The sequence below is a fragment of the Pleurodeles waltl genome, chromosome 3_1 (genome assembly GCF_031143425.1).
Source record: "Pleurodeles waltl isolate 20211129_DDA chromosome 3_1, aPleWal1.hap1.20221129, whole genome shotgun sequence".
In the NCBI taxonomy this organism is placed as follows: domain Eukaryota; kingdom Metazoa; phylum Chordata; class Amphibia; order Caudata; family Salamandridae; genus Pleurodeles; species Pleurodeles waltl.
Genome location: NC_090440.1, coordinates 1,733,019,165 through 1,733,307,522, shown reverse-complemented (window position 1 = coordinate 1,733,307,522; position 288,358 = coordinate 1,733,019,165). Strand labels below are relative to the sequence as shown.

Below are 288,358 nucleotides of genomic sequence, written 5' to 3'. Positions count from 1 at the left end.
CCATTTGTCGGCAACTATGTTCATAGCTTTCCCAATTGCATCCCGTCCTCTTAGAATTACATAGTCATTGAGCTGTCTGTTCTGCTCAAACAGACGTAGCAACATATAATAGGTTAACTTTCAACGTGTTGGCACCTCCAGTATAAGGGCTTTAACTGGTACTCTGTTACTACGCAGAATTATCCACAACTGTTTCCGGGCTTTAAAAGAATGGCTGATATGAGTGCAGACTTGTCTGCAGGTGGTCAGTATGTTGTTGACTATGTCTTCTTTTCTGAGAAAGTCTTGCACAATCAGGTTGATGCAGTGCGCCAAATACAGGACCGTGAAATAGCCACTGTCTGCCATGGCCTTAACTATATTACTGTCATTGTCCATGGTAACAAATCCAATTCATGGACCTCAGGGTTCTAGCCATTCAGAAACCTTGCTATTAAATTCCTCCAAGATGTTTGCAGCTGTGTGTGATTTCTCATGTTGAACATGGCTACTTTTGCATGATGCCAAATGGCCTTAGTACTTTTGTTCAGGGCTAAGCCCTGTAGATAGCTTTTGCTCTACCCCCACAAAAGAGATACAGTGTGCAGTGATGCACATGTCCCCTGACAACTGATGCACATGTCTGTCGTCAAGTGGATAGTGTGGACAACAGTTTGCTGCAAAACATGTCCAACCAATTTCACCTCGTAGTGATGCAGCACTAGAACAGCAACTCTGGCAAAATAGTTCTGACTTAGAACCTTCCATTTAGGGTGGATGGCTGCCACAAACCCTAAGAATACCATTCCTTCCATAAAAGAAAAAGGGAGGTAGTCCAGCACCAACATTTTTGCCAGCTTCCCATTGCACAAATGTGCCATTGGGTGGTTGTGGTCGTAGGGTTCCTCCTGCCTAAACATGCCCATAATTGTAGCCTGGATTTTCTTTTTTTTTTGTGGTGCCACTGACGCCGGCAACGTTTGAGATGTAGGTGGCGGCAAACTCAATGTCCGTCGTGGTGCAGTCACCATATGCTCTGTTATCAGCATCTGACTTCCTGTGCCATTGTGAGGATGTTGAGGTGGGTGATTCTGGGGCACTGCTTGGGACAGGGCTGCTTTGCATGAGGATGTCACCCTCTTCTTCCTCACCTTCCATTGTGATTCATCTAGTTGTAACTGAGGTTTTCTGGCACTCCTCACCTTCACTAACACAACCACATTCAGCAATTCTTTTAGGGTGCTCCTCACACCGGATGAGTGATGTTTTTCATATGGGTCATCTGGCCTCAAGTATCATAGTGAGAACCAGGACCACCTCAATGAACACTAGTGTGGTAAATGGAGCATATTGCATTGTTTTCCTCCTGTTTGCTAATTGCAAAAAAGGCCCAAACTGAGGAAAAGTGCTTTTTTATTGGGTCACTGCCAATGCCTGAAGAAGAACGGGAGGTAGGTGGCTGTGTTGATTGCCCCTCTGCATTGCATACTTCTATTGAGGTACAGTTTGGTGCATGTCTTTGCTGGGTCCTTACAAAAATAGAAGCTAGTGGTGCTGTCTTTGCCACATCCCTAGGAGATGGTTGGATAGTAATGTTTTACTTCTCTGTGCCAACTACCGCAATGACTGGCTCATCATCCCCTTCCATGATTCTAATGCTTTCTGAAACTTTTCTTTTCCCTTGCCTCTCCTGGCTTCTCCCAGACTCTGCCAGGGTACACTCCATGTCCCCACCATTGTCATCAGAAGTGGTGCTTACAGAAAATAGTGGAGTAGTACCCTTCCTTTTTCTTGCTGAAGATCTGGGAGCCATTGATTCTAAAAGGGGACTTTCTTGCTCAGAAGGAAGCTTGACCTCCTGTTCTGCTCCAACTTTAGGATGATCTACTATTGCTGGCTGTGGCTGCTGTCCACTTTGCTTTGTTTTTCCTGAAATGACTGGGTACTACTTTGTGAAACGACAAATCCAATTCAACGTCACTGCTTGTCGGCGTTGACATGATTGTAGTGGCTGCCTTACTGACAGACATGGTTCTTGGGCTTACGTTGAGGTGGTGCTGTTGATGTGAGAGTGTTGCTGCTAGGTTCCTCCCCAGAGGCCGGTGTGGCAGACACATGCCTCCCGAAAAAAGTTGCAGTTGGCACACCACTGGTGGAAAGCTGCTTCTTCTCATTGGGAACTTTCTTGGGAGAAACTTTCTTTGGGGCAATGCTAAGCTCTAAGTTGGCAGTAGCAGAGAGATTCACAAGCTGAAGAGTTTGGAGACCCGAAGTAAGTGTAAGGCCTTCTCTTTGGCAGTACTGTGAGTGATGTGAGGTCTCTTCTGCTGTGCACCTAAAAGCAAGCAAGCAAGAAAAACATGTAACTAGTGAAATGTGACATTGTTGAATGTTGAAATAGTACAGACAAATGCAATCGTAGTGCAGTTGGTTACTTATGAAGTAAATACCAATTTAATCAAATATTTTAAACTCAAACCACACCACCACACCATAAAAGTTAATTTCAAATCAGGCAGCACAACATGCAGATATAGCTCTTTGCTTTATCTCTTTCTGTTTTAAAGGGGACTTCTGGGGTAGTCAGAGAGAGGTGCATGGGTAAATGGAATAATTCTTTAAAAAAACTATTATGGCAAGGTTGTCTAGGGGAAATGGAATAATCATTAGAAACATGAATTATATTGCTGATTTGTCTTCAGCGCTCCGTAGCTAGGGTTTCCAGGATGAAATGGAATAATAATACACGTAAAGAAACTGACTGCTGTGGTGTGCCTGGGCATGATTGGTGTATTGATGGAGCAATGGATTAGGGGTGGGCGAAGAATTCTGCTCTGCCAGCGGAGTTCATGGAGTTTTCAACACTCTGTGCTCCGCGCAGAACTCCATAAAACTCTGCAAAGTGACGCAGAGCTGAGTTTTTTCTCTCAAGTGAGAGAAATTGCTAAGATGGCAAGTGCGAGTGAGATTTCTGTATGTAAGCAGTCGTAGTTGGCCGTGACCGCTCACATTAAGAAAGCAGCCTCTTGCGTTGAGGAAGGTGCCACTCAAGTAGAGAAGTTAGGGGCATATTTATGCTTATTTTGCACCAAATTTGCATCATTTTTATACATGAATTTGGTGCAAAACTAACTCCATATCTATACTTTGGCGATAGACCCGTCTAGCGCCAAATTTATGAAGTTAAAGTCATTTTTGGGATGTGGAAACCTACTTTGCGTCAAAGAGATGCAAAGTAGCCGTTCCCATGCAATAAATTACTCTAAGACCTTAACGCCATATTTATCCCCCATGCTAAAATCACACACGGGCAAGAGGGGTCAAAAAATGGCGCAAAGCCTGCTTTGCACCATTTTTTAGTGCCTGGGTCAAGGCAGGCGTTAGGGAACCTGTGGGCCTATTTCCATGGTGGAACACGATGGATTAAGCCCACAGGTGCCCTCCCGAGGTCCCAGGGACACCCACACCCACACCAGAGGGACAGCGGAGTATGGGGGACCGCATCCCAGGTAAGTACAGGTAAGTATTTTTTAAAGTGCTGTTGGGGGCCCTGAATTGGGGCCCCCAAACTGGGCCCCCCTACATAGCATTGGGTGCAATGGCCATGCCCAGGAGACCCTGGTCCCCTGTGCTGGTCATTAGGATGGTGGGCATGCTTCCTGTCTTTTCTAAAACAGGAGTCATGTGGTATTGATAGTTTTGAGTCAGAAAATGACTCTAGGCAGGTTAGAGTCTCTTTTTATTTTTTACTCTAACCTGCCTAACATCATTTTTTGGTGCAAAACCCCCTTCTTCCATACTGCCAGCCCCACCCGACTAATGTCATTTTTTTTACAGTAGCTTACCCTTTGCACCGATTTGCACCATTCCATAAATATGGTGCCAGGCTGGTGCACAGAAATGGTGCAAGCTGGTGCTAAACTTTTTGGTGCAAAACTGCGTTAGTGCAGTTTTGCACCAAAAAGTATAAATCAGGCAATAAGTGCCCTCTGGTACTCTGCATGATGCCGGTCATGCTGATTTTACAGCATGGGAGAAACTCCTGTGGTGACAATCAGTGAGATCAGTGTGACTCCCCCAAACTCAGCCGCTTGCAGAACTACCAGCAGCACAGATTTTTTTGGCACATCGTGGAGTTCTGCGTAGCAGAACTCCGCAAACTCCGCCCACATCTAGAATGGATGTGCATAGATAAATCAGGGCAAAATGTAGAAGTAAATAAAAAATTTAAAAATATTTAAAAAAATTAAAAAACTATAATAAAAAATAATATAAGAACGAGAAATTTAAAAAAACTAAATTAAAAAACTAAAACTAAAATGTAAATTAAAAAAATAAAATAAAAAGGAATAAAAAGTAAAAATGAAATGAACAATTGAATTAAAAAAATAGTAGAATAAAACATTAAAATAGATACTTAAAATAAAAAAATGATCAATATTTAACCATGTTTGTATTTAAGCCTATGGCAAAGATACACTGGCTGGGTGCACAATATGGCTGCCAGCCACAAAGTTAAACAACAAGAAGGAGAAAGGAGGCATGGCAAACAAAAATACACGCAAGCCTATATCAACGGGGCACTGGCTGTATGGACAAAATGGCTGCCAGCCACATGGTCAAACAACAACAAGGAACAATGAGGCAAGGCAAACAAAGAACACATGCAAGCTTATGGCAAAGGGACACTGGCTGCATGCACAAAATGGCTGCCAGCCACATGGTCAAATAAAAGCAAGGAGGCATGGGGAACAAAAAGTACACATGTATGCCTATGGCAAAGATACACTGGATGGATGGACAAAATTGCTAATAGCCACATGGTCAAGAAACAACAACAAGGAGAAAGGAAGCATGGCAAACAAAGAAAGAACACATGCAAGTCCATTGTAGAGGAATACTGGCTGCATGCACAAAATGGGTGCCATACACATGGTCGAACAACAACAACAAGGAGTAAGGAGTCATGGAGAACAAAGAACAATAAAGGATGCACGGCAAACAAAGAAAGAATACATGCAAGCCCATGGCAAAGGAACACTGGCTGCATGCACAAACTGGCTGCCAGCTACATTATCAAACAACAAGAACAAGTAGGCAGATAAATAAAGAAAGAGCACATGCACGCCTATGGCAAAGGAACACTGGCTGCATGCACAAAATGGTTGCCAGCCACATGGTCAAACAACAACAACAAGGAGGCCTGGGGAACAAATAAAGGACACATGCAAGGCTATAATAAAGGAATGCTGGCTTCATGCACAAAATTGCTGCCAGCCACATGGTTAAACAACAACTGTGAACAAGGAGACATGGAGAACAAAGAACACATGCAAGCCTATGGAAATAGACTAAACAAAATGGCCCCTGGTAACATGGCATGGAGAACAAAGACAAAGAGTGGACAATGACACACACACACACACACACACACATACAAACACACACTGACCATAAGGACGCATGGTGGTAATACAGAAAAAAACACTAACATTATATCAGCAATGCAAAACATGAAAATTAACTTAGCTATAAAAATTTCACAACAACAGTACACACATCCTCCTATGCTGTCAAATATCACCACACAACATATCCACTTTTTGCAACAAAAAATGAATGAAATGCAAAAAATACCCAACATTTAAATTCAATCCGATGCCATCCTTCCCGTAAATGAAGTTTTAAAAACAGAATCATGGAAACATTTATTTCATGCACTGATAACTACTAGCATTGGGCCTAATTGCTATACAGCCTTTTGGATATCTAGCCCACAAAGTAAAATAATGTTGCAAATGTTACGAACATGTGGAAAAATGAGTGAGTTGTGCAACAATTTCCCTTTACAAAAAATAACAAAAAAATGAAATGCAAAATAAATAATTAGTCCTGTGCTTAAACTTAAAGCAGCACCACCGTGCCGATCATAACTTCACTTTCTGCCAGTTTTTTCATGGTGGGGAACCTGCCATGAAAAGGCTGGTGGAAAGCCAATGCTGAGGACCACAGGGAAGCCCCTTCACTGCCCATGACCGTGTCGTGGGCAGTGTAGCCCCCCCCAGCACCCTTGGAATGCACAGTGTCTGCAATGGCATACAGTGTGTATTCTGAGGGTGCTGGGAGTACCCTCTGTGTGACGGCATTGGCCTCAGCTCCTTGAGGAGCTGATGCCAATGCTGATGCACAGTTCCCACTGGGCTGACTAGTGGAAACCTTGTAATTGGGCCTGGGGGAAGACCACCAGCTAGGTGGTGGTCTCCTCTCCACGGAGCTGGAGGGGCCTGGAGTCAGCCAGCCAACCTTGTAATGAGGCCTAAAGTCCTTAAATCAAATGTAGATCCTGGAGACAAAGACAAAGACAGTGATCCCTCCTCCTTGAAATCCATGAGAAAAGTGACCAGGAGATGGACAAAGCACTAGGAGGAGCCTGCTGGACTGGAACAGGAAGTTGGAGTTTCTGGGGCACTTCCTTCCTGTTCGAAAAACAAAAAAAGGCTTCTCAATCTATAAAACAATGTGAAGGTTCCATTGGAAAAGAAAATCCACCCAAAAAACACTTTTTAACTACATTTAGATGTTTGTGGAGTAGAAAATCTACTCAAGGTGCACTGTCGCTCACAAAGGGGACTGTTTTTGCTGCCGTCATGGGCGGAAGCTGCATGAGTGAATGTGAAGCCTTGCACCTGCGGCTGGAAACAGAGCAATCAAATGCAAAGTCTTGTGTGTGGTCACTACCACCGTATGAGTATTGTGGTGCTCCTGAGAGAGCACCAAAAGCCAAATTCTGGAACTCCACGCTTCTCTGCTGTTAGAAATGGGGTCTTTGGTTGGCAGTCAGGTTACTCCCTGTCGTAGCAAGGACCCTCAGTCTAGTCAGGGTAAAGGAGACTCACCCTCAATTAACCCCTGTTCACCCCATTGGTAGCTTGGCACGAGCAGCCAGGCTTAACTTCAGAAGCAATGTGTAAAGTATTTGTGCCAAAACACACAGTAACTCAGTGGAAACACTACAAAATGACACAACACAGATTTAGAAAAATAGAGAATATATATCTAAACAAAACAAGACCAAAACGTAAAAAATCCAACACACACAAGTTAAGTTATGAATTTTAAAAAGTATAAGGGGGTCATTACAACATTGGCGGTAAAAGCTGCTTACCGCTGTACAGAAGACCGCCTATACACCGCCACGGCCGCGGAATACCGCCACAGCTATTATGACCCACATCTCGAAATCCGACAAAATTCAGACACCCACACAAGTCCGCCACACCAAAGGTCAGTGATAAACAGGCGAAAACAAAACCTCCACCGTCACGCCAACAGAAACACGCCCATGCTATCACGACCCACGAATCCAAGCGGCGGTCTTTCAACCGCAGTATTCCATTGGCGGTACACACCGCCGCGCTCAAAATACACACACATCTCCAAAACACCGCCACATTGGAAAATTCCAAATACACACACCTGATACACATATACACACCACTCCCACACACTCAATACTATATACAAAACACACCCACATCACCCACAAACCCCTACGACCAAAGATTTTGACGAAGGCCAGAGAGACAGCACAGCATAGACAACCCCACCACACAGAGGCACACAACACCATCACCCACACTACTTCCACGCACAAAACACCACACACCACTACATATCACCACACTCATCACCACATACACCACCCCACACATCACCTACACCACCCCATGGCACGGCAAAGACACCCCAGGTTCTCGGAGGAGGAGCTCAGGGTCATGGTGGAGGAAATCGTATGGGTAGAGCCACAGCTATTTGGAGCGCAGGTGCAGCACACCTCAATTGCAAGGAAGATGGAGCTATGGCGAAGAATAGTCGACAGGGTCAACGCAGTGGGACAGCACCCAAGAAATCGGGACGACATCAGGAAGAGGTGGAACGACCTACGGGGGAAGGTGCGTTCCGTGGTCTCCAGACACAACATCGCGGTACAGCGGACTGGCGGCGGACCCCTCCTCCCCCACAACTAACAACATGGGAGGAGCAGGTCTTGGCCATTATGCATCCTGAGGGCCTCGGAGGAGTCAGTGGATGAATGGACTCTGGTAAGTCAAATCTTAACTATCATATTCCCCCACCCTACCTGCATGCCATCACATACCCCACCCTCACCCTCACCCTCACCCCTATCAACCCAACTCCTCACATATGTACTAATAACACAAACCACCCATCCCAACACCAAGCCCTGCAAGACACAACAAAGCATGGACAACCATCACTAAAGCATTCCCACTGCACATACCCATAACACTTCCCCAACCATCATCACACAAGCCCCCACACAGGAATGCTAGCACTGAGGTACACGCTCACCCACCCATTGCACACCATGACACACACAGATGAAATAATCATGCCTTACCACCCCTGCAGGACCACTACCCAACATCACCAGACAGGAGGGTCCAGGCATCTCTACCCCACCCACAGAAGAGGCCAACAGTGATGACAGCAGCTCTGTCCAACTGGATCCAGATGACCAGCCCGGACCATCGTGGGCCTCGGGACAGTCGGTTCCCCACATCCAGTCACAGGCCACCACAGACCTTCCACCCTCTGGTAACACCAGCAAAGCACCCACCCAGCGGGCCCATACCTCCGTACCCAGGACACGTCAATCAGCTGTGTGTCCACCACTACAGGGAACCCAGGATAACCCACCAACCCAACAACAACAGGGACCTGGGGGCAGTGGTAGTGGGCACACGGTCCAGGGGACAGAGGTCCAGTAACGCAGGGGAACTGGGAGGGCTGCTGTGCGACAGGGGGCGGACAGGCCAAGGGAACCCACTCTCCACGAGGCCCTCTCCTCCATCATGGGAGCATACCACCACTCCCAGGAGATGATGGCAACAGTCCTGGCCAAGTTTCAGGAGACCCAGCGCCTGCAGGAGGAACAGTATTTGGGCTTCAGGGAGGAACTCAGATCCATCAACTCCACCCTGGGCATCATCGTAGGGGTGCTGAAGGAGATACTGAACACCATGAGGGACACCGTGGCACTCCAAGGGGCCCCTGACACTAGCATGGACGAAGAACTGCCCACCACCTCCGCCGGCGCTAGTGGACAGAGGCACCGCCACAGGACCACCACACCAGCACCCCACCCCCTGCAGACGGAGAACCACCCCGCAAGCGGTCCCTGAGATCCAGGAACAGGACAGAGAACGATGCCAAGACCCCCGCCAAGAAATGAGACAACCCTGATTGTCATCCCACTGTCCCACTTTGTAACCCTGTCCATGTTGGAACTGCCCCAGCTCCACTTCCTATGCCCATATGGGCAGTGCACCTGTGAGACTAATAGACTGGACTCTGCCATGGACATTCCTCCACCATCACCCCTCACAATTTTACCACCCCCCATCCAATATTTAGCACTTCAATAAACACCCTTGAACCACAAAACAATCTGGAGTCAGTCTGTGATTTTGAAAATGTGTGTTACCAATGACAGTGACAAAATCCGTTCTCAAATGTAATGTCAACATACCTATGACACACATTTCAAGTCCATGAGGAATCTAAGCAGATGACACACGTAGGTAACCACACCTGTGAAACCCTAAGGGAAATGTACAACTCAGTTACCATATACTGGTTGAAATCGACAGACAGGATAGAGGTAGAAGTGTGAAAGTACTTGTAGTAGGCAGGAATATGTTCTCACCTGTGTGTCACTGGAAATATTGCTGGATAACTGAGTCCCTGTTGTCAATGTCTTCTTCCTCTGCTTCCTCCTCATCACTGTCCACAGGCTCCACAGCTGCCACAACACCGCCATCTGGACCATCCTCATGCAGAAAAGGCACCTGTCGTCGCAAAGCCAGATTGTGAAGCATATAGCAGGCCACGATGATCTGGCACACCTTCCTTGGTGAGTAGAATAGGGATCCACCTGTCATATGGAGGCACCTGAACCTGGCCTTCAGGAGGCCGAAGGTCCTTTCTTTCACTCTCCTAGTCCGCCCATGGGCCTCATTGTAGCGTTCCTCTGCCCTGGTCCTGGGATTCCTCACTGGGGTCAGTAGCCATGACAGGTTGGGGTAACCAGAGTCCCCTAATAGCCACACCCGGTGCCTCTGGAGTTGACCCATCACATAAGGGATGCTGCTATTCCGCAGGATGTAGGCGTCATGCACTGAACCAGGGAACATAGCATTTACCTGGGAGATGTGCTGGTCTGCCAAACACACCATCTGTACATTCATTGAATGATAACTCTTCCGGTTCCTTTACACCTGTTCACTCCTGTGGGGGGGGACCAGAGCTACATGGGTCCCATCAATGGCACCTATGATGTTAGGGATATGTCCCAGGGCATAGAAGTCACCTTTAACTGTAGCCAAATCCACCACCTGAGGGAAAACGATGTAGCTCCGGATGTGTTTCAGCAGGGCAGACAACACTCTGGACAAGACGTTGGAAAACATAGGCTGGGACATCCCTGATGCCATGGCCACTGTTGTTTGAAATGACCCACTAGCTAGGAAATGGAGCACTGATAGCACCTGCACTTGAGGGGGGATCCCTGTGGGATGGCGGATTGCTGACATCAGGTCTGGCTCCAACTGGGTACACAATTCCTGGATTGTGGCACGGTCAAACCTGTAGGTGATGATTAAATGTCGCTCCTCCATTGTCAACAGGCCCACCAGCGGTCGGTACACCGGAGGATTCCGCCATCTCCTCACATGTCCCAGCAGACGGTGCCTAGGAAGGACAACAGAGAGCACAGAGTCAAACAACTCAGAGGTATGTACCCACAGTCTACACAGAACACGAAACATAATACAAAAAGTTGTCTGTATGTGTGTTGAGTCCAGGCCTAGGTATGTGTGACGCAGTTGAAAATGAAGCCATGTGGGCCCCTGAAATGGCGGCTGCCTGACCTCTAAACTGGGACAATGGGATGTGAGGTAACTGCACTGGCGTTGTACACCGTCGCGGTAGGCGGTTGAAGACCGCGGCACAATGCTGCATTGGTTAACATTGGACCCTATGGGTCCCAGGAGCCAATGATGAAGTGCGCGGGTGGTGATGATACGCACCGCCGCGGACGTCATCGCCGCGGACGTGACCGCCATTTTCTATCTGTTCTATCACACGATATCTGATCTTCGACAGGAGAGGACCTACACTGCAAGTGCTGCTGTGACCTCGGTCTGGAAGAGACAATGGCTCGTGCGTCTGGGGAAAGGGCCCCTGCCTTCACTGCACAGGAGTTGGAGAAGCTCGTGGACGGGGTCCTCCCCCAGTACACGCTACTCTACGGTCCTCCAGACCAACAGGTAAGTACACAGGTAGCATGATGTTTGGGCTATGCCTGAGTGGAGGGGGCTGGTTGTAAGAAGGAAGGGGCCACAGTTCTGCGTGCATGAAGGACTGTGAATGCATGTGCCACATGGCAAGGGTAGGGATGTGGCCACTCACTTTGATGGTGCAGTTGGTAATGACTTCTCTTCTTCACCTGTACATGTCATGTAGGTCAGCGCCCACCAGAAGAAGGATATTTGGCGTGCCATCGCCAAGGACGTCCGGACCCTGGGGGTCCACCAGAGACGGAGCACCCACTGCCGTCAAAGATGGGAGGACATTCGCCGCTGGAGCAAGAAGACGGCGGAGGCTCAGCTGGGGATGGCCTCCCAACATGGGAGGGGTGCCCATCGCACCATGACCCCCCCTGATGTTCCGGATCCTGGCGGTGGCCTACCCTGAGTTGGATGGGCGCTTGAGGGCATCTCAGCAGACACAAGGGGGTGAGTCAAACATCATTCTGCTGACTTTGCGCGCAGTGAAGGTGTCTGGGTGGGGGAGGAGGGCTGTGGGTTTCCCTAGGCCAGGGCGAGTTCCATAGGCTAGGCCCCTCCGTAATGCAGGCCATGTGGCACTCCACTCCTCCTCTGTAGAGTGCCAAATACAGGTATACATGCCCCTGTGTCATCTATGTGTGCAGATGTCGACCATAGCCATGTAGGACATATCCCAGGAATTGCATCTGTAGAGCCCAACAGCGCGGCGTAGTGCAGGGGGCTGCTGTGTCTGTATTGTCCGCCAACGGTAGCTGTAAGCCATGCACTCAACCTGTCTTTCTTCTGTCGTCACCCCCTTTTTTTGATCTCCCTGTTCTTGTGTGCATCAGCATCATCAGGCTGAGGTACAGTGGCACCGGAGCACGAGGGAGCTGCATCCCACATGGCCATGGAGGGCCACACCACAGACTCAGAATACACCAGTGGGACGGAGGGCGAGGGGAGCTTCACTTCGGTCACCGGATCTGCAACCAGCGACACGGACTCGTCCTCCGATGGGAGCTCCCTTGTGGTGGCGGCAAAATCTGTGCCCGCCACTTCTACAGGTACAGCCGCCACCCTCCCTACCAGCACCGCCCTCCCAGAAGCCCCTCAGCCTTCGCCCCGTGCCCGCTCACCCAGGAGGGTGGGCATCACCTTCGCCCCAGGCACCTCAGCCCCTGCCCCTGTCACCTCTGCTGCCCTCAGTGAGGAGGCCATTGACCTCCTGAGGTCACTCACTGTTGGGCAGTCTACCATTTTGAATGCCATCCAGGGTGTAGAAAGGGAATTGCAACACACAAATGCATTCCTGGAGGGCATTCATTCTGGTCAGGCTGCCCTTCATCGAACCCTGCAAACTCTGGCCTCAGCACTGATGGCAGCCATTGTCCCTGTCTCTAGCCTCCCCCCTCCAACTTCCTCCACCCAGACCCAATCCCCTGTACCCCTGCCTATCCCAAGCACACCATCAAACCAGCCTGCACACACCTCACCACACAAGGGAAGCTCAGGAAAACATAAGCACCACACATCCCACAGGTACTCATGCAAGCATCACACACATACAGACACAGCAACATCCACTGCCTCCACTGTGTCCCCCTCCTCGTCGTCTCCCTCCTCCCTCCCAGTGTCGTCTACACTCTCACCTGCATGCACTACCACTACAGCCACTAGGTCCTGCACCAGCACACCCACCACCACACCCCGCTCACCTGCACTCACCACCCCCACTACCATTTACACGTCCCCTGTGTCCTCTCCCAGTGTGTCTGTGACGCCCCCTCCCAAGATACACAAACGCTGGCACACACCCACCCAACATACATCCACCTCACAACAGCCTCCAGCACATGCACCTGCACCCAAAACCACAAAAGTTACACCTACTACAACCACCTCCTCTTCCTCCACTCCCAGACCCTCTCCAGCTACCCGTCCCAGTGTACCGAAGAAACTTTTCCTGACCAAGCTTGACCTCTTTCCCACCCCCCCTCCAATTCATAGGTCCTGTACTAGCACCTCAGCCAAAAAATCTCCGGTACCAGTGGTGCCTGTTAGAGGTATGTGGAGTGCACCAGGCACCAGGGCAGCCAGTGTGACATGGAGCCACAGCACAGCCAGTCCCCCCCCTGTGAAGCACCAGAAGTTGGACAGTGCCCGGCGGGAGTGGGTAAGCCTCCAGCCAGCAAAGCCGCTCACAAGGGTCCCGGGGGGAGTGTCGACTCAGCTGTGACTCCTCCCAAGGTGGGGAAGGGGCAGAAGAAATCGCCAAAGTCTGGGAAGAGCAGCACAGCGGAGAAGACCGCCATCATCCCCACTGCCCAGGAGGCCACCGCCAGCCCCATCGTCACTGGCCAGGAGGCCACCGCCACAGTCAGTGGCCAGGAGGGCAGTCCCATCGTCAGTGGCCAGGAGGCCATCGCCAGAGTCAGTGGCCAGGAGGGCAGTCCCATCGTCAGTGGCCTGCCAGAGTCAGTGCCCAGGAGGGCAGTCCCATCGTCACTGGCCAGGAGGCCACCGCCAGAGTCAGTGGCCAGGAGGGCAGTCCCATCGTCAGTGGCCAGGAGGCCACCGCCAGAGTCAGTGGCCAGGAGGGCAGTCCCATCGTCAGTGGCCAGGAAGCCACCGCCAGAGTCAGTGCCCAGGAGGGCAGTCCCATCGTCAGTGGCCAGGAGGCCACCACCAGAGTCAGTGCCCAGGAGGGCCAGGAGGCCACCGCCAGAGTCAGTGCCCAGGAGGCCACCGCCAGCCACAGCCCAGCTGCCCAGGAGGGCCCCGGCAGCCACAGCCTAGCTGCCCAATGAAGGACCGCCAGCCCCAGCCCAGCTGGGCAATGAAGGACCACCATGGCAAGCACCGCTGAACAGGTCAGACACTGCAAACTCAAGCACCGCTGGACAGGGCAAAGACCGCTGAACAGGGCATAGACCGCCATGGCAAGCACCGCTGAACAGGTCAGACACTGCAAACTCAAGCACTGCTGAACAGGGCAAAGACCGCTGAACAGGGCAAGGACCGCCATCGCAAGTACCGCTGAACAGGTCAGACACTGCAAACTCAAGCACCGCTGAACAGGGCAAAGACTGCTGAACAGGGCAAGGACCACCAACTCAAGCATCGCTAAACCCATGAGCGGCAGGGCTAGTGACAGAACTGGGACCGTCACGGGGAGAGTGATGCACTCTGGGCACCAGTCCCCCTCCAGAACCAGTGGAGACATGCATCCACTACCTCTGTCCTTAACAGGATGAAGCACTCTGGGCACCAGTCGCCCTCCAGAACAAGTGTAGAAAGGCATCCACTCCGTCTGTCCTGCATAGGATGAAGCACTCTGGGCATCAGTCTCCCTCCAGAACCAGTGGAGACATGCATCCACTACCTCTGTCCTTCACAGGATGAAGCACTCTGGGCACCAGTCCCCCTCCAGAACAAGTGGAGAAAGGCATCCACTCCATCTGTCCTGCACAGGATGAAGCACTCTGGGCACTAGTCCCCCTCCAGAACCAGTGGAGACATGCATCCACTACCCCTGTCCTTCACAGGATGAAGCACTCTGGGCACCAGTCCCCCTCCAGAACCAGTGGAGACTGTCATCCACTTGAGAGACTGTGGCTTTGCACTCCCCAGGATGGTCCAGTGGGCAACCCACCCACTGTAGAGACTTGAGAGTCTGTGGCTTTGCACTCCCCCTATGGCTTTGCACTCCCCAGGATGGTCCAGTGGGCAACCCACCCACTGTAGAGACTTGAGAGACTGTGGCTTTGCACTCCCCAGGATGGTCCAGTGGGCAACCCACCCACTGTAGAGGCTTGAGAGACTGTGGCTTTGCACTCCCCAGGATACATCAATGGCATGGAGCCCCGTTGTGGATCTGGCGGGTGCACTCATCCGGTTGAGGTGCCCCCCTTTCCCTTCCCCCTGAGGTGCCTGTTGTATTTCTATCTGATGCCCCGGCAGTGTTCTCTCCGTTTTGATCAGGTATCTGATGTGGGCCTCGCCCATGCATTTTGGGCCCAGTAGTCCACGGACAATGAATGGTGCATTACCTGCAATACTAATCGTGATGTATATTTTATTGAATGTGCATATATATCTGTATATATTTGGTTACTGTATTTTGCTATATTACAATGGTTGAACTCATTTCCTTTTGTCTTTGCATTCTTCCGTGGGGGGTTGGGGGTTGTTACTCTAATGTTTGGATATGCATTGGTGTGTGTGTTGTAGTGGGTGAGGGTCGTGTGGGGGTGGGGGTGGGGGTGTTGCGTGTGTGTGTCCCTGACTTTTGCCTCCCCCTCCCCTATGTCGTAGGTGCAGTACTCACCGTTGTCTCAGGTGCCGGCGTTGATGATGGTCATACACGAGCAGGAAGACTAGTGCCGGAAGTATTTGGAGTTCCGGTTCCATGGTGTCCTCCTTCCTCGTGGAGTGTGTAGAGGTGAGCGTTTTCCCTTTGCAATGGCTGTTTCCACCTTGTTTTTATCCACGGTTAATCCGCCCCGGAAAAGGTGGCAGATTGGTAGGTTGTGATACTGTGAGCGGTACTTTGTCTCCCGCCTGTCTGTTGGCAGTGACCGCCGTGCTGTTTGTCTGTACCGCCGTGGCGGTCGTAGTGTTAAAGTGGCTGTCTTTGTTGGCGGTTTCCGCCACGGTCATAATTCCAATTTTTTTACTGCCGGCCTGTTTTCGGTTTTACTGCCACCTTAACACCGTCCGCCAGGGTTGTAATGACCCCCTAAGATTCTTAGGCCCTCATTACGACCCTGGCGGTCGGTGATAAAGTGGTGGGAATACTGCCAACAGTCCGGTGGTAATTACTGCTAAATTATGACCATGGCATAAAGATCTCCGAAAGACAGCTAATGTACCAACCAACCGCCAGAGCAGAAACAACAGGCACCACGGCGGTAGCTGTCTACAGCCAGGTGGAAGTCACAGTTCTGCCCACCATAGCACAACAACAAAATCCGCCACCTATTCTGGGGCGGTACCAACGACATCAAAAGCCTGGCGGAAACACTGCACAGAAGTGAAAAGACTCACCATTGGAGACACAGGGAAGAACCACGCTGCCATGGAACCCGAACTGCATGTATTTCCAATGATATTCTATGTTCTGCTCCACCATGAACAACAGCGCCGGCGAAGACGACGACAGTGAGTACAGCCACCTAGCACACAAGGGAGGGGGGAGGAAAACAACACTGACACACACACGCACCATACACACCCCATACACACAACAACATGCACAAGACGACAAGTTAATCCCCCTAAATCGGCAGAATAATGCAAGGACAAAACAAATTTACCAAAGTGAGTGTAATAATATCAACACAGTTAAAAAATAATGTTAGCCAATGTAACAGATACATACAAATGTACAGAACAAGGGACACTGCCCAGTCCTCAGTTCACGTGGGCCACATGGACACAGGCCAAAGTCCAAGGCCCTGTCACCTGCATCAACACGGAGAGAACACTGCAGGGGCATCAGTTGGCAAATAGACAGGCACCTCAGGAGGAGAGGAGGGCACCTCCGCTGGAAGTGGAAACAAGACCATTGGTTCTGGAGGGGGCAACATGCTCTGTGCTTAGTCCTGGGGAGTGCAAGGCCACAGTCTCTCAAGTGGGTGACTTGCCCACTGGTTCTGGAGGAGGCAACATGCCCTGTGCCTGGTCCTGGGAAGTGCAAGGCCAGTCTCTCAAGTGGGTGACTTTCCCACTGGTTCTGGAGGGGACAGGCCGCACATTAGCCCATGGAGGCAGGATCACATTGCGTCCGCCAGGTGGTGACGGCTGCACTGTGGTGATGCTGTTGTTGGTGGGAGGCTCCTGCACATCCCCTGCACCCTCAGATGGATGCACTGTGGTTGTGCTGGTGGTGGTGGTGGGAGGCTCCTGCACATCCCCTGCACCCTCAGATGGATGCACTGTGGTGGTGCTGGTGGTGGTGGTGGGAGGCTCCTGCACATCCCCTGCACCCTCGGATGTATGCACAACCATGGTTGGTGGTGGGGACTCTGTGACAGCTGCTGGTGCAGGCTCCTTGCCCTTTCGGGTGGCAGGTGCAGGCTTCTTGCCTTGCTTGCCTGCTGGTGCAGGCTCGTTGCACTTTCGGGTGGCAGGTGCAGGCTCCTTGCCCTTCTTACCTTCTGGTGCAGGCTCCTTGCCCTTTTGTATTACAGGTGCAGGCTCCTTGCCCTTCTTGCCTGCCGGTGCAGGCTCCTTCCACTTTAGGCAGGCTGGTGCAGGCCCCTTCCCCTTCAGTAAATGTGGCCTGGATCCCTTTCCACCATGAGTAGGTGCAGATGGAAGTTGGCCCGTGGACTGTGTGGCTGGCTGGGTTCTTCCTATCCTGGCCATACGTGCAGGACGGGAGGGGGGTAGGGAAGAGGTCAATGTTGGATAGGAAAAGTTTCTTAGGGACATTTGGGCAGGAAGAGGGAGAAGGAATAGGAGTGGAGGATGAGGGAGTGGTTGTTGGAGGTGTTTGTCTGCTGGATTTGGGTGCAGGTGCATGGGATGTATGCTGTTGTGAGGTGGATGGCTGTTGGGTGTCTGAGTGCTTGCGTTTGTGTACTATAGGGGGGGCAGACAAGGTGGGAGAGGACACAGGGGACGTGTGCATGGATGTTGTGGAGGTGTCTGCCAGTGAGGTGTGTGTTCTGCTTGGTGTGGTGATGATGCTGGTAGTGCATGATAATGTAGTGCATGCAGGTGTGAGTGTGGACGTGGCTGTGAAGGAGATGGTGAAGGGGTAGGAGTGGATGTTGTAGTGTCTGCAAATGAATGGTGTTTTTGTGAGTGCCTGTGGGATGATGTGTGGTGCTTGTGTTTGCCTGTGCCACTCCCGGGTGTTGTCTTGGGTGCACGCTCATCTGTATGTGTGCCTGGGATGGGTTGGGGTTGAGGAGATTGGGACAGGGAGGTGGAAGTTGGAGGGGAGACGGTAGAAACAGGGACAATGGCTGCCATCAGAGAGGAGGCCAGAGCCTGAATCGATCTCTGTAGGGCCACCAATCCAGTGTGAATGCCCTCCAGGAATGCATTAGATTGTTGCATCTGGGCTGCCAGCCCCTGGATGGCATTCACAATGGTTGACTGCCCTACAGAGATTGATATCAAGAGGTCAGTAGCCTCCTCACTCAGGGCAGCAGGGTTAACTGGGGCAGGGCATGAGGTGCCTGGGGCGAAGGAGGTGCCCACCCTCCTAGGTGAGCGGGCACAGGCAACTCGGTGAGGAGCTGCTGGAAGGGCGGTGCTGGTACGGGGAGTGGCAGCTGTACCTGTAGCTGGGGTATTCACAGAAGTGTCCACCACCACCAAAGAGCTATCATTGGCGGAGGTATATGTGTCTGAAGTGTCCCCTCCAGTCTTCGCCGTGGTACTCCCCTCGCCCTTCGTCCCACTGGTGCCCTCAGTGTTGATGGACTCTTCCTCCTGGGTCCTGTGGGATGCAGCTCCCTACTTCGCCGGTGCCTCTGCTCCTCTGCGAGCTTACACTAATGCACATAAGACAGGATGACAAAACAAAGAATGGGGGGAAAGAAACAAAGGATACACTTGGTCAATGGCTGCACCGACACCACCGTTGGTGTATACAACACCCTCACACACAGGGAAAAGGCCTACGCACTATGCATTGCACCACAACTGATATTGCTAGCCACCAAGGCATGAGGAGGGGTACACACCGCCAACTGCAGCACACCTGGGGCCCATGCAGCCCTGACCAGTAGCAGATGCTTACATGATAGGTAGGCAATATTATCCCTTCAGAATTTAGCCACAAGAGGACCTACGCTGCTATGTCAGGCCTGGCCTAGGGGCACCCACTAACACACATCAACCACCTGGATACGACTACACCAGGCGTAAGTTGTAATGATGGGCACAGTACTCACCCCCTTGTGGCTGCTGTGATGCCCTCAAGCGCCCATCCAGCTCTGGATAGGCCACTGCCAGTATGCGGCCCATCAGGGGGGTCAGGGTTCGACGGGCACCCCTTCCTCGTTGGGAGGCCATCCCCAGCTAGGCTTCCGCCATCTTCCATGCCCAGCTTCTCAGGTCCTTCCTCCGTTTGCGACAGAGGTGGTTCGCCTGCCATAGACCCCCAGTGTCCACACCTCCTAGGCTATGGCACACCATATACCCCTCTTTTGATGGGCGCTGACCTGCAGAGGAAATACACACAGGAAAACACCATTATACAAACAGTCCAGCCAGTTACATATACTGCCCACTATACCCGTTCACAACACCAATGGCACACATATAGCCCAGCACACATGCATCAAAGAGGACATCCACCCACTCCCCTTAAACAAGGCCTTCACACACACCACTCCATGCATCCATTCCACATGCATCGTGCCCGCAGTGTACTCACCTATTGGTCTGGAGGCCCATACAGCAGTCCGTACTGGGGTAGGGCCCCATCCACCAGTCTCTTCAACTCCTCTAAAGTGAAGTCTGGGGCCCTTTCCCTGGTCACACGGGCCATGGTAGGTTTCAGACCCAGGTCACAGCAGCCCATGCAATGTAGGTCCTCTCCTGTGGAAGGTCAGGTAGCAAATGAGAAATCAGATAGAAAATGGCGGTCACGTCTGCAGTGGTGCATACCGTCACCGCTGGCGTAGATGGCCACTGTACCCCATAGGGGCCAATATTAACCAATGAGGAGTTGCATCCCGGTTCCCGACTGCCTCCCGCCATGGCGCACAACGTCAGCAAAATTACCTCACTTCCACCTGTCCCTCCACACAGGACAGACGGACGCCATTTCAGGGGGGCTGCCCTATGGATTTATGCTGCGTCACAGGAGTAATAGGCACATACTGGACAAACCACACAGACACATTACAAGTTAACAGATTGCAAACTCCTGTTGTGGCTTCATTGTTCAGTTTGTGACAGCCTCCTCACTCTTGGGTCCCTTAGATACCTACTGCTGCGGATGAATAGGAGATGAAGAATTACCCCCATGTACAGAACCCTGGTGAACTTGGCAACACTGGAGGACAGGCACATTATCCTCACCTATAGACTTGACAGGGCCACAATCACAGAGCTGTGTGCCCAATTGGAGCCTGACCTGATATCTGTTATGCAACACCACACTGGGATCTCTCCTCTTGTGCAAGTGCTATCTGTATTCCATTTCCTGGCAACTGGTTCTTTCCAAGTGACAGTGGGCTTTGCAGCAGAAATGTCACAGCCAATGTTCTCAAACGTGCTGACAAGAGTCTTGTCTGCCCTGATAAAACACATGTGCAGCTACATTGTTTCCCCCGAGGTTGAGGATTTGGCCATGGTGAAGGCAGAGTTTTATGTAATGGGACATATCCCCAACATTGTTGGTGCGATTGATGGAACACATATTGAACTTGTCCCACCTCGGTAGAATGAACAGGTGTTCAGGAATCGTAGGAGTTTCCACTCCATGAATGTTCAGATGGTGTGCTTGGCGGCCCAGTAGATCTCACACGTCAATGCTTAGTATCCTGGGTCGGTGCAGGATGCCTTTGTCCTGAGGAATAGCAGCATCCCAAATGTGATGGCCCAACTACAGGGCCACAGGGTGTGGCTAATAGGTGAGCCCTGGTTCCCACCCAGTTGATGTTGGAGTGACCTCTGACCTGCTTTAAAGGTCTAGAGCTTGCTCCCCACGCGTGCAGCTCCACCAAGTTGTGCCCGTGTCCTTCACCCCGCCCACGCTGCTGTCACGTGTTCGAGGCCCTCCACCACCCGCAGGCACCCGCCTGCGCCTCATCCCTGGGATCTAGTAGGCTGCTCTGGTAATTGTTCATAGAATTGTGCCTTATTTTCTGTGCTTTTACTTTATTGTGCCTTATTTCCTTTGCTTGTAATTCATCTGTGCTGTTTTTTGCCCCTTGTGCTCTGTTTTTGGCTCTCCTGAGCCGTTTCTGCCTCTCTGCCTCCCCCCGCTCCGTCCCTGCGGCCCCTCCTCCTTCGCGCCTCCATTCGGTCTTCCCTGCCGCCTCCCAGCTGCACCTCCCTCGCTCCTCCCCTTCTTAATCGCAGCCGCTGCGCACTGGAGGCGTGCCAGAGGCAAGCCCGTCTGCACCCATCTGCGCCTAGACCGCGCCCAGCGCCAGTCCCCCTGGCCCACTGGGCCCCGCACCACCAGATGCCGCTACGCAGCCAGTGACCTCCACGCCCTCAATCCTGGACGCTCCTCCGTCTGCTTCCAGTCCACTCAGAAGCACACCAAGGGACCCTTCTCCTGCAGTGCCTGCAGCTTCACCTGCACCCTAACTACCAAGCACCGCAACAGACCCACCGACAACCACCTCAGCTGCATTCTCCTCAACACCCGCTCCATCCACAAACATGCAATCGAACTCTGGGACCTACTGACCTCATCATCACCTGACGTCGCATTCCTCACCGAAACCTGGATGAACTTGGCCTCAGAACCCGACATAGCCATAGCCATCCCTGAAGGATACAAAATCACAAGAAGAGACCGCACCAACAAACCAGGAGGAGGAATCGCCATAGTCCACAAAAGCACCATCAGAGTCTCAACCAGCACCCACAACACCCTCAAGCCTGCCCAGCACCTACATTTCAAAATTCACGTCAACGCCAACACCACCCTCAGAGGAACACTGGTCTACAGACCCCCGGGCCTCCATCCTCACTTCTGCGACGCCATTGCCGACATCATCAGCGCCCAAGCCCTCGCCTCAACAGACTACGTCCTCCCCTGAACTTTCACTTAGAAAACACCAACGATATCAACACCACCAACCTGCTCGACAACCTCGCCAACCTCGGCCTCAAACAACTCGTCTCATCACCCACTCACACCGCAGGCCACAGACTCGACCCCATCTTCTCAGCCAGCAGCCACATCTCCTTCAGTCACACCACCGAACTCCACTGGACTGACCATCGCTGCATCCATTTCTCCTTCCAGAAGCCAGTAACTTACCACCACCCTACACAACCCCCCCGCCGCTACTGGAGCAAAATCTCGACAGAGCAGCTGGTCTCCACCCTCGCCCAGGCCCCACCTCCGCCAACCTGCATCAATGGATAGACTACTGCGCCAACACCCTGTCGCTGCTCAAAAAACCCCTAGACACCCACTACAGCACCAAAGCTAGCTGGTTCACCTCCGACCTACAGGCCTCCAAACGGGAATGCTGAAGAAAGGAGAAAATCTGGCACCACAAACCTACAGAATCCAACCACATCACCCTCAAGACTGCCATCTGCAAACATCACCAGCTGATCCGCACCACCAAAAGAACCTACTACCTAAGCCGCATAAACACCAACGCTCACAACAGCAAAGAGCTCTTCGGCATCATCAAAGAGCTCTTCAACCCCAGGCCCTGCTCCAACGAACCCCCGCCATCTCAGGAGCTCTGCAACTCCATCACCACCTATTTCCGTTGAAAGATCGAAGACATCCACAACAGCTTCAACCCCCAGACCCACCAGCCAACCACAGAAACCCATGACCCCAATGAACCAAGCAACACCAACCTCCTATGCACCTGGACTCACGTCAACAATGAAGACACCGTCAACACCATGGCCTCCATCCACTCCGGCTCCCCTCGGACCCTTGCCCACACCATATCTTCAATAGAGCCAGCAATATCATTGCCCCCCACCTCCGCGCCATCATCAACAGCTCCTTTGAGATAGCCACCTTCCTGGAGAGCTGGAAACCCGCCGATGTAAACGCCCTGTTGAAGAAACCCAAGGCGGACCCAGATGACCCCAAGAATTACCGGCCCATCTCCCTCCTCCCCTTCCCAGCAAAGGTCATTGAGAAAATCGTGAACAGCCAACTATCCCGCTTCCTGGAAGACAACAAGGTGCTCGACACCTCCCTATCCGGATTCCGCAGGAACCACAGCATTGAGAGCGCACTCATCGCTGCTACGGATGCCATCAGGACCATGGTCAACGAAGGTGAAACCGCAGCGCTCATCCTCCTCGACCTCTCCACAGCCTTCGACACCGTTTGTCAACACACCCTTCACACACGCCTCCACAACGCCGGGATCCGCGGCAAGGCTCTCGACTGGATCTCTTCATTCCTCTCCAGCAGAACCCAGAGAGTCCGCCTTTTCTGTCCGAAGCCTCCAAGAACATCTGTGGCGTCCCCCAAGGATCCTCCCTCAGCCCAACGCTCTTCAACGTCTACATGGCCCCACTCGCCAACATCGCATGAACCTACCACATCAACATAGTATCCTATGCAGATGACACCCAGCTGATCCTCCCTCACGAAAGACCCTACAACTGCAAAAAACAACCTCCACAATGGACTTCACGACATCGCCAACTGAATGGAATCAAGCCACCTCAAGTTAAACACCGACAAAACAGAGATCCTCATCTTCGGCACCGACCTCTCAGCTTGGAATGACTCCTGGTGGCCTTCCTCCCTAGGAACCACACCCACACACACACCACTAAAGCACGCAACCTAGGATTCATCCAGGACTCAGCACTCAGCATGACTCAGCAGGTCAATGCAATCTCCTCTTCCTGCTACAACACCCATTGCATGCTCCGCAAGATTTTCAAATAGATTCCTGTTGAAACCAGAAAAACAGTCACTCACGCTCTTGTCAGCAGCTGATTGGACTACGGAAACGCACTCTACATGGGAACTACGGCCAAACTCCAAACGAAAATGCAACAAATCCAAAACACATCCGCCCGCCTCATTCTCGATGTCCCATGCCGCGACCACATCTCAGCCCACCTCAGAGACCTACACTGGCTACCCGTAACGAAGAGGATCACCTTCAAACTCCTCACCCATGCACACAAAGCCCTCCACAACACTGGTCCGGCCTACCTCAACGACAGACTCACCTTCCACACTCCCACCCGCCATCTCCGCTCCACCAGCCTCGCCCTCGCCTCCGTCCCCCACATCTGCCACACCACTGCCGGAGGAAGATCCTTCTCTCACCTCGCTGCCAAGACCTGGAATTCAGGGGGTTTGGGTGCTCTTCTCATACCCCTCTCTGCGTTTGAAGTAGGCCTACTTCAAAGAGAGGTCTCTGTTGTTTTCAAAATCCTGCCTTGCCCAGGCCAGGCCCCAGACACACATCAGGGGGTTGGAGACTGCATTGTGTCAGGGCAGGCACAGCCCTTTCAGGTGTAAGTGACCACTCCTCCCCTCCCCTCCCCTCAGCCTAGATGGCCCATCAGGACATGCAGGCTACACCCCAGCTCACTTTGGGGCATATTTATACTCTGTCTGTGCTGAATTTGGGTCTCAAATGTTGATGCAATTTCGGCGTAAACCCAACACCATATTTATACTTTGACGCCCGAGCCCACGAACGCCAAAATTCCGCTGTGTGCATCATTTTCTGGATGCGTGAAACTGCCTTGCGTTAATGACATGCAAGGTAGGCGTTCCCGTGCAAAAAATTACTTAAACACCGTGAGCCATATTTATCCTACCGCGCAAAAATGCCGCATGGCTGGGAGGCGGAGTCTGAAAATGGCGCACAGCCCGATTTGCATAAAAAATTAACGCCTGGGTCAGGGCAGGCATAAAAATGGGGCAAACACACCAGTACTTAAGGAAAACACACAGAAGCAACAGCAGAGCTCCAAAAGGAAGACATGGAGGTGCTATTCATCCAGCAAGCACGAAGACGCAGAGCACAGGACCAAAAGCAGCAGCTTCCACCACACCAGCAGGGAACCCAAAGGCAACGCAGAAGGCAGGAGAGGATATTCCAGACCAGGACAACCCTTCTGGGCCTTAGGGAACATGACATCATCCAGAGGTACAGACTAAACTGGCAAGCCATTAAACAGCTGCTGCGCCACATTGAGCCACAGTTGGCACCCAGCTTGCAGACACCCCACATCATTCTACCAGAGACCAAGCTGCTAGCTGTCCTCCACATGTTGGCAAGTGGCTCTTTTCAAGCCACTGGTGCCCTGGTTGCCGGGATCTCACAGCCCTCATTCTCTGCCTTCCTACCCAAGGTACTGGATGCCATCATCTCCTTCACACCCTGCCACTTCAGCTTCCCCAACACACAGCTGAAGCAGCAGGAGACCAAACAAGGCTTCTACCAAATCAACCGCTTCTCGCACATGCTTGGTGCCATTGACTGCACACATGTATAGATTGTGCCACCTGCTGCGCCTGAGCATCAGGAAGCACACACACTCCATCAATGTGCAGGCCATTGAGGTTCACCGAGGTTTGATCACCAACATTGTGGAAAGTATCCTGTGAGTGTACATGATTCATTCATCTTCCGCCACTGCACTATCAATGAGCACTTCCAGGATGGATGATATGGAAATGGCCTACTTGTTGGTAAGTACAGAAACCCAGTTATATACACAGAGCACAGCAACCCTGTAGGACACACAACACATACACCACTACATTGACACGTGCCCAGGAAGACACTAAGGGGGTCATTACAACATTGGCGGTATAAGGCGCTTACTGCCGTGCAGAAGACCGCAAATACACCGCCGCGGCCGCGGTAGACCGCCACAGCTATTATGACACACATCACGGAATCCGCCGAAATTCAGACACCCACACAACACCGCCACACCAAAGGTCAGCGATAAACTGGCGGAAACAAATCCTCCACCTCCACGCCAACAGAAACACGCCCATGCTCTTACGACCCACGAATCCACGCGGCAGTCTTTCAACCGCGGTATTCCATTGGCGGTACACACCGCCGCGCTCAAAATACACACACATATACAAAACACAGCCACATTGGACAATTCCAAATACACACACCTGATACACATACACACACCACTCCCACACACCCAACACAATATAAAATACACACCCACATCACACACAAACCCCTACAACCAGAAATTCTGAGAGAAGGCCAGAGAGACAGCACAGCTATTGACAACCCCGAGGCACACAACACCATCACCTACACAACATCCATGCACAAAACACCACATACCACTACACTCACCACACTCATCAACACATACACCACCCCACACATCACACATAACACCCCATGTCACGCCAAAGACACCCCCGCTTCTCTGAGGAGGAGCTCAGGGTCATGGTGGAGGAAATCGTACGGGTAGAGCCACTGGCTCACAGGTACAGCACACATCAATAGCCAGGAAGATGGAGCTATGGCGCAAAATAGTGGACAGGGTCAACGCCGTGGGACAGCACCCAAGAAATAGGGAGGACAACAGGAAGAGGTGGAACGACCTACGGGGGAAGGTGCGTTCAACGGTCTCCAGGCACAACATCGCGGTGCAGCGGACTGGCGGCGGACCCCCACCTCCTCCCCCACAACTAACAACATGGGAGGAGCAAGTCCTGACCATCTTGCATCCTGAGGGCCTCAGAGGAGTCGGTGGAGGATGGGACACTGGTAAGTCAAATCTTAACTATCACATCCCCCACCCTACCTGCATGCTATCACACACCCCCACCCTCACAGCCTCCCCTATCACCCCAAATCCTCACTAATCTACCCATGACACCAAGCACCCATCCCAACACCAAGCCCTGCATGACACAACTAAGCATGGGCACCCCTCACTAAAGCATGCCCACTGCACATACCCAGATCACCCCCCCAACCATCACCACACAAGCCCCCACACAGGAATGCCTGCACTAGGGATCACGCACACCCAACCATTGCACACCATTACACACACACATGCAATAATCATGTTCTTATACCCCTGCAGGAACCCGAAGGAACGTCACCACACCAGAGGGTCCAGACAACACCACTCCACCCCCAGAAGAGGCCCACAGTGACGACAGCAGCTCTGCCCCACTGGATCCTGATGACCAGCCCGGACCATCGTGGGCCTCAGGACAGTCGGTTCCCCTTGCCCAGCCACAACCCAACACCGAGCTGCCACCCTCTGGTAACACCAGCACAGCACCCACCCACCGGGCCCAAACCTCCCTACCCAGGACAGGTCAATCAGCGGTGTGTCCACCACTACAGGGCACCCAGGGTAACCCACCACCGCAACAACAACAGGGACCTGGGGACAGTGGCAGTGGGCACACGGTCCAGGGGATGGAGACACAGGAACACCGGGGAACTGGGAGGGCTGCTGTGCGACAGAGGGAGGACAGGCCAAGGGAACCAACTCTCCACGAGGCCCTATCCTCCATCATGGGAGCATACCACCACTCCCAGGAGATGATGCCGACGGTCCTAGACAAGTTGCAGGAGACCCTGCGTCTGCAGGACGAACTGTATTTGGGGTTCAGGGAGGAGCTCAGGACCATCAGCTCCGCCCTGGGCACCATCGTAGGGGTGCTGATGGACATTCAAAAGACCTTGAGGGACACCGTGGCACTCCAAGGGGCCCCTGACACTAGCCAGGAAGACGAACTGCCCACCACCTCTGCCAGCGCTAGTGGACAGGACGCCCCGCCACAGGACCACCACACCAGCACCCCATCCCCTGCAGACGGACAACCACCACGCAAGTGGTCCCTGAGATCCAGGAACAGGACAGAGCAAGATGGCAAGACCCCCGCCAGGAAATAAGACCACCCTGATTGTCCCCCCACTGTCCCACTTTGTCACCCTGTCCAGAATGGAACTGCCCCAGCTCCACTTCCAATGCCCAGATGGGCAGTGCACCTGTGAGACGAATAGACAGGACTCTGCCATGGACATTCCTCCACCATCAACCATCCCCATTTTACAACCTTCCTTGATTTTTTTCGCACTTAAATAAACACCCTTGAAAGCCCAAAAAATCTTGAGTCAGTCTATGATTTGGAACTTTGTATTATCAATTACAGTGTCATAATGGGTTACCCATTGTAAGGCTAACATACCAATGTCACACATCACAAGCCCTTGAAGGATGCAAGCAGTTGACACGTAGGTTACCACACTTGTGAAACTGAAATGGAAGGGTACAACTCAATTAACAAATAGTGAGTGAAATGTAGGTACAGGATAGAGGTAGACGTGTGAAAGTTAATGTAATGTTAAACCAGAAAATGTTCTCACCTGTGTGTCACTGGAAATATTGCTGTTTGACTGACTCCCTGTTGTTGTTTTCTTCATCCTCAGCTTCATCCTCATCACTGTCCACTGGCTCCACAGGCTCCACAGCTGCCACAACACCGTCATCTGGATCATCCTCCTGCAGAAAAGGCACCTGGCGTCGCAATGCCAAATTATGGAGCATGGAGCAGGCGATGATGATGTCGCACACCTTCTTCGTGAGTAGAATAGGGATCCACCTGTCATATGGAGGCACCTGAACCTGGCCTTCAGGAGGCCGAAGATGCGTTCGATTACCCTCCTAGTCCGCCCATGGGCATCATTGTACCGTTCCTCTGCCCTGGTCCTGGGATTCCTCACTGGGGTCAATAGCCAGGAAAGGTTGGGGTAACCAGAGTCCCCCAATAGCCATACATGGTGCCTCTGGAGTTGACCCATCATATCAGGGATGCTGCTATTCCGCCGGATATAGGCGTCATGCACAGAGCCAGGGAACATTGCATTTACCTGCGAGATGTACTGGTCTGCCAAACAGACCATCTGGACATTCATGGAATGATAACTCTTCCGGTTTCTGTACACCTGTTCACTCCTTGGGGGGGGGACCAGAGCTACATGGGTCTCATCAATGGCACCTATAACGTTGGGGATATGTCCAAGGGCATAGAAGTCACCTTTCACTGTAGGCAAATCCTCCAACTCAGGGAAAATGATGTATCTCCTTACGTGTTTCAGCAGGGCAGACAACACTCTGGACAGCACGTTTGAAAACATAGGCTGGGACATCCCTGATGCCATGGCCACTGTTGTCTGAAATGACCCACTTGCAAGGAAATGGAGCACTGACAGCACCTGCACGTCAGGGGGGATTCCAGTCGGATGGCGGATTGGTGACATCAGGTCTGGCTCCAACTGGGTACATAGTTCCTGGATTGTGGCACGGTCAAACCGGTAGGTGACGATGATATGTCTTTCTTCCATTGTCAACAGGTCCACCAGCGGTCGGTACACCGGAGGATTCCGCCATCTTCTCATATGTCCCAGCTGACGGTGCCTAAGAAGGACAACAGCGAAGAACCAGTCACTATTCCTCCAGGTATGTACCCACAGTTACACACAAGACTACACCAGACAAAAAAGCCTTCCTGTATGTGTGTTGAGTATAGGCCTAGCTATGCGTGACGCAGTAGTAAATGAAGCCATGTGGGCCCCTGAAATGGCGGCTGCCTGACCTCTAAACTGGGACAATGGGATTGTGGGGTAACTGCGCTGGCGTTGCACACCGTTGCGGTAGGCGGTCGTAGACCGTGGCGCAATGCTGCATTGGTTAACATTGGACCCTATGGGTCCCAGGAGCCAATGAACAGGTGCGCCGGCGGTGATGATGCGCACCGCCGCGGACGTCACCGTCGCGGACGTCACCGCCATTTTCTATCTGTTCACTCACTAGATACCTGACCTTCGACAGGAGAGGACCTACACTGCTAGTGCTGCTGTGACCTCGGTCTGGAAGCGACAATGGCTGCTGCGTCTGGGGAAAGGGCCCCTGCCTTCACTGCACAGGAGTTGGAGAAACTTGTGGATGGGGTCCTCCCCCAGTACACGCTACTCTACGGTCCTCCAGACCAACAGGTTAGTACACAGGGAGCACGTTGAATGGGCTAGGCCTGGGTGGAGAGGGCTGGGTGGAAGAGGGAAGGGGGCAGAGTACATAGAACAGTTATGCATGGGAATGAATGGGCCACATGGCCAGAGTAGGGAGGGGGCCACTCACATTGACGGTGCATTTGGTAGTGACTGTTCCTCTTTCCTTGTGCATGTCATGTAGGTCAGCGCCCACCAGAAGAGGGACATTTGGCATGCCATCGACAAGGAGGTCCGGACCCTGGGGGCCCACCAGAGACGAGGCACCCACTGCCGTAAAAGATGGGAGGACATTCGCCGCTGCAGCAAGAAGACGGCGGAGGCTCAGCTGGGGATGGCCTCCCAACGTGGGAGGGGTGCCCGTCGCACCATGACCCCCCTGATGTTCCGGAACCTGGCGGTGGCCTACCCGGAGTTGGATGGGCGCTTGAGGACATCACAGCAGACACAAGGGGGTGAGTACAACCTCATTCAGTGGACTTTGCGTGCAGTGGAGGGGTCTGGGTGGGGGAGGTGGGCTGTGGGTGTCCCTAGGCCAGGGCGAGTTAGGTAGACAAGGCCCCTTCGTAATGTAGGCCATGTGGCAGTCAACCCCACCTCAGCAGAGTGCCAAGTTGAGGTATAGTTGCCCCTGTGGCATCCATGTGCGCAGATTCCCACCATTGCCATGTAGGCCATGTCCCAGAAATTGCATGTGCAGAGGTCAGGAGCACGGCGTAATGCAGGGGGCTGCTGCGTCTGTCTTGTCCGCCAACGGTAGCGGCATGCCATGCACTAAAACTCTCTTTGTTCTGTCTCCCCCCCTTTTCCTGCTCTCCCTGTCCTTTTGTACATCAGCATCATCAGGCGGAGGTACAGTGGCACCGGAGCACGAGGGAGCTGCATCCCACATGGCCATGGAGGGCCACACCACAGACTCTGAATGCACCAGTGGGACGGAGGGCGAGGGGAGCTTCACGTCGGCCACCGGATCACCAACAAGCGACACGGACTCGTCCGCCGATGGGAGCTCCCCTGTGGTGGTGGCACCACCTGTGCGCCCCACTTCTACAGGTACAGCCGCCACCCCCCCCTACCAGCACCGCCCTCCCAGCAGCCCCTCAGCGTTCGCCCCGTGCCCGCTAACCCAGGAGGGTGGGCATCACCTTCGCCCCAGGCACCTCAGGCCCTGCCCCAGTCACCCCTGCTGCCCTCAGTGAGGAGGCCATTGACCTCCTCAGGTCACTCACTGTTGGGCAGTCTACCACTGTGAATGCCATCCAGGGTGTAGAAAGGGAGTTGCAACACGGTAATGCATTCCTGAAGGGAATTCATTCTGGTCAGGCTGTCCTTCAGCGAACCCTGCAATCTCTGGCCTCAGCACTGATGGCAGCCATTGTCCCTGTGTCTAGCCTCTCCCCTCCAACTTCCTCCACCCAGACCCAATCTCCTGTACCCCAGCCCATCCCAAGCACACCTACAGACCAGCATGCACACAAGTCAACACACACAAGTAGCTCAAGCAAACATAGGCACCACACACACCACAGGCACTCACGCAAGCCTCACCCACATACAGACACAGCAACATCCACTGTCTCCACTGTGTCCCCCTCCTCCTCTTCTCCCTCCCAGTCTCGTCTACACACACACCTGCATGCACCACATCTACAGGCACTAGGACTCGCACCAGGACAACCAGAACCACAAGCTGCTCACCTGCACTCACCACCTCCACTGCCATTTACACATCCCCTGTGTCCTCTCCCAATGTGTCTGTGACTACCCCTCCCAAAGTACACAAACGCCGGCAATCACTCACCCAACATCCATCCACCTCACGACAGCCTCCAGTACCTGCACCTGCACCCAAAACACCTAAAGTGACACCTCCTACAACCACCTCCTCTTCCTCCACTCCCAGACCCCTCCAGCTACCCATCCCAGTGTTCGTCAGAAACTGTCCCTCTGTCAAATTGATCTTTTTGCCCCCACCCCCCCTCCAATTCATCAGTCCCGTCGTAGCGCCTCAGCCAAAAAGCCTCCGGTACCAGTGGTGCGTGTTCCAGGTTTTTGGAGTGCACCGGCCACCAGGGCAGGCAGTAGGACCCGGAGCCAAGGCACTGGCAGCCCACCCCCTGTAAAGGCTCTGAAAATGGAGAGTGGACAACAGGACCGTCTTAAGACTCCTGGTGCGACAACAAGTGACATGGGATCAAGGGCGATTGGTGAGTCAGCTGTAACTCCAACAAAGGTGGGGAAGGTCCAGAGGAAGTCGGCCCAGCCTGTTGTGAGTGTCACGGTGGAGAAGTGCGCCATCATATACGGCGGTCGAGACACAACCGCCAGCACCGTCGTCACTGGTCCAGAGACCACCGCCGGAAACACAGCCCAGGAGGGCCCAAGTATCGTCACTGGTCCAGAGACCACCGCCGGAGTCACAGCCCAGGAGGGCCCAAGTATCGTCACTGGTCCAGAGACCACCGCCGGAGTCACAGCCCAGGAGGGCCCAAGTATCGTCACTGGTCCAGAGACCACCGCCAGAGTCACAGCCCAGGAGGGCCCAAGTATCGTCACTGGTCCAGAGACCACCGCCAGAGTCACAGCCCAGGAGGGCCCAAGTATCGTCACTGGTACAGAGACCACCACCAGAGTCATAGCCCAGGAGGGCACAAGTATCGTCACTGGTCAGGAGACCACCGCCGGAGTCACAGCCCATGAGGGGCCAGGATGCCACAGCCCCGCTGGGAAATGATGGAACGTCATGCCACACACCAATGCCCATTGTAGAGATCGTCATGCCACACACCAATGCCCAGTGTAGAGATCGTCATGCTACACACCAATGTCCGTATCAGAACCGCCATGTCAAAGCACCGCTGAACAGGGCAAAGACCGTCATGTCAAAGCACCGCTGAACAGGGCAAAGACCGCCAAGGCAAAGCACCGCTGGACAGTCCTGAAATGCCATGTCAAAGCACCGCTGAACAAGGCAAAGACCGCCATGGCAAAGCACCGCTGAACAGGGCAAAGACCGCCATGGCAAAGCACCGCTGAACAGTCCTGAAACGCCATGTCAAAGCACCGCTGATCAGGGCAAAGACCGCCATGGCAAAGCACCGCTGAACAGTCCTGAAACGCCATGGCAAAGCACTGCTGAACAGGGCAAAGACCGCCATGGCAAAGCACCGCTGAACAAGGCAAAGACCGCCATGGCAAAGCACCGCTGAACAGTCCTGAAATGCCATGGCAAAGCACCGCTGAACAGGGCAAAGACCGCCATGTCAAAGCACTGCTGAACAGGGCAAAGACCGCCATGGCAAAGCACCGCTGAACAGGGCAAAGACCGCCATGGCAAAGCACCGCTGAACAGTCCTGAAACGCCATGTCAAAGCACCGCTGAACAGGGCAAAGACCGCCATGGCAAAGCACCGCTGAACAGCCGTGAAACGCCATGGCAAAGCACCGCTGAACAGGGCAAAGACCGCCATGGCAAAGCACCGCTGAACAAGGCAAAGACCGCCGTGGCAAAGCACCGCTGAACAGTCCTGAAATGCCATGGCAAAGCACCGCTGAACAGGGCAAAGACCGCCATGGTAAAGCACCGCTGAACAGGGCATGCACCGTGTAGGAATGAATGGACCGCCACATCAGGCATCCTTATCCCATGTGCAGCTGGGACAGTGACAGGACAGGTACTTTCACGTGGAGACTCATCCAGTCTGGGCACCAGTCCCCCTCCACAACCAGTGGAGACCTGCATCTACTTGAGAGACTGTGGCTTTGCACTCTCCAGGATGGCACAGTGGGAAAACCACCCACTGTAGTGACTTGAGAGACTGTGGCTTTGCACTCCCCAGGATGGCACAGTGGGAAAACCACCCACTGTAGTGACTTGAGAGACTGTGGCTTTGCACTCCCCAGGATGGCACAGTGGGCAAACCACCCACTGTAGTGACTTGAGAGACTGTGGCTTTGCACTCCCCAGGATGGCACAGTGGGAAAACCACCCACTGTAGTGACTTGAGAGACTGTAGCTTTGCACTCCCCAGGATACATCAATGGGCATGGAGCCCCGTCGTGGATCTGGCTTCGCATTCATCTGGCTGAGGTGCCCCCCCTTCCCTTCCCCCTGAGGTGCCTGTAGTGTTTCCATCTGATGCCCCAGCAGTGTTCTCTCCGATTTTGGTCAGGTATCTATTGTGGGCCTCGCCCATGCATGTTTGGACTGTTGGTGCACGGACATTGTTGTGTACATATCTGCACTACTTCTCGGATTGTATGTGTAAATAAGAGTGATTTTGAGATATGTATATCTGTATATTTTTATATGACATGTATATTGGCACATTACAATGTTTGCCCGAATTTCGCATTGTCTTTGCATTCTTCCGGGGGGATTGTGGGTTGTTACTGTGATTTTTGTGACTGCATTGGTGTGTATGTTGTGATATGCGAGGGTGGGGGTGGGGGTGTTTGGTGGGTGTCCCCCTAACTTTTGCCTCCCCTCTCCCCCGTGTCGTAGGTGCAGTTCTCACCGGTATCTTCTGCGCCTACGTAGCTGTTGGTCGTAAAGGAGCAGAAAAACAAGGGCAGGTAGGATTTGTAATTCGGGCTCCCTGGTGTCCTCCTTCCTCGTGGGATGTGTTCAGGTGAGCGTTTTCCCATAGCAAAAGCTGTTTCCGCCGTGTTTTTATCCGCGGTGCATCCGACCCGGAAAAGGTGGCGGATTGGCGGGTTGTAATAGTGTGGGCGGTACATTGTCTCCCGCCTGTCTGTTGGCGGTAACCGCCACGCTGCTTGTCTGTACCGCCGTGGCGGGCGGTGTGTTAAAGTGGCTGTCTTTGTTGGCGGTTTCTGCCAGGTCATGATTCCCTTTTTTTGTCCGCCAGCCTGTTTGCGGTATTACCGCACCTTTAACACCGTCCGCCAGGGTTGTAATGACCCCCTAAGTCATGTTTGATATCATGACCAATGGGCTACACACCTATGGACAAATGTCAGATGCAAATAACAACAGATGCCACTCCAGAGACACAAAGGAACAATTTAAAACCACACAGTGACAATGACATGGCCTAAACTGGCAGTACAACTTGGAAGATGAATCTTCCAACATCACATCAATAACACTCAATCACACACCCTTTCAAACAATATGTACTGTGTAAGGGGTATGCAATGTGTTTCACTGCAGGTCAAACACCATGACACACATAGCATGATGATGATGACTCCAATGAATGGGACATGGAATCATTGAGGCTGTACCAACATCTCACATCACTCCTGGGCTGACTTTGCCCACTACCAATAAGCAAGTGGACTGTGCTAAGAACACATATTGATGTGACAATATTGCAAAGTGCACATTGCTACACATACGGATTGAGAGAATTACACATATCCACAACAGATGTACAGGCATATGGACCTTCTGACACTTAAACCTTCACCCCCACAACCAAGTTAGCCAGATTACCTGGACCAGGTTCAGTAGTGTCGGTACAAGTTTGAACATGAACCAACTCGGTGAGGGCAGAAAAATAGGTTTGCATAGAACTTGTAACACATGGGATATTTGTGCATTGTCAATTGTCAACACTTCAGTGCTGCCAACTTATGGAGATGTGTTGTACATTGTCACCTAGCAAAATCAACAGATGTTGAACAAATTCTATTGCATACATTAAATTGGATGGGATGTCCAGGCCATATAGATGCAACCGTGTTACCACCACTGTGGAACTGATTCTGTGTATGGAAGAATCATTTCACCCCCAGTTAAGACACATGGACACCTCTTTCACATGACATAATGCATGGGAGTACACAATGTACTGCAAGTCTACAAAAATACAGCTGACATCCAGTGAATCAGGCAAACACCAGTTCAGATAATGAAACATCCCAATGCTGATGGTACATCCTAGAAGCCAAGGATTCCACACAATAACACAAACACAGATGAGTCACAGACAACACAAGATAACAACTGCCATGCAAAGTGATAATCATGGTGCAAGCTTCATCAGGTATGGGATCCAGCCATGGATCATGACCTCATTTGCAAACCCAAGCACTGCAGCAGAGCGTGCCTATAATGAGGCACATCGGAGGACACACACCATAGAAGAGAGGACCTTTAGAATCCTGAAGTCAAGATTCAGGTGCCTCGACATTACCGGAGGCAGCCTCTTATATTCCCCGGAAATGGTCTGCAAGATCATTCTGACCTGTGCCATCCTGCACAATATAAGTGTAAGGAGGAACATTCCCCTCTATGAACCAGACCCACAAATGCCTGAAGAGGAGGAAGAGGAGGATGCTGTCCATCAACATGAGGGGGACCATCCAAACACTGCTGCAGCATTGCGTCAGAGACAACACATTGTACAAAACTTCTTTTAACTATAGTCACCATCACACTTTCTTACCATATCTCATTAAACACCTAATCTAATCACTAAATCATGGTCTGGGTAATTATTTATGCATCACATGATCCCTAGTAATCACAACCTGAGTCTAGCCTCATGGAGCCGACAGCACAAATCCACTTTTAATTATCCACAGTGTTGTTCAGGCTTTTCCCAGTCTGCGTCTGCTCACTGTGCATTTGCCTTGCTCATGTTAGTTCCTGACAGAGCATGCATCCTGTTAGCCTGATTGTTACCTGTTTTTGTGTTACCACAGAGGTTCCCTGTGGATACATTTCTCTCATAGTTGTTTTCCATGCCCTCACTTTCCTCCTGGGGTATTGTGTCTGGTAGGTCTACGATGAATCCACAAATATATTGTATAGTTTAATCATTTTACATATGGTATCAAGGTCTGGGACATGTATTCAAATAGCCTAATCCCGGCACTATCCCTTGCCTGTGTTTCATGTATGCATGAGTGACAAACAGTGACAGTGTACTATGGCTGTATGCATGGATTGGGAATGGTGCCTCCAGCACAAAAAACAATGGGCCTTATTACAACTTTGGAGGACGGTGTGAATCCGTCCCAAATGTGACGGATATACCCCCTACCGTATTACGAGTTCCATAGGATGTAATGGACTGGTAATACGGTAGGTGGTATATCCGTCACATTTGGGACGGATTAACACCGTCCTCCAAAGTTGTAATAAGGCCCAATGTTTGCTAATGTTCATCAATGGACAAAACATTTTTGTGCCCTAATTGTCCACACACAGATTCACATTGGCTGCAACCCAATGATGGTGCTTGCTTGGTGACTAGCTGTGAGATCAATCAGCACAGAGGCACTGATGTTCCCTGTTGCAGTGGGAATTTTAGAGGCCACCCCGTGTACAAATGCTGTGATGAAAGCTGACGGGTTCTATTTACTGATCCATTACATTTGTGAGCACACCAAGGTTACCCTGTTGTTAGCCTCATAAAACTTCTGTGGTGCCATAGCTCAAATATCCCCATGTGTGTTGTCAATTCCCCTTTGGCTTTTGGTCAATTCTGCTTTGTAGGGTACTCTGTTAATGCAGGGAATGGATCCACAGACTCATGAGTAGACATGCACTCAGCAGTGACAACATGGAGGACAATAATGACACCGGGTACACATGGCCACACACTTGAACTGGACACCTTTGTGCAATTAACCACTGAAAATATGTGAACACATGCAGCTTGGTCTGCTGGTCCTCCACTGCCACACGAGAAACATAGGTCATATATAGGACTCAAACAGTGGAGTGACATTACATTTTTGTATTGTTTTGCGATTCTGTGCCACAAACACTGTACCTACAAAGCATTTTCAAATGACTGACTCATGGCTAGTATATAAACAAGTTACCAGGATATGGTATCCAACATTCCTGTACATGTGATGGCTTACTCATTGCCATTATCAACCGTCCTCTATCTATCCTGTGCATAGTTTGTCATGGGAGATGTATTGTCCCAAAAGCCAGTGCAGTTCACACAGCATTAGATGCTATGTGTATGACAAACAGATATCCTTACTCATATCTACACTGAATAGTTTGTGAAGGTTATCCACATTTACAACACATGCATACAAGCACATTAATGAAAGCATGTCTTGTGATGTTCACACAGAGGCCCAACAAAAATTTAAATAGCCAATTCACAGACGTTGGCACACAGGCAATGAGTTAATGTATTAAGTTGTGTAGCCTTTTTATCCTCTATTGATGCACAACCTGCTCAAACTGGGTAATACTAATTTGGATTAAAAAAGTTTGGGTATCTATTGTGTCAGTGAAGAGTGCTCATCCGGTACAACAACTGGAGTATCATGGTCCGCAGTAGTGTGATCTGCCACACTGGAATACACAATGCAGGTGCAAACAGCCTATCTCTGTACAGTTACCGCTGTCATTTACTTTACAAATATGAGAAATTACACAAACACAGTAAAAGACATAAATTTTGACACAAACGCGTCAAAAAAGAAGCATATGCGTAAAAAATCGCTGCATATGCGTTGAAAAATGACGCTCACAGCCATTATACGACCATTGGCCTCGAACGGTAATTCCTACACTGTACACCATGAAATTGGTTACCAATGCTAAATATTTTGAACTATGGATGTGGGGTAATTTTTAAGCATTTGCGTCAAAAACAATTGTTGCACAGACTGTAAGCGTCATAAAATTTTGACACATCATAATAAAAACGCACCACATTTAAGGCAGGAAGTGTAATAGGATATCCTGTTTACAGAAATGGTACAGTGGGTGTACTTTCACTTTCACTTTGCAGTCTGTGATTTTTCTAGACTGTGGGACTGTGCTTAGAGTTTTGCCTGTCCCAATTGTGCTTTTGTCTCCTGTGTGCCATCCTATTTGTCATCTGTTTTATTTGTAATTGTCTCAGTTGCTCATTGTAAGTGTTTATTTGTCATATTTGATGTCTAATTTTGTCTTTGTACTGTTGGGAGTCTGTAGTGGGTGTTGTTAGTTTGGGGATAGTTGGGCTGTTTGTGGGTTACTTTACTTTCATTTTCCTCCCTCCTTTCCCTTTATTTTTCTCTGTACCCTTTATTTTTACTATTAATCCTGTCATGTTGGGTAGGCCACGTCTGGGGAGAATGGGCGAGGAGGACCTGGGTGCATTCATTTGGCTGGTGTGCCACTTCCTCCTCCTGATGATTGAAGCAGGTGGCAGGGTGATACAGGGGTATCACACTGAGGCGAGGAGGCTCAGGTTGTCCAAGGTGCTGTACCATCTGCGTCGCATTTTCAACACACCGCACAATGACCACCAACTGGAGCACTACTTGGCTGACCTTGTTGCCAGAGAGCAAGACCTGCTGGACCACCTGGGTGTTGTGATTGGTGACCCTGTTGGTGAGTACAATTAAGAGTAATGTGCCCATTTAAATGCTCTGTAGTGACAGTAACAGATTTGCAGATATGCTGCAGGCAATGTTTTTGGACATGTGGAATGCAAGTTAAACATACAATGGCCCTGAGTTGTACAATAATTGCTACACATTACCGCCATTTGTTGACGCAACAGCTGCACAAACTTACAAAACACAACTTGATCATGTAAATTAGTGCTGCTTTCACGTCAATAGATGATGGTAATGCAGCTCAAACATATGTTTTATCCATGGTCTGTGAGTGTACCAGGAAAGAGATGTTTTTCACAAGCTAAAGCAAGGAATTGATGTATTCCCCAAATATTTTGAATACATGTCTGAACTGTATTCTGGCCCATACGTACAAATTCCTTCTTAAGCTCAGGTAATATCTTCAGCTGATAGTTTGACTTGGTTGTGCCGCAATTCAATTAGGAAAGGATGCCAAAGTAATGCACACTGGTTCATATCTAAATTTTTGGTGCTACTTTTCATAGCTGTAGCATAAAACATAAAGCAAATGATACAAATTGAGGGATAACAAATATCCCTGGCCCTCTGTTCATTGTTCCTGTGTGTTTTAAATTGGTCTTGGGCACAATAGCTGGAACTGAGCTGATGCATTTGCCATCTGTGTAACCTTATAGCCATGCACTTCTCATAAGTTATTGGGTCATCATGGGATACCTGAAGTTGGGGAAAGCATGGTCACAATGTATTACTTGCATAATATTGTGCAAGGGATCCCTGAGCAATTCCATCATACATATAAAGTTACCAAATACTTTGCAAGTTTATGTTTGGTACACCCCTGCTGATCTAGTGCAGCATATGTACAATAGCTAACTTCCCAGTATGGAGGCTATCACAGACATGGGTGTATGCTAAGATCAGAAGACCAGCATTCCTGTGACTGCTGCCATTCCGAAGGACCATACAAATTCAAACCTACATCATCATGATTGACACAGTAGGACATTTGCTAAACCATGTTTCAATAATGGGACAGTGTCAGTTTGCTGTATACCTGCTGATCTCCCAACTTGCCAAATGTAAAATGATGAATGTGGCTAACTGTGAATTCCAAAACCCAATATGGGTACACAGGGCAATGAGTGACACATTTCAGGTGCAATGACTACACCTGTGCCCATCCATTCTATCATAGATGAACAAAATATACACTGTCAGCATATATTTCTTTGTTGTATTAATTTAGATAAATGGCCAATCCTTGTTTAGCGTCAGATTGTCATCAAGTAATGCACAGGATCACTGCCATTATGGTGTCATAGGGGGCATATGTGGCTCTGGGGACACTGTAAATGTAGCATATATAACCTACACACAACACAGGCCCACATGTAAGGGACCATAGAAAGCATAAACCATGAGCTTAACTCAACCCACATGAGCATCACACAGTAACAGATTGTCCCTTGATGCACAAGCCATGTTTGCAGCTGTTGTGTGATTGACTCATGTGTGTTAGACACATAGCAAGGTATGATGTGGTGGCACATTATCTGATATGTAACTTGACTGGAGTTTGACTTTTTTTTTCCATATTTGAGTTGGACAATCAGTGCCCTGTAGGCATGGCCATGTGACTAGGGTGGCATTTGTTGTTACATTTCTTGTAAAGAAAAATTAGCAGAGGGCCATTTTCATAATTTAGTCAGCAAGTCATACCCTGAATCTCACAGAATCGGGATGCCAAAGTATTACCTACAGACTTGAGCCTCCCTGTTCACTAATGAACATGTTAGACTGTATGTTTGACTTCCTAGCAGCATCTAGCTCCACATGTTGTGCTACGTGTATGTGGCACTTGAGTACAATGTCATAGGTGTGCATGCAGCTCAGGCCCAGATGGGTGCTTGCATCCATCTGCTTGTTGTAGGACAGGTATTGTTGGTATCAAATGATGTTGACAATTGTCTGCAATACAAACATAAATGTGGATGGGTTTGTCCAATGTTTGTGTCTATCCTAGTAGGACACCCTCCTTACCTGTGGTGGACTGACTAAACCCATGTACAGCTGTCCAAAGCTTCCTGGCTGTCCTTGATGTTTGAAAGTATGTGTTGCTTGTCGATCCCCCTGGAGGCACGGGCTTAGGGTTATGAAACATGTGTACCCAGGTGTGAGGATCCAAGTGTAGTACACAGACATGTAAATCTGTAAATCATTTGCCCCAATTTAGGATTACCCACTCTTGATTAGCAACTGCATACCATCCCGGCAATTCCATTTACAAATCACAGATCGTGTGGCCCTTGATTGTCATCCAGAAGATAGTCATTAGTTGGCCTGTCACATGTGAAGGACTTGCAGCATTTGTTATGTGACTAATGGCAGAACAATGATACTTAGAGCAATTAAGTATGTACACATCTTTTTGAGCATTGCTGTGCTGTTAGATAGGACATGTGTAGGCTGCGTTGGCATGTACTTCCTCAGGGACAATCTGTGATCTGTACGGTGATATGGCCTGTTTCAGCTACATTAGATGTATTGTCTGATTCTCATTAGTAGCTGTATCATACAATGATGTAACTAATGTTTGGCTTTATCTTTTTTAACAGCAGCCAATATGGATGCCAAACAGATCCGTGAATTTCAGCGGAGGGCGATGAGTTACTTCCACATTCTGGATGTAGAGTCTGGGTTCCACCACATGGCACAGCTTTATCGCCATGAAAGAGCCTTAGGGGTGTGGAGGGCTTTTGCCCAAAGGGGCCCTTCTGTGTCCACAACAGCCGCCACCACCAGCACCGCCACTACGACCCAGGTGGCAGTAAGGATGACAGCCACCACTGCAGGACCATCAACATCCTCAGCTTCTGGACCACTGACAGCAGCCCCTGCACCCCCCCCCCACCCCCCCCCCCAAAGCATGGCACCATCAAGTGGACAACCCTCCACAACTGGCACACAGACCACCCCTGCTGCAGTCATTGACAATGTTGAATTTTGTGCAATGCAACGTGACATGCAACGGATGTTGCGCAGACTGGACAGGCTGCAGCAGGAGGTGTTGCAGATAAACAAGTGCGTGCGATTAAGAAGACCCTGCGGAGGGTGAACTTGTGACTTTGATACCCTCAACCATGATTCCCTCCTCTTTCCTGGTTCTTTTAATTAGTGGGTTTAGGGAGCTTAGTGTTAGGTTAGAATAGGCTGTTAGTTTAGTTAGTATTAGTGGGTTGGGGGTGGAGGGTATGATATTTTTACATGTGTTATGTTTGTGGGTGAGTGGGTGGGGATGATGTTGGGGTTTTTGTGTATTAAATAAAGCAAAATATATATATATATATATATATATATATATACAAAAAATATATATTTGTTTAGTATAAGATAGTATTTGTTTAGGTTAGTATATGTTGTCCTCCATGTGTCCCATCACATAAGGGGGGTGGGGGTTTGATGTTTAGAGTGTTTAGTTAAATGTGATAAGTAAGTTTAGCTTAGGGTAGTTAGGGCCAGTTATGGGTAATGTGAAGTTAGGATAGGTTAGGTTAGCTAAAGTGTTTCTCCTAGTTTTAGCATCCTATTTTTACAGTTGAATAAATACGTAGGTACTCCTTTACAGTATGTGTCATATGCTTGGGGATCAGGGCCTTGGCATGGGTGAAAAGTGTCAATTTAGTATTTGCATTTGTGTTCCATCCTGCATCCAAATCCCAATTGAGCTGTCACATTGGGAGCTACACCAAAGCTACTTCACTAGGAATCTGCCATCCATTGCACACACCACTCAATGCTACTATTGTTGCCAAAGTGTTGTTAAGTTTGGATGTATGTTTTCAATCTGTTATACTTTGAGACCAGATTTGGTATTGAGGACACTGTCTTACATCTGCCTGCAGCCTGATGTCATGTGAACCCCGATAAGGTGAGTGATGGCATAATCTCATATAGTCTAGTATACATAACTCACACCTATCATTTGTTACATTGTACAGCCAGGTTACTTATTTGTACGCACACTCATACACATCCATTGCTGCTGTATGGTGTATGTAATGAAAAATTTGAGTCAAATGTCACATACGTAAAGATTGTCTGGAAGAAAAATTTGAAGACAATGATTTTCTGCTTAGACATCACTTGAAGAAGACTTATTCTGTCCAACAGAGCATTATACTGTAATGTTTCTATTTACTTCAGAATTAACCCTCAGGAAGGGCAGATGATGGTACAATGCAGACAACAGTGCACAGCTATCACCCCACAATCTTTCAGGGCAGTTGTATTGAAATTCTATGGGCATTGACATGAGGCAAACATCACTAATCTCTCTCACGGTTGATGCGTCACCTTACACAGAGACAAAGTGGCTGTGTAAGTGCTATTGATTTTAAAGTGCTGTAGTGCTATATTTACATAGTCCAGGATTGTGATTCCATTAGTGTGACATCTTTCATTGTGATCCTACACAAGTGCAAAAGGACATGTCATTGGACATGCTGGGGTGAAGTGTCATACAGTAGAGAGGGACATGAATTGCCGATGAGGTAGTGAGAGACAATCACAGGGCATAGTGACAAGGTAAACAGTGGGCTGGAGAACAGTAATTGTGAGCAGATGTTGCAAGACTGGCATGTTACAAAGCACAGGACCTTGATTGTAAGAGCACATGTGGCAGGGACTAGTGCTTCCGGGTACTCTTGCGGGTGAAGGTGATTTCTTCCACGTCTTCATCTTCTGATGTGTATGCCGTCTCCTTTGCCCTTGGTGGTGGTGGGTTTGAAGGGGCAACACACACTTCAGTGTTTGAAGACATGGAGTCAGAAATCCCGGTAGCTGCCAACTGTGGGGCTATTAAGAGCAGTACTGCAGCAAGGAGGAGCTACTGGTTCTTAAGGATAGCAGCTACATCACTGTAGTAGGCAGACAGGTCAGCTCTGAGGGGGTCAACTGCTGTGCTGATTTCCTTCACACTTTGTTGAAGTTCTTGCAAGATTGATGTTCACCCTTGCATGGCTGCTCCCTGTTCTGCAGTTGACATAATGCACGAACGCACCCCCTCTAGGCTGGCTGCCATATTTTGCATCCCCATCCGCACCTCCTTGGCCACCGCCCAATGTACTCCAACTACAGTCCTCTCAAAGCTGGTGCCAGTGTCATCAGAGTCCTCAGCAGGGTTGGAGCTGGCAGGTCGTACAATTGGGGTGGTGGGTGGGTCCTCTGTGATCGCTGCTGTATCTGTGCTCCTCCTTGCGACTGTAGGTGGGGTTTGGAGGTTTCCAAGGAGATCTTGGAGGGTCTGCTGGCTGATGTTTGTCAGCTCGTCATCCATGTCATCAGGGATATCCAGGACAGGCATGTCCCCAGGAGAGCCATCATCCTCTGCAATGAGATATAGTACAATTAGTGTGTCAGTGTTGTGGCATTTGCCATGTGATGTGCCTGACTTCCTATTAGTTGCACATTGTGATATTGGTTCTTGTTCATTGTTCCTGTCTTTAATATTAGCATTATCCCAGGCCTATGCCCCACCTGCATGTCACATGTAGTGTGGGCAGTTTGGGGAATTGTCTGCGTCACATCCTCTAGGTGTAGGTTCCGCCCATATTGTATGTTGCCACCTTATTGTACAACTCAACCCCCCGTCTACTTCCATTCTCCTATTGCGGCCTTGCACTGGCAGTGGGTGTTCTGATGGCACTTGCACCACACTTAACAATCTGGAACTGACCCAGTCTCTGATATTTCATATCCAGCTATATGTTGCTGAGACCTAGCATATACTATGTATAGCATTGGCAGGCACACTAAAGATGTCAGCATTGGTAGTGTGTAATGTTGATGTTGGGGAATGTGTGCTACATTGGATTGCACTGATGGTCCTAGCAGTGCTCCATTTCCTCTTCTGACTGTGCGGGTGTATTTCACTAGCTGGTAACATATGTCCTCCTCCTCAATGCTGTTGTCTGAGCAGGATAATAGTTGGGATGTTGCATAGTGCCATTGCAACTATTGTGACCCAGGCACAGGGTGGACCCTGACATCTGCAGCATTGGTATGACATTACTGCTATGTACCTCATAATGTTTATGACAATGGTTGATGTTTGTAGCGACTATGGACATTCACATTTGAAAGGATTAGCACATTTTTATTGATTACAGGGGATTGATAACGTTGTCAACCTGAACCCTCTAATTTGGGTGTGTTTGTTCATGGGCACGTAACTGCCATTAGCTACTTGACCTGCACACACAGCAGAGGTGGTAGTGGCAACTGTTGTCAATGTTAAATTCCACTTGCGGATATGGCCTGAGACTGTTAATTGAGCCCTAGTTCATGTAGGGAGAATACCAGCTGTTGTGTGACAGCAGACCAATTTTACGTTGTACCCTACCCTCCTGGACTGGCTTTACCTTTCCATCATCCTTGGCATGGCTGAGTACCCCCATGCAAAGGTTGGTGGTGTAGTGTAGTACTGTGCCCCAGGTTTCCTCTGAACAGCCCATGCCCCCGTGCCATGCCCCTTTGCCCATTCCACTCCCTGAATATCATGACTTCCATGCATTTTGTAATAGGTATGTCCCTCCTGCTTACAGTTAACAAATCAGCATTTTACTTCCCCATGCCACTTACCCTGCATCTGTGTTGTCTCCTGGTAGTCTGCACTGTCCTGTCCTTGAATCCCTGTGACGATCTCCTCAGGGATGACAGCTGCCACCATCTCCTCCATGTGGTCCAGGGCCTCCTGCGGTGCTGGACTACCACCTCCAGTCTGCAGTGCTGCGTTCCTGTTCCTGGCCATCTTTTCCTTGGTCCTGCGCTTGCAGTCATGCCAGCTTTTCTTGCTCTCAATGACTGTTCTCCGTACTTCTGCCACACTGTTTATCTTGTCAACAATTTGTTGCCAAATTGCCTCTCTCCTACTAATTGGCAATTTAGAGGTGACAAAAAGTTGGTGCTGGTGTTCCGTCACCTCTTTCACCAGTATTTCCTGCTCCTCTGCACTGAACCAACACTTCTTTTTCTTCTTCTCCCTCTCCTGGGTCTTGTGTGGGTCCTCCTGGCTGGTTCCTGGTCGGTTGTCATCTTCCTGGGGTCTCTCATAGCTTCTGGGATCCATTTTGGCTCTCCTTTGCACATTTTGCTGTGTTTGTGCCACTTTTTGACGCCAAAAAAAGGCGCAAATCCGGTTTGCGACATCGTAAACCAGATCAAAGTAATTTTCACTGTGTTAACGTCGTTTTACTTTATGACGTGACGCATTGGTTCAAGTAAAAAATATGACTCACACCAGTGGTTTGCACCACCGGCCGCCAAAGTATAAATTTGACGCGCAAGCGGCTCAAAGAAATGACGTTTGCCATTGTTAAAATTTTTGATGCAAAACTGCGTCTGTGCAGTTTTGCATCAAAAAGTATAAATATGGCCCTTTGTGTCACTGTCTAGAGGAGAGGTGCAAACAGCCCAACTGTCAAACTGACCCAGACAGGGAATCCACAAACAAGTAGAGTCAAAGAATGGTCACAGAATGGTTGAAGCAAGAAAATGCCTACTTTCTAAAAGTGGCATTTTCAAACACAATCTAAAAACCAACTTCACTAAAAGATGTATTTTTAAATTGTGAGTTTAGAGACTCCAAACTCCACATGTCCACCTGCTCCAAAAGGGAATTTTCTCTTTATTAATATTTATAGACTGACCCAATGTTAACTTATGAGAGAGATAGGCCTTGCAACAGTGAAAAACAAATTTGGCAGTATTTCACTCTCAGGACATGTAAGACACATATGTACATGTCCCACCTTAATATACACTTCACTCTGCACCTGGGGATACCTAGGGCCTACCTTAGGGGTGCCTTACACGTATCAAAAGGAGGGGTTTAGGCCTGGCAAGTGGGTACACTTGCCGAGTCGAATTGGCAGTTTAAAACTGTACACATAGACACTGTAGTGGCAGGTCTTAGTCATGTTTACAGGGCTACTAATGAGGGTGGCACAAGCAATGCTGCAGGCCCATTGGTAGCATTTGATTTACAGCCCCTGGGCGCCTCTAGTGCACTTTACTAGGGACTTACTAGTAAATCAAATATGCGAATCATGGATAAGACACTGTACACATATAATTTATAGAGGGAACACTTACACTTTAGCACCGGTCAGCAGTGGTAAAGTGTCCAGAGCAAACAAAAACAGCAAAAACAGAGTCCAGTACACAGAAACAACCTAAAGTAGAGGCAAAAAGTTAGGGGAACCATGCCAATGATGCCACGTCTAACATCTGTGTAGCGCATAGCGCCCAAATTCTGCAAACTCTGCCTGTGGAGTAGATTTCTATGTCCAGGCCTAAAGAATATCTAGAGAAAAATCTGAGACTTTATCTGGGGCAATAAAGTGACATGAGTGGCAAGATCAATATTGTGCAGGACTCCACTTGAGGGAGATTCGAAGCTCCAGACATTAATAGATACATCATTGTAGTGCAGATAGTCCCTGTGCTGTCATTGGTTACATAGGCTAATTAACCCTGGGTGGCGATGGAACAATTGGCCTGTAAGGTGTCATAATCAGATCAGTTCAGTTCAGTTTGATTTTATTGTATCAGCATAAAAAAGACTTTTTCAAATTGAAAAGCAGTCCTTCACAACAGGACCTATATAAAAACATTTCCTTCTTAGGTCCAAGAAGGTGACATACATCAAATTCACCATACAACAATAGAGTCAATATCAAACAAGCCTACAGTGAAATGCGTGATAAAATGCCTCATTTGTAAGTTAAAACTGAAAAAATGATAACTAATAAAAAAACACAAGTGTGTATAGCTAAACAGTAAGCTGCTCTAAGCTGAGGTATAGGGAGGAAGAGATATTTCACAGCCTAACACAAATCATCACTACTCCAGTCTCTTTTGAGCAATGGTAATATGCCCCAGCCTTCTGGACTTTATGGATGGTTGGGTGCTGAGTACTCAAACCAGTAAACTGCTACTATTGTAGCTTGACTATGAGTACCGGCCTCGTCCATTTTTTGGCCCACAGAAGTGTGTTGTGCCCCCTGACATCCCAGTGAAGTGTCTGTTGGGAAATGATCTGGAAGTTTGTGCATTGGCAGAAGTGGGAGGGAAAGATCATAAAGAAATGATGGGTTTCCCTGAGTGGGCTGTGTTACCACAAAAGCACAGGCAGCCCAACAGGGATGTCAAGGGAGCTTTGACCATGAAATAATGGACCAAAGCACCCAAAGCGAGAGAAAGGGCAGACGACTGCTAAGGCAACTTCTAAGAAGCCACAGGGTCAAGGAGAGAGTTCTCCTGAGTGAGATGCCCTGGTGCCTGAAGCAGGAAATGCAGCTGATAGGGTTCTGGCCTGGCCTGACCTTGAAGAGCTCCTAAGTACAGGGGGGCCATCGAGAGTGGACCTATGCTAAGAGCAAAAGCAGTGGCTTCCTCTTTGAGGCCTTAGGCTGCAAGCTGTAAGACAAGAGGAGGGTGATGTCAGTAGTACCCACAGGGTCAATTGGGTAGATGGACTTTGGTAGACTGAGGCCACGGATCACAAACCAGAGGAAACCAGGAAAGTGGTGGTCCCCAAATGTACAGAGAGTTCATTCTGACCTTAGCCCATTACATCCTTTTAGGTGGACATCTGGGGCAAACCAAAATCTGGGGCTGGCTGGTTGCCCATTTTTATTGGCCTCAGATGTCTGAAAAAGTAAAGGAGTTTTGTCGCTCCCATGTGACTTGTAAAGCCAGAGGCAAGACAGGCACACAAAGACTCCCTTAATTCCACTTTCAGTGGCTGGAACTCCATTTGAGAGGGTAAGGATTTACATTGTTGGGCGCCTTGACCCTTAGACAACATCTGATTTATTCTAGTGGCAATGGACCATGCCACTAGGTTCCCAGAGGCAATTCCCCTCAGGACTGCCACTGCTCCTGCAGTAGCAAAGACCATACCTGGTATCTTCACCAGGGTTGGGTTTCCTAAACAGATGGACTCTGATAGAGAAACTAATTTCATTTCTGCATATCTTTAGGTTATGTGGGATGAATTTGAGATACAAGTTCACCACCCCCTATCACCCTCAGACAAATGGTTTAGTTGAATGGTTCAGCAAAACCCATGAAAGGTATAATAATAGTCTTCCCTAAAAAAACTCTTGAAAAACCGTGAAAGCCTTGCCCACTGTTTGCCTACAGAGAAGTGGCACAAAAGGTATTTGTATTCAGCTCTTTTTAACTTTTGTTTGGCCACCCTGTAAGGAGTCCTTTGAGCCTGGTAAGGGAAGGATAGGAGAAACCTCTCAAAGAACTCAAGCAAGACATAGTGGACTATGTACCAGGCCTGTGTTTATGTATGGCAGAGTACACAAAGAAGGCAAATAATTAGCTAGAGGGAAGCCAGGAGCTTGTAAAGCACTGGTATGACCAGCTGTCAGCACTAACTGTATACCAACTGTAGGAGTCTGGCCCTCTATGTAGTGTGCAAAGCTAGGCACACTGTACAGGGTGTCCAGGCAGCCACACATTGGTTTACAGAGGTGAAACCTAGACCACCTAATGCTTTAACTTTTATGGTAGCTTTGACTAGCAGTTAGGCTAATCTTGGGGAAGTGCAAGGCAGTTGTTGTACTCACAGCATCAGTAAATTGAGGCACACACTCAAAAGAATAATTCTAGACCAGTTTATGAAAATACTTCAGATTTTTATAATTTTTTTAAGACCAAGATCATCACATCTGGTAAGTACTTTTAAAGTTATGATTTTTTAAAGTTTTAATAAAGTTAGGGGAATATTTAAGAGCCCCTAGCGCCATTTCAATGCCACATAAGCGTTGTTTTTTAGGCTAATGTGGCATTAGAAGACCAAAAACGCTGTGACATATTTACAAAGTGGCGCAATGCTTGCACTGCATTATGTCTGCGCCAGACATCATATATGCAAAGGGCGTTCCACTGTTAGGCGGGCCAAACAAATGTTGCAAGGAAATCTAAGATGATTTCCTTGCAGCCATTTTGTTTGCCATTTTTAACGCCTGCTCAGAGCAGGCATTAAAAAGGAGGCTTCCATTGCTTACAATGGACCTCTGGGTGCTTTGCAGGATTAGCGGCAGAATTGTTTACGCTAATCCTGCAAAACGCCGGACTAGCGTAAAAAATTCAGAAGCTGGTCCCCTAACTACTGCCATGGTGCGCTGTATTTTAAATACGGCGAACACATGCTGGCATTAGGGGGGCACTAAGGGGCACAAGAAAAGTCGTGCTACACTGTGTTTTAGTGCCACTTTTCTTAAAAATGCCCCTTACTATTTTTCTGTGCAGAATTATGCACCATAGGAATCAATGAAGAAATACTTTGAAAATTACAGTAAATCAGGCAACGCGTTTACCAATGTCTCCTTTTGCAGGTATGTCGAGGGCGTAGATGGGTACCTTGTGCCAGCTGGAAAAGTTTAGGCAGCTCCCAGTTAGGGTGGGAGCAGATACAGAAAGTTGATGGAGCTGGTGCCAGGCCACTGCAGAGGACCACTTGGAAAAGCACTTAACAACAGACTTAAAGGTTAGTCCGGTGGGTCCCCTTAGGGTGTCGAGGTCACTAGGGGTAGGGAACCCTGAGGGCACACCTGGACTTTGGTGCAGGGTACAAAGCGGCCAGGTGCAGAGCAAATCAGTGAGCCAGGAGCTGTGCGCAAAGGTGCCCTTTGTAGCAGGACGCAGGTCAGTTTGAGGGTTTTTAGCAGGTCAGCAGGGGCACTCTGGTGGGAGGTCCAGATGGTTCCTGAAGTCCCTTGACTGGGGCTTCCACCTTGTCCTTTCCCAGTCCAGAATGGACTGTCCTTCTGGATGTCTGGCATGAGGTGACCAGTACCTAGGGCTATTGCACGGTCTGGCCACAGGAGGGCACAGTGCCACCAAACTCGGCACACTGGTAGGGGTTTTCCTCATGGTCTGATGGGCAGAGGTTGGTCTGGCTACAGGATCCAGTTCCTTGGTCAGAAGCTGGTCAGGGAAGTCACATTCACTGTGTCTTTGATTCCTTTGTATTGCAGAGTGATGCCTTCACTCTGGAGGGAGATCGTTGTTGATTTTTGAATAGTGGAGGTCCTCTGGGGGTTTGTAGCATCCATCTGATGTCCAAGCAACCCCTAAGCAGCGATTGTCGAGTCCTGGGTGCAGCAGGCAGAGCTTGGCACCTTTTCTTCCTGCAGCAGGACTTCAGTTCTCGAGCCTTGGGTCTTCTTTGGTCTTCTTTTGTCCACAGAATCTGATTTCTTGGTCTAGGAATTCCCAGTAAATACTGTGTTTACTGGGCATTTTAGGGGGTACCTAGTAGTGACGAATGGGTCATCTGCCTTAGGGTAGCTACACCCACTATGTGACCACTGGCTATTTTCTTCAGTGCAAGGTGGAGGAAAATGAAATGGAGTGGTCACCTCACATGCAAGACCTTAGGGGTGGTTCAAGCCAGGACTGAACAATCCTCCTACCATTTTGTCTGATTTCCCGCCGTTGCTCCCGCCAAAAGTGGGGGTTTGCAACCGCGGTGGCCATTTGTTGCTAGCAGCAGGCCTGGCGGTCAGGTTTTAAGAGCTGCAAACTTTTTGAAGTTCGCCAACATGGCAGTGCACATTCCTGAAGGAGGGGGTGCTAACACCTCCACCCAGGAAGGGCTTTGTTCTGAATCCAGAGATCAGAAGCTCCATGCCTAGATATTTATATTTGTGTCTGGAGGTGGCAGGCTGGTTGGGACCAGCCAGCAACCATGCCAGGGTAGTTAGCTTTTTGGAGGTGGCACCTCTACGGTGACCCCTGGGTGCACTTTATAATAAATCCAATATTGATACCAGTTTGGATTTATCATTCTGAGTTTTTTTATACCAAACAACCCAGGGTTCAGAGTGGCCAAAATGTAACTGTGAAACTCGTATTGACCAGTGTCCAGCACATGCATTTAAAATGGCAGCTCTGTTCACTATGTCCCAGGTTTGGCAAGGACCCAGTGGGGGCATACTGCTCATGCTGCTATGCCCTCACATATAGCGTAGTGTGTCCTGCCTTAGGGATGGAAGGCCTGCCAGAGGGGTGTCTTACCTATACTGCATGCAGTGTGTAGTGGACTGGGCACACATGCAGTGTGCCATGTTGAGTTTGTCTTTTGGATTTGAATCAGTACACTCAGCCTGCAATGGCAGTGCTGGGAGCATCTGAGTGCATGGCCCTAGAGGGTGGCACATTTAGTGCTGCTGGCCTCGGGGGCCTACCCTTAGTACCTCATGCCCTGAGTACCTAAGTACCATTTACCAGGGACTTACAGTGGCAGCAAAAGATGTCTCCGATTGGGCCAATGCACCACAACAGTTTTTAGGAAAGAGATCTGGCCCAGGGAACCTGGTTAGCAGGGGCCCTGGGCAATAAAAACTTTGAGGCTACATGATTTACTAGGCAAAAGTGGGGGCTAACCAATTCAAAAGGGGCCTTTTCTCATACCAACCAGGTCATCTCATGTGGGTGATGGAGCCAGTGGCTCCCAGGGCCTTCCAAGCAAGTGGACTGGGCCCTATCCAATCTTGGAGAAGAAAGGGGAAGTCACCTATTTGGTAGACTGAGGCACCCCTAGGAGTCCTCATAGAGTTCTCCATGTTAATCACCTAAAACCCCACCAGGACAGAGCTGACATGTTCATGGTCACTGATAGAAGCCAGGAGGAGGGAAGTGAGCCCCCTCCCTGACTTGCTGTCAAAACAACCCACAGGATGGATCAATTGAGTGTGTTGAGGGAGTTGTTCTGGCTGACACATTCATTGCCCAACAGCAATCTGACTACCGGCAAGCCATAGGTCAGCTTGCAGAGCTCCTCTCTTTGACCCCTGGTCAGACAACATGGTGTACCAATGATGTAGACACTAGTAAAAGCCTACCTATCAAGAACAAAATATATAGACTGTCAGACCAATTCAAAGCTTGCATTAAGACTGAGGTCAGCAAGATGCTAGAGCTAGGGGCGATTGATCCCTCTGATCATATCTGGGCTAGTACAGTGGTACTGGAAAGGAAGTTATGTGTGGATTACATGGATTTAAATGTGTTCACTAAAACTAATGCACACCCCATCCCCAGAGCAGATGAACTGATTGACAAGCTTGGTACAGCCAAATTCTTAAGTACCTTTGATTGAACAGCATGATACTGGCAGATTGTTCTCACCCAGGAAGCAAAAGAGAGGTCAGCATTTATGTACCCAGAGGGTCACTTCCAATTTAAATTATGCCTTTTTGACTGAAAATTACACCTGCCACTTTTCAAAGATTGGTGAATCGAGTTCTCTCAAGCGTGGACTACTTTAGTCCAGAATATTTAGAAGATATAGCTGTCTTTAGTTCCACCTGGAAGGATCACTTGATCCAAACTGAAAGAAATGTTACACGCCCCGCAGCAGGCAAGCCTAATTATCAAGGCCAGTAAGCGCCAGATGTCAGGACCCAACATCTCTGCCTAATTTGTCAACATCATCAAGGTGTTGTTTTACCCATGTGTGTGTAGCACAACTTGGTTGCTTGTAACACCATTATACTGTCTGCATTTCAGGATAGATATTGCCAATGATATGTACTTGGGGCATATTTATACTCCGTTTGCGCCGAATTTGCGTCGTTTTTTTCGACGCAAATTCGACGCAAAACTAACTCCATATTTATACTTTGGCGTTAGACGCGTCTAGCGCCAAAGTTCATGGAATTAGCGTCATTTTTTTGCGTGAACACCTTCCTTGCGTTAATGATATGCAAGGTAGGCGTTCCCGTCTTAAAAAATGACTCCGATGCTATTGCGTCGGATTTATACTCCCGGGCAAAAATGACGCCCGGGAGTGGGCGGGTCTAAAAAACCCGCATTTGCGCCGGATTTTAGCGCCTGGGTCAGGGCAGGCGTTAAGGGACCTGTGGGCTCAGAATGAGCCCAGAGGTGCCCTCCCCTGCCCCCAGGGACACCCCCTGCCACCCTTGCCCACCCCAGGAGGACACCCAAGGATGGAGGGACCCACCCCAGGGACATTAAGGTAAGTCCAGGTAAGTATTTTTTTTTATTTTTTTTGTGGCATAGGGGGGCCTGATTTGTGCCCTCCTACATGCCACTATGCCCAATGACCATGCCCAGGGGACAGAAGTCCCCTGGGCATGGCCATTGGGCAAGGGGGCATGACTCCTGTCTTTGCTAAGACAGGAGTCATTTCAATGGGGGATGGGCGTCGTAAAAAAAATGGCGCAAATCGGGTTAAGACAATTTTTTTGCCTCAGCCTGACTTGCCCCATTTTTGGACGCCCAAACGCCATTTTTCCCTACGCCGGCGCTGCCTGGTGTACGTGTTTTTTTTTCACGCACACCAGGCAGCGCCGGTCGGCTAACGCCGGCTAACGCCATTCAATAAATACGGCGCCCGCATGGCGCTTCAGAATGGCGTTAGCCGGCGCTAATTTTTTTGGCGCAAAACTGCGTTAGCGCAGTTTTGCGTCAAAAAGTATAAATATGGGCCTAGATGTTACCAATGCTTGTTGCACTATATAATTGTTTTCACCAATGCTTATTGCACTATACAGTAGTTTTCACCAATGCTTGTTGAACACATGTGGCAAGTCCTCCTGCTTCTAAATGCGTTAGGTTCACTTGTTTATTGGTTGCCAAGCAACCATCACACCCCCAAGGTCTCCAGGAAGTAGGTGTTTTCAAAGACATGAGTCATGCTGGCTATAAATACTCTTCCCGTGCACAGGACTCTGCTTGGATTTCTTCCTGTCTGCAAGGAAAGCCCTCTGCACTCTGGAATTCCCTCCAGGCCCCACCGCTACCCTCTATCTGGCAGCAAAGAGACTCATCAGAATCAGAGATCTTCTGGAGAGAACAAACTTCTGTCAGCTAAGTGGAGCATGCTGTCTGGAATCTGTACAGAATTTTATTATGGCCTCTTTGCTTTTTTGGTAAAAGCTGAAAACTGAGACTGATTGCACTCTAGCCTTCTTTTGACTTTAAAAGACCTCTTCTAAGGACACAGACATGATTAATGAGTGGGGGCCTTGATGAGGGTTGAATAACAGATTTATCACGGGCATCGACAACTTTCGTTTTGTAATTGAAAACTGTGAAAGAACTTCACAATCCTCCACTTGTTTATTTTTTTGTACTAATAGTGGTTACGTAATTCAGTGCTAGGATTACTTTATGTGTGAGTTTACTTGGTTTTGGTATTGCAATTCATTTTATGTTAATAGTGATTATGCAATTCAGTGCTAGGAATACTCTACAGGCCAGATGTATCAAGGTTTTTTGCATTCGCAAACGGTGCAAATGCCCGTTTGCGAATGCAAAAAGCCAGTTCAGAATGTATGAAAGACATTCTGAATGCAATTTTAAGGAATCGCAAAAATAGCGATTCTTTAAAATTGCGACCCTGTTTAGAGAGTCGCAAATTGCGACTCTCTAAATAAGAAATCGCAAATAAGGATTCCTTATTTGCGATTTCTTAGCACATGTATGAAGCCATTCCTAAATGCGATTTGGGCATTTAGGAATCGCTATTTACCACCAGGTTGAACCTGGTGGTAACCATGTGCAAAATTTGAAAATGCATTTAAAATGCATTTTTGAAATGTACATGTAAAGCACACATGCCCTTTTGGCATGTGTGCACCTTACATGACCCCCAAAAATGTTTTGGGGTGCAGCAGAGAGGGCCTTAGGCCCCCAGCACCCTGGGGTTTTGCATTTCCAAAATTGCGATTTCTGGTTAAGAAATTGCAATTTTGGAAATGCAAAAAATTTGCAGATATGGGCCAACAGACCCATAGGTGCGAATGGGAACAGATTCTCTATTTGCGATTCGGTAATAGCATTTGCGTTTTTTAAGAAATCGCTATTACCGAATCGCAAAAATCACACCTTTCTTTTTGCATTTCTGAAATAGCGATTTCTTGAAAATCGCTATTTGAGAATCGCAAATCGGTTGTATGATACATCTGGCCCTATATGTGAGTTTTCTTGCTTTTGGTATTGCAACTCATTTTATGTTGTAGTTTTACCATAGGAAACCTAATGTGAAAGTGCAGATCCATGAAAGAGACTTGCAGAACTTCCTAATTTGTTTAGAGACATTCAGATTTTGTCACATTTTGTATCTATTAATCCGTGAGAAGAGAGGGAGGGCCAAGTTGCTGATATTACCAGGTGAATGTGCTGTCATAACCAAATTAGACAAATTTTAAATCAGTGCATGCCTTTTTGAATGCTGTTTAATGAGACCAGTGCATGCTTTACTGAATGTTGTGAAACAGTCGCTTAATAGCACATAGCTTCACCAATACCGTAATTCATCACAGAAAGGCAACTTCCAGGGGCTCCACTGAGAGTCCTCCATAACCCAAAGAACCACACTCAGCTGGACCTAGTGAAAAGGAGTGCAGTGTTTCTTTCTCTCTTTTTCCAAATCCCCTTCCATTATGGGGCACCTGCTGGGGCTTCTGGTGCAATCAGCAGCACCAAGAGGTGCCTCAGGAGGTCAGGAGAACAGTCATCACCCCTGTAGACAGCCTGGTTTTCAGGTGAGTGGCTGCGCCACAACACCAGATAGGTCAGAGTTCTGTTGTATACTTGGGCCACCTCATAGGTGGAGGCCAAGTCCAATCTCTACAACCCAAGATCTAGACCATTCTGGAGTGGAAGACTCCCAAATCCCATACTCAGGTCTGGGCCTTCTTTTGCTTGACTGGGTACTACAGGAGGTTTGTGAAGGGTTATGGGACCATTATGACCCCACTCATTGATCGTACCACCAAGAAACAGCCTAAGAAGGCCACAGAATGCCAAAAGGCCTTGTCACCTTAGAGAAGGCTATGTGCTCAGCACCTGTCCTGAAGGCACATGACTATGAAAAGGAGTTCATTGCCCAAACAGACACTTCTGAACATGAGATTGAGGCAATGTTGTCACAAACAAATGATGAGGGTTAGGAACAATCAGTTGCCTATATCAGCAGGCAACTACTCCCTAAAGAGCAGCGTTGGAGTGCAATTGAGAGGGAAAACTTTGCCGTGGTTTGGTGACTGAAGAAGCTGAGACCCTACTTGTTTGGGACTTACTTCAAGGTTCAGGCCGACCACAGGCCTCCCAGGTGTCTCATGCAGATGAGGGGGGAGAACGGAAAACTGTTGAGGTGATCCATTTCCCCTACAGGGTAGGCACTTTACAGTGGAACACAAGTCAGAAACTTTCTTTTCCAATGCTTGGCTTGTGCAAGTTTTTTCACTTAGAAGATGAGAACGACCATGGGATAAGTTAGTTGCTTATAATTTTTAATCTGGGAGGGGGACATGGAGGAAAATGCCCTTTTGAATGTTCACTCCCCCACATACTTTTTTGATCCAGTGCTGATGGTTATGAGTCTGAAAGTGTGCTGGAGCATGCTATCCAGACCTCAGTGCCAGTGCTCTCTACCTAAAACTGATATGTGTAAATTGGTAAGGAGTTTACCGCCCTTATAAATTCCTAGTATATGGTAGCAGAGGCATGGGTGGTAGAGGTCATCAAGGCCAAAAGCACTGGTTGCGTCACCCTTTGTGACCCAGGTAAACAATTGCAGACTGCAAGAGCAGTGTCAACCGCTCAAACTCAACTTTGTTTTCATCATGGTTGGCAAGGTCAAAGCACTATCCTTATTATGTATCAGCCACCCCTAAGGGGCACCTTCTTAGCCCAGGAGGCAGGGTGTATTAAATTAAGGGTGAGGACATGTAAGTGCAAGCTTATATGTCCCTATAGTACCCTTTACCATTAAAGGACACTATAAGTGATGGACGATTCATAGGATAACATGGGCTGGCACCGGGGCAAACTTGAGGTTGCCAGCTCCATTATGGTACCCCCTAGATATGTTGTGTTTGGTATCAAACAACTTGCCTCATCACCCCTGAAACAATTCTTGTGCCAGGGATAATGCGACATACACCTAGGTGACTACCTTAGAGGTTTCCCACCTTGTTGCCCTAGCCTTCTTGTGCTCTGGCTGGCAGCCCACGCTCGCTCCTGCCAAGAAAGGATTCTGACCATCTGCCAGGTAGTGTGAACATTCCCAGGAGTCAGAAACAAAGACCTGTGTAGGAAGGAGATCACAGCTCCTCCCTCGCAGCATAGCTTGTGAAGTGGCACATCAAGACGGTGAGCTTTAAAGACTACACCACATCTGATATGCATCAGGGATGACTCTCAAGGAAGAAACAGTCCATCCCCTGACTCAGCCACATTTGCACCTGAGCAGGCAGGAAATTAGATATGCAGGAGGTGTACAGAAGGCTTGCCACACCTCTAGGGTGGACTGTCTGGTCTGTATAGCAAAGGAAGACTTCTGCTATCTTGAAAGGTAGCAGAAATAGTGTGTTCGGAGTATAAAAGTTGACCTAACTTCCCCAGATGTTGTCACCTCAGGGGTGGATTAGCCACTGGGGCTAGCAGCACATCAGCCACTTGCACCCATACCACCAACACCACTGTATCTAGGATTTAAGGGAACCCCCCTTGATACCAGAACTTCAGTTCTGACTCAGCTTCCATCAAAGATGATAAGGAAGAGACCCACATCTGCGACAACAGGACAACACATACCAAAAGAGGGATACTCACTCCCTGTGGCAACACTCCTGGAACTGCTGGATTGAGACTTTTCCTAGGCTAAATCTTGATTCCAACAGACAGAGGGACCCCTGTGGAAGCTTGTAGCACCCTCAGACTCCCTTGGACTAGTGGCACTAGCCCCTTGCAAATTGTAGGTAAAGCAACACTCCGAAACCAAAGAATTGCTTGCCATTGTGCCCTCAGAGAGATCGCCCTATTCCAGATGGTACAGTGCATTCTGGGAACTGTAGTCCAGCCCTCCACGAAGAGTCAGGCTGCTACTGTGTTACCTTGGACCTCCGGATATCAAATTAACATCCTGCTGTGCTTACTGCTGCCAAGGTTCATAGGTCACCAGTCAACAACAGATTCCCACACTCAACGCTGCACCTTAGGGCACTCCACCTACCTGCATCTCACATCAGCAGCTGCTCCATTGTTGTGTTTTTGCATCTTGTTTCCTGCAGCACCATGTATGTGGTAAAAACATCTCTCCTGTGGCTCCCATTCAGCACCAGGGACAGCCAGGACAACTCTGCACCTGGGCTTCATGGTCCAGGTAAAATTGAACTGACTGTCATGGCTTGGACCTGAAACCTACCTAACATCTTCCTTCTATGGATTCCACACAACTCAACCTGCAAGTGACTGATTGTCACTATCACTTTTTTCTATTGACCGCAAAGCAAAAGTTCTACATTTTTGATTTGCTGGGATTTGTTTTCTTCTAAAATCCATAAATCCAGCTATATGTATCAGATTACGTTTGTTTTGGAATCTAAATGAATATAAAAATCTGTTTTATTTTTATAAATTGGTGTTGGATTTCCTTTGTGTCATGTCAATTAGTTATCCTCTATGTTGGTACTCTGAAATGCTTAAAAAATGTTCTCTAGTTAAGCCTCACTGCTCTTTGCCACTCTACCAGGACTGAGCTAAGGATTTATTAGTATGAATCCAAGGACAATCTTTGGGGTCTGTGACAGTATCGAAGCCTAATCAGAATCGCAACATAATACTCCACCTTCGTATAATAATAATAAACACATTTAAGGCTGCATACTGTCCCCCAGCTGGTGCACCACACAGTTTTAAGTGAGAACAGTTATAAAGTGTCTAGATGAGTAAACTTCAGACTGGTACATGGCACAGTTCATTCTCCTGCAGGGTAGGTGGCAGTTATACAAAATTATGCTTGCAGATCAATTTATCACAGTTATGCTTTTCTTGTTGATACTAAGCTGGTGCGAGCAATTCCATGCAGTTTTACCTCCATTTTTCGTAACTGGCCACACTGAATACTACTTTATATCAAACTGCAAGCATTGACTCATGTTGGGGATTTATTTACTACATTATCAGATCATTTATGGCTCCAGCAAGGAGCATACGTTCTGTTGGACCCTTATATTTATTGACTGGAACTGCCTACATTATTGCAAATAGCAGTTAGAACTAAATCTGCCATGACTTATCCAGGCCTAGGCGGAGTTCATGGAGTTCCACTCTGTGGAATTCCACAGAGTTGATTAAAAACTCTGGAATTCCACAGAGGTGGAGTTGTGTGACCCGCGGAGTCCTGAATGCTCCAGATCTCAGAAGCGCAAAGCAGGGATGGGCCTGGTTAGCCAGGCCCGACCCTGCTTAGCGCTTCCGAGATCAAGCGCATTCAGGAGAGGGACATAGGCAGTGAAAGCTGCTGTTTCAGGCCTCTTGTGCACGGCCTGTCCCGTGTGTACTGCAGTCTGAAACAGCAGGTTTCTTCTGCTGCCTACGTCCGTGGCCTGAATTAAATACAGGGACGGCCATAGCCTGACTTCAAGCCAGGGCCATAGGCAGCAAAGCTGCCAGGCATCTTGTTCACGGCCAGCCCCGTGTGCACTGCACATGGGGCAGGCTGGTGCACAAGAGGCCTGAAACAGCAGCTTTCTTTTGCTGCCTATGGCCTGAATTCAGGCCAGGGCCGTAGCCAGCAAAAGCTGCAGTTTCAGACCTTGTTTGTGCACCAGTTTAGACAAACAAGGAAAAAGAAAAGAGACAAGGACTTATCTGGGTCCTTCAGGGGGCTCTGTCTTCATCATCCTCTGCAGCGGCCTGGCTCTCTGCCTCCCTCTGCCCCCTGCTCTTGGGTTGCTGGCAAAGGGAGGACTGGGCCTGGATCCGTCGCCAGTGTGCACTGCAGTCCAGTTCTGGGTCACACATCGCAAACACAGAATGTCTGCGCTTGCGCTGTGTAGCCCATAACTGGGCTGCAGTGTGCAACGGGTGAGCTCGGCTTCGCTGGCGGGGATAGCAGAGTTTTTGGATAAACTCCCAGCTCCAAGCGCAGGGAACCCACATTGCCAGGAAGGCAAGAGAGGCGAAGGAAGGGAAGAAAGGGAAGGGAAAGGACAGGAATGGAAAGGGAAGTTTAGGGTGAAGATAGGCAGGAAACAGGAGGGAAGGGTAGAGATAGGTTACGAAGGGAAGGGAAAGGGAAGTAGAAGAAAATGGAAGGAGGGAAGGGAATAGGAAGGAAGGGATTGGAAGTGAATAGAAGAAAACTGAATTAAAGGGAAAAGACAGAACGGGAAGGGAATGAAGAAAGGAAGGGAGAACAGAGGGGGAAAGGAGGCAGGAAATGAGGGGGAGGGAAGGGAAAGAAGGGAAGCCAGGAAGTAAGGAAGAGAAGGAAAGGGAAAATAAGAAAAGAGAGGGGTAGGATAGGGAAGGGAGAAAGGAGGGGGAAAAGGGGTGGAAATGAGGGAGAGAGAGGGGAAAGGTGAATGGAAGCAAGGTAGAAAGGAGGTGAAGGAACAGGAAGGGGAGTGGTGAGAAGGGAAAGGGATAGAAAGTGAAGGACAGGATGGGGAAGGGGAAGAGGAAGGGAAGGGAATGGATGGGAACAGGCTGCAAAGGAAGGGAAGGAAAAGAAGAAGGGAAGGGAGGGGAAGTGAGAAATTAGGGGGGAAGTGAGAAGTGAAGGGAAGCGAGGAAGTAGGGAGGAAAATCTAAAGGAAGGGCAGGAGAGTGCTGGGGAGGGGAGGTGTAGGAAAGTACCATCTTTCTTGGCATGTTACCCCCATTTTTACCTGTATGTCAGTATGTTTTTACATGTCTCACTGGGATCCTGCTGGTCAGGACCCCAGTGCTCAAAGTTTATGGCCTAATGTGTGTGTCTGTACAGTGCTTGACTGTCACTGAGGCTCTGCTAATCAGAATCTCAGTGCTTATGCTCTCTCTACTTTTAGATTCGTCACTGTAAGCTAGTGACTTCATTTACCAATTTTAATTGGCACACTGGACCCCCCTTATAAGTCCCTAGTATATGGTAACTAGGTACCCAGGGCATTGGGGTTCCAGGAGACCCTTATGGGCTGCAGCATTTCTTTTGTCACCCATAAGGAGCTCAGACCAACCCTTTCACAGGACTGCCACTGCAGCCTTCGTGAAATAGTGCATACACTATTTCACAGCCATTCTCACTGCACTTAAGTAACTTATAAGTAACCTATATGTCTTACCTTCACTTGCTGAAGGCTAGGTGCAAAGTTACTAAGTGTGAGGGCACCCTTGCACTAGCAAAGGTGCCCCCACATAGTTCAGGGCCATTTCCCGGGACTTTGTGAGTGCGGGGATGCCATTACACGCGTGCACTACATATAGGTCAATACCTATATGTAGCTTCACAATGGTAACTCAGAATATGGCCATGTAACATGTCTAAGATCATGGGATTGTCCCCCCCATTCCAAATGTGGTATTGGGGAGCCAATTTCATGCATCCTGGGGGCTCCACCATGGACCCCAAGTACTGCCAAACCAGCTCTCTGAGGCTTGCACTGCAGCTACAGCTGCTGCCACCTCACAGACAGGGTTCTGCCCTCTTGGGGTCTGAGCAGCTCAGTTCCAGGAAGGCAGAATAAAGCATTTCCTCTGAGAGCAGGGTGTTACACCCTCTCCCTTTGGAAATGGGTATGACAGGCTGGGGAGGGGTAGAATCCCCCAGCCTCTGGAATTGCTTTGAAGGGCACAGATGGTGCCCTCCTTGCATAAGCCAGTCTACACCGGTTCAGGAACCCCTTGTCCATTGTTCTGGTGCAAAACTGGACAAAGTAAAGGGGAGTGACCACTCCCCTGTCCATCACCACCCTAGGGTGGTGCCCAGAGCTCCTCCAGTGTGTCCCAGACTTCAACCATCTTGCTTTGCAAGGTGTGGGGGCACTCTGGAGGGCTCCGAGTGGCCAGTGCCTGCAGGTGACATCAGAAACCCCTCCTGATAGGTCCTTACCTGATAAGGTAGCCAATCTCCCTCTCATGGCTATTTAGGGTCTCTCCTGTGGGTTCTCTTCAGATTCTGCTTGCAAGTTTCCTTCAGGAATCCTCTGCAACTACTACTTCATCCTTTGACCTCAGATCAACCGCAGCCTGCTCCAGGAACCGATGTAACAGCAACAAAGTATCCACAAGGGATAATTTTCTTCTGCAACTTCAGCTCCAGCCAGCAACTGCAACAGTTTCCACAGAGTGCATGCTCTGGAGACTCCCTGTCTTCACCCTGCACCAGAAGGACCAAAGAAATCTCCTGTGGGGTGAAAGTCACTCCCCTGCTCACACAGGCACATAATAAGACAACGACCAGTACCCTTGGACACCTCTCACAGTGACGAGGGTGCTCCTAAGGACAAAGAGGGTGGACCCCATCGACATAGACTGTTCTAAGGACCTGATGACGCAATCTGGAGGAGGTAAGACCTTGCCTTCCCTGAGAGCGACAGTACCCCTGTATACTGCTTCTTCTTTACCTCCTTAGGCCTCTGTGCACTATTTGAAAAATTCCTTCATGCACAGCCTGGCCCCGGTCCCCAGCACAAGTCGCTGAGTTGTTCTCTGGTGGCGTGGGGCCTTCCTTTGTTGTGCTGCACCAACTGCATTTTGCACCGCATTTGTCCCCGTGTCCTGGGACTCCCGTGGGTGCTGTCTGGCATCCCGAGGGCTCTCTAAAGTGCTGAGAGCCCCCTTCTTCCTCCTCACATAGAGTTGAGGCCCCCAGGTCCCTCCTGGGTCCAGCCAGTGCCATTTTGACGTAAAATGCATATTTATTGTAACCAAGGCTTGTTGGCGACTTCCAACATGAAATCACATTTGCATCCATCTTCACGTTGTGGGACATCTTTTGCATCATGCAGGAACCCGCTGGCATCTTCCTAGGGTGCATTTCTGCAGCCTTCGTCCAACCGGTGACTCTTCTTTTGCACCCTCTTCTGGGTTGGCAGGGGCTCCTGTCCTTCCGGGAACTTCTGAACTTGCTAGCCTTCTTTTGCAGGTCTTCAGGTCCAGGAATCTAGAAGTTGTTGTTTGCAGACTTGGTTGGTTACTGCAATAATCCATATCACAAGGTGTAGTGTGTCCTAAGGAAACTTGCAGTACTTTACTCCTGCTTTTCCGGGCTCTGGAGTGGGTTAATTTACTTACCTTTACTGCATTCTTACTCTCCCAGCGATTCTGCACACACTACACTTGTCTAGGGGGAAAGTCGTGATTTGCATTCCACTTTCTTAGTATATGGTTTGTGTTGCCCTAAGACCTATTTCTCCCATTGCAGTCTAAAGCATATCCTATTGTTTGCACTATCCTATGACTAATTACTTGTCTAATTTTGGTGTCTAGTGTATATATTGTGTATAATACTTACCTCCAGAAGGAGTATTGTCTCTAAGATATTTTTGGTACTGTGTCACCCACATAAATACCTTCATTTATGGTAACACTGAGTATTGTCTTTACTTGTGTATAAGTACTGTGTAACTATAAGTGGTATTGCATGAGCTTTGCATGTCTCCTAGTTCAGCCTAAGTTGCTCTGCTATAGCTTCCGCTATCGACCTAAGCTGCTAGAACACTACTACTCAGTGAAAAGGGATAACTGGACCTGGTATAAGGTGTAAGTACCCAAGGTACTCACTACAAACCAGGTCAACCTCCTACAGGAGGGAAAGGAAGGGATGAGAAAGGAAGGACAGGGAAGGGTTCAGGGGAGAAGTAAAAAGAATATATGGAAAATGAAGGGAAAGATAGGTTATGATGGGAAGGGAATGGAAAGATGGATGGGAATGGAAGGATAGGGAAGGGGTAAGAGGGGAAGTGAAGAGAACAGATGGAAAAGGAAGGGAATGAAGAAGGGAAGGGGAATAGAGGGGGAAGGCAGCCAGGAATGAGGGAGAGGGAGGGGAAAGGTGAAAGGAAGCAAGGAAGCACGGTAGAAAGGAGGGGAAGGAACGGGAAGGAGAGTGGTGGGAAGGGAAAGGAATGAAAAGGGAAGGGGAGGGAAGGAATGGGGATGGAATAGGGAAGGGGAGAGGAAGGGGAAGAGGAAGGGAAGGGAACAGGTGGGAAAGGAAGGGAAGGGGAAGATGAAGGGAAAGGGAAGGGAACAGGTGGGAAGGGAATGAAGAGACTGATAATCAAGGGAAGTGAAGGGAAGGTAAAGGGACAGAAAGGAACAAGGGAACGATAAAGGTGAAGGAAAACAACGGGAAGGGAAGAGAAGGAAGAAGAGAAGGGGGTGGTGAGGGATGGAAAGGCAAGAAATGAAAGGGAGAGAAGGTAAAGGTGAAGAGAAGTAAAGAAGTAGGGAAGGGAAAGAAAGCGAAGTGAATGGGGACTTTGGGAAGGGAAGGGAAGGCAAGAGAATGCAAGGAAAAGGAAGGGGAGGGAAGGAAAGTGGATGGGATAGGGAAGGAGAAGATGAAGTGAAAGAAAGGGGAAGAGAAAGGGAACAGGTGGGAAAGGAATGAAAGGGGAAGGGGAAGAAGAAGGGGAAAAGAAAGGAACATGTGGGAAGGGAAGGGGCGAATAATCAAGGCAAGTGTAGGGAACGGGACAGAAAGAAGGGATGACAAGGGAAGGGAATTGGAGCGAAGGGAAGTAAAGTGAAGGAAAAGAATGGGAAGGGAAGAGAATGAAGTAGAAGGGGATGGAGAGGGAAGGCAAGAAATGAGGGGGAGAGAAGGTAAAGGTGAAGGTGACGGGAAGTAAGGATGTAGGGAAGGGAAAGAAAGGGAAGGGAGGGGAATACAAGGGAAGGGAAGTGAGGAGGTAGGGAGTGGATGGGAAGAGCAGGGAAGGAAAGGGGAGAGGAAGGGAGAGCACAAGAATGGGAGGAAAGGGGAAGGCGAAACAGAAGTGAAAGCAGAAATGGAAGGGGAAGCAGAAGCAGAAGTGGAGGGGAAAGGAGAAGGGAAGAGAAAGGGAGGCAAGGGAACTGAAGGGAAGGGAGGAAGGGAAGGGAAAGGAAGGGAATGCAAGGGAAGGAAAGGGAAGGGGGAATGCAAGGGAAGGGAAGGGATGTGAAGGGAAGAGAAGGGAAAGGAAGAAAAGGGAAGGGAAGGGAGGGGAAAAGAAGGGAAGGGAAGGAGGGTTGGGAAGGGGATTGGAGGGGAGAAACAGAAGGGGTTAGAAGGAAAGAGAAGGGAAGCTTACAAAAGGGAAGGGAACAGATGTGAAGGGAAGGGAATGACAAATGGAAGGGAAACAGAGGGGGAAGGAGGCAGGAAATTAGGGGGATAGAAGAGAAAGGTAACGGAAGGGGAGGGAAGGAAAGGGAAGGGAAGGGAAGGGAAGAAAAGGGGAAGGGGAGGGGAAGGGAATTAGTTGGACGAGGTGAGAGTGAAAGGGGAGGTGAAGAAAGGGGAAGGGAATACAAGGGAAGGGAAGGGAAGGGAAAAGAAGGAAAGTGAAGGGAAAGGAAAGGGACAGAAAGGAGGGATGAGAAGGAAAGGGAATTGAAAGGAGGGCAAGGAAGTAAAGGGGAAGGGAAGGGAATGATGAAGGGGACAGAGTGGGGAGGGAGGTGAGAAATGGGGGAGAGGGAAGGGACAGGTGAAAGAAAGTGGGGCATAGGGAGGAGAATGAAAGGAAAGTGAAGGGGCGCTGTGGGAAGGGAAGGAAAGGTAAAGGAGGGGAGGGAAGGAGAGGGAAGGGAAGGGAAGAAAAGGGGGAAGGGGAGGGAATTAGTAGGAAAAGGTGAGAGGGAAAGGGGAGGTAAAGGAAGGGGAAGGGAAGAGAAGGAAAGGGAAGAGGAAAGTGATAGGGAAGGGAGAGGAAGCAAAGGAAAAGGATTGAATAATGCAGGGGTGAGCAGAGGGGGAAGAAATACAGGAAATGAAGGGGAGGGAAGGGAGAGGTGAAGGGGAGAGAGGAAGCAGGCAAGAGAAGGAAAGGGAAGGATAGTGTTGGGAAGGGAATGGAAGGGTAAGGGGACGGGGAAGGGAAGGATAGGGAAGGGTTAAGAGGAGAAGTGAAGGGAACAGATTTAAAGGAAGGGTAGGAATAGGTTATGATGGGTTATGAAGGGAAGGGGAAGGGAATAGAAGTAAGGGAAGGGAAAGATAAAGAGGGCAAATGAAGGAAACAGATGGAAAGGAAGGGGATGGAATGAACAAGGGAAGGGGGAGCAGAGGGGAAGCATGGCAGGAATGAAAGAGGGGAAAGGTCTAGGGATGCAAGGGAAGGGGAGGAGTGGAAGAAAAAGGAATGGGTAGGGAATGGACAGGGAAAGGTATGGAACAGAGGGGAAGGGAAGAGAAATGAAGGGGAAGGAAAGGGATACATAATCAAGTGAAGGGAAAGGGATATAAAGGAGGGATGAGAAGAAAAGGGAATTAGTGGGAGGGAAAGGAAGAGAATGATGAAGGGAAGGGGACAGAGGGGGAATGGAGGTGAGAAATGAGGGGAGAGAAAAGTGAAGAGAAGCGAGGACGTAGGGAGGGGAATGAAAGGAAAGTGAAGGAAAGGTATGTGAAGGTAAGTGAATGGAAGAGAAGGGATAGTTAAGGAAGGGAAGTGATGCAGGGACGTTAATGAAAGGAGAAGAGAAAGAGGGCTGGGAAGGGAATGGAGTTTAAGAGGAGATATGCGAAGCTAATTAAAGGGAAGGGAATGGATGGGAAGGAATGATGAATGAAAGGGTGAAACGAGAAGCAAAAGAGGCGGGAAATGAGGGGGAGGGAAGGGAAAGATGAAGGGAAGAGAGGAAGTAGGGATTGGAAGGAAAGGGAAGGGATAGGTTATGTAAGCAAGTGAAGGTAAGGGGAAGGAAAGGAGTGATGGGAAGTGATGGGAATTGGAGGGAAGTCAAGGGAAGGGATTGAAAGGGAAGAGAAGGTAAGGGAAGTTAAGAGAAAGGAAGGGAATGAAAAAGGGAAGGCAGAACAGAGGTGATAGGGAGGCAGGACATCAGGGGGAGGGAAGGAAAAGATGAAGGGAAGCGAGGAAGTCTGGAGTGGAAGGGAAGAGCAGGAAAAGGAAGGAAAAGGGGAGAGGAAGGGAGAGGACAAGAATGGCAGGAAAGGGGAAGCAGAAGTGGAAGCAGAAATGGAAGGGGAAGCAGAAGGGAAAGTAGAATGGAAGAGAAGGGAAGGCAAGGTGACTGAAGGCAAAGGAACTGAAGAGAAGGGAAGGGAAGAGAAGGAAAGGGAAGAGAAGGAAAGGGAAGGAGGGATGGGAAGGGGATTGGATGGAAGAAATGGAAGGGGTTGGAAGGAAATAGAAGGGAAGCTTAGAAAAGGGAAGGGAACAGATGCGAAGGGAAGTGAATGAAGAATGGAAAGGGAACATAGGGGGAAAGGAGGCAGGAAATGAGGGTGAGGGAAAGAAAGGTGAAGGGAAGTGAGGAAGTAGGAAGGGGAAGAAAAGGGGAGGGGAAGGAAAGGGATAGGTCATGAAGGGAATTGAAGGTGGGTGGAAGGAAAGAGGGATGGGAATTGGCAGGAAGTAAAGGGAAGGGATTAGAAGGGAATAAAGAAGGGAAGAGGAATGACAAGGATATGGAGGTGAGAAATGAAAGGGGAAGCAATCACATGGCGAGAAGAAAAAAGCAGGGGAGGGAAGGAAAGGGAGATGGGAAAGGGAAGGGAGAGGACAGGAATGGAAGGGGAAGGGAAGAGAAGGGAGGGGGAAATGAGGACGAAAGAAGAGAAAGATGACAGAAAGCAACTAAGTAGGGAGGGGAAGGAAAGGGAAGGAAGAAGGGAATAGAAAGGAAGTGAAGGGAAAAGGGCAAGGTAAAGTAAGTGGAGTCATATGGATAGGAATGAGGAGGGGATGACAGGGATACAAGACAGGGATACAATAGAAATGGATTGGAGGGTAATTGAAAAGAAGGGGAAAGGGGAGTAGGGGAGAGGAGAGAATGGCATAGGAGAGGAAAGAAATGGAATGGAATGGAAAGTAAAATGGAGAGAAGAGAAGAGAAGAGAAGAGAAGAGAAGAGAAGAGAAGAGAAGAGAAGAGAAGAGAAGAGAAGAGAAGAGAAGAGAAGAGAAGAGAAGAGATGGAAGGAAGAAGGAAAAGAATAGAGAAATGGAAAAGAAAAGTAAAGTAAAGAAAAGAAAAGAAAAAAGGAAAGAGAAGACATTAAATGAAATGAAAAGTGAAGGATAAGTGAAAAAGAGGAAAGGAAAAGGAAGGGAATGCCAGGGAATAGGAAAGGTGCTAGGGAAACTAAAGGGGTGTGAAGGTGGTTCCTAAGAGACTGGAAATGAGAGGAGAGGAGACATTAAGGCCCATATTTATACTTTTTGACGCAAAACTGCGCCAACGCAGTTTTGCGTCAAAAAAATTAGCGCCGGCTAACGCCATTCCGAAGCGCCATGCGGGTGCCGTATTTATTGAATGACGTTAGCCGACGTTAGCCGCTGGCGCTGTCTGGTGTGCATTAAAAAAAACGACGTACACCAGGCAGCGCCGGCGTAGGGGGAAAATGGCGTATGGGCGTCCAGAAATGGTGCAAGTCAGGCTGAGGCAAAAAAATCGCCACAACCCGATTTGCGCCATTTTTTTACGACACCCATCCCCCATTGAAATGACTCCTGTCTTAGCAAAGACAGGAGTCATGCCCCCTTGCCCAATGGCCATGCCCAGGGGACTTCTGTCCCCTGGGCATGGTCATTGGGCATAGTGGCATGTAGGGGGGCACAAATCAGGCCCCCCTATGCCACAAAAAATAAATAAAAAATACTTACCTGGACTTACCTTAATGTCCCTGGGGTGGGTCCCTCCATCCTTGGGTGTCCTCCTGGGGTGGGCAAGGGTGGCAGGGGGTGTCCCTGGGGGCTTGGGAGGGCACTTCTGGGCTCATTCTGAGCCCACAGGTCCCTTAACGCCTGCCCTGACCCAGGCGCTAAAATCCGGCGCAAATGCGGGTTTTTTTAGTCCCGCCCACTCCCGGGCGTCATTTTTGCCCGGGAGTATAAATACGACGCATATGCACTGCAGTCATTTTTTAAGACGGGAACGCCTACCTTGCATATCATTATCGCAAGGAAGGTGTTCACGCAAAAAAATGACGCTAACTCCATGAACTTTGGCGCTAGACGCGTCTAACGCCAAAGTATAAATATGGAGTTAGTTTTGCGTCAAATTTGCGTCTAAAAAAACGACGCAAATTCGGCGCAAACGGAGTATAAATATGCCCCTAAATTAAAAGGAAGTCTGAAGGAGAAAAATGGCATGGTGAGGGAAAACAGTGGAATGGATGGGGAAATAAGGGAAGGGATTTTGAATTTCAATTCAGTTTCAAGTCAGTTTCCAGTTAGTCTTCATTTGGTTTTCAAGTTCAGTTTTCATTTCACTTTTAGCTTGGTTCATTCACTCATCCCCTTTTACCCTTAAAACCACCTCAGCCCCCTTCGTTTTTGGAGCCTGCTAAGCACCTGTAGCTTTGACTTCTCACTTTCCTTAGCTCCAGCCGTCAGTACTGGCCCTCCCCGTCCGGTGTCTTTGAGTCCAGTGCTGCTGCTGCTTGGTTTCCAGCCCTTTATACCAAGGGCGCGTCATAATGGACTTTTTAACATGTCATCATACATTACCGCTTTACGGGTGACGCCATTTGTTTCATTTTAACGGAGAGGCGGGGAAGGCACGGATTTACTGCAATTTCTTGAGAAATCCAACTATTTAGTCACAAAAACAAATCTCCCATAAACATGAACGAAGATTCCATGCTATCCGACATTCTTTCCCTACAGTGGTCTCTCATTTTGTCTGTGCTGCAGCGGAGGCCTCCCCTCTGCACATTCCCTGGACCTCGTGACATCACACTGAAGGGCCTGCCATATCATAAGTGTTCTACTCTCAGACTTCTGTTTCTGACGCTCATACCTTTTTCGTGAATTTAAAATGTGGGTTTTGCTCAGTATTCGTTTAAAATACATTATATGCTCACATTATTAGATTCTGTGGGCCATATTTATACTTTTTGACGCAAAACTGCGCTAACGCAGTTTTGCGCCAAAAAAATTTGCGCCGGCTAACGCCATTCTGAAGCACCATGCGGGCGCCGTATTTATTGAATGGCGTTAGCCGCCGTTAGTCGACCGGCGCTGCCTGGTGTGCGTGAAAAAAAAACACGTACACCAGGCAGCACCGGCGTAGGGAAAAATGGCGTTTGGGCGTCCAAAAATGGGGCAAGTCAGGCTGAGGCAAAAAAATCGTCTTAACCCGATTTGCGCCATTTGTTTTTGGCACCCAGACGCCATTAACATGACTCCTGTCTTAGCAAAGACAGGAGTCATGCCCCCTTGCCCAATGGCCATGTGGTCATTGGGCATAGTGGCATGTAGGAGGGCACAAATCAGGCCCCCCTATGCCACAACATTTTTTTTTTTTTTTAAACTTACCACAACTTACCTTTTCTTCCCTGGGATGGGTCCCTCCAGCCTTGGGTGTCCTCCTGGGGTGGGCAAGGGTGGCAGGGGGTGTCCCTGGGGGCTTGGGAGGGCACCTCTGGGCTCATTCTGAGCCCACAGGTCCCTTAAAGCCTGCCCTGACCCAGGCGCTAAAATCCGGCGCAAATGCGGGTTTTTTAGTCCCGCCCACTCCCGGGCATCATTTTTGCCCGGGAGTATAAATCCGACGCAATAGCATGGGAGTCACTTTTTAAGACGGGAACGCCTACCTTGCATATCATTAACACAAGGAAGGTGTTCACACAAAAAAATGACTCCATGAACTTTGGCGCTAGACGTGTCCAACGCCAAAGTATAAATATGGAGTTAGTTTTGCATCGAATTTGCGTCGAAAAAAACGACGCAAATTCGGCGCAAACGGAGTATAAATATGCCCCTGTGTATTTCATAGGGCTTGGTGTTGTGTCGTTCGTATTGCTACATAAAAAGTGCGTTATTTTTTACATTTGACCTACAGGTTATACAGAGATCCCAGAAGCGGCGGGTAACTCAGTAAATCTTGTTAAAACTTGTAGAGCGGCAGTTACCAGTGCAGTGCATATTTCCAAATGTTGGCTTTGACGCTTTGGTGGCTGTGATAGGGGAAAGGAGTATTATTGGGTGATGTGAAGAGGCGGTGCTGCCTCTTTGGGTCTATAGAAATAATTCTGCTCATCATGGGCCATCGGTAAATTCCACCATTTGCGAATGCAAAATTGCCTTTCATGATGTATGAAAGGCATTTACAGTGAAAATGTAGGGAATCCCTAAAATAGCGATTCCTTGCAATTGCGATGCAAATTTGCGATTTGCATTCTGTGATTCGCAAATAGCCATGTAAATTTACGATTCACAGAATACGATTCACAAATTCCGTATCGCAATGCAATGCATCAACAAATCGCAAATTGCGAATATTCACAGAGTGGCTTTTTGCACGTGCAATTTACTATGAATTGAAATCAGGTGGTAAACAGGTGCAACCTTTATAAAGATGCCCAGAATGACTCAGCCTCTTTTCCACAATGGCTGCACTCTACATCATTGCGAGGAGGATGAGGATCCTGGCACGTTTGAGGAGAGGGAGAAGGAGACAGGAGCACATTTTCAGAGTGTGCATTACCCTTTTGGACCAGACAGAGGAGGAGATATATGATAAGTACAGGTTAAGCTTAGCCATGATACTTGACCTGATAGCTGATCTACAACCCCTACTGCAGCGAAACACACAAAGGACCATCAGCACAGCCACCCATGTGCAGGTACTATGCTCTCTGTACCTCTGAGCCTCAGGGAGCTATCAAGGTGTTATAGCAGCAGCTGGAGGTGTCTCACAGAGTGCACTTTCACACTTCTTCAATGCATTCCTCAATGCCATGCTTAGCAAAATCCATCAGCACATAAGATTTCCCCAACACTCCACAGGAATTGCTACAAACCAAATATAACTTTTACCAGATTGCCCAATTCCCACATGTCAATGGCTGTATAGATGGGACACATGTAGCTATCTGTCCACCATTGTCCACAGATTATGTTTATCGGAACAGAAAGAGTACACATTCCATGAACATACAAGTCATAAGCAATACCTCCAACGTTATTACGGATCTTGTGGCCAGATACCCAGTAGCACACATTACTCCTACATCTTCAGGCACAGTGGAATACACACAAGACTGCTTGCTGGGGAGATTGGAGACAGATACCTACTTGGTAATATAATAGTTGACAATATTGCCTTGATGTATATGTGATGTCACGGATAACAAATACTCATTTTACTCTCCTGTCATTCTAGGAGACAGTGCCTATGCAGTGCACTCGTTCATACTTACACCCTATCGGAATCCTTCCACGCCAAACGAAAGGAGGTATAATGCAGCACATGGGATCATCGTGCGGCTGGATTTCTGATGCAAACACCACTGGGCGTGTAAAAACGATGCAAGGCCTGCCCGGACCAGAGAGTGCTGACCGGATCGACGCATCGCTCTCCTGCCGAGAGAAGAAACAACGCACGCCGACCCGACTGAAGGAGAAACGACGCAAGGTCTCGCACGTGAGTGATATCGACGCATCACAAGCCCTTTTTGACGCACACTCGCCTGCACAGGGTTATTTTTGACACGTCCAAGGTACATTTTCACATTAACAGCGTTAGTGTTGTGTTTAAAATTACATGAAGACTCTTTTTGCATTTTCATTGATAACTTGATTTGTGTATTGTGGATTTTTGTAGTTTTGGTCTTGTTTTGTTTAGATAAATATTCTCTATTTTTCTAAAACTGTGTTGTGTCATTTTGTAGTGTTTTCATTAAGTTACTGTGTGTGTTGGTACAAATACTTTACACCTAGCAGTCTGAAGTTAAGTCTACTGCTCATGCCAAGCTACCAAGGTGGTAAAAGCAGGGGTTAGATGAGGGTGATTCTCTTTTACCCTGACTAAAATGAGGGTCCTTGCTTGGACAGGGGGTAACCTGACTGCCAACCAAAGACCACATTTCTAACATTGGTGATCAGCGGATGGGATTGGTTTTGTATTTGTACTTGACAAAGTGATTAAGTGTACACTACTGTTTTGAGTTCAGACCACTACGTGTCTTGTGATTTTTGCTTTTCTCTTTGGGACTTATTTTTGTTCTACTTCTCACTGATCCGTTGATTGACTTTTTTTTTAAACTTAATTTGGGAACTTGTTTTTCTGCCTTTGGAACTTTACACTTTTTTTAAATTTTCATCATGTCTCAATCTGGAGATGCATCAGCTGGAGTTGCTTTTGACATAGAGAAAGTGGAGAGTTACACAGTGGCTCAGTTGAAGCAATTCTGCAAGGATTTTGCCTGTCCCATTAAGAGCTCATCCAAAAAGGAGGAGCTGCAAAAGGTGCTGAGGGCCTGGGTGACAGCCAAAGAAGCTGAGGGGCACACAGATGTTGAGCAAGAAGGGGAGGAGGAGGTGCAAGTCAATCAAAATTATGTAGTGGGTGGGCCTGGTATGTCTAGGGAGAGAGTCTCCAAGGCAGGTAGCAGTGTGTCCTCCAAGGGTCTGACACCTGAAGAGTTACAGGACAGACTGGCAGATAGAGAATACCAATTGGAGCTGAAGAAGCTCAGTCTGGAGATGGAAGAGAGAAGGATGGCCATTGAGGAAAGGAAGATACTGCTGGCTCATGAGCTTAGCTTAAAGGAGTTAGATCATAGGAGCCAGTCCAGTAGAGATGGTGGCAGCAACAGTACAGTCTAGCCTGAAAGAAGGGCACACATTCCAAAAGACCTAGTGAAGGGGAGGATGACATATATTCGTGGTTCAAGGGGTATGAGTCCGCTCTCCACATGAATCTGGTCCCTGAAGCTCATTTGGGTGCGGGTCTGTGGAAGCACTTTGAGGTAGAAGGGAGGGATACACTGACAGCCTTAGGGGATGCTCAGAATCTCACCTACACTATCATGAAGGATGCCCTACTCACAAGATATGGTCTCACCTCTGAGCAGTATGAGGATAAGTTTAGGTCATATAAGAAGAAGGAAACTCAAACATGGCTGGAATGTGTTGATTCTTGTTGCAGGTCACTGGATGGTTGGGTGAAGGGCAGTAAGGTAACTACATATGAGGGGCTTTACAATCTGATTGCTTGGGAGCACCTGTACAGTTTATGTTTTCCAGAGCTGCACCAGCACCTGATTGACAGCAAGCTTGTGCAGGAAGAGGACCTCTGGGAGAGCACCAGGGTTTAGAAGAGATATGGGGTAGACCACACCAAGGGTGGGCAGGGTCACTCTCAGAAGGAAGGGGTGGTAAGCGTAAACACGGGGAGTTCTCTAAAGGGCCCCAAACTGATTCCCAGGGCAATAATTCCCAACACTCCAGTGAGAAGAAGCCATGGCTCTCCAAAGGGGGACTCCCACGTAAGTGTTATGCATGTAACCAGGTGGGTCATGTGAGGGGGGACCCCAAATGCCCCAAGAGTACACCAGCACCCACTGGTGCGCCGTCCCAGGGTTTGGCTTGTGTAGCGCTGGGGGGGAGTTGGTTCCAGCTGGGTGGGAGCCAGCTGAGATGACCCTTGTCTCACTAGGGGACAGGGAGATGGTCCAGAGAACCCTCATGCCTGAGAACACTAAGAAATACAGGAAGTGGGTGACCATCAATGGAAAGAGGGTGGATGCTCTGAGAGACACAGGAGCCAGTGTGATTACAGTGAGGAGTCAGCTGGTGTCTGAAGAGCAGATTGACCCCCGGGTACTTCACCAAATAGTTGCAATGGACAACTCAGAGTGCCTGTGCAGAGTAGGGCAGGTTCCCTTTGAATGGGGGGGCCTCAGGTTCCTTGAAGTTAGCTGTGAGTCCAACCATGCCTGTTGCTTGTTTGCTAGGCAATGACTTGGAGGATTCCCCTTGGAAGGAGGTGGAACAAAGGTCTCAATTAGAGATGTTGGGTCTGCTCGGGTGGGTATGCGTATCCACCCGTTCAATGGCAGCCTGTCAGGGTGGTCAAGAGCCCTTCGAGCCTGAAACAGTGGCCCAGGGGACCGCCAAGAAGAAGAAGGGCAGGTGGCGTGGGAAACCAGCCCCAGAAGTTCCCACGGTCCGGGAGGAGGCAGAGCCTGAGGGTGATGCCCCAGAGCCTAGAGGGGAACAGGTGGCTGAACTGGGTGAGGTCCCTGAGCTGGTACAGTGGCAGCAGGAAGGGGGGCCCACCAGGGAAGCATTCTCTGCAGCACAGAGGACATGCCCTACTCTGGAGGGTTTGCAGCAGCAGGCTGCAGACCAGGCGGCTGGCAAGGAGCCAGGATCGCACCTGATATATTGGGAGGATCACCTCCTGTATAGTGAGCCTGCAGTTCCTGAGCCTGGGTCAGCCTGTGTGCTGGTGGTACCCCAGTGCTTCAGGGCCTTCCTATTGGGTTGGCTCATGATATGCCATTGGCTGGACATTTGGGGCAGGACAAGACCTTTGAGAGGCTGGTCACCCACTTTTACTTGCCTCTAATGTGCAGGCACTCGGGTGCACATTGCAGGTCTTGCCAGACTTGTCAATCAAGTGGCAAGAGTGGGGGGAAATGTAAGGCTCCCCTCTAACCTTTACCGGTTGTCAGTACTCCCTTTGAGAGAGTAGGGCCTCTGGATCCCACGACAGCTATGGGCAACAGCTTCATCCTGGTCTTGGTGGACCATGCCACCCAGTACCCAGAAGCCATTCCTCTGAGGTCAATCACTTTTCCTGTGGCGGGTTGTGCTTTGATGGGGGTTTTAACCCGCATGGGGTTCCCCAAGGAAGTGGTATCTGATAGGGGTACCAACTTCATATCCACGTATATGAAGTCTCTGTGGAAGGAGTGGGGGGTAACCTACAAGTTCACCACCCCTTACCACCCCCAAAGTAACGGTCTGGTTGAGAGATTCAACTGCATCATGATCATGGGCCTGTCAGAGCCCTTGAGGTGGAAGTGGGAAGTCCTCTTGCCATGCCTTCTGTTTGCTTACAGGAAGGTGCCTCAAAAGGGACTTGGGTTTAGTCCCTTTGAGCTGAATTATGGCCAGCCTGTGAGGGGACCTTTAAGTGTGATCACGGAGGCTTTGGAAAAAGCTCCTAGTAAACCCCCCCAGGATGTATTCAGTTACATGCTGGCTCCGAGAAACCAGACTGGCCGCTACATTAGACTCGCACAGGAGAACCTGGAAGCAAGCCAGAAGGACATGAAACACTGGTATGACCAGAATGCTACTCTGGTCAAGTTTCAACCTGGACAAAAAGTGTGGGTGATGGCTCCAGTGGAGCCTAGAGTGCTCCAGGATAAGTGGACTGGGCCATTTGAGGTGGTGGAGCGCAAGAGTAAAGTCACCTACCTGGTGGACTTGCAGTCTCCAAGGAACCCTTTAAGGGTCCTACATGTCAACCGCCTCAAGCCGCACTTTGAGTGGACTGAACTATCCATGCTCCTTGCGACAGATGATGAGGTGGAGGAGGCGATTGAGTCTCTTCCTGATCCCCTGTCTGCAGGAGAGAAATATGGGTCTATGGAGGGAGTGATCCTCTCCCCCTCCCTGACTGAAGAGCAGCAGAGGGACTGTCACCAGGTGTTGGGACAGTTCGCCTCACTGTTTTCCCTGATCCCAAGCGTCACACACTTGTGCACACATGATGTAGACACTGGGGACAGTCCACCATTAAACAGAAAGTTTACAGGGTGACTGACAGGGTCAGGGCTTGCATTAAGGATGCAGTATAAAAAATGTTAACCCTAGGGGTTATTGGGCATTCCAGCAGTCCTTGGGCCAGCCCAGTGGTATTGGTCCCAAAGGCTGCTGCACCTGGTGCCACTCCAGAACTTAGGTTCTGTGCGGACTACTGGGGACTCAATGCGGTCAGCAAGACTGACACACACCCCATCCCGGGAGCTGATAAGCTCATAGACTGGTTGGGAGCTGCCCAGTACCTCAGCAAGTTTGACTTAACGTCTGGGTACTGGCAGATTGCCTTAACTTAGGGGGCCAAGGAAATATCAGCATTTTCTACCCCAGATGGACACTTTCAATTTAAAGTGATGCCATTTCAAATGAAGAATGCCCGTGCCACCTTTCAGAGGTTGGTCAACCAGGTGTTGGCTGGGCTGGGTGAGTTCAGTGCTGCCTACCTGGATGACACTGTTGTGTTTAGTTCCACATGGGAGGAACATCTGCAACACCTCTGGAGATTGTTAAAGGCCCTGCAGAAGGCAGGCTTCACTATTAAGGCAAGCCAGTGCCAGATAGGGCAGGGTTCTGTGGTGTACTTGGGACACAAGATAGGGAGTGGCCAGGTGGCACCCCTACAGCCAAAGATTGATACAATTCTGGCTTGGGAGCCTCCCAAGACCAGGACTGAAGTGAGAGTCTTCTTAGGTCTAACTGGATACTACAGGAGGTTTGTCAAGGGATTTGGTACCATTGTTACCCCCATGACTGAGTTGACTTCTAAGAAGCAACCCAGGAAGGTGATCTGGACAGAGGGTTGCCAGACCACTTTTGATGCCCTGAAGGCTGCCATGTGCACAGCACCTGTGCTGAAAGCACCTGACTACTCCAAGAAGTTTGTTGTGCAAACAGATGCATCAGAGCATGGTATTGGAGCAGTACTCTCACAGCTTAATGAGGGCCTAGATCAACCCGTAGCCTTCATTAACAGGAGGTTACTTCCCAGGGAATGTAGGTGGAGTGCCATAGAACGTGAAGCGTTTGCTGTGGTCTGGGCGCTGAAGAAGCTAAGACCCTACTCGTTTGGGACTCCCTTCCTGGTTCAGACCGACCACAGGCCCCTCAGATTGCTAATGCAGATGAGGTGTGAGAATCCAAAACTGTTGAGGTGGTCCATTTCCTTACTGGGAGGCACTTTACGGTGGAACACCGTCCTGGTATAGAATCAGCCAATGCTGATGGTCTGTCCAGGTTCTTCCGCCTAAGTGATAAGAACTCCTATGAGGTTGGGTACTTGCTCCCCACTTTCAGCTGGGGGGGGACACGTGTTAGACGTTTCATCCTTGGCATGGTCTCCCTTAACTTTTTGCCTCTGTTTCCAAGGTTGTTGATTTGTGCTGGACTCTGTTTTTGCTGTTTTTGTTACTCTGGGCACTTTACCACTGGTAACCAGTGCTAAAGTGCAAGTGCTCCTATACAAAATGTATATGTAATTGGTTCCTTCATGATTGACATATTTGATTTACTGGTAAGTACCTAGTACATTGCACTAGAGGTGCCCAGGGCCTGTAAATCAAATGCTACTAGTGGGCCTGCAGCACTGGTTGTGCCACCCACATTAGTAGCTCTATAAACATGGCTCAGACCTGCCACTGCAGTGTCTGTGTGTACAGTTTTAACTGTAAATTCGACTTGGCAAGTGTACCCATTTGCCAGCCCTAAACCTTCCCTTTTCTTACATGTAAGGCACCCCTAAGGTAGGCCTTAGGTAGCCCCAAGGGCAGGGTGCAGTGTATGGTTAAGGTAGGACATATAGTAATGCGTTTTATATGAGCTGACAGTGAAATATTGCTAAGTTTGTTTTTCACTGTTGCAAGGCCTGTCCCTCTCATAGGTTAACATGGGCGCTATCTTTAAATCGGATTAAAGTGTAGATTCCCTTTGGGAGCGGATAGACATGTGGAGTTCGGGGTCTCTGAGCTCACAATTTAAAAATACATATTTTATTAAAGTTGATTTTAAGATTGTGTGTTTGAAAATGCCACTTTTAGAAAGTGAGCATTTTCTTGCTTCAACCATTTCTGCAACTTTGCCTGTTTGTGGATTCCCAGTCTGGGTCAGTTTGACAGTTGGGCTGGTTGCACCTCTCACTAGACAGTGACACAAAGGGAGCTGGGGTGTAGCCTGCATATGCTGATGATACATCTGTGCTAGGAGGGAGGGGAGGAGTGGTCACTCACACCTGAAAGGGCTGTGCCTGCCCTCACACAATACAGTCTCCAATCCCCTGGTGTGTGTCTGGGGCCTAGCCTGGGCAAGGCAGGATTTCACAATCAAGAGAGACTTTCCTTTGAAGTAAGCCTACTTCAAAGGGCAAAATGGGTATAAGAATGGCACCCAAAACCACAGAATTTAGCTCACTTCTGGAAACCAAGAGGAACCTCTGCCTGGAGAAAAGCTGACGAGCTGAGGAAGAAGAGCTGCCCTGCCTGTGCTTTGTGGAGCTATCCTGCAGTTGCTGCTCCTGCCTGTGCTAGACTGGAATTCCTTCTTGTGAAGAACTCTCCAAGGGCTTGATTTAGAGCTTGCGTCTTGGTGTTTGAAGTCTCAGGGACAGCAAATACTTCTCTCTGCCAGAACCTGGAGCCTCTTCTGAGACTCTTACTCTTCCAAGTGGTGCCCATCCAGTTCCTGGGACCCTGAAAGGAGAAGCAGGCAGCCCAAGAGTGAGAAATCCACGTACCGACCGCCGTGCAGGGAAAAGATTGATGCGACTCCGATCTGCGGCTGAAAAATTGGTGCACCGCCGGCTTCGCTGCTGAAAATCAATGCTCGACTGCAACGGGACTGGGAGATCGATGCCTGCGGCTGGAAAAACAATGCACAGTATCTCTGATGGAGGCTGGTGAGTTCAAAACCTGTGCTGCCTGGTTTTCGGATCATCGTGCAGCTGGATTTCTGACACAGACACCGCTGGGCATGTAAAAACAATGCAAGGCCTGCCTGGACCAGAGAGTGCTGACCAGATCGACAGAGAAGAAGAAACAATGCACGCCGACACAACTGAAGGAGAAACAACAAAGGTCTTGCTGGTGAGTGATACTGACACATCGCAAGCCCTTTTTGACACACACTCGCCCGTGCGGGGCTATTTTTGACACACCCAAGGTACATTTTCACGCCAACAGCGTTAGCGTTGTGTTTAAAATTACATGAAGACTCATTTTGCATTTTCATTGATAACTTTACTTGTGTATTGTGGATTTTTGTCGTTTTGGTCTTGTTTTGTTTAGATATTCTCTATTTTTCTAAACATGTGGTGTGTCATTTTGTAGTGTTTTCATTAAGTTACTGTGGGGGTCATTCTGACCCGGGCGGGCGGCAGTCGCCGCCCGCCTGGCGGGAACCGCCAAATGGCCGCCCCGCGGTCAAAAGACCGCGGGGGCCATTGTGACTTTCCCGCTGGGCCGGCGGGCGCCCGCCAAGGGAGCGCCCGCCGGCCCAGCGGGAAAGGGCCTGCAACACAGAAGCCGGCTCCGAATGGAGCCGGCGGTGTTGCAGGTGTGCGACGGGTGCAGTAGCACCTGTCGCGATTTTCACTGTCTGCTATGCAGACAGTGAAAATCATGATGGGGCCCTGTTAGGGGGCCCCTGCAATGCCCATGCCAGTGGCATGGGCAGTGCAGGGGCCCCCAGGGGCCCCACGACACCCGTTCCCGCCATCCTGTTCCTGGCGGTAAAAACCGCCAGAAACAGGCTGGCGGGAAGGGGGGCGGAATCCCCATGGCGGCGCTGCTTGCAGCGCCGCCATGGAGGTTCAGCCCAGCCAGGGGAAATCCGGCGGGAAACCGCCGGATCCCCTTTTCTGACCGCGGCTTTACCGCGGCGGTCAGAATGGGCAATGAAGCACCGCCAGCCTGTTGGCGGTGCTTCTGTTGCCCGCGGCCCTGGCGGTCTTGGACCGCCAGGGTCGGGATGAGGGCCTGTGTGTGTTGGAACAAATACTTTACACCTAGCACTCTGAAGTTAAGTCTACTGCTTGTGCCAAGCTACCAAGGGGGTAAAAGCAGGGGTTAGATGAGGATGATTCTCTTTTACCCTGACTAGAGTGAGGGTACTTGCTTGGACAGGGGGTAACCTGACTGCCAACCAAAGACCCCATTTCTAACACGTAGTATCTCTGAGAGCCTTTTGTGTTGTGTATGTTTTTGTTGTTACACTATCTTGCTATTTATGTGGTAGTTGCCCTTTAGGGGTGTGGACTACCACTCCCATAATGCATTGTTGTGTTGTATGTAAGATGCGTCATGGACTACTTATCACAGTGCATAGTGCCATAGCTATTTTCTAAGGGCCATTTGTACATGCACATTGGGGAAACACATCATTACTGCCCTTACCTTTGCTCGTGCAGGGTGTGCCTAAGGTGTCAATGTCAGTGACACCACTGACAGCTTTAGGAAGCAGTGTGTACTCCACCATGTCTTCCATTGGTGTAGATGGTGTCTGGGTGGGTGGTACTCCTCCGGTGCTCCTTGCCTCCTTCAGCCTGCTTGCTACCCTCTCTTTGGCACATCAACGCAAGTCGTACCATCTCTTGCATATCTTCTCGACGGACCGCTGCGCAACACCTACTGCGCATATTTTGGTCTGGATGTCTGACCACAGTCTTATAATATCAATAATGTAGCCATGTAGGGAAGATGGACCCCTACTCCCCATGGTGTCTCAATGCCAATCTGTAGATGTAAGGGTTGTTGGGTTCTGATTGGAAATCTGATTAACGTAACTTTTTGTTTTACTTCTGTAATGATTCGTAACTTTGAATGAACATATAGAGCTTTTTGACTTTTAATTTTCTCCTGCAAAGGTTTTTCTTATTTGCCCCTGTTCTTTGGGACAAATAGATCTGATACAGCATATTGATACATTCTATAAATAATCACTATTTAGAAGGTATTCCCCAAACATGCCCCTTTTAAGTAGCGATCCCTTGTGCCTTTCCAAACCTATTTTCAAATTCAGTGATGCTACTGAATCAAATGTTGTGTTCAGTTCATACTAACAACCCTATGTTATAGGGAATCATAGGCTTTGCGACCAGTAAATGGTTTTATGAATCTGTATGCATGCATATAGAAGGACTATAGTTACTAAACTGGGAGCATCGTTAAAATCCGCCACCTTTCGACTGGCACTTTGCAAGATCAGAAAGTTAAAACTTCCCTAATATGTCTAGACTTTCTCTGCCTAATATTTCCTCTCCATTATGATTCTTAGGGGCAGAGTTAAGAGCCCCTAGCACCTCCTTGCGCCACACTAGCGTGTTTTTTTTTTTTTTACACTCATGTGGCCCAACGAGGCCAAAAATGCTGTACCAAATTTACAAAGTTACGCAAAGCATGCATTACGCAACTTTGTAACCCTTTGAGCTACATTATACCTGGCACAGGCATAATGTATGCAAAGGGGGCGTTCCCCCGTTAAGGGGCCGAAACAATGGCACAAAGAAATCTAAGAGATTTCTTTACATATTTTTTTGGCACTTTTAACACCTGCTTAGAGCAGGCGTTAAAAGGAGGCACACCATTATTTACAATGGGCCTCAGTGGGTTTTGCAGGATTAGGATCAACATTTTTCATGCTAATCCTGCAAAGCTCCGAACTAGCGTGAAAAATCTTGACACTAGTTCTCTAACTACAACCATGATACGCTGTATCTTAGATATGGCGCACACATGGTGGCGTTAGGGGGTGCGTGACAAGGTGCAAGAAAAGAGGTGCTGCACTAGCTGCAGCACCGCTTTTCTTACATCTATCCCTTAGTTTCATGTTCCAGTAGTCGGGTTTACATTTCTTAATCTTTTATTTATTTTTTGATAGAATCTGCAATCTTTGATGAAAGGAAGGTATTGACTGAGGAAGATTATTGATCCACAACTGTTTTCACTAACTGTCAACAAAGAAGCAGATTATGGTGTTATTTAGACCCAGATGTGCTAAACAGGTGCAAAAAGCATTTAAACCGTTATAACACTTGTCCTTCTAGAAATTAGGGCTGCAAAAACTAAGGTTGCAAATAGTGAGTACAAATTGCTCACCCACTTTTTGAATCTATATATATAATAGTTTTGCAATACAACCTGCACAATAATAGGTCGCATTCCAATGTTAATTCCAAGGGGATGCAGAATGGTTTGGCTAATAAATATAGGTAGACCACCATTTGTGACCTCCTGCAATTGGCTACTGGTGCACGGATTGTGGCCTGCAAGGGACTGCAGGCCTCCACCTGAGCAATTGCAGTCCAAAACAGGAACTATTTTGTCTAAGAAACAAGTGCTGCTTGCCAATTTGAGAATATCTGCCATTTAGGAAGACATTGTTGGAAGCAGGTAGAGATCCACTGGACTACTCCTCACTCACCCCATAGATGAACATGCTTCCCAAAAGGCAAAGCTGTCCAAAGGGAACAGGTTACCTTTTGAAAATGAGTTTCCTCCTCTATTGAGGTTGTTGATAACTTTCTAATGGTTGGCATCTACAATTGTGGTCACAAACCATTAATTTATCTTACTGAAAATTGCAAAAAGGAAGTGATGCCCCTTTCATGGCCATTGTAACCAGGGGTGAATTCTCCATTATGGTGCCAGGGCTCCGCCCCCTTGCTAATTCGAATCCCTAAGTGAAAATGTACAGTCTGTCACCATGCAGATTAAGCATCTAGTTTTAAAATCCTTATTGTAAGTGTTTGGCTCTCTCACTCGAAGAGCAAGTCAGTCAGCCAGGCACTGTATGACAGTCCAAACAAAAGTGTGCACGCATGGCGCTCTAAGAATGATGTCATGAGGCAGGGCTTATCTCTTCGGACCCGTTAGTGCAATGTAATTGGAGTTGAAAGCAGTGGCAGTTCCTCCTTTGGGGAGGAGGAGCGTCGCCCCACCCACTGCGAGTGCAGCAGCAAACCTAAATTTAAATGAATAAAATGCTACTCACCATGAATAGTGACATTATCATTTAAGATTCAGTGGCATATTTATGGGTCCCTAGCGCCACCTTGCGCCACATTAACATAACTGTTTTCGACGTTAATGTGGTCCAATTAGGCTGAAATCCCGACGCCTTATTTACAGGGTGGTGCAATGCATGCATTCCGCCACTCTGTAATCCTTTGCGCTACATTATGCCTGCACCAAACAATGTATGCAAAGAGGGCGTTCCCCCCTTAGGGGAGCTGGAAAAATGTTGTAAGGAAATCTATGAGATTTCCTTAAGGCATTGTTTATGGCAATTTTAACACCTGATAAAGAGCAAGCGTTAAAAGGGGCCTTCCATTCTTTAGAATGGGGCCATAGGTACTCTGCAGGAGTAGCGCCAATATTTTGTACATCATTGAGTACATCAACAGAGTCATGAAAATGACACTATTGCCCTCTGCATTGCGCCACTCTGTAAATACGGCGCAGGGATTTTGGCCTCGTTGGCACACGGTGGCACTAGGGGCCTATAAATAGGCCCTTTAGTGCCTCACTCTTATCCCCACTTTGGGCGGCAAACTCGTATATCTATAACATGTAATCACAGCTTGCGAGGAATGCTAAAATGAAACATAAAGGCAATGAGTATACACTGCAAATCAAATTACTTGCAAAATAAATTAAATTAAATTATAGCAGATGAAAACGTGTTTTTCTATTTAAGATTCTGGGTAGAACTAGCCCATGCTGTAAAAGTTTGAAAAGGCATTGTTGTATTTATGAAGTGCTTTCCACAGATGTGCTAAATAGTGAAACTGGTCAGAAAGGAATATGCACATCATATTTACACTGGCATATTTGTGCTCAGCGCTGTTGATGCCAGTTAAATTGTTAGATAGTAAGAAGTAAAAACTGAGCGAAAAAGAGTTCACTTATCTCTTCAGAGAACAGCAGTGGCTCAAGATTTGCTCTGGATGAGAAACAGGGTGCGAGGGGACAGCGAAGCTACGTAAACAACTGGATCTTTATGCACTGCTCCCACTGATTTATTCTGCTGCTAGGGAATCATGTTCCCGTCAGGACGGCGGGTATTAATGTCAGAAGAAAATGCTGGTTTTCCTCCCTAAAGGCTCTGAAATGTTTTTACTGTATCGCTTTTTTTAGCAGCATGCTGCATAACAAAGAGTGCTGTGCGACTCTGATAGTTACAACTTAACTTGGTCAAGTGACATAAACCACCCCTAACCGCCTGGAACCAATTGCAGCACCAGTTCACGCACCCCTGTCGCTCTCCATTGGGGGGATCGATAAAACTGTAACAATGTTTGAAGTCTCCCATTCTCTTGCATGTACATTAATCACATTTTCACATTGGACCGGGGTTGTCATGTCGTTAACTCTTTGAGTTCCTTCACCAACAGATTACAGCCCGGCTGTGTGCTGTCTTTATGACAGGTGGCTTGCAAGCAGCCTACATAAACAGGTTTGCTGAAAGCAGGCACTTTCGAATGCAAGCAGTAAAATATTAGCCATCTGCCAGGACAAAAACACAGGGCCTGGTAACAGATTCCATGGGATGGCAGTAGTTCTGGTTACTAATACTGACTGCAATTTAAACAAACATTTTCAATGCAACGGGTCTCGCATTTGCTCGAGTTAGAGCTATTAGCGTTGTAAAGAAGAAAAAATGCAGCGCGGACGCACTATGTAAAATGCAGCGCGGTCGTGCTCCGTGGAAAATAAACAGATAAAGTAGTCCAGACCCCAGGCTGAAAACATTGAGCCTCGCATGTTTTTAGTAGTTTACCGGTGCTGTGTAGGTGGGCTAAACACCGGAAAAGGCATGACGTACGCATGCCTTTCACAAATGAAAGCAAGAGGTTTTTAAAAGGCTAGCCCATAAACCAATGTAAGTGACTGACATGACATGGGCGTCGTTTGAAGCCCAAAGAGAGATTACAAAATGGACGGAGTGCTTTGCGTTCGCCCATAAAAATGAGAGGATTTTATAATGTGAAGTGTGCAAAATCTTGCTCAGGTACAGGGAATGTGAAGAAGAGAAAGGCTGCAATGAAAATTCCCTTGTTGGAATTGGCCTGGATGTAGATTTTATGGTCACTCACTACTAGATAAACAATATGATGAGTAACTTGCCAATTATGTGGTTTGCATCTCTTCAATAATGCTAATAAGACATTGTATGGGTGGTTGGTAAAGGCTGTTCAGCAGGTCTTTTCATTACAAGTAAAGTGTCATATGTATTGGTCATTGGGTATTGCACCTTTTTGCAATACATAATGTTGTAAGATTTACAGCTAACATTTGCTTACTCAGTATTTATTAGGACTTTGAAACTCTCCATTTTCTTTGATTAATTTATGAATACCATTTATGTCATTATCATATGAAATCTCCTTACTGATGTCATAACTACACTTTCACAATTGCTTTATTAACTTTCTTGCTTTCTCAAATTTACATGAAAATGCACCATTTGCCCACTCTTTTTTCAAAATGTTCTCAGGGGAGAACCCCTCCAAACCCCCTTATGACCACAGGGCACTCATCCTAAACTTTTACGCCCCACCACTTTCAAATGTCACCAACCGCCACTTGTTGGAAGACCATAAGCCCAGCCCATGTACAACCCAGCTCAAGACTGTGTGATACGTCAATCTTATTCAAATCTGACCCTATCTGAGTTTTCACATGATACATACGTACATGCTGTGACACTGCTGCCTGGTCCTGTAAATTCTCAACGCCTGCCTTGATTGCGTGGGCCGGCTCCGTACTTTGTCTACAGTTCTGGCATGGAAAAAGCAGTGGTGCAGACAGTTATCCAAACATTAGTGCATCTGAATCGGAAAGGCAGGTTGCCCTGCTTCAGAGATCCTGGTTTATTTTCAAGTTTACAGAATGATGTGCAGCCAAGCTCAAAAAGGTAAAATCATTTGCTTTAAGCCAATCCCACGTGACCACTAAACCAGTGGCGGCTGGCTCGTATTTACAATGGGGGGTACAATCTGAATACAATTTTAAAAAAGACACTTACCTGAGGACTATCGTCTTCCTCTCGTTGTCTCTCCTGGCTCAAATGTGTGACGGGACCCAGGAAACTGCACAAGCCAATCCTGACACTGCTTTCATGCTGGTATCCAGCATGAAAGGAGCATCAGGATTGGTGGGAGCAGGCTCTCTCAACACACACAGGAGCGCTGGAGTCCTGAGCTTTCTCTAACCCAGCAGTCTTAAGACAGCTGTGTTATAGAAGTTTAAAGGGCTCATATCAGGCTGGCTATCGCAAGACGGCCGACCAAAGGGACATGTGCACTTTAAACAAGTGCAGTGCTCCCTGCTGCCACTCGGCAGCAATTGCTATGCCCCGCCCCATCCTGACATTCGGTTCAGGACGGGGTGCTGAAAAATAAAATAGTAATAAACAATGCTTATTACCATTTTATTTTTCAGTTCTTGGGGCATTTATTTAAGCGGGTGATGGTCCTCCACTCTTATGGAGGGGCCACCCCTGCACTAGAAAAAATAATTTGATTGACAGTTGAAATGCTAGCTCTGTTCTCATTTGTGGTATCCAGCGCACACCACAAGTATTGTGAAATGAAGGCAGGGACAGTTTGTTTTTTGCTCGATATGACAAAAGGTGGAAACTTCAGTAATGTGATGTAATTGGATTACTTGGTCAGATATCTTGTCTCTTTCCTCTCTCTTGCTCTCGCTCACACTATATAGTCTCCCCTTGAGGTCCTTGTTTCCATTACACTCTTTCATTCTTTTCTTATCCCAGTGTCTCCCCTCCCTTTTTGCTCTCTTTTCTTTGTGTACAGCTTCTCTTCCTTTTAATACTTTTTGCAATCACAATAGAGTGTCATTTTTACTCACCCTCCCAGGCTTCCTGTCTTCAAAGCACTTCTATAACTTTCCTTCTTCTTTTACCTAGCCTTCACCTCGTATGACTTTGAGATTCTGCTCTCCTTTATACAAATACAATTTTCTTAGTATATTATCCGATTTCTCACTTCCCATCCTCTCTGCCCTGCTACAGTTGTCTCTCCTGTGGCACCAAATTTCACCCCTTCATTTTTGGCCACTTTTCTCCTCTGCTTCACCTTTGGCCCTCTTACCTATCTCGACCACCTCTATTATCAATATGTTCTATTCTGCTTCCTGTTTTACATGTCACGCATGTGTCCATGTTCCACCTCTTTATCAGCCACGTGTCACTCTCCAGTATTCCATTTCGTGTTATCTTTATACTATTGTCTTGACTTTCCTCGATGTGGTTCGCCTTCGTATATGGACTCCCTACTCTGTACTTGTTTTCCTGTCTCTTCCTTCTCTGCTCTTTTCCTCTATCACTCTGATTTCTCAGCTATGTCTGTCCCATTGTACCCTCTCCATTCTGCCCTATCTCACTTTTAAGTGACCACACCACTGTGGAGGTTAGACTTGCTTGGCTAAACCAGAATTTTGGTTTTCTATGGGAAAATCTACTGAAAAATGCACAGTTTTAGAATTTTTTTTTAAAGAAAAAAAAGTTTCTTTATTAGTGTAAGTGGGATTGGGGGAAGAGTATGGAGGGGTTGCTTGTCTGCCACCGTTGCTTTCTACTTGCAGTGTGGAGTATGGATTTACACCCCACCACTTTGAGTTCATCAGCCGCCGCTAATCGCAACTGTGATAAGAATGAGTTGCAAAATCTCGTTTTTGAAGGGCTCTTTTCAATCGCAATAGGAGTTTAGTACATTGTACAAAACATATGTTGCTGTTTCAATCCCTATGATTTCATGAATCTCAGAGTTGGCGACCAAAAATAGTTTTGTGCATCTCCCCCTAATGCAAAATAGCACGTGTTCTGTTTTTAGAACAGTCATTATCACAAGCTTGTGTATAAAATACAGCGTGCAACGAATAACTTTGTGAGTCAAAACGTTTGCTAACATTATTCCCCTTTCATTACCAGTGATTTAATAATCAGGTGCACAAATCATACTGAATCCTGCAATCACGTTGTTTGCAATCAAGTGTGTTTGCATTTTTTATTACCTCGTTGGTCTGATGAAAAAGGAGGTGGGCCCTAAAAATGGATATGGCCCTTTGTTACAGGTGCAGCCTGTGTAACTAAAGGCACAGCCTAATACATCTGAAATAAAAAGATGGACTTTCCAACTTCTTAAGTGGAGTAATACTGAACAAAGTACAATAAAACAAATGCAAAATATTTAAAATAATAATTTACATTGCACCATTATCTTTTGCCATAAGTATTAAAAAAGTCGACAAACGAACAGTGACTCAAAGGGGGCTCTGCAGAACTCTTCGGCAGGAAGACTGGTACAGTTTCTTTCCCTTTAGCTGGCGAATGACAGAAATAGGGGTCCCTTTGTGGCCTTGTTCAGCATCCATTATTACCGTCTGGTTTGACAGCGGAGCTATCACCAGGCAATTATATGAGAACACCCAGGAGTGGGACTTCGGCTCCGCCCGCATGTTGGGAACCATTTTATTTGGGCAGAAGGTCTGTACTTCCACAGAAAGAGGTTTCCCTCAACACAGCTGTGATCAGTTTGTTTATTTATCCAGCTGGCTGACCTTGAACCTTAAGGGGTGCACACAGGCCCTTGCAATACTATTAAACCGTCTCAGACAAATAGATAATTTGTGGTGTTTTTATCCGGCAGCAGCACAAACAAGATGCAGTCATTAACCTACATGGATTTTGTGGTATGGGTTGACAGTGTATTCATGAGCCACAGCTATCGACTTTGCCAAGGCTGGTTTCCTTTTTTTGCTTTGCCAGGCTCCGACCCTAATAGGCGCTGGCCCCCTTGTACCACCGACCCTTTCAAACTCTGGTTTGCAAGCGCACAGTGAGAATGGATCGGTCAGCGCAGCACTTTCCTCATCCCGTAACAAAAAACGTGTGTTGTAAAGTGAGGAGAAAAAACAGGCAATGCTAAAATAAAGATTTTCCTAATTTTCAAGGGCTGATCCGCGCGGAGAACTTATCCGGTCTTTCAACGATGCAATTCCAGACATAGAACAGAAGATGGTGCTAGTGCCATTTGTCTAATACCATTACCAACTACTATTTAAAACGTAAATTTTTTTTTTTTTACTTTTCATTTCTTTTCGTAATTTAAAGAGGTGTACCTTATACGAATGACGATTGCTTGCACACAGTTCTGGAAGAATGAGCTCATTTTGCTATTTCTGGAACAGCAAGCACATTGTTAGCTTATACCTTTCACTGCTAAAAATGAAAGAAATAAGAGTGGTTCTCGTGTTCAGTAGGACGTTATAAGGAGAGCTGGACCGGGAACCGAAAGCAGCCTTGAAACATTTAGTCAAATCAGCCCCCACAGGCTGAATAGCAAGTGGGCCTGGCCACCACAAAAAACGATGCATTCTACAACACGTTTCATTACATATTCAATTGTATTAGTTTTAAAGCATAGTAAATGATCACCTTACATTACGCCAGGATAAGGCAATCTTTAGAGGGGCTCTTCAATGATTCCCTCACCATCACCCTCCAACAGTGACTCATCTCTCCATAGCCCCTCGTTCACATGTATTTCGTTTGTTTTATAGCCCCTCTCTTACCAGGGAAAGGTTATGAATCACTTTACATCACACACACATACAAAGACAATTAATCATTTGTGTGTAAATCAGTGTGCAGAAAATGTTATACAAGACAAAGGGGACTACAAGTTGTAGGATTTACATGCCACCTATACTGGTAGTCATTATTTGGGAGTGCTTGTTCTGGAGAAGCATAAACACAGGATTCAGAACATAACACAGGGGTTAGAACTGACTTTACTAATAACAATTTAGCTCTACCCAAAAAATCCTTTTTAGTAAAATTTGAATAATCAAAGACTGGGAAAAACATAACTTTCTAACCTGTAGTAGCAGTTTGCATGCAGCTCTTTGATTGCAGTTCATAGCTCACTGTGCTAGATTATGATTGTCACTTATCAGGCGTGATTCACAAAGGTAAACTTAGACCAAAAGTCTAAGAGGCAGATTTAAGAGCCCCTAGCACCTCCTTGCACCACATTAGCGTCATGTCTTTTATGCTAATGTGGCACAACGAGGCTGAAATCGCTGTGCCAAATTTACAAAGCGGTGCAATGCATGCATTGCGCCACTTTGTAACCTCTTGTGCCACATTATGCCTGTGCCAGGCATAATGTATTCAAGGGAGGCATTTCCCCTATAGGGGGGCAAAAAAATGGTGCCAATAAATCTAAGAGATTTCTTTCCATCATTTTTTTCGGCACTTTAACACCTGCTCGGAGCAGGTGTTGAAAGGAGGCACACCATTGTTTACAATGAGCCTTGATGGGCTTTGCAGGATTAGCGTCAACATTTTTTACGCTAATCCTTCAAAGCTTCGAACTAGCATCAAAAAGTTTGATGCTAGTTCCCTAACTACCGCCATAGTGTACCATATCTTAGATACAGCATACACATGGTGGCATTAGAGAGGTGCTAAGGGGCGCAAGAAAAGTGGCGCTGCACTGTCTTTAGACCTAAAGTCTACCTTTACTCATAGGAAAGCTACACTTTTGGTATAAGTTTAGACTTTTGGTCTAAGTTTAGACCAAAGTGTAAATTTGGACCAAAAAGTCTAACTTTACTCATAGTAAACTTACACTTTTGGTCTAAGTTTAGTCATTTTGTCTAAACTTAGACCAACAGTCTAAACTTAGACCAAAAGTGTAACTTTACTACCAGTAAAGTTAGACTTTTATTCTAAGCTTACACTTTTGGTCTAAACTTAGACTTTTGGTCTAAGTTAAACTTTGTGAATGGGGCCAACGAACTGCACAGTAACCAGGCACGGCTAGCAGCAACCAGAAGGGGCGGGGCGGCATGCTGGGGGGGGGGAAATAACAATTAAATAAAAAAACAATTAAAAGAAACATTTACCTCCTCCGCCGCGCCGGTTCTCTGTCCCTTGTAGCTCCAGGCTGCAGGCACAGGCTCCAATCCTGCCCTGCTGCCAACCCTGACGCTGCTTTGAGCAGCATCAGGATTGTCTGGGAGCCCCAAGCCAGGGCTCTGCCAGGCAGATTGGGAGCCTGTGCAGGCTCTCTCCAGTTTGGCAACTGTGTTGCTGGGCAGGAGAGAGCCTACTGCCCAAGGGCGGCCGGCCAAACACACATGCCCTCTGAGGGGAGTGCTCTGTGCACTCCCCTCAGGAGCTTGTCACCCCTAATGCCCCACCCCTTTTCAAGAAAATGATAATAAAAACAGTTTACATTGCCATAATATACTGTCTGTGATCTCCATAGTACACATTCTTTTATTGTTGCATGAAAACTGCTGGATATATAAGGAAATCTGTGGTGCTTTTAAAACTGCTCCACTGCTACAAAACTGACCCCAAGTAACAAAGGTGACTCTCACCTTTACAGCTGCCCGAGGAAATGTCAGATGTCCAGTATGGCCAGTCCTGCCTATTTTATATGCTTGTGGAAAATGTTTTGAGAAACGTGAATTATGACTGCCTGATTGGCGCACTAGAGTAGATGGTTGCGTATTCCCGCCCCTATATCTTAATAGCCCTTCTTTTGCCCTCCCCTCAACAACAGAGTACACTTGGGGCAGCCCAAGGTTCTGCATTTTGCAGGTTTACCCCCTGCCGCTCAGAGACAATGCTGATGCAAGTTTTCACTCTTTCAGCTCTTTAGGAACCATAAAAGCGGTGCCTGTCTTGGAGAGAGAAACAGAAGCACAGGAGGTGTCCTGCACAGGGCATGTCCCACTATATAGATGCAAAGTGGGCTATCTGCCTTTAAGCAGCCCAAGATGGGAACCTGTCCTGAGAATCTCTGTGGTGCTAATTTCTTCCTTAAAGCCTCTTTCAAAGTGCTCAAATACTGTAACATTAAGTCACATATAGAGTATGGTTTACCCAGGATCAAACAGTTTGTTAAAGGAGGAGACCGAGGCTGCAGCACGGTGCTTCCTGCTCTAATTTCTATAAATATGCAGTCCAATTGCATTTTTGTGAAGAAACTTTCAATCTAGGTGGTGTTCACCATTCCTCAGACATAATCCTGATCAGCTTTCTTGACACACAGTTACAAGCAGCTATGAAATTACTTCTAAATCATAGAATCCACATACTTACTTCTATGTGCATGTGCAGATTTACTAAATTTTTACATTCTCTAATTCTCATCATAATCAGCAGGGAAAGCTCCACCTGGTACTGGTTCCCATGCAGATTCCTTTGGATTCATGTGATTCCAAACTTTTATCTCCATTTCTTCTGTATGGAGGTCTCAGAAATTATGAACTCATTACAGAGGGAATGGATTCCCTTGGTGAAAATATACTTTTTAAAAAAAGTTTTTCTTTCCTCTGGGGAGGGGTAGATATTTTTTTCTGTCGGGAAAGCCCTTGCCCTACAATCCCACCAAACTGGGGAAGGACACATTCTCTTTTCCACTCTGGAAGGATAGCTATGCTAGCCCTGTGCTTGAGTAATTATCTTACTATTTCCAGGGTGGGGCTAGTTTGGGAATGCCAATAAACCTCCATGTCTGTAGGTGCTCCCAAACTTTCAAGGCAAGCGATGAGTTGAATTGCCCATTTTCCTATCCCTCTGGTTGATTTGACGCTGCTGAGATCTCTGCACTCATGGCAGACATCTCCACCTATGTAAATAGGTTTACACCTGATATGAATTTCTTTGTCAATTAATCAATCAATTTTTGTAAAGCGTGGCTACTCACCCGTGGGGATCTCAAGGCGCTGAGGGGGAGGGACCTCATCCCAAGAACCATGTCTTGAAGTTCTTCCTGAAGATGGTGAGCGAATGGCTTTGTCTGAGGTGCAGGGGAAGGATGTTTCAGCTCTTTGCTGCAGTGTAGGTGAAGGACCGTCCTCCAGCAGAGGTTTTGCAGATGCAAGGGATGGTGGCCAGGTCCATCTGAGCGGAGCTGAGGGATCCGGCAGCGGTGTGGAAGGAGAAGCAATGGTTCAGGTAGGCTGGTCCTGTGTTGCTTATGGCCTTGTAAGTGTGGGTGAGAAGCTTGAAGGTGATTCGCTTCTCAGCCGGTAGCCAGTGGTGGTGAGAGATGTGTTCTCAGCGAACAAAGTCCAGAATGAGTGTGGCGGCAGCATTCTGGATGAGTTATTGTTTTTTTATGTTTCTAGTTGAGGTGCCAGCGTAGAGGCCATTGCCGTAGTCAAGCTTGCTAGTGACTAAGGTGTGGGGGACTGTCCTGAGACATTCTGCTGGGATCCATCTGAAGATCCTCAGAAGTTTGCAGAGTGTGTGCCAGCAGGAGGATGGAACAGAGTTTACCTGGTGGGTCAAGGATAGGGAGGAGTCGAGGATGGTTCCTAACTTGTGGGCATGCTCAGTCGGTGCAGGGGGGGCACTGAGGGATGTGGGCCACCAGGAGTCGTCCCAAGCTGAGGTGGCGTTTCCGATGATGATGAGCTCATTATGTCTGAGTTGAGCTTTCTTTCATCCAGGTGGCGAAGGCTTTTATTCCTGAGTGGAAGTTCCTTTTGGTCGTGTCCGTGACTTTAGTGAAGGAAATGATGAGTTGTGTGTCATCGGCATATGACACGATGTTCATACCATGGCTTCTGACCATGGCAGTGAGAGGGGCCATGTATACGTTGAACAGTGTGGGACCCAGTGATGATCCTTGGGGACTCCGCAGTTGACTCCTGTGGGTCTGGAAGTGCAGGGCGGAAGTCTGACCTTCTGCGTCCTCCCGGAGAGGAAGGAGTATGTCCATTTCATGGCTCTTCTGCGGATTCCTATGTCACGGATTCTGGTGCACAGAGTGCTGTGGGAGATCATGTTGAATGCTGCTGAGAGGTCGAGGAGTAAGAGCACTGTGGTGTGGCCGTGGTCTAGGAGTGATCGGATGTCGTCGGTGGCTGCCAGGAGGGCTGTCTCCGTGCTGTGGTTGCTGTGGAAAGCCAGACTGGGAGCTGTCCAGGGAGCTGTTGGCCTCGATGAAATTCTGTAGTTGTGCGTTGATTGCTTTCTCCAGTAATTAGGTGGGGTAGTGTAGCAGCGGGATGGGCCAGAAATCCTTTAGTTCTGATGGGTTGGCTGATGGTTTCTTCAGGAGAGGGCACATTTCAGTGTATTTCCAGTCCTCGGGGAAGGTGCCCATGTTGATGGAGCAGATAATTGTGTTCCGGAGCTCGGGGCGATAGATGCGCTGGCTCTGATGTATATATGGTGCGGGCAGTTGTCCGAGGGGGCTCTGGAGTGGATGCTGTTCATGATGTTGACTCTTTCCTCTGTGGTGAGTGTGGACCAGCTGTGGATGGTCTGGGTGAGTTCTGGGAGGAATGGGTCGGTCACAAGATCCAGTGCCAGGATTTTCCAGGAGGAAGCTGTCATAAATGTCCTAGATCTTGTGGTGGAAAAAAGTGGTGAGTTTGTCGCAGAGGTCCTGTGACGGGGAATGCTGGTGGCTTCGGAGGAGGGATCTGTGAACTCATTAATGACTGAGAAGAGTTCCTTAGAGTTGTGTGCGGAGGCGTTAATGCACTCCCGGAGTACGTCCTTCCTTGCGTTCTTGATTTTTCTTCAGTGTGCGGCGGTTGCGGCTCTGAATGAGGCAAGGTCTTCCCTGGTTTGGCTGTTCCTCCATTTTTTCTCTAAACGTCTGCGGGCACGCTTTGATTCTTGGAGTTCAGTGGTGAACCAGCTGACTTTCTTATGTATGCGTTTGGCCGATGTCAGCCGGAGAGGGGCTAGAGTGTCAGTGCATTCAGTGATCCATGCGTTGAGATTGCGCGCTGCTGTGTTGACGTCATCCGAGGGAAGAGAGAGGGATTTGGCGAGCAATAAGGTGAGTTGCTCGTTGGTGATTTCATCCAATTGCCTGTGGAGGGGTCCTGGGGGTGCTGGTGTGGCTGCTGGGTGCGGTGATTGTGAAGTGTATGCAGTGGTGGTCTGCCCAGTCTGTGGTGGAGATGGTCTCGATGATGATCCGGTTGCTTGGGGTGAAGATGGGGTCCAGTGTGTGTCCTGCGATGTGTGTGAGTGCAGAGAGCAGCTGTCTGAGGCTGAGGGTGGCGAGGTTGTAGAGTAGAGCGGTGGTTGTTGGGTCAGCATGGTTTTTGAGGTGGAAACTCAGGTTGCCGAGGAGGAGGTAGCCAACTAACGCCAGGGCCTGGGGGGTAGCGATGTCTATGATGTCATCTATGAAAGCTGGGCAGGGGTTGGGAGCCCTGTACACCAGGGTGCCGTGGATGGAGGAGTTGTGGTTGGAGTGGACCATGAAGTGAAGGTGTTCCAAGGTAGTGCATTATTCTGGGATGGCCTTGACACATAGTGAGGACCTGTGTACGATGGTGAGTCCTCTGCCAGGCGGGAAAGGTGATGGCGATGTCTGGTCCCGAGGTGGGGTTGGTCCAGGTCTTGGTAAGGCTTTGTCGATAAAATCCCAGAGTTCGGTGGCATGTTTGTGGAGGGAGAAAATGTTCAGGAGCAGGTAATGGGGTTGTGGAGATTGTTGATAGCTTTGTGTGCAGAGAGTACCTTCAGCTTGCTGAGGCAGCCGATGAAGTTGCAGTTCCTGCAGGTGAAAGGTCCGTGGGTGTCTTTGGGGGAGATGGTGCAGCAGTTGCTGAGATGTCTGGTGTTGAGGCTGAGGAGGGACTTGGAGTCGTAACGGGCGCAGTCCAGGTGGTAGTTAAATGGAGATCCCGGGTTCCTGGTGCTGGGCGCCATTCAGGCTTGGACGGGCACAGACAGTCTTGTATTTGGTATGCCTTCGGTGCACCAACAGTGAGGCCGCTGCGTGTGGCCGCCTTTAAGAAGGAGAGGGGATGGGGGGAGCAGTCAGCTGGGAAGCAGAATGGCGGGAAAGGTGCTTCATGGGGGTGCAGAGAAAAAGAGGGGAGAAAGGAAAATAAAAGGAAAAACAAGAGAAAAAGGCAGAAAAAGAGAGACAGAGAGAAATACTTACTTGTGATTGCCACTAGACCACCAGGGAGGAGGTGCAGGGATGAGCCTGTGGGAGGAGGAGGGTCTCAAACCGAGAGTCAGGAGGCTCTCAATTCGTCCCAGGCAAAAGGCAGAGGCAGCAGCAGCCAGATGAACTGGGGAGGGCAGCAGACACTGAATAGGAGGTGAATTCCTGGCATGCATAGAAAAGGTAAATTTGGTTGTAAACTTAAGTTTGCAGCCAAATTTCAATCATGAATAGGACCCAGTGTCTCCTGGTGCTGTACTTTCCAACTGGCCCACTAAACCACAACTAGGGTGGCAGTGATTCTGAGGGCAGGGCTAATAAAACAGTGATTATCATTCATAAAGAAAATGCCACTGTATTCTGGGCTCTGCCCATCATTAGAATGCATTGTTTATTTTCAGCATATTTAGGTAAAGTAGTAAAGCTGAGATTATATGTTAAGAATCAGTTCCATGGATAAAATGTAATAACTGGACATCTAGTAGCTGCCCTCCCCGGTGACGTCCACACCTTATTGGGGATCATATCACTCAATATGTGTTTTGAGCCTATTTCTAAGTTATCCCATTTTTTTCATAGAATGAATAAAAGATGTGAGTATGTTGCAAGACCTTTTTTTTTGTCCTGTGGCAGTAGGTGGTTACTGAGCAGAACTGATGGTGGAAATTAGTATTTCCCATTGATATTTCACAGAATTGGTCATTTTGTAAACTTATCTCTTAAAAGTGGTGAAAATGCCCTGGCTTGGCTTACTCCAGGAAGTGGTAAAGAGTTTGAAAATCAAGTATGATATGTAAAGTAGTTATGCTCACTTATCTTTATATCTAGCTGAGTAATATTTTTCAACTCGCCCAGATTCATAGTGGAATATAGTGTGAAACCCAAAAAATGACTACATGTCTCTTAGGACCTGATTCAGAGTTCAGTGGATGGGATGCTCCATCACAAATGTGTCTGTAATTCAAGTGTATTAAATCCTGTGGTGGATGGGATATTCGTCACATTTGTGACTGAGTATCCCACCCGCCAAATTCTAAGCCAGGCCATTAGTTTTTTCTGGTCCCCAACACCTGTATTCTGATGTCTCTAAATGTTCAAGGTGTCTCCAAGCATAAAAAAGTGTCTTGCAAAGTGATGGTGTTGCGCAGCTGCGCGCGGCACGAGCCGAACATTCGGCTCGGGCCGCAGCACGCGGTCTTAAGACGCGCTGCGCCCCCAGCCTGCTCTGTACCTTACGAGGCCCCATATTGGGCATGGGACCTCGTTCTTTTTTAGCGCACCGCATGTCTAGGCAGGTCTGACCCCCCACTCACCTGTTCTTTTCTTTTCTTCTTTTCTCTGGACATCTGGTTGTGACTTCCTTTATGTTTTTTCCCCCTTCTCATAGTACCCTTCTCTTCCCAGCATTCCTTGTTCCCTACTCTCTATGGTTCCTAGTCCATTCTGTTCTATGTGCTTTTCCCTATCTAAGATGGTGTCCTTTTACTTCCTGTTGGTTGTTTCCTGTTTGTTGGTATTTAAGGGCTGTGATTCTTTCTCTCCTTGCGCTGCAACACTTTGTTTGGATAGTGTCTTCACTCCTGCTTCCTTGTATTCCTGTGCTGGTTCTCGTCGATTCCAGTGTATTTTCCTGTATTTGCTCCTGCTGTTACCCCTTCTTTTTGTTCCTGTTGCAGGAACCTATCTTTTTGGAGGTTTCTTCCCCATTTTCAGGTTTTTTTTCCCTCTGGCACTACTTCTGAGGGACACGGCCTGCTCTTGGAGTACCGATTGCCTACAGCACCGTGGCTACCAGAAAGAGTCGCCTCTACTTGGACCAAGGCCGAACATTCAAGAACAGGATCCACGCCACTCGCTCTGCGGCCTCCAGGGTAAAGCAGCACGTAAGTCGTGACAGATAGTGCAAAGTTACTCACCCTTAGTGCTACCCAGGCTGGGTGCCTAAACAAAAAACAGACAGTGGTCCACCACGCACCTGTGATGGCTTCTATCACACATGCTGTGCCCCCATTTCTGTGTCTGTAGGATGGGCATCTAGCAGACGACAACATTTCCATTCCCAGGAAAGGTTTATCCCTTGACCTGCTACTCCAGTAGTGGTGTAGGCTGCAAATTGTGGAACAAGAGGACATATTTACTTGGAACTGGTGCAGTACAGTGCTGATTCAGTTCGGAAACGCAGGGATGTGCCATATTTACAAAAATTCAGTGTGTCCTGTGTTTCCTCTAATGCTGGCACTACATTTAGCTGCCAATGCAGCCTTAGTACAAGGTTGTCTGATTTAAATGGTGATTTGGCACTTCTATGTGCGCTGCATTCTGCAGCACACATAGAAGTAGCAAATTGACATTATTGAATGATTGTTTCTGTGCAGGAAAAGACACCTTCCCGCACATAAACAATCATTAATGGTCTTTTGCTCTTTTCATGTGTGCTGCAGAAAGCAGCACACTCAGAAAAAGCAAAAACGTGGGGAAATATAAGTATTTCTCCTTGTTACGCCATGCTAATGTCATCCCTGGGGTGGCATTAGTTTTTATCCTGTCTCAGATTTAAATTTCCTTGTAAATCTGGAGCAGTGTCAAAAGTAATGGGTGTTGTGGTGGAGCGCCAACAGCACAGCCACTGCATGCCCCCCTGCCGCAGAAAACTGCATCGGAGGGGCCCATATTTACAAAGTGGCATTAAGCCAGAAAAAGTGGCTTAGTGCCACCTTGTATATATGTTAAAAGTGACTCTCCAGTGGTGCTAGGGGCATGTAAATATGCCCCATAGTTTGGAATGTTAGCCTCCACATTTAGCCAAAATGTGTGCTCTTGCACAATCATTTTTTAATGTATTCCTCTGCTTCCTTTTGGGCAAGATTAGGAATATTTAGAAATCAATCACAAAGCTGCAAACAAGTTTGTGGTTGAAAGCTAAAACTGAACTCAATATTAGGGGTGTGCAAACGTTGCATAAATGCATTTCACATAATTACAAAAAACTTTAAAAAACATGTGTACAAAATTAAACAAAATTGAAATTCGTCATTCTATGCAATATTTTATATGTCCATTTTGTTGCATTTCTCACAAAAAAATGCAAAAACAAAGAGCATGAACCACAGTCACTGCTCGCATTCAGAATCATTTGCATTGCTTCTATTCTCCAGCAGTAGGATTTCTCCGTGAACTCTTTGGTTGTTATACAACCAGGCAGAATGGCATAATTGTAGGAAACCTGCATAACAATTAGAACGTAAAATGCAGGAAATTTTGCCAGATTACTTCTGTGTAACAAAAATCTCACCGTCTCCTGCTCAATATTTCCCGGGGACGGGAGGCAGCGGCCAGTCTCATGGCATAATGGGCATTGAAGCAATGCTGGGGCAGAACGGCATTGAAAGGAGGTAGGAGCTGTAAAGAGAAGGGGCAGTGAAGTTATTAAAATTGTACACATATGTGACAGTGAAGAGATAGAGGTTTGCGGAGAAATGACGTAGAGAAGAGAGGCTGGGCTCGTGGAGCGCTGATGAACAGAAAAGGTGCAGCAGAATTAAAATAATAATAACACTCTATCTCGAAGTTGCAGTGGGGTTTTTTATAAAGAGGATTTCACATTTTGTAATATTTTCTTGTATAATTTTAGCCGTTCAAGTTCTTCCTACAATGTCACTCCCCCCCCAAAGAAAAAACTGTGGGGCAGATTTATGAAAAGTCGTGCAGCGCCACTTTTCTTGCGCCCCTTAGTGCCCCCCTAATGCCACAAGGGTAGCACCTTATTTAAAAACAATGCACCATGGTGGTAGTTAGGGCGACTAGCGTCATAATTTTTTATGCTAGTCCCGTGCTTTGCAGGATTATCGTAAAAAATGATGACGCTAATCCTGCAAAGCACCCAGAGGCCCATTGTAATTAATGGGAGCCTCTGTTTAACGCCTGTACTTAGCAGGCGTTAAAAAATGCAGATAAAAATGGCGTAAGGGAATCTCATAGATTCCTTTGTGCCATTTTACACCCCCCTCCAAGCGCCAGAACGCCCCCTTCCTACATTATGCCTGGCATAAGTATAATGTGGTGCATGGGATTACAAAGTGGGCAATGCAAGCATTGCACCACTTTGTAAATATGGCACAGAGTTTTTCCCCTACCAATGCCACATTAGCGTCACAAAAATGACTAATGTGGCATGGGAGCGGTGCAAGGCCAGAGTAAATCTGGCCCTGTATCTCTTCCATTGTAAGATTTTCAGAGGATCCCATGCCACAAAACTACTAACACTTGTAATCTGGTAATGCTGTACAATCGTTGTACTTCATGGGAATCAAAACCAAAACTAGCTCAAAATATTATTTTGTGAAATAAAAGCCTAGGACTAGAGCATTGCTTCTAGGCCTGGACAAGACCTAAATTACAGGGCATAATTTGCATAATGTTGAGAGTTTTACATTACGCTTCTTATGCAAAATTCCCTAAACCTCAGCATGATGTCACTTTACGTAATTCCACACTATCTGCTTTAAAATTTACTACAAATCCATAGAAATAATAAAGCCCGAATGGGTGTCATTCGTGGTGTTTTTCTGTAATGCATCCTCATGCAAAATTGATGTATTTATGCATTCTATGCTAAAATATAGCACAAAATTATGGATTTGTGTTTTGCATAAATTTGTGTAATTTCACATAATTAATCGATAATTTTACATAACTACGCAAAAGTAAAATATGTATATTTTGCGCACCTGGTGGCATATTGTCATATGGTCACTTTAATAATAATCGTACCAGCGTTGCTTGTTTACTTGAAAGACATTCTATAGTATTGCAGCATTTATACAGTGCTTGCTACTCATGTGGTTGGAAGAATGTTGTCTTTGTTTTGGACCTCTGTGGAAAGTGTTACCACTGAGAGGTGACTACTGTGTTATGGAATGCAGCACATAACTATGTACTGAATGATGACGTGTGAGAGACAGACACACAGCTTCATGGTTTTCCATTTGCTGGTAGCATTGAACAGTTCTGCAGCTACCTTTATGGTATTTCGTATGATAAATTCAGCTTAGCTGGTTACTGCACTGTGTTGTCCAATCTGAGATTGCGCCCCTTAGCACACCCTAATGCCACCATGTGTGAGCTGTATTTAAAATACGGCACACCATGGCGATAGTCAGGGGTACGTGCGTCATAATTCTTGATGCCAGTCCAGCGCTTTCCAGGATTAGTGTCAAAATTTTAGATGCTAATTGTGCAATGCACTTAAAAGCCGATTGAAAACAAAGGGAGCCTTCCTTTAACGCCTGCTCTTAGCAAGCTTCAAAAATGCCAATAAAAATGACGCAAAGAGATCTCTTTTTCACAATTTTTCTCATCCCCCCTAGTGTCAGAACGTCCATTTGCATACATTATGGCTGGCGCAAGCATAAGAAGGCATAAGGGGTTACAAAGTGGTGCAATGCGAGCATTGCGTCACTTTGTAAATATGGCGCAGCTTTGTGGCCTCCCAACGCTACATTAGGATAAAAAAATGAGGGTAATGTGGCATTGAATTGTGTCTAGGCCCTCCTAAATCTGGTCCTTTGTGTATAGTTGTAGTTCTGTGCTGGCATGTTTGGAGGTGAGAGAAGTGGAGAGATCTGTTGGGATGGGGATTTTTGTTATCATATCATATTTTTGTGCTTTGTTAGATGTAAAAAAGTTATCAATTTGTACAGATATTTGGGACCAACAATGATGGACTATATTAAAGTTCTCCAAATTGTCAACCAATGTGTAACTGATCTCTTCAGTTCATTTGTTGATGGCTGTTTCTTTGGCTGTACAGTGCTGATGATGGACAACCTTCATAGTACGTATGTCTCATGTGAATTTAAGAGGTGTAAGTTATAATTTGTTGCTGACTGGTGCATAATATGGTTTTAGTATTATTGTGGGACATAACTCAAATACGCAAGCATATAATTATGCCACAGTGAACCATAGGTCAGCCCTTCTTAGCCTACCTACATATTGAAAGTATTTTGCTGTTTGAATTTAATGGTTGTAAGCTGAGCCTCGCGCTTGAGGGTGCAATTGTTTCCTGGGCTTGGTTGGCAGGATTTGGGTTGTGCAATTATCTAGGAAAAAGCAATGTTTTTTCACTGTATTCGGAAGTGAATAAGCTTCCTAGTGCTTCTCAAGTTGGTTGGTAGTACGTTCCAGAGCTTGACTGCTTGTTCTGAGAAAACAGTGACTCCTATGGATTACTTATAGAAAGGTGGTATGATGATATGTAATGCAACCCTGGAGCGCGTTGTTCTATTTAATTTGTGTTTCTTAAATTTAACTTGTAAGAATAGGTAGCTAGTGGTAGGGGTGGCTGGTAAACTTTGAAAGTTGTAGGGCAAGCGAAGTGCCCCCAGCTTAAAAAATAAAATAAAATGCCCCTCCCTCCAGAAGCCCATAATAAAAAAACTCCCTCCAAAAACACCAGCCTCCCTCCAAAAGCCCATAATATAACAAAATCCCTCTCCAAAAGCCCCAAAAAAACTACAAAAACATTTAAAATAATTACAATTATAATAAATGGTACTTACCCACTGCTGCATATCCTCCTCAGTATTTGGAAACTGCAGTCTGCTGTGGAGCACCTCAACCAACCCAGATGCTGCTTTCATCTATTAACCAGCATGAGAGAAGCTCTTCGATTGGATGGAGCAGGTTGGCTGAACACTCCTTCAGGCCCTATAAGCCTGTGCTTGCTCTCCATCCAGTTGCCTAAGACAGCTCAGGATGGAAAGCTGTAAAGTTTGCATGTCAGACTGGCCATCGCAAAAGAGCCGGCCAAATTGACATGCGCACTTTAGAGCGTCCAGCCAGCCACTGCTCCAGTCCTCTGTGCTGCCAATCAGCAGCAGAGGGCATGTCCCCATGTCTTTTGACTCTGGGGCACTGCAGTGCACACAAGTAAAAAATAAAATGGCAATGAAATAATTTCATTGCTATTTTATTTTTTCATGTGCAGCATGCAGTGTGTGTGGTGGGGTGAGGGCGATGCTCCCCCGCCCGTGTGGTGAAACCGCCACTGACCAGTGGGGCGATTGCAGGACTGCAGTAAGGTGTTCTCCAGATTGAAGGTTTGAAGTCTTGTGTTCTATTGATACGCCAGTTCTTCAGGGTTATCAATTTTTAAAATGATTTGAGTGTCATCTACATAGTTGTAAAAGGTGAGGTTGTATGGTTTAATCAGATTTGGTGAATGGGTTAGGTAGATGTTGAATAACAGAGGGTATTTGGAGGACCTCTCATGAATGCCATATTGTTGGATGTGTAGAGGTGAAGTAAAAAGGGTTGGTAGACTATACTTTATCTGTAGGATAAGGAGAAATCATTTTTATAGCATTTTCACGGACTCTGAGGTCCTGGAGTCTTTGCAGTATTGTGTGGTGGTGAACAGTGTCAAATGCAACTGATAAATCCATAAGTAACAAGGCAGGTACTCTGTTTTTGTCCATTGTGAGTTTTATATCATCTCTGATAGATATGATGGCTGACTCTTTGCCTCTGCTTGGACTGAATACCGACTGTTGGTCTGAGCGTAAGCCATAATGTTGAGTAAAGTTAGAGAGTCGAGTAAACACTGCTCTCTCAAAAATATTTCCTAAGAATGGTCCATTAGATAGGGGCCTGTAGTTTGCTGGGCCAACAGCTGACATTTTTCTTTTCAAGGACAGATGTAGTGTAGGAGGTTTTCAGCTCAGGTGGTAATGGACCTAGTTCTAGGGACTTACTGAATAGGCATCTGTTCTTCTCTCCTGCACAGGTTGAGCGAAGAACATCTTTAAAGATTTTTAGTGGTGCTGGGTCTAAATGTAATCTTGATGGTGTGGTTGCATTGATAATATTGAGGACATCTTTTTGTTACAGGATATTGAAAGTATGCACTGATAGATAATTATTTGTGTCTCTCTCTTTGGTGGTTAGGTCATATGTTGTTACTGTGGTGTTGTTTTTTTTTTTTTTATCAATTCACTGGAGAGTTTGTCAAAAAGGTCTTGTGATCATGGTGCTTCAGTGTTTAGGCATTAGATTGCAAAATTCTGTTAGATGTTTATGGAGTTCTTTAAAAGGGCAGTCTGCTTCAGTTATGTGCATGGAGTAGTCGTGTCTTTTTCTGGTTCTGATGGCTATTTTGTAGGCTCTGTTAGAGTGTTGTAGTGTGTTTTTGTCTGTTTCAACTCCTGATTTTCCCCATTTGTGTTGTAGTATGTTGAGTTGTGTTTTCATTATTTTGATGTTTACATTAACCCTGGAAGTGGTTTTGTTGGTATCTGTTTATCCAGAGCAGTGGAGATGCAGCATGTTGCACTGGGTTCTGTCCCTGCAGAATGCCTGGATATTTTACTTTTCTGATCACCCACTTTTTGGACATTTTACTGTGGGTGAGCCTCACTACCAGGGTCTGCACATGTTTACCACCAGGGTCTGCCTTTTCAGATAAGGCTGCTGTGATGTAGCAAGGGGCACTTTACTGGTTCCATGTGAACACGTGTGTACATGTGTGTGGGCTGTGCATGGGAGACTACTGTCATGCACATCCCAGTAACAGCGCACAGGTTTTCTGAAGCAACGGGCCCCCTGCAGTATACCCAGATTTTTTGCTTTTCAGATTACCTCTTTTTTTGACATTTTACTATAGGTGAGCCTCACTACCAGTGTTGCACCCACAGTAATCACTTGGTAAACAGACTGCATGTGTTTACCACTAGTGTTGACCTTTTAAGATAAGACCACTGCGATGCGGCAAGGGTAACAGGCACTTGGCTAATTACACATGAACAACTATGCACCCTGTGTGCTCATGTGTGGGCTGCACGTGGGAGACTACTGTAGTCTACAGCCCTATAACGCACACAGTTACCCTGGCACAATGGGGACTTTGCAGGGTTAGCTATTTCCCTGGGATAGGCCTCATCAGGGTAGTGTACACTATTAGGGAAAGTCAGTGTGCTTTACTGTTTTAACTATAGTGACACTCCATTATACACATAGTGAGGGAACTGCCTTAGAGTGTAGTTTCCCTTCTCCTTGGCCTACAGAGACCATCAACACCTTGAACAGGAGAGAACCTCTGTGAGAAATGTATAACTCCCAAAATGATAACTGTACATATTGTGGGTTATTCAAAGTTTCCATGTTTTCCTGACTCAGCTCAGGATCAGAGCTCAGGCCTTTTGTCACCCGTCTGTGCCCAGTAATTACATTTTCTCCAGCAGCAGGAACAAATGCCAACCCCATATAAAAGGAGCAATTAGCACTAATTCTCCAAGCTCCTGAGGAGGAAAGGGGTGGGGCAGAAGGATCTGTATCACTCACACAGCTGTCATACTGCACCAGGGATGGGCCTGCCCACGCCCACTGAACAAAGTAGAGTTCCCTGCCAACTGGAGCCAACCCACCGGGGGGCTCCCTTTGAAATTCCAGTGTGTAAGTCCTTGGTTGTGATGTCAGCCAGCAGTGGAACTGAGACCCCAGGGGCTGTTGTGATGAGTGACTTTTGGATGACACCATTTTGGATTGTCCCAACAGGCTGTGCAGGATGGTTGGGATATGTTCGGAGGATATGTGGCACACCAGCATTGTGTAGGGGTGTCTGTATTCTGGAACAATCCTCTCCTCTTTATAAACCCTTACACAATGTGGAAAGATCTCTCTTGCCTGTGGGTTTTTCTAACTGCACTGCTGGATTCTGGGACTTCCATGGACAACTGGAAGGAGGATCCCTCTGACCCCCACTCATGACCCAGGACTCTGTCCAGTTGACCCCAGGACCAGTGGGTCTCCCCAAGGGCCAGTGAGACTACCCCACTCACTCCCCCTGAAGACAAGTACGGGGAAGCCCTGGACTTTTCTGTGCCCAGTAACAAAGCCACATAGGAGAACTGGTGCAGGAGGCCAGGAGGACCACTTTTTGGAGGATTGCACCACATTGGAGTTAAGGAGGGCTGTTGCACTATCCCTGGGGGATAGAGCTCATCACCAGCAGTACAATTAGCCCAGGGTGGTCCAAATTGGCCCAACAGGGCCCAGGTTATGGCATTCTAAGGTTTGCCAATCTTTGACCAAATGTTCCTCTCTCGAAGGATGTGGGGCTACACTGCCGTTTGACTGATTTCCCCCAGGGCGGACCAGGGACAAGGGGATGGCTCAAGAAAGCTATATTTATCCCACTGGAAGGAGGCATGTATGAGTACCTCTCCCTGTGTTCCTAGCTCACCAGGGGACCACATCCCCTGGGCAGATTTATGTTGAAGGATCCCGACTTTGTGCATTTCTAGTATTGGGTATGCGCTAACTAGCTTACCTGGGAGGAGGTGGAAGGGGTCCAGGACCCCATCCCTTGACCTCGTTGCATCCCCAGGAGTCTCAAGAGGTGGCCGCAATCACATGTCTGCCCGCTGGAGCGGGCAGACTCCCAGGAGACTCATGCCAGCTCTCACGGTCACACATAGACATGCTGGCTGTGCAGGGAGCTGGCGAGGGCAGCTAGGGGAGGGCTACCCAAGCTGCCCTCCATCTACAACAATCTCTTGGGTGCCTGGGTGATACCGGTTGCCCCTCCCCATTTAATAAAGGCAAAATGCATCTCGAGGCCTCATTACACATGAAACACAAAGAAAAACATCACCGTAGCTCTCCCAGGCTCAGCTGGAGACCCACTGCAATGATTTGCACAATCTTCATAAATACCTTGCCCCATAATGCTTTGCGGGCCCTTTGCTTACTCACGTTTTTACCCATAACTTAGCCTGTGGTGGTCTTGGGATGTTGGGACTACTGCCAAATCATTCAGCACAATATACTCTTGCTTCTGGGTCCTCATCTTAAGTTGGAGGGGGGGAATCAGCATCTTTCCCACTGTTCAAGGCATTTTCAAGCTATTCCATATTTGGAGCTTTTGCTCTACAGCCAAGAGTAGTTTGTCCTCTAGCAGGTTTGTCCTCTAGGATTCTTAAATTTCTGTTAGGTACTGTTCATATGATTATGTCCTCCACCCTTTAAGGACTGATTGTGTGGTTACACCGCAATGCTTTTTCATGTGTTTACGTCCTCTATGGACTGATTGTATGGTTACACTGTAATGCTCTTTCATCATGCTGTTTTACTGGTATATCCTCTAGGGGTTGTTCTGACCATTAGAGTTTACTGCAAGCATATGAAAGGATGCACATAGAAAGACTTCTCATTGTTCGGGAGCTTCTCATTGTTAGGAGACTTATCTTTGTTAGGGAACTTCAACTTTCATTTGGAGAATCAGTATGACCCCAAAACGGAACCCTAGTAGACACTCTACAAGGACTGGGTCTTGAAAAGTGTGTGTCCGGCGCTACCCATCAAGCGGACCGCACCCTGGATGATATTTTCTCTATAAATCTGGTCACATCCACACCAGTTCTTCTTCCCATGACTTGGACAGATCACTGCACAGTTCTTTGGGAAATCAGAGGCTTGGGTAAAGATCAATCTTTTAAGGCTCCAGGGAAACTGATTGTATCTAGGGCCTGGCATTTGATCCAAGCTTCTGATCTTAAGGCTATTCTTGCCGAGACTCTGCTTGAGGAAATTAGTGATGTTGAAACAATGTTTATGATATATTCAAATTGGCTAAATAATTCAATGAATGAATTGCCACCTACCAAACTCAAGATCCCTTAGAAGTGTAATCCATCAGCTGCATGGTTTGGGGACTCCCTGCGGGGCGCAAAATAGGGATGTTGTAAGCAGAAACATATCTGGAGAATATCCTACAATACTTCAGAGAAAGAAAAGTACAAAGTACATCTTCCTCAATATAAAATACTAATATTAATGTGAAAATCTGCCTACTACAGTAAATCAATTGATTTGTCGCACTGTTCCAATAGAGCCTTGTTCCATACAGTAGCTAAGCTTTCTTCTGCAGCTACAAGAAATCCAATGAACTTCAATCATGCTTTTTGTAACACTCAAACTCAGTCCTTTCAGAGTAAAATTGAATTTCTTGTCAACAAATTCTCATAGACTTCAGCCAATTATGCTAGCAGCAGGGACTCTTACAACAACAAGAAGGCTGAGTCCTCTTTTACTGATTTTGCATTGCTTTCTGAGGAACAAGTTCAACAAGCCATTTTAAGTACTTAGGGGCAGATTTAAGAAAAGTGGTGCTGCACCTAGTGCAGTGCGACTTTCCTTGTGCCCTTTAGCGCCCCTCTACCGCCCTTTTAAAATATGGCGCAACAAGGCACAGGGTAGGGGGAAATAGGGTAATTTTTTATGACGCTATTGATGTTCTCTGCAGGAGTAGCTCCAAAAGTTTGGCGCTACCCCTGCAGAGTACATAGGGGCCCATTATAAATAATGGAAGCCCCCTTTTAACGCCTGCTCCGAGCAAGCGGTAAAAGTGCCAAAAAAAAGGCGCAAGAAAATCTCTTCCCCTTGAATACATTATGCCTGGCGTAGGCATGCATTGCACCACTTTGTAAATATGGTGCAGGAAAAATGCAATTTTAGTGTGGCCTCACTTTCAAAAAAATGATGCTATGGTGGCACTAAGGTTGTGCTAATAGCTCTAAATCTGCCTCTAAGAGCTTGATTACAACCTTAGCAGATGGGTTACTCCAACACAAACATGACTGATATCCCACCCACCATATTACTAGTTCCAATATATCATATGGAACTTGTAAAATGGCGGGCAGGATATCTGTCATGTTTGTGAAAGAGTAGCACATCCACAAAGGTCATAATCAGGCCCTAAGTCTGGTTCTCCGGCAGACCTGTGCCCCCCCACAGTTATTCATTTAGTACCTGACTTAATTGCATCTCAGTTAGCAAATATTTTATTGTTACGTTCCAAAAGACTACATTCCTAAACATTGGAAATCTGCTTCAATTTTGCCATTACTGATTAAATCCAACCTGAATCCTCTAGACCCTAACAATTATTGACCCATTTTCAAATTGCCCTTTCCGGCTACGTTGGTTGAATGGTTTATGAATATATAGCTGGCCGAATACATCTACAATAATCAGTTGCTTGACAGCACCCAATTTGGTTTACGCAAGGTACATTGCACAGAATCTGCGTTAATAGTGGTCACGGAGATTGTTAAGACATCAGTGGATGAAGGAGGGAATGCTGCCCTTATCCTTCTAGACTTATCAGCAGCGTTTGACAGGGTCAACCATACTTTGCTGGATGACTGCCTAGGACACATAGGGCTGCAGAGTGCTTCTCTTTCTCTTTTGTAGTAATTTCCATCAGATTGTAACCATTATGTTTCCGTAAAAGGTTTCACCTCAGAACCTTTCTCCCTGCTGTGTGGGGTCCCGCAGGGCTCATCTTTAAGCCCAACCCCTTTTAAGCTTAATGTGACACCTTTGGTGTCACTTGTGAAATCCTTTGGGTTATATTCGTTTTGTATACTGATAACACCCAAATTGTGCTTTTTCTTTCTAGTGAAGGTCCTTTTCTGAGTGACACCTTTCTAAACTCTATGTGTGCCATGAGTCACTGGATGGATAACAATTGCCTTAAATTAAACTCAACAAAAATGGAAGTGTCAGACTTTTCATCCTTGGCATGGTCTCCCTTAACTTTTTGCCTCTGTTTCCCAGGTTGTTGATGCGTGCTGGACTCTGATTTTGCTGTTTTTGTTACTCTGGCACTTTACCACTGCTAACCAGTGCTAAAGTGCAAGTGCTCCTATACAAAATGTGTATGTAATTGGTTTATCCATGATTGTCATATTTGATTTACTAGCAAGTCCCTAGTAAAGTGCACTAGAGATGCCCAGGGCCTGTAAATCAAATGCTACTAGTGGGCCTGCAGCACTGGTTGTGCCACCCACATATGTAGCTCTGTAATCATGTCTCAGACCTGCCACTGCAGTGTCTGTGTGTGCAGTTTTAACTGTAAATTCGACTTGGCAAGTGTACCCACTTGCCAGGCCTAAACCTTCCCTTTTCTTACATGTAAGACACCCCTAAGGCAAGACCTAGGTAGCCCCAAGGGCAGGGTGGAGTGTGTGGTTAAGGTAAGATATAAAGTAATGTGTTTTATATGTCCAGACAGTGAAATATTGCTAAATGTGTTTTTCACTTTTGCAAGGCCTGTCCCTCTCATAGGTTAACATGGGGGCTACTTTTAAATCTGATTAAAGTGTAGATTCCCTTTGGGAGTGGATAGACATGTGGCGTTTGGGGTCTCTGAGCTCACAATTTAAAAATAGATCTTTTAGTAAAGTTGATTTTAAGATTGTGTGTTTGAAAATGCCACTTTTAGAAAGTGACTATATTCTTGCTTAAACCATTTCTGTGACTCTGCCTGTTTGTGGATTCCCTGTCTGGGTCAGTTTGACAGTTGGGCTGTTTGCACCTCTCCCTAGACAGTGACACAAAGGGAGCTGGGGTGTAGTCTGCATTTTCCTGATGAGCCATCTGTGCTAGGAGAGAGGGGAGGAGTGGTTACTTACACCTGAAAGGGCTGCTCCTGCCCTCACACAATGCAGTCTCCAACCCCCTGGTGTGTGTCTGGGGCCTGGCCTGGGCAAGGCAGGATTTCACAAACAATAGAGACTCTCCTTTGAAGTAAGCCTACTTCAAAGGGCAAAATGGGTATTAGAAGGGCACCCAAAACCACAGACTTTAGAACACTTTTGGAAACCGAGAGGAACCATGCCTGGAGAAGAGCTGAAGAGCTGAGGAAGAAGAGCTGCCCTGCCTGTGACTGTGCTTTGTGGAGCTATCCTGCAGTTGCTGCTTCTGCCTGTGCTAGAGGACAAAGACTGGACTTTGTATGGCTTCCATCTTGAGAAGAACTCTTCAAGGGCTTGATTTAGAGCTTGCCTTCTGTTATTTGAAGTCTCAGGGACAGCAAAGACTTCTCTCTGCCAGCACCTGGAGCCTCCGCTGAGACTCCTACTCTGCCAAGTGGTGCCCATCTAGTTCCTGGGAACCTGAAAGGAGAAGCTGGCAGGACAAGAGTGAGAAATCCACGCACAATCCGCCGTGAGCGGAAAAGATCGACACGACTCTGATATGCGGCTGAAAATCGATACGCCACCGGCTTCGCGGCTGAAAATCGACGCTCGTCTGCAACGTGACTGGAAGATCAACGCCCGGACCTGGGGAAACGACGCACAGCATCGCTGACGGAGGCTGGTGAGATCGCAACCCGCGCTGCGTGGTTTTGGGACCATTGTGCGGCTGAATTTCTGACACAAATACCGCTAGGTGTGTAAAAACAACGCAAGGCCTACCCAGACCTGAGAGTGCTGACCAGATTGACACATCACTCTACTGCAGAGAGAAGAAACAACACACGCTGACCCGACTAAAGGAGAAATGACGCAAGGTCTCACTCGTGATTGAAATCGATGCATCGCAAGCCCTTTTTGACGCACACTCACTGATGTGGGGTTATTTTTGATGCACCCAAGGTACATTTTCATGCTAACAGTGTTAGCGTTATGTTTAAAATTACATGAAGACTCTTTTTGCATTTTCAGTGATAACTTGACTTGTGTATTGTTGATTTTTGTCATTTTGGTCTTGTTTTGTTTAGATAAATATGTTCTATGTTTCTAATCCTGTGTTGTGTCATTTTGTTTAGTTTTTCATTAAGTTACTGTGTGTGCTGGTACAAATACTTTACACCTAGCACTGTGAAGTTAAGTCTACTGCTTGTGCCAAGCTACCAAGGGGGTAAAAACAGGGGTTAGCTGAGGGTGATACTCTTTTACCCTGACTAGAGTGAAGGTCCTTGCTTGGACAGGGGTAACCTGACTGCCAACCAAAGACCCCATTTCTAACAGGAAGGTATCCTTTTTTACAACAATACATCCTTCTTGCCCCCCTTCATGGTGGCCAGATGAATGTGGCCCTCTTCCAATCCAAGTAAAAAAGTTAAAAACCTTGGGGCAATAACTGATGAGACTCACAAAGAGCAAGTCAATAAAATGACCTCAACCTCCTTTTTCATCCTAAGAGTTATCAGGAAAATTCAGCTGTTTATTCCCCTAAACCTTTTGAAAGTAGTAGTTATCACTCTTGTGCTATCTAGAAAAGATTGTTGCAATGGATTATATCAAAATCTTCTGAAAAGCTTGCTTCATAAACTGCAGAATCTCCAAAATTCAGCAGCGTGGATGCTGCTAAATATTCCCAGATTCCACTCTGCCTCTTAAACAATTAGCATGCTGCACTGGCTACCTTGTGGGGTGGAGGAAGCTCTGTGGGGTGCACAGCCCGTAATTTGACTCTTCTTTCCCTAGAAGTAAAATAAGCAAAATCTTTACTTCCATTTCGGAAATGTTAAAAAATCTGGCTCATTAGCCATTAAACAATGTCTGTGCGGTCTGCTATCTCTCTGGCTGCCTATTCTACAGGTTTGCACCACCATATTTATATTTTGACGCTAGACCCGTCTAGTATCAAAATTTCAGAGTTTGCGTCATTTTCTGGATGCGTGAAACCGCCTTGTGTCAATGAGATGCAAGGTAGGCGTTCCCGTCCAAAAAATTACTCAAACACCCGTGCAGCATATTTATCCAACCGGGCAAAAATGACGCACGGCCGGGAAGCAGACCCAGATAATGACGCAAATCCCGATTTGCGTCAAATTTTAACGCCTTGGTCAGGGCAGGTGTTAAAATGTGGCAAACAAACTACTACTTAAGGAAAACTCACACAAGCAACCTCATTGCTCAAGAAGGACAACATGGAGGTGCTACTCATGCAGCTACCACCACACCAACATGGACCCCAAAGGCAACGGAGGAGGCAGGAGAGGCTATTTAGGACCAGGACAACCCTCCTGGGCCTCAGGGAACATGATATCATCCAGAGGTATAGAATCAACTGGCAAGCCATACAGCAGCTACTGTGGCAAATTGAGCCACAGTTAACAGCCAGCCTGCAGACACCTCAGAGTATTCCACCGGGGACCAAGCTGCTAGCTGTCCTGCTAACGTTGGCAAGTGGCTCATTTCAAACTACTGGTGCACTGGTTGCTGGGGTCTCACAGCCCTCATTCTCCTCCTTCCTTCCCAAGGTACTTGATACCATCATCTCCCTCACACCCAGCCACATCAGCTTCCCCAACACACATCCGAAGCAGCAGGCGACCAAACAGGGGTTTTTATCAAATGAATGGCTTCCCGCACGTGCTTGGTGCCATTGACTACACACATGTCCGGATTGTGCCACCTGCTGCAACCGAGACCCTATACTGCAACAGAAAGCACACCCACTCCATCAATGTCCAGGCCATTGTTAATCACAAGGGATTGTTCACCAACATCATGGCAAAGTATCCTGGGAGTGTACACGATTCCTTCATCTTCTGCCACAGCACCATCAATCGGCACTTCCAGGATGGACGATATGGCAATGGCCTTCTTGTCGGTAAGTCCAGAAACCTAGTAATATACACATAGCACAGCAACCCTGTAGGACACACAAGACATACACCACTACATTGACACGTGGCCAGGAAGACACTGAGGTGTGACACTGGTAGTTATGTTTGATTTCCTGACCCAATGGGATTCACCCCTATGGACAAATGACGGCTGCCAATAACAATAGATGCCACTCTAGAGCCACAAGGGACCAACTTAAAACCACACAGTGATAATGACATGGCCTTAACTGGCAGTACAACTTGGAAGATTAACCATTCAATATCACATAAGGCCACATAGTCAATCCCACACCCTTCCAAACAATATGTCCTGTGGAAGGGGTGTGCAATGTGTGTTGCTGCAGGTCAAACACCATGAGACACATAGCATGATGATGCTGACTCAAATGAAGGTGACATGGAATTATTGAGGCAGTACCAGTATCTCACATCACTCCTTGGGTGACATTGCCAGCTAGCAATAAGAAAGTGGACTGTGCTATGAAAACATGTTGACGTGACACTAATGCAAAGTGCACACTGCTACACATACTGAAAGAGACAATTCCCCATCTATATAACAGATGTACAGGGAGATGGACCTTCCAGCACAAATACATCCACCTCCACAACCCAGTTAGCCAGCTCACCTGCAGCAAGTTCAGTAGTGTAGGTGCACGGTTGCACATGAGCCAACTGGGTGAGGGAACAAAAACTGATGAGGTTGGATTTTATATTACTATTTTAGAAATTACACTTTTAGAAAGTGAGCATTTTTCTGCACTTAAAATCCTTCTGTGCCTTACAGCTTGCCTCCAATCCACGTCTGGGCTGGTCTGGTTGACAGCTCCCTTTTGCAGTTCACCCAGACAAATGCAAACACAGGATGTTCAGTCACACCAGCACACATCTGCATACTGAATGGGCCTTCCTGGGCTGAAAGGATGGAGGGCTTGACACTTACATTGCAAAGCACAGTGACCTGCCCTCACACAATGGACTGCCAAACCCCCTACTGGGACCCTGGCAGACAGGATTGTACTGAAAGGGGCCCTTGCGCACTTCAAAATCACTCTTTGAAGTCTCGCCACTTCAAAGGAACTTTTGGGTATATAAACTAGGTCCCTGACTCTACCAATTCAGACACTTTTTGGGACAGAACCTGCAGCCTGCCAAGAGAAGCTGCCTGGCTGCCGAAAGGACTCACCTGGACTGCTTTGCTGTAAGGACTGCTGCCTTGTTGTTGCCCTGCTGCCTTGCTGGCCTTTGGCCCTGCTGAGAAGTGCTCTCCAAGGGCTTGGATTGAGCTTTCCTCCTGTTTTCTGACGTCTCAGGACCAAAAAGACTTGGCCCTCATTACAACCCTGGTGGTCAGTGTTAAAGCGGCGGTAATACCGCCAACAGGCTGGCGGAAAAAAAAATGGAATCACGACCATGGCGGAAACCGGCAACATAGACAGCCACTTTAACACTCCGACCGCAACGGCGGTAGAAACAAACACCGTGGCGGTAACCGCCAACAGACAGGTGGAGGACAAAGTACCGCCCACCTTATTACAACAGGCCTCTCCACCACCTTTTCCGGGAAGGAACCAACGCTATCAAAAGCACAGCGGAAACAGTACACAGAAGGGAAAACACTCACCTCTCAACACCCAATGAGGAACCAGGACGCCATGGAGCCCGAACTACAGGTCCTGCCTATGGTGCTCTTCCTCCTGCTCTATCAGGAGCAGGACAGATGCCATTGACGACCACAGTGAGTACTGCACCTACAACACAGGGGAGGGAGGAGGGAAAAGAGAGTGACACACACACACGTAACACGCAATACCCCACCCCCACCCTCACCCACAACAACATACACACAAATACATGCAGCAACATTACATATACACCCCCCCAACCCCCGGAAGAACACAAGGACAAAATTAAATTATTGTAACGTTTGTAATCATGAAAAATCTGATAGTCAAAATTCAGTATATACAAATATGTACACCAACTACACAAGTCCGGATAGTGTGCCAATCATTGTCCGTGGACCACTGGTCCCAAAATGCATGGGCGAAGCCCACACAAGATACCTGACTGGAAGCAGAGAGAACACTGCTGGGGCATCAGATCGAAAATAAACAGGCACCTCCGGGACGGGGGGGGCACCTCAGCCAGATGAACGTACGACGCTCCATGCCCATTGCTGTATCCTGGGGAGTGCAAAGCCACAGTCTCTCAAGACTCCCCAGTGGGTGGTTTGCCCACTGCTTTATCCTGGGGAGTGCAAATCCACAGTCTCTCAAGTCTCTCCAGTGGGTGGTTTGCCCACTGCTTTATTATTCTGGGGAGTGCAAAGCCACAGTCTCTCAAGTGGATGTCATTCTCCACTCGTTCTGGAGGGGACCTGGTGCCCAGAGTGCGTCATTCTGCCAAGGACAGAGGTAGTGGATGTCACTCTCCACTGGTTCTGGAAGGGGCCTGGTGCCCAGGGTGCTTCATCCTGCCAAGGACTGAGGTAGTGGACGTATGTCTCCACTGGTTCTGGAGGGGGCATGGTGCCCAGAGTGCTTCATCCTGCCAAGGACTGAGGTAGTGGGTGTCATTCTCCACTGGTTCTGGAGGGAGCCTGGTGCACAGAGTGCTTCATCCTGCCAAGGACTGAGGTAATGGATGTATGTCTCCACTGGTTATGGAGGGGGCATGGTGCCCAGAGTGCTCCACGTGCAGTGTGGCCGGTACCATTCCCTCACCTGGGTGTGTGTGCCACGAGATTGCCGAGGAACAGGTAGCATGATGTGCCATGGAGGCAGCAACATACCCCACACTGCTGCGGCTTCGCCTTTCACCTGCAGGTGCAAACAGTGATGGAAGTCATGCCTCATGGAAGCTGGCCAGGGTCCAGGAAGTCTCCTTCAGCCTCGGACGACTGACCACTGGGGATGGTAGCCATGTCAGCTGTGGTGCCACTATCCGAGCACGTCACGGGGCTGGTGGCGGTGCTTGCGGCGGTGTCTGTGGCGGCGGTACTGGCGGTGGTGCATGGGTCAGGACCTGCTGAGGACACAGCAGGACGTCTCCTGCAGCCTCGGACGGCTGCCCACTGGGGAAGATGCTGGGGACTGTCGCTGAGGCTCCCGACGTGCCGGTGGCTGTGCAGGTGGCGGTGCTGGTGGCAGAGCAGCTTGCGGTGTTCGCTGCCGTACAGGTTGGTGTTGTCGTGGACAGAAGGGCTTACACTGGTCCCTCAGTCGGTGCCACCGTGCCCTGTACTGACCTGCTGTTCTGCTTTTGTCCCTTCCCCACCTTTGATGGTGCCGCAGGTGTCTTGCCAATATACCCTTTTGTTTTTGCAGAGCCCTTGGTGGCTGGTAGGTGCGGCTTCTCCCTCCGGGATGTGGGCACCATCTTCACCTTGGCAAGTGGCGGAATGTCCTTGCCCTTGCTACGTGGCACACTGGCAGCCCTGATGGGTGACGCACTCGATGATCCAGCAGTTGCTGGCACCACTGTACCTGGGGATTTGGTGGGTGAGGTGCTGTGCTGGGTCCTGGAAAGCCTGGCCCTAGGAGATGGACGGGGGGACGGAGGTGAAGGGAAGAGGTCAAGGTTTGCCAGGAAAAGATTTTTAGACACAATGGGGCGGGAAGATGGAGTGGTTTTGGGAGTGGAGGAAGAGGTGGTGGTTATAGGAGGTGTACATTTGCTGAATTTGGGTGAAGGTGCATGGGCCGGAGGCTGTTGTGAGGTGGATGGCTGTTGGGTGGGTGTGTGCCTGCATTTTTGTACCTTGGGAGGAGGGCTCACAGACACACTGGGTGAGGACACAGGGGATGTGTGAATGGTAGTGGGGGTGGTGAGTGCATGTGAGCGGTGTGTGGTGATGGGCATGCTGGTGATGGAGGTAGTGGCTGAGGATGTAGTGCATGCAGGTGTGAGTGGAGACAAGACAGGGAGGGAGGAGGAGGACGTGGAGGACGTGGACACAGTGGAGGCAGTGGCTGTTGCTGTGTCTGCATGGGGATGGTGCTTGTCCTTGTGTGAGTGCTTGTGGGATGTGTGGTGCTTGTGTTTGCCATGTCCACTCTTGTGTGTTGATGAGTGTGCATGCTGGTCTGATGGTGTGCTTGGGATAGGCTGAGGTACAGGGGATTGGGCCTGGGTAGTGGAAGTTGGAGGGGGTAGGCTGGACACAGGGACAATGGCTGCCATCAGTGCTGAGGCAAGAGCCTGAAATGCTTTCTGTTGGGCCGCCTGCCCAGAATGAATGCCCTCCAAGTATACATTTCTTTGTTGCCTCTCAACACCCTGGATGGCATTCAAAATGGTAGATTGCCCAACAGTGAGGGATCTCAGGAGGTCAATAGCCTCCTCAATGAGGACAGAAGGGCTGACTGGGGCAGGGCCTGAGGTGCCTGAGGCAAAGGAGATGCCCACCCTCCTGGGTGAGCGGGCACGGAACACCCGCTGAGGGGCTGCTGTGAGGGCAGTGCTGGTAGGGGGGTGGCGGCTGTACCTGTTGATGCGGTGGGCACAGATGTCCCCGCCACCGCAAGGGAGCTCCCATTAGAGGAGGAGTCGCTGTCACTGGTGTATGCTCCTGACCTCATCGTGGAGCTCCCCTCGTCCTCCATCCCACTGGCAGCTTTAGACTCTGTTGCTTCACCCTCCAGGGCCAAGTGGGTTGCAGCTCCCTCCTGCTCCGGTGCCACTGCTCCTCCGCCTGATGATGCTATTGCACACAAGAACAGGGAGACAACAAAAAGGTGGGGGAAAGACAGGAGAAAAACATGTTCATTGCATGCAACACCACTAACGTTGGTGGACACAACACACTGGGAGCAGCCCTCAGCACTAGGCCGTGCACTAACAGTTCCTAGAAAATTCACATGCCCATTGGGTATGAGGCCTAAGCCCAATTGCTGCACACCTGGAAGTCACTGACTAGGTGTAGATGGCTCTTACCACTAGTGAGGTTGGGGTGCCACAGAGCCTGCCTCACAAGGGACCTTGCTTACCAAGTTCGCCCTGGCCTAGGGGAACCCACTGCCCACCTCCCCAACCCAGACACCTCATAATGCATGCAGAGTCAGCTGAATGAGAGTGTACTCATCTCCTTGTGGCTGCTGTGATGCCCTCAAGTGCCCATCGAACTCCGGATAGGCCACTGCCAGGATCCGGTACATCAGGGGGGTCATGGTACGACTGGCACCCCCTCCACGTTCGGAGGCCATCCCCAGCTGGGCCTCCGCTGTCTTCTTGCTCCAGCGGCACAGGTCCTCCCATTTTTTATGGCAGTGGGTGCACCGTCTGTGGTAGACCCCCAAGGTCCTGACGTCCTTGGCGATGGCACACCAAATACCCTTCTTCTGGTGGGCGCTGAACTAGAGGAATGGTGCAGGGGGAAAGGAAATGACTCATCTGTCCAGACCGTCGTACTCATTGCCCACCAGTTCCCACCCATGCCTTGACGCACATATACTCACCATCTGCACATGCAGGCGTCAGCCCCCCCCATGTATGTTCCATCCACACCACTCAAAACAGGCATTCCCCACGCAGCATGCTCACAGTGTACTCACCTGTTTGTCTGGAGGACCGTACAGTTGCGTGTACTGTGGGAGGACATCACCCACTAGTTTCTCCAACTCCTCTGAAGTGAAGGCAGGAGCCCTTTCCCCAGACACTGTAGCCATCGTCGCTTCCAGACACAGGTCACAGCAGCACTTGAAGTGTAGGTCCTCTCCTGTTGAAGGTCAGGTATCAAGTGAGTGAACAGACAGAAAATGGCGGTCAGGTCTGCGGCGGTGCGTACCGTCACCACCGGCGTACATCGTCATTGGCTCCTGGGACCCACAGAGCCCAATGTTAACCAATGCAGAATTGCGCTGCAGTCTTCGACCGCCCACTGCAACGGTGTACAATGCCAGCGCAGTTACCTCATTTCCCATTGCCACACCTTACAGGTCAGGCAGCTGCCATTTCAGGGGGCCACATGGGATGGATAAAAACTGCGCCACACCTATCTAGGCCGGGAATACAGACAGATACCGGCACATTGCGAATTACAAACTTTTGTGCAAAAAACACATTGTGATACCTCAGTGTTGGATGACTCTATGCTCACTGCTCTCCTCCATAGGGCGCGTCTGCTGGGGCAGGTGATGAGATGGCGGCATCTTCCGGTGTACAGACCGCTGGTGGACCTGTCAACAATGGGAGAGAGACACATCATAATCACATACAGACAGGAGCGTGGCTGGGCCACGAAAGAAGATGGCCGCTTAGAGAGAGAGCTCCGAGCCGAGGCGATCCCGGAGGGGTGACGGGGCGAGAAGACAGCCGGACAACACACCGGGTCCGGTGCCCCTCCACCCCTACAACAGCAGCGACACGGAATCATGTCCGGGGACCCCGTAGGAGCGGGACGCAAGGCAGGAAACTCGCGACTCGCCCCAGGCCGATCAGGCCTGGCAAAAGGGGCAGAGTCGTGTCTTCGGAATACCGTGGACGGCGTGCCCGCAGCGGCAAGGAGCAAGCTGAACAGGCCGCAGGGACTGCGGGAGCCGTGACGACCCGCATCCATCTCCCTACAACGCCAACAAACACCCGCGGACCTTCGACCCCCCACAGGGAGATGGGGAGACGCAGCAAAGGGGTGCGGCCCCTTCGACAGCCGGGAGAGAAACCCGGCCAGAGAGGTAGGATCGAGTCTCTTCAAAATAAGAACTGCATCACCGGAGGCAGAGGCACGACTTCTCCCCTCTTTTCCATCACAGAGGGACAACAAAACCCTCCCGCTGGGATAATAAACCCTCGCCCCCCCCCTCCAGACAGCTAATACTGAGGAGGGCAGAGGGGCACGACGGGAGGCACGTGGAGGCAAAGAGACGAGAGGGGTGAGCGACTGGAGGGGCATTGGAGATGAGGAGAGCCAGAGGGAGCCAAGAGAACAGAGATACAGGAGAAGGGAGAGGACTGGCACCAGTGTAAGAAATCAAAGCTTTCATCGCCCCCTATACTTATACTTAACGCGGGCTACTGACTGGGACAGCCGAAGAGCCACACATACCCCTGCTCAGAAAGACCTGGAGGAAAGTAAATCAGCCCCTTCCACCCCCCCCTCAGCTATTCAACGTCAACCACTGAAGAATCAACCTTGGCAGACACAAGTCACAGCTCTCCAACAATAAGGGCCAATGTAGGCTTTACAACGACCCCATGGCAACTCCTTGAATATAACCTTCTCTGCCCCATAGACAGACATTGACATTGACAGGCCTCTGCCATTTACAAAAAACGCTAGGAGGATACACTAAAGAGAATGAGGGCATAAAAGATATACGGAGAACAATAAATAAGTGGACGCGGAGACAGGAGGAGGGAAAGAAAGAGGGGGAAGTCAAGTCTATCACCAGCAACCAAAGACCCAGAAAAACGAGAAGAGACAATATAAATTCGAGACCAGGTTGGCACAGAACATCTATATCCTTATCGGAATCCACAGACGGAGACTCGGGCCCCACGTGGCCAGACTCTGCAGACAATTGAGGCGATGCCCGGCAACAAACCGAACCATAAACCTGTCAGCAAGCCTGCACGACAACTATTATTCTCAGAAGCGCTACAACACAAACGCCTAACCCCCACAAAGATAAACCCTCAAACATCGCCATCTTTAAACGAGTCCACCACAATGTCTGATAAAGATCAACCCACAACTATGGACAGGATACTACAAGAGATCACCACCGTCAGCCGCCGCATAGAGGGGATGGACGCCTCTATAACTTCATTGACATTAGAAACCAAATCCATGCGATCTGACATTGCAGGCTTTCAATCTAGAGTGACAGGGCTAGAGCAACGCATGGGATCACTAGAGACGCAGATCAACACGTCTCAGGAGTGAGAACAAGACTTCCTCTACCTCAGGAGCAAACTAACGGACATGGAGGACAGGAGCCGGAGAGACAATATCCGCGTACTTGGGATCCCGGAAGACGAAGAAGGCTCGGATGTGCAGGCTTTGCTGACCTCCACTCTTCCAAAAATGATTTCATTGGACTTTGACCCACCGCTAGAATTCCAACGGGCACACAGGATAGGCCCAAAACGCTCTGACAACTCCTCAAGGCCCCGCCCAATCATCGCATGCTTGCTGCGGCATAATCAAACCCAACAAATACTCCAAGTAGCACGCAACCACGGCCCTTTCCGAATAGACCAGCACGAGATCCGAATAACCGCCGATTACTCCAAGGAAACCAACGAACGTAGAAAGGCTTTCCTAGCCCTACGACCCCGGCTTCGCAAACTAGAGATGAAATACTGTCTCTTTGACCCTGCAAGAATGTGGGTTACCAAAAATGGAGTATTCAAGGACTTTTATAACCCCAACAAATTGAGACTCTTCCTTGACTCTTTCCAATCCCAGCCTATGGACTCTCTCAACACAGACAGTGAGCATAACATTGTAGGAGGCAGTGATAGGGCCGAAACCTCCCACTCGGGAATGGAAAAGGTGAAGACGGCTCTACACGACACCGGAGCCAGTCATAGAGGTAGAGACATGGAGAGACTAACCAGATCATATGATGACAGGGGTCAGATTTTACACGCAGTAGTAACCCACACCCAACTATCGGAGAGAGACAAATCCCGCTCCCCTTTAAAGCCTACAACTGGATCTTCTTGAGAAGGTAACGCGACAAGACGACTTGTGGGACTATCGCTAGAGAGTCGAAAATAACAACTATAGACTCCGCGGAAGGATGAGTACCTTTCCAGATCATATGTGTATTACTATTGTAATTGTCTAAGACTGCTAGTATCAATGTTAAAACCAGATACATGAAAAATCTATGTTCTTTATGACTAGAGCCGAGGCCCTATAATGGAAAACTACCAGTAAATCGTTATTTGCCCTAGTACACGACAGATGATGATTACTAGAACAGGGATCAGACCCCACCAACTCCCTGTATGTTGAATAAGGGCCCGGTCCCGACCCTATAACCAGGTAACAAGGTAACAGGGGCATTAAACAGATAACAAAAAATAAACACTAACTAACTATCATGGAACTTACCTTATATTCCACACACTACAAAATATCTCACGGTAGTAAACAACAAAGTATGTGAAATCTTCCTAATACACACCACACTCGACCAGCGCTGACATTAGAACCGTTTAGCCACCATTATCACCCCAAGGGATGGGACTAGACCACGTAAAGATAAATTAATTCCAATACAGGGTCACACAATACGATATAACCTGAGACATATCAAAGCTCCCATTACTTGACTTTTTCATTCTACAATAAGAAAATAGGAAAAAAAAAAATAGAGCACAAGGACATAATACAACATAATACCGCATAACAAAGCGAAATAATATGACATCCTACACTGCCACACCACACGACATTATAACATCACAATGTAAATTATAAACTATTAGCTATTCCTTTCCCCGGATGTTCGTACCTACCCCCATCCTAATCATTGTTACTATCTTAAACTATCATCTACAACAGAACGACTATGATGGTGGCACATACCAAGTAAGATCTTAGTAGGTCAGTATTATGAAGTAATAATACACGGCAAGGAGTTTGTAATAGGATGAGATACGCATTATCCTCGCGTGACCTGGGGGTCAGCTACACTCATTACCTATCCTACGATTAATAGAGAGACGCTTGGCATAATGGCTCCTAACATGATAATGTGATAAGATACCAGGATATGTTATGTTGATCAACCTAATATGTCATTGAAACGTTGTAAGGCGAGACGATACGAGTCAGTGTTATAGTTGAAAAGAAATGCTCAGGAAGTATTATATTATATTGTATATTGGTATCTTTATGTACCCTTACATACGCGAGAACTGTAATACTCTGTTTGAGCTCTTTCCCCCCTCCTTCGCCCTGCCCCCCCCCTTGCCAGCCGGTCTCGGTCTTTCTGTCTGCCCAGTCCCTACTTTAATTTACAACCCTATCTTATGAACTCCTAAACACCCTACGATACCATACAACATCAAGTACTAGGCACAACATCCTAAACACCATACCCCATCAACACCCGACACCCCCCCTCCTCTCCAGCGCCGCCCAGGTACTATAGTTATTAACCAACCATTACTTCTGCCAATATACACTTTAGTTATATAACTAATACACTAGCCACTAACCAGCGATGAACAGACCCACTTCTCGATACATAAACATAAGCACTGCTGTGTACCCCCCCCACCCCTCCTTATCACCGACATATCGATAACTGGCTGTCTGTTGTTTCCCCTCTCGCCCCCCCCGATCGAGATCGCCCGACGGCACGAGAGCTCCGAGAGAAATCGGTCCCGCCGTTTACAGACCTAACGAACGAAGGAGGTTGGACTCCTAACCTCCCTCATCCCTATCTTTCTCCACTTCTTCCCCCCAATTGCACGCTCTCTTGCTATACTCTCAATTTCAACTTCAGCACACGGCTCCATCCCTTCCCCCTCCTTCTCCCTCTTTTCTTCTCCCTCTCATTTCTCCTTGTCTTCTTTTCCCCTCATATTTCCCCTCCATCTGGCTCTCGTCCTACTTATATTGCCTCTCTTCCTTCACCCTCTCCTCTCTCTTCTCTTTCTTCTCCAGAGGACTCCCTTGGCCTCCACCAGCTGCTAACCCCCGTATAAAATAAAACACCGTATCATATTGAAACACAACTCCCACTCTAACAACTAAGTCAATATCTCCCACCCTCCCTCACCCCCCCCACCAACACCAACCCCGGAACGAGGGTGCTTACTCACAATTATCCAAGATGTCGAAGTCCCACCCTCAAGCGACGCGACCATAAGGAATACACATTCCTATCCACCGTCCATGGCACCCAATCGCGTCTGGATTATTTCTTAGTATCACACACTGTAATCCCTCATATACAAGACACCTGCATCCTAGACAGCGGGCTCTCAGATCACTCCCCAATACTAATCCGGATCCAGGTGGGACTCTCCTTCTCTGGTCGTAAACCATGGCGATTGGCTGTACACAGATACCGCTCTCCCCAAGGGAAGAAACATTTAAAAGCTCATGTAGCTACATACATGGCCGAGAATACAGGCACTGTATCCTCAAAAAGGATCCTATGGGCGGCAGCAAAAGCAACCCTAAGAGGGAATATGATGCGAGACGCAGCACTGGCCAACAAAGACAGAATAGCCCGCCAAATCACCTTAGAGACCACGATACAGGACCTCACTAAACAATATACCGCCCAACCATCCCCTAGGCTGCGACACGCCTTAGAACAGGCCCGCATGGCACACAACGAACTCTATACATCTCAGGCGGAATACGCACTGCAAAAATTGCGAGGCCGCCATTACGAACAAGGGGAAAAAGCAGGTCGCCTCCTAGCGGCGCAGCTCCGACAAAGAGAGGCAGCCTCTGCCATTGCGGCCATAACATCTTCTTCAGGAGCAGTGCTAACTCGTCCACAAGACATTGTAAACGAGTTCGCCAAGTACTACCGACATTTGTACACTCCTGAAACAACGACAGATCAAACACAAATGGAGATATTCATTACCGCGGCCAATCTACCCCCTCTGAGGCAGGCAGGGCCCTCTTGGACGGTAACATAAGCAAAGAAGAGATAACCCAAGTTATAACAAGCCTCCCCTACCATAAATCTCCAGGAGAGGACGGATTCCCTGCGGAATTCTATAAATGGGCTGGGGAGGAGGCAATAACCGCAGTACATGAAGCACTGACGGAAGCATTTCAAGAAGGCTCCCTGGGCGCTCTATCCAATAAAGCCACAATTGTCATCTTGCCTAAGCCAGGGAGAGACCCCCTTCTCTGCGGCAGTTACCGTCCTATCTCCCTTTTGAATGGGGATGTCAAACTCCTAGCCAGTGTTCTAGCAGCGCGGCTCCGCAAGGTGATACCATCATTGATTCACAATACCCAAGTAGGATTTGTACCAGGCCGTACCTCCAAAAATCATATGCGAACTCTTTGCCATACACTGTTAGAATCCATACAATTACCTGACGAAGCCCTAGCCCTGTCCCTAGACGCGGAGAAAGCATTCGACAGCATTGAGTGGTCCTACCTATTCACAACCATGAAGCATTTTGGCCTGGGGGAACAATTTATCTCTAAAGTACGTTTATTATATGACCACCCCACAGCACAGGTTAACTGTGGGGGCATCATGTCAGACCCATTCCCTATTGGAAGGGGCACACGCCAGGGATGCCCCTTGTCACCACTTCTATTTCTATTGGCCATGGAACCGCTAGCTGCCACCATACGAAATTCTCACCAAATAAAAGGGATCCATATCACCGGGGGCATATCCAAAATCTATCTCTACGCAGACGACATTCTGTTAACAATGTCCGATCTAGAAACCTCGCTCCCAGCACTACTTTCCACTATAGAAGACTTCGCATCCCTATCCGGATGTCGGGTAAACTGGGATAAAAGTGAGGCACTACCATTATCCCGCATAACGACGAGGGCAGCGATACATGGCCTCCAATTCAAATGGACCCCGACCCGCCTTAAATATTTAGGAACGTTCATTAACCGAGGTCTAGAACATATGGTCAGGGACAACATAGACCCCCTTATATCTAAAATGAAACAAGACTTCACCAAATGGTCCCTACTAGGCCTGTCCATGTGGGGCAGGACACAGGCGGTCAGAATGGTCACCTTACCACGCTTCACATACATGCTAGGCATGCTCCCCCTACAGATACCTCTTTCCTCACTCCGATTAATAGACGCATCCATAAGGGCCTTCGTCTGGGGCTCCTCACGGCCAAGACTGAAACCTGCAACAATACTGGCACGACGGCCCTACGGAGGATTAGGACTACCCTCGGTAGAACAATACTCTCTGGCCCTACAACTCACAGCTAATATATACACTTCCGGATATAGCCGATCCACCGCAATGGGTGATCACAGAGAAACTCCTATATGGACAGTATACGGAGATGGGAAGAACATACGCCGACCATGTTCCCTTAGCTAGCCCCATCCTCAAGGCTACAAACACAGCGTGGTGCAGAGCCCACCGACTACTAGGAGTACACCCCTCCCTGCATACTCAGGCTCCCATAGCAGGGAATAAAAGCATTAAAATAGGAGGGAATATTCTCAGATGGCCCCAATGGTCCGAGGCAGGTATCCACAATATATCTCACATAATAGATGGAGATAGCTTCCGCACATTCGCCTCCCTCCAGGAAGAATTCGGTATCCAAAGTAACCAGGAATGGCGATATCTACAGCTCAAACACTGTATGCGGAGAACATTAGGAACCTCCCCGTGGATGCTCAAAACCTCATCCATAGTCACCTATCTTCAGAAATGGGGCCGACAAAAAGGCGTCTTGGCTGGCCTCTATGCCGAATTAACTAACCACCTTTACTCTCAGCCTTTACTTGAACGACTACACTTAAAGTGGCAGGATATACTAGAGATAACCTACACGGACGAAGAATGGCCAGACATACTAGAAGCCCTCGACAGGTGCGTACGTGAAGCACGCCTGAAATTTTGCCTATTTAAAATCCTTCAGGGGTGGTACTGGACCCCCGTTAAACTCTTCAGGGCAGGGTTGATACCGCACGTGAACTGTTGGAGATGCACAGAGCCATATTGTGACCAACTCCATATTCTATGCCACTGCCCAACGGTACAGTCACTATGGGACGCAGTACGCCTCGCCTTATCGGACTTCATACAGATACCAAAACCGACCCCACCAGCATTTATCATTCTACATGACATTCGCCCGTATCCCTCCCTATCGCGGGCACATAAACGATTAATCCGCACGGCGCTTGCCACGGCCAAAATATGCATACTCCGGCACTGGAGATCTAGCATTGCCCCCACACCCATAGAATGGATGACGGCCATGTATCAAACGGCTACCCATGAACAAGTGATTTATAACCTACAGGACCAAGCAGAACAATTTGCGGAGGTCTGGCGCCCATTCTTGAAGAGACCATGAAGCGGCTGGTGGATGACCAACGGATGACCAATGTTCAATGATCAATGATTAGGGAATATCAATTACCAATCACCCTCGGAGAATCCTAGACCCCGGAAACACATTTAATCTCCTACTGTCCCTTCTCTCTCTCCCTAGCTACGCTCTTCTCTCCCCTTTCTCTCTTTTTTCTCTCTCTCTATCAATCCACAGGCCTCTAATTTTGACATATGCCCGAGACCCTGAACTACCTAACATAGTAATACAAGTCACTTCCTAACACAAACAAGGACGGAGAAATCAACTCATAAGACGTAGACACTCTCTAACCTACCTCACCATATCTAACATACATACTATCTACTCCTAGATAATAACTTGCTACAGACGGAGAAGTACAGAACGATTTACTCTTCGGCCTGAACAAGCTAGTCTCAGGATACAAAGACCCCCTGCCTAACCAGAGTCTCTTCATCTTGCATCCCCCCCGCGATTACCCTTCCTCTTTCTTCCTCTTTCTTCCCCTTCTCTCCCCCTCCCCATTTCATATGACGATTCCGTCTCTACCCTATACCACGATCAACCCCCCCCACACAACCCTACCCTCGCTCCTCCTCCCCTTACCACCCCCCCCCCCCCACCTGTTTTCCTTTTTTCTTCAAAATAAGGGTACAAAACTCAACTATGCAACTGGGAATTTTTACTTGCCTGACAGTACATGCATATATGCTCACAATGGAAATAATTGTGGTAAAAGAACAAAAACAATGTTTTGAAAGCTAAACAGTTTGTTTATATGCTGTATGTACCGCCTTATATATTCTTAATAAAACTTTAGAAACTTAAAAAAATAAATAATAATAATAATAATAATTACATACAGACTTGATCGCGCAACAATCCTGGAACTGTGTGCCAAGTTGGAGCCAGGCCTGATTTCAGCTATCCGCCATCCCACAGGAATCCCCCCTATAGTGCAGGTCCTGTCTGTACTCCATTTCCTGGCCAGTGGGTCTTTTCAAACAACAGTGGCCATGGCATCAGGGATGTCCCAGCCAATGTTCTCTAACGTGTTGTCCAGAGTGTTATCTGCCCTGCTGAAACACATGCGCAGCTACATCGTTTTCCCTCATGTGGAGGATTTGCCCACAGTGAAAGGTGACTTCTATGCCCTGGGACATATCCCCAGCATCATTGGTGCCATTGATGGTACACATGTGGCATTTGTACCCCCCACGCAGGAATTAACAAGTGTACAGAAATCGGAAAAGCTACCATTCGATGGAAGTGCAGATGGTGTGTTTGGCAGATCAGTACATCTCCCATGTCAATGCCAAGTATCCTGGCTCTGTGCATGGCGCTTACATTTTGAGGAATAGCAGCATCCCTTATGTGATGGGGCAAGTCCAGAGGCACCATGTGTGGCTAATAGGTGAGGCCAAGGTCCCAATACAGTTGACTTAGGTTTCTGGGTATGGGGTTGTCCCTAAGGGTTAGTGTGTGTCTAACAGTTGTCCCTCGACATTTGCAGGTGACTCTGGTTACCCCAACCTGTCATGGTTACTGACCCCAGTGAGGAATCCCAGGACAAGGGCAGAGGAATGCTACAATGAGGCACATGGGCGAACTAGGAGGATTATAGAACGCACCTTTGGCCTCCTGAAGGCCGGATTCCGGTGCCTCCATCTGACAGGTGGATCCCTATACTACTCACCGAAGAAGGTGTGCCAGATAATCGTGGCATGCTGTATGCTGCACAAACTTGCTTTGCGACACCAGGTGCCTTTTCTGCAGGAGGATGGTCCAGATGGTGGTCTTGTGGCAGCTGTGGAGCCTGTGGACAGTGAAGAAGAGGAGGAATAAGAAGAGGATATCGGCAACCGAAACAACATCATGCAATACTTCCAGTGAGACACAGGTAAGAAGATGTAACTGCTTCCCACATCTCATACTATTGTTGGAGCTAGCATAAGTCTGTCATTTTCACTCAGTGTATGGACACTGACTTGTCACTTTGACTTTCCATTTCACAGATCTGTGTCCCACTTTGTGCACTCTGCTATGCGTACTGCTGGCCTACATCTGTGTTACATTGGTATGTGAACAAGTAAATTGACATTGCTGTATTCCATAGATATTGCAATTACACATTTGTGAAGGGCACAGACTGACTCCAGATTGTTTTGTGATTGAAGTGTGTTTATTTCTGTGCAAATAAGTGGAGGGGGTTGTAAAATGGGCTGGGCTGGGGTGATGGTGGAGGAATGTCCATGGCAGAGTCCAGTCAATTTTTTTCACAGGTGCATTGTCAAAAGGGACATAGGAAGTGGAGCAAATGCAATTCAAGGTGGACAGGGTGACAGAGTGGGACAGAAGGGTGACAATCAGGGGAGTCTTATTTCCTGCTGGGGGTCTTCGCAATGTTCTCTGTCTTGTTCCTGGATCTCAGGGACCGTTTGCGGGGTGGTTCTCCGTCTGCAGGGGGTGGGGTGCTAGTGTCCTGTTCTTGTGGTGGTGCCTCCTGACCACTAGCGCCGGCAGAGGTGGAGGGCTGTTCATCGTCCAGGCTAGTGTCAGGGGCCCGTTGGTGTGCCACTGTGTCCCTCATTGTGTTGACAAGGTCTGCCAGCCCCCCTGCAATGGTGACCAGAGTGGTGTTATTGGACTTCAAGTCCTCCCTGATCCCCAGGTAGTGTTCCTCCTGCAGCCGCTGGGTCTCCTGAAACTTGGCCAGTACCATGCCCATGGTCTCCTGGGAATGGTGGTAAGCTCCCAGGACGCTGGAGAGTGCCTCGTGGAGTGTCGGTTCCCTGGGCCTGTCCTCCCCCATCGCACAGCAGTCCTCCCAGCTTCCCTGTTATCCTGTGCCTCTGTCCCCTGAAACGTGTTCCCACTGCCACTGCCCCCAGGTCCCTGATCGTCCTGTGTTAGTGGGGTTGCCTGGGTTCCCTGTAGTGTTGGACACACTGCTGATTGACGTGTCCTGGGGACAGAGGGATGGGCCCGCTGGGTTGGTGCTATGGTGGTGTTTCCTGAGGGAGGAGGTTCAGTGGTGGTTTGTGACTGTCAGGGGAACCGACTGTCCTGAGGTACCTGATGGGCCAGGCTGGCTATCTTGATCCAGGCGTGAAGAGCTGCTGTTGTCACTGTGGGCCTCTTCTGTGGGGGGACTGGATATGTCTGGCACCTCCTGTTCAGTGATGTTTGGTAGGGGTCCTGTTGGGATGTAAATGCATAGTTATTGAATCTGTGTGTGCCATCTTGTGCAATGGGTAAGTTTCCCTCTACTCCTGTGCTTGCATTATTGTCGTGGCCCGTGTGCGATTGGTGATTTTGGGGCATGAGGGAGTGTCTCTACTGGGCATGCTTTGGTGATGGGTGTCCATGCATTGGTGTTACATGCAGGGCTTGGTTTTGGGATGTGTGGGTTGTGTTAGTGGGGTATCTGTGGGTTGTTGGGGTGATGGCTGTGAGGGTAAGGGTGGCGGTATGTGATGGCATGCAGGTGGGGTGGGGGGATAAAGTAGTAAAGATTATCCTTACCAGAGTCCAGTCCTCCTGCTACTCCTGCGAGGCCCTCAGGATGCATGATCGCCAATACTTGCTCCTCCCATGTTGTAGTTGTGGGGGAGGAGGTGGGGGTCCTCTGTACAGCAATCTGGTGTCTGGATATCAAGGAACGTACCTTCCCCTGTATGTCGTTCCACCTCTTCCTGATGTCATCCCGTGTTCTTGGATGCTGTCCCACTGCATTAACCCTGTCGACAATTCTGCGCCATAGCTCCATCTTCCTTGCAATGGATGTCTGCTGCACCTGTGATCCAAATAGCTGTGGTTCTACCCAGACGATTTCCTCCACCATGACCCTGAGTTCCTCCTCAGAGAATCTGGGGTGTCTTTGAGGTGCCAGGATGTGGTGTGGGTGATGTGTGAGGAGGTGTCGGTTGTGATGTGTGAGGGGATGTGTTGGTGTGTGTTGTTTGAGGCGCGTGGATGTTGTGTAAGTGATGGTATTGTGTGTCTGTGGATGCTGGTGTTGATTTAGGTAGTCTCTCTCTCTGGCCTTCTTTCAAATTGTGGGTTGTAAGGGTTTGTGGGTGATGTGGGTGTGTGCTTTATATTCTATTGGGTGTGGTTTGTGTATGTGTATCAGGTATTTCGAATTGTCCAATGTGGTTGTGTTTTGTTAGTGTGTGTGTATTTTGAGCGCGGCGGTGTGTACTGCCAATCGTTTACCGCGGTTGAATGACCGCCGTGTTGATTTGTGGGTCGTGATAGTGTGGGCGTATTCTTGTTGATGTGACGGTGTAGGTTTTGGTATCGCTAGTTTATCATTGGCCTTTGGAGTGGCGGACTTATGTGGGTGTCTGTACTGTGGCGGATTACGATGTGGGTCGTAATACCTGTAGTGGAATTCTGTGGCCGCAGCAGTATGCTGGCGATCTTCTGCACGGCGGAAAGCGGGATTTACCGCTAGGTTTGTAATGAGGGCCTTAATCCCTTGTGCAGCGAAAATCGACACACAGCCTGCCGGAATCGACGCACAACCTGCCTAGTGGTGAAATAATCACTGCATCGTCGAATGGCAACGACGCAGCCCGGCTCCCCAAGTGATGATCGATGCAGCGCCAACGTTGCTACTGGAACTTTAACACACAGCCCACTTGATAGACACATCGCCGAGCTGGAACAACACAGCCCGACTTCTTGTGAGAAGAATCAACACAGCGTCTGCTATGCAACAGAAATTTTGACACATTGCCCATCGGATCGACGTAGCACCTATGACTTCGTCCTGCACACCCAGGATTTCCCTGCATCATCCCTTGGCATCAAAAGACCCCGCATTCCAAAGAGGATTCAAGCCTGCGCACCGGAAGTTGATGCAAAGCCTTTGCCGTGTGGAAAAGAATCGACGTATCGTCTGTGTGTGCCCGGAAATCCAACGCACAACTATCTTTATCCACGCATCTCCTCCTGTGCGGTCCTCATGCATGTAATTTTGACGCAAACCAGGTACTTCGTGCTTGCAAGAGACAATTGTTTCTTTTAAGAACTAGTGACTTTTCTTATCATTACAAAAGCAAAAGTTCAACTTGTGATTATCAAATCTTGATCATTTTGTATCATAATTTAATGAGATAAATGTCCTATATTTTTCTAAACCTGTGTAGTGTCTTTTTGTGGTGTTCTCACAGTGGTTTGCATGATCTATTGCCCAAATACTTTACACATTGCCTTCTAAGATAAGCCTAACTACTCAGTGCCAAACTACCACAGGTTGGGCACAGGATAATTTGGATTGTGTGTGACTTACCCTGACAAGGATTGTGGTCCCTACTTGAACAAGGGAGTATACCTCTGCCAACTAGAGACCCCATTTCTAACATTGGTGATCAGCAGTGAGGATAGGACTTGTGTTTCTGCAGTAACATACAATAGCTACATGTACACTACCTACCCACAGTTAAAAATCAACTTGATTTTTTATTTTTTTCTACAATTTCGTTTTTCTGCTTGACATTTTAACCAAATCCTTAATCAACATGTCTCTGGCTGGGTCTGAAGTAGGAGCTGGAGAGTTTGACATAGCCATGCTGGAGACATACACTGTTAGCCAGCTGAAAGGGTTCTGCAAGGGGATGGGAGTACCTACCGAAGGTGCCTCCAGGAAAGAGAAGTACCAAAAGGCGCTGAGGGTCTGGGCAGAAGCCCGTTCACAAGATGATGTTGAGGTGAAGGAGCCAGAGGATGGCCCCTCAGAGGATTTGCCACCAGCAGTGGGGGAATTGTGCCCCCTGCTAATCCAGGGAGCAGTGTCTATAGCCATGGCCTGACCACATAGGAAAGGAGGGTGGAGAGTGAATTTCAACAAAAAATGGCAAGGTTAAACATGAAGACAGAAGAAAAGAAGGCTGAGAGAGAAGCTGAAAAGGCTTTGGCTGAGAACAAAAATTTGTTGGCTCATGAACTGAGTCTGCTTATGAATTTACACTCAGGGCTCATGGGGTTCCTGAAGAGGAATGCGGACAGGCTTGTGGGGATATGTTCCAGTTGTGGGAGGGACACACTCCTCAAATTAGACCCAAAGGATCAGAACACATACTCGCCCATGAAAAACACTTTTCTTTCCAAGTTTGGGCTGACCCCTCAGGCCATCAATGATGCAGTCGGCTTAGAAGGGGCACCCCTGCGCCTCATGATCTCTCAATACCAACCTGAAGATACAATTCCATAAGCATGGGTGTGTAGCATGAAGCCCCCCTGGAACCACCCCCAGAGGCGCCTGAGCTGCCCCTGTGTACAGCAGTTGGACGAGTAAGGGGCACTGTGGGGACACCTGTCTAACAACAGGGGCCTGTTATGGTGAATTGGTGCTTTTGTCACTGCTCCATGATCTAAGCATCCCTGTGGAATTTGTGAACTGGTGGAGGTAGACCGTGAGCCTGCAGGTTCAAGCCTTTCAATTAGGTGGTTGGGTGATGAAGGGGCACACCAACTCCCCACATTCTCTCAGTGGCAATTACAAATCCACTGCTGCACTGCACAATGTCCAAATAGGCAGACAGGAAAAATGTCAGCAATCGCTGCAGCTAAAATCAATAATGTGTACATATATTCATTGGCATTGGGCCTTAGCCTTGGCAGTCCACAGACTTTCAGCATGAGGCAGCCATCTACATTCATGGCAAAGCTCCACCCCTTAACCCATTTTAAAAACTTTGATTTTTTTTGCAATACTACTTGGCTTTCAGAGTATTGGCAATGGGTTGTTTCACTAAAATGGTGCCTTGCTCAACATTCAGTTTTAGCTTGAGACATCGCATATGCACTGTCAGCGAAAGCTGTTGTTAAAAAAAAAACTTCAAAGAGAATTAGAGCCAGCCCATTACTTCTCCAGCTTTCACCCTGGAGTCTGTCTCTGCAATGGAGCATGGACTTAGCACATTTTCCTGTCTTTCCGCATTCTCCCTCAAGTACTTTTTTTTTTTTTTTTACTTTTTGCAACTCACTCTATAGAGTTCATGGGAATGTATGTTACTTCCCCCCACCCCACTGTCGGTTATTGCTTCTACCTTTCCCTTGGCAGCTCCCTCCTGTTGCTTCCCCCATCCTTATCCCACTGTTGTTGCTCCCCCTCCCTCCTCTCACACACTTCCCTGCTGTTTCTTCCCTTCATCTGCAATCCATTGTTTCTACTCCCTACTTCCTCCCCTACACCTACCTTGTGTTGCTTGCCCTCCCTCACCCCACGTTTTTTTCAGACATATTAAACAACAGTGTTAGCTGCTGTGCAACATGGCTTTAAGATAATAAAGCACTATGACACAGTCAGCGTTGGCCACGTAATTTTTTCTTTATTTTAATCCATGTTGCACAGCAGTCCGCACTGCTGTACCACATGTCTAGAAAAACATTGGTCTAACCAATAGCTCCCACATAGACGAAACCAGGTGTGCAACGCCCATCGGGCTTCAAGGGCTTTAGCTGCCCAAAGCATGCTTTGTCCCCTGGACTGCTGCAGCGTCAAGACACACGATTCTCTAGCGTGTACTTTGCAGTCCACCCAAACGCCTTTGAAAAGTGGAGGAGGCATCGTTTTTTTAAATGTATTTTTGTGCCCCCTTCAGTCAATCTCTCGGGACAGATGAAAGGCGTCATCGTCATTAGCGTACCTCTCCTTTCGCTCCTTCCGCCCCTTTAACAAATACGCTGCACTGATTACTTGTCACAGCTTAACTCCTAAAAAGGAAAAATAATATACATAACTCTGATCTTAGGCAAATAATTAATTTCACCAAAACTATTGTTTTCTTCAAATCTTTTAATAGTACTTCTCAGAGCAGTTCTATAATGAGACATATTGATGTCAACGCTTCACAGTTCCTTGAATTTGAGCAACTTTATCATATTTTATGTGATATTTGTTGTGTGATTTACATAGCAAACATTTTCATGCTCGACATGGGCTCTAAGGACTGAGCCAGGCCCTTGGCTTCTCGTTTCTCGTCCGGTTCTCCCTGTAAGTTTATTGGCTTAAACACCTGTATTGGCAACACTTGTAGGAACACGCTGTGAACATCATGAACAACCTATGTACGACCTTTATAGGCCGCGTAACAAACATACTCCATCCATAGCACTCTGACAGAGCAGCGAGTTTTAGCATCTCATAAGGAGTATTAAACCCTATAGAAATACAATTAGAATACAGTATGATATACTTGAACCCTACAGCACTATTGGGCCATAATAATAGCAACACAGACCTGTACAATGTTCTTTTAAAATAACCTATCCTTACCTTCCATAAATTTACAGACTTTACTGAGGGCCCGATTCCAAGTTGTGTTTTTAATTTCCATCAGAGTGCAAATAGAAGTCTGTGCACCAATCGGACTCTGAATTGTATACTAACAAGTGTACTTCACAATTTTCCCTTGACAGGTTTCGCCACTAAAAAACAGGTGAAACGCTTCAGGAGACAATACTCATAAATACATTCTAAACATTCAGCACTTGGTGCAGTAAGTGCTAATTCCACATGTTAGATCCTACTCTGAAGTAGGGAATTCATAACAGAAGGTAGTAGCATCACCCAGTGAATAAGGCACATAAGGGTAGCCTTAGTACTCAGGTGCTGCGATTTTCACTCAAATTCTGCACAACTCGGATTCAGGGTTTAAATCTCCAACTGTTTCTATGTTTGTATTAGTGTCATGGCTACTGGATTATGCAATTGTGCGACCATGGCGATTTTTGCATAATTATAGTTTTGCGGCATTTGCCACATAATCCATCGTAGGCCACGCTTAATCTAGAGATTTTACTAAAAGAAATGTTTTAGCTCAAACGGTTCAAAAGTTACTAATTATGCTGTGATGTGTTGCCACGCAGTGCAAGGCCCTTTGCAAAGTTGGACTTGCCAACCTTTTGTTGCTTATTGCTATATTTTGGTACTAAAATGTTACTAATGAGGTGCAACTAATGTCCAGACAGTGTTATCAAGTTTAAAAATTATGTAATAAGTAATACTATTATAAAATGTGCTCCATTATTCTGCATAATTTGCCTTTTCTTGCCTCATAAGTTATTTAACCATGCGGCATAGTTTGTTTCTCTCCTGTTATATATATATATATATATATGTATATATATATATGCACAACTCAGTCCCACGATGCTGCCTGGTCACATCCACCTTGCGGGGCGGTGCGGTGCGAGTCGCAGGAGCAGGAATCCTGCACAATTCAAAAGGACAGTGTAGCAGGCTTCACGTGAACACCAAAGACTTGAACTCTAAGACTGAATTTCACTAGGAAATTTTATTACAGCAACTTGTTTCGATCTCAAAGATGTTTGCACCAGCCATAACGGAAACAGTGCACAGTCGCCTTTAAAAAAACGTGCTGCAACCAAATTAATGGAAAACAAAGACAGACTGTCATATTGCCTTGTTTGTACAAAGAACAGATTCTTAAAGTGATGCACTCTAGAAAATGATCCCAGAATGCATGGGAAATCAAAACATGGCAATGTTGGATTAACATAAAACAACATGAACAGTCAGATAAAGTTACCCTATTGTTGTTAATGTGCATGAAGAAATGTCATCCAAATATTCAATATTTATCATAAAATCAAGGCAAACTGGCCCATGCCTAAAAGGTGCCCAGTGTATAATAAACCACCCGCCAATATCAATGAACAATAGTACACTATGTCCAAGCGTTCATATTCAAGTGACACAAATGTACACATTCAACATACAATATGTATAAAAGAAACAAAACATATTCAAAAACATTCAAAATGTGATTAAGGCCAAGTGACCCACTCAATGGACTCAAGGGACTCTCAGGAGACATATTTATACTAAGAGGCATAATAAGTTACAGGCCAACAAAAATAAAGAAGAAACAAAACAAAACCATATAATCCCACCCATGTATGTATCAAACATGTGCACTGCCTACAGAAAAATCCTGGCACTCCATGAATTAATTAAAAAACATACCCCAGCATGTAATGTATATAATCAGCATCAATAATTAATGGAGAAAGGCAATAAATCTGCATACAGTGATATATCATAATTTCTTTTATGATATCCAGTGTCCACAATGTCCAAAATATATACTGCAATGAAAAGGGATAAACCAAAGGAAATGGAAGGAAACAGGGATAGATTAAACTAATGACCCCAGAGGCACCTATCAGAGAAAGAGGAGTCAGGCTAGATGCACAAAGAGCTCCTTATCCATGTTTAAACCTTTTGATGCGGGGCTGTTCAACAGGATGATGTACTCAGATTCCAAAATTCAGAGCTTCCCTCCCTGTCACCTCCTCGTTTATGGAGGATGACACTCTCAATGCCATAAAAAGACAAGGTGTCAGCAATTTGATTGTGTACTTTGGACCAATGTCTTACCACAGGGTACTGAGATTCACTGTTCCTAAAAGCCCTCATGTGTTCCAGAACTCTTTTCTTTACAGGACCCACGTAAATCAGACCACAAGGTCATGTCAATACATAAACGCAATAATGGTTGCTGCCGGTGATGACGTCCCTGTAACCTTTTTTTTTACGTCAATTTTTCAATTTTTCCTAACTATAACGTCCTTGTAACCTGTGTTTTTTTAAAGTGAGTTTTTATGTTTTTTGTTAATGTAAAGTAATTTTCATTATTATATGTTAATCTAACCACTGCCGTGCATGGCCTTCATCTGTACACCGCATGGGGTTGGCTGCAGGGCATGGCCTGCAGCCAGGCCCTGCAGCCAACACCCATCACCACCTAACCCAGCACTGCACATGGTCTTTGGCTGTGTGCAATCTCTCTGGGTGTAGGAGTAGGTGTGCGAGGGTGTCTTTGTGTGTGACAGTGGGTGTGAGAGTGTCTGTCTGGGTGTGAAAGTGGGTGTGAGAGGGTCTATGTGGGCATGAGAGTGGGTGTGAGTGTGTCTGTGTGTGAGAGTAGGTGTGAGAGAGTGTCTCTGGGTGTGACAGTGGGTGTGAGAGTGCCTCTGTGAGTGAGCGTGTGAGTGTCTGAGTGGGTCTTTGAGTGGGTCCATGAGTGTCTAGGTGGGTCGGTGAGTGAAAGAGTCTCTGAGTCGATCTGTGAGTGGATGCATGAGTATCTGAGTGGGTCTGTGATTGTGTGCATGAGTCTCTGAGTGGGTCTGTGAGTGGGTTTGTGAGTCTTTGAGTGGGTCTGTGAGTGGTCTGTGAGTGGGTGCATGAGTCTCTGGGTGGGTCTGTGAGTGTCTAAGTGGGTCTGTGAGTGGGTGCTTGAGTGTTTAAGTAGGACTGTGAGTGGGTATATGGGTTTCTGAGTGTGTCTCTGAGTGAGTGCATGAGTTTCTGAGTGGGTCTGTAAGTGAGTGCATGAGTCTCTAAGTGTGTCTGTGAGTGGGTGTGTGAGCCTGAAAGGGTCTATGAGTGGGTGCATGAATGTCTGAGAGGGTCTGTGAGCGGGTCTGTGAGTGTCTGGGTGGGTCTGTGAGTGGGTGTGTGAATGCCTGAGTGGGTCTTTGAGTGGGCGCACCAGTGTTTAAGTGGGCCTGTGAGTGTTTGAGTCTCGGAGTGGGTCTGTGAGTGGACATGTGAGTGTCTGAGTGTCTGTGATTGGGTGCATAAGTCTCTCAGTGGGTCTATGAGTGAGTGTGTGAGTCTTTCAGTGAGTCTGTGAGTGGGTGCGAAAGTCTTTGAGTGGGTCTTTGAGGGGTCTGTGAGTGGGTGTGTGTATCTAAGTGGGTCTGTGAGTGGGTGCATGAGTGTTTGAGTAGGACTGCGAGTGGCTACATGAGTCTCTGAGTGTGTCTCTGAGTGTGTGCATGAGCTTCTGAGTGGGTTGGTGTGTGAGTGCATAAGTCTGTGAATGCGTCTGTGAGTGGGTGTGTGAGCCTGAGTGGATCTGTGAGTGGTTGCATCAATGTCTGAAAAGGTCTATGAGTGGGTATGTGATTGTGTGCATCTGTGAGTGCGTGCATGAGTGTCTAAGTGGGTCTGTGAGCGGGTGTGTGTGTGTCTGGGTGGAGCAGTGAGTGGGTGTGTGAATCTCTGAATGGGTCTGTGAGTGGGTGCATGAGTGTCTGAGTGCGTCTGTGAGTGGGTGTGTCATTGCCTGTGTCAGTAGGTGTGTGAGTGACTCACCACAAAGGAACCTCACCTGCCCTTTTCATTTCAAGTAACTATAACTCACAGCCTGTGGTAACTATAACTCGTGCCTCCCCATGCATAGTTTTTTCTTCAGTAAAGTGATTGCTAACTGTTAGAAATGGGGTTTTTGGTTGGCAGTCAGGTTGCCCTCGGTCCAAGCAAGAACCCTCACTCTAGTCAGGGTAAGTCACACACAATCCAAAATCAGCCTGTGCTCACCCTCCGGTAGCTTGGCACGAGCAGTCAGGCTTAACTTAGAAGGCAATGTGTAAAGCATTTGTGCAATAAATCATACAACACCATAGCATAACACCACAAAAATACACCACACAGTGTTTAGAAAAATATATAATATTTATCTGGGTATCTTCAGGTCAAAACGATCACAGTTGCAATATGAATTTGTAAAGATATGCCTGAAAAGTGATATAAAGTGTCTTAAGTCTTTAGAAAGTAAACAAAGTCTCTTTCAAACACAAAGTACCTGGTTTCTGGTGGAAAATCTCCTCAGGGGGCCACAGGAGAAGAGGTACGTGGAAAACTGGTGTGTGCGTCGATTTCTCCTCAGCACACATGGACTTGCGTCGTTATTTTCCACGCGGGGAGTCGTGCGTCGTTTTCCGGCGCGCGGACAGTCTCTTTCTGTGGCTCGCGGGGAGTACCAGATGTCCCGGGTCTGTGCGTGGATTTTCCTGCTTGTTTTCCGGCTGCGCGTCGTTCTGCGTGGCTGCGCGTCGAAGTTTCGATCTCACGGCAGGCGTCGCGTAGATTTCTCCTGGGGAGTCGGGCGGCGTTGTCCTTGCGAGGCCGTGCGTCAAAGTTTTGATCTCACGGCAGGCGTTGCGTCGATTTCTCTTGGGAAGTCAGGCGCGTTGTCCTTGCGAGGCCGTGCGTCAAAGTTTCGGTCGTCCTGAAGGCGTCGCGTCGATCAGCGTCGGTGTGTGGCGTTTTTCTTGCCGCGGAACATGCTGTGCGTCGAAAATTTCGGCGCACGGAGCGTCCAAGAGGAAGAGAGAAGTCTTTTTGGTCCTGAGACTTCAGGGAACAGGAGGCAAGCTCTATCCAAGCCCTTGGAGAGCACTTTTACAGCCAGACAAGAGTTCAGCAAGGCAGCAGGCCAACAGCAAGGCAGCAGTCCTTTGTAGAAAAGCAGACAGGTGAGTCCTTTGAGCAGCCAGGCAGTTCTTCTTGGCAGGATGTAGTTTCTGGTTCAGGTTTCTTCTCCAGCAAGTGTCTGATGAGGTAGGGCAGAGGCCCTGTTTTATACTAAGTTGTGCCTTTGAAGTGGGGGTGACTTCAAAGAGTCTAAGAAATGCACCAAGCCCCCTTTCAGTTCAATCCTGTCTGCCAGAGTCCCAGTAGGGGGTGTGGCAGTCCTTTGTGTGAGGGCAGGCCCTCCACCCTCCCAGCCCAGGAAGACCCATTCAAAATGCAGATGTATGCAAGTGTGGCTGAGTACCCTGTGTTTGGGGTGTGTCTGAGTGAATGCACAAGGAGCTGTCAACTAAACCTAGCCAGACGTGGATTGAAGGGCACAACAAGGTTTTAGTGCAAAGAAATGCTCACTTTCTAAAAGTGGCATTTCTAGAATAGTAATATTAAATCCGACTTGACCAGTCAGCAGGATTTTATATTACCATTCTGGCCATACTAAATATGACCTTCCTGCTCCTTTCAGATCAGCAGCTGCCACTTCACCAATGTTTGAGAGCAGCCCCAATGTTAGCCTATGAAGGGAGCAGGCCTCACAATAGTGTAAAAACAAAATTTAGGAGTTTTACACTACCAGGACATATAACCACACAAGCACATGTCCTGCCTTTTACCCACACAGCACCCTGCTCTAGGGGTTACCTAGGGCACACATTAGGGGTGACTTATGTATAGAAAAAGGGGAGTTCTAGGCTTGGCAAGTACCTTTAAATGCCAAGTCGAAGTGGCAGTGAAACTGCACACACAGGCCTTGCAATGGCAGGCCTGAGACAAGGTTAAGGGGCTACTGAGGTGGGTGGCACAACCAGTGCTGCAGGCCCACTAGTAGCATTTAATCTACCTGCCCTAGGCACATGTAGTGCACTCTACCAGGGACTTACAAGTAAATTAAATAGTCAATCATGGATAAACCAATCAGTAGTACAATTTACACAGAGAGCATATGCACTTTAGCACTGGTTAGCAGTGGTAAAGTGCCCAGAGGTCAAAAGCCAACAACAACGGGTCAGAAAAAATAGGAGGAAGGAGGCAAAAAGTTTGGGGATGTCACTGTCAAAAAGCCAGGTCCAACACTAACGTTTCATTGCTATTTATATTGATGTTATAAATGTTGTCATGAGTGCTGTAATATCTGGGGTAATTAGCAGTGCATGGTGAAGGCCACGAGTTATAGTTACTTGAAATAACTATTTACAACTGCTGAGTTTCTGTTTCCTAACTATAATGTCCCTGTATCCTTTGTTTTATTCTGTGAATTTCTATAGTTTTTTAACGTAAAGTAATCTTCATTACTATATGTTAATCCAAACACCACAGAGAACGGCCAAAGGGCAAGCGGTGTTAAGGTTTGGCTGAAGGGGCCCAGCCACATCAACTGGGTGCCCCTCAGGGCACCCAGTCACCACTGTTGGGGACTGCTTGGCAGCTTGAAGGCCCCAGTAGTGTCAGCCAGCTCCCCATTTCCTGGGGGAGCCGGCCATTGCTATCACAGACAAGGAGCTGCTAAACATGAAGCTCTCTTTCTGTGAGAGCAATTGTTTCCTTTGTTTCCCTGCCCGCATGTCTGTGTACTGGGGTTGGGCACCCTGGGACATAGGAGGAGCCTAGGAGGTGGTGGTCCCCAGATCCATTATTGGCTCTTGGAGTGAGGCCCACCTCCAATGTTTGTACTTAGTCCCGGGGAGGTTGTAGTCCACAATGGACCACCCTATCTTCTTTTATTTTAGCCCCGGGGAGGTGGCAGTCCCTTGGGCTGTGGGGGGGGGGGGCACATGGCCCCCCTTAGTTTTAAACACTCACCCGGGAAGCAACTGCGGCCACAGATATACAAGTTTAGTTTTTTCTTAAATTTCTCTTAAACTACTGAATGAATTTACCCTAAAGGAGAAGCATTTTCAATGCAATAGGTCTCGCATTTGTAAGAGATTGAGCTATTGGTATTGAAAATGGTTAATTTGACTTCTTTTTGCATATAAATTGGTCTCCTTTGTGATTAATTTTGTCCTTTCTTGCTATATAATTCCAGTGGCTTTACATACAATTTAAGCAATTTTTCCCATCTTCAGCAAAATATGGTAAAGTTGCTATTTTGTGAAATAATCAGAGAGAGAAATAAAGAAAGAGAGAGAAATAGAGAGAAACAAATAGAGAAAAGTGAAAGAGTGAGAGATTGTAGAATAAAAGATAGAGAGGGGTAAAATAGAGATAGAAGAGGGAGAGAGATAGAGAAATAGCGAGCGAAAGAGAGGGAGAAGCATATTAAGAAAAAGGGAGAGTGAGATAAGTAGAGAGTGAAAGAAAGGGAGAGAAAGAAAGAAAGAAACAGAGATAGAGAGAAAGAAAAAGAGAGAAAGAGAGCAATACAGAGCAGGAGAGAAAGAAACAAGAGCAAGAGGAGAGAAAGAGATATGGGGAGAGAGGAATAAATAGAGAGAGGAAAGACAAAGGAGAGGGATAGATAGATGGGAGAGAGAAAGAGAAAGAAAGAGATAGAGGAAGAGAGAAATAGAGAATGACATAGAAAGAAAGAGGGATGGAGAGAAAGAATGAGAATGAGAGAGGAAAAGTAATAGAAAGGAGGGAAATAGAGACAGCACGAACAGCAAATATAGTATAGCAGTTGTAGAAGCTGTTTATATATATATAGAAAGAGAATGAGAAAGATAAACAGAGGAGATAGATTAAAAACAAAGAGAAAGAACAGATAGAAAGAGAGACAGAAAAAGTGAGAAGAGAGAGAAAGATAGAGAGAAAAAAAGAAATCGAGTGAGAGAGGCAGATATAGAGAAGGAAAGCATAGATGTGCACTTATGGTTGCCGAAGACCAAAACAAATATGTTGTAGATTCATCTGCTCACTTTGAATGCATTTTTATCTTGTTCGCTCATGATCCAAATAACTGCGCAGAGTTAAGCAAATCTTCCCACGAACCCGAGATGTTTTGAAAACATATAACAATTGAATTTAGCGAGTTGTGCAGCCAGACTGATTTTACTGCTGAGCGTCCATCACAATTATTCTGTTTTAACTTTGAAAGCCTCACCTAGCCACGGCCCACATCACCAGACCTGTGGGGTGATAAATTGTTTGCACACAGGTTTTCCCTCTAAGTCAGTCTGAGAGGAGGTCCCTTGCGCAGCCTGCAAGCTGTGACTCTTAGCAGCAGCACGAAGGGCCGCGGCACCACTCTGCCAACTGTTTACCTCAAACATGCATTCAATGTATGCTGCGCCCTAAACTCTAGCACAGTGTCAACACAGCGACGCATAAAAATAGCCCCAGTCCACTGCTGGAATCATAACCTGGATCTGTGAGTGGGTGCATGAATGTCTGAAAAGGTCTGTGAGTGGGTATGTGATTGTCTGAGTGCATCTATGAGTGAGTGCATGAGTGTCTAAGTGGGTCTGTGAGCGGGTGAGTGAGTGTCTGGGTGGAGCAGTGAGTGGGTGTGTGAGTCTCTGAGTCCATCTGTGAGTAGGTGTGTCATTGTCTGTGTCAGTAGGTGTGTGAGTGACTCACCACAAAGGAACCTCACCTGCCCTTTTTATATGAAGTAACTATAACTTACAGCCTGAGGTAACTGTAACTCCTGCCCCCATGCATAGTTTTTTCTTCAGTAATGTGATTTCTACCGTTTCATTGCTATTTATATTGATGTTATTAAAGTGGTCATGAGTGCTGTAATATCTGGGTTCACCAGCTGCTTCTTGGAGCACTGACTCTAGCAGCATGGACTATTAATATACGTTCCAGAGGAAACATTTCCTGGTTTCCCGGTTTCCTTGAAAAATATATATGATAGTTAATTTCTGGGCTAGTGGGACAGCAGGCCAGGCTTCCCCCTCGTGACCTTCATAACGTTGCCTGAATGCTTGCAGCTGAGTTATATAAACCGCAGAAACTCGGGCGGTGGCAGTGAGTCGAAAGCGACCGCTCCGCTGTGTGGCGCTTTCCTGAAATCGTTGTTGATCTTGTTTCAGAAGCAACCGTATCAGTCGCGGCCTCAGCCCTGCCTGTTCTTTATAAGTACATAATGTTCTCTTCTCTGAACTGGGGCTGAACTTCTCCTACCCACTTGCTTTCAGGAACTGCGCAGATACAACAGAAGAGAGAGACAAGCATTTGGAATGCAATGGTCCAATGTTTGCTCGAGTTAGAGCTCTTAGCGATGAAATTACTGACTGGACTTTTCTTGCCACACAGACTGAAAATAACAAGAGGAAGAGAGTGAGCTGGCCCTGGAAAAGCCCCTCACTGCTGCTGGTTTATGTTTACAGATGGAGCTGGTGGGGAGGAGGGGCTGATTATACACCCACAGTGTAAGACAAACGGGCCAATACTGAAAGAAAAAGTTAACTTCAGAAGAAATAAACAGGACATAGCGTAATTAGACAGCACTTTGTGTTGCTCCCAAAGAGAAAAAGGCAGGACTAAGAGGCAGAACTGACCACTAGCAAGCAAGGATTTTTAAATGGCACTGCAACTAACAAATCAAATAGTTTTGTACCACAGTATAAGTATACTAAAAGTATACAACACATAGAACGCTAATGCTCGACCTAAAAAAAGAATAATCTGCAGACCAAAAGCTAACTTTCTGCCAAATTTGGTGTAATTCTGTCCAACGGTTCAGGAAATAGTCGTGTTCAAAACTCCTATGGGAATTAACATCGGAATCACACCTTTTTTTACCCTGCCCCTTTTTCTCAGCCCCCACATGACAGATCACGCCGAAACTTTCCAAGAATCAGCGGTACACTTTTTGGGGAAAATCTGGTGAAGATTTCCTCAAATAGAGCCAAAAATATGGGCAAGTCAAAAATGCTGTTTCTATGGAAACATGGTCTGAACTACCTACTGGCAACTGTCAGGTCGCTAGGTTTTATATATATATGTATATATATATATATATATATATATATATATATATATATATATATATATATATATATTTATGTATATATACATATTGTGTGTGTGTGTGTGTGTGTATCTATGTAGTGTTATGTACCTTAAAGATATCACCAGAGGAACAAATTACAAGCCATGGTTGAGTAAAGAGTAAATTATTCACATTAAAAGTAACACCCTCTAAAATTCACAAGTTTTGGTTAGGACTTCACAGCAGCCATGCAAACCATAATTCACACACCAAGGGCCAGATTTATACTTTTTGCCGCTAAACTGCGCAAACACAGTTTTGTGGCAATAAGTATAGCGCTGGCTTGAGCCATTCCACAGCGCCAACCTGGGTGCCATATTAATGGAATGGCACAAGCCGGCGCTAAACTTGGACTAGCGTCTTAAAAAAAGACACTAGCCGGTTGGGGGGACGGTATGGAAGGAGGGGGTTGTGTGTCAAAAAAAGACTCTAGCCTGGTTAGAGGCAAAAAAATGCCTCTAACCAGACTAGCGCCATTTTCCAGCGCACCAACACCAAAAACATGACTCCTGTCTTAGGAAAGACAGGATTCATGCCCACCACCCAAATGGCCAGCACAGGGGACAAGTGTCTGCTGGGCATGGCCTTTGCACCCTTTGCCATGCAGAGGGTCCACAGGTAGGGCCCCCCAGCCCACTTTAAAAAAAAAGTAAAAATATACTTATGTATACTTGGGATAGGATCCCCCATCCTTTGGTGTTACTCTGGTGGGGGTGCGGGTGTTCCTGGGGCTTCGGGAGGGCTCCTTTGGACCCATGCCATGGTCTTTCACCATGGAAATGAGTCCACAGGTCCCCTATCTCCTGGTCTGACCCAGGCGTTAAATAATGGTTCAAAGCAAGTTTTGCACTATTATTCAGCCCCTCCTCCCACCCGTACGTCATTTTAGCACAGGGGGATCAATATGGGGCTATGGGAATAACACTAACTTTTAAGATGGGAATGCCTACCTTGCCTCTCATTGACACAAAGTAGGTGCACACATCCAAAAAATTATGCAAACTCCTATATTTTGATGTTAGACATGTCTAACATCAAATATGAATATGGAGTTAGGTTTGCGCCAAATTTGCATTAAAAAAAGACACAAATTTGGTGCAAACAGAGTATAAATATGCCCCCAAATGTCCAACAAGGGTTCATGTGCTCTTGCTAAGGATTCATAGACAAGGGGGACTCTTTGCAAACCTGGCATCATGGTCTACAAACCTTGTGGGAAAATTTTAATTTTAAGAGAAATAGATAACATGGAGGTTCCCTTTGGGGCCCTCTGTCTGAGCCAGTGGGTAAGGGGATGCTGTTCTTGCCTCTTACACGTCTTCATTTTTTTAGGATCCCAGGACTGATTCCCCATGTCCTGTGAAGCAGCTGGAATATGTTTGAAAAAACTGCAACCAGCAAGTGAGAGAGCAATGGATTGGTGAACCCAGCTTAAGGATTGCATACTCAAAATGGACAATGGGAGAAAAAGCTGCTTGTCCAATTAGATAAGATTATTTTTTAATTTGGATCTTTCAAATCCAGGTTCCTAGACCATCCATGAAGTAATGGTCAAAGCTTGATTGGAATGGTGGCTCAATTTGAGGCCTAGAAAACCACTTCATTAGTGCTAATTTCTCAAAAGATAGCAAACAGATTTACACCAAACTAAGCAAGGATACTTCCTTGAGTAAAGTTCTGCTTTCATGTCAAGTTTGGTGTAATCCTGTTCAGCTGTTTTTTATCTTCATCATCTGTAAAAATTAAAAAGAGAAACATAACTATTTTTACTTTTCCGGAACCACTCCCATTGGTTTTGTCCTCAGTTGATGGACCAGCATGAAACATGCCATGCCAAACCCCAATGGATAGAGGTTTTTATTTTTTAAATACTAAAAACTCACAAGAGCTGGATCAGATATCATGTTACAAATGCTTTACACTTGGAAATTACTTTCTTATGGTCAAGTATCTTCTTTACTGTGATTTTACCTTACAGCAAAAAATGTAACCCCTTGCATTCTAGTTTTGGTTAATTTTTTAACACAAATAATTATGTAATATTATGTACTAGTTTCACAAGCTATGACAGAAGCTTGTTCTAAAGAAAATTGCATACACTTTGGCATGGAAATATAGGTAAGTTTGTAAGATTTAGAATCCTTTGTTTCAATACCTAGCTAGGATGGAGCAATTGGGCATTATGCCAACCATCACATAGAACTGTGTTTATTTGTTTGAAAAAAGGGCATAGGCTATTACTGCATTGGACAGTGTGTGTTGGAAAGGAATAGACTGTTTCTTCATGGATGATATAAATGGACCATACTGTGAATGTAGATGGGGTTTGAAGAAAATGGAGGTAGAGATGTTAATCTAGACCTCTGTTAGATCAGACTCGGCATTGTAACTTCATGCAAACATATTACTTCACAAAAAGTGAGGCTGAGGGAATTTAGCGCATCAGTAGATGTTATTGTCATTTTCAAAATCTATTAAATTTCGATTTAGAAAAAAAGTGTCCGGTATGGTTTAGGTCTACCAGTATATTGTGGACATGGATGCAGGATGCAGTGATCGTGTGCATTGTGCAGTTATGTATAGTTTGATATCTATGATGATCCTGCAGTCCCTGGCGTAGGTGTGGCTCTGAGGCTGGCTGGCCACTAGGTAGGGTCCCAGGGTGAAAATCACTACTTCTGTCTTTTCTGTGTTTGACTTGATAGTTGACTTCATCCAGCTTGTGACTTCGGTCATGGAGGCTGTGAAGTTTTTCCATGCATTGTGAGTCTTGTATGAGAGGGAGATTTTGAGGTGCATGTCATCGGCGTGGGAGAGAAAGTTGACGTGATCATGGATGATCCTGGCTAGAGGCATCATGTAAGCATTGAAGAAGGTAGGGCTGAGGCACAAGCCTTGTGGTACTCTACCGACAAGTTTGTGAGCTTCTAATGAGTGGAGCCAGGCTGACAGCTTATATTCTGCCTGTCGGAAAGGAGCAGACTTAGTGGAGATTAGGTCCTTGGATGGCAATCTACTGCGGGGATCAGATAAGGATGGGATAGCAAGCCATGTCAAATGCTGCAGAGAGGTCCAGGAGGATGAGGTTCACCATATCTTCTCTGTCCAGGATCACATATCTGTTGTCTGTGTCAGTGATGAGCGCTCTTTCTGTGCTATGGTCCTTTGTGGTGATACAATGCATGCATAGGTTTTAACTGGGTTCAGTGGCTGCCTACAGGTGATAAATACAGGGCAGGTGGCAATTTTGGAATACATCAAGCAGTAACAGTTTTGTGCGGCTACTGTGTTTTGATGAAAAGGTATTGTCCCCTGAGGGGTAGCTCAGGTGTTTGGAGCAGGCCCTCTGGGTATACTGAGAGGCAGCTGTGCTATGTGAATGCTGTATTTGAAACATATGTGTAACGTGAAACACACCTCTTCTGCCTAAAGCATTAACCACCACAATCAGTTTCTCATTGTGCAAATTGATGTAGAAATCACTGGAAAGGTGTCTATGGAGAGGCAGTAGAGCATAACAGCGGCACTTCCCTTGTATAGGTATTGCATCTCTGTTATGCCTTTCTAACTAGTGTAGTTTGTCAGCAAAATACTTGCAAACTCCAACTCTGCTGTCAAGCCAGGGCTGTCAAATGCAGTATAACTCTGCAAATAACAGGTTACCAATAGAAAAGCTCTATACAGGGAAAACACACTTCTTTTTGCACTGCATTTTTCAGTGTTTTAATGTGTACATCACACTTTTTCTAGTAATGACTAAACAACTTTTAAGAACCACTTATATACTATTTCAGGAGGAATGAAAGATGAATCAGGAATCAAACCTGTCACTTGCCAGTCATACTCCCTGACCAGGTGTGTTGACCCACTAATCTTAGATTTTTAGACCTGTCCATGAGTGCAGCCCCTAACAAGCATATTCACAACAGCCTGATGCAAAATGAAAAGATGACGGATGGAATGCTGGACAATGTTAACCATCCACCCCCAGCCCGAAATCCCAGGCCTGGTCCTTCCTGGACCAAAAACAAGCATCCTGGGACCGGTTTGGGGTATCACACCTCATCATCCAGGGTAGCTTGAATCCGCTGGCATAGCAAGCACAGGACCCAAGTCTGGGCATACCCTTCCCACTTAGGGTGACAAACTCGAAAACAACAGATGATGGACAGATTGCTGAACAATGTCAAACATTTACCGCCAATCACAAATCTTGGCCTAAATTCATAATTTTGTTTTTTTGCTCGCCAAGCCTTTCCAGTTTTGGACCGAGCCATGGGGGCAGTCCAGCCTGATCTGCCAGGCCAGATCCTCCCAGGACAGGAAATAAGTACCCTGGCACTGGTTTTGAGGTATCACACCCCATCAGCCAGGCTAGCTTGAATCTGGTGGCATAGCGTGTATGGGACCCTTGTCTGGGCATTCCCTACCCACTTAGTGCAACAAATGCTGGTAAAAGGGAGGACCTCCCCTGGCAGTTTGGGCTGGACTGCTCTCATAGGGAGCAGGGTCAAGACTGATTTGCATATGGCTGGGTCCAAAATGGGATGGCATGGTGGGCAAAAAAAACGATGGATTGGGATGTGACCCCAAGTGATTGGCAGCGGCTAAAATTAATTTGAGCACTCCATCTAATACACATTGTTGTTTTTGCCAGATGAGCAGACTGTACACATACCTTTGACCAACAATCTGGCAAGAGTGCCTTTCTAGACATGGACTAATATATACTTAATGAGCACGTTATCCTACCAGGAGGGAATTGTCAAAAAGGGCCAACATTTTGTATTAATTTTAGGAAAACCTTTTTAATGTGCTTTCTACTGAATTCTGTTCAACCTGCTTGTTGCTTCATTTCTATCAGATCCTCCTTTAAAGTTATGTAAGCAGTCTGCAAACTTTGACAAATCCACTCATTCATTTTCATACTTATAGCATTGGGTTTGTCCAATATGTTTGAAATACACAGGGGCAGATTTAAGAAAATTGGTGCTGCACGTAGTGCAGCGCCACATTCCTTGCTCCCCTTAGTGCCCCCTACCACCACCATGTGTGCGCCGTATTTAAAATACAGGGAAGGTGGCAATAGCATAATTTTTTTTTTACTTTATGAGTACATAGGGGCCCATTATATGTAATGGAAGCCCCCTTTTAACACCTGATCTGAGCAGGTATTAAAAGTGCCTATAAAAATGGCACAAGGAAATCTCTTAGACTTCCTTGAGCCATTTGTTTGAGACCCCCCTAACGGGGGAACACCCCCCTTGCATAAATTATGCATGGTGCAGGCGTAATGTGGCTCAAGGGAGCCATCACAAACAGTTAGGAGCACACCTGCCTAACATCCCAGCAAATGATCAGCCCCATTGCATCATGATAAATGTAGTTTCCTCAAAAAACGAACTCCGTTAATTTTAAATATTTCACCTCTAAATAGGTGCAGCCTTTGCTGTGCATCTCTGGACACATATGTGTTTCTGGGTTAATCCCTTCTTCAGCAGAGAACAAATAAAGCACATTTGCGGGGTGCTGGAAATGCTGCCATTAATCATCCGGTTTCAATACCTCTTCACTGGCATGCCGGTGCCTGCTCCAGAGCTCGTCAGCCCAGTGGCTCAAGGGTTTACAAAGTGGCACAATGCATACATTGCACCACTTTGTAAATATGGTGTGGGGGAAAATGCCACTTTAGTGCCATTTTAGCGCAAGAAAAAGGTGCTATGGTGGCACTAAGAGCTCCTAAGTCTACCCCTAAGTTTCTCACTATTTTGCCAAATTGGCACTGAGGATAAGTCTACTCCCAATTGTTTGAAGTATTAACCTGCCTCCTTTGCTTGGTGTGTCAGTGGTGCCACCCCCACCACCTAAAAGTTGTGGGGGTAGCTGGGCCCCTGTGAGAAAGCTATTGGCTTTGTCAGCGCTTTTTTTTTCGTTTGCTTTGCCATGAACCGCAGACTCTTGCCCACTTGGATTGTACAGTGAATAAGCCTTGGAATCACTTCACCTTTCAAAGAAATCTACATGCAAGTGGAAAATGTATCTGCTAACGTAGCATATCCTGAATTGCATAACAGAAAACGGGCGTTAAAAAGTGGGAAAAAAGCAAGACAAAATAAAGATTTCCACAATTTTCAAGTAGTGGGACTGGTGACCTGCTCAGCCTTCTAACGATGCAATTCTTAGTGTTGACCGTAGATGGTGCTAGTGCCATTTGTATAAGAAGGGAAAATATTAGTACCAACTACGATTTAAATCGTAAAATGTGACTTATTTTACTTTTGAATTGCTTTTCGTAATTTAAACAGGTGTACCTTATACCAATAACGATTACGTTGTTCGTTCTCAGTGTTTGCGTCTAGTTCTGAAAGATCTGGCTGACATAACTATTTCTGGAACAGCATGCTTGCAATCTTGGATGTTATACCATCCACTGCTATAAATTAAAGGGATATTTTGGACGATTATAAAATCAGAGGAATTGTTATCCAATAAAGGAGTATGTTCGTGTTTAGTAGGACGTTGTTTGCATGTGAAAAATGTTTTGAGAAATATTAAATGATACCGCCTTAATGGCGTCTTAGGGGATATGGTGGTCTATTTCCACTTCCCAATTCTTAATGGCCTCTCGTTGTATTCCTCCCCTCAACAACGGAGTGCCCGTAGGTTTGTCCTGCAAACCTGCCTCCTTTCCTGCTTCTGCACGGAGGCAATACGTGGTGCAAGTTCTAACTCTTCCAGTTCTTTAGAAATCGTAAAGGCGGTGCCCAAGAGAAAGCACGAGGGGTCCTGCACAGTGCAACCTCTGGAGCATGTTCCCCTATAGAGATGCAAATAGAGCTATCTGCCTTTAAACAACACTAGGGGGCTCATTTACGAGGCCTGTTGCACAGCAAGGCCCATATTTACACTTTTTTTGCGCTGCAGTTGCGCTATTTTTTGATGCAAAAACAATGCAAACTTAGAAAATACAATTATATTATGTATGTTTGTGCCGCTTTTGCACCAAAAAGTGACGCAAATATGGTGCAAAAAAAGTATAAATATGGGCCCAAGTGCCTTACAAGGCACTGTGCCACCCTGCGCCACCGGGAAAGGGCAGGAATGCGCTGTATCTATAAGATAAGGAACATTTCTGTCTTCTCCCCCTGCGCTGTTGCACAAATTGCTGCCATGTGCCAACGTAGACACCCTTGCCCCAGGGTGCAAGGATGTCTGTGTTGTGGGGGTGATTTTTTTTTTTTGCTGGAAGGGACACCTTCCTGCACAAATAACAATCACAAGAGGTGTTTTCCTCTTTCTATGTGTGCTGCAGAATGAAGCACACATAGAAAGAGAAAAAACAGGGAGAATTAAAGACATTTCTCCTCGTTGCGCCACTCTTACACCACCCCTGAGGAGGTGTTGGAATCTGAGGCATTCCCAGACTTGTAAATCTGGAAATGCTTCAGATTTACAGGGGCCCATATTTACAACGCTGTGAAAAGTTGTCTTTGAGTGGTCTTGTAAATATGAGCCGACACACAGTTGCTAGCAGCTTTGATATTTGACTTCACTTCTAAATCTTAGAATCCGTAGATTGATTTTTTTGAGCATGTACAGATTTGCTATCTTTTTTGCATTCTCTAATTCTTATTGAAATCAGCAGGGAAAGATGCACAGGGCACAGGATTCTATGTAAATTCCGTTGGGAATCTTAATTCCAAACTTTTATTTACATTTCTTCCGTGGGGAAGTTTTCCTGATGGCGAACTCCGTACGGAGGGAAAGGAGTCCATTGTGCAAATTAGCTTTTTTTTTTTCTCTGTGGCAAAAATGTTTATCTCTGTGGGAAAGTCCCTTACAACACCACTAAATTTGGGAGGGATCCATTCTCTTTTTTACCCTGGAAGGATAGCTATGCCAGCCCTGTGCTTGAGTAAATATCTTACTATTTCCAGGGTGGAAATGGGTCAGACCACAGTTGGGAAATGTCAACAAACTTCCATGTGTGTAAGTGCTCCCAAACTTTCAAGGCAAGCAATGCATTGAAATGCCCATTTTTCTATCCCTTTAGTTGATGTATGGCTGCAGAGATATGTGTATTCATGGCAGAGATCTCTACCCAAGTAAATAGGTTGACATGTCTCCTAGTTCTGTAGTTTCCAACTAGCCCGCTAGACTACCTAGGGTGGCAGTGATTCTGCTGGCAAGGGAAATAAAACAATGATTATCACTCATAAAGAAAATGCCACTTTGCTCTGCTCTTTGTTAGAATACAGTATTTTTTCCAGCATAGTTAGGTGAAGTAGTAAAGCTGAGATGTGATGTCAAGTGTCATAGTTCCAAAAATAAAATGTACTATTTGGACCACATCTATTAGCTACTCACCAAGTGACTTCCACACCTTTTTAGGGATCTTGTGAAGGTTTTTTGCAGCACTCAGTATCTGTTTTGAGATTGTTTCTAAGTTCCCTCATTATTTTCATATTCTGAATAAAACACATGAGTATATTGCAAGACCTTTTCTTTCTTTCCTGTGGAAGTAGGTTGTTACTGGTCAGTACTGATGGTGGAAACTAGTATTCTCCATTGATATGTCACGGCCTAATGCTATTTCTTTCAAATTTAATAACAGAATTGGTCATTTTGTAAACTAATTTCTTAAAAGTGGCATAAATGACCAGCCATGGCTTACTACAGAAGGTGGTAAAAGGTTTGAAAATCAAGTACAATACAGACAGTGATTACTTTGACACAGCTCTATATCCAGCTGAGTAATATTTTTCAAATTGGTCAAATTCATAGAGGAATATAGGGGCATATTTAGAAGAAAGTGGCAGCTCTGATGTGCCACTTTTCTTGTGTCACCCTGCACCCCCCTAACGCCACCACTAGTAACCACAACCACAACTAATAGCACTGTTTTTACTATACAGTGCACCATGGCGCACATTAGCAAAATGATGCTATTGTGGCACTTTGCTGGATTAGTGCCATAAATTATGGCGCTAGCCCAGTAAAGCACAGGGAGTTACAAAGTGGTGCCTTAGTGTAAAAAAATGACGCTAGGGCGGTGGAAGGAGGCGCAAGGTGGCTTGTAAATATGCCCCATATTGTGAAACCACAAAAATGCAGTACACATTTCTTAGGGCCTGATTTAGAGTTTGATGGATGGGATGCTCTGTCACAAATGTGATGGATGTTCCATCCATCGTTAATGCAAGTACATTATATTCTATGGTACTTGAAATAAAGTGGATATCCGTCACATTTGTGATGGAGTATCCCACCCTCCCAAACTCTAAATCGGGTACTTAGTCTTTCTGCTCCCCAACACCCATATTCTGATGTCTTTGCATGTTCATAGCGTTTCCGCGGATACAATGGGCCTCATTTGCAAGGATTTTACACCACCTTAGCGCCATTTTTTTAATGCTAAGTTGGCAAAAAATAGTCCTCCACCCCATGCCATGTTTACAAACTGGCATAATGTGGTGCAAGGCTTTACAAACTGGCGCCACATTATACCTGTGCCAGGTATAATGTATGCAAGGTAGATATTCCCCTGTTAAAAGCCCCACAGAAACGGCACAGTGAAATCTACAAGATTTCACTGTGTCATTCTGCATCAGCTTAGAGTCGTTTTTTAATGCCTGCTCAGGGCAGGAGTTAAAGAAGATGCTGTGCTGTTGTCTATGGGGCCACCTTAACATTGCTGGACTAGCACCACATTTTGACACTAGTCCATCAATGTTAAGGTTTTTTTGACGCTGTTCGACACTTTGCGTCATGAAGCACTGTATTGTAAATACAGCGCTCCAATGGTGTCGTTAGGGGGTGTAGGGCGGCACAAGAAAACTGACGCATTGATCACGATACACCACTTTCTTGTAAATGAGCCCCAAAGCGTTTTGGAAAGCTATAATGGGGCATTTCCTACCCTTAGTACTACCCGGGCTAGGTGCCTGTGCCGTAACAGAAAGCCACCTCACCACCTGTGATGGTCTCTCACACATTTGCTATGCTCCCATTTCTGTATCTGTGGGATGGGCACCTAGCAGCATACAACATAGCAATCATTCCCTGGGAAGGTTAATCCCTTGGCCTGCTACCCCAGTTGTAGTCTAGTGGGTGAACTGAATACTGGGAAACATGGTTTGTAATTCCAGCTTTCCCATTTAACTAAATTGTATGCTCTTGCACAATCACTTTATGGCTGTATTCCTCTGCTTCATTTGTTGGCAAGATAGTTACATTTAGATTAATTCACAAAATTGCAAGCAAGTCTGTTTTTGAAGGCTAAAAGTGGACTCAGTGTAGAGTCCAGCTGGACTCATTCTAGTCTTTCTGCCAGCCACTCTGCTGAGGGCTGGTGTTACAGATGTAACCCACACCCACCCAACACAGGCGTCACCAGTCAGGTGACCCTGCCAATAAAAGAGGCCAGGCGCACGTGCCTGATGCCAGTTCAATACCACCCTACCACCGTGACTGTCACCTTCCTTACAAGCATGAGGGCCTAGGGCCCCACATTACATTGGCGACGAGAGGGTTCGATCCCACGTGGCAAGGAGTATCTTCTGCGATGTGCTGGGGGAGAAGAAGGCTGTCGCAGCCCCACCAATGTTAATGAGGGGGTGAGTGGTGCCAATCGGAGCGTCCGCAGCACTGCCAGAACGGCTGCGGGCGCCGAAAACAATTAAAGCGCTGCGAGGCACGCAGTGCTGCTTTTCCCCGCGCCCCCAGGAACCTGCCCTGAGCCCACCGCCCCAGAGTCGGATAAAGCGCGGCCCGCAGCGTGAGGAAAGGCTGCTGGGTCCGCGGAGTATATGGGCGAAGAAGAGAAGTGAAAGTGCCAAAAATGGCCGGGGCCGGTCACCCCCAGGAAAGAATGCGGTTCGCAGCGTGTCAGGCTGCTCCGGCTGCGTATATAATACATGGTGCGATCGGGCACCACGAATAAAGAAAATGACCGGGGGGCCTTTCCCCCCCCCTTGGTCCTTTTAAATTGGCGCTGTCGCGCGCCGTGCGGAAGAGGAAAGCGAAGGTACCACATGGGGGCCGGGGCTGGTCGCCCCTTTTCATTTAACAATGGTGCTCTCGCGCACCGAACAAAATATGCCCAGGGCTGCCCCCACACCAAAAATGCCAGAAAAACGGCCCGCAGCACAAACCACGGCTGCTGCGGCCGCAACGAGGGATCCGTGACGGTGCTGGCATGCACCACCAAAGGAAAGAAAATTGCCCAGGGCCGCTCCCCCACCTCCAAGGGAACAACGAAGAGGAGAGGTGCTCACACGCACCTACAAGAAAGGAAAAGCAGTGCCCGGAGCCCCCACCCACCTCACTGAAGTCCTGCCATCTGCATGCCTCTTCAAACGAGGCTGTGCAGTTTAAAAAAAAAAAAAAAAAAATTGGACAGAAAGGAAAAAAAAGAGGAAGAGAAAAGGGAGAGAAGTGAGAAAATAAATAAAACTGAACTTACCTGCAGCCCCCACCAGCATGAGAAGTCCTCTCAGCAGCATGCCTTCCTCGCCGGCATCTGTTGAAATAAATGAGGCCGGTAACAGGAAAGACTGTCTTTCAAGTTAGAAAAAAGTGCACTACTGGCATCCAGTGGCCAGTGTTGGTATTGCACCCTATTTCTGTTTTAAAGGGAAAACAAGCTTGGATGAAGGAAAGTTTACAGCAGCACTTCCAGAAAGTGACTGCTACACACCAAGAGTGCGCCCGTGGACAGAAACGGCGCAGAAGATGGCAACAGCGAGGAAGAAGAAAGCGACGCGGGCGACGCTAGAAAGGGAAAAAGAAGACTGCAACTGTCCCAGCCAAGCTGCAACAGTGAGAAACAGCCGTAAGTGCCACGTGAGGTATGAAGAGAACGGGCATGGTCTGCGCAGCCCCTGGTGGCCGTCCACCGCCACCGACGAAAGAACGCCACATGCCCCAGCAGTGATGGACATCACCGCAGTACAAGAAAGGGACATGCCAGGCGTTGCCACAGGACGCCCAGAAAAAAAAAGAGACTGACATGTGCGCAGCGTGCACAGAGAGCTGCGCCAGAGAATGTGACGACATGGGGAAAAGTGAAGATGGAGAGAGTACCCGAGAGCATGATGTAACGCACGGGACAAGAGGCCATGTCAGCTGGCCGCACAGCGATGGAAGATGGCCACTGTTGGCCCATCAGTGAGCAGGTCATATGAACTGACCGACCCTGCCAGAGCAGATGGCAGGAGTGAGCGCCACAATAGCGCAGCCTCGAGGCGCAAGCGCGGTGCCCTCGAGTGAAGAGAAGGAGGAAGAGAGCGGGGACCCTCCTGCCGGAGAGAGGTCCACCAAGAGGATCCGGGAACGGACCAGACCGGGAGAGGTCTGCCTGAAGAGCAGATCATGTCCTACCCGCAGGACTCAGCCTGTGAGAGGCTGCGACCAAACAAGATGCACCAGAGGAGGTGCAGTGATAGGTCCATGTGAAGCAGCATGCGACCTGTGGCACAACGCCACATCGAGGACGACCGAGGAAGATGCACCAGCGAAGGTGCAGTGATAGGTCCATGTGCCGCAACATGTGACCTGTGGCACGACTCCACACCAAGGAGAAGAGTGTGGCACGACGCCAACAAGAAATGAGGAGAGGAGTGTGACAGACCGGTCACACCACAGATCAACTCCATCGCAGGTGTGAAAGTGGAAGGAAGTAGAGTGATATAACTGAGGACTCGTGCGAGCAGATGAGGAGGCACCCATCAGTAACAAGACAGTCACCGGGGTGAGCAGACGTCACTGAAGACAGCGATGTGGGTGGTCCCCCACGCTTCCCAGTACGACCGACCTGTCACCGGCTGCTTGGCTGTGATGGCATCCCTGACGCCGATTGCACAGGCCACATAAGACCTGCCGTGGCCACTACGTCCATCAAGTGAACCTTTCGCTGACGAAGCCGGCGCCACCTGTATGATCTGCAAAACGATGAAAATCATCATCATGATGGGGTGCATCGCCCAATCATCGAAGGAGGAGCACAGCACCACCTGAGTGGAGACAGTCAGCAACAAGAACCGATGCTGACAAGGCATGTCTGGCAACGTAGAAACTTATCACCTGAACACTTGCCATGAGCTCCGTGAACCAGACGCCTGCCGGTGAGAGCAGACAAGATCATTTGGACCATCCACCCTTGGGGTTGCACAAGACTAGAACGTGGCCCTGTTGGGAGTTCAGAGAGACTCCTTTGGCGTGGCCGACATTGGCCCGCACAGCCCACGCAGTCCCGCCGCAATCCACGGACAAGGGCCTCCGACAAATTCCTGTGAGAGCGGAATATCGCTGAGAGAGAATGCATCTGAGACAGCTCCACGTCAGGCATCCGGAAGCACGGAGGTCTCATCGAGAGACTGGTCACCTGAAGACTTTGCACTATGGCCAGAGCACCTGAATCCGGATGGCTCGAGCAAGCGGACCCTGCATCAACAACCCTTGTGGCTCCATGCGAGACTAGGATGTGGTCCTGTAGGCTGTTCCTCTGAGACGTCTTTGCTGGGCCTGAGATAGGCAAGCACAGTCCACACAGTCCTGTGGAAGCCCGCGAAAGGGCCTCGAGGAGACTCCTGCTTGATGGAGGTCTGGCACGAGAGGGAAGACTGCTGCTGCTCTGCCGCTGGACTTTCAGGCGCCCCAGGCCGTCACGTCATCTGCAGTCTTAGGAGGTAGACAATCTCCAGAGTCAGAATGCCGTCCAGAACTGTGTACAGTGGACTCCCCACTGCTCCAGATGCACCCGCATCAGAAACTGTAAATAGACTTTGACCACATGAGCCCAGGCAGGACCGGATCGACTATATCCAGTGAACTGTGAGGTCGTGGACAAGCAACTGAAGTATCTGGATTTCATCCACACCGTGTTCGTGCCCAGCTGTACCTGGTTAAATTATGGACTCGTGCGGAGGTGTCCGGATGCTCCCAGCTGCACCATGTCCACTGCAATTCTGCAGTCTGCCTTTTCGAGGCCGAGAGACTGATTGTGATGCTTTGTTATTGTTTCTTTTACAGGTTGGACTTTTGTTTGGTTCCTCAATAAAGTTTGGGAGGGATGTAGAGTCCAGCTGGACTCATTCTAGTCTTTCTGCCAGCCACTCTGCTGAGGGCTGGTCTTACAGATGTAACCCACACCCACCCAACACAGGCGTCACCAGTCAGGTGACCCTGCCAATAAAAGAGGCCAGGCGCACGTGCCTGATGCCAGTTCAATACCACCCTACCACCGTGTCTGTCGCCTTCCTTACAAGCATGAGGGCCTAGGGCCCCACATTACACTCAGTATTAGGGGCTGTGCAAAATTTGCATAAATGCTTTTTACTTAATTACACAAAACGTTAAATAAATGCATGTAAAATTAAACTTATGCAAAATGGAAATTAGTCATTTTGATGCTATAGTTTATGTATTTCCTTTTTGGATGCATTTCGCACAAAAAAAAAAATGCAAAAGCGGCTCGCATTCTGATCATGTGTGTTGTTTCTGTTCTCCACCAGTAGAATTTCTCTGTGAAATGTCTTAGATTATGCAACCAGGCAGACTGGCATAATTTCAGGAAATCTGTATAACGATCATAACGTAAAATGCAGGAAATTGTGCCAGATTACGTCGGTATAACAAAAATCTCACCTGGGCCTGCTCAATAATTTCTGGGGAAGGGAGGCAGCACCCAGATTCATGGTAAAATGTAAATAAATGGTGGTACAGTTATGGCCTTTGGAGAAAACTGTACTGCGTCTACTTTTACGAACGGTTTGATAAGCATATCTCTGAGCCTGTGTCCACAAATTTGGCAATATATGAGCTGTGGGCAGATGTGGCAGTAACAAATGCATGCCCTCTAGAAAGATGGGGCAGTGAAGAGATGCAGGGAGTGTGTAGAAATATAGGACATTGAAGCCATGCTGGGGCAATGATGCAGAAAGGACAATGAAGGGAAGGAGGGGCTATGAAGAGGAGGGGCAGTGAAGAGTTGCTGAGACTGTACAGAGATGTGACTGGGAAGAGACAGAGGGGTGTGGTGAAGTGAAGTAGAGACGAGATGCTGGGTTTGTAGTATACGGGTGAATTGAAGAGATGCGGGTGGCGGGCAGGTGCTGCAGTATAAAAATAATAACAGCACTATTAGACCTGTCAGATCTTGGTGTGGTTTCTCCTATCTTTTTGGCTTCTGACCTCCTGTTTCGATAATTCGCTGGCCCGATGCCGCCGCAGCACCTCAGAAGTCTTGCCACAGCGTGAGTTCTGAGTGCTGTATCTCCGATGTCTAGGACACCCAACTCTGCCGCAGCACCTGTGGCCCGTAGTGTAATCGTGACACCGCAAAGTTGACCCTTCGCATCTTGACCAGCTGGATTCATCTACCCCGCCGGATCATAAGGAACCAATGCCTAAGCACCTATGCTGCATCACCTCCGCTGCAGCTGTAAGGCGCTGATGCCTCATCTCACCTCCCTTCCCCTGCCTGGCAGTTAGGAAACAATGCCTCATCTCCCCGGTAGCAGTAAGGAACTGAGACAGCGCTGGCTCCAGCAACGCCTCACCTCCCTGACTCCATGCAACGTTTTTGCTTCCTCATTGCTCCTCAGTGACCAACCCACACTCCCTTGCTAGTGATGTTGGACTGTTGGGAATGACTCAGTCTATGATAGGGTGATAGCCCCAGTTGGACCAATTGTGTTTCTAAGTGCTTTTATTGAGATTTAACCTTTAAAAATTCATATCTTTGCATGTGTATTTTGGATTTTCATCATTGTGGCCTTGTTTTGTTCAGATAAATATTGGCTATTTTTCTGAACTGGTGTGGAGTACTTTTGTGGTGTTTTCACTGCTGCTCTGTGTGTCCGTGTGTGCGTGTGTGTGTGTATACAAATACTTTGCACATTGTCTCTGAGATAATCCTCACTGTTTGTGCCAGGCTACCAAGGGGGTGAGCAGGGTTATCCAAGCTCTGTGGCTTCCTTACCCTGACTAGAGTGAGGGTGCTTACTTGGACAGGGTGCAAACCACTGCCAACTACAGACCCCATTTCTAACAGGCATTGTACTTCAAAGTTGCAGTGGAGTTTTGTATTGTGGGAATTCTACATTTTGTAATGCTTTCATGTTTAAATTAAGCCATTCAAATTCTTCCTACAAAGTCTCTTCTCTTCAGCAAAAAACTGTGTCACTTCCATTGTAAGATTATCAGAGGATCCTTTTCCACAAAGCAATGAAATGGCCCAATCCTGAGCTTTCTTTTTATTTTACTAACACTTGTAATCTGGTAATGTAGTCCAATTGTTGACTTCATGAGAATCAAAACCAAAACTACGATAATGTATTATGTTGTGAAATAAAAAACTAGGACTAAAGAGTTCCAATTAGACCTGCGCAAAATTTAAATTACATGGAGTAATTTGTATACCTTTGGGAGTTGTGTTCATTTGTGTAATTTCTCAAAATTTTCCCAAAATTACACAAGAAAATCACGTGAATTTTACACACCTGGTGGAATAGTGTCATCTGGTCACTTTAAAGATAAGCGTGCCTGAGATGCTTGTTTAATTGAAAATTATTGTATTGCAGTGTTTATATAGTGCCTACAACCCTGTGCAGGATGTGTGGTTGGAAGAATGTTGTCTTCATTTTTACTGACGAGGGAAGTTTTTCCTTGTTGTGCGTGATGACCATTGAGATACGGTTATCATGATAGAGGACGCAGCACAAAAGAATGTATTGGATGATGACCTGCGGGAGACAGACCCATACTTTTATGGTTTTCAGTAGGCCTGTGCGGAGTTCACGGAGTTCCAGTCAACGGAATTCTTTGGAGTTGATTAAAAACTCTGTGGAATTCCGCCGAGGTAGAGTTCCATGACCCGCAGAGTCCTGAATGCGCTCAATCTTGGAAGTGCTAAGCAGGGTCGGGCCTGGTTATCCAGGTCCAACCCTGCGTAGCACTTCCAAAATTGTACACATTCAGGAAAGGGCCGTAGATAGTGAAAGCTGCTGTTTCAAGCATCTTCTGCACAAGCCTGTCGCATGTGCTCTGCACCCAGGGCACACCGGTTCAGAAGAGGCCTGAAACTGCAACTTTCTTTCGCTGCCTATGGCCCTGGCATGAATACATACCAGGGCTGTAGGCAGCAAAAGCTGCCTGGCGTCTTGCGCACTGGCCTTGTCCTGTCACGCGGGGCACAGGAGACCTGAAACTGCAGCTTTCACTGCCTATGGCCCGGGCTGTAGGCAGTGAAAGCTGCTGTTTCAGTCCTTATTTGTACACCAGTGGGCACAAACAAGGAAAAAAACAGAAAAGAGACAAGTAATTACATTGGTTCTCCAGGGGGTCCTCATTATCCTCCGCAATGTCCTGGCTCTCTTTCTCCCTCTGCCCCCTGCTCCTGGCAGATGGAGGCCTGACCCTGGATCCTTCGTTGGTGCACACTGCAGCCCAGTTATGGGCTACAAAGTGTCTGCGCTTGCACTGTGTAGCCCATAGATGGGCTGCAGTGAGCACCGGGTGAGCTCTGCTCTGTCGGCAGGGCCAGCAGAGTTTTTGGATAAACTCTGCACTCCAAACAGAGCGCAGAGTGTCAAAAACTCAGTTAGCTCTGCCAGCGGAGTGGAGCTCATCGCCCATCCCTAATTTTCAGGTGCTAGGAGCATTCAGCAGCTTTGCAGGTCCCTTTATTGTATTTCATATGATAGTCTGCTTCTCTGGTTACTGCACTGTTTTGTCCAGTATGAGATTTTGTGTATAATTGTAGTTCTGAGGTAACATCTTTGGAGGGAGAGAGAAATGAGACATATGCTGGGATGTGCATTTTTGTTATCATCCCATATCTGAGCATCTTTGTGAGATTTAAAGAAGCAATCAAACTGTATAGACATTTTGGACCTACAGTGATGGACTATTTTAAAGTCCTCCGAATTGTCCAGCAATGTGTAACAGATCTCTTCAGGGATCTATGCCTGTTCCTTTGGTGATGGCTGTTTATTTGGCTGTATAATGCTTGTGATGGACAACACTTATAGTAGATGTGTCTTATTTTAATTCAAGAGGTATAAGTTATAATTTGTTGCTGACTGGTGTATAGTATATTTGGGCCATAACTGTGATACCTGCAAGTACATAACTGTATAATACAGGGCAACCATACGTCAGCCCTCTTAGTCTACCTGCACATTGAAAGCAGTTTGTTATTTGAGTTATTTGCAATTAAAGGGTTGTAAGCGGAGGATTGCTCTTGAGGGTGAAATTGTTTCTTGCACGCTGTCGCCGGGTTTTGGGTGGTGCAATTATCTAGTAAATAACTATGTTTAAAACTATCTTTAGAAGTGTATATGCTCCTCAGTGCTTCTAATGTTAGCTAATAGTGAGTTCCAGAGCTTGGGTGCTTTGACTGAATAAACAGCACCTCCTAATGATTTCTTATGGTAAGGTGGTATGTTGATAAGTGATGTAAGCATAGAGTACAGTGTTCTGTTTGGTTTGTGTTGCTTTCAGGCACATGTTTCTTGGGGTTCTTTCAAGCTGGATGTTAAGCTGCTGGATGTCAATTTTTTTACATTGTCTGTACAAGCACTTGTTTTTGTTGTTTTTTGTTATCTTCGAAGTATTGTTATTGATAAGTATTCAGAATCTGAAAGTGATGATGTTATGGTCGCTTCAACTTAGGGGGAAGTTGTATGTAACTGTGGCTTGTCCTAAGGGTGCAAATATGACATCTAGGGGGTCATTCTGACCGCCAGGGCCATGGACGACTGAAGCACCGCCAACAGGCTGGTGGTGCTTCATTGCCCATTCCGACCGTGGCTGTAAAGCCGCGGTCGGAAAACCGGGTCCGGCGGTTTCCCGACGGATTTCCCCTGGCTGGGCGAATCCTCCATGGCAGCGCTGCAAGCAGCGCCGCCATGGGGATTCTGACCCCCTTCCCGCCAGCCTGTTTCTGGCGGTTTTTACCGCCAGGAACAGGCTGGCGGGAACGGGTGTCCTGGGGCCCCTGGGGGCCCCTGCACTGCCCATGCCACTGGCATGGGCAGTGCAGGGGCCCCCTAACAGGGCCCCAGTATGCTTTTCACTGTCTGCCTAGAGACAGTGAAAAGTGTGACGGGTGCAACTGCACCCGTCGCACACCTGCAACACCGCCGGCTCCATTCGGAGCCGGCTTCAGTGTTGCAGGCCTCTTTCCCGCTGGGCCGGCGGGCGCTATTTTGGCTAGTGCCCGCCGGCCCAGCGGGAAAGTCAGAATGGCCCCAGCGGTCTTTCGACCGCGGAGCGGCCATATGGCGGTTCCAGCCAGACGGGCGGCGACCGCCACCCGCCGCGGTTGGAATGAGGCCCCTAGTGGATGTTCTGCACCGTGAGTTGGGCCAGAAATTATTTGTTGTTGGTTGAAGGCTTCTAGATTGGGTGTGATTGCTATGGTTGTGGTAAGATTCATCCTGTCTCTTAGAATGTATAGGTTTGGGTATTGCTTACTTTATCAAGCAGGACATCTTAAGGTTAGCATTGCTGCAAGGTGGTCTATATCTTTAAAAGGAAGTAATAGGTAATAGTTGGAGTGGGGTGACATCTTATCATCAAAGATTCACAGGTGTCCATGGTGAGGATTTCAATTACTCTTATTTATAGTGTTTTTTATGGATGACAGTCAAGACTTCTCCAATTGTGCCATAACAATTTTTATTAATTGTATGAAAATCAGAATGGATGGTTTCATGGTATATTGGTGCAGAATCTTCACAGAGGCACATTTCTATAATGAAGCTGCGGGCCAAGGTTGTTTCTGAGACTAGGTCAAAGGCATTAAAGCAATGTTTTTGAATGGATCTTGTGTTGAAGAGTAGGCATTTTAGCTGTTGGATTTCATTCTCCTTCATGCCCTATAGTATGGGAGGGGGGACAAAGGAAATATGGCTTGTTGATATGACTGATAGGTGTATAGTGCTTGTGGTTTTTGGTGAAATTGGAAAAGAGGTTGTTTGGCTAGAGAAATCGGATTTTGAGATATGTTTGTGTGTGTGTGTGTGTGTGTGCGCGTGTGTGAGTGTGTAGGACTTTTGTGACAGCTCATGGTGTTAATACTACTGTGTAGTCAAGGGATTTGTGTAGAATGTCCAGGGAGGTGATGGGAATGTACGATTAAGGAACCTTGTGATCAGACGTTCTCACTTTCCCTTGATCCTGGGTTGGAGCAGTATTGTCACCACCAAGCCTTAAGCATGCACTGCCATACTGGGTGCATCCCCCTCTTCTGACGGAGCACCTGACTTACCTGCTTGCAGGGGGTTCTCCGGCAGGAGACAGGACACGGCCAGCGGAACACCGCAAGGTCATATCATGGGTCATGATATGGTTGGCGGCGTTCTTCTGGTGTGGTGCTGCTGTTGGCAGCAGCCCCACCTTACCGCCGTCCGCAGCCATGACCGTAGCCAGAATTCTGCCAGCCTTCTGGCAGAATTTCAGCTACGGTCATATTATGGTGGATGGTAGGTAGCCACGGCGACGTTCTTTATGGCGGCCGTCGCTGTTGCGGTAGGCGGCATTTATTGCTATTATCATAATGAGGGCCTATGTCCTTAGACATTGGCTTTCTACGCACAGACCACAATAAGCTGGCCCAGTGGGCGGATGACACCGAATCTGCCTTGACAGGTATGCATCTCACAGTATAAGGCTTATAGTCCCAGGTGCAGGAGATGAAGGTTAACATCGTATCCTGGCATTGCAGAGCAGAGGATGCAGAGGGTCGCTCTAGGCACAATTAATGTACACTTCATAGGCTTTCCCAAATGCATGGCGTGGCCAAATATGGAACTTTTTCTTGATGACATAGTGATCTCTGCGGAGGGGACCCAGTGGTGATGCATCACACTGCTGATGACTTAAGAATTCCACCTGTTGTTTCCTACTGTGAGTAAGCAGACTGTACCTTCACTGGGGTGGGCCCTTATGGATCGTTAAGGGTGAGCGGATGGATCGATGTGGGTCAATGGGGACTTCTGTACTGCTAGTTATTGGGAGATCAATTCCATTTAGGTCCACTCCTTACCATACTGTAATGTTCCTATTGACACTGTTGTTTTACTATCTACCTCAATTAGGGACACCTTCTGCACAAAAACAATCAATAGAGGTTATTTCCTCCTTCTATATGTGCTGCAAGATGCAGCACACATAGAAACAGGAAAAAGCTGTGGAAAATAATGTAATTTCTCCCAGTTGTGTGACTCTTGTGCTACCCCTAGGGAGGCATAGGCTTTTGACATATTCCCAGGTTTACAAAACCTTCTAAATTGGGAATGTGGCAAAATCCATCTCTGTTGACTGGGAAGACCCACGCAATACACATGAAAATGCCTCCCTGGTGCGAAGTAAGCCACGCAGTGACTTGCGCTGCATACCTTATTCCATATCTACAAGGCCAGGAAAAGATATGCAAAGTGGCTTTGCGGTGCCTTGTAGAAATGGGTGTGGAGCCTGCATCCCCAGTGCATCACAAAAAGTGATTTACCAGCAGCGCAGGCAACTTGTAAATATGGGCCTATATGCGGCTGTGCCCCTCTGGACCCACCTTGCGTGCCTAACTCCAGGAGCTGCCACTCCTTAAGCTGAATGAAAATGAAATAGCTGATCTTGATGTCCCTTTTCAGCTGGATGGAATACATTTCACCATTTCGGAGATTGTGTGCAGCAAAATGTCAGGTACCAAAAGCCTCCCAATAGAATATTACTCCACCTATAGCAATATCTTGACAATTAACCTCCTGGAGGCTTACAACGCTGTTCATGACATCAGGTATCTCGCCGATACACTCTGTGAGTCCCTAATCATGGTTCTCCCCAAGCTGGGCAGAGACCCGTTGGATGTACACTCATATTGTTCGCTTTCTCATTTGAATTTGGACTGGAAAAATTTAGGGAATGTTCTGGTGCATAGGCTGCTTCTGCTGATTGGTACTGTTGTGCATGACAACCAATCAGGCTTTATCCTGAGGGATGCACTGCTTTTCTTAATATATGTCACTTGTTTCAACGACTCCAGGTGGATCTGTTCATCACTGGTGTTCCTGTGGCAATGTCTCTTGGCATTAATAAAGCATTTGACACCCTAGGGTGTGATCACCTGTTTGCTATGCTCAAAGGCATGCAGGTTTGGCCAGGTTACCTGTGATGGCTAAAGATCCTCTATGGATGCCCCTGTGCTAGAGCCAGGATGGGCCAATATATCTCTGACACCTTTGATGTATGTAGGGGCACGTGGCATGGACCTGGCCATGGAGCCGCTGAAAGCGGGTGGAGGATATCGCTCTACACGGATGATGCAATAATGTACTTTCTGGATTTGGAAGCTACGCTGTCAGGGCAAAGTCACTGTTAAAGGAATTTGAAATTATATCTGGACTCTGGGTTACCTGGATTAAATTCTGCCTGTTACCCTTCTGCGTGGTGTCTGAGCCCAAGAGAGCTGATCTTCTCGTGGAGCACCTGCAATGTGACATTTAAATATTAAGGAATACAGATTTATCACTCAGATGTGGACCGCTGACTTCTGGAGGGGAATCTTTACAGAGCCCTTGAATAGGCCTGGATGTAGTTTGCGGAGTTCTGCTATGCAGAACTCCACGAAGTGCCAAAAATACCCCACTGAGTTACACAGAGGTCTACGAGTGGCAGAGCTTGGGTCGATTGTGCTGTTTGCGCTGGTTTTCAGGACCAGGGGGTTCTCCAGCACTATAAAATCAGCCCAAATGGCATCATGTGGATTGCCAAAGGGCCCTAACTTCTTTCTGCAACTCAAATAGATTTTCTACTTGAGCGGCAGCTTCCTCAATGTGAGCAGTAGTTACCTACCGTGACCGCCAGCGCTCAGAAATCTTGCTTCCACCAATTTAGTGATTTCTCTTGTTCACGCTCACCAACTTAATGTTGCCAAGCCCCGTGAGAGAAAACCTGGGAACTCCATTCAGAATGGGGAAAACTCTGCCAATTCTTCACCCACCCCGACCCGAGACTCAGCACGTGGGTCGCTTTCATTCTGGAACTCTTTCCCTCCGTCACCGATGGGATGTGTGGCCATCTCAAAGAATATATTTTTAACGCACTTCTCATACTACTTATAAGAAGCCCTTTCACTCATGCCTCCTTCGCTACTCATGAAGTTCTTCAGGGGCGTGGGCAAACGCAGGGTGTCTTTAGATAGGCTGTGTAACAACTTGCAGGAGGGTGCGCTTAGTGCGCCTAACTTTAAATTATATTTTGCTGCTTCACAACTGCAGTGGGTCTTGTGGTGGCTCGACCCCCTGTGGTACTTTGATAAGAAGATAGGGAAGTTCATTCCCAAATGCTTAGAGTTCTACCAGCCTGGACACTCTAAGGGAGACTTCAGTGTCCCAAGAGGACACAGCTCACCACTGGAGGGTAGACTCCTGGGTTGGCTAGTCTAGCGCTCGGGGGGCTACAGTCTGAGTTAGCTTTAGGGGGGAGATAGAGGTCTCCCTAGTATCCCTGGGAGATAAGGAGATGGTGCCAAAAGCCCACATGCCTGCTTATACTTCCAAGTATAGGTAGTGGGTCACCATTTATGGTCAAAGGGTGGAGGCTCTGCGTGACACAGGAGCCAGTAAGACTACAGTCAAGAGTCAGCTGGTGTCAGCAGAGCAGATAGTCCCTAATACATTCCACCAGGTCATAGTCTCTGACAATCGTGAGAGTCACCTACCGGGGGCTCTGGTTCCCTATGAGTGGGGGGGATCTCTGGTACTCTAAAGGTAGCTGTAAGTCCCGCCATGCCTGTAGATTGTCTGTTAGGCAAAGATCTTGAGCATACTGCCCGGAAAGAGGCAGAGCTCAGATCCCACCTGGAGATGTTAGGTTTGCCTGAGTGAGTCTGAATGACCACAAGGTCCATGACTGCCCGGAAAGGGAGTCAAGAGCGTCTGGAGCCCTGAACAATGGCCCAGACAGCTGCACAGAGGAAGGACAAGAGGCGCGGGAAACCCACTTCAGATATTCCCATGGTGGTAGACGGGGTCCAAGAGGAGGAGGCCCCTGAGCCAACTGGAGAGGATATTGCTGACCTGGGCAACCTGCCTGAACTTGCTGGCTGGCAAGTAGAGGATGGGCCAAAGAGGGAAGAATTCTGCAAGGCGCAGAAGGAGTGCCCCACCCTTGAGGTTCTGAGGCAACAGGCCGCAGCCCAAGCAGCAGGTGAAACCTCTGGCGATCACCACATCTACTGGGAGAATGATCTCCTTTACAGTGAGCCTAAGGCTCTGGCCATTGGGGCAGCACATGTGCTGGTGGTCCCCCAGTGTTACCGGGCCTTCCTACTGGGTCTGGCTCACGACATACCCCTGGCTGGACATTTGGGCCAAGACAAGACCTTTGCTAGGGTTGTCAGCCATTTCCATTGGCCTAGAATGCGGGTAGCCTCATAATTTCTGCAGGGCCTGCCCCACTTGCCAGGCTAGTGGGAAGACAGGAAAAATGCTTAAGGCCCCCCTGATCCCATTCCCTGTCGTTGGCACCCCCTTTGAAAGGGTGGGCATCAATATAATTGGTCCCTTGGACCCCAAAACTGCCTTGGGCAACCGGTTTATCCTGGTTTTGGTGGACCATGCCACCCGCTATCCAGAGGCAATCCCTCTGAGAACAGTGACTGCACAGGTGGTGATCAGAGCCCTGATGGGAATATTTACCCGTGTGGGGTTCCCAAAGGAGGGTGAGTCTGACAGATGCACAAACTTCATGTCAGCGTACATGAAGTCCATGTGGGATGAGTGTGGGGTAACCTACCGGTTTACCACCCCTTACCATCCTCAATCCAATGGGCTTGTTGAGAGATTCAACAAGACCCTAAAAGGCATGATCACTGGCCTACCTGAGGCAATAAGGCATAAGTGGGACGTCCTCTTGCCATGCCTTTTCTTTGCTTATAGGGTGGTGCCCCAGAAAGGGGTGGGGTTCAGCCCCTTTTAGCTTCTCTATGTTCACTCTTTCAGGGGACCACTAAGCATAGTGAGAGAGGGCTGGGAGAAAGCTCCCAAGGCCCGTCCCCAGGATGTGGTCAGTTACATGCTAGACCCCCGTAACCAAACACTTCTGGAAGCAGGCCAAAAGTAACCTTGAGGTCAGTCAAGAGGTGATGAAGAAATGGTATGACCCGAAGTCCACTCTGGTTTAATTCCCTCCTGGAGACAAAGTTTGTGTAATGGAGCCAGTGGTGCCTAGAGCTCTCCAAGACTGCTTGACTGGCCCATTTGAGATTAAGGAGCGGAAGGGGGAGGCCACTTACCTAGTGGACCTCAAGACCCCTAGACACCACCTAAGGGTCATCCACCACAACCGACTCAAGCCTCATTTTGAGAGGTCTGAGGTTAGTATGCTCCTTTTGACAGATGAGGGCATCGAAGAAGAACAGAGTGAGCCTCTCCCCGGCCTCCTCTCTGCCAAAGAATGTGACGGGTCAGTGGAGGGTGTCAATCTCTCTGACTCCCTGTCTCTAGATCAGAGAAGACACTGCTACAAGTTATTGGAGCAGTTCTCTTCCCTGTTTTCCCTTACTCCTGGACTCACCCACTTGTGTGTCCATGATATTGACACAGGAGACAGTCCCCTTGCAAAGAACAAAATGTACACGTTGTCAGATAAGGTGAAGGCCAGCATGCAGGTGTAAGTCGCAAAGATTCTGGCCCTAGGGGTTATTGAGAAGTCCAGTAGTCCCTGGGCCAGCCCTGTGGTGCTGGTACCCAAGGCAGCTTCACAAGGTGCCAAGGCAGAACTACAGGGGTCTCAACTCAGTCACACTGACTGATGCTCACCCCATCGCCTGAGCTGATGAGATCATAGACAGACTAGGTGCTGCCAAATTCCTCAGTACTTTCGATCTCACATCAGGGTAGTGGCAGATCGCCTTGACTGAGGGGGCTAAAGAGAGATCTGCATTTTCCTCACCTCAGGGCCATTATCAATTCCAGGTGATGCCCTTTGGGTTGAAAAATCCCCCGCTACTTTCCAACGGTTGGTCAATGGGGTCCTAGCTGGCAAGGATGCCTTCTGCGCAGCCTACCTAGACGACATAGCTGTCTATCGTTCCAGCTGGGAGGAACACCTGCTCCACCTCAAGGAGGTGGTTCAGGCTCTGCAACAGGCAGGTCTGACCATCAAGGCTAGTAAGTGCCAGATTGGACAGGGTTCCATGGTGTACCTGGGACACCTAGTAGGTGGTGGTAAGGTGCAGCCACTCCAGGCAAAGATTGAAACTATCAAGGCCAGGCAACCACCTATAACACAGACAGAGGTGAGAGACTTTCTTAGGCCTCACTGGATACTACCATAGGTTTGTCAAGGGCTATTAATCCATTGTGACACCCTTGACAGAACTTACTTTCAAAAAGCAACCTAGGTTGGTGAATTGGACAGAGGCTTGTCAGAAAGCCGTTGACTCCCTGAAGGAAGCCATGTGCACGGCCCCCATGCTCAAGGCTCCTGACTACTTCCAGGAACTTATTGTGCAGCCAGACACTTCAGAACATGGCATAGGGGCTGTTCTAGCACAGCCAAATGAGGAGGGCCTAGACCAACCAGTAGTCTTTATTAGCAGAAGACTATTACCACGGGAACAGAGTTGGAGCGCTATTGAGAGAGAAGCATTTGCTGTGGTCTGGGCACTGAAGAAGCTGAGACCATACCTGTTGGGGACTCACTTCTGGGTTCAGACAGACCACAGGCCCCTCAGATGGCTCATGCAGATGAGGGGCGAGAATCCTGAACTCTTGAGGTGCTCCATTTCCCTACAGGGGATGGACTTTACGGTGGAGCATTACCCGGGGATTGCCCACGCCAATGCTGATTGTCTCTCCAGATACTTCTGCCTTAGCGATGAGAGCTCCCAGGAGGTTGGGAAGCTCTACCCACTTTCAGCTCGTGGGGACACATGTTAGACCTGACAGCCTTAGGATGGTCACCCCTAATGTTTTGCCTGCCTCCCTCCACTTTTTGGATACTGTTTTTGCTGGTTTTAAGATTCTGTACACTTTACCACTGCTAAGCAGTGCTAAAATGCATAAGCTGTCTCCATTTAAACATGATACCATTGGATCATACCCAATTGGATTATTTAATTTACTTATAAGTCACTAGTAAAGTGCACTATATGTGCCCAGGGCCTGTAGATTAAATGCTACTAGTGGGCCTTCAGTACTGATTGTGCCACCCACTTAAGTAGCTCCTTAACCATGTCTCAGGCCTGCCTTTGCAATCCTGTGTGTGCAGTTTCACTGCCAATTCCACTTGGCATTTAAAAGTACTTGCCAAGCCTAAAACTCCCCTTTTTCTACAGATAGGTCACCCCTAAGGTAGGCCCTGGGTAACCCATAGGGCAGGGCGCTGTGTAGGCAAAAGGCAGGACATGTACCTGTGTAGTTTACATGTCCTGGTACTGTAAAACTCCTAAGTTAATTTTTACACTGCTGTGAGGCCTGCTCCTTTCATAGGCTAACATTGGGGCTACCCTCATATACTGTTTGGGTGGTAGCTGCTGATATGAAAGGAGTAGGAAGGTCATATTTAGTATGACCAGAATGGTAATACGAAATCCTGCTGAATGGTGAAGTTGGATTTAATATTACTATTTTAGAAATGCCACTTTTTTAAAAAAGTGGGCATTTCTCTGCACTTAAATCCTTCTGTGCCTTACAATCCACGTCTGGCTGGGTTCAGTTGACAGCTCCCTTGTGCATTCACTCAGAAAACCACCAAACACAGGATGCTCAGCCTCACTTGCATACATCTGCATTTTCAATGGGTGGGTCTTCCTGAGCTGGGAGGGTGGAGGGCATGACACTTACATGTCAAAGGACAATGGACTGCCCTCACAAAAAAGGCACACCCCATAGTAGGACCCTGGCAGACATGATTGAACTGAAAGGGGACTTTGTGTACTTCTAAGCCACTCTTTGAAGTCTCCCCCACTTCAAAGGCACATTTGGGTATTTAAACAGGACCTCTGCCCCTACCATCTCAGACACTTCCTGGAGAAGAGAACCTGACCCAGAACCTGCAACCTGCCAAGAAGAACTGCCTCGCTGCCCAAAGTACTCACCTGACTGCTTTCTGTGAAGGACTGCTGCCTTGCTGTTGTCCTGCTGCCTTGCTGCTCTCTGGCTGTGCTGAGAAGCGCTCTCCAAGGGCTTGGATAGAGCTTGCCTCCTGTTCCCTGAAGTCTCAGCACCAAAAAGACTTCATTCCTACAAGAAGAACTCCCTGTGCGGCAGAAATCGTCGCACAGCCTGCCAGAAATGAGGCACAGCCTGCATCATGGTGTGGCCGACTTCCAGAGAGGAATCGAGACAGCACCTGCAATGTAGTAGAAATTTCCACGCAAGGGCCACTGGATCGACGCAGCCCCTGTCACTTCATCCTGTCAGTGGCAGAATTCCACGCATCGTCCCTGGGGTGTCCGAAAACCCGGCAACGCGAAGAGGATCCGAGACCGAGCGCCGGAAATCGATGCAAAGCCTTCCCTGCATGAAAAGTAAACGACGCATCACTGTGTGTGACTCGAGAAATCGACACACACCTCCCTGTTTTGTACGCATCTCCCCCTCTTCGGTTCTTTGCAGAGATTATGAATGCAAACCAGGTACTTTGTGCTTGCAAGAGACATTTAATGCTTTTAAATGACTAAAGACCCTTTAGGTCATTATTACAGTGATATTTTCAACATATACTTGTTGCATTTTAATCGTTTTGACCTGCATTTATCCAGATAAATATTATATATTTTTCTAAACACTGTGGGGGTCATTCCAACCCTGGCGGTCGGTGTTAAAGCGGTGGCCAACCCGCCAACAGGCAGGCGGTAAAAAAAATGGAATTCTGACCCTGGCGGAAACCGCCAACACAGACCGCCACTTTAACACTCCGACTGCCACAGCGGGACAAACAAACAGCGCGGCGGTGACCGCCAACAGACAGGCGGGAGACAATGTACCGCCCACCTTATCACAACCCACCAATCCGCCACCTTTTCCGGGGCGGTAGCCCCGCCGATAAAAACACGACGGAAACAGACATTACGAACGGAAAACGCTCACCTCTACACACTCCACGAGGAATCTGGACAGAATGGAACCCGAACTACACATCCTACCAGCTATTGTCTTCCTGCTCCTCTACCAGGAGCACGAACGCCGGCGCAGAAGACAACGGTGAGTACTGCACCTATGACACAGGGGAGGGGGGAGGCAAAAAATTACAGGGACACACATACGCGACACACCCTCCGTCACCCTCACCCACAACTACATACACATCAATGCAGAGCAACAACTCAGAGTGACACCCCCAAACCCCCCGGAAGAATGGAAAGACAAAATAAAATGACCATGAAATTTGAAGTATATTGTACAGCTAAGTTAAAAAATATATCAAACATCTATAACTATATATACATATGTAAATTGTCCTGTCCAAATTGGGTATCAGCCATTGTTCGTGGGCCAATGGGCCTAAACACATGGGCAAAGCCCACACAGGATACCCGACTCCAATGGAGAGAACACTGCAGGGGCATCAGATAGCAAAACTACAGGCACCTCAGGGGGAAGGGAAGGGGGGGCACCTCATCCAGATGAGTCCACGACGCCAGATCCACGAGGGGCCTCCATGGCCACTGTCCCATCCTGGGGAGTGCAAAGCCACAGTCTCACAAGTCTCTTCAGTGGGTGGATTGCCCACTGTGCCATCCTGGGGAGTGCAAAGCCACAGTCTCACAAGTCTCTACAGTGGGTGGATTGCCCACTGTGCCATCCTGGGGAGTGCAAATCCACAGTCTCACGAGTATCTACAGTGGGTGCATTGCCCACTGTGCCATCCTGGGGAGTGCAAAGCCACAGTCTCACAAGTGGATTACAGACTCCACTGGTTCTGGAGGAGGCATGGTGCCCAGAGTGCTTCGTGCAGCCCTGCCCGACACAGATGCGGGCCTGCCCCTTCTGCCAATGGGCCAGCGGTGCTTGAGACGGCGGTGCCCAGCGGAGCGGTGCTTGAGATGAAGGGCCCAGCGGAGCGGTGCAGAGACGGCGGTGCCCAGCGCAGCGGTGCTTGAGATGAAGGGCCCAGCGCAGCGGTGCAGAGACGGTGCCCAGCGGAGCGGTGCTTGAGATGAAGGGCCCAGCGGAGCGGTGCAGAGATGGCGGTGCCCAGCGGAGCGGTGCTTGAGTTGAAGGGCCCAGCGGAGCGGTGCAGAGACGGCGGTGCCCATCGGAGCGGTGCTTGAGATGAAGGGCCCAGCGGAGCGGTGCAGAGACGGCGGTGCCCAGCGGAGCGGTGCAGAGACGGCGGTGCCCAACGGAGCGGTGCTTGTGTTGAAGGGCCCAGCGGAGCGGTGCAGAGACGGCGGTGCCCAGCGGAGCGGTGCTTGAGATGAAGGGCCCAGCAGAGCGGTGCAGAGACTGCGGTGCCCAGCGGAGCGGTGCTTGAGATGAAGGGCCCAGCGGAGCGGTGCAGAGACGGCGGTGCCCAGCGGAGAGGTGCTTGAGATAAAGGGCCCAGCGGAGCGGTGCAGAGACGGCGGTGCCCAGCAGAGCGGTGCTTGAGATGAAGGGCCCAGCGGAGCGGTGCAGAGACGGCGGTGCCCAGCGGAGCGGTGCTTGAGTTGAAGGGCCCAGCGGAGAGGTGCAGAAACGGCGGTGCAGAGACGGCGGTGCCCAGCGGAGCGGTGCTTGAGATGAAGGGCCCAGCGGAGCGGTGCAGAGACGGCGGTGCCCAGCGGAGCAGTGCTTGAGATGAAGGGCCGAGCGGAGCGGTGCAGAGACGGCGGTGCCCAGCGGAGCTTGAGTTGAAGGGCCCAGCGGAGCGGTGCAGAGACGGCGGTGCCCTGTTCAGCGGTGCTTGACTTGAAGGGCCCTGTTCAGCGGTTCTTGACTTGAAGGGCCCTGTTCAGCGGTTCTTGACTTGAAGGGCCCTGTTCAGCGGTTCTTGACTTGAAGGGCCCTGTTCAGCGGTTCTTGAGACGGCGGTGCCCTGTTCAGCGGTGCTTGACTTGAAGGGCCCTGTTCACCGGTTCTTGAGACGGCGGTGCTCTGTTCAGCGGTGCTTGATTTGAAGGGCCCTGTTCAGCGGTTCTTGAGACGGCGGTGCCCTGTTCAGCGGTTCTTGACTTGAAGGGCCCTGATCAGCGGTGCTTGACTTGAAGGGCCCTGATCAGCGGTGCTTGACTTGAAGGGCCCTGATCAGCGGTGCTTGACTTGAAGGGCCCTGATCAGCGGTGCTTGACTTGAAGGGCCCTGATCAGCGGTGCTTGACTTGAAGGGCCCTGTTCAGCGGTGCTTGAGACGGCGGTGCCCTGTTCAGCGGTGCTTGACTTGAAGGGCCCTGTTTAGCGGTTCTTGAGACGGCGGTGCCCTGTTCAGCGGTTCTTGACTTGAAGGGCCCTGTTCAGCGGTGCTTGGCTTGAAGGGTCCTGTTCAGCGGTGCTTGGCATGTGTGTCCAGGTCACCAGATCCGGCCATTACATGGATTTCACTCGCCACCTGACATGTGACTGCCGGGCCCTTCGTGCACATCTGTCTTCTCGCTTGCGGGGCCCTCCTGTGCTGCCGTCCCAGGCCCGTGGGTGTCCTCCGGCACACCTGGAATGGGGCTGGTGGGGCCCTCCTGGGCAGCTCGCCTGCTGCCGGACTTGTCGGGCGTGCTGCCCTTGCCACCCTTCCCTGCTCGTCTGTGGCCCTTTCCTCCCTTTGGCGGTGTGCCAGGTGGCACCCCACTCCCTGACGGTGCCAGGGTAGTGCTTTTGGAGCCTGCTGTCTTTGGCCTCTCGCGCCGGGCACTGGCTTTCTTGGCTTTTTTTTCAGGGGGTGGGCTGGCCGTCTCTTTACTCCTAGCCGAAGTAGCTGGCCTTGAAGGTGGTGAACTCCAAAATCCTTGGACTATTGTCTTTGTAGGTCCAGGTTTTGTGGTGGCTGAGGTGCTGATTGGAGTCTTATGAGATGGAGGGGGTGGGTCAGTTGTAGGAAAGAGGTCAAGGTTGGAAAGGAAAATCAATTTAGAAAGACAGGGACGGGTAGTTGAAGTGGGTATGGGAGTGGAGGAAGAGGATGTGGTTGTAGGAGAGTGAAGTCTGGTGTCTTTGGGTGCAGGTGCTTGTGCTGGAGGCTGTTGTGAGGTGGATGGCTGTTGGGTGGGTGACTGCCTGCGTTTGTGTGGTTTGGAAGAGGGGGTGACAGACACACTGGGAGAGGACACAGGGGACGTGTAAATGGTAGTGGGGGTGGTGACTGCACGTGTGCGGAGTGTTCTGGGTGGTGTGCTGGTGATGGACATAGTGGCTGAAGATGTTGTGCATGCAAGTGTGAGTGGAGACGTCACAGGGAGGGAGGAGGGAGACGAGGAGGAGGGGGACACAGAGGAGGCAGTGGCTGTTGGCATGTCTGCATGTGGATGTTGCTTGGGTGAATGCTTGTGTGATGTGTGGTGCTTATGTCTGGATGAGCTTCCCTTGGGTGTTGAGGTGTGTGCAGGCTGGTCTGTAGGTGTGTCTGGGATAGGCAGAGGTACAGGGGAGTGGGACTGGGTTGAGGAAGTTGGAGGAGGGAGGCAGGAGACAGGGACAATGGCTGCCGTCAGTGCTGAGGCCAGAGCGTTGAACGATCGCTGATGGGCAGCCTGACCCGAATGAATGCCCTCCAGGTATGCATTACTCCGGTGCACCTCCCTTTCTACACCCTGGATGGCATTCAAAAGGGTAGACTGCCCAACAATGAGCGTCCTCAGGAGGTCAATGACCTCTTCACTGAGGGCAGGAGGGGTAACTGGGGCAGGGCCTGAGGTGCCTGGGGCGAGGGAGATGCCCACCTTCCTGGGTGAGAGGGCACGGGGCGATGGCTGAGGGGCTGCTGGGAGGGCGGAGCTGGTGCGCTGGGTGGCGGCTGTACCTGTTGTTGCGGTGGGCACGGATGTTCCGAGGACGTGTCTGTGTCGCTGGTGTCACCACGAGTCCCCACTGTGGAGCTCCCCTCGCCCTCCGTCTCACTGGTGAAATCCGAGTCAGTTGCATGGCCCTCCATGGCCATGTGAGATGCAGCTCCCTCGTGCTCCGATGCCACTTCTCCTCCGCCTGATGATGCTAATACACACATGAACAGGAAGACCACCAAAAAAGGGGGGGGTGGAGAAACAAAGACATGTTGAGTGCATGCATTGGCGACACCGTTGGCGGAGAGGACAGACACAGAAGCCCCTGCACTACGCCACGCACTTGGGGTACACTACTCAATCCGTGGGACATGGCCTACAAGCCTATGGATGACAACTCCACACATAGGTGACACAGGGCCATGAATAGCTGTACTAGGCTACCTACAGAGGTGGGGGGCGGGGGCACAGGGCCATGCCTAACAGAGGGGCCTAGCCTACAGAAATCGCCCTGGCCTAGGGATACCCACAGCCCTCCTCCCCCACCCAGACACCTCCGATGTGCGCAAAATCAGCAGAATGTGCTTGTACTCACCCCCTTGTGTCTGCTGTGATGTCCTCACACGCCCATCCAAATCGGGGTAGGCCACCGCCAGGATCCGGGACATCAGTGGAGTCAAGGTACGACTGGAACCCTTCCTACGTTGGGAGGCCATCCCCAGCAGAGCCTCCGCGGTCTTCCTGCTCCCGCGGCGGATGTACTCCCACCTCTTCCGGCAGTGGGTGCCCCGTCTGTTGTGGACCCCCATGGTCCGGACGTCCTTGGCGATGGCACGCCAAATGTCGATTTTCTGATGGGCGCTGACCTATGTGACATGTACAGGGGGAGAAAATAAAAAATCATCACCTTCTGCATGCTCGATGTGAGTGGCCCCCCATCCCCACCCTTGCCATGTGGCACATGCTCTCATCTGTCGTTTGATGCATGCCTCATTCGCTCCCCTCCCCACCATCTTTCATTCACCCCACTCAACCCAGGCATTGGCCACAAAGCATGGTCCCAGTGTACTTACCTGTTGGTCTGGAGGACCGTAGAGTAGCGCATACTGGGGGAGGACCCCATCCACGAGTTTCTCCAATTCTTCAGAAGTGAAGGCAGGGGCCCTTTCCCCAGTCGCAGCAGCCATTGTCTCTTCCAGACCGAGGTCACAGCAGCACTTGCAGTATAGGTCCTCTTCTGTGGATGATCAGGTATCGAGTGATTAAGCAGATAGAAAATGGCGGTCACGCCCGTGGTGGTGCGTACCGCGGCGGGGCGTACCGCGTCCGCCGGCGCACATAGTCATTGGCTCCTGAAACCCATAGGGTTCATTGTTAACCAATGCGGCTTTGCGCCGTGGTCTTTGACCGCCTACCGCCACGGTGTGCCACGCCAGCGCATTGACCTCACATCCCACTGTCGCACTTCACAGGTCAGGCAGCCGCCATTTCAAGGGCCCCCATATCTTAATTTCTACTGCGTCACACATGCCTAGGCCTTGCATCAACACTCATACAAGCCATTCAATGCATTGAGAATCGTGTACTGTGCAAGCTGTGGGAACGTACCTGTGGGTTGATTGACTCTGTGCTCCATGTTGTCCTTCCTAGGCACCGTCCGCTGGGACTTGCGAGGAGATGGAGGAATCTTCCTGTGTACAGACCGCTGGTGGACATGTCAACAATGGAAGAAAGACATGTCATACTGACATACAGGCTTGACAGAGCCACTATACAGGAACTGTGTGCCCAGCTGGAGCCAGACCTGATGTCACCCATCCGCCAACCCACAGGGATCCCCCCTCTAGTGCAGGTTCTGTCAGTACTCCATTGTGTCAGTGGCCATTTCATCAGGGATGTCTCAGCCTATGTTTTCCAAGGTGTTGTCCAGAGTGTTGTCTGCCCTGCTGAAATACATGCGGAGCTACATTGTTTTCCCTGAGGTGGGCGATTTGGCTACAGTGAAGGGTGATTTCTATGCGCTTGGACATATTCCCAACATCATTGGTGCAATTGATGGGACACATGTTGCTTTGGTCCCCCCCAGCACGAGTGAACAGGTGTACAGGAACAGAAAAAGTTATTCCATGAATGTCCAGGTGGTCTGTTTGGCTGACCAGTACATCTCCCATGTAAATGCCAAGTTCCCTGGGTCAGTGCATGATGCGTACATCATGCGAAATAGCAGCATCCCTTACGTGATGGAACTACTTCAGAGACACCGTGTGTAGCTAATTGGTGACTCTGGTTACCCCAACCTGTCCTGGCTACTGACCCCAGTGAGGAATCCCAGGACAAGGGCAGAGGAACGGTACAATGAGGCCCATGGGCGTACTTGGAGGGTGATCGAGCGGACCTTCGGCCTCCTGAAGGCCAGGTTTAGGTGCCTCCATATGACAGGTGGATCCCTAATGTACTCACCAAAGAAGGTGTGCCATATCATCGTGGCCTGCTGTATGCTTCACAACCTGGCTTTGCGACGCCAGGTGCCTTTCCTGCAGGAGGATGGTCCAGATGGTGGTGTTGTGGCAGCTGTGGAGCCTGCGGAGTGTGAAGAGAGGAAGACGAAGAGGACTACACAGACAACAGGGACACAGTAATACAGCAGTATTTTCAATGACATACAGGTAAGAATCCACACCGGCATTTTACATTTACTTAAAGTCTCCTGCCTCTCTACTGTCTGAGTTTCCCCCCAGTGTATGTTAACTGAGTTGTGACTTTCCCTTCCAATTTCAGAGATGTGGGCCCCACTCCGTGACCTCTGCTTTGTTTCCCCATGGACTACAGCTGTGTGACAGTGGTATGTTGTCATCACAATGTAACTGGACATTTTGGCACGGTTCTGTGTAATACATTTGTTCAAAAATACAGGCAGACTCCAGATTATTTTTGTGCAATAAGTGTGTTTATTAAAGTGCTCAATTTTGGGGAATGGTTGCAATTCGGTGATGGGTGATGGTGGAGCAATGTCCATGGCAGAGTCCAGATTTTCAGTCTCATAGGTGCATTGTCCATATGCCTGTGGAAGGTGGAGCAGGGGCAGTTTAAGGTTGGACAGGGTGCCAATGTGGGACAGTGGGATGACAATCAGGGGGGTATCCTTTCCTGGCGGGGGTCTTGGCATCCTACTCTGTCTTCTTTCTAGATCTCAGGGCCCGCTAGCGGGGTGGTTCTCCTTCTGCAGGGGGTGGGGTTCTGGTGGCCTGTTGTTCTTGTGTCGGGGCCTCCTGTCCACTAGCGCCGGCGGAGGTGGTAGCCTGTTCTTGGTCCATGCTAGTGACAGGGGCCCTTTGTGGTGCCACATGGTCCCGCAATGTGCTGACAATCTGATTGAGAGCCACAACGATGATGCCCATTGTGGAACTGATGTTTCTGAGTTCTTCCCTGAACCCCATAAACTGTTCCTCCTGCAGTACCTGGATCTCCTGGAACCTGGCCAGGACCTTCGCCATCGTCTCCTGGGAGTGGTCGTATGCTCCCATGATGGAGGATAGGGCCTCGTGGAGAGTGGGTTCCCTGGGCCTGTCCCCCCCCTGTCGCACAGTAGCCCTCCCAGTTCCCCTGTTTCCCTGGGCCTCTGTCCCCTGGACCATGTGCCCACTACCACTGCCCCCAGGTCCCTGTTGTTGGTGTGGTGGGTTAACCTGGGTGCCCTGTAGTGGTGGACACACCGCTGATTGACGTGTCCTGGAGACAGAGGCATTGGCCCGCTGGGTGGGTGCTGTGCTGGTGTTCCCAGAGGGGGGTAGGTCTGCTGTGGCCTGTGTCTGTCTGAGGGTAACCGACTGTCCCGAGGTCCCCGATGGGCCGGGTTGGTCATCAGGGTCCAGGGAGACAGAGCTGCTGTCATCACGGTGGGCCTCTTCTAGGGGTGGAATGGACATTTCTGGACCCTCCTGGGCGGTGTCGTGGCGTTGGGTCCTACAGGGGTATAAGAGTATGGTTATTGCTTCTGTGTGTGCCATAGCGTGCAATGGGTGGGTGCCCGTGTACCCCAGTGCTGGCATTCCCTTGTGGGGGCTGTTGTGACGGTGGTTTGGGGGGGGATGGGTATGTGCAGTGGGCTTGCTTAGGTGATGGGTGTCCATGGTTTGTGGTCGCATGCAGGGCTTGGTGTTGGGATGGTTGGGTTGTGATGGTGAGACATTAGCAAGGAGGATGTGTGATGGGGGTGGGGGTATGATTTGGCATGCCGGTGGGTGGGGGGGATGAAGTAGTTGAGATTAGGCTTACCAGAGTTCATTCCTCCGCCTACTCCTGCGAGGCCCTCAGGATGCAGGATCGCCAAGACCTGTTCCTCCCATGTTGTAAATTCTGGGGGTTGAGGTGGGGGTCCGCCGCCAGTCTTTTGCACTGCGATGTGTCTGGATACCATGGAACGCACCTTCCCCCGTAGGTCGTTCCACCGCTTCCTGATGTCGTCCCGATTTCGTGGATGCTGACCCACAGAGTGGACCCTGTCCACTATTCTTTGCCATAGCTCCATCTTCCTGGCAATGGTGGTGTGCTGCACCTGTGTCCCGAAGAGCTGGGGCTCTACCCGAACAATTTCCTCCACCATGACCCTGAGTTCAGCGTCTGAAAACCTGGGGTGTCTTTGGGGTGCCATGGGGTGGTGTGGATGAGGTGTGGGGTGGTGTTTGTGGTGATGAGTGTGGTGAGTGTGGTGGTGTGTGGTGTTTTGTGTGTGGATGTTGTGTGGGTGATGGTGTAATGTGCCTGTGAATGCTCTGTACTAGCTGGTGGTGTCTCTCTCTGGCCTTAGTCAATAAATGGTGGTCGTAGGGGTTTGTGGGTGATGTGGGTGTGTGTTTTATATTGTGTTGGGTGTGTGGGAGTGGTGTTTGTATGTGTATCAGGTGTGTAAATTTCAAAATGTCCAATGTGGCAGTGTTTTGGAGCTGTGTGTGTATTTTGACCGCGGCGGTGTGTACCGCCAATGGAATACCGCGGTTGAAAGACCGCCGCGTGGATTCGTGGGTCGGAATGGAATGGGCGTATTTCTGTTGGCGTGACGGTGGAGGTTTGGTCATCGCCAGTTTTTCGCTGGCCGTTGGTGTGGCGGACTTTTGTGGATGGCGGGTTTTTGGCGGTTTGCCTGTTGCGGGTCAGAATGACCGTGGCGGTTTCCCGCGCCCGCGGCGGTGTTATGGCGGTCTTCTGACCGGCGGTAAGCACCTTTTACCGCCGAGGTCAGAATGACCCCCTGTGTGTTTTAGTTTTGTGGTGCTACACTGTGTTATTGCATGATTTAATGCACACATGCTTTACACATTTCCTTCTAAGTTAAGCCTGACTGCTCAGTGCCAAGCTACCAGAGGGTGGGCACAGGATAATTTGGATTGTGTGTGACTTACCCTGATTAGAGTGAGGGTCCTTGCTTGGACAGGGGGTAGGTAACCTTACTGCCAACCAAAGACCTTATTTTTAACAGTAACACAATAAGCATTGACCAAAAGACAACAGAAGGGCCCCCTTAAAAAAAATTAGGTTCGGAAAAATAGGGGAGATTATAAAACAATGAACAAAAAGTATATGTTTTCTGTTTAACCTGTATTGTTACCTTCCTTGACTAAATCAGACTAACAGTCACTGACCTCACACACTTAAATATATTTATTTAATGTTCACTTATGTTTGCAAATTTTCACACTATGTGCACCATGCAATCACATAATTTTGATGACCTCATTGTATACAGTTCAAAATTGTATAAATAGAACAACATAAAATAAATAAAAAATCATAAAAATAATACTTCATCATCACAGACCCTCTTCTATTCAACATTTCTCACCCATACCATTCGGTCGCACTCAAACAACCTCAATCACTCCTTTTCCTAAAACAAGTCCTTCTTGATTCAGCAGTGAGGTAATTATTTCTTCCTCTGTTGGTGTTGCATCGCGGCTAGAGGATTCCACAGACTAGCACATCCAGCTCATGTTTTGGTGCTGAAAATAGTATACAACCACCTTCTTCACGGTATAATACAGATGATTTTCCTTCCAGACAAGGTTTTGGGGTCTATTCTAAATGCAATACACACATTCTTAGTCTTAGTGTCAGTCATAACAATCAGAAGCTTTTCAAGTCTGAGAGAAGTGTAACATATTATGATTTGGCTTGATGACTGGCTACGTAACACACCATGCCATCTGCAAACACACAAAAGCATAAACATCAAGTCATGCCAGGCAACAGGAATAGCTTGCCTGACTCAACTGACAGTGAGATTGCAAGACCACATACATGAGGAAAGTGGTGTATTATATTGTATGGCTGTGGAACCTCACCATGTAATACACTCTCAATACAAAATTGGGTTCAGTCAGGAATGACAGTAAAATCATAGCCCGACACTGGTTAGCAGTGACTTGGAGCCATCAGACTTAAACAAAGGAACATGTGCAAAACATTTAGAAGTACCAAAACAACCAAATAAGAAAGTAACACAACACGAAGGAAATCAGGCACCAGTTTTTGAAAAAGGATCTTATTTTTTTGAATCTGTAGACACCAAAATGAAAAGATCTGCTGGAAGGTTCTGGAAATATAAATATTTAGGCAAAAAATAAACCATATCTTTACTGTAGAAATGCAAACAGGCATTGGCAAATGCTGCGGTTAGCAGAAACTTTTGAAACTTTGGAAAACATTCAGAAAGTGGTGTTTGCGAGTACTCTGTCCCGCTTGGGGTGACCAACTCTCGCAGGGGGGCAATGAGGCAGTGTAGAACAACTACCTTGTTACCAAACCTGTTTGCAAACCATTTTCAGGCTCTATTGGTGAACCACCAAAGACTTCAAAGGTGTGGTCCTGATGGAAGAGATACAGAACGCTGAGGATAGGGTGCTGAGGATCCTGTGTGGTTGATGGGGGTCTTCCTGGGGATACTTCTTGGTCAGCGCTCTTACTGGGATGAATTTGCCCACAGAGGGTTGATATCCCTCAAAGGCCTACCGGCATCCAGCAGAAGTCAAGTTGCCACTGAGCTACTGGTCTCCAGTCAAAATGAAATTATAAGTTCAATTTTGTGGCAGCTAGTGTCCTTCCTGCATGAGCAAACTGTAACCCTCCTGGGTTTTGAGCATGAAGACTTGATCTCCAAGGTTGCATGTCGGTGGTCAGTGTCAATCAGGTGACAGTGTGTACTTCGGGGCCAAGGTGCCTTCTTCAGCTTTTGTGGCCATGTAGGTGAAAACAGGACGTCAGCCAGCTGACTCTTGCAGTCACCCCCTCTGGGGCTTATGGTTGACTTTTGCTTGAGCCAAGCACGATAGGCACAGTCCTCCCTTTGCTCACCCAAGAATCAGCAGGTACAGTCCAGTCGACGGTGCAGCCTCTCTTTGCCTGGTCCAGGAAACAACAGGACAGTCCTTCTTCGGTCCTCTCTGCAGTCCAGATGTGATCTAAGGCCTGAGTGACAGAGGTCCCATATTTATGCCCAGAAAATGCCCTTGGGAATGCAGCAGTAGCTAGCCAAAGAGTTACTTGGGTCCCTCCTATCTGATGACAACTTTCTGCAATATTTGGAATCCAGCAATCCCAAAATGCAATATTCTGCCCCCAACCAAGATAGTAGAACCCTTCTCTCAGTGTGTGTAGCTTGGTAGCACAACTTTGAGAAATGGATGGCTATACACTCATGGAAAAACAATTTAGCAGCTGTTTTCCTTCCTCTGTTCCTACTGCCAACTTGCCAAACAAGAACAAAAGTAAACTTGCCAAACTAGAACAAAAGTGCTGCCCCTCCTGTGTGTGTACACCCTCTGCCCTTCAAAGGCAGCTTCACCTTTCAAATTCATCCTTTTGGCTGACTCCTTGTTTGGCTTTCCTGCCAAGTAGTGAGGATCATCTCTTCCCAATGCAGGCCCTTGTGTACCTTCATGGAAGTTGTTCACACTCGTCCCCAGGAGGGCAAAAAGCTTCCTTGTGGCCAGCAACCGTAAATGGCACCATGAAACTTTGGCAACAGAGTGGCAACTTTCTAAAGTTGGCTTCTACTGAAAAGTCACATTGAATTCTTGTTTGGCTTTCCTTCCAAGGAGAGGAATAACTGTTCCCAACGCAGGCCTTGTGTACCTTCATGGAAGTTGTTCACACCCATCCCCAGGAGGGTAAAAAGCAGGCTTGTGGCCAGCAACTATAAATGGCCACTGGAAACTTTGGCAACAGAGTGGCAACTTTCTAAAGTTAGCTTTTACTAAAAAGTCGCATTGAATTTGACTTGAGCATTGTCAGATTTAATGCCACAATTCTTTTGATACCTTGAAGTATCCTCTTTAGTAGTCCTATTATGAAGTTAGCACTGCTGAGTTGTCAGTGTGTGATCCGTTTTTTTTTTCTTCTATTGGAGCATTAGTGTGTTGCCTCCCTATTGTTGCCCCCACAGACACCATATTAAAAGTTTGATTGCATGTTTTTGCTCCCGGCTGTGGTGCTTTTATTCCATTATGAGCCAGGTTAGGTGCTTTTCTGCAGTAGTGAGGGTGGGACTTCATTGACAAAGGCCCAGCTCGGTCTTAGCATCAAGCGCTCATGTCCGGTTGGACGGGTGCCTTTCTGTGCCCAGGCCAACATGTGCATTTGAACCTTCTCTTACTTGTGCAATGTTAGGAGCCCAGGGGATTAAAGCTACATCCCCTTAGTCCAGTGGTTCCCAAACTTTTTCGACCCGCGGCTCCCTTCATCTATATTTGCCATTGCCCGCGGCTCCCCATTATGTTACTTTTTTTTTTCTTCGGGTGGGCGATGTAAGCCCAGCCTCAGGAGTACTTTAATTATATCAACGAGCATAACATGGATGTTTTGTATGTTTCCTCCTCCCTGCTAGACCACATCTCCTCCAATTCAACCTCTCATTCTTAAACGTCTAAACAATGTAGCCACATCTCCCCCCGTGTCACAATTGCTGTCCTCCATGCACGTGTTTTCTTCTCTGTTTACAACGTCATTACATTGCCTTGACCACACACACATCACACCTCACCTTTGGTGCACACATTCTGCCTTCAATCTGGACACTTTCTCCTCTAAAACTACTTAACAGTACTTGATCATTCACCAGTGCTTAATTTGTGCTTGTTGTTTCCGGTGCTAAGCAAGGAAGAGAAAAACGAAATAGTGTCACAATGGGAGAAAACAGCTGCAAGAGTGAGCTGAAGGGGCAGGGAGTGGCTTTAAAATCATTGAAGAGGCCTGAGATGGCTTCAGTATTACACTGCCTCCGTATTCAATTTTCGCACATTTAATTGCAGCAGCCACATGGTTAAAAGGAGGACTTTGGGCACCGGCACGTTTTTATTTACAAATTAAGCACTGCCGTTCACACTCCCACTCTGCAGTTTCTTGAGAATTTAGGAGGCACCGCTGCCTTAAATTATTTCAAAGGCTTCAGCTTTTGATAACTGTGCTTTCCAAGTTCCACTTGGTCTGTACCTCCCATAGCCGTTTTTCTGGCATCCCAACGAAAATTGCCTTCCCCTGGCAGTAAGACTCAGTAAGTAATCTGATTTGGGCATGCAAGTGAGGGAGGACTGTGGTCCTATAATTTATTTTTAACAATTTACTAGCATTTAGTAAACACAAATGGGGAAAAAAGGAAAGGTGTGCTTAGTAATAAGAAAAGGGTGGAAGGTTAATCTTTCACAAAGCAGAAATGCTGCAATTTTCCCCTGGACTTGTCATCAACAAGGAACTAATAATTCTAATAATGTCTTCTAACCTAAATAAACAAACTCAACCTCTGTGTGTGTGCTGAATCAAGCTGTTAGCAGTTTTCTTCTGTCCCGAAACTACACAGGGGCCTCGTGCTCGCCCCTGGGAAATATCCATCTGTTTTAAAAACAGAACATTAGTTATTAATAGTACTATAATTACTATATCGGTTCTGCTTAGGAGAATTTCCTGCACATTCCTGTGATCTCCGGTCCTGCGGTGCCCTCTCTCTCACCCTAGATTAGAAATCCTAATAATAATAACTATAATTACCTGATTATTGTAAATTCAACAAGGAACACGTCCGATGTGCACTTCAAGAGGATCCCACGGGAGCAATAACATTCCAGTGCTCTCTTCTGAATTTCGGCTTTTATTTAAGAACTAATCACGTTTGGTGAAACCATGCTGCAGAGGGCAAGACCTTGACAGGTGGGGCTTATGTAACTCTCCCACATATAATGCTAAAGAGTTACTCGGCCGCAAAATACTTTAAACTTGTCGTAAACAGGTCATTTATAAACTGCACACAAATCTTTTTAAAATGTTCAATTCATGTTTCCAAAATGTGCGTGGCGCCCCTGGCAACTTTTAACGGCGCACCAGGGTGCCGCGGCGCACAGTTTGGGAACCACTGCCTTAGTCTCCTAAGGAGCGCTGAGTTAGCCAGCCAAAGCCAATCCTGGTGTTGCTCTCATGCTGTTTTCTAACATAACCATCGTGGGAGCAGCATCTAGATAGGCTCTGGAGACTTTCTAGACCCTCACGCAGGAAGCAGCTCTCTGTGGTAGGCGGGTCCAATTGTACAACAATGAATGCTTCCACCAAGTGTAGTTCGATTATGAACACACGAGGCAGCTCGCGATTTTTGAACAAATGTTCAAGAGCTACCTCCTAAGTAAACAGGATAGTTATTAAATTTCATTACTTCCGAACAAATGGTATCAATCGGCACAGCCCAATATCATCATTGACATTTTTTCCTCTTCTCCCACTAATGGTTCCTTTGTACCAAAGGACCGTTATTGGAGAAGTGGAAATATTAGAATAATGACACTCAGTCTCAGCCTGTTCCACTTGTTATTTTCTTCTTTTCGACCCTGAACGTCTCAGCACCACGAATCCCCTAAGTTTGCTTTTTAACTTTACAGTGTGTGCGTACCGTTATATAGCACTGCTAACCATGGGTGCGCTGCTCCCAATATTCAAGATCTATTTATGTCGGACTTTTATATGCAATGACATTGCCAGGTCTTATGTGAAAAACAAGAAAACACACACAACAGATCGCTTACTTTAGCACACTGCAGGAGAGAATACACCTGTCCTGCCTTTTCTTTTAATTGTATCTGCCTGTATTCCTGGTGAAGCTAAAAGGCAAGGCAAGTCTCCAGGACCTATCATGAAGGTGAATAAGTTCAGGTCCCATTCAACTTCGCACTTTCAAGTTTAAGAGCTTGTATGCTTTTTATGCTCTGGGCGAACCCTTTTTTTTGCGACGCATGACACCCTGAAATTACAGGCAGCCATGACGCACAGAAGTTAATACTGGGCTGCCTACCGGTGCACTCTGCTTTGGTATGCTGCTTATTTTTTAATTGTGAAGTTATTTTTCTTTTTGCAACGTACATCCTAATGTTAATTAAGGAGCAGCTGAATTCCTGGCTCTTGGTGAACTGTCTCTGTTCTCTCTATTGCTCCGCAAAACCGTTTTCAAAGGATTAGCCACTAGTTTGTGCACGTGTATCTCCAGCTAGATTTATTTTGTCATATGGTGGTAAAATGCATACGTACTGCTTTTCATGCCGTGAGAATCTGTAGAAGCGCACATTTAATGAAAGGTAGCAGAACTTGAGCTGCTTTCCTTCAGTTCATGTCCATGCCATGAGCTACTTATAGTAATAATGTGCAGAGACTGGAAGCTATGCATCTGCTAACCCATGGTAACAAGAGCAGCACGCGCATCAAAGGTCAGACTTGGAACCCAAAGCAGCCCTGGCAAATGTTGACAGACCAGCCCCCATAAGGTGGATAGTGAGTGATCCTGACTACTACAGTGGAGCTTAGGGACATTCTGCCCCTAAGAAAACTTGTGGAAAAAGGCACAAACTGTGCATTCTACAACACATTTTTCATCATATATTCAATTGTTTTAGTTTTAAAAGCATAGTAAATGATGACCTTACAGTGCACCAGCAGAACAGCAATCGTTTTGGGGCTCTTCAATCATCCCCTTACCATTTACCCTCTAACATTGCCTCTAATTTTTCCATAGCCCCTCTCACGTGTATTTCATTTCTTTGAACAGGTCTCTCTTTTCAGTGTAGGGTGTTGGACCACTTTACACCACAGACACATACAGAGACAATGATTCATTCTACAGTCTACAGAAATTGTTACATACGACAAAGGGGACTACCAGGTGTAGGATTCAAATGTCATCCACATGGAAGGCATTTTTTTTTTTAAGAGTCCTTGGTCTGGGGAAACATCCATCAGTGTTCAGAAAGTTAACACAGTGGTTAAGATAATCTAAGACTGAGATAAAACAACTTTCTAACCTGTGCCATGTAGTTTGCATACAGCTCTTTGATGGCAATTAATTCCTCGCTGTGCTAGATTACAATTGTAAATTACAAACTACACAGTAATAAAATGATTTATGCCTCAAAAACAGTACCCCACTGAGCATAGCACACAATATAATGTTCTGTGATCGGCATAGTGCACATTCTTTGCAGCTGGCATATTAACCCTCTACGCTATCTTGGATGTGTCAAGACTGTCACTAGACAAAACTCCATCTCTCTCCAGCAGGCATGCTAATCACCAGAATGATCTTGCCAATTTTAGTGTTGCCTGAACATTGTTGGATATGCAAGGAGTTCTGCAGTGCTGTTAAAACTGCTGCACCGCTACAAAACAAGCTACCTAGTTACAAAAGTGGCTCCCAGGGATCCATTCGATTCCTGGTATGGCCAGTGCAGCCTTTCTGGGATTTGATTCCCAAAGTTTATGGCTCGAGCCCACATGCCATCCATTCATGTACACAAAAACTCACATTACAGAACTGTGTTTTGCTGCCACCTTTAACGCTATTAGAGGGGTATAAGGACAAAACACAAATGACGTGAACTACATATTTGCTCCATGTTTGACAAATTAAGAAGCATGTGCTGCGAGGTGATATTACAGAACACAACACAACACGTCTAAACAACACCATTCAGGCAGACACTAGTATAGAACAAACACGTCCCAATCCAGCCTCGCACACTCACCTCACTGCTGGAGGCCCATTTCATGGCTGCTCATGGTCTTGCTCACAACGTAACACTCATCCTTAATGTTTGCGCCTCACCACTTTGAAATGTAACCAGCCTCAACTGGGGTAACCCTGCACTCCCCATTGGCCGACTAACCCTGCACACAGTAAATTTGGCAATATAGGGTTTTTACTGGCAGGACATGCAGAACCTGTTCTGCTTCTTAAAATACTGCACCTTGCTTGAGGGGTGATTTGTATACATTAAGAAGGGAGTCTAGGCTTTGTCTTTACTTTGAATGGCAAAGTCGAGTTAGCTACCTGTAAACTACTTCACTAGCCTGAGGGGCAGGCTGGGAGTCGTATTTTACTTGGACACACTCATGGTGGCACAATAAGTGGTGCAGTACACAAGAGATACCTTGGCTTACAGACCTTAGGCAATCCTGGTATCATACTAGGGACTTATAAGCAAAGTAATTTATGCCACTTGAGTATAGAAAATTTACCGCATATTCTTTAATGGTCGGAGCCCTGGCACTGATGCATTGTTGGCAGGACTCAGTGCACTCTCACAATCAAATAACCAGGGACACGAGCCTAAAACATTGGGAAGCAAAAAGCAAGCAAAAAGGTGCATTTCCTTAGAACATGCATAGAAAGGCTCCCATGGGTATTTAACCGCAAATACGTGCATGTCTGTCATGTCGTCTCTCTTTAAGAAGAGGGATATTTCATTTCAGAAATGTGTTTTTTTCTAAGAAGGGGTACATTTCATGAAATGACAGGTCACTGGGTCCCTGCAGAACATCCAGAGCCAGGAATCAGCCTTAGCCCACAGGAAGTGTGAGGAGGAGCATGACTGTTTCTAGGAGGCTATCTCTCTATATAGTTCACAATAAAGGCATGCACTCTGCAGAGAGTTCCAGCAACCCCACTTTGCTATCCAGAGGTAAAAAGCAGACCATCTAATGCTCAGTGTTTGTAGTATTGTGGACATGCAGTTAGGCTTATCTTGCAGATGTGCTCAGCATTTGTTTTACACAGTATCAATAAATGTGGGCACACTCTCTGAAGAATAACTCAAGACCAATTTACAAAAATACTTCAGGTTGTTATAAAAATTTTAAGACCAAGATCATCAATAAATGATAAGTACTTCTTTTGTTATGATTTTTTTACAGTTCAGAAAAGATATGCTTTTTTGTGTAATTAGGCACCTTAGGAATGAATGGGAAAATCTTTAAAAATGCATACAAAATCAGACAATGCTCTCACAAGTGTCACTTTCTATTTTTAGGTTGAGGTCATTGAGATGTCCTGTGGGCCAGCTGGAGACATTAGGAGCAGTGGCTGAAAGTCTTAGAGCTGCTGCACAACAGAGAAGGGGACTACTTGGAAACACACTGCACAGGTTGATTTAAAGGTACGTTCGGTGGGTCTCCTTGGAAGGTAGAGGTTGCAAGGGGTTAGGGAACCCTAGAGCACAGCTGGTTTGGCATTGCAGGGGGACAGGGAGACCGGGGTCAACCAAGAGTCGTGCACCAGGGAGTCGGTGGAGTCAAGTGTAGGTCACTTGGAGGGTAGATTGCAGGTCAGCAGGGACACTCTGGACTGTGGTTCTTGGGTGTCTTGAAGTCCCTCAACTGGTGCTTGCTTCTGGCCTTTGGAGAGTCCGAAGTGACTTTCCTTCTGGGGATCTGATATTGGGGGTCCAGTACCACAGACAGTGAGACTTCTCAGGGTCTGAAGGTTACAGTGCTTCCAAACTTGGCACACCGGAAGGCCTTGTCCTTTGGGTCTGTTGAGTGGATTTTTGTTGGGCTGCTCTGTCTGGTTCATTGGTCAGCGGCCGGTCAGTGAACTGGAATTCACTGGTTCCTTGCTTGCAGGATAGTGATGCCTTCACCCTGAGGGGGGTTCTTAGTGATTTGCAGAAGGCTGGAGGTTCTCTGGGGGTTTTTAGAGTCCTTCAGGTTTCCAGGTGACACCCAAGCAGCTATTGTCAGGTCCTAGGAGCAGCAGGCAGGGTGTGATGCCTTTTTCTTCTTGCAGCAGGGCTTCTGTTCCTGTGCCTCAGGTCTTCTTTGTTCCTGGTTTTCTCTTGTCCATCAAATCTGATCATCAGGTGTAGGGATGCCCACTGAATACTGCATTTAGAGGGCATTTAGGGCTGTACGTGGTAGTGGCCAATGTGCCACCTACCTAATGGTGACTATACCCACTATATGACCACTTCCTGTGGGAAGGGGGTCACATCTCTAACCCTGATTGGCTATTTTCATTCCATCCAAGATGGGGAAATTGAGATGGTGAGGCCACCTCGCCTGCCACACCTGAGGGGTGGTGCAGGCTGCGAGTGGCCACTCCTCCTACTCTGGCTAAGTTTTCCTGCCAGTTTTTCCACTGAAAGTGGGGGTAAAACCATTGGACAGACATCTGCTGCTTACACCAGAAGCATGGGTCAGATTTCAAAGGGGGTACGGCCTTTGAAGCTGACTGCTGGTGCAGGATACCTGCCTGGTAGAGGACGTGTATCACCTCCACCCAGGAAAGGCTTTGTGTTCTGGCTCCTGAGAGCAGAGGTTCTCACCCCAGGAGTCCAGACTTCTGTCTGGTGGTGGCAGACTGACTAAGATAAGTCAGCAACCATGCCAGAGCTGTTTTGCAGGGGGCACCACTAAAGGGCCCTCTGGGTACATTTTTCAATAAATTCAACACTGGCATCAGAGTGGATTTATTATTTAGAGTTGTTTGATACCAAATAACCCAGTATTCAGAGAGGCCATCATGTAGCTGGGGAATTTGTACTGGCCAGTGTCCAGCATATGTGTTTGCTGTGGCTCTCCTGTACACTCACTATTTCTTAAGGTTTTGTAAAGACACAGTAGGGGCATATTTGCTCATGCACACAATATGCTCTCACATGCATTATAGTGCATCCTGCCATGGGACTGTAAGGCCTGCAAGAGGGGTGACTCGCCTATGGTGCATGCAGTGTTAGTGGAGATGGCAGTCTTGGTGAGTGCCATGTCGAGTTTAAATACTCCTTATCATGCACTTACAATGGCAGTCTGCATGAGACTGGTGAGAAGCCTCTCAGAGTGGCACAATGGGTGCAGCTGCAGCTCTGGGGGGGGCCCTCTTCAGTACCCATGGGTACGATTTACTAGGGGCTTACATGGGTGGCTGAAGTGCCAAATATTGTGCAGTTTTGGAGAAGAGATCTCACCATAGAAACCTGTTTTTGCAGGGGCCCAGTCCACTTACATGTTGGAAACGACATAATTTTCCAGGCAAAAAGTGGGGGGCTACCATGTCAAAAAAGGCCCTTTCTCACTTTCATAGTTAGGGCAGTGCATGGATCACTCAGGTGCAGACAAACTACCTAGACATAGATGAACAATATAGAAGAGAGGGCAAAAAGTATAGCATTGTTTCTCACTTCTGTCTTTATACGGTGCAACATGTCACAACACTTAGTTATGCAGGTCCTTCCAATGATCATGATCGTTTTATGAAATATTTAAATGGACACTAGATACAGCAACTTAGCCAGGAGGAAACAAATTGCACAGTATGTTTACCACTGTATATAAAACAATTATTGATTGCGTGAAACATATGAAAGGGTTTTCATAAACATCTGACATTTATGTGTAATTTTTCATTTTAAGTATTGTGACAATCTAAATTGTTTTCAAACTATATAACTTTATATGTTAATATATGTACTTTTTTCTATCAAACTGTGAAAAATATAGAAATCGCAGAAATAAAATGTAGCTTACTCTCTTTGGCTGCCAGTAAGGTATTTGAAATGTATGTGAAAAGCTATTTGAATATGCTATTTTATTTGTCGTAACAGATGACTTACAGACAAGAATTATATAGAGACATGCATGCATTGTGTATTGTATTGGCCATGTGTATTTTTCAACAAGAAAATGTTTATAGCTCTTCATCTAAAAATACATTTTACTGTTGATTGTTCGCCAGTCGAAAGGAGGGGGTAAATTGGCTTGGTCAGTACCGGAAATATAGAACTATAAAGGCATATAATTTCAAGATGTGTGATTCAGATATGAAAATAACAAATTTCATACCTTTTCAGAAACTCATGTCAACAGACATATTTGATTTTTGTTCACAGCAGGTTTCAAGACCCCAGCTGGTAATTACTGTGATAAAGTAATAGGCTGAAAAGATGCACACTGTAAGGAGAGGGAAAGTATATTTTTCTTTGCTGCAGCTGGTGAAGAAAGACCTTGTAACTGAAAAATGTGACTTTCGGATTTGCACTTTTATTTGCAGGATATTTGTTGAATTGACACTATGGGGGTCATTGTGTACTTGGCGGATCAGACCGCCATGCCGGTGGCATGGGCAGTGCAAGGGCCCCGTGCAGTGCCCAGTTGTGCAGGTCACCGCCGCACTGAGGCATTGATGACGGCTCCATGTGGAGTCATCGACAATGTCCCGGTCCTGCGGGCGGAAGCAGTGTTTACGCCCGCTGGTCCAGCAGAATGTCCTTTATGAGGCCGGCGGGGTCTCAAGGGGGCTGGCAGTCTATAGAAAGACCGCCAGCATAAACACGGTGGTGGTTACCGCCGTGTTCATAATGACCCCCTATAAGTCCAACAAGTGAAACCCACAGTATAGTCCTAAATGATTACATTCGTAAAATTATGGCATACATATGGCTTTCGTTTAGTAGTCTAATGGGATGAAGTCATGTTCTGCAATAAGTTGTGCCAATCACTTAAGTAGCCCTGCAAACACTTAACGAGCCTGTCACTGTGGGGTGTGTGAAGTTATTAAACCCACATACCCACCTGGCAAAATAAACCTTTTGCCAGGCGAAACCTTCCTTTTTAATACATATGTCACCCCTAGGTTAGGCCCTGTGCAGTCCAGAGGGCAGGGTGTAGTGTATATAAAAAGTAGGACATTTACTTTTAAGTTTTACATATCCTGGTAAAAAAAGAACTCCTAAATTTGTTTTTCACTACTGCAAGGCCTGCTTCTCCCATTAGCTAACATTGGGGTTTCCTTATTACGTTTAATAAACTGTAAAATCCAATTGGGAGCGGGTAGACAGGTTGAGTTTGGTGTCTAAAGTTTGTAATTGAAAGCCCTCTTTAATGGTAAAGTCGGATATTTAGGGGCATATTTTAGGCCCCTCGCGCCACCTTGCGCCACATTAACGTTATTTATTTTGATGTTAATATGGCCCAATGAGGCCAAAATCCCTGTGCCCTATTTACAGAGTGGTGCAATGCATGCATTGCACCACACTGTAACCCTTTGCACCACATTATGCCTGTGCCAGGACTAATGTATGCAAAGGGGGTGTTCTTCCGTTAGGGAAGCAGGAAAAATGACAAGGAAATCTATGAGATTTCCTTGTGCCATTTATTATGGCACTTTTAACGCCTGCTCATGAGCAGGCGTTAAAAGAGGGCTTCCATTCTTTAGAATGTGCCCCTAGGTACACTGCAGGAGTCGCGCCTATATTGTGGTGCTACTCCTGCAGAGTACATCAATAGCATCATAAAAAATTACACTATTGCCCTCTACCCTGCGCCATGGTGCGCCGTATTTTAAATACGGTGGTGGTAACCGGGTGCTAAGGGGCACAGGGAAAGTGGCGCTGCACTCTGTGCAGCGCCACTTTCCATAAATCTGCCCTCAAGTCTCAATTATCAAATTATCATTATAAGCTACTGCACACGCATATCGCAAAGGTTCTGCTTGAGCACTCTCACAAAGGATTTGTCACAAGTCTTTTGTGATCCCAAGCAATATGGGGCTAGGTTGTGAGGAAGGGGATGTCTGACACCACAGGTGATAGAAAACTCTAGAAGTGTTCTCTACTTCAAAGTGGACACCAGATTCAAATATTTGATTCTTAGGCCTAACTCTTTAGTACACATCTGGACTTGGGGACTCTTTCAGCAAGAAGAACAGCTGTGCTGCTGAAAGGACTGACACTCTGCTGGACTGCTGCTCTTAATGTCTGCTGCCCCACTGTTCTAATCTGCTGCCCTCTTGCCTGGGTGAGAGGACTGGACCTGATCTTTAAACCCAAGACCCTAAAGAGACTCCAAGGGCTATTTGCTAGCCTCCTGATCAGGAACCTCATGGACTGAACAAGCTTCCAATACCTTGAACCTAGCCCTTTGGACTTTGCCATCTGTGATTCATACCCTCCCAAGTGGTGCAACCCCAGTCCAGAACCTTTTGAAGTGGGCCTGGTGGTGCTTTGCAACCCCATCTTTAAATTTCACAGAGCCAACATCTCTGTGGTGCATCTCCCACATCGCCTTCGGAATTTATGCATTACCTCTGCTGAGTGGGTTTCCCTAATCAAGGACTTTGCATCGCCCATCACAGCCCATAAGAAACACTGCTGCGAGTTCCATCTCCATGTAAGGACATTCCCGATGCACAACACAGCCCATTGGATCAACCTCTATGTGATACACCTCACACAAGTACATCACCTCACCCAACACAATCCATCAAAACTGCTGCTGCACAACCATCTCCACACAGACATCGCAACACACTTTCCAGCACCCCAGAAACCTGCTGCTGAGTAAAGCATCTTCTCTTCAGGACGTCTCATCGCTTCCACTGCACGACGCATCCTCAACACTGGACTTTACGACATGCCACTCTAACCTATGGTACGTTTCTCCACTCTATGCTATGACACTCCATTCAACTCTACTGAATGAGATTTTATCCCATTCTATGCCAAAGTACGATACTTCACTCTATCCCGCACCACTCAGCAGCACTCTGCTCTACTCTAAACAAGTCCACTCTACAAAACTGTACTACACTCTATGCCACTGCATGAGACTCTCTTCAACTCTGTGCTAATATATGTTACTCTACTCCAGAGTAGTGTAGTGTTGTACAGTGGAAGTGTGTACAGTGGAATGGCGTATAGTGGAGAGGCATAGTGTGGAGTGGCATTTAGTGGAGTGGATTAGACTGGAAGGTCGTAGAATGGAGTTGTGTAGAGTATAATAGCATACAGTGGAGTGTTGTAGAGTGGAGTGGCATAGAATGGAATGACATACAGTGGAGTAGAGTAGAGTGTAGTGGAGTATAGTATGGTGACAGAGTAGAGTTACATGGAGTCTAATAGAGTATAATGGAGTGGCATAGAGTGGAGTGGCATAAAGTGGAGTGGCATAGAGTGAAGCATGGTACTTGAAACAGACGTAATGTAAAAGCACACATGTAGATGTACTGTGAACGGATGTAGATGTAATGTGGCAGCAATCTAAGTTTTAGGACTTAAATATGAATTTTTGGTAGCAGCTATAAATATTGTAAGTGGTGTAAAAGTTATAAGTATTAAAATACTTAGGCCCTCATTATGACTTTGCAAAGATCGCCAAACCCACGGGAGACAGAAGACTGTCAGTGCTGGCGGTCTTCGCACGCCAAAGTATGGTTACTATGGGATTTCTGCCACACTTTGGGTGGATATCCAGCAGTAGCCATTCTGGCGGGTGGTGGCACACTGGTGTTGCTACCACCTGCACCGCCCCGCCAGCAGGACACTGCCTGCCATACTATAGAACATAATATGGCCTGGTGGTGTCCTGCTTGCGGGGCGCTGGCGGCAGTGGCAGCACCCTTTCCTGTTCCCTGCTGGATGACCTCCTCACCGGACAAGGTACGTCTGGCGTCTGACTGGGGAGGGGGTTTTGTGTGTGTGTGTGGTGTCTGCGTGTGTGTATGAATGTTTCTGTGCTTGTGTGAATGTGACTGTGACTGTTGTGGTGTATGCATGGTTGTATGCGTCAGTGAATGCATGTATGAATGTCGAAGTGATTGCTTGCCTGCATGTCTGTGTGTATGCGTTTGAGTATGCATGTTTGGATGTCAGTGTGTATGCTTGTGAGTATTCGTGTTTGGATGTCTGTGTGTATGCGTATGAGTATGTGTGTTCGGATGTCTGTTTGTATGGATGTGAGTATGCATGTTTGGATGTCTGTGTGTATGCGTGTTTGGATGTCCATGTGTATGCATGTCTGCATGTCAGTGTGTATGCATGTTTGGATGTCTGTGTGTATGCGTGCCTGAATTCATATGAGTATGTATGAGTGAATGCGTTTATGGATGAGTGTGAGTATGTATGCCTGGAAGTGTAGGTGAATGGGTGTATGTGTGGTACGTGTGAGTGTCTATGTGCATGTATGCGGGGGGTGGGGTTGTTAGTGTATAGATCGGGGGAGTGGGAGGTTTAGTGTTTGGATCGGGGTGGGGAGGTTAGTGTTTGGATTGGGGGTGGGGGAGTCCTACATGTTGGGGGTGGGGTGGGGGAGTTGTCTACTGGCAACAGGAATGGAAATTCCTGTTGCCAGTAGCCTTACCACCAGGGATTTTCGTGACGGTGTTACCACCACAAAATCCATGGAAGAAAGGGGACTCATAATATGACCGGCAGGCATTGTAGGATGGCCGGGTCAGAGAGGATTATCTCTGGCCCGGCAGTCAGACCACCCTGGGGGTACAGGTGGTGAACTGGCTGTGTTGCAGCCAGTTTACCACCACGGTCATAATACTGCGGTCTGCACTGCTGGCCTGTTGTCGGTCGGACCGCCACCTTCACCCTGGCGATCAGAACACCGCCATGGTCAAAATAACCCCCTTAGTTATTTCTTGTGCCTCTGTATATTGTGATAACTCACAGCATAGGCTTTATTTGATAATCTACTGGCTGTCTTAACAAAACTTAAAAGGCAGCTATGTAATTTTCAGCACACTTTTAATGAGTTCTGTGTTAAGGCCTTAGACATAGGTAAGTAGTAGGTTTCATTGCTCTTCCCTACCTATACCAGAAATAAGAAATGTAGATATATTATTCTGTATATCCTGACAGCACTTCACGTAGAGGCACTCATTTTTGTTATAGCACAGTAATTTATACATATTACAGAGGTGCAATGTAGACTTTTTTGTAAAGAATTATGTCCCTCATTACAACCCTGGCAGTTGGTGATAAAGTGGCTGTAATTCCGCCAACAGGCTGGCGGTAACTACTGCCAAATTATGACCATGGTGGTGAGAACTCAGATAGACAGCCACTTTACCACACTGTCCACCAGGGTGGAAACAACAGCCACCACGGCGATAGCCGCCTACAGCCATGCGGAAGTCAATGTTTGGCCCACCATATTAGGAGACAGTAAACCACCACCTTTTCTGGGGCGGTACCAACTACATCAAAAGGCTGGCGGAAACATTGCACAGAAGGGAAAGGACTCACCTTTGGAGACACAGGAAAGAACCACGCCGCCATGGAGCCTGAACTTCATATATTTCCGATGATAGTCTACGTCCTGCTCCACCACAAACACCAAGGCTGGCAAAGACGACGACGGTGAGTACAGCCGCCTAGCACAAAAGGGAGGGGGGAGAAAAAAGAGAGTGACACCACGCACACACCACACACACACCCCTCCACCCCAACACCATACACACAATCAGCTGCAGTAATAAAACAGATTTACCCCGTACTCCTGAGGGATAATGCAAGGTCTACAGGAATGTGATAAAGTGCAATAACAACAGCACAGTAGAAATACATATAGTCAATCTCATATTTACATATGTACAGTTCAAGGGACACTGCCCAGTCCTCATTGTGTATGGGCCACAGGGCCACAGGCCAAAGTCCAAGGCCCCACTTGTCACCTGCACCAACATGGAGAGAACACTGCAGGGACATCAGTTGGAAAATAGGCAGGCACCTCAGGGAGGTGGGGAACAGGTGGGCACCTCAGCCGGCAGATAGAACAACACCACTGGTTCTGGAGGGGGCAACATGCCCTGTGCTTAGTCCTGGGGAGTGCAAGGCCACAGTCTCTCAAGTGGGTGACTTGCCCACATGCACTGGAGGGGGCAACATGCCCTGTGCTCTGTCCTGGGACGTGCAAGGCCACAGTCTCTCAAGTGGGTGACTTGCCCAAGTGCTCAGGAGGGGGCAACATGCCCTGTGCTCTGATCTAGGGAGTGCAAGGCCACAGTCTCTCAAGTGGGTGACTTGCCCACTGGTTCTGGAGAGGGCATTGTGCCCTGTGCTCTTGATCCTGGGGAGGCTGAGGTAGGTGGGTGTCTTACCCACTGGTTCTGGAGGGGGCATCGTGACTTGTGCTCTTGATCCTGGGGAGGCTGGGGTTGGTGGGTGTCTTACCCACTGGTTCTGGAGGGGGCATTATGCCCTGTGCTCGTGATCCTGGGGAGTGCAAGGTCACAGTCTCTCAGCTGGGTGTCATACCCACTGGATTTTCAGGGGGCAGGTCGCACAGCAGCCCGTGGAGGCAGGACTACATACCATCTGCCGGCGGTGACAGCTGCTCAATGTTGGTACTGGTGCTGCTGCAGCCGCTGGTGGCTCAGACGGCTGCTCAGTGGTGGTGGTGGTGCTGCTGCTGGTCGGGGAGGCTCCAGCCCATCCCCTGCAGCCTCTGACGGCTGCCCACTGCTGGTAGTGGTGCTGCTGGTGGTGGTGGGGGAGGCTCCAGCCCATCCCCTGCAGCCTTGGATAGCTGCTCAGTAGTGGTGGCGGTGGTGGTGCTGCTGCTAGTGGTGGTGGGAGAGGCTCCAGCCCATCCCCTGCAGCCTCGGACGGCTGCCCACTACTGGTGGTGGTGCTGGTGGAGTGAAGCTCCTGCCCATCCCCTGCAGCCTCGGATAGTTGCACAAACATGGTTGGTGGAGGGGCTCTGTCTGAGTCCCTGCACCAGGCCCCTTGTCCTTCCTGCCTGCTTTGCAGGCGCCTTGCCCATCCTTGCAGCACTTGGGGAGGCTCTTTGCCCTTCCGGGCAGCAGTTGGGGCAGGCTCTCTGCCCGTCCGGCCAGCAGCTGGGGCAGGCTCTTTGCCCTTCCGGGCAGCAGCTGGGGCAGGCTCCTTGCCCTTCCATCCAGCAGCTTGGGCAGGCACACTTTCTTTGAGGTTGGCTGGTGGCCTGGATCCTTTCCCACCACGAGTGGATGTGGAGACTACTGGGCCCATGGACTGGGTGTCTGAGGTGCTTTTCTGGGTTTTTGCCACCCTGGCCAGACGTGAAGGACGGGGGAGGGGTAGGAAGGAGGTCAATGGTGGAGAGGAAAAGCTTCTCAAGGAGATTAGGGCAGGAAGAGGGAGAATGTTTGGGAGTGGAGGAAGAGGGAGTGGTTGTTGGAGGTGTCTGTCTGCTGTGTTTGGATGCAGGTGCAAGGGCTGAATGCTGTTTTGAGGTGGATGGCTGTTGGGTGCTGTCGAGTGCTTGTGTTTGTGTACTTTAGGAGGGGGGCAGACACAGTGGGATAGGACACAGGGGTCGTGTGCCTGGCTGTTATAAAGGTGTCAGCAAGTGAGGTGTGTGTTCTGCTAGGTGTGGTGGTGATGCTGGTAGTTGATGAGGATTTAGTGCATGCAGGTGTGAGTGTAGACACAACTGTGAGGGAGGGTCAGGAGGAGAAGGAGGGGGACACATCGGAGGCAGTTGATGTTGGTATGTCTGCATCTGGATGGTGTGAGTGCCTGTGGGATGATGTGTGGTGCTTGTGTTTGCCTGTGCCACTCTTGTGTGTTGTCTTGTGTGCATGCTCGTCTGCCTGTGTGCTTGGGATAGGTTGGGGTTGAGGGGAATGGGATTGGGAAGAGGAAGTTAGAGGGGGGACGGTAGAAACAGGGACAATGGCTGCCATCAGATAGAAGGCCAGAACATGGATTAATCTCTGTTGGGCCGCCAAGCCAGTGTGAATGCCCTCCAGAAATGCATTTGTCTGTTGCATTTGGGCTGCCAGCCCCTGGATGGCATTCGCAATGGTTGACTGCACAACAGAGATGGATCTCAGGAGGTCAATAGCCTCCTAACTCAGGGCAGCAAAGCTCAGTGGGGCAGGGCGTGAGGTGCCTAGGGCGAAGGAGATACCCGACCTCCTGGGTGAACAGGCAGGCACAACTCGCTGAGGGCCTGCTGGGAGGGCGGTGGTGGAACGGGGGTGGTGGATATACCTGTAGCTGGGGTGGTCACAGAGGTGTCTGCCACCACCAGGGAGTTTCCATCAGAGGAGGAATCTGTGTCAGAACTGTCCCCTCCAGTCTTCGCTGTGGTGCTCCCCTCGCCCTCCATCACCGGTGCCTCTGCTCCTCTGCCAGATGATGGTAATGCACATAAGGACAGGATGACAAAAGAAAAAGGGGGGTACGAGGCAAAGGATGCACTTGGTCAATGGCTGCACCAACACTACCTTTGGTGTACACATCACCGTCACACACAGGGAACAGCCCTACGCACTATGCAATGCACTACATGTGATAATTCTATCCACCAAGGCATGGGGAGGGGCACATACCGCCAAATGCAGCACACCTTAGACCCACACAGCCTTGACCAGTTGAGGATGCCTACAAGCTGGGTAGCAGGAATTTCACTTCAGAACCCTGCCCAACATGGGACCTACTCTGCAATGTCAGCCCTGGCCTCGGGGCACCCACTGACACACATCCCTCCACCCGGGTACGCTCCTACCATGCGTAAGTAGTGATGATGGGCACTGTACTCACCCCCTTCTGGCTGCTGTGATGCATTCAAGTGCCCATCCAGCTCTGGATATGCCACCGCCAGTATGTAGGCCATCAGAGGGGTCAGGGTTTGACGGGCACCCCTTCCTCGTTGGGAAGCCATCCCCAGCTGGGCTTCTGCGGTCTTCCATGCACAGCATTTCAGATCCTCCCACCGTTTCTGACAGTGGGTGCTCTGCCTGCCGTAGACCCCCAGGGTCCGCACGTCCTTGGCGAGGGCATGCCATATACGCTTCTTTTGATGGACACTGACCTGCAAAGAAATCCGCACAGGAAATGGTATCAGTCACACTGTCCTGCCTGTTACACTTATGGCCCACTATACCCCTTCACATCTCCATCTGCACACACAGGGCCCAGCACACAAGCTGTACGCTGCCCAGGGGACATCCACCCACCCCCGTACATGAGGCCTTCACATCACCATTCCATGCATTCATTCCACATGCATCGTGCTCACAGTGTACTCACCTGCTGGTCTGGAGGCCCATGCAGCAGTGCATGTAGTGTAGGTCCTCTCCTGTTGAAGGTCAGGTAGCAAGTGAGGAATCTGATATAAAATGGCAATCACGTCTGCGGTGGTGCATACCATCACGGCCAGCGTAGATCACCATTGGCCACTCCAACCCATAGGGCCCAATGTTATCCAATGAGGAGTTGCACAGCGGTTCACAACCGACTCCTGCAATGGCACAGAATGTCAGTGGAATTACCTCACTTCCACCTGTCCCTCCACACAGGACAGGCGAACGCCATTTCAGGGGGGGGGCAGGCCCTGGATAATAACTGCATCACAATTCAAAATAGGACATACAGGACAAATCCCACTTATCCATTACAAATTAACATCATGCTTTGTACTGTTATGGCTACAATGTTCAGCTTGTGATTGGCTCCTCACTCTTTTGCCTCATAGATTGCTACCACTGCGGATGAATAGGATATGGAGACATACTCCAGTGTACAGACCCCTGGTGGACTTGGCAACAATGGAGGACAGGCAGATTATCCTCACCTATAGGCTTGACAGGGTCACAATCACAGAGCTGTGTGCCCAACTGGAGCCTGACCTGATATCTGCTATCCGTCACCCCACTGGGATCCCCCTCTTGTGCAAGTTCTATCAGTGCTCACGTTCCTGGGAACTGGTTCTTTATAAGTGACAGTGGGCTTGGCAGCAGGAATGTCACAGCCAATATTCTCCATAGTGCTGACAAAAATGTTGTCTGCCCTGATTAAACACACGTGCAGCTACTTTGTTTTCTCCCAGGTTGAAGATTTGGCCACAGTGAAGTCTGATTCCATGCAATGGGACATATCCCCAACTTAATTGGGGAAATTGATGGAACACATATTGCATTTGTCCCTGCCCCCCTGGCAAAATGAGCAGGTGTTCAGCAATCGAAAGAGTTTTCACTCCATGAATATGCAAACAGTGTGCTTGGCGGACCAGTACATCTCCCATGTCAATGCTAAGTATCTAGGATCTGTGCATGATGCCTTTGTCCTGAGGAATAGCAGCATCCCAGATGTGATGGCCCAACCACAGAGGCACCGGGTGTGGCTAATAGGTGAGCCCTGGTTCCCACCCAGTAGATGTTTGTGTATGGGTATGGTGTGGGCCATATAGGATAGTGTGTGGCTAAATGTTGTCCCTCGATATTTGCAGGTGACTCAGGTTACCCCAACCTATCATGGTTACTGACCACTGTGGAAATGCCAGGGCAAGGGCAAAAGAACGTTACAATGAGGCACATGAGCGAACAAGAGGGATTATCAAACGTACCTTTAGCCTCCTGAAGGCCAGTTTCTGGTGCCTCCATCTAACAGGTGGAACCCTGTGCTACTCACCCAAGAAGGTCTGCCAGATATGCATGCATGCTGCATGTTGCACAACCTTGCCTTGAGACGCCATGTGCCTTTTCTGCAGGAGGAGGAGGCTGGAGATGGCCGTGTGGCAGCAGTGGACCCTGTGGACAGTTACAATGCGGAGGCAGAAGATGACGATGAGGCCAACAGAACTGCAGTGGTTCGACAATATTTCCTATGACACACAGGTAAGACAGTGGTACTTCACATTTCATTGTCATTTTTTAATTTATCTATGGCACTGGCATGCTGTTAATTCCCACTTCTATGCCCACTCACTGTACCCTTTGGCAACTCATTTTGCAGATGTTGGTGCCCCACTATCGCTCCTGGTGGGATCACTGCAGCCAAATACAGGTCTTTACTATGTCAACATTACTGTACAGTTGAATTGCAATGTTTGAACCTCGTTAAATGAATACATACTTAAAACATTTGACATACTCCTTATTTTTTCAAAGTGTGCTTATTGAAGTGCTAAGAAGAAGAGGGGGAAGTGCAATGGGATGGGGTGATGATGGAGGAAAGTCCAGGGTATTGTTTCATCCTATTTGTATCACAGGTGCATTGTCCAAGGGGACATAGGAAGGGGAGCAATGGCAGTTCAAGGTTGACAGGGTGACAGAGTGGGACACAAGGGCGACAATCAGGAGAGTCTCATTTCCTGGCGGGGTGTGGCAAGTGTCTCTGACTTCTACCTGAATCAAAGGGAATGTTTGCTGGGTGGTTCTCCCTCTGCAGTGGGAGGGGTGCTGGTGGCCAGTTGGTCCTGTGGCGGGGCCTCTTGTCCACTAGGGGCAGCAGAGGTGGAAGGCAGTTCAGATGTCTGGCTAGTGGCAGGGACCCGCTGGTGTGAGACTGTCTCCCTCATAATGTTGGCCATGTCTGCCAGCACCCCTGCTATGGAGACCAGGGTGGTGTTGATGGCCTGCAAGTGCTCCCTGATCTCATGGTACTGTCCCACCTGCAGCCGCCTGTTATTGTGCATGTTGTCCAGGATCTGGCCCAGCATATCCTGGGAATCTTGGTATCTAGAGAGTCGGTTCCCTAGGCCTGTCCTCCCCCTGGTGCACAGCAGTCCTCCCAGTTTCCCTGTTGTTCTGTGCCTCTGTCCCCTGAATCGTGTGCCTACTGCCAGTGACCCCAGGTCCTTGATGGTCTTGGGTATGAGGTGTGCCCTGGGGTCCCTGTAGTGGTGGACACAATGCTGATTGGTTTGTCCTGGGGACAGAGTATGGGTACGCTGGGTGGGTGCTGTGGTGGTGTTTCCAGATGGGGGAACGCTCTGTGGTGATGTGTGACTGGGCCTGGGTAACCAGCTTTCCAGAGGTCCCTGATGGGCCAGGTTGGTCATCCAGATCCAGGCGACCAGAGTTGCTGTCATCACTGTAGGCTTCTTCTGTGGGGGGACTGGATAGTTCTGGCACCTCTTTGCCGCTGATATTGGCTGTGCCTGTGGGGATGTAAATGCAGTGTTGTTGTTTGTGTGTGTGACACATTGTGCATCAGTGGGTTGCCCACTTTGCTTATATTTGCACTGGCATCTTTCACTTGTGTACGTTGGTGTATGGTTCGATGATTAGTTCTCTCTCATGTGCATGCTGTAGTGATAAGTGTCCATGCAGGTCTTTGACTGGTGTCCATGCATTGGTGGTGCATGCAGGGCTTGACATTGGGATGAGTGAGATGTGATGGCGGGGGGTGTGTGAGGTGATGGAGTGATGGGAGTGAGGGTGAGGGTGGGGTTATGTGGTGGCATGCAGGTAGGGGGGTGATAGTAGTATAGAGTTGACTTATCAGATTCCAGTCCTCCTGCTACTCTGGCCAGGCCCTCAGGACGCATGATGGCCAAGACATGCTCCTCCCATGTTGTTAGTTGTGGGGAGGAGGTGGGGGTCCACTGCCATTCCTCTGTACAGTGAGGTGGTATCTTGCTGCAATGGAACATACCTTCCCCTGTAGGTTGTTCCACCACTTCCTGATGTCATCCCTAGTTCTTGGGTGCTATCCCACGGCGTTGACCCTGTCCACTATTCTCCACCATAGCTCCATCTTCCTATGCAATGGATATCTGCTGCACCTGGGCTCCAAATAGCTGAGGCTCTACACGGATGTTTTCCTCCACCATGACCCTTAGCTTCGACTCTGAGAATCAGGGGTGTCTTTGTGGTGCCATGGGTATTATGTGAGTTGTGAAGGTGAGGGTGTGTAGGGTAATGTGTTGGGGTGTGTGATGTGGGGTGAGTGGCTGGTGTATAGGTATAGGTGGTGTGTGGCTCTGGTTTTGTCTGTAGTCGTGGTATCTGTCTTGTGCCAACGGTTTATAATGGTACAAGGTTGTGGGTAATGTGGGTAGGTGTTTTATAGTGGTGTGGGTGTGTGGGTGTGGAGGTGTGCTGTGTGTATGTGTCAGGTGTGTGTAGTTTGATTTGTCCAATGTGGTGTTGTTTTGTTTGGGTGTGTGTATTTTGAGCGCAGCGGTATGTACCACCAATGGTTTACCACCATTGAATGTCCACCATGGTGATTCGTGGGTCATAATGTGGTTGGCATTGTTCTGTTGGCGTAACGGTGTGGGTTTTGATACTGCCAGTTAATGACTGACCTTTGGTGTGGCGTACTTGCGTCTGTGGCTGAATAGTGACAAATTGGTGTGTGTGTGTCATAATATGGTGAACGGATATCCACCGCCGCCGCGGTATGTTGGCAGCAGTCACAATGGCAGTGAGTGGGATTTACTGCCAATGTCATAATGAGGGCCTATATATGTTAAAAACTTTAAATATACTATTCTTTTTGTGTTTGGCCCCAGTCAGGGGGTCCCTTTGGTTCCTCCCCATGGGGCCTAAGGTACCAGAGTATTCCTACCTTACCCCCTTATATATATATTTTTTAATTTGTTGAGGATAAAGGAGTAGGGGCCAGAAGTAGTAAGCTGTTTGCATGCTGCAAACTGCAAAAATCGCAGTTTGCGCCATGCAAACAGCCTTCTGCGATGCACATTCACAATTTGCGAGTCGGTACCGACTTGCAAATTGTGACTGCGACTCGCAAATAGGAAGGGGTGTTCCCTTCCTATTTGCGACTCGCATCGCAATGCAGAATTGCTTTGTGACCGCGAATGCGGTCGCAAAGCGGTCGCAAAGCAATTCGCAGTTACCACCAGTGTCACACTGGTGGTAACTCATTCGCAAAAGGGAAGGGGTCCCCATGTGAATGTTTCCCACAAGGTTTTTTCAGAGAAGGCAGTGGTCCAATTGGCCACTGCCTACTCTGAAAAAACTAAACCAAATGGTTTCGTTATTTTTTTTTATTTTGCAACTCGTTTTCCTTTAAGGAAAACAGGCTGCAAAACAAATTTTAAAAAACTGCTTTATTGAAAAAGCAGTCACAGACATGGAGGTCTGCTGACTTCAGCAGGCCACCATCCCTGTGAGAGCAGGTACTCGCTATGGGGTCGCAAAATGCGACCCACCTCATTAATATTTATGAGGTGCGTCTTTGCGACCCCATAGCGAGATGCAGACAGTGTCTGAGACACCGTTCTGCATCATTGCGATTCTGAAATTGCGAGTCGCACCGACTCACAATTTCAGAATCGCAAATTCTTACATTGCTACATCTGGCCCTAGGTCCCGGAGTCCTGTAATGGCAGTCAGCAACATTTTTCTCATGTTCCTGGTAACCACTCAGAGTGCTCGCTCCCTGGGAAGTCTGACCCTTGCGGGAGCGAATTGGCTCAAAGGAAAAATGCTCTATGGGCAAATCAGAACACTTTATTTTTTAAAACATCACACCATATCTCAAAAGCACAATCTGCAAGATCTAGCATCCTGACAAATTTGGCGTAATTCTGTTCAGCAGTTTTTGCTGTAGCCCTTCTTAAAGAAGTATATGGAAAATCCATGTGGATTTCATGTTTTGTGATCCCTCTTTCTTCTCAACCCCAGCTTGACAGATAACCCTGAAACTCTACAAGCACAAACTAGTCAAAAAGTAGCACCTTTTTGTAAAGTTGTGTGTAGATTTGCCAAACAAACCAACACAAAAAACGCTTTCCTCATGGAACAACTGACCTAACTACAACTACCCAGAGGTGACCGTCACTGGGTAATATATATGTAACATCCATATAACCTTTGTTTTTTGCAGTGAATTTCTATGTTTTTTTAAACATAAAGTAATACTAATTACTATACGATAATCCAACCACTGCCGTGCATGGCCTTTGGCTGTGTGTGGTGAGGGAATTGGCCACAGGGCCTGGCATTTGGCCAGGCCCTGCGGCCAACATCTCACATGCACCCAACCTCAAACTGCACACGGGTGAAGGCCATGCACGGCAGAGTTTGGTGAGAGAGTGTGTATTTTTTTCACTGAGGTATGAATCTGTGGATTTTCACAGGGGGCCGCGCTGAGTGCTGGGGTGGATCCGTTGGTCATCTTATGCCCTAAAAAAAGTTTTGGGTCAATTTCCTGTATCTCAGAGACCCCTCTATCAGTCCCATGGGGTCAGGATACATCTATCCTGACCTCTTATATCACTTTTACTGTTTATTTCACCCCGGACAGAGTCAATAAAGAAATAGTGGCTGCAACATTTCTCTCTGGTTGTGGCCAGCCAATGAGGGCCTTGCTTTAGCTCATGGATCCGCAGATGATCGCCATCCAAAGATACACATATTTTTTTCACTCTATTAACTCAAAAACTACTAAACAGATTTGAACTAAATAACATAAAGAGATCCTTTTGGACCCAGATCTAGATTTCTACCAAATTTGGTGTAATTTCATTTGGTGGTTTAGGCTGTAGTGGCATCTAAAATCTCTAAGGGAAATAACATGTACGTATATATAACATACTGGCAGTCGCCAGTAGGTAGTTATAGTTATAACCTAGCTTCCATATGAAAAGAGTTTTTTGTTTTGCCTTTGGCCTTGTGCGATGGGGGTTGGCCACAGGGAGTGCATGTGCCAGGTCCTGCAGCCTACGCTATTGTACTTATGGAGTACTTCGTTCTTTTTGGAGATGTGATGATACTTCTGTGCATCAATAAAGTGTCTGCAAAACCTGTGCGACGGACGGAAAGGGATGCACAAATTGGGACTGATCGTTACAGGAAAGAATTGAAAAGGAGAGAAAGGCATGCAGCAGGCACACACAAAATTGGGGTAAGAGGAAGAATAAAGCAAAGAGGAATAAAATGCAACAAATTAGGGCACAAAGCAAGGAGAAAGCAGTGACAAGGAGGGAAAGTCAAGGAACAGGCATTCACAAAACGGGGTTGAGAGGGAGGGTAAAGGCACGCAGTAAGCATGCATAAAACAGGGCTGAAAGCAGTGCTTAATTTGTGCTTGTTGTTTCTGGTGCGGAGCACCTGCACTTATTTTTGAGGGCTGGTGCTTAATTTTCTGCCTCAGGCATTTACTGCGAGCAAAAAACACATATGGGAAAGATGGAGAAAGAGAAAAACAAAAAAGCGCCACAAAGGGAGAAAGCAGAAATCTGCAGGAGTGAGTTGAAGGGGCAGGAAGTGGCTGTAAATGGATTTAAGAGGCCCGAGATGACTTCAGGATTATGCTGCCTGAGAATTCTGTGTTCACACATTTGATTGCAGCAGCCGCATATTTAAGGCGAGGGCTTTAAGTACTGGCACATTTTTATTTACAAATTAAGCACTGGCTGAAAGTTAGGAGAAATCAGTGGAAAGGAGGGAAAGGCAAGTGCTTGCAAATTTAGTAAGGTATTTATTATTGTGAGAAATATGTTGGAAGGTGATTCATGCCAGGAATGTGTATCAGGTGGGTCTCCTAGAACATTTTCCTGTTTTGAAGTCTTAATATATGATATATTGTTGTGAAATGTTTCAGGATGAAAAATATTGTATTGAGAAGTTTATTTAGTGGTGTGTCAAAGTATTTTATTTTGCTTTTTAAAAATCATTTGCGAATTCGTGGCAAAATGTTGTGTCACGTATATATTGCCTTCACATAAATATTCACAAATATGGTGCGTTTTTCAAAAAGTATAAAACCGATACATACACATCTTATAGTTAATGTTTAAGATCAGTATTTTACTAATATGATGTATAAACTTGTAATTCTGTAAGTAATTTTACTATGGAAAACTTTTTTATACTAGTTCCCATTTTCGCAGTGGTGCCGTTATTCACAATTATGTCGGTGTTTGCAAATATCACGAATATGCAAGATAGCTTTTTGATTGGAAGAGACACTTTTCAGTTATCTTTAAAGGAAGTGCACACCCAGTTTTCTCTTACACAGTACCAGTGCTGATATTGGAAGGTTATTGCTAGATCTCATGTATTTTGTACTGTTATCACTCCTTTTTCTATTTAAATTCTTACATAAAATGGCATCTGGAGAAAGTGAGGACCAGGAGCTATGCCCTTAGGATGGAAGCTCTTCCAATGAAGAGCCTGCTCCCAAGAGGCAGTTCATCGCTTTTTTTTTCACCATCCCCTCCTGGGGGAAAAGACTGTTACAATGTACGTTAAGTGCTCCTTATTTTTACTCTTTCTAGGGGCACTTCAAAAAATATTCTCGTGGGACAACAAAAGTGTTCTCCCATTTGAAAATCTACAATCAAAGGCAACTGTCAAGAACACACAGAGAGAGAAGTGCTGGTGAAGCATCATCCTCTACTGCAACAACACATGCTGCAGGAGAGAGAATTCCCAGTGGATTGGAGACAACTGCCTGAAACATCTCCAGAACTGAGGAGAGTAGGACCTTTTTGTTTGGATTGTAAGAGGGTATTCACTGTAGGTGAGCAGTATGTTATTGTGTTGTTGGAGGCAGTGAAATATCATAACTTTTTTTTTATTCATACTTCTTGTTACCCTGGTTTTGAGTTTCTCCTGAGAAAGTTTTTTTCTAGTTATCATTTTATTTAAGAAAATAACATACAAAGTGCAGAAGTTTAGTAAGTGAGAACAAAAGTTCTGAAAAAAAAGAAACTATAATCGCCTTTTTTGGTTCAAAACAGATAAACTGTATATGTGTATGTATGAGGAAGAAAGGCTGTATGAGACAAATATTGGGTGTGTGAGTGCCTGTATGAATGCATGATTGGTTGTATGATTTTCTGTGTAAGTGAGTGAGTGGGTGGGTGCGTATGTGTCTGTATCATTGAGTTAGTGTTTGTGTAACTGTCTGTATGAATGAATGAGTGCGAATGTGTCCGCTTGTATGTGTGAGTGACTGGGTGTGTAAGTGGCCCTAAGAGCAAGTCAGTGTCTGTTTGTGTTGCTGTATGATTTAGTGAGTGGCTGTGTTAATAGGTGTATGAGTAAATTAATTCATCTATGTGCATTTGCATGAGCGACATTGTGGGTGTGTGAGTGGGTGTGTTAGTGGCTACAAGAGTGAGTGAGAAAGTGGCTGAGAGTGTGAGTGGATGGGAGAGTGAGTGCCATATATGTTAGCCACTGTGTGTATTAGTTGTTTGTATGAGTGAATGACTCAATGTGTGTCTGGTTGTGTGACTGAATTAGTGGGAGTGAGAGTGTCTGTATGAGTCAGTGAGTGGAAGTGAGAGTGGATGTTTGGGTGAGTGACTCAGAATATAACTAGCTTCATAACTGTGTGTCTGGGAGTGTGAGTGGCTGTATGGGTTAGTGACTGGGTGTGCGAGTTCCTGTGTGAGTGACTAACTGGGTGTGTGAGCTGTTGTATGAGTGAGTGACTGGATTTGTGAACGACTGTATAAGTGACTGAGTGGGAGTGTCAGTGGCTGTATGAGCGAGTGAGTGAAGTGTGACTGACTGTATGGGTGAGTGACTGGGTGTATGAGTACCTGTATGAGTCAGTGACTGGGTGTGATAGTGCCTGTATGGGTGAGTGACTGGCTGGGCGAGTGTCTGTATAAGTGAGGGACTGGATGTGTGTCTGGCTGTATGGGTGAATGGGGGGGTGTGTGAGTGGCTGTACAGGCGAGTGACTGGATGTGTTAGTGCTTATAAGAGTGAGTGAGTAGGTGGGCAAAAGTTTGTATAAGTGAGTGACTGGGTGTGTCAGTGGTTAGTGATTGGGGTGTAAACATCTGTGTGATTGAGTGACTAGTAGAGTGAGTGGCTCTGTGAACGAGTGAATGACTGGTATGGGTGAGTGTCTGGAAGTGTGAGTGGCTATATTAGTGAGGGACTGGGAGTGTGTCTGGCTATACAAGTGATTAGATGTGTGAGTAATTGTATGACTGAACGAGAGAGGGCGTGAACTTCTCTATGAGTGGTTGACTTGGGGCTTGAGCAGCTGTATGGGTGACTGACTAGCAGTGTAAATGATCATATGAGTGAGTGACTGGGTGAATGAATTGCTGTATGAGGGAGTGACTGTATGAGTGGCTGTGGGTGTGAGCGACTTATGGTGTGAGTGGCTGCATGAGTGACTGAATGGGAGTGTGAGTGACTGTATTGGTGAGTGAGGGTATGTGAACTGTTGTATGAGTGAGTGACTGTGTGAGTGGCTGTGTGAGTGATCAACTTGTGCTATAAGCTTGTATTCAAGTCACTTACTGGGAGTGTGAAAGACTGTATGGGTGATTGAATGTGAAAGTGGCTGGATGGGGAAGAGTTGGACCTGGCCCTTTTTGCAGGGTCACCCCCAAACTTTTTGCCGCCTTCCTCCTGTTTTTTCTGACCTGTTTTTGTTGGCTTTAGGGCTCTGGGCACTTTACCACTACTAACCAGTGCTAAAGTACATATGTTCTCTGTCTAAATGATACTGGTAATTGGTTTTCCTCGTTTGGCACATTTGATTTACTAGTAAGTTACTAGTATAGTGCACCATGTGTGCCCAGGGCCAGAAAATCAAATGCTACTAGTGGGCCTGCAGCACTGAGTGTGCCACCCACATAAGGAGCCCTGTAAACAGTTTCAGAACTGTCATTGCAGTCTCTGTGTGTGTAGTTTTGTGCTGTCACTTTGACCTGACAAGTGTCCCCACTTGCCAGGCCCAGGCCCAACCCCTCCCTTTTAAAACATGTAAGTCTCCCCTAAGGTAGGCCCTAGGTAGGCCCATGAGTTTGGTCATGAACTGGTGGGTTTTACATGTCCTGATAGTAAAATATTGCCAAATTTGTTTTTCACTATTGTAAGGCCTATCTCTCCAATAGGTTAACATGAGGATTGCCTTTAGGTATCTTTTAAGTGTAGTTTCCCAATAGGAGCAGATAGAGATGTGGAGTTTCGCTTCTCTGAACTCACAATTTAACAATACATCTTTTGGTAAAGTTGATTTTTTAGATTGTCGGCTTGAAAATGCCACTTTTTGAAAGTGGCAATTTTCTTGCTTAACCGCTTCAGTGCTACTGTGCCGAGGACGGAACCATTGCATGCTCGGCCTGGAGCTCGGAGGAAGCGCTAGCACTCCCTCCGTGAGCTTAAGAGGCAGGGATGGAAGAGGAAGCCCTTTCCCTTCCAACCCCTACCACCCTAAACCCCCCCAGTGGCGTCTGATGACGTCAGCCCGCGATCGCACGCTGACCTCATCAGAGGCCACCTCCCCATTGCGCTGGAACCGGAAGAGAAATGCTCAGCAGGGGGGCCTGAGAAGCTTCAAAGGAAAGGAAAGGAATTTCCTTCCATTTGAACTATCGCAGAGCATTTCAGAAGCCGGATCGTGAAGCGATCCGTCTTCTGAAACGGCCACTAGACACCAGAAAGTCTACTAGATGGCAGGGAATAAAAAAAAAAAATAGTGGGGTGGTGGCTACCAACCAGTATGGGCCTGGTTATGCCCCCCACCCCAACTGAAGGGGGTAACAGTCTTTCAACTCTCCCTTGCACACCAAAACATCTTATCCCACAGCAAGCAAGAGGACATTTGATTGTTTTAAATTTTGGTTTTAAATTTGGGCCATGATAGCTTGGCTAACTCTCAAAATCATCCCACTTGGAATGGTGAGGGCTGCAATATGGACTTTGGGACGCTGTCATTTAGATAAATCCACAAGACCTAGACACATTTGAAAACTAAACATCTGGGTGTTTCCAGGGTGGTGTGTTTGACATGCACCCCGCACCATTTTCTTACCCACAATGCCCCCCAAACCTCCAACTTTGCTGGAAATCACACATTTTTCTCACATTTTTGTGAAGGAACCTTCCGGAATCTGCAGGAATCCACCAAATTCCTACCACCCAGCATGGTCTCATCTATACCGGTAAAAATTCTGCTGCACTTGTCAGCCTAAAAATGTGTTTTTTTTCAAACTTCCCTTTTGGACCCGACTTGGTTCCCTTCAATTTTGACATTTTTGGTTCTTCCCTGTCACATGCACTTGGCCCACCTACACAAGTGAGGTATAATTTTTACCGGGAGACTGAGGGGAGCATTGGGTGGTAGGAAATTTGTCCTGGTGCGGTGATCCGACACAGAAATGTGGGAAAAAATGTGATTTATTAGCTAAATTTGAGGTTTGCTGAGGATTCTGGGTAAGAAAACATTGGGGGATCCACGCAAGTCACACTTCCCTGGACTCCCTCGGGTGTCTATTTTTCAGAAATGTCTGGGTTTGGTGGGTTTCCCTAGATGGCTGCTGAGCCCAGGACCAAAAACACAGGTGCCCCCGCAAAAACAAGTAGTTTTGTATTTGAGGATTTTGATGTGCCCAGATAGTGTTTTGGGGCATTTCCTTTCGGGGCAGTAGGCCTACCCACAAAAGTGAGGTACCGTTTTTATCGGGAGACTTGGGGGAATTCTGGGTGGAAGGAATTTTGTGGCTCCTCTCTGATTCCAGAACTTTCTGTCACTGAAATGAGAGGCAAAAGGGTTTCTTTGGCCAAATGTTGAGGTTTGCAAAGGATTCTGGGTAACACAACCTGGTCAGAGCCCCACAAGTCACCCCATCTTGGATTCCCTTAGGTGTCTAGTTTTCAAAACTGCACAGGTTTGCTCGGTTTCCCTAGGTCCCAGCTGAGCTAGAGGCCAAAATCCACAGCTAGGCACTTTGCAAAAAACAGCTCTGTTTTCTTTGAGAAAATGTGATGTGTCCATGTTGTGTTTTGGGGCATTTCCTGTCGCGGGCGCTAGGCCTACCCCCCACAAGTGAGGTACCATTTTTATCTGGAAACTTGGGGAACCGCTGGGTGGAAGGAAATTTGTGGCTCCTCTCAGATTCCAAAACTTTCTGTCAGCGAAATGAGCTTAAAAAGTGTTTTTTTGGCCAAATTTTGAGGTTTGCAACGGATTCTGGGTAACAGAATCCGGTCAGATCCCCACAAGTCACCCCATCTTGGATTCCTCTAGGTGCCTCATTTTTAAAACTGCACAGGTTTGCTAGGTTTCCCTAGGTGCTGGCTGAGCTAGAGGCCAAATTCCCCAGCTAGGCACTTTGCAAAAAACAGCTCTGTTTTCTTAGTGAAAATGTGATGTGTCCACGTTGTGTTTTGGGGCATTTCCTGTCGCGGGCGCTAGGCCTAACCACAAAAGTGAGGTACTATTTTTATCAGGAGACTTTGGAAATGCTGGCTGGAAGGACATTTGTGGATCCTCTCTGATTCCAGAACTTTGTCACCGAAATGAGAGGAAAAAGTGTTTCTTTGGCCACATTTTGCAAAGGATTCTGGGTAGCAGAACCTGGTCAGTGCCCCACAAGTCACCCCATCTTGGATTCCCTTAGTAGGTGTATAGCTAAGTACATGTATACTTGACAGTAAACAGTTGAAAACTCTTTCTATGAGAAGACCCATCTCAGGACTACCTCAAGAAATACTTACGTTGTAGTACAAGTGTGATGACACATCTGAAGAAATATCACTTCAACCACTGTAGAAATAGCAAAAGAACATACATTTGTATTATATTTATAAAACTGAACAGAACACACTGCTTGTGCTGTAACATTATATCACAATACATTAAACATTTAATTTTCCTTTTTTTCTGTTCTCAGCTTTTATACTGAAACAACTTAAATGTTGCTTCGTATAAAGATTCATCACAGAACAGTGGGGAAAGAACAATCACATAGATTGTAGAAAAAAATCTGAAAAGTATATCACTGCAAATAAGTGACACTATGCTTTGCACTCACCACAGACAATGAATTGTTTTACATACAATTTGTAAACTAATCTTTTCAATTGTGTCCAAAACGTAATTCTCTTATTAGTATACCTGGTATAATAGTAACACATAAATGAGATTTCTGTTTTGTAGATGTTTTTGAAGGCATCACCCCTGAGAGGCTGACTGATGTCTAAAACACTGATGATCCTCGTAGATGAAATGCCATATATAATGTTTTGTACACAAAATATTTCATAGAAGTTAATTTGGTGTAAGAAAAACTGAAAGTTTGTACTTTGAATGGCTGCATTAGAATCTGTTTCATGTTGGAATTATTCCATTGTATCCATCCAGTCTCACTCTTTAGTGAGACAGTGCTGTGTCTAGATGTTATATGAACTCCTTCATGGTAGATAAAAGTATTCTTTCATTTTGGAGAACTTTCTAAAGATATCACCCCTGGTAGGCCGAATGATGTCTAAAACACTGGTGATGCACTTAGAAGGAAATTATACATTTGTTTTTTCAGATTTACTTCTTGTAATTTTGGTTGAAAAAACAAAACATAAGAATTTTGTAGTTTGAAAGGTAGTTTTGGTTTCAATATAAGGTCACTGTCATTGAATTCCGTCCTTCCAGTTTCACTCTCCAAATAGACAGTTTAGCGTCCAGATGTTATATTAACTCCTTTGTGAAAAATAATAGCTATAGTAGTATAGGTTTTTCCAGAAATTTAAATATTTCCAGCTTTCAGTTTGTAATTTCATATGCTAATTGAGATCCATCTCCTCTTCATTACAGTAACACTAGTATATGGTATTTTCCACCTCTTTGTAGATGAAACGTAGACACAAAATCTGATCTATAATTTGGGCATGTCATGTTTTGATTTGCATTTTTAATCAATCTGTCAAAAGGCACTGTTTTGCAATCCAGTACTGTTAAGTACAAAAATCGCTCAGAATTTATTTGTGGACCGGATGTAAAAGAGCAATCCTCACAGTCAAGGCTTTATTTGTAAGTGAGTCCAAATAACTTTTCAATATTTACTTCTTCTATTTCTAATACTCCAAGTATGACCATTATAAATTCATGTGCATCCTGTTGACTTTTGAGAGTAAATACTTCAGATCCACTACATGTATCTGCAAGTTCTCGAATGCTTGAAGCCAAATGGATTACAGTCCTTTCACTGAATAAATGTTGGAGCAAATAATATAGTGCAAAACACAATCTGTTACTTGTTTTTTGCTGAATTCCATTTACAACATATGGTAAATGAAAGAGTACTTTGAGAACAACATTTTCATAGCATTTGACACCTGAACTGTTTTCTAACTGGTAACCTACAAAAGCTCCTTAATTTTCCAGTTTTTTTTTTCTTAACACTATCTAGGTTGTTATTCTTTCCCTTCTTTTCCTGAATGTCCATTGACTCTTTTGTGAGCTTCCACTTCAGTGAAATTATCCGTTTCTCATAAATAAGGTATGGACCTAAATGAGGAGCATATTTGTTGTGTAGCCATTTTAGTTACAGCTCCATGCACGTTATTTTAACATACTAGGCCGCTGTGCACTTTAATCTAGATATATTTTATTCAGCTTCACTTTATCATTATTATTACAGTAACCATTTTTACGGTCTTGTTTATTTTCATCTATCTAACTTTTTGCCTAGGCCAGCACTCTGTTCTCAAACAAGACATTCTTGATCACTCTGTGCTTCATTCAAGGGTATAACTCGGTACATTGCTGGTGAAAGTGGTAGAAATTTTGTCTCCAACATTTGTAGAAAATACACATCCTTACGTAGGGACATTTTCTCAGAACATCAGCTGTGTTATTATGTAAACACTTCCTTGTCCCTTACACGTTAGAGGGAGATTCCAGCCAGGGAACCACAACTGTATGCTGATTGATGTCTTCCCAGGGTAACTTGAAAGGCAGAACTAGAGCTTAACATGCTGTGTTCAAATTATAACTTAGATAGGAAATAATCCATTAATCATAGTGCCAATATGATAGTGTTGTTTTCATGCTTCATTCTTCTCATCACAATTTTAATACTGTCATGTTGTGTCATCCTGGTTATTGCAGCTCACGCTTTGCTATCTAAAATGCAGTCATTTTATTAAACTCATTATTGAAACATCTACTACCTCTGTTTGTTGTTTATATATGAGACCGAATTGTAAATGAGAGAACCGGATGCGACCTGAGTGTCCACGACTTCCCTGAGAAACCTAGTATGTCATGCGCTTGGCTGCCCAATCATTACTATCCTTTGGTAGAGATGAGGCACTGCTAGTTAGCCAGAGCAAAACCCGAATTAGAGCTACAGGTGTCACCCGCAGTGGATTAGACTCAGTCTCCCGCACCACGGACGATTCTGCTGCTCAAAATCCAGTAGTCTCATTAAAATATTGAGAGCCTATGCGACATGGCGCTGCCAACGTTTGGTCAGGCTCTAATTTTCGTGTCCTCCGGAGTATCTCTGTCTCATTTTATATACTGACGCCTCAATACCACATAAGGAGACGTCCGTGGTACTGAGGATTCCCACCCCTGCTGCGTAGGCTATCCTATTTGCCGCTGGAGGTTGTTCAAGCTTGAACCTTAAAAGGAAAGCCCTATTTGGTGGGCCTTCTCTGAACTTATAGAGTCACTACCATGGCGAATCCACAGCAGATACAAATAGCGGTTAATATGAGATAACCTCTAACTACACATTTATTAGCAAATGGCCTAACGGCCCAGGGGGGGGGTCTACTCACATTTGTAGTGGATGCCCACGCAGCTTATAGAACAGAACTTTTTTATTAGTGGGTCACATTTCCAGCAGTTGATGGGAACACTAATACATTTCACCAATATACACGCGCAAATGCAGAGCATACGCATATTTAGAAATACCTCTATCTTATCAAGAACATAATAATTGGCTTGATGGTGCCCTACTACACACAATATTGCCAGTAAGGTTAGATCCTCTAAGTAATGACGGTCCTACCTGGCCTCTATTGGCCACTTATACACCACATCCTGCGGTTGCAAATTTAGCGGTAGCTGAGGTTCGTCGTTTATATACTGAACTAACAGCGATATATAGACGATTAGTACAATATGTAATGCAAACATTAAATACAAACCCAGCACATGCTGCTCCAGCACATCCACATGAAGCAACGTCAGGTATAAATCCTGTGACTGTACATTCGATTATGGGTAAAGTACCTGTCAAACAAGAGGAAACTCCATTTTGGTTAGCACAAAAGATTAACACGCTGGAGGCAGTATTTACCCATACGGGACCTCAGGATAAACATAGAATATTAACAATGTGCTTGCCCTTTTGGATGGTCCCTACAGTAGATAACTGTAATACCTGGGGCACAGTGTTTGCCGCACTCTATACAACCGCAAATGGAACACCGACACTTGCCAATTTACCTGAGGTGTTAAAAGAAATTCAAGATGAATACGGGGCTGCACCAGCCCTAGATTTAGGGATGCAATTGATGGGCAATTTTGCCACAGTATCCTCAATCATTTTAAGTAATCTTACAGGGGAAGTGGTGGCGCTTGCAGTGCGCATGCAGCTTCGTGGCGTTCTGCAACATTATCAGGAACGAGAGCTGCCTAAACTAATCGCAGAGACCTATTCAAGTATTGGTCGAGATAGTCTAGGGGCCAGACCACAAAAACCACAATTCCAGGGTAAATCGAGTAAAAATTCCCCTAAGCAAGCACCTGAGGGTAATAAGAAACGCTGGGATAAAAAGCAAAAAATTCCTAAAAAAGAAAGGGGAGAATCTCCGTATGGAGACCCTGTAGAATAGATATAATCTCAGAAGTAGAGATAATATAAAAACACCTGATAGATATCAGTTTACTGAAACACGCTAATCTCTTTCCTTTCAGGACTCATCGGAAAAACTAAATGAGGGAGGTGGGCAATCAGAGCGAAGGACAGAGTACGTGAAACCGAGACAGTAATCACAACGCTCTTCTGAGGTTTCTGTTAAAAAGGAAGAGAAACCCGCCCAACAAAAAACACAATTCAAAAAGAAAAAAGTGGCAGTAGTCACAGTCCGACATGCCACTCAGGAAGAGGGTCTTTTGAAGAACAAGAAATGGCCTCTAGCACTGCTAGACAGCGCAGCAGAGGTTACAATAGTTCACCAGAATCTTCTAGAGCATCTGGAGGTGAAAGCAACTGATGATTTTATACAAGTAGAGACTGTGGACATGCGTGTCTCCACGCCTGATAGGGTTTATAAAGTAACGCTACAGTTAGAAGGAGACATTGAAAGCATAATAGACGCAATCTTTTGGGATCGCGTAGTAAACATATATGATGTCTTGTTGGCCGAACAAGATTTGCCACCTGAATTTATCCGTACCCGCCCATATGGAGAAGAAGTCATTAAGACTTCCTTCTCGCCCCTTCTTCCAGAGGAACTCGACGATTCCTATTCCATTGAATGGGCTTTGGCAGAAGCACCCGCCTTATACTGAAAGCACACAGGATGGGATAAAGAATCCCCCTACCATGTAATTCCAATTAAAAGTGAACCTCAACCACAACCACGGTATCCTATAAAACATGAAGCAAAAGCACCAGTGAGAGAAATACTTACGCAATTAGAGTACCAAGGTGTAATTGAACCCTGTGTCTCACCAATGAATAATCCATTATTCCCAGTAGCTAAGCCAGACCATTCGTATAGAATAGTCTTAGACTACAGACATTTAAACAGTCGTACACGCACTTAAGCTATCCAAACCCCGCATAGAACAACACTAATGAACAACATAGTGTGTAAAAAATACAAAACAACACTGGACATTTCCAATGTTTTTTTCTGCCAGAATATAGCGCCTGAGAGTAGAGACTTAACAAGTTTCAGTGTACTAGGCTCCCAGAAAAAATTCAGTCATTTATATCAGGGGTATAAGAACAGCCCAGGACTGTTCGCAGCTCGTGTTACTGCAATTTTGCATGAGATTGACCCTGAAGCATTATCCTATGTTGATGATATCTATCTTACGGGCGATGAATTGCTACAACATTTAAGACGGGTTTGCCCGCATTGTTGTCAGATTTGCTGAATTTGGTTACAAATTCAACTTAAAAAAAACAAAGATTGCCTTCCTCAGCGTCCTGTTCCTGGGATGTGAGCTGTGAAGTGAAGGAAAGAGCCTAACGCCGCAATTCTTGAAGAAATGCTCGCAGTTACAACCACCAAATATAATTAAAAAACTCCAATCTCTATTGGGTTTCCTAAATTTTGGCAGAACTTACACTCCAGATTATGCTAAAAGCATAAAAACCTTTATATGATCTAATATGTCCCAATTTTTCAAGTTAATTCTGGACAATTGAACATACACGCATTCTTCGAGAGTTGCAAACAGACATGCTTGCAGCACAATAATTACACATGAGGGACAATAAAACACATTTGGTCATCAAAGTAATATCTGGGGCCATCGGTTTCACCTCTGTGACATTCAATGGAGATGAGACAGTCCCAATTGCATACAAATCACACTTATATTCAGCGGCAGAACAACGCTTTGCTCCCACTGAGAAAATTCTCACTGCTGGGCAGGTGTCTGTCATTAAAGAAAGACCTCTTGCCCAAGGAAAATGCATTATTGTTGTTTCTCCGATCCCAGCCCTAGAGGCTGTTACAAAAGCCAAGGTTCCAAACACAAAAGCATTACATCCACGTTGGATACAATGGGCTACGTCTCTGACAGCCACTGACGTAGACTACATTTTTGACCCAAAGTTACAAACTCAAGAATTTTTACAATACGAAATAGAATACCCAGTTCCAGCAAATACATTGCTTATTGAACAATATCATAGAGTCATGTACACTGATGGCTCAGCACAACCTGCTATTGGGAACATTGGCTGTGACATTCCTGCTGCCAAGCCCATTGTCATTTGGAAAGAACTAGTTACCAGGAAATGGAGCACAGATAGCACTTAGATAAGAGAGGGGATCCCAGTGGGGTGACAGATAACAGATATCAGGTCAGGCTCCAATTGGGCACACAGCTCTTTAATTGTGACCCTGTCAAGTCTATGGGTGAGGATAATGTGCCTGTCCTCCATTGTTGCCAAGTCCACCAGGGGTCTGTACACAGGGGGATGTCTCCATCTCCTATTCAGAATATCAAAGACTACTGTGCCCCAAAGGAGAACAAGAATTATTTACACATCATAAAACAGCATAGGTGAACATACAAAAAATAATCTCTTTATTCATTTAAACATTAAAATCCTATCTCTATAGTCATTCCATATGAACACCCCATCCCAAAATCAAAAAACCCGAAGGACAGACCAGTGTAAAGAAAAAGTGCTCATGATAGACAATAAAAAGGAGAAAAAGAATAATCAATATCCCAATAGTCCAAAGACTAAATAGAAATGAAAGGCAGCCAGTTGGTTATTCTTTTACTGCATTAAATCAATTTCAAGTCATCAAGGAATATAAATCTCTTTCTTGCGTCCTTCCTTAATATCCTATGCAGAAACCAATCCAGACTGAAATATATATATACACGTTAACATTTCGACTCCTTTATATCCTGGGCCAAATCACTGCTCCACAATGGCTCCCTTAAATAATACCAAAAATTCAATCAAAACAAGAAACATTTAACATTTTCACCTATGCTAGCCTTTAATTTCAAAATATACTTACCCTGTCATATTAAATCTTCTGATCCCTTTATTTGTTATATATTTATACTTGTCAAACAGTTGGTTCTAAAAAATTAAACCAAATAAACCAAATCAAGCACTCCATACCTATTCTATTTATCTAACTTATATCCTTAAAAGTAAAAAAAAGGCTTACCTCCAATCAAAAAACCTACCTATTTGTATTTTGTTCCAAGTATTTCCCATAGATGCCGTATTTAACATTCATTCAATTCAGTCTAAAAATATCAATTACAATACATTACCACAAACAAGCCAATAAATATTTCCTACTCATATCATTCTATCATACTTTCAAAAATAGCAACCTTATATTTTGTCTTTTCTTAATTATCTAATAACTAAAAACATTACAAAGTACTATAAAACGATTACATTCCACTATATCACCACATTTTCCATTCTCATGTTTCTTCTGTCCTTTAAACCACCACATGAATCAATCATTGCCGAAATGTCCAAGACGATTAAGCCAAAGAATAATCATTGAATAAAACGTGCATTCATCCTTATGTATCACACATCCTATAGACAAAGGATTACTGCACTCTGTATTTTATTCACCTTTTCATACGAATCTACAGGGAGACACCCTCTGTAAAGAATAGAGAGGAAAACTAATTAACCTCTGGTTAAATGGCAAGCATTTTATCTAGCGTACTTATGCACTTTCCTTTCTCACATTTATACCAAAATACTCCCCTGTTACTTGTTCATACAACCCTGAGAAGGAACCATCTTAGGCAGATAAACGACAGAACACGAGCATGAAAACCGACACTCAAACACGGACACAGGAAAAACATACCTCCGTATGGGTGTGTGTCCTCTTTCAAGAAAGTATCCGATCACTTCTTAGCAAACCGCAGCGTCTCGAGAGACGCGCTTTTAAAGTCTCGTCAAGTACGTGCTTAACGTGACGTCTTCAGGAATCCCAGGAATGTCACGAGCACAGATGCCTTTAATACTAATTAAGTCAATTAGTCAGTAAAGATATCTAGTTACCATACACATCGTAACCACTAACTAACAAAATCGTTCGAAATGCATATACTCGCCGTTCCTTAACCTTAAAGAAAAACGACTCCTCTATTTAATAATCCTCTATTGCCTCGTTAAACAAGACCGAGCGCAGTCTCTTCAAAAGCACGCCGCACATATCAACTCCAGTACAAACCTTACCAGACGGCAAACAAAATTTGTCTCCTATCAGTGCCCAGTATCTACTTCAAAAGTAAACGCCCACGTTGTTCCCGACTAGATCTCAAAGAACAGACACAACACTTCAACTGTTTTTCAAAGCGTTTTCAAAACAAAACACACTGACAACCCCATTACTACCAAACATATTCTCGAATGGGAATCTATCCACATGTTTCCCAGCATTTTAAAAGAAACATATTTATTCACAAACACAATATTGTCTACTCTAGACTCGTGTATTGGATTCAAAAGTTACTTAGCAATTATGTGGTAATATCCTGTTGACTTTAGTGGCTATTTATCCCTACTAGTATTCATATACACTCATTCCTAGATGTTATATAAATTATAGAATCCTCCTACACTTCCTAAGCCAAATCTCTATTTCAGGATGACATTTCCCAAGTTGAATATATTATCCAACAAGTATACCTCAGCCATTAGCCAAATTCACCGTTTGTCTAGCGATTAACTCATATTCATTCAGACCATTATCCACTGAGTTCAAAGAATGGATCCATTTACATTCTCCTAAATTCAAAGCCCTTGTTAAATCGCCCCTCGAGAATTATGGTTAGTTTTTTCAATCACCATCCATTTTAAATAATCAGCAGAATGGTTCAATGCAATAAAATGGACAACCAAACGCGCTCCTGGTGTTTTACATCTAATACGGCTGCAATGTTGCAGAATCCGTGCCTTAACTTTCTGTTTAGTCTGACCCACATATAACAATTCACAGGGACATTTAATAATGTAGATTACATTACTACTATTACAATTCGTATACTCTTTCAAAGTTACAGAAACATTTTTGTATTGGAATGTTTTCATCTCCATACATTGTAAGCATGATTTACACAAAATCCACATTTAAAATGACCCACAATTCTTGGTAAATTCAACATTGATATCAAAGAGGGTTTGGTGGGTTAAAATTCATATTTTTACCCCTCTTAAATGCATACATCTCCTATTCAGCCGCAGCGGTTGCAATCTATGGGGCAAAGGAGTGAGTAGTTGGTCATTATCTGTACATTCTAACCACTACAGAGCAAAGCACTTTGTGATTGTTACAATAATATGGTGGGATATGTCCATAATGTGTATTTGTGTACTGTGGCGCAGTTGTGATCCATGGCCTGCCCCCCGAAATGGCATCCGCCTGTCCTGTATAGAGGGACAGGTGGAAATGAGGTAATTCCGCTGACATTGTGCACTATTGCGGGAGGCGGTCGAGAACCGCTGTGCAACTCCACATTGGTTATCATTGGGCCCTATGGGGTACATTAGCAAATGGTGATGTATGTTGGCGGTGACGGTACGCACCGCCGCGGACGTTACTGCCATTTTCTATCTGTTCACTCACTGGCTACCTGAGCTTCAACAGGAGAGGACCTACACTGCACATGCTGCTGTGACCTGTGTCTGGAAAAAACCATGGCTCGTGTGACAGGGGAAATGGCCCCTGCCTTTACCTCGGTGGAGTTGGAGAGACTAGTGGATGGGGTCCTATCCCAGTACTGACTGCTGTATGGGCCTCCAGACCAATAGGTGAGTACTCCGTGAGTACGATGAATGGGGCATGAATGCATGGAGTGCTGGGTGTGCAGGCCTTATGTAGGGGGGGTGGGTGGATGGGCCCTGGGAAGCCTTCTGCATGTATGCAGGTCCATGTCTGTGATAATGGGGATGGGAAGGGGCATGGTAGGCCATGAGTGAAACAGGCAGGACAGTCGGACTAAAACCTTTCCCTCTGAATATGTCTTCTGCAGGTCAATGCCCATCAAAAGAAGGGTGTTTGGCGTGCCATCGCAAAGGACGTGCGGACCCTGGAGGTCTACGGTAGGTGGAGCACCCACTGTAGGAAATGGTGGGAGGACCTGTGACACTGGGCATGGAAGACGGCAGAGGCCCAGCTAGGGATTGCCTCCCAACGAGGAAGGGGTGCCTATCGAACCCTGACCCCCGATGGCTCGCATACTGGCAGTAGCCTATCCGGAGCTGGATGGGCGCTTGAGGCATCACAGAAGCAACAAGGGGGTGAGTAAAGTGCCCTTCATTACTATTTACACCTGGTGTGGTGGTATCTGGGTGGGGGATGTGGGCCTCTGGGTGCCCCTAGGCCAGGCCTGACATTGCAGTGTAAGTCCCATGTTGGGGGGGTTCCTATGTGAAAGTTCTCCAACCAAGCTAGTAGGCATCCACTACTGGGCAGGGCTCTGTGGGTCTCAGATATGCTGCAATTGGTGTTAGGTGTCCCTATCCATGGGCTGGTGATTAGCATTGTGACTGGTAGTGCATTGCCTAATGTGTAGGGCTGTTCCCTGTGTATGAGTGTGTTGTGTACGCCAACGGTGGTGTTGGTGCAGCCATTGACCAAGTGTATCCTTTGTCTCTTCCCCCCACCTTTTTGTTTTGTCACCCTGTCCTTATGTGCATCAGCATCATCTGATGGAGGGGCAGGAGGCACCAGCGACGGAGGGAGCTGCATCCCACAGGACCCAGGAGGCCGAGTCCACCAACGGTGATGGCATCAGTGGGATGGAGGGCGAGGGGAGCACCACAGTGGAGACTGGAGGGGACAGTTCGTACACAGATACATCCTCTGATGAAAGCTCCCTGGAGGTGGCAGACACCTCTTTGCCCACCCCAGCTACAGGTACAGCTGCCACCCCTTGTACCAGCACCACCCTCCCAGCAGCCCCTCAGCGAGTTTCCTGTTCCTGCTCACCCAGGAGGGTGGGCTTCCCATTCATCCCAGGCACCTCAGGAGTGAGGAGGGTATTGACCACCTGTGATACATCTCTGTTGGGTAGTCAACCATTGTGAATGCCATCCAGGGGCTGGCAGCCCAAATGCAACAGACCAATGCATTCCTGGAGGGCACTCACACTGGCTTGGTGGCCCAACTTAGACCAATCCAAGCTCGGGCTTCCTCTCTGATGGCAGCCATTGTCCCTGTTTCTACCCTCCAACTTCCTCCACCCAATCCCATTCTTCTCAACCCCAACCTATCCCAAGCACAATGGCAGACGAGCATGCACCCAGGACACCACACAAGACTGGACATGGCAAACAAAAGCACCAAACATACTCCCACAGGCACTCACACAAACACCATCCAGATGAAGACATACCAACATTCAATGCCTCAACTGTGGCCCCCTCCTCCTCATCCTCCTCCTCATCCTCCTCCTCCATCCCAGTTGTGTCTACACTCACACCTGCATACACTACATCCTCATCCACTACCACCATCACCAGCACACCTATCAGAACACACCCCTCACTGGCAGTCACCACCCTCACATCCATGCACACATCCCCTGTGTCCTCACCCACTGTGTCTGTGCCCCCTCCTCCCAAAGTACACAAACGCAAGTACTCAGGCACCCAACAGCCATCCACCTCACAACAGCATCCAGCCCATGCACTTGCACCCGAACACAGCAGACTGACACCTCCTGTAACCACTCCCTCTTCCTCCACTCCCAAACCATCTCCCTCTTCCTGCCCCAATGTACCTAAGAAGCTTTTTCTCTCCACTGTTGACCTCTTCCCTACCCCTCCCCACCATCCTTCACGTCAGGCCAGGGTGGTCAAAACCCAGGCAAGCACCTCAGTCTCCCAGTCCACAGGCACAGTGGTGTCCCCAGCAACTCAAGGTGGAAAAGGATCCCGGCCACCAGCCAGCCAGCCGGAAAGGGTGCCTGGTCCAAGTGCTGCAGGAAGGAAGGGCAAGGAGACAGCCCCAAGTGCTACAGGTAAGAAGGGCAAGGAGCCATCCCCAAGCACTGCAGGAAAGAAGACCATGGAGCTATCCCCAAGTGCTGCAGGGGGCAAGGAGCCATCCCCAAGTGCTGCAAGGGCAAGGAGCCAGCCCCAAGTGCTGCAGGAAAGAAGGGCAAGGAGCCATCCCCAGCTGCTGGCAGTAAGGGCAAGGGGCCTGCACCAGCAAGCAGTGAGGACAATGGGACTGGTGCTGGGACTCAGTCGGTGACCTAACCACCAACCATGGTGGGGCAGCCATCCAAGGTTACAGGGGATGGGCTGGAGCTTCCCCCACCACCACCACCAGCACCAGTGAGCAGACGTCTGAGGCTGCAGGGGAAGTGCAGGAGCTTCCCCCCACCACTGCCGGCACCAGCACCGCCACCAGCAGCCCCAGTGGGCAGCCCTCCGAGGCTGCAGGGGATGGGCTGGAGCCTCCCCCCACCCCTACCAGCATTGCAACCAGCAACAGCAGCCCCAGTGGGCAGCCGTCCGAGGCTGCAGGGGATGGGCTGGAGCCTCCACCCACCACTACCAGCACTGCCACCAGCATCAGCAGCCCCAGTGGGCAGCCATCCGAGGTTGCAGGGGATGGGTTGGAGCCTTCCCCCAGCACCACCAGCACCAGTGGTCAGCCGCCCGAGGCTGCAGGGGATGGGCTGGAGCCTCCCCCCACCACTAGCAGCTCCACCAGCAGCATCACCACTGCCATCACTGAACAGCCATCACTGCCGGCAGACAACGTGTAGTCCTGTGTCCATGGGCTGTTGCGTGGCCTGACCCCTGGAAATCCTGTGGGTTTGACACCCACCTGAGAGACTGTAACCTTGCACTCCCCAAGATCTGCATTGCAGGGCACAATGCCCCCTCCAGAACCAGCGGAGAAGCCATCCACTCACCCCATCCTCCCCAGGACGAAGCTCACAGGGCACGATGCCCCCTCCAGAACTAGTTATGAAGCCATCCACTCACCCCATCTTCCCTAGGATGAAGCTCACAGGGCACGATGCCCACTCCAGAACTAGTGGAGAAGTCATCCACTCAGCCCATCCTCACCAGGATGAAGCTCACTGGGCACAATGCCCCCTCCAGAACCAGTGGAGAAGCCATCCACTCACCCCATACTCCCCAGGATGAAACTCACAGGGCATGATGCCCCCTCCAGAACCAGTGGAGAAGCCAACCACTTGAAAGACTGTGGTCTTGCACTCCCCAGGACAGAGTAATGGGCATGTTTCCCCCTCCAGAGCCAGAGAGCAAGTCACCCACTTGAGAGACTGTGGCCTTGCACTCCCCAGGACAGAGTAATGGGCATGTTGCATCCTCCAGAGCATGTGGGCAAATCACACACTTGAGAGACTGTGGCCTTGCACTCCACAGGACAATGTACAGGGCATGTTGCCCCCTCCAGAGCATGTGGGCAAGTCACCCACTTGAGAGACTGTGGCCTTGCACTCACCAGGACCAAGCACAGGGCATGTTGCCCCCTCCAGAGGCAGTTGGCAAGTCACCCACTTGAGAGACTGTGGCCTTGCACTCCCCAGGACAGAGTAATGGGCATGTTGCCCCCTCCAGGACCAGTGGAGTTGTACCATCTTCCGGCTGAGGTGCCCCCCTGTTCCCCGTCCCCCTGAGGTACCTGGTTATTTTTGACCTGATGCCCCTGCAGTGTTCTCTCTGTGTTGTTGCAGGAGTGAGGTGGGGCCATGGACTTTGTGATGTGGCCCTGTGGCCCACAGGCATTGAGGACTGGGCAGTGCCCCTTGCGTTGTAAATATGTATATACTTTTTAATTTGGATGCACATATTTCAACTATATTTATCTTATTACAACCTTTTTACTCTATAGTAGTTGTCCTTGCATTATTCCTAAGGGGTACGGGTGGATTTGTCATGTTACTGCATCTGGTTGTGTGTATGGTGTTAGGGGTTGGGGTGTTGCATGTTGCATGTGTGTATCACTCTCTTTTTTCTCCACCCCCTGTGTGCTAGACGGCTGTACTCACCGTGGTCGTCTTCGCCGTTGTTGGTGCTTGTAGTGGAGCAGGACGTAAAACAACATCGGAAAGACATGCAACTGGGGCTCCATGGCAGCGTGTTTGTTCACTGGGTCTCCTGAGTTGAGTCGTTTCCCTTCTGTTCAGTGTTTCCGCCAGGCTTTTGATGCCATTGGTACCGCCCCGGAAAAGGTGGCGGATAGGTGTGTCATATTACTGTGGGCGGGACATTGTCTTCTGCCTGGTTGTTGGCGGTTACCACAGTGGTGCTTGTTGATTCCTCCCTGGCGGTCAGTGTGTTAAAGTGGTTGTCTGTCTGAGCTGTTTCTGCCATGGTCATAATCCCGCATGTATTACTTCCGGCCTGTTGGTGGTATTAACACCACTTTAGCACCGACCACCAGGCTTTTAATGACCCCCTAAGTCCCACTTTACTCCCTGCCTCGCACTCCACCCAAAAATATTTTTTGCGAATGCCTTCCCTTGGCTGTGTGGAAAGTTACTCTACTGCAGCGTTAAGTTAGAGGGATTCGGCTGGGTAGATGTTTTGCTATATAATAGCGGGGTGTCAATAATCATCTTGTGCGAAGCTTTGTCTCATTCCGTCACTGAAGCTGACAAATGACAAAAGGGACAGCACTTCAGAAAGAATAATGGAGTGAAGTACTACTGGGAGGTGGCTGAGTGCCACTGGGAAACACACCTTGTTTTCAGTTTGTATTGCTTGAAAACATTGTAATGCCTCAACAACTGAAGCAGATGTAGATTGCACATCCAACACTGCAGTGCCAAGTTGAACCATGCTGCAGTTAGGTCACGGGTGACGAAATGCCATGGTCAGGGAGGTGATAAATCATGATAGCCCCGGTTGGGATATCCGCCTCACTTAACAAATACAGTATACTTAATTTTTTAATAAGCAAGCAATGTAATTTACCACCAATCATCCCTGCCGCCACTGGGGCTCTTCCTTCAACTGCCTATTGGGACGCATTGATGCTACTGACGCTTCTGGCCCAGCACTAGTGGTCTATGGGCAGATTGGCAGTGACATTCTGTAAATGCACCTATATGCCCTACAGGTGAATAATTTCAATCAAAGGGAGGGATTTGTGTGTAGGCTATGCAATTTTAGGCAAGAAACTTGACTACACCTTCTGTGTTGCTTTCTTAAGCTAGAGTCTGTTAAATTGACTCTACCCAAAAGTTGATATCGGAATATCTTACCCTGAATACCTGAACTGAGAAAACGCTGTGGCTAAGATGCACATGGATCAATTAATGCACTCTTCTGGGGATAAGGGGAATCATTTTCATGACTTTTAACTGAGCAGTCAGCATGTAATAGAATGCCCTTATTTTCTATTGGTTGCCTTCCACTGTTCTCTCTCCTTAAATCACATGGGCTGGAGATGATTCATTGTTCTCTCAAGCTGTAAATCCTTCCTATCCCTGTTTAACCTCCTATGCTCAGAAATCCATCTAACGGTGCAAGATTTCAGCTCAGGCTCCCCCAGTCTTCACAAGTAAGAGTGCTACTGTGTGAGCTAAACTTGTTTTGTTTTCTTGCACGACACCAAATATCTTTGTTTCCATCGTCCTTATTACTTATTCACTTCAAACCAAGGGGTCTCGCCACACAAGGGCAATTATTCTGCAGTTATTTTTTTGTGGTTATACCAGGACCCTGGCCTCATGCAAAATTCACCTTTGAACTAAATAAAACACTTTGGGCCAGATGTAGGAAAGGTTTTTCACGTTGCAAACATCGAATTTCGCTGTTTGCGATGTACAAAACCCACATTGCGATGCCCAATTCCCATTTTGCGAGTCGGTAACCTGGTTACTGACTTGCAAAACGGGACTGCGGGTCCCAATTAGGAAGGGGTGTTACCCTTCCTAATTGCGAGTCGCAGCGCGATGCTGCATTGCTTTGTGACCGCGAACGCGGTCGCAAAGCAATCGCAGTTACCACCAGTGTCACACTGGTGGTAACCCTTTCGCAAAAGGGAATCCCGTTTGTGAATGGCCCGGAAAACATTTTTTCAGAGCAGGCAGTGGTCCTGGCGACCACTGCCTGCTCTGAAAAAAATGAAACTGAAATGTTTAATTTTTTCATTTTGCAATGCATCTCGTTTTCCTTTAAGGAAAACGGGTTGCATTACAAAAAAAAACTGCTTTATTTAAAAGCAGTCACAGACATGGTGGTCTGCTGCCTCCAGCAGGCCACCATCCCTGTAAGTGCTGCGAGTCGCAAGGGGGTTGCAAATTGTGACCCACCTCATTAATATTAATGAGGTGGGCCTTTGCGACCCCCTTGCGAGTCGCAGATGGTGTCAGGGACACCATCCTGCATTCTGAATTACAACTCGCAAATTGAGAATTGCTCTTACTCGCAATTTGTGAGTCGCAATTCAGGACATTCGTACATCTGGCCCTTTGTTCCTGTTGTTCCCATCAATTCTGCAGTATAGTACAAGGACTTCTTTGCAAATATGGGGTGTAGTCCCTCTGATTGTTCATAAACATTACTTTTTTCACCTTTCTCTTTGCAATGGATCCACCATTGCCAATTGTACTAACACATCTTATTAAGGCTTTTATTAAATGAAACATTACAATTGGCCTGACCTGGTGCTCTGTGTGACTAGAACAATATTTCACATTTTAGAAGCTACATTCGCCTACTAAGTCATTTTTATTATTTTTGAACAAAGTGCAACTGCAATACATCACTACAGTTCGGTTAGCAGTATCTTCTATCAGAACTCTCACTGTGGGAGGATTGTTAGTCAAGCTAACTAAAAACTTTTTGCAATGGAGGGGCAGAGCTGTGATGACATTGAGTCACTGAAGCACAATAAAGGGGAGGAATGGTCAACGAAGGATATATGATCTTGGTTGGCAAATGCAATGGGATCTCATACATTCCTGCCATGCTGAACTGTCATGGTAACTGCTGGCAAACAGCATTGGCAGTGTCCATGACCATGGCCACTCTCTTGTTGACTGTTTGAGCACAAGCAAAAAAGCTTTTTCAACAAACATGCATGGTGAATAATAGCTTACTTTGACCAACAATCTTCACATTATTAAAAGTCTGTTCACTTAATCTTACAGTGACACAAGATATATATAAGGCCCAGAAGTGCATCAACTGTTGTGTCGTGCGCTGCACCCCAGTGCAACTGTACCAGCATATTCTCCCTCACAGCAGCTGATGCTCCCACAGGGAGTACCCTCTTCCAGGCCTACATTTTCTGCTGCCAGCATGGAGGGGAGGTAGCGCTGCACAAAAAAAAGCACGTCCACCTATGCCTTCAAAAAATGGGGCAGGGCTGAACCCCTAGGTAGCACAGCTTACCGCAAGGTGTGTGGCTTATTGCAGCCCCACTTTCGCCACCACATGCTGCCTGCTTAGACACGGCACTAGGGTGAAAATACACACACAGAAAGAAGCACACTGATAAAAAAGGTAAATAAGGGGGTTGAGTGTGATGGGGGAGGATTGGAAGGGATTACAGTAAATTGAAAAAGCAGGACTAGCACCATGCACAGAGAACAGAAAGCAGGAATGACAAAATGGCTGTTCCCATGCAGACCTCATGGGCCTGTTTGCTCATATTTTTCATTGATGCGCCTGAAAAAGCAGCATGAACGGGTCGACAAGCATTCATCTGCATAAACTACAGGACTCTTTCTGAGTTTTTTTCTACTAAACAGAATATCACAGAGAAATACTCTGCAATTTCTGTTCAGGCCTGTTTTTTTGTTTTGCTAAGAACTTTGGTACCATTCGACAAAGCTTCGCAAAATTGTCAAAACTAGTGTACTGGTCAATTTAGTTGAAGTCTGGAAAGATTTGGGGTGATTCATCATGAGGGGGATCAAGAAAAAGGAGGGATCCCAAAATGTGTTTTCCCAGTGCAATTTCCCATAGGTTTTTAGACATGACTACAGCCTGAACTGATGAACGTAATTACAATAAAGGTTCAGAAAGCTAGATCTTGGTCCAGAAAGTTCTTTTTTGTGTTTGGTGCAAATCTGTTAATTAGTTCTGGAGTTATTAAAGATAAACGATTTATATATATTTAGAGACGCAGATACACTGATTATCCACCGAGGTGGATCGGTTGAACCACGTGCCAACAGCAATGGTGTGACAGGCTGACAATAGCCTGTCAGGAAAGTTGCAACTGCCATTTTATCTTTTGCCACTCAGTCTGGGGAGAGAATAAAAATAAAATACAATGGAAAGGGTCAGGACAGAGGTATCCGGCACCATAGGAGTCTCCTAGAAACCCCTCATGTGCATGCAATTGCCCAAAAACATTTTGCGAGGTTCCATGAATCCTCTGCGGTGCTCAGCAAAACCCACTATGTGAATCTGAGACTGATCCGTGGATTCAGAACATAATAAAAAATAAAAAAAATACACCGACCTTACAGACACACTCACACACATACAACCACTCACACACCCAGTCACACATTCATACAGCCACTCACACATCCACTTGCACACCCATTCACACACTCACACACCAATTCACAAACTCACACACCCACTCATATACTCATTCACACACTCACACACCTACTGAAAGACACAAAAAACCACAAACACACCCACTCACAGACTCACACAGACACTGACACACCCGCTGAAACACCCATTTACACACCCACTCACATACTCATTCACACACTCATACACCCACTCACATACCCATTGACACAGTCACACACCCATGCAAACACCCATTCACACACTCACACACCTTTTCACACACCAAAAGGCCTTTTTTGACATGGTAGCCCCAACCTGTTGCCTGGAAAATGATGTGGTTTCAAACTGTAAGTGCCCGAGCCCCTTCTAAACAGGTTCCTAGAGCCACATCTCTTTCCCCAAACTGGACTATGTATTGGCACTTCAGCTACCCTTCTAAGTCCCTAGTAAATAGTACCCCTGGTGCCTTGGGCATGGGTACTGAAGAGGGACCTCATAGCTGCAGTACCAATTGTGCCACTCTGAGAGGCCCCACACCTGCCTCATGCAGACTGCCATTGCAAGTGCATGAGATGGTGTTTTTAGAAGCTGCAAACTCGACATGGCACTAATCAAGAATCCCATGTACACTAGCACTGTATGCATTATAGGTAAGTTACCCCTCTGGCAGGCCTTACAGCCCTAGGGCAGGGTGTATTATAATGCATGCGAGGGCATATGTTTGCATGAGCAAATAGGCTCATACTGTGGCTTTACAAAACCTTCAGACATAGTAAATGTGCAGGAAAGCCATAGCAAATACATGTGCTGGACACTGGTCATTAAGAGTTCCACAGCTACATGATGGCCTCTCTGAATACTGGGTTGTTTGTTATCAAAAACCTCAGAATTATAAACCCACACTTATGTCAGTGTTGGATTCCAAATAACATGTACCGAGAGGCCACCTTAGAGGTGTCCTCTTGAAAACCCTGGCAAGGTTGCTGATTGGTTCTTACCAGCCTGCCACCATCAGACAGAAGTCCGGACTCCTGGGGAGAGAGCCTCTACTCTCAGGAGCCAGAACAGAAAGCCTTTCCTGGTTGGAGGTGTTGTACCTCATCCCCCAGGCAGGCACCCTGTGCCAGCAGTCAGCTTCAAAGGCTTTATCGCCATTGAAATCTGACCTCTGACTCTGCTGCTAGTAGCATATGGCTGCCCAATGTTTTTCCCCCACTTTGAGCGGGAAAACTGGTAGGAGAACCTAGTCAGAGTAGGAGGAGTGGGCCCTCTCATTCTGCACCACCTCTCAGGTTTAGCAGGTGAGGTGACAACTCCATTTAATTTTCCTCCATCTTAGTTGGTAGGAAAGTAGGCAATAAGGATTAGGGATGTGATCCCTTCACACAGGAAGTGGTATCATAGTGGGTGAAGCCACCCTAAGGTAGGTGGCCCATTGGCCACTTCTAAGTACTCCCCTTAATACCCCTAAATGCAGTGTTTAGTGGGCATTGCTAGACCTGCAGATCACATTCAATGGACACAAGAAGACCAGCAACAAAGAAGACCCAAGGCATGAGAACAGAAGTCCTGCTGCAAGAAGAAAAAGCTGCCAAACCCTGCTTGCTGCACCCAGGGCTTCACAATTGCCACTGAGGAGTCAACTGGACATCAGACAGACTCTGAGAAACACCAGAAAACCTCCAGCCTTCTGAAAATCACCAAGAACCTCATTCTGAGTGAACGCCTCACTGTCTGCACACTACAGGCAAGAAACCAGTGAAGTTCAGTTCACTGACCGGCCGCTGATCAATGGACCAGACACAGCAACCTGACAAATTCCACCCAATGGACCCAAAGAACAAGCCCTGCCAGTTTGCCAAGTTACGTAGCACTGCGACCTTCAGTGGCCGAGATGTGCAATTGCCCGAGCTCCTAGACCATCAACGTTTGACACTCAGAAAAAAAGTCCACTCTAGACTCTCCAAGAACCAGAAGCAAGTACCTGTTGAGGGACTTCAGAATACCCAAGAACCACCCTTCCAGAGTGGCCCTGCTGACCTGCAATCCACCCTCAAAGTGACCTGCACCTGGCTCGAAGCTGCTTTACCTTTGGCTAACCTATCTGCACTGCATCCAGCCTCCCTGTCTCCTGCATCAAAAAAACAGCTATGTTCTTGGGGTTCCTAACCCCTTGCCACCTCTACACTCCAAAGGGGCCAACCAAACTTACCTTTAAATCCACCTGTGCAGTGTGGTCCCAAGTGGTCTTCTTCTCCTTCTGCACCAGCTCCAAGACTTTCAGCCACTACTCCTGCTTGAACTGGGAACCGCCTGAACTTCTCTGGCTGGCTCGTAGGACATCTAAATGACCTCGAACTAAAAACTGACGGTGACACTTGTGAGAGCATTGACTGATTTTATATCCATTTTTTAAAGTTCCCCCCATTCATTCCTATGGTGTGTATTTATGCACAAAAAGACTAATTTTGCTAAACTTTGAGAAATCATAGCTTAAAAAGCACCTACCCGATTTTCATGATCTTGGTCTTAAAATTTTATAAAAATCTGAAGTATGTTTGTAAATTGGTCTTCAGTTATTGGAGTGTGATACTGTGAGTACAACAAATGCTTAGCACATCTCCAAAATAAGCCTAACTGCTCACCCACATAACCACAAAAACAGAACATTAATTGGTCTTCTTTTTACTTCTGAATACCAGAATGGGGTTGTTTGGACTCTCTTCACAGTGCATATCATTTTTATGCACTATATAGAGAGAAAGCCTCCTACAAACACGTCCTCACACTCACACATCCACTCACGCAACAATTCACACATTCACACACCTACTCAGATACTCATTTACACACTCACACACAGACTCACAGACCCACTACAGCACTATCACAGACCTATACAGTTATCCACGCACCCACTCAGACACCCACTCACAAACTCATTCACACACTCACACACCCACTAAAAGACCCAAAAACACTACTACACCATGTCACAGACACATACAACCATTTGTACACCTATTAACACATCCATTCAGGCACGCACTCACACACACATTCACACACACACGCTCACTCACACATCCACTGAAGCACTACCGCACCCTGTCACAGACCTATACAACCCTTCACACACCCACTTACACACCCATTCACACACTGACACACCAACTCACACACTAACACCCCTACTCACCACCCATTCATACACTCAGACACCCACAATGACTCTCATTCAAACACACACACCCACTCACATACTCATTTGCACACTCCACATCGACTCACAGACACACAAAACCAATGCCACACCCCATCACAAACCCATACAGCCACTCACACACCCATTCACACACACATGACCACTCACACACCCACTCACACACTAACATCCCCTCACACACCCATTCACACACACACAGCCACACATACTCTCATTCACACACTCACACACCCACTCATACACCCACAAAACCACTACCACACCCACTTATAGACCCACACAGCCACCTACACAATCACTCATACACACATTCACACACTCACACACCCACTTACACACATTCACACACTCACACATCCATTCACAGACTGATAAGTTCACTATGGCACTCCATCACAGACTCATACAGTCAGTCACATACCTCACATACCCATTCACACACTCACACACACATTCAATAACACAACCACTCACAGACCCACAAAACCACTACCACATCCTGTCACACATGTATACAGCCACTTAAACACCTCCACACAGACCCACACAGGCACATACACACCCGCTCACACAATAATGCAACAACTTCGGACCCATGGAGCTGTTCCCAAACCTCCCACAATATAACAGGCAGACCCCTTTTTTAGCCAGGGATCTGCAGTAAATCCATATATCCGAGTGAGAAATTTAAAAAAAGGACTTGAAACGAAGACGAGCCAGTTTTTGGGCAAAGGGTTGTCTCTGAAGCGAGTATTTGTATTTATGATGCGTATATGACAATTTACATGGAACAGGATTCTGCCTATTAAGGTGTTGAGGAACATCCCTGGGACATGTAGCACACTTTACTAGGTACTAATAAGTAAATTAAATATGCTAGTTGTAAATAAACCACTGTTACCATGTTTTAGGGAAAGAACATATGCACTTTAGCATTGGCCAGCAGTGGTAGAGTGCACAGAATACTAATATGAGTGAAATCAAAGTAGCAAAACAGGAGGTCAGAAGTCCAAAAAGTCAGGAGAAATCACACCAAGAATGCCAAGTCTAACAGAAGCTGAAAGGCAGACAGGTGTACAAAAATTGCTCAGTAGGGAGTGTATGTCTTGTATCTGATAAAAATGTACAAAGTAAAATATAAATGAAAAGCATTGACAGGAGCTTGTTGAATGTTTTTTTGGGATGCCATGTGAATCTTCGGAACCATTGCAGACCACACGGGGCCACGTTGAGCCTCACAGTGGATCTGCAGATTTACAGAATTGGGTTTCAATGCAGGAATCAAGGAAAGGGTTAACAAATAGTGACCATTTAGAAGGGTTACGATAAAAAGAAAGATGAAAGGATGCTAAGTACAGCCTATGAGTGAGAGCTCAGTGAGAGCTCAGTGGCATGGGTAGCAATTATTAGTACTTTTCTCCTGAGAGTGGAAGAGGTTTAACACATTTCTGACTTGAGATTTGCAGTGGAAAACAGATATTAGCAGATATTAACAAAAAGGTTGGACAATGAGCAAACAGGTTTTAAAAGTTTGTGAATTAGGTTGTATTATAACAAATATATGTAAAAAAAACTATGAGTGTATATAAGCTTAAAGAAAATGTGTGGTTTCTAGATACCTCACTAAAAGGAAAAATAGAAGGGATGTTAGATGAGAACATTTAGTAAAAAGATAGTGAGCAGCAAAGGAGAAAGGGGAATTGCTATATTGAAAATGTAGTTATTTTAGTAAATCTTGATGAATGGATGTGTTTAAATGTAGATGTGGGTTCTTGTTTATATTTTGTAATTTAATAATATGAAATTTGCATCCACTCAGACAATAAGCCAGGCATGTACACACCCAGTTAATCTCCTCAAAAAGCACTTATCATATAGGCAGTCACAGACACACTCAGTCTAGTACCCATAATACAATGCATGCACCCATTCATTCACATATACATTCACTTACATAGTCATTCACAAACACATGCAGGCACATTCACACTCACCCACACACCTATACAACCATCCTTGTAGTCGCCACTCAGGTAGTCAGTTACACATGTACTTACACAACTATACACCCAGTTATACACCCAGTTGCCCATCCAAACAGCTACTCACATACCTATTCACAAAAACATAGAGCTCCTCACACTCCCAGTCAGGCAACAACAGAGGTGCATACACATCCACTCCTACACCCACACAGAACCTATGTATCCACCACTAACAGATCCATTTGGACACACAGTCACACACTCAATCACCTACTAACACACCAACTTTCCAATCCATACAGCCATGTACATGCCCATTTAGACACTCATTTAGTCACTAACACACCCAGTCACACATCCACATAGCTACTTACACATCCAATGACACACCCATAGAGGCACTGATATACTCACTACACATATCCACTCAACCACTCACACACCCAGCCATCCACCCAAACAGCCACTCATGAATCCTTTTATGCACCCATACTCACACACTTACACAGCCTCTTACAAACTTACATAAACACTTAAGTAGCTACTCACTATACACTGTAATAGTATGTAATGTAAAGGTAAACGGTATATAGATTCTATAATTGCTTTTCTGATATCTACTTGTGTTTAAAGAGGAATGTAAGATGAAAAGGTAAGCCGAAAAAAACTTAAGAAATAAGCTTATCTACAGCATCCATAATTTGGCCAACAGGTGATATTTTTATTGCAACTGGCATATGACATTTGCTACAGTGAGTGACCATGTCTTCCAGTGTTGGTGAACAACGGGGATGGTAAACATCTGGTCAAGTGGTAAGGGTCCCACAGATGGTTCATCTGCTAATGATGGTGCACCACCTTCCCTATATCTTATCATGTTGTGATATGTCATATATTGTATGGTTTTCAGGTGTTTCCAAATAGAGGATGTGTTATATGAATACTTCTTCACCATACCTATTGACAGTTTTTTGCTGCATACATTGCATTGGACAAATTTGAGGAAGAACATTCTTTTCTCCTGAAGGGATGAAGAAAATAATTCAAACATTGGAGGGATTCTTTAGAGGGAGTAAGTTTTCTTCTTTGCCTTGCTCTTCTCCTTCTCTTCTATCTTCAGCAGAATGCAACTTAACTTTGAAACTGCCTTTGTTTAAAGGAATGCCACAAAAATGATTGAATTGTGGTTTGGCATCTGCCTTTAGAGAGATGTGAAACCCAAGTAACTGATTTATGGTATGGTTGGCAATGTGAATGGGTGGAGACAGTGTATCTGTAATTGCATCAGATTTGTGGTGGCACTGCAGCCGATACACAGAGCCATAAAATAAATTAAAAAAAGAGAAATATTTGCTGTATTGACATAAATTTTACATAAGTCACCTTACATTGTTTTGTAATTTGTCACTTTTAAAATGTATAAGAAGAATAAGTGTGTTAATAAAATGCATGTTTAAAGTTGTGCAAATGTATATTATTGAATTGAATGTATGGGTGAAATTGTAGTATATTGATTGGTGAAATTCAATGAAAAAAAAACAAAAGTTACAGGGATTTTAGAGTTAGGAAATGGAATCAAAAAAACCTTAAAATTTCACTAAAAAAAGCAAACGCTACTGGGACATTATAGTTAGGCTCAGATCTTACACACACAAAGCCATAGAAATTCAGCAGTTATAGTTATCTGACATAACTATAACGTATGCCTGCAATGCACTGCTTATGACCTCACATATTATATCACTAATGACATAGTCAGTGACATCACTGATGACATCTCAAATTACATCATGGATGACATCACTGATAACCTCATCCAGTGAGTGTAAGTATTTAGTAAACGTTTCTGAGAACCTTTGTTTATTTCAGTGAAAATATATATATATAGTTATAGTTAAGACCTAGTTTCCAAAAAAAAAGCGATATTGTTTTGCCAATAAAAAATTTACATGAAGTTTTCAAAAGTATTATGCCGCTCATTTTAGCTGATGTATTGAGAGTTCTGGGGTGATTAGCAAGTGAGGGACTAGAAAAGGGAGTATACCCAAAAATATTTTTTCTCAGAAAATTTCCCTTAGAGATTTTTAGACACAACTACAGCCCAAACCGCCTGATAGAATTAAACCAAATTTGGCAGAAAGCTAGATCCTGGTCAAGAAAGCGTGTTGTTTGTAATTCGGTGTAAATTAAAGGTAAAATAAATGTGTGTATCTAGGGACGTGGATCCCCTGTGAATCAGACAGATCTCAAGCTGAAATCTGATTCGCTGCCAACTTCAACCAGGGAGAGTTGACAGCCAGTTTAAGACTTGTAGTCAGCTAAGTCCCAAAAGAAAAGTAAAAAAAAAAGAGAAAGGAGCAGGGTAGGAAATACCTGACCCCCTCGGCCTGGTGGTGGGGTCCCCCGGGGACCTCATCAGGAAGAAAAAGCATTTTTGATTTGTTTTCATGGTATAAAAATGGCAGAGGATCTGTGAATCCCCACAAAAATGTAAAAAAAACAAGTGCGGTCTCACTCACCCAGGTACCGGGGACATATTAAAATATATATTATGGGGTGGGGGGTACTCCCCATGGCTGATATGGTCTCCTTGGAGTGCCACCTTCCCAGGACTAGGCCAATATGCAATTATGAGGAGGGGGGCGGTGTGGCACCCCGCATAGGCCTGTGAAAGCCCTGGTGACCGCCATCTCCCTCGTGCTTAGCCTTAAAATAAGAGGAAGCCACATGGCCCCTCGACCAGAGAAGTAAATTGCCCTGAGGGCTACCATCTACCGGGGTCGTATGGGATTTTGAAAGGGGTAGGTGGGTTGTGCAGACCCCGCCTGGACCATATTCAGCCTCAGGGACCACCATCACCCCGGGGCATGGTCACATTTTAACTGAAATGGGGGCCATTTAAGGTTCTGGGGGCTCCCTGGGGCTGGCCCTCCATAATCAAAGGAAAGGACCTCCTTCCTGGAACCATTAATGGTCCTTGGGACGCACCCTCCAGGGCTGATTCCTTATGTTCCAAGGTGCTGCCCCACAGGACATAATAGTTTTGTTGTCATTTAGTGGGAGTTACAACAGCTCCTGCCAAGTGAGAGAAAACTCCAAGTCTGCTGTTAGTGGGCGGAAGCAGGAAAACTGCTCCCGCTCACCAGGTGCCGACTTTTCATCTGTTTTCCTGCCCGCTGCTTTACAGCAGGCAGGAAAACAGAAAAACAGATGGAAAGATTGCTCCTGCATGCAGGGAGCAGCATTTTGTGCTGCTTCCTGCATGTTGGAGCACTGCCGGCTCCCGCTGGAGGAGGGAAGCCAACAGGGACCACAGGGGATTTGAGGCTTTTCTCTTGGTACCAAAAAATGAACATAGGGTGCCCTGTGTTGGACCAGGGCACCAAGCAATGAGTGGCCATGGCCCGGGTGATGGGATCCCCAGGACCAAAATTGGCTTCAGAAGGGAAGCCAAGCAGCCCCCTCCCCTTATACTAAATGAATGGACCCAGGGGATGGGGTCCCCAGGCCACAATCAACCCAGGGAGGGTGGCCACACAGCACCCCTTCCAATTTAATAATTGCCCAGGCTCCGGGAGATGGTGTCCCTGGGGCTGACATTGGCCTGGGGAGCGGAGCAGCTTGGCCACTCTCCCCTTTTAGTTATTGGGTTGCCACAGGAATGGGTCCCCATGGCCATAATATGCCAAGGGAGGGGGGGCTGTGTGCCCCTCTTCCACATTGCATATATACGGGGGTGGCACAGAGATTGTTAGAAATTGGGTCTTTGGGTGGCAGTCAGGTTACCCCCTGTCCAAGCAAGGACCCTCACTCTAGTCAGGGTAAAAGGGAATCACCCTCAGCTAACCCCTGCTTACCCCCTTGGTAGCTTGGCTTAACTTCAGAGGGCTAGGTGTAACACACAAGGTAACTTAATGAAAACACTACAAAATGACACAACACAGGTTTAGAAAAATAGAAAATATTTATTGAAACAAAACAAGACCAAAACAAAAAAAAATCCTCAATACACAAGTCAAGTTATCACTAAAAATGCAAAGAGAGTCTTCATGTAATTTTAAACACACATTAACCATGTTAGCATGAAAATGTACCGTGGGTGGATCAAAAATAACCCTCCATGGGCGAGTGTGCATCGAAAAGGGCTTGCGATGTGTCAGTATCACTTACAAGCGAGATATTGCCTTGTTTCTCCTTCAATCAGGTTGGTGTGTGTCGTTTCTTCTCTCCGCAGGAGAGCGATGCGTCGATCTGGTCAGCACTCTCGAGTCCGGGCAGGCCTTGTGTTTTTTTTACTTACCCAGCGGTCTTTGCGTCGGAAATCCAGCTGCATGATAGTCTGAAAACCACACAGTGCGGGTTACTATCTCACCAGCCTCCGTCAGCATTGCTGAGCATTGTTTCTCCAGCCGCAGACATTGATCTTCCGGCCGCTTTGCAGACGAGCGTCGATTTTCAGCCACGAAACCTGCGCGTCAATTTTTCAGCCGCAGATTGAAGTCGCATCGATCTTTTCCCCACACAGCAGTCAGTGTGTGGATTTCTCAATCTTGGGCTGCCCACTTATCTTTTCAGGGTCCCAGGTACTGGATGGGCACCACTTGGCAGAGTAGGAGTCTCAGCAGAGGCTCCAGGTGTTGGCAGAGAGAAGTTTTTTCTGTCCCCGAGACTTCAATAACAGGAGGCAAGCTCTAAATCAAGCCCTTGTAGAGTTCTTCACAAGGAAGGAAATCAAAGTCTAGTCTTTGTCCTCTAGCACAGACAGAAACCGCAACTGCAGGATAGCTCAACAAAGCACAGTCACAGGCAGGGCAGCTCTTCTTCCTCAGCTCTTCAGCTCTTCTCCAGGCACAAGTTCCACTTGGTTTCCAGAGGTGTTCTAAAGTCTGTGGTTTTGGGTGCCCTTCTTATACCCATTTTACCCTTTCAAGTAGTCTTACTTCAAAGTAAAGTCTCTCTTGATTGTGAAATCCTGCCTTGCCCAGGCCCCCGACACACACCAGGGGGATGGAGTCTGCATTGTGTGAGAACAGGCGCAGGCCTTTCAGGTGTGAGTGACCACTCCTCCCCTCCCTCCTAGCACAGATGTCTCATCAGGAATTGCAGGCTTCACCCCAGCTCCCTTTCTGTCACTGTCTAGTGAGAGGTGCAACCAGCCCAACTGTTAAACTGACCCAGACAGTGAATCCACAAACAGGCAGAGTCACAGAAATGGTATAAGCAACAAAATGCTCACTTTCTAAAAGTGGCATTTTCAAACACACAATCTTAAAATCAACTTTACTAAGAGATGTATTTTTAAATTGTGAGCTCAGAGACCCCAAACTCCACATGTCTATCTGCTCCCAAAGGGAATCTACACTTTAATCAGACCTAAAGGTAGCCGCCATGTTAACCTTTGAGAGGGACAGGCCTTGCAACAGTGAAAAACGAATTCAGCAATATTTCACTGTCGGGACATAGAAAACACATTACTATATGTCCTACCTTAACCACACAGTGCACTCTGCCCTTGGGGCTACCTAGGGCCTACCTTAGGGGTGTCTTACATCTAAGAAAAGGGAAGGTCTAGGCCTGGCAAGTGGGTACACTTGCCAAGTCGAATTTACAGTTAAAGCTGCATACACAGACACTGCAGTGGCAGGTCTGACACATGATTACAGAGCTACTTATGTGGGTGGCACAACCAGTGCTGCAGGCCCACTAGTAGCATTTGATTTACAGGCCCTGGGCACCTCTAGTGCACTTTACTAGGGACTTACTAGTAAATCAAATATGCCAATCATGGATTAGCATATTACATACACATTTTGTACAGGAACACTTTCACTTTAGCACTGGTTAGCAGTGGCAAAGTGCCCAGAGTAACAAAAACAGCAAAAACAGAGTCCAGGACACATCAACAACCTGGGAAACAGAGGCAAAAAGTTAAGGGAAACCACGGCAAGGATGAAAAGTCGAACACAGGTCCTGCAGCCAACCCCCCCCCCCCCCCCACCCACAGCCAAAAGACATGCATGGTGCAGGGTTGGGTATGCATGGGAGATTGACTGCAGGGCTGAAATAACATAAAACAATGAAAAATGATTTGATGTAAAAAAAAGCCATAGAAAATCACTTTAAAAAACAAATGCTACAGGGACATTATAGTTAGGAGACAGTATTTAAAAAAAACTTAGAAATACACAAGGTAAGGTTTCTGATACCAAGCACAATAAGAAAAGAAGGACAAGAATGAGCCAAGGCCAAGGAGGCAAAGACTAGGATGGTTGATGAGAACCAGGCCCAGGAGAAAACAAAATTTAAGGACCAGGACCAAGAGGATCAGGGGAAATGGGCATTTGATCTTGAAAAAGAGAAGGAGTATGAAAAAACACCATGAATATGGCCAGGAGTGCCAGGAAGGTGAGACTAGGGACACGGGCAACCAGAGCCAGAATAAACAAATTTATGAGAGCCAGGAACCAAAGAACGAGGGGGACCAGGAAGATTAGGACAAAGAGGATCAGCACCTTGAGAACCAGGACTGCCAGGGTGAGGAGGAGAAAGAGAATCAGGACCAGGGTCATCAGAACTCGGATGACCACATCCTGGAGGGCCCTGTCACACAGCTAGGAACAATATGGACAGGAAGAAGAGGGACAGGTTGGTCAGACCCAGTATGACCCGAGCACAAGATATGTTGGTATAGAAGCACCAGGATCCGGACCAGATTCTGAGAGGCTCAGAGACTAGGGAGATTAAGAAGTTGAGGATGCTACTACAAAATGTAACAGGAGGACCAGCACCAAAACAAGGCAAATTAGAAGGAGCAGTACCAAGAGGACAAGGAACAAGCATAGGAGTGCCTTGAAGGCCATGGCCATAGGGCCAGTGGAACATAACCGCATAGAACAGAAAAAGCAGGACCGAGGGTAGCAGAACCAGGGTGAGGAAGATAAAAAGAACAAGAAGAGCCAGGGAACTGTTTCTTGAGGTCCAAGAGAACCCCAAACAAAATTTCAAGGCTCAGAAAGACCCAGTCAAAATGAACCAGGACCAAGAGGGCCCAGTCCGTTCAATGCAGTGTCAGAAGGACCATAATGACAAGGCAAAGAGGCACGAGGACCTCACAAAACCAAGAAGACAAGTGTAAAAGAGGACAAGGTCTAAAAGGATCTAGACAAGTGAGGCTGGGGTCTAAGGAGACCAGCAAGACCAGCCACTGGTGTAGTCAGAATGGAATGAGCAGGGCATTAAGGATTATAATGACCAGGTCAAGAGGACTGGGGTCAAGAGGATCAGGAAAGAAGTGGACAAGCTAGGATAGGGGTGCTCGGAAGGCCAGGATTGCCAAGACAACTGCAACCTAGAAGATTAGGGCTATAAAGACCCAAAGTAAGAGGACTAGAAACAAAAGGAAAAAGCCTAATGGACAAAGAACTGGGAAGAGAACACTGAATATGAGGACCAGGATAGGAAGACATGTGCCAGGACCAGAACAAGGAGGGTAAGGGTGACTGAAGCCAAGATGACCAAGCCGGGTGGGTAAGAACACAATGAACTGAACAAGGAGGACCAGGACTAAGTGGCAGAATCAGGATCACAAGGAGTGATCAGTGTCAAGAAGATCCTTACAAATTTAAAGATGGGCCAGGAGAACTACTCAGGGCAGAAGTAGGTGGACTAGGGTCATTAAGATTAGGGACCAGATTGTTGAGGAATAGGTAGACTAGAAGGATCAGAATGGGCAGGACCAAGAACAGGGCTAAGAGAGCCACAGGGGTCACAACCAAGGGGACCACGAATAAGCGGAGCAGAAGGAGCACAAATTGGGGTTCCAGGACCAGGCCAGTGAGGATGAAGAAGGCCAGGCCAATCAGAGCAACAAGGACCAATGAGGCCATACTATGAACAAAAAGAACAGGGCCAGGAGGACTTAATAAAGAAGACCAGGACCTGCAGACAGAGTACCAGATGTGTAACAAAGGCAGGGACCAAGGCCAGGAAAATCAAGGTAGCCCAAACCAGAAGACTAGGAGTGCCATATTTGGGACAGCCAGGACATCAGGTTTAGTTGGGGAAGAACACAGCAGACCAGGTAAACCAGGATGAGGATCAGTAATACCAGGATCAGAATGCCCAGGAAGGGCTAATGCCAAGAGTGGTCAGGAGCTGGGCCAGGAAGGGTTAGGAAAGACAAGAACCAAGAGCATCAGATTCAGGAAGCCAGTACCAGGCTGCTTAGAGATAGCTAGACCAGGACCAGGATGAGGATCAGGATTATCTAAACAAACAAGAGAAGTAGGACTTGAACAAGACCAGAAGGAGGACGACAAACACCAGAGGGCACAGAAGGACCTGGTGAAGATGGAAGAAGATTAGAGCAGAAGGACACCTATGTTTTTCTATGCTACATGTATTCTGATATCTATTTAGAAAACACTTCTTAGTCATACTTTTTATGTAAGTATTTGTTGAGAAAGCAGAGCACGCAAGGGAATAGAAAAACAGGACTGTTACACTCTGACTTCAGAGTGTAAGCAGACATTGTCTGATGCTATCATAATCATGAATAGTATGAACGTGGATGTAAGGGCAGAGGGACTGAAACTTAGCAGATGGGTATAAAGGTGGATTAGTAAAAAGAAGTGTGCTCTGTGAAGAATGATAGAAAGGGTCTGATGAACCCAGGTGGCTGAAATCAACAAAAATGGTTAATGGCTAACAAAGCGCTTCAAATGGCTATAAATTCACAAGAGGGAGTTCAGGGTCATAAGGCAGTTCCGATTAGCAGAAGAAGGGTTGAGAGAGACTCCAGATAGATCATCTCATATGGGTTAAAGATAAATTCTGAAACACAACTGGCTCTTATTGCTAACTGTCATAGCATTAGAAATCAAGGCCACTACTGATAGCTTCAGCACCAGACGAGTGGTCTGTGAACCTCTAAGGCCTGGTGGAGATACATATGACGCAAACGCATTTGGAAGGCCAGCAAAGTGGCTATGACTGCCAAGATCAATAGAATACAACAGTCCTTTGAGTTGACACTCCATGTGCATATGTGTGTTGTTGATATGTGGCAAATGTATAGTATGTGGTAAAAGTCTAAGTGCATGGACCAGTAGGATGCATTTTGCATGATGTTATGAGAGTAGATAGAGCTTCCCTAGGCAGTGGAAGTGCATTGACTGCATCCTTGTAGCTGAAGGGTGGAGACCTAGACATTGAAGGGAGGGAGGATGGATGGATGAAAGTCTACCTGCAGAAATTCTGTGATCTCCTTGTTAGCAAGTTGCTGCTGATTAGTTCTTCCTGAGTGATGACGTAGGATAGAGATTAGGAGTGAGGGGCAGGTCAGAGGTTTCTCTTATTAAACATGACAGAGTTTCTAAACAGGGCTGCCCTTTAATCTGTGCCTGATGACTGCTCATGAAGATTGATGACAACCAGGTGCTGAAATATAATGCTTCATTGTGTCCTTGTTTTGAATACTCCTGCTAGGAGCCAGCGTATTGCAACTGCCATAAGAGCCATCACCTAACACAAAGGCTGTGTCTGTGATAGAGCCAGAAAATGATATTTTGAAAGAGAATCACCCCAAATCAGTCTTGAAACCTCAATACTGGATCCACATGCCGTGTCAGGAAAATTAGCATAAATGTAGAACTATGAAAGATTGATCCATAGGTCACAAAAATGTAGGTAGCAAAATGTTTATTCAGTGTCTTATTTCTTACAATATTTGGAATAAATTCAATGAATAAAATATCTCTGTGAGCTTCTTTTCTTCTGTGTGCTGCCCTACTCGACAACCTCGCCAACCTCGGACTCAAGCAACTGGTCACCTTGCTCACCCACGCAGCTGGGCACACGCTTGATGCCTTCTTTACCCCAGTAGCCACATCACCTTCACTCACACTACCGAACTCCATTGGACCGACCACCACTGCGTTCATTTTTCCTTCCTGAAACCCACCACCAACTGCATCCGATCCCTCACCGCAAGTGTAGCAAGATCTCCAAGGAACAGCTGATCTCAAACCTCGCCCAATCTCTACCACCCAAAACCAATGACCCCAACACCGCCGCCCTCAGCATCAAACAATGGCTCGACTACTATGCCAACACCGTCGCTCCACTCAAGAAAACCAGCAACACCCATGTCAAAAAGAAAGCTCCCTGGTTCATCGCAGACCTTCAGGCCACCAAACGAGAATGCCGGAAAGCTGAGAAAACCTGGCGCCAAGAACAATCAGATAGCAACTTCACCGCCCTCAGATCAGCCATGCGCAAACACCACCAGCTCATCCGGACCACCAAAAGATCTTTCTACAAAGAACGGATGGACAACAACGCACACAACAGCAAGGAGCTATTCAATGTCATCAAGGAACTCACCAACCCCAAGTCCTGCTCCACCGACCCTCCCCACTCACAACACCTCTGCGACTCCCTCTCCATCTTCTTCCACCGAAAGATCATAGATATACATGGAAGCTTCGCAGCACCGTCTGCCACCACCACCACCACTGACATGGTCGACCCCATCACACCCTGCTGCACCAACGTACTGAGCGCATGGACCCCCACCAACGATGAGGAAACCACCAAAACCATAAGCATCATCCATTCCGGCTCTCCCACAGACCCCTGCCCTCATCACGTCTTCAATAAGGCCAGCCAAATCATCGCTCCCCAGCTCCGGACCATCATCAACAGCTTCTTCGAGACCGCCTTTTTCCCAGAAAGCTGGAAACACAAGGAAGTCAATGCCTTGCTCAAAAAGCCCAAAGCCGACCCCGAAGACCTCAACAACTACCAACCTATCTCCCTACTCCCCTTCCCTGCGAAGGTCATAGAGAAGATAGTCAACAACCAACTTTCCCGCTTCCTGGAGGACAACAGCCTACTTTACATCTTCCAGTCTGGATTCCGCAAAAACCACAGCACCGAGACCGCTCTCATCGCCTGCACCGACGACATCAGGACCAGGCTCGACAAAAGTTGCCCTCATCCTCCTCGACCTCTCCGCAGCCTTCGACACCGTATGTCACCAAACCCTTCACACACGCCTCTTCGACGCCGTAATTCACCACAGATCCCTGTACTGGCTCCCCTCCTTCCTCTCCGAAAGAACACAAAGAGCTTGCCTCCCCCGGTCAAAGGCCACCAAGACCATCTGCGGAGTCCCCTAGGTATCCTTACTCAGCCCCACTCTCTTCAATATCTACATGGCTCCACTCGCCAACATCGTCCAATCTCATGGCCTCAACGTCATTTCCTATGCAGGCGACACTCAGCTCATCTTCTACCTCACGAAGAACCCTGCAACCGCCAAGAACAACCTCCACACCAGACTCCTCGACAGCAAGCCACCTCAAGCTGAACTCAGAAAAAAACGAGATCATCATCTTCGGCCCCAGCAAGTCATCATGGGATAACTCGTGGTGGCCAGCACCCTGGGGTCACCCCCAACACCCACCACCCACGCACGCATGCACGCAATCTCTGCTTCAAACTAGACTCTTCACTCTCCATGACCCAGCAAGTCAACGCCATCTCATCTTCATGCTTCAACACCCTTCAAATGCTCCGCAAGACCTTCAGGTGGATCCCTGTGGAAACCAGAAGAGCGGTCACCCACGCCCTCGTCAGCAGCAGACTGGACTATGGCAACGCCCTCTACGCTGGATCAACGGCCAAGCTCCAGAAAAAACTCCAGCACATCCAGAACGCCTCAGCACGTCTCATCCTCAACCTCCCTCGCCACAAACACATCTTTGCCCATCTCAGAGCCCTCCACTGGCTACCAGTCAACAAAAGGATCATCTTCAAAATCCTTAACCATGCTCACAAAGCTCTTCATGACACGGGACAGGCCTACCTCAATGATCAACTTAACTTCCACAACCCAACACGCCAGCTTCGCTCTGCCAACCTCACCCTCGCCACAGTCCCTCGCATTCACCGTACCACAACTGGCAGCAGATCCTTCTCCCCCCTCGCTGCCAAAACCTGGAACTCCCTCCCCACCAACCTACATAAGACCCAGGACCTCCTGACCTTCAGGAAGCTCCTCGAGTCCTGGCTCTTCGAGCAGTAGCACCCCCCCAGCGCCTTGAGACCCTCCCGGGTGAGTAGCACACTCAACAAATTAATTGATTGATTGTGTCTTGTTAGGTCCAGACAGAAAATCTAATTTCACTAACAGAGATGGAAGAATTTGGCAATTCTGGAGTCCCTGACAAATTCTGCCAACTGTTGGCACCTTGCGGTGTTCACTTGAGCAACATGAGGCTCCTGTAACATGTGCTTGCGAGCGTGAGTGAGATTTGCCGGCCATTAGCTCAATTTCCCACACCACGAAGTGGGTGTGTGTGTGTGAGACTGTGTGTGTGTTTGCCATAGGCCACCATTTTGTCTTTGTTCTCCAAGCAGCCGGGGACCATTTTGTGTAGTCATAGGCCTGCATGTGTTCTTTTTTGGCCATGTCTCCTTGCTTGTTTTTGTTTGACAGTGTGGCCGGCGGCAATTGTATCAGCCAGTGTGCTTTGGCCATAGGCCTGAATGTGTTGTTGGCCATGCCTCCTTGTTTGTTGTTTGTCCATGTGGCTAGCAGCCTTTTTGTGTAGCTAGCCCGTGTGCTTTTGCTAGAGACCTGCATGTGTTCTTTGTTGTCCATGCCTCCAGGCTTGTTGTTTGACATGTGGCAGTGGCAATTTTGTTTAGTCAGCCCGTGTGCTTTTGCGATAGGCCTGTATGTGTTTTTTGATGGCCATGCATCTTCCATGTTGGTGTTTGAACATGTGGCCAGTGTGTTAAATCTTTTTTTCCAGCTTTCAAAGCCAGGGTCATTGAAAAGGGCTATGCCTTTTTGTTTTTTTGTTCATTATTTTACATTGTTTCCCTTATATCAGTTTAATGTGCTAGAGGATCATTATAGTATGTATGTACAGTGTTTATTTAAGATTGTATGCATCTTTCCATTTTCCCCTGTACCTACATGCCTGCTAAGGAATTTCTCATAGTCCCTAATGAGACAGCATCAACTACTTTTTAAATATTATTATATTTCTCCCTGCACCCCCACCCTGCCATAGGTCTCTTAGGCCATAGGTGCACACCAACATTCACTTTTTAAAGAATTATTCTATTTTCCCATGGCCTTTAATCCCTGCCTGCATAGATCATTTAGGCCATAGGTGCACATCAGCATTCACCTTTTTTAAAGATTATTCAATTTTTCCATGGCCTGCACCCCTTGCCTGCCTTAGGCCTCTTAGGCCATAAGTGCACACCAGCATTCACTTTCTTAAAGATTAGTCCATTTTCCCTGCATCCCCAACTTGCCATAGGTCTCTCAGGCCATAGGCATACACCATCATTCACTGTTTTAAGGATAATGCCATTTCCCCATGGCTTGTACTCCCTGCTGGCTATAGGTCTCTCTCTTAAGCCATAGGCACACACCAGTATTCACAACTGTAAAGATTATTACATGTTTCCCTGCAACCCCAGCCTATCATAGTTCTCCTAGGCCATAAAAGCATACCAACATCCACGTTTTAAGGATTATTTAATTTTCCCTGTACCCCACAGCCTGCCATAGTTCCCTTAGGCCACTTGGGTATACCAGAATTTACTTTTTGAAGTATTATTCCATTTTGTCTTGGCCTGCAACCCCTGCCTGCCATAGGTGAACACCAGCATTCATTTTGTAAACATTTTTCAATTTGTTCCAGTCCCCCCAACCTGCCATAGATCTTTTTGACCAAAGGTGCACACTTGCATTCTACTTTTTAAGGATTATTGAATTTTTCCGTGGCCTGCACCCACTGCCTGTCCTATGTCCCTTAGGCCAACGGGACATACCAGCATTCACTAAGGATTATTCAATTTTTCTCTGCACCCACCCTCCTGCCACATGTGTTACAGTAGTGGCACATAAAGCTAACTTTTAAATCTTTATGTTGTTGTCATCCTAATTGAAATATTATACTATGATGTGTACTGGAATGAAATGGTCTATGGATACACTAGTGTTACATATTTGGGATAACCTCACTAAATTATAACATTTCGATGAATAATTCAAGCTGCAAAAATGCCACATTTCACTTAATGTTTTTCTTGTTTGTTTGTTTTTAGGTGCACAAGATACACCACCCACAGCACTGCTAGACAAAGTCAGGCACAAAGTGATACCAAACCATCTCAGTCATCCTCTGCCTGATTCCACTTGGGCAGCTAAGTGCCAACTGACAGAGCTTGAAGATGGCCCCAAAGAAGGGTGTTCCTGCCAAGAAAGTGGCCATTGAGGAAAAGAAGAAGCAGATTGCCACCACTGGTGTGCCACCCTCCACCTTTTCAGGAAACCTAAAATGCCTGCCACACCATCATTTGGGCAGAAAACTGGGAGCAGAACCTTGGCATCAATGACACTAGCCCAACCTAAGTCCAAGAACATGTCTCTCAGTGAGGCAGCCACTGCAATCATGGTGACGAGCAGTGAGTATGAATTGGATTTGTCTCAAGGGCAAAGTACCAAATTGTGGCAGGAAACTGAGCAAAGCGTGAAACAGGAGTCACAGATAGCAATATTTATTCCTGAATTAGGAGCAGAACAGGAGGTTGAGCTCCCTGCTGAACAACATGTAGCTCTTGATGAGCCATTGGCTTCCAGATCTCCAGCATGAAAACAAAAGGGCACTCCACCATCTTCTCGAAGCCCACCCCTTTCTGATGATCTGGACATGGACTGGACCCTGGCTGAGTCTCAGAGCCACCACAAGATAAAAAGAAAAGTTTATAAAAGCCTTAGAATTATGGAAAGAGGCAGTGATGAGGATGAATCGGTGATTCTCAGTATGGAAGCTGGCTCAGAGAACATCAAGATCACCACCTCATTTAGCCGGCTCAGGGGAAAGGGTGAGGCACTGGTTCAACCACCACTACCGTAAGCTTCCATATCTGTAAGGCCCTCTGTGAGACCTGCATTCACCACTACCTCAGTCAAAGTATCCACTGCTGAGAGGCAAGTGACACACATACCTACTTCCAGTTCTTTAGGCATTGACAATGCACACTTACAAAGTTCTCCTCCCTAGTTTGGGACTGCTTTACGATTATCCAGCAGGAGGATAACATTGAAATATGCTCCATTTTCCCTACTAGTGTTCTTCAAGGTAAGCCATGTTCTCACTATGATACTGGAGGCCAAACGACCGATTTGAAAAAACATCATGAAATCTGGTAGGTGGAGTACCTTAAAATATAGCTACTGTGGTGGTGGTGATGAGAGAGTGGGAAATCAGCTCTGATAAAGTTAATAGGATGTGAAGAGGAAGTAAAGGGTGACAGCTGTACACAAAGCAACCCTGTCCTCAGTAGTGTACCAGCATCACCCACATCAGCAACCTCGAAATGGCACAAGACTCAGATGGAGACACCACTTCATACAGTGCATCACTCAAGATGCACATTGAGGCTACCACCTCCTGGTTCTCTATGGAAGTCCCCTGCATCAGCAGGACCACAAAAGAAAAAAATCCAAGCTACTATTACAAGCATGTTTAGCTAGAAAGGGCCCTATGAAAACAACCACCCAATGGCACGTTGGTGCAACCGGAAACTGGCTAAAATTATAAGGCTGGACCTCTTCCCGTTTTCTTTTGTGGAAGAAGTGGTATATTTAGAATTTGTGGCAGCCATCTGCCTGAAGTGGAACGTTCCCAGCTGCACATATTTGCCAAAGTTGCTGCAATTGTTAGACATACTTGGCAGCAGAGTGCTGTTCATACTGTCGGATTAACTGGTCCAGTGTACAGTCTCTTAAAAGTCATACAAATCAAATAGGTACACTCCAAAGTGAACAGAACTCCACTAGGCACACTGCAAATTAGAAGCAAGAGCCCTCACACATCCATTGGATGTCATTCTTCATCATAGGGTATGCTCCTCGTCAGACTGGCACTGCAATATTTGACAGCCTCCTCGGGGGGTGCTCTTTGCCGGAGATCTTTATGAGTAGTACGTGCCGTAGTTAACTGGTGTGGGAATTAATTTAGACCTATGTCCTGAGAGGAACTAGAGAGAAAAAGGGGATCAAATTGGCTTGGGACCCTCAAGAAACCTAAACTTTATTGGGTAGATGGGGTCTCGGTCAAGGTTAAAAAACACTCTGGAGTGGAATGGAAATAATATTCAAGCACTCAACCAAGATAAAGGGATGACAGAGGGAACTTCCCTCAATCACTAGTCTGGGTCAACATGTTTCATGCCCAACCAGTCCCTACGGATCTAATGGTGTTTCTTCAGGACCAACAAAAAAGAAGTCTCCTAATCTACGCTACATATCAAAAGTATAATGTCTGTAAGTAAGAAAAAGTATCAACTTATTAAGGAGCTATGCAGTTAACAATCTAGGTGGATGGGTGCCTGTGAAGAGAACAAACATAATAAAACAAACATTAATATGTTGCAATTACATATACCATTGAACGCACAAAAAACTGTTGTGACACTCAGTGTTGACATGCTGTCATGCTAAGTGAGAAAGTAACTTCTGGGTAACAGCCGCTTACCATCCTTAACTGGGCATGATGCTCCTTGGGATAATGCATATCGAGGACTATTGTCATTTCTATGTGGATACAAAAAGCCCATTCTTCTGAAAAGTATAACTATAACTTAACATAGCATAGAGATTTAACAATGGCCGTACTGTATACAATATAGTACATCAGGAAGATTGCAAATCTTTTCTCCAATAAACATACCAAATAATCAAACATGAGTTCTTGATTAGGAAAAAATATTGTGGTATAAATAGTGCATGATAGACAGCAGTTATCCACCCTATAAATGCTGTATATTGAAAAATTGAATCATTCAATCTAGTCCCAATAGAAACATAGCCACGTTTAAGAAACACAGGTGATTGATTACCATGCATACAACCTCACCCTAGTGGTCTATGCTCCTCTACTCCCAAGTCCCACAGTGTTCATTCTGACTCAGAGCATCTGAATTTATAGTATGTGTAAAGTGCATCCATCATATTTCAGACAGTATTCAGAGACAATATTCAGAGAGACTTAATTGTACTTAAGAGCCAAAGAGGAAGGGAAAGAAAAAAGCTTCTCCTTTCAGTTAGTGCACCCAAAATAACCATAAAGTGAGATAAGCAAAAAATAACCATATAAAAAATAAAGTACAAAAGATATTTATATATATAATCCCTTTCCTTTATGCTTCCTGCTGCCATGCTTCAGATCAGACAGTGTGTCAGCTCTAATGCAGGGTGAGCACTCTCCGCTCCATGTAATCCTCAAAAGTCCCAAACTTTCTCATCAAGAATGCCGGCACTGAAAGTACTTGCAGTGCAACTTTTATTAAAGTGTTCTTGTGTTCACCGGCTTGACACATTTCGGCTGTGTCCACAGCCTTACTCACAACTATGAGGTGCCAGTTTGATACCCGTTATGAAGTGCATGTGACATAAGTACAAGAGGCAGCAATGACAGACTATGGCTTATATTTCTTTGCACCGCCTCTGAACCATTTGAATTATGCAAGAGCGGTGCAAACTTACCACCATTTATATTTTGATGCTAGACAATGATATGCAAGGTAGGTGCTAGCCCTTCAGTGCCATACTTACCTCCCAATGCTAAAACGATGCACAGAAAGGAAGTGGTTCCAAAAAATGACGCAAAGCTCGATTTTTGGCAAATTTTAACGCCTGGTCAGACCAAGCTATAAAATGAGGCCCACACACCACTACTTAAGGAAAACACACAGAAGCAGTATTGGCAACCTCCTGGAAAACATGGAACTGTTACTGCTCCAGCTTGGCACACGCTGCAGATGTCAGTGACAACAAGAGGGTCCTCCAGCACCATCGCAGCAACCCCAAACACCACCACAGCAGCCACAAAGGAAGCGCAGAAGGCGGGAGAGAATCTTTTGACAGCGTACAACCATCCTTCGGCTCAGTGAACAAGAAGTCATCAGGAATTATTTTCTGGACTGGGAGTCAATTGTACGCCTGCTGCACCATATTTGCACCAGACATCTCTGGGCAAGGGTGGAAACTCCAACAAACTTACCACCCATTACCAAACTCCTCAATGTCCTTCATATGCTGGCGTCAGGATCTTTTTCAGATAATGGGCGCACAAGTGGGTGGTATCTACCAGCCATTCTTCTCGATCTTCCTTCCAAAGGTTCTGGACACAATCATATACCTCACACCCCACCACATCTGCTTCCCCAACACCCAGCAACTGCAGCAGGAGACCAAGCAAGGTTTCTATCTAATTGCCGAGTTCCCGCATGTGCTGGGTGTAATGGACTGCACCCATGTTCAACCGGTGCCACCTTCAGCAACAAACACCTATACAGGAACCGGAAGCACACCCATTTGATAAATGTGTAAGCCATTGTGGACCACTGTGAGCTCTTCTTAACTACCCTTGCCAAATACCCCAACAGCGTACATGATGCATACATATTCCAGCATTCCACCATCAACGAGCGGTTCCAGGATGGGTTCAAGGATGGGCAATATGGCAATGGCCTACTCGTAGGTAAGCCTTCATACCAATCAGTACACAGACAATACACCAACCTTGTAAGACAAACAAGACATACACCACACTAAACAACCAACCTTGTAAGACAAGCAAGACATACACCACATTAAACACATGTGGGCAGGGGAACACAGATATACAGACAACACATACGCTGCATGACACACTACACTACAATCATTGCACATCACACACACATACACCCACATGTACATAAATCAGCCACAACCTGACTGGCACACTATATGAGGACAGGTGGAGCTATATACCCTTTGCATACAGAAGCTGGGCCCAAACCATTACTAGTGTCCAATGGTTGACTCCTAAATACAGATCCCACACACATTACACCAATCAATGAATGGCTCAGCCATGTGAATGACATAGGAAATGTCAGTGTAAAGAAAGTCACATATAGGCACAGCCCCACATTAGTCATGGTGTTCAAGACTCTAGCAGCACCAATATCAAATGCCACCCAAGTGTTGCCATTATCAATGACATTTCATCTACACACACCTGACATATCTGTAGTGTGCACATTCAACTGTCTGCTGCATTGTGTTGCACACATAAGAATACATTACCTGTCATGTAAGACCATGAGGCAGAATAACGAGAAGTCATCCAGCACCTAGTCCAGTGCCACCTCACATGCGTCCCTTAGCACCCCCAACATCACCATGTATGTGCCTTATACAAAAAATGGCCTGCCATGATGCAGAGTTTGTGCAATACTGGAAAGATCATCAATGCCATAGTAAGACTCTTTAGGAGTATAGAGGAGATACCTAACCTTTCATGAACCGTACATAGGGACCCATGTAAAAAAAAAAAAGTTACCCCTCTACCAACACCTGCACTGTGCATGTGTTGAGAGTGTCTGTGATAAATCATGTATGGGAACATATGGTATTACACTGCACCAACTTTTGCTCTACCTCCAATTGTGTGATTCACACCCTAGTACACTTGATTTGGCTTTGTAGGGCTACCATGGTTTATCTACATATGACACCATTGTGGTGCAAGGAGGTGACAAGTTCCAACAACAATTAGACACTGCCCCAAATATGAACAACACAACACATATTTGCAATGGGTGAACTATCAGTTTGGATTGAATTTTACAATCCCTAGGTCTCTGAGCCACAAGCTAAGTTTGTAATGTCCATCGACATAGACCAATTAAACCATTGCACAAAACAGGAACATACACTATACCAGAAGCAAGTCTGAGTCACCACTCCACCTAAAACTAACAACTGCCATGGTACATACCAAACCACTATTAAGCATTACCAACACATCTTCTCTGATTCCTTTACAGCTGACCAAGGTTACGGCATACAGCCTTGGGTGATGACTCCATTTGGCAACCCCACAACGGTGGAAGAGCGTGCATATAATGAAGGGCACAGAAGGACACAAAATGTGGTGGGGAGGATATTTGGGCTTCTGAAGTCAAGGTTCAGGTGTCTGGCCCTGACAGGACGAAGCCTGTTGTATGCTCCACCACTGGTATGTAAGATGATACTGGTATGTGCAATCTTGCGTAATATATGTATACAGACCAATGTTCCCTGGGATGAACAAGTAGATGTCCCCAACGAATTGGAGGGTGACAATGGTGCAGCACATTTTGAGGGGAAACTACAAAACACTGCTGCAGGAGTTTGCAGGAGACTACAAATTGTACACGACTTCTACACATAGTCACTGTACAAATATTATCAGTTTGTAAATATCATCAATAAATTACTTTGCGCCAGAATGTCCCCGGTCTACTCATTCTCCACTAAATACCACTGGAATGTTGCTCATACCTCAGAGAGCAGGAAAAAAACATAACAGGTAAAAGTATGGCTGCAACATAGTTTATAAGAGGGTTGAGCGCCACCATGTCACACATCAGTGTCACATATTTCCCGGGCATGTGGCTCTCGAAGGTCTAGATCCGCGCACCACAAAATATAATGTGACATTAGGAGGGCAATGTGCAAAATCCTAGTTTTTTCCCCACATCATCCCCCCGCCTGGCGGGATGTATGCAAGGGGGGCATACATAAGTTAGGGGATGTAACAAATGGTGCTTTTGTAATGTAGGAACTGAACTGTGTCACATCTCAGGCGGATCGCTGTTACACCAGCACTGTGCACGTCTGACAAGGGGGAACACCACTGGTAACAATGGACCTTCATTAACTCCGCAGGATTAGTAACCAATGTAAGAGCCTGCACTGTACATCAATGGGCTTACATTCTGCCACCACTGCCAATGGACCCAACCCTGCCACATGGTGTGCTGTACATCCAATAAGGCACACATTTTGGCTGTAGAGTGCACTACAGGTTGCAAGACAAATGAAGCAGCAATGGGTGATGAATCCCTCTCCAAACATACGGAGCATTGTCAGGATTCAAGAATAAAGTGGGCCAATGCACCACCAAATTAATGTCTGAGTGGAATGTAGGCAGAGTGTGTTCCACCCCCTATGCACATTCTATACACATTTGTCAAACAAATCTGCTGTCTTGACACAAGCCTACAGCTAATCCGGATATACATGTGAAGACTGATTTACAGGTGTATGGCCTAGGTAAGGGTTTGCAATTACCAACAATTGTTGACACGAGACAGCAAGTTAACCTTGTATAGTCTGTATTACACCATCACACACCACATATCAATACACACATCCATTGACACTCACATGCCAGGCCAAGAGAAAGTTACCAACAGTGACAAAATTCCCTAATATGTCTAGGTCTCCAACATGCCAATCAGGTGTGGGATGTGCAAGTATGTCTAGCAATGTCCAAAAATGTCACAGACCCATCCATATGTTGCAGGTGGCTAATAAAAAACCCAGCACTGAGATGATTTCACAAACTAACATCGTACACTCATGGTGAAAGTGACATAGGTTGTGGAATGCAGGATTTAGTGCATACCTATATACAGCGAAGGATGTGGATGAACAGCTGAGAGATTCCCCCACATAATTGGAGATACAACATGGGGAGGTCACTTGAAGATGACACAAGTGCTGTGGCATGTGGAATGCCAAGTGTGTGTGTAAGTCATGTAATCTTGCAAAGCCAGGCAATGGACGTAACTATTATGTGGCTAGTAGTATAAGATGTGCACATCTTCAATTTTCACAAGTCAATCATTGAATCCTGTCCATGTATGACTGGGCAATGTTTCTGTAGAAGTTGTGCACAAAGTGTAAGTAGCCTAAAGATTGGCAGCAATGTAGGACACCAGCTATTCCTGACAAGATATGCGGTAAAAGATGGAGAAGGCACTCACATAGACCAATACTGACTGTGCAACACATCAGTGTCACCATGTGATCACCCAACATATGTACAGAGAGGATGCCTAGGTCAGTAAATAACCCGCTCATGTTTGCCACCACAATCACCTGTTAGTTGCCCATCGCATACCATTCTGACAGGAGGCTGTGACAGTAGACATCATCTGTCCTCTGGCTTGTTCCAAATTTAAGTTACATCAGAGATACTAGGCCTACCCAAGATGCTCAAATTACTAAGGACCAAAAGTAATGTTTGTCAGACCATGTCAAATGATGGGACATGTCCTACACGTACAAGTAGCCAGTCCTCGTTGCATAATAGGGCAAAGCTGACATCAAGTACTCCAGAGGAAAAATAAAATCCCAGTTCTTTGTATCACAATTTTGCATGTGTCTGTCTTCAGGGGACTGTGCATTGGTCTGCTGAAGAGCAATCATGAAGAGGCTAGATCCCTGCCCAAAACCCCCTAGCCCCACTGCTGAGACTACATTCACTATTGACATACTCTGGGGCCTCATGCGAGTGCACAATGGACTGAGTAGTGTGGAGCACCATAAACCTGCAACTAAACATTCAACCATGGGTCTGTGTGTGCATACAAACTTCCACAGTAGTGATGATGACTAGGCTGCCATATTTGCCTGACTGCAACACTGCTACACAGTGGTATGCCATTGCATGTGACTGTCATAACAAACATGATGTGGTTGTTTGTAAGTTCCTAGTTGGTGGCATGCACACATATGCTAGATACCGCAGCACACATACCATTTAAATGCCACAGGCCTGGTAATGTGTATTGGAGTGTGCATAAAAGGCAACTTTCCACAAACGTAAATTGATATGTATCACAAGATCATTGACATAATAAAATTACCTTCAGATGTGTTCCGACGTACGGAACAATAGGTGGCACTGATATAACTACACAGCCATTTCACAAAGCCCAACATGTGTCCATGCAGGAAAATAGATATGCAAGGTTTCATATCCAACGAACACACTGCTGTGGTCATATTTTACAGATATGACACTACACATGTCTTTCCATACACATGGCACATACCAACTTTTGTTGACATGTGTGTATGCCATTTCCTCCATCTAAGATGCCTGGGTAACTCTATGTCACATGTGTAGCAGACCATTGTGAAGGCTGAACCTAACTACACACCACAGTGTGGACACACGTGCACTCACATTGCGAAGGGTAATGTGATTTCAACCCAGCTGTAGTCCACTGCAACCTCTAAATACGATTTTTCATGGATATCACATGCATTACCATGTATTGGAAACAGCCCATCATATCTACTGTGCTTTTGGTATAAGTACAATTGTATATCAGATATTACAATGTGGTAGACCCACAGACATGTGTTAGATCACATATGTACACTCCTAGTACACATGTGGTAACATGTATGGGCACAATCTAGCAAAACATGCACATATGCACACGGTATCATTCATCGCATGTATAGCACACATATACAAACTGATTGGTAACACATACTGATGTTACCGTAAAGATATGAACAGACATGCACACACAGGTAGCCTTACCATACTGACTGCATACATGCATAGCCTCTGTGACATAGCCTGTGAATCTGGGTGCACTGTAAGCCTTTCCACACATTCCCGTCATGCGTCAAAATATTTTGACGCAAACGGCAATATTCCATACTCCGCAAGTCCCAAAAATTACACCTGGCCCCTGCACATCAATCGCAAGTCCACATGCCTTGTCAGGCTTCATGGGAAGGAATGGCATGCATGACCATCATGTGTCAAAATTGTAGATGCAAACAACAAAAAAATCACACTTTCCTGTGCAGTAAAATGACACCTGGCCCCTGCGCATCAATCGCAAGTCCACAGGCCTTGCCAGGCACAATGGGAGAAAATCAATGTATGTCCTTCATGCATCATAAAAAATGACGCATATCTGAAAACATGACGCACAGGCCGAGGAAGTGATGAAACAGGACATCCTGCCAGCATACATGAAACAGTGCGTTCAGTTTCACTTCACAGTCTTGTTGTCTGTGACTTTGTGAGGGTGTGTTGTCCTGGTGTTGTCGGAGGATTGGAGTTTTAGGGGAGTTTTGTGCTTTGTCCTGTTGCTGTTGTGTTATATTTTTCTCATTACCTCAGTCTTTTATAGTGTTTTTGTACTGTATTTGTCACTGTATTGTGGGGTGTTTGTCTAGGGGTAGTATAGTTTTTTGGGGAACTTGTGGTAGGCGGGGTAGTTTTATATTAACTTTATTATTGGGCACTTACATTTGCAGTCTCCTAAAACTGCATTATCTGTGGGAAAGGGAGGATAACAAAGATGACAGCTGATGAATGGGGAGTTTTTATATGGCTCATGCAGCATTATCTTCCAATGATGCTGGTTTTGGGTGGCCGCGTAATCCAGGGTTACACCACAGAGGCCCAGAAGCTGCGGTGGGGCAAGGTGCTCCACCACCTAACCCACATCTTTGGAAGAGGACTCAATGACCACCAGCTGAAACACCGTTTGGCTGACTTGATCTCAAGGGAGCAAGACCTACTGGATCACCTGGGGATTCAGGTTGGTGGAGCAATTGGTAAGTATCCTAGTTGCATAGCGACACCATTATTTACATGTGCATGACAGGCGGACATAAGGTTGAGTGCAGCATGTTTTGTTAAGGTATCTGGACAGGTTGTTTTAGGCCTGATGAAAGTGCCCCTGCACCACTTTAAGGCTGCCATTGTGCTTTTCATTAATGAAGCAGAGGCGGGCGTGGCTTGACACCAAATGAAGATGGCCACCTTTTTCGGAGCTCTGTGGCGACGGTGGGAGGAGAGTGAGCCGGCTAGTTTTTGTTGGTATTTTTTATAATACTTTTGAGATGAAAAGTTAGGGGGATATGCCTGGAGTGCATTATTCCCCTTAGAATGACTTTAAAAGTATTTTTTATGCCCTAATTCATTGAATTAAATGGCGGTCATCTGAGTAGTCAAATGCGACCGCAATTTTGTTTTTATTTTCACCTCACAATTTTTTCTTTTTCTTTATTAATTGCTACCTGAGAGATTATTTCTGCACTTTTTGGCCTAAAAGTGTATGCTTACACTCTTTACTCTTCATATCATGCTTTTTGGAAGACTTTGTCCAGTTTATTTCATATTCTGGTCTACACTCTTTTCTGAGGTGAATTTTACTTCATACTATATACGATTTACTACACATTGGACAAAACTGTATACTTTTGCTTATGGGCAGATTGAGGAACCTTCAATTGACTAATAACAAAGTACAAAGTCATGAAAGTTCTGATAATATTCCTTTGTCGAACTCATTTGCCCCTTTGTCAAATATGGAGAGTACAGGGGCTTCTAATCTTGATATTACATCTTCAAAGCCTGTTTCTCCCTCTACTGTTGTTAATATAATATTGTCCAAGCTCCCAGTAACTGTTTCGACGACCACGAATAAGAGAACTAAAAAGGATCCTCCATCTCCTATTAAAGTTGTAGATACTATATCTATGGAGTTACTTCTTGAGGAAATAAGGGCTCTTAGACCATATATGGATGATACAAATAAACAATAACAAATATTGGAGGACAAATGGTCTCCTGTGGAGAAAGGAGTCTCTCTTGTGGAACGAAGAGTGGAAGTGCTTGAGGACTCAGTTGTGTCTATTAAGTCTCTGCAATCTGAGTTCGTTATGTTGAAGAAGCATGCAGAGAATATAGAAGACTAGAACTAAAGAAATAATCTATGCATCTATGGTTTACCTGAAGAAATTGAACGTTCAGACTCATTATCTTTCATTTCTGCCAACATTTTTGGATCTTCCTACTTCTCCTGCTTTAAATATACAAAGAGCACATAGATTTGGTCATCCTTCACATTTGGCTTCACCGTCAAAGAAACCAAGAGGAATATTTATTTTTTTGGATATGTAGACCTGCTTAAGGTTCTCAGAGCAGCAAGGGCTAGAGGTCGGGTCACGTGGTCAGGTTCCAATCTCTTTTTTGTTTCGGATTATGCCAAGTCGACAGCGGATAAACAAAATAGTTTCTGGATATGCGTCCGGCATTAAAGTTGCTTAATGCTCACTATGATCTCTTCAATCTATGTTTGTTCAAAGTGACTTACAATAATAGGACCACAACGTATGAAGATCCAGTATTACTGTAGCAATTCATTGACTCTTGTAGAGGTGAAAAGATGGACACTTCTAAAGCTTCGGAAACTTGACTATTGTATTGCTTTTTTCTTGCTTTTTCTTTTTTAGTTCTCTATTTAATGGATATGCCCATTAATGGTTTATGTAACTTTAAGAGTGACAGATTATCTAAGGGACTTGAATTTTCCTATTTTCCTCTTTTTTTTTTAGATCTTGCTTCATTAAAGTATCTGTTTTTTGTGGTAGCAGCCTGAGTGGTCTGGTCCTTCTTCCTTTCCTCCTCTGCAGTCGTGGAGTGAAGGTTGCGTCGTCTTTCTTTTGCGGTTTCACCACCCTCACGTTGCTTTTGTCTTGCATATATGTTTTTATTACTTGTTCTATTTTTTCTATAGTTTTAATGTTTCCTTCTATATTGTATTTTGTTTGCTTCTTTCTTTTCTGTTTCCCCTTCTTTTACTATTTTTATCTCCTTTCCTTTTTTCTTTTTCTATTTTTACCTGTTCATAGTTATATTTTTCTCTTTTTGTACGTTAAATTATTTCTACCGGTTCACCTTTTCTATAATACTAGTTGGTTTATTTGCATTAATTCATGGTTATATTATTTATTCTTTATTTTTAATTACAATTAGAGTTCTTTCATGGAATGTTGAAGGTTTGGGATCCCCAATAAAGCGTCAAAGAGTTTTAACTCATATTCTAATATTGCCCTGTTGCAAGAGACTCATATATCAGATAATGAAGTGGCCAAACTTAAAAGACAGTGGGTAGGTCATATTTTTTCGTCTCCGGGCACGGGAAAGAGTAATGGAGTTATTGTACTGTGCCATAAAACTTTGAATATCTCTGATATTTCTCAAGAATTTGATGTGATGGGTAGATGGGTTATAGTTTCAATCTATATTAATAAAGTACCTTTAACTATATTTAATGTTTATGCTCAAACCCAACCTGATAAATCTTTGTTGTAATGAAATCTTACTTAAGTTAATGACTCTCTCAGATAAATACTAAATTTTTGGGGGAGATTGTAATATGGTTATGGACCCTTTAATTGATCGTAAATCCAACTCTAGATTTGCACCATCCACCATATTTTCGCATGTTTACCTCTATGATTAAACAGTGAGCATTAACAGATTTTTGGAGATTGTGTAACCCCACATACAGGAATTTTCCTTTTTTTCCCCTGTACATTCTTCCCAATCAAGGATTGATTATTTGTCTCACAGCATCTCATACAACATGTTTTGGGTTCGGAAATTGGATCAATATGAATTTCGGATCATGCTCCAGTGAGTATGGATCTTGAACTTATCGCACATAACCAGCTAAGTAATAGATGGAGATTTAATCATTCATTACTTCTTGATACTAATTTTACTCAGCTTTTTGAGAAGTTTTCAACACAATGTTTTGTAGAAAACGATACCCCTCAGCTATCTGCTCAAATCATTTGGGACACTTTCATAGCGGCCTCACTTTTCATCATGCTTCCGTAGCGCAATGCCCTGCACCTTATTTACAAGGTGGTACTAAGCCACTTTCTGTGGCTTATTGCCACGTTGTAAGTATGGCCCCTACACAAGCAGCACTTTGCGTGGAATGGGCATGCAATGGGTGTTCCTGTGGGCGTGCCACCTCAACACCCATTGGATTTTGACGCTGCCTCAGATTTAAGAGTTTTCATTAACCTAAGGCAGCGGCAAAATCTAATGCCACCACAGGGGTGGCGTTAGCATGGTGCAACAAAGTGAAATGCATTCTTTTCTCATTGTTTTTAACTTTTTCTAATGGCCTTTTAAAATTGTTTTACTTCAGGAAGGTGTTCCTTCTTGCACAAAAAAACAATCGCCTCCTCAACACAGCCATCCTTGCACTCTGGTGCAAGGGTTGCTGCATTGTCACACATCAGCTAATTTAGTGCCGGAGCAGGGGGAAACACAGGGGTGCACCATATTCTAGTAAATACGGCGCATCACTGCATTTTGAAAATGACAGCGTTGAAAGCCATGATCATTTTCTATTACTTCTGGCCCTTTGTGCTTTGATCCCACACAAACTACTTCCTTGCAGGCTCCTTGTCCCCACCACTGACATCTAGTGGCGTGTAATTTGCCTTCCTATTCACCATGGTGGACATCGCCACAGTAGTGTAATGTGTGCTGTCAATCTTTTGGTGCTATGATGCATTGGCTCCATGAATAATGGCACTAATGCATCATAGGACAGGTGGGTCCTTTGCGCACAATGCTTGTGTAACATTTTCATCTGCCTGTAGCAGGCCCCACACATGTGCAAATTGGAACAGACAGTGCAACCATTATGGATTGTCTGGCCCATTAGTTTGTCCTTTCCTAAATTTGGGACATTTTCGTGCACACAACATATCTGCAAACAGGCATATGTTTTTGAAAGGATGTAGAATGTGGATCAATGCATGCATTTGAGAATTTTTTGATGTGGAACAAGGGGAATGTGCAACTTGGATCCACAGGGGCAACTATTTGTATGATGGTACAGTTGCATTACGGGCTAGTGACATTGTGACGGAAGTGCAAATTTGATGCCACTTATGGCAGTTCTTATGCATGTTGATTGTTTCATTAAGCAGTACACCAACCATTGACGCAACACACTCAATCTTATTAAATGGTGAGATTGCAGCTACTTGTACAGCTTCTCAAATGATGTTCACTAACATGCCCCATGTTTTGTATGAGTTGACTTTTGTGCCCATTCCCAAATGGCGCATGGAGTTGTGTGAGAGTTGTTGCTGGTTCAACCTGTGCAGTTTGTATTCCATAGGTTGCACACTTAAGGCCTGTTTTTTCTCAAGTGGCACAGCTCAGTGCAGCAGCAATATGTGTTGCACGATGCAGCGCTAGTTTTGAAATGCAGGGATGTGTCATGTTTACTGGAATATGTAACAAACTTGCAATTCTCCCTTCGCAGATTTGTTCTCCCTGCACCAATGCAGGCATTGTTGCAGCATGATGAAGGGCTGCCTGCATTGAGGGGATAGATTGCTTATGTGTAGGGAGATGTCTCTACCTGTACATGTACAAGCTATTTTGGCAAGGTAGCATTTCAACGTGTGCAGCAGGATGGAGCACACATGAGAAGGGCAATGACACAAGGAGGAAATATAGCATTTTGCCCTGTTATGCCATCCTGACACCACCACTGTGGTGGTATTGACTTCAGTCCCAGTCGGTGGTGTACATGTTGTATTGGATCAGGAGCAATGACAACATGCAACGGCGTGCGGCAGGGATCTATTTGTTCTTGGGCTTATCATGGCCTGCAATTTCCGTTATCCTACTAGATTATATTAATCCATTTGGAGATGGTATTACTATTCGCTTTCCATGGAACTCCTACTCTCCACATCCACATCCTCCTTGACAAAGTCTAGGAGACGAAACACGTGTCGGCTGCTTGTGTTGGATTATTTGCTTTACATGTGGCCTTTGACCTGAATATTGACCACATTGGTGCACACATCAATAAATGTCTGGCTGTTACTTACTCCTTGGACCCTGACTCTTATTGTTTGACCACTTGGATCAACCACTCGGAATTTGTTTTGGTGTGCCCTGGCTTGTTGTTCATTTATTTGATATCATCACTGACTACCCTGCAGTCAGCGATTCTGGACACCTGTGGTGGGAGGTGCCCGGTTGGTTGGCACCCACTGGACTTTGATACTGCATTCTCTTTAAGATTGACTATAAGGACATTAATCTGAAACCTGTGTTGATGTGCGAGCGTTGTGGGATCCTCCACCCTTTTTTTCTCTTTGTATATGCAACAGGTGTTGTTGTGCCACAGCCATACTAATTGTACATCCCTTCCAGGCAATGTGCTGCATATTTACATGGTAGTGTAAAGCCATAGTGAGTGGTGTATAGGTAGGAGTGCACTACGCAACCAGAGCGTCACTACAAATGTGGCTTGGGTGGCGATGGGGCATTTTGATTCAGGGCCTATGTGTCCTGATGCAACCCTTTAGCATGCATTGAGAGTGTCCTATGTGCCTCCCCCTTCTGCCATTTGTGAGATTCCAGATAGTCCCCCCACTAAACCTGCATTTGTGGTAGTTCTTGGTAGTCTGCGCTGTGCTGTCCGGCGATTCCAGTGACCAGCTCTTCCGGGATGACCGCTGCACCCATATTCTCCAGCACATCTAGGTCCTCCAGTGGTGCGGGACTTCCACCTCCAGTCTGCAGTGCTGCCTTTCAGTTCCTGACCAGTTTCTCCTTAGTTCTGCGCTTGCAATCATGCCAGCGCTTCTTGTAATCGTGACAGTCCCCCTCACTTTTGCAACACTGTTGACCTTCTCTATTATTGCCTGCCATATGGCATCTCTCCTACCAACTGGCAATTTGGAAGTGATAAAGAGCTGGTGTTGGTGCTCCATCAGCTCTCTGACCAGGATGTCATGCTCCTCCTCACTAAAGCAACACTTCCGCTTCACCTTCTCCTTCTCCTGGGACTTTGCTGAACCCTCTTGGCTGGTACTGGGTGAATGGGGTATCCATGGGGTCTCTCCTGGTCTGCATTCTCCATCTTGTCTTCCCAAATGTTTATTTCTTGCTTAGTCATTTATTTTTACACTAATGCAGTTAACTATGCCGCTAATCCGTTTGGTGCAAAACGGTCTAGCCCCACTTTTGCAGCATTAGCCTAATTTTTTCTTACGGCATGTCGCAATGGTTAGCGTCTTTTTTTAACCAGTCCTTAGCTCCAATGTGCACCATTTTTAAAATATGGTACACTGATGATGTTAGGGAATGACGGTAGCTGGCGTCAAAATGTTTGACACGTCATTTTTCATAAATCTGCCTCATACACTTCCAAAAATATATGTTCAATATTCTGAGTCCATTCATCATACGCTTCAATGTAATTTGGAATACTCCATGTTTAAATTCAACAATGTTGAATAATTACTTATAAATACATATAAAATATATTATTTTCACTCTTATCACTTTTATCAAAAATCCTCGTTATAATTGGGTCACGGCCAGCAGGAATATGCAAGATTAGGTATTTTATAATATGTACTCGTATTCAAATTACAGTACATGGCTTTATAGTTCTGCCTGACTATATCACTCATATTCAAAGGGTCTTCTCATCATGCCTCTGTGCGCCAGATCAATTCAGCCCAAGTGGGATAACAAATATCATAAAATGCCGACTATATATTGACCTTAACATCCAATTCAACCAATGTCGCCTATAACAACACTCTTATCACTCTGTACCTTATTCCAAAACAAAAAGTTATCTCTCCTCCTCTTATAAGCCCCCAATATTTCAAGCACATTCTTTAGTTTTCATACCCAAGTACAGCCGATCACTGCGGTCCCTCTAAGTTTCGTCTTAAAATGCATAGTGCTCATGTGTGAATTATTAAAATATCGTTTAAAACCAAAAAGCTTCTTACCTCTATTCTTCTTAAGGAAATGGATACAAACTCTCCTTAAAGGTGGGTATGCAAGTCTTAATCAATGTTTAATCCTCCCAAATTGTTTGTGTGAGTTCTTTTGTGTAGGAAGATTCTAACTGCCTTAATTTTTTGTCCCTGTTGGCACCCCTTATATTTCTTGGTACCGAATCCACAACAAAAAAAAAGATAAACCCCTCATTTCACTGTTATGATGTTCTGTAAGTGTCGCGCCACCAGGTACGTTCTATCCTTCTTGGTAATGGCTGCTAAATGTTGTAAGATTATTTTATGAATAGGGAGCGTGGTGCTGCCGACATACAGAAGCTTTCAATGGCATTTCAGCACATAAATACAAAAATCGATTTTACAATTAGAAAACCCTGCAATTTGTTTCTGTTCTTTGTCAGTGGCAAGTCAAATTCCTTTGTGTTTACTCTATATTGACATGCTTTACAGTTACCACATTTTGTAAAACCTTTCAAACTCGCAACCAGATTTTTTTCTTGAAACACTCCGGTGAAGTTTTGACCAGTTGGACTCTCTTTGCCTGTGCTCTTTTAAAAGTCATGCCTGGCCTCCTTGGTGCTTCATTTCCTGTAAGGGGATCATTTTTAATCAGATGCCAGTATGTTTGCGTTATCATACAACAATATTTCGTGACTAATCTAAACTGGGAGAATCTGCCCTTTGACTTTTTCCTCTTGTTCTTTCCCTCAAAAATCAACTGTTCTCTTGTCTTACTTCTCGCTTTACTGATTGCATTCTTTGAGGCGTACCCTCTTTCCTTGAATCTTTGGGTTATATACTATAAAGACTGTTACTCTTCATGTTTCTCGCTGCAATTTCCTCTCAATGTCAGGGACTTTTCACCACATTCTCTGGACTAACTATAACAGGTGAATTCCTATGGTTTAGTACATTTAAAATGTGAGCCTAACTTTAACGTCCCTGTAACCTTTGTTTTTTTAAGTGAATATATACACACACACACACACACACATTACCTACTGGAGGTCCCCAGAAGGTATAGTTAGGATCTAGCTTCCATAGGAAAAGAGTTTTTTTGTTTTGCCAAAAACTTTGGCGCCGTCGGACAAATCTTCACATTTTCAAAACTAGTTTGCCACTCACTTCAGCTGCTATATTGACAGTTTAGGGGTGATTTGTCAAGTGGGGGCCAAGAAAAAGGAGACTAATTTTCCCCATGCAATTTTCCACAGGGATTTTGAACACAACAAGACCAGATTGAACCACTGGACAGAATTACACCAAATTTGGCAGAAAGGCAGCACTTGGTCCAGAAAGAGACCCTTTTGTTAGTCATATTTCCACTGTGAACCATTGGGGAGTACCATCATGCACTTGCTACTATTGTACTTTTTATTGTCAATTATCGTTAGCACCTGCTGCCTGTTAAGACATGCCTGTTTGTATGTAACCTGTGAATTTTCCCAGGTTCTTTTGGAAGCCTCCATGTAGGGCACATGCCCTTCTAGAGCACTCTTGATTCCCTGTATAAATAGCCCCCCTGAATTGGCATCAGCGACTGGCCTATAACCGGATCAACACGAGCTTCCATCAAGTCCACATAAGCAGTTTTCTTGAACTCGCCTCCTGAGTCACCTGGATCTCCCATGTTCCTGTTCAGTGTAAGTTTCATCCCTACACTCATCTCCTGAGTTGCCCAGGCCTTCCTCGCTTTGTTTCTGCCAAGTCTTCTGGAAACCACCCAACATTCCAGTCTTCCAGGTCCTCAGAGATCCTGACTCCGGAGATACCTCAAGTGTCTCCCTCCATGAGCTACGAATCCACCTCTTCTCTAACTTCCAGCAATGACCCGCCTGCTACCTCTGAACTCCTCTAAAGTGCGTACATGTTAATTACTTACCCCCAGATTCATATACGCTAATCTTTAGTAGCCATTGCTGGCCTGCCTGTTATCTCCTTGCTCCTACCTCTGGACTCTTTCTCCAAGTCATGTTTTTTTGGACTGTGTTGCTCATGTACTAGAGACTGTCTCCTGAACCAACTTTTACCTCAAAATTATGTACTGACTGTAATTGTGTTTTCTAGCATACCTTAGGAGTGTTTATGACTCCAGCCTTGAACAATGTTATCGTGTTTTTTAGTATACCTTGGGTTTGCAACTACAGCCTTGAAATGAGTGATATCTGTTTTCTAGATTACCTTGGCAGTGCCCTCAACTCAAACCTGTTTAACAAAAGTAACCTTGTTTCCAGATTGCCTTAGGAGTGCCTCCTAACTCCAATCCATGTTACTAGCCCAACCTTGGAGGTATCAGTAATTCCAACCTTGTGCCATGAAATAAACTTGCCTTATGTATGGTCGTGTTTTCAAGTGTAGGTCAACACACAGAGTGTAATCCTGGAAGTGAAAATAACTCTTACTTGGTATCAAGAACAATTATGTTTCATGAATTTCCATAATCGAGTTCTGATCTATGTATATAGCACAACCTTGGAAGACTCAGTATTCCAACGCTGTGTTCCGTCTGGTCTTTTTTTGAGTTCATATAATTCTGAATGTAATTCATTTCCAAGAATAACTTGGTCTTAAACATCATCTCAAACATACCTTGAGAGTGTTTAACTTCCAACCTATATGCTCAGGTTTCCTTGTGAATGACTCTGTTTCCAAAATATTTATTAAGTGCTGGTTTAGGAGTGCCATTAACTGCAATCTATGTTCTGAGTTTTCTGTGGAGTAACTTAACTCTACCTAGTACCTCAAGTTCCACTTCGAGAGTTCCAAATGTCTCCACTCGAGTAGCTGATTCATCTGCTCCCATGTTATGATTATTTAAGAAACCGGTAAATATACGGAAATTAAACGCATTGTATTGTAAACTGTTTAGAGAATTTATGAACTGATGGTAATTGCCTCTTCTTGTTGTTTCCAGTGAATTGTTTTTTTTCATGATGACCTTGAGTGCTAATCCACAAATATATATATATAACCAATTGCTGGTTGCCAGTAGGTAGTTCTAGTTATGCATTCTAAACGCACAAGGTAACTATAAGTCACGCCCTCGCCACCCCCACTAATTACCCCACATATTGCAATACTCATGACAGGTTTGATAATATCATAGATAATATCAGTGTAATTTTTTCAGTAGAACTATTGAGGAGAAAACTGTGCTTGGCAGGGGTGCGAGTTATAGTTACCTTAGATCAGAAGTTATAGTTACTTGAATAAATATCAGTTGCATTTCTATGGTTTTGTATGTTTAAAATGTGAGCCTAACTATAACGTCCCTGTAACCATTGCTTCTTTTTGACTTGGGAGTGGGGGGGGCATAGCATCAGCTCCAGTGTCATCCCCACGATGGAACCAAGTAAGGGCATGACAGAAGGCCAAATCCCGCACATTCCAATGCTCAGGCAACATGAATGTCCAAATGTATGTTCTTAATCTGGGCCAGATCCTATCCATGAATACGTTTTAGATCTTGTCAAGACCTTAGTGGACGTGCAGTTTGTAGTCCATTTTGGCAAATTGGCAAATTGAGAAAACAAATAAATACACTTATGTACAGACATGTTTACATGACTCCTCTCACAGTTATCTGGGTAAAGCTGCCTCCTAATTGTCCTGGCCTGACCTTACACGATCTCAAAACACTAGTTCGGACCACTGATATAGAGTTACTAGTTCCACATCAGAATAGGAAGAACCCTTTTATTTACACTATTGTTATTGATAATCATGTTATGTAATTTCAGTGGCCTGTAGAACCAAGAAGCCTTCCTGTAGTTAGAGTATCAAGTTGTGAATTAAAAACATCCTTCATCGTGCCTTACAAATCAACCTTCAGACTGTTCTCAGTTCAGAGACTCAGTTGCCAGGTTAAATCATAAGATAGTGGAATGAAGAACAAAAGGTTAACTGTGTTTTTAGTTTTGTGATGTTGAGCATTATATTTGTGAGCTTCCTTCCAAAACTATAAAAATCCGGATGGTTGGTGCCTTGACTTTGGACTCTTTTCATAAGAGGCTTGAGTGCCCAGTTGGTGTATAAAGTAGTCAGACTTTAGTTGTGACCCAGAGCTCCCTCACATGACTGATACATCACCTAGGATTACTCAACCCATAATGCTAACAGCAACCTTAGTTGTTTCACTCCAACAGAAACTGATGCTTTCTATGCTCATAGATTCGAGGACACAGGATATTTCCTAGATTTAATAGAAATTAAAGGTACACTGTTCCAATAATTAGGGCAGCGGAGGACCAAATATCAACAGGAGCAAGAGCCCTCAAGCATCACATTGGATGACTGGCTTCATCATCGGGACAGCTCCTCGTTAGGCCGGTGCTGCAATGCCTAACGGGCTCCCCGAAGGGGGCTCTTAACCGTATTGTTCAAAGCGGTGAGGTTTCAAACAATAAAGGAGAGTATAGAAATATTAAAATTGGTTATCCATCAAGAGATATTAATTATAAATTTTAATAAGATTGGTAAGATGGAGACCAAGATTAAAAACCAAAGTGGGAGTCTAAAACTGAGTTGTAATTCTCACATACTCCCAACAATAACGCAAGAGGATAGAACCTTTTATGGTGCCTCTGGTCAGGTCTACATGTTTTGCGTCTAGTGGTCCAGCCGGATCCAACGACGCTTCATCAGGACCAACAAGAATTATTACTTCTCCAAAAATTATTTTAACTATAAGCCCAACTAGGGGAAGAAATGCAAAAACAGTCACTTACTTTTTGTATGTTTATGCTATGTCAAAAAAGGTCGCCCATCCCCGGTAATAGGATACGGCTCCTTGGAATCACCTGTCAGGGACTGGAACTGACAATTTGTATTTTGCCTTTCGTAGGTTAATTTACCTACCCGCCTGACAGCGTCCCATTCCTAGATTTGACCTTAGCCCATTTGGTGCCTGTGCCCTTGGTCATTAATAGTGAGCCAGACCAAGGTACAACAGTAGATGGTTTTGAACTTTCCTCTTGGTTGATTGTATCTCAAACTACTCCAGTGTAATTTATTTATGAGAAAGGGCACACACAGACCTTGACCTTTGATCTCATAAACATACCTACCTTTGGACCTATATTAGAAATTCCTTGGCTCCAGTTGCACAGTTCTGCTATTGATGGGGCCCTACACCTTGCCACATTTGAATCAGATTGTTATTGAAATTGTTGTTTTGATAACCAACTGAGAGGAGTGTCTTTATTGGCACAAGTGACTCTTACTCTTGACTCATTGTATCTTAGCTCAGGAAGTAACCTGAATATTCCAGACCATGATGACGAACAAGCAAGTACTCTACTACCTCTCTGTAAGGAGTCATACAGATGGAGAGATGATGCATCAGACATAACTCCATCTGTTAGCCAGGTTTCTGCCCCTTTAGAGTCCGAGACAGACCCTATTTTATCAGCTAAGAGTGTGAACCTGAATAAAGAAGACATTACATTTTTCAAACATGTAGAACTTGTTAATTCCTATTTTTAAGAAGCTGGTGGATCACAAATATCTGTTGACAGAGTTCCTACATCACACCACATTTATGCGATAGGACACCTGTCCCCGACCCCCGGCTCCCAGGTATTAAAAAAGTTACTGGCGGTGAAGCAAAGCTCTTTTAGTCAGGATATTCCAAAATTGAATTCCTCGGATATGGGCCTTTCTGAAGATAGTTGAAGTTGTAGGGGCCAAAGATCCTGTGAGGGAAGTGTGAGGCGCAAAGAGTGCACAAAATAAATCGATCCTTGTGTAACAAAAGAAAATAAGCCAGTACATCTGCAGCTCCCTTATTATGGCAATGCCCTGTCTGTTCCTACATAACAATTAGAACCAGAAGCCAGAAACAGATGCCCTGACTTTTGAAAGATCAAGCTCCAAAACAGTCAAAGAGACCTTAATAGAGTGCCAGTTGTGGTTCTAATGGTCCACATTGTCCAGGGATGTTCATGATTGTGCTAAGATTAACTCAATATGTTCTCAGGACAGATCTTCACACTTCACTCTTCTTAGTGATTTAAGTGTCTTGCCAACAACTCTCTACCCTTGGCATGCCATCAGTATGGAACTTGCTAAGGATCTTCCTAGGCCCAATGGTAATACAGTAATTTTGGTTATAATTGACTTTTCCTCCAAGACGGCACCTTTTATTGTTCTTAAAGAAATACCTACTGTCAGAACCCTTGAATATTATTTGTTCAATACATTATACGATTGCACAGGCAATGTTTGGCCATTGTGTCTAAAAGGGGCCCGAAGTTTGTTTCATGATTCTGGTGCAGTCTTTGCACATTGTTAAATATTGAGGTCAGACTCTTGGCTGCCTGTCCCCCATATGCTGATGGACAGACAGAATGAGTACATCAGGTTATAGAGAATGCATTACGATGTCTTGTGACCATTGCTCCCGATTGTTGGGAGTCCTTGTTGACAGTCACTGAGTTCACTTATAATAAGCTCCACAGTCAGTTATGGAGGTTTCCTCTTTCAGTTGTGTTACTGTCTTACATCCATGTAAAATCCCTGAAAACTGTATAGAAAACCTTGAAATGCACCTGCAATATAAGATTTTGTTAAGCACCTCTCTGACTCTCTGCAAAAGGTATGCCAATATTTACAACAGGTTTGAAGGAACTTTGATAATGAGACTACTAAGATCCTTCTGCAACCTCCAGACTACAAAAGCAGAGATCAGCTTTGGCTTGACACAAGAAAACAAAACTTACCTGGCCCTCGTATAATGCAAGCTCATTTTCTGGGACCCTTTCAGATTGAAAAAATGATTAATTCTATAACAGTTCAACTCCAACTACCAAGTGAATTGCCTGCCCACTTGGTGTTCTGTGTTTCCCTTCTCAAACCATATCATGTCCAATTCTATACAGTGACCTGTGACCCTGGAGATAATTCAGAATTTGGGATCTGTAGAATTTTAGATTTGCCACAGGTTAAGGGTACCTTGTTTTATTTAATTGCATGGAAAGGAATAGGTTTAAAAAGAGATTCGTGGGAACCAGATTTTAACATTCATGTCCCTAGCCTGGTTCACTCATTTCATGCATGCCACCCTGACAAGCCACACCGGTTGGTAGTCCTTTGCAGAGGGTAGGGGGCTGTGGTACCTTTTCACCTTGAATTCTGCATGACTCCCCCTCTTGTTAGGCCTGAAACATAGACCCTCCTGTGTGCTGCTATGCAAGTTTCTCTTGGTTTGCACTTGCAGATATCATGTGTCCTCTTATGATAGTCAAATTTCCACTGTGAACCACTGGGTTGTACCATCATGCACTTAGGTTCCATTGTATTTGTTGTTGTCAATTACCGTTTGCACCTGCTTCCTTTTAAGACATGCCTATTTGTATGTAACACATGACTTTTCCCAGGTTCCTTCGGAAGCCTCCACATGAGGCACATAATCTTTGGGAACACAACTGGCTTCTGTATAAATAGCCCCTCTGAACTTGCATTGGGGATTGGACTTCTACTTGTATCAGAACACGCATGAGCTTCTGTCAAGTCCTGTGCAAGCACCTTTCCTTCACTTGAGTCACCTAGATCCCCTCTGTTCCTGTTCACTGCAAGCTTTGTCTCTGCACTCATACCCTGAGTCACCCAGACCTTCCTCGCTTTGTTTCTCTTCAAACTTGTTTCTGCACCATCAGCCAAGTCTTACAGAAACCACCCAATGTTCCAGTCTTCCAGGTCCATATTGAGGATTCGGAGATCCTCACTCCTGAGAATCCTCCACTGTCTCCCAACATGAGCTACGATTCCACCTCTTCTCTAACTTCTAGCAACAACGAGTCTAGTACCACAGAACTCCTGTAAAGTGCTTTTCAGACTAAGCACTTGTCCCCAGGTTGATGAGCACTAATCTTTACTAGCCATTGCAGGCCTGTCTGTTATCTCCTTGCCGCTGCCTCTGGCCTCCTGAACCAACCCATGCTTTCAATTTATGTACTGAATGTAATTGTGTTTTCTAGTATAGCTTGAGAGTGTTATGACTCCAGCCCTGAACCGAGTGCTACTGCGTTTCTAGCATACCTTGGGAGTGTTTATGACTCCAGCCTTGAACTGAATGTTATCTGTTTTCGAGTATATCTTGGGAGTGCCTTGACTCCAACCTGGGTATAAAAAGTAACCTTGTTTCCAGATTTCCTTAGGAGTTCCTCTTGACTCCAATCCATGTTCCCAGCACAACCTTGGAAGTATCAATAATTCCAACCTTGTGTCATGAAGTAAACAAGACTCATGTATGGTTGTGTTTTCAAGTGTAAATCAGCTTACAGAGTGTAATCATGGCAGTGTTGATCACTCCAACCCTATATCAATAACAATTCTGTTTCATGTGAATTTACATAATCGAGTTCTGACCTATGTACATAGCACAACCTTGGGAGAGCCAGTATCTTAACCATGTGTCTTCTTTTGAGTTCATGTAATTCTGAATGTAATTCATTTCTGCGAATACCCGGGTCTCAAACATACCTTGAGAGCATTTAACTTTCGAACTATGTACACAGAGTAGCCTGGTTTTCTAATTCCTTTTGAATGTCTCTGTTTCCAAAATATGTACTGAGAGGTTTTGGAGTGCCATTAACTCCAATTTATGTTCAGATTTTTATGTGGAGTGACATAACTCTAACTAGTACCTCAGGTTCTTCTTTGAGAGTTCCAGAGGTTTTCACTTGAGTACCTGATTCATCTCCTCTCACGTTATGATTATTTAGGAAACCTGTAAGTGTAAGGAAATTGAAAGCATTATATTTTAAACTGTTTACAGAATGTATGAACTGATGGTAATTGTCTCTTCTTGCTGATTCCAGTGCATTGTATTTTCACAATAACCAGAAGTAGTGCTGATCCACAAAACCTTTCTTCAATTAAATCAGAAGGTCAAAAGTGACAACCCTGTTAAGCAGAGTAGCACCATTGCGGAGCAGAACCAGTGCCGCAAGTTCTTGTTTATTATTTTGTCTCTTTGCCTTTGCCCCCTTCTAGAAGTCAGCAGGTACTAGGAGTATTATCCTTGGGCTTGGCTTCTTTTGACTTAGGTGTAGGGGCCCAGCATTGGATCTAATGTCTTCCCCACGTTTAGAACCAGGTGAGTGCATGATGCCACTTTATACAGGGCATTTGCCCCGGGGACCACCACCTCTCTGGGGTACACAAGATGTTCCCAGATGTGATTGACACATTTGAAACTTTGGTTATTAACAATGTGATCATGCTGCTTGAATAAAAATATTAGAATTTTTCAGAAAACAAAAATATTATTAACTTCCTGAACCCCACAACCTCAACTCTCAGCACCCAGCAGGTCGAGCAGGTCTTGTTCCGGGTCAATGACATCTGCACAGCAGTGCGTCAGCTGCTGCTGGGTGCAGGTGATCACAATGCAGCGGTGCACACACCACTGTACTCACTCCCAGAGCATCTGACGCTCCTGTAGGGCATAGCTCTTGTCGGAGCTGTCATCTACTGCTAGCATATGGGGTGATAGAACTGCACCAACAAAAGAAGTGCAGCGACCTTCTCTTCACTAAAGTTTGGAAGGGCCACACCCCTCCCTTCTGCAACGTATGGATGGGGAGCAGGTAGTGTCAGTGCTACCTGCTTTTGCCATCAAGAGTAGGGGTGGGACTGGAGTTGAGAGGGAATGTAGAGACACAGCAGGAGGACAGAGAGAGGACAGGCCAGGAAAGAAAAACAAAAAAACAAGTACAAAAAAGTACCCAAAAAGTCAAATAAACACATAAATAAGCACAGAGCAATTGAGACAATAACAAAATAAGTACAAAAAGTTGGAATTGGGAAGAGGGACAAGCAGATAGGGTTCGATTGGGTTGAATTGAGGAAAAAGGCAGCCATCAAGGAAAAAGGAACAGAAGCAGGGAAAACAAAATGGCCACACCTTTGGACACTGTGTGGTGCTGAACGTGAAGGTTTTTCAGTGTGGAATGTGCTGCTGGCCTGAGAAAGAAGGACAGACATCCAGACAAGCACTTTGGACCCTGTTAGCAGAGTTCCACGTACTCTCGCAGAATTTATTACAACACTTCAGAATTTTGTGGAGTAAAGCTCTCTGCGTTCCACCCAGGCCTGGCCTTTGATGCCTATACGTGTTTCTCTGATTTACTGGGGATATTATTATTCCAATTACATTCAGCTCAATTAACTATAATCCAATGTCTTTGTTTGTGGCTCCTTAAAGGAATAATTCATTTGGAGTCCTGACGCAGCAGGGGTCATAGGAGGATGGATTAACACCATCTACCCCTAATAATACTGTCTTTAATGGATTGGAAAAATCTAACGACCCTGACACCCTGGGAGAAAACTCCCAGCAGGAGAGGGCATTATTTTTTTGCTTTCAAAAACAAACTCCCGCTTTTGTAGTTGGGTTTTGAGAAACAAAAAACCTTTGTAAAGTTTGCCAGCTGACCATCATGTCTGATGGTACTGTCAAATGTATCCTGCATCGACAGGAGCCCCCACGACAGCAAGTCCTCTCAATGTAGAAAGTTGTCCACAGGGCCAGCAAACAACCCTAAATTTGTCAGCCATAGGTCCCTCAGGAAGGCAGAGGTACTGTCCTCTACCATCCTCAAGGAGTTAACTCCATCCTCCACGCTCTGAATGAGAACCATAGTTTTTCTTCCTTCATCGTGAGATTTGAATGAAGCCTCTCAATTATACTGTTTTGTTGACTTCCTAAAGGGCTCTATGCAATTCTTTTTATTTTGATAAGATCACCCTTAATATCACATAGTACTATGTCACTGGGATACTACATTTACAATTCTGGCCCTTGCTTTCACAAATCATTGTCTTCAGGTGTTTTAGTCTGATTTGTTTAATTGAACCAAGCGACAATTCAAAATTCCAGGATGTACTGGTTTGCTGCAGAAAAAGAGGCGTTTTGGTAATCCTATTTCTAGCCCTTGTACATTCCCATGGCTTAGTAAGTAAGAGCAAGTTCATTGCTATAGAATAGTAAAGAGCTTCAACTAGTTTTGCAAAAGTTCTGACCATTTTTGTCATTAGCCACTTGTGCAGGTAAACGTAAAAGAGTAGGAGCTTGTGTGGAGCATGAAACAGCTCCCTAAAGGGCCTCCCAAATCGCTGTGTCTAGGCCCTTGGTGCAATGGAGTGGCATTCTGTGCTGTGTCTGCCAAAATAACTTGAAAACATTCAAACATTTAGGACCTTTAGACCTATAGGTAGGGCTGGAGTAAGTTGCGTAATTTGCTGTAGTGTAATTATGCAGAATTATACTGAATTAAGCAAGGAGCATAACTCAGCATTTAGATTTATTTTCTTGCGATGCAATGAAAGTGGACCTAATGGGGCCTTTTGGACTAAGAAAATAGTGCTAAATGCAACAGAACAGGAACAGCAGCAGCCACTCACTATGTTTGTTTTCTCTGTGCCCTTATGGTAGTATTTTTGCTCCAAATTACTCTTAATTATGTGAGCGGGCATAGTCGTGTAATTTTTTGTAAATTTGCACAACAAGAATTATGCAAAATTATTGAAAATACAATGATTACTCCAGCATAGTTAAACTTTTGCCTATGACTACCTACAAGTAAGGATTTACAACTAAGCCACTTTTAAAACTAAAGACCTCATGAGACAAAGTCAAAGTGTTTGTGACCACAGACATGGCTAAAACCCCTTTTATGAGTTGGAAACCTCTTACAACTCTTAAAAGGAAGTTTGTGATTGTTTTTGAATTGCAAATAGAAGGCATAATTAAAGAGCTTTCCCCCTCACCCTTTCTAATTTGTAAAGGAATTCAGCGACAGTTTATGACTGCTACCCTTGAGTTGGTGTGGCAACTAATTTGCAAAGAGGAAGAGGTCCATTTAGGCGTCCTTTACCTTTGGCAATCATGTTGTAAGTCTCAAGGGAGAGAAGATTTCCATCATGGAAAACTTTTTTAAAGCAGCACTGGCTCATTTAAGGGCTCTGGGCAGCTTGACAAAACTGCCTAATGAATATTAATTATGTAGGCTGTTCTTCAACCACACTGCAATACAGTATTTTGTGACCTGACCCACTAGTACATAGGTCTGTTTGTAAAATATGATTCTATTTGGAAAAAGTATGAGTGTTCTTTGTTTCCACATTTTCCAAATAAAATAATGATACTATATCAAGATGCTAACTTTCATAAGGAGAACAATGCCAATTATATTTACTCCTTGTTTTTGGTTCCACTTGATGAAATCTGCATAAGGCATAAGAACACAAAATGTAAATTGTTTACATACCAACTGGGTAAATAGTGAGGTTCCTATAATATTTGCATGGCTACTGGACGAGTTGTGCATAATGTCTGCTATTTAATGAGCCACCAGGTAAATAATGAAGTATATTTTCTATTTGCAGGGTCATCGGACAAACAGTCTATCATTTCTGTAATTTAGCCAACAGCCAGGATTGGTGAACTTGCCAGCTTACTACTATTTAGCCAGTGACAAGGCAAATAGTGACGTTTCCTTATTATTTGCACAGCTGCTGGTGAAGCAGTGCAGCATCACTAATGTTTAGCCAATGGCCAGGTCCATAGGGAAGTTTTTATTCTATTTGCACGGCAGTTGACCAAACAGTGCAGAATCAGTATTATTTAGGCAGCGGGCAGGTAAACAGTGAAGTTTCTCTGCTACTTTGAGGGCCACCGGCCAAACAGTAAATAATGTCTACTATTTAGCCAGTGGGCAAGTAAATGGCAGAGAAAACTCACTTTTAACCTGGTGGCCAACTAAATAGCTACGCAATTTCCACTATTTAGTAGTCAAACAGGTAAATAGTGAAGTATATTTGTTATTTACATGACTGTGGTTAAAGAATATATAGTATTTGCTAGTTAGCCGGAGGTTAGGTAAATAGTGAAGTTTCTTGTCTGGTTGCATGGCCACTGGTGAAATAGTCCATGATCGCTACTATGTTATTCTGCAGCCAGATAAATAGTGAAGTCTTTTTGTCATGTACACCATTGCAGCCAAATAGAACATGATCACTACTATCTAGCCAGGAGCCTAAATAGTACATTATCTCTGCTATCTAGTCAGCTGCCCGGTAAATAGTACAGTTTCATTGCTATTTGCGTGTCCGCACATAATCCCGGCTATATAGCTAGCGGCAGGGTAAATATTGAAATTTGGCTGGGTAAATAGCTGGTACCTCAAGAAGCAGTTGTGACAGGGAGGGCATGGGCTGTGATGGCTGGATAAATGAGACAGAAACCCAGGATCTACAACAAATACAGGGACTGCAGTGGCGACATATGCTGTAGGGTCTCCTGATCCAAGGAGCTAGAGAAAGATCTGA

The 288,358-nt window shown here is 46.9% G+C and overlaps 1 long non-coding RNA gene across 1 annotated transcript; it reads right to left on the bottom strand.

The window, feature by feature from the left end:
• Window positions 1–101,170: 101,170 nt before the first annotated feature.
• LOC138283413 (uncharacterized) lies at window positions 101,171–223,451 on the bottom strand. The gene is made up of 3 exons (XR_011201242.1): window positions 223,190–223,451; window positions 219,749–219,797; window positions 101,171–101,244 (listed from the first exon to the last, which is right to left on the bottom strand). It is a non-coding gene; the product is annotated as an uncharacterized lncRNA (long non-coding RNA).
• Between the last annotated feature and the right edge of the window lie 64,907 nt (window positions 223,452–288,358).